Raw genomic sequence first — 288,358 nt, 5'->3', positions numbered from 1 at the left:
CAGCACCAGGACCGCAGCACCAGGAATGTAGCACCAGGAAGGCCGCACCAGGACGGCAGCACCAGGACGGCAGTCCGGGACCAGATCAGAAAACAGTCTACAAGGAACAGAAAAAAAATTAGTACAGAGTACAGACTGAAAAGACAGACAGACATTTTCAAAGCTTCTATACTTGCATCCAAAGTCTTGTGCTTGTATCGAGAGTATTAAGAGCAATGAAATTGCTGTGTCCTCATCCCCTTTTATACCCCTTTGTTTCTGGAGTGGCTGAAACCAGTTCCTGGACAAGTTCAGTCTGAAGTACGCATGCGTATTGTACGCATGCATACGCATGTCCTTGCGTACCAATGCGTTCCCATAGACATTAATGCACTGTTTTGATGCCCTCATCCGCAATCACCCGCATGCTTGGCGTTTTCGTTTATTCACTCATCCCCTGATGAAGGAGTAAGACTCTGAAATGCGCCTCGGGTGACGCACTGACCTGCCCACACATGGTACTGCTGCTCTGGAGGTAAACACCAATATGCAATGCCTTTAGGACACTGTTTCCAATGATGTTTGATATAGGCATTTGTGTATGATGTAAGGTCCGCCTAATTAAAGGTCAGGGCATGATGGAGGTATAATTGTTACACCTCTGTATGTTGAGAAGTATTGCCCAGATGCAGTGGTTAGGATATAGTATTATAACAATTATAATTTTTGTCAGTTACATTTGTTATTGCAATTTTGCATATTAATACATCATTCTGTGAGTACAATATATTGTTATTTATATACTGTGTGGTATATCCAGGTCATGGCGTTTGTTTTTTCACTTTGCACTTTTGCTTGAATTTGCACACGTTCCCCATGTTGTTCCTTTTCTGTGCTATATACACAATAAAGTCTTTTTAAATTGTATAATTGGATCATGTGGTCGTATTTTGTGGTTTCCACATCCCCCCTTTTTCCTTGTATTCTATTAGCAACTGATCCTCTTAAGGTCCATGATTACTAGCAAATATGAGGCAATTTATATCCATCTATGTAATCAATGATTGATAAAATGTGGCTAGGTACTATCCTTTTTGTGGTATATTGTAATCTTTCTGTGTTTTGCACAGGTGTTGTGAATTCCGTTCTTGGACTCCCTCCTGTGGTCATGAATGGTACTTCAGTGAGTTCTGTCTTTGGACTCCCTCTGGTGGCTTTGAGTGGTACTGCTGATCCCTGAGGTTGGCTTTCCCAGCTGCCCTCGTTTATCCCCAGGCTGGCTTCTCTATTTAACTCCACTCAGATCGTTACCTCATGCCTGCTGTCAATGTTTCAGTACTGGTTCAGATCTCTCTTGGATTTCTCTGATGACCTGACTGTTCCAGCAGAAGCTAAGTCACTGCTAGCTCATTTATTGTTCATTGTGTTCTGAATATATTTCTTAGTACATGCTAATTTCTGTCCAGCTTGCTTTCATGATATTTCCTTGCTAGCTGGAAGCTCTGGGGGCGCAGGGTAGCACCTCCACACCGTGAGTCGGTGTGGAGGGCTTTTTGCACACTCTGCGTGGTTTTTGTAGTTTTTGTGCTGACCGCATAGATCCCTTTACTATCCTCTGCCTATCTAGGGAAGACTGGCCTCCTTTGCTAATACCTGTTTTATTCCTGTGTTTGTGACTTTCCTCTTAACTCACCGTCAATATTTGTGGGGGCTGCCTTTTCCTTTGGGGAATTTCTCTGAGGCAAGGTAAGGCTTATTTTCTATCTTTAGGGGTAGTTAGCTCTTAGGCTGTGAAGAGGCGTCTAGGGAGAGTTAGGTACGCTCCACAGCTATTTCTAGTGTTTGTGTGATGGGATTAGGGTTTGCGGTCAGCAGAGCTCCCACTCCCCAGAGCTCGTCCCGATTTCCAGTTTAACCATCAGGTCATTCTGGGTGCTCCTAACCACCAGGCCATCATAACACACAGGTTTTCGAATTGGTACTATCGACTATAAAGCCAGGGAAAAGTCCTGGTTTGGACAAGCTGAACAGGTTTTGGACAGGATGGGACAAGTGGTTTGCGGGCTGTGGATCACAGGGGCGATGCTCTGTTTGACTCCATGAGAAGTATGTTAATGAAGCGTACAAGACTCTGGTGGAACAGGATGTTCCTAAAGAAATACATGATTAAAAACATGATCCCCAGACGGCTTCGAGTTCGGGTTGTGCCAACCTTTCCAGTGGATGATCAAGAATTTATACTAGGATGGGAGGAGGCGTGTGATGCATGTTCGAGTATTTTTATGAAACTATTGGTGGGTTTGAATACTAAATCCATTAGTGACCTGGATAGAGAGATTGATAAGACATTAATACTACGCTACGTGCTAGCTGTTCTGAAGAACAAGTAAAGGCATATGAGGTATTGTTGGAGAAGTCATTGGATACAATTGTCAAATAGATTAGTGATACTCAGACAACTAAATTTAATAGAGACATAAAAGACTATCAGACCAAAAATGTATATCAATGGAGAAAGCAGGTATCACATCCTCAACGGATGCAACGGAGTATGTCAAATACTTCAATTTCTTCACTCAGTGTACAATCTGATACTTCTGCATCATCCATGGTCACGCGGTCAGGTGTGAATTATAGACGGACGAAGAATTACAACTTCCACCCGTATAAAAGACAAAAGCATCGTACCCCTGATGAAACTGGCAGAGAGAATATGGTAATCAATCTGAGCAGCCATATTCTTTCGAGCGCTGACTGCTCACTCCTCCAGAAGGGTTTGTCTTTTTCGCCGGTGGCAGGTTTTGATAAATTTACTACGGTCAAAGATCTCCATATATTTGCCCGTTCATTACTATACAAACGTCTTTTCTATGAAGATAATCTTCATAAATTGTTTCCTACAGAAATAGAACAGTCAGCACTGAGGATCCTTGAGGAATTGTCTAGTGAACATCTGACACCAGAAGGAGGTAGGATACCCCAATCCATTCGTGTGCGCTCCAAGCGGTTCCCCCCTCTGTCTAATTGTGGTACAATTGACCTATTTGTTAATGTAGTGACCAAAAATTCCCCAATCTATACAATCTGACAGTCTTACGAGGGAGGAGCGGGTGCGATTGGGTTACCTGCAGAGTCTCCCTGATGTTGTAATCAAACAGGCGGACAAGGGAGGTAACATTGTGGTATGGCCTAAGCAACTATATGAAAAGGAAGCAATGTGCCAGCTATCCAATACCACCTGTTACAAGAAATTAACATATAATCCCTTGTCCGCCTTTTGTACGCAACTCAGGGAGATTCTGGTTAGGGCTACAGAAACCGATATAATTTCCAAAGAACTCTCTAATGCTTTGATTGTGACTGAACCCAGTATACCTACGCTTTACCTCCTCCCTGAGATACATAAAAATATACAGATTCCTCCAGGTCGCCCTATAATTTCTGGGTGGGGGAACTATTTGGAGTGCATAAATAGATGGATCGATTCCCTTCGGCAACCTCTTGTAGAGGAATCACCCTCATTCCTCAAGGATACTAATCAGTTGCTCTGTAAAATGGATGGCCTGTTTCTTGATGCAGACACCATTATGGGCACAATGGATGTCGAGTCATTGTATACAAATATTAAGCATCAGGATGGGTTACGTGCCACCGAATTTTTTCTATCTACATCAACTCTCTCTCCGGGTCACAACTTTTTTATTTTTAGGGGGTCTTCTACCTGCAGCTCCAGGGGACAGCCATGGGAGCGGCCTTCGCGCCCTCCTATGCTAATCTGTTCCTGGGGCTGTGGGAGAGGGACCTCCTATCTGCGGACCAGCAGTTGTCTATGGAGCGTGTCCTTCTTTGGACGCGCTATATAGACGACATTCTGTTGGTCTGGCAGGATGACAGTAAGTCACTTGAGGAGTTTGTTGCGAGTCTGAACAACAATGGACTTAATATTTCTTGATCGCAACGATTGATAAGGATAAGGTTGAGTTTTGGGACATTACATTGACCAGGAATGGAGAGGGTAATATTCAGACCACCATGTTTAGAAAACCTACCTCAACAAACATGCTACTCCATGCGTCCTCCTCCCACCCGGCCCATATGATAAGAGCAGTGCCTATTGGCCAGTTCTTACATCTTCGGCGTATTTGTTCGCCTGATACAGAATTTGAAATACAGGCCAGAGATCTCAAAAATCGTTTTAGGACACGGGGGTATAGTAATCGTATGATCAAAAGAGCATATCTCCGCACTAAACATTGCAATAAAAATTTCCTGTTATATGGGATTGGGAGGGAGGAACAGGGAGCAGATAAAGTCAGATTTGTCACTTACTTTAACTCCCGATCTGCACAGGTCCATTGTGCCTCAGAGAAATCTTGGCCAATCCTAAAACTGATCCCATAATTGCCAAACTCATATCAGATAGACCAATAATCACGTATCAGAGAGCAAAAAATCTACGTGATTATTTAGTGCGGAGCCACTATGTAGGAAACCCTCCTCAAAAATTTTTGAATAAGATGAGATCTAGAAAAAGAGGAGCATGTACAGCGTGTGACCATTGCGTGGCATGTACAAATATCACCAGAGATGATTCATTTGTGGATTTATCTGGGTCGAAACAATTTAGAATAATGAAAACGATTACATGCACATCGAAAAACATCATCTATTATGCATCCTGTCCCTTTTCATTAATATATGTGGGTTTAACCATGAGACAGTTGAAGGTTAGAGTCAGGGAACACGTTTTAGGCATCCAGGCAGCTGCCAAAGAGGATGATATATTGACCCTTAAAACACTACCCAGACACTTTAAGGTGCACCACAACTGTGATAGCAGTGGTCTAAGAGTCAGAGGGATCAACATGATAGATGTAGGAATTCGCGATGGTAAAATTTCACAACGGTTGGCACAACTATAAATACACTGGATATGGACCTTGAATACGGTCCACCCTCATGGACTTAATGAGAGCATTAGTTATGCGCCATTCCTGTGATCCGCACCTAGCTATGGAGGCGATGCATTGAAATGCAATTGTGCGATATTGCTTTTGTTCTTAACTTATTTCTATTCATTGTTTTAGATTGTCCTCTACACACATTTGGATTGTGGTGGTTATTCGAAATCCCCCTTCATCCCTCCATTTCCATGCTCCAATAAGAATTGGAAAAGAGGAGGAGCCATTATGAGAAGATTTATGTTAATTTATGTAGTGTTGGTAGCTAACAAGTTTTTCTATCTGTGATTGCTGTATATCTCTATGTGCCATACTTCCTATTTGGTGTATGGAATTAATTGTGATTCCATAGTGATAATACCTATACAGTGGTAATGCAGAATGAGAATATATATTATAAAGTATGTAACGCGTTATGGCACTTATATCATCTATGCAATTGGGTTTATCCCACGTCTGTATTTGAGTCATTTACTCTAGTATGTACTGTATATGCGGGTATAATAGCACATTTTTACGTATTGGTTTATTGTATTGTATTTCATCAATCATGATATGTATGGGTGTCTATTAATATGCGTTGATAGCATAGATATATAAGCAGGTTATATCATTCACGATATGCATGCGTGTTGGCTAATATATTTTTGAGTTTGTTATTGTGACCATGGATGCACCACTTCGTATCATGTAGGTCACTTCTTAGATGTAGTCATAAGTGGCTGGTCGATGCAGGTGAAGGGAGGTGGTGATGACGCAGCCATGTACGCTCGCGGGCCCTGCCTTGGTGGCTTTTGGTGTCTCTAGGTGGGGTCGGTGACTACCCCAGGTCACCTCCCCGCCACCTGACGCCGACGCGTCATGGCCGCACGAGCGTCACTTCTGGTATGCGTCATTGCCACATCCAGTGTAGCGGCTATTTTAACTTGGCATTTTCGTTTATTCACTCATCCATTGAGGAAGGAGTAAGACTCCGAAACGCGCGTCGAGTGACGCGCTGACCTGGACGCCCACACATGGTACTGCTGCTCTGGAGGTAAACACCAATATGCAATGCCTTTAGGACACTGTTTCCAATGATGTTTGATATAGGCATTTGTGTATGATGTAAGGTCCGCCTAACTAAAGGTCAGGGGCAGGGCATGATGGAGGTATAATTGTTACAACTCTGTATGTTGAGAAGTGTTGCCCAGATGAAGTGGTTAGGATATAGTATTATAACAATAATAATTTTGGTCAGTTACATTTGTTATTGCAATTTTGCATATTATTACATCATTCTGTGAGTACAATATATTGCTATTTATATATTGTATGGCATATCCAGGTCATGGCGTTTGTTTTTGCACTTTGCACTTTTGCTTGAATTTGCACACGTTCCCCATGTTGTCCCTTTTCTGTGCTATATACACAATAAAGTCTTTTTAAATTGTATAATTGGATCATGTGGTCGTATTTTGTGGTTTCCACATCCCCCTTTTTCCTTGTATTCTATTAGCGACTGATCCTCTTAAGGTCCATGATTACTAGCAAATATGAGTAGTGTTGAGCATTCCGATACCGCAAGTATCGGGTATCGGCCGATACTTGCGGTATCGGAATTCCGATACCGAGATCCGATACTTTTGTGGTATCGGGAATCGGAATCGGAAGTTCCCAGTGTATGGTTCCCAGGGTCTGAAGGAGAGGAAACTCTCCTTCAGGCCCTGGGATCCATATCCATGTAAAAAATAAAGAATTAAAATAAAAAATATGGATATACTCACCCTCTGACGCGCCCTGGTAGTAACCGGCAGCCTGCTTTGCTTAAAATGAGCGCGTTCAGCACCTTCCATGATGTCACGGCTTCTGATTGGTCGCGTGCCGCTCATGTGACCGCCACGCGACCAATCACAAGCCGTGACGTCATTCTCAGGTCCTAAATTCATAATTCTAGGAATTTAGGACCTGAGAATGACGTCACGGCTTGTGATTGGTCGCGTGGCGGTCACATGAGCGGCACGCGACCAATCAGAAGCCGTGACGTCATGGAAGGCCCTAAACGCGCTCATTTAAAGCAAAGAAGGCTGCCGGTTAACAGCGGTGAGGTGCAGGGGCCTACGGAGAGGTGAGTATATCAATATTTTTTATTTTAATTCTTTATTTTACACATTAATATGGATCCCAGGGCCTGAAGGAGAGTTTCCTCTCCTTCAGACCCTGGGAACCATCAGGATACCTTCCGATACTTGGTGTCCCATTGACTTGTATTGGTATCGGATATCGGTATCGGCGATATCCGATACTTTTCGGGTATCGGCCGATACTATCCGATACCGATACTTTCAAGTATCGGACGGTATCGCTCAACACTAAATATGAGGCAATTTATATACATCTATGTAATCAATGATTGATAAAATGTTGCTAGGTACTATCCTTTTTGTGGTATATAATCATCCGCATGTGCATGATTGCACAATATTTGACGCCTCAAAACATGCAATATGTTGCGTTCGCCGCACACCGTGAAATGACTCATGCGTACGCATCCACATGCATGTCCCTGCCTAACAATGTTGTTAAAGAAGCATCCATCTTACTCCTCCTCGCTCTGCAAACCGGCGGATTCTGACTTTACAACTACTGACCAAAGAATATGCATCTGGAGATTAAGGTCGCCCTAAATTTTATTATATCATACTTGTACAATAAGCTTCCAAGACGAAGAGCTGATCTGTTTGGTGAAGAGCTGGAGAGGCTTTTAAAAGGCAAATTTGAAGGGCACTGGTACCCTGAAAAACCACTGAAAGGCTCAGGATATCGCTGCGTTCACATTGGCGAAACCGTGGATCCAGTTGTCGAGCAAGCTGCACGCAGAAGTGGTCTCGATATAGAGGATGTGAGGGCAAATGTACCAGAAGAACTGAGTGTTTGGATCGATCCATTTGAAGTGTCTTATCAAATTGGGGAGAAGGGAACCGTAAAAGTATTGTACTTGGAAGATGTAGAGAGCAGCACAGAGCTGGACAAAGAGATCAAGAGTAGCTTCTACCCTGAGGCACAAGCATTCATCCCAATTACAAACCAAGAGACTTCGCTGTCAAACTCTCCATCTCCATCTTTTGGTCAGTCTCCAAGTCCAACTTTCATCCCTCGTGCCACTCAGCCAATTACCTTTACTACTGCCACATTTGCTGCCACCAAATTTGGCTCCACTAAGATGAAGAAAGGAGGTCAACGCATGGCACGCTCACCCACCAATAATCTTGCAAAGCACAAGGGTCTATCTCTTTCAATGCACTCGCTGAACTTCAGTCCAGCCCAGGGACCCCCATCCCAGCTCTCTCCAAATGCCAAGGAGTTTGTCTTCGGCGGCCCACCAGGGCTATTTTATGAGGGGGATAACCAGAATCTTCCAAGCCCTGGTCAGTTTGCAACACCCTTCAGCACTGGGAGCAGCCTGTTTAATGAGAAATCGCCTTTTGTGGATGGATTGAACTTCAGCCTCCCCTACCCGAGTCAGCCATTCCAGCCCGTTGTCCTGGCTAATTGAGGTTGTTGAAGAAAATTATTCTTAGAAGAACAGAAGATCAAGATCTAAAAGTTAAAGCCTTTTTTTTTTTTTTTTCTGAAATAAAAATGGTAATACAAGTAGATATTACTGGGATACAAAGTACTTGGGTTGCATTGCTACTGGACACTTATGAAGTTCTCACCTTTTTTACATAAATATGAATTTGTGTGAAACTATAATTATAGAGATTATATGAATAACTAGTTTTTTTTAAATTTCCTTCCTTACAATTGGCTGCAGTGGAATAAATCTCGGTTTTGACTTCTCCTCAATATGCCCAAAAAAGTATGAGAACATAACTGTTGGTCTGCATGGTCATATCAAAAGAACTGTGCCTGTGGCAGTACTGCCATGCTTGGAATATTGGGCCTTGTCTTCTATAGTTTCACCCTCTGTCAGGCTGGAACATCTCTTCTCGCATTTGTTGTTGTTTGGGTTATTTTTTTTTTTTTTTTTTTACAATGTTAAAGATATGTACACATGAGGCATGGGGATCTATGCGGATCATACGCTGCGCACAAATACGCTAATGTGAAACCAACCTTAGAGAAGTAATGTCGACTGGGCAACTGGTGTTGAGAGACTTTGACGGCCATCAACTTTCTTAAACCGTCTGTATCCACCAGGGGGAAAGGTAGCATTTCTGTGGCCAACAGATTGGAGATGGTGGAGTTCATGCTCTTAGCTTTGACATGTGTAGGAGAAAAGATTCTTTCACGTGACCACAACTGCGGGACTAAGGCCTGGGTACTGTGCTGAGAGAGCTTGGAGTATGGAGAACAGGACAAACTGCTGGATTGTGAGTGAAGTTCATGGGGAAATGTTATGGTGGTTTAAGAAAGATGTATTGTGCTAGGTGACACAAAAACAGCAGTCATGTCCACTTCCGTAACAGCTGATGGGGTCTCACTCACCCCGACTGTAGGGGGTAAACAAGTGGAGTTTCTGCGGTCAGAGATCTGTGTGAGAGCACTAAGCACGGTGACAGAGGAAGAAGAAGCAGCAGACATGGTTGATGTGATAGCTGTTTTTTGGTGAGGCCCACTAGTTCGCATTTTAGCGCAGTAAGATTCCAACACTAAGGCATGTTAATCGTGCATGTGCGGGTTCATGCACGTAATTGTCAAATTATTGCACTTTTTGCCTCCACTAAGTTTCCTTTTGCAAATATGGCAGATAACATGAGTTGGGTCATCCTGTGTGGTCTCAAACAAGGCCCAGGCTAGGCAACCCTTGCCGCCCCTGTGAACTTGCACACAACCAGTGCTTGCCACAGTCAGAGTTCGGACTGAGGAGGCAGTGCTTGTCATAGTTCCATCACTTTGTGTCTGTGTTGGTAGCCACAACATAGCCTCAATAGAGACGAGCGAATATGTTCAGAAAACGATCGTCAAACATAAATTCAGCATGAATATGGTACATTCGGATTCGTGATCGGTAACACGAGGATTTTTGCTAAAATTGGAAAAAGTTGGTAACATTCAATAAAAGATTAATTAAATAAAGCTAGCAATTCATGTGCTGCGTTCAGTAAAATATAGCATGACAGGTTAGAATAGATTTATACACATGGAATACATAGATATATAATTGTCAGTGACACATACATATATATACAGTATATATATGTAAGCCAAACATAGTCCAGGTTCATAGTGTGACCAATAGTTTGAGTCACATACCGTGAAAATCTACTTCCACATACAAATAGTGAAACCAAAAAAAGAGAACGATAGCGGAAGCTTATTTAGGTTATAAAATACATAACAAGTTTATTGAAATAGCAATACAAAAAATTAAAAACATACAAAACCGTGTTGAAGACGATAAAATACAAAGACACCAAAATGTGCCTGGCCCTCATGTAATTCTGGTATCCATGATATATATCAAATACTACCCAGGATATATAGACTCACAAAAACACCTCCTAAATGAGAGGTCTCACAGCACACCATAAATAGTCTATAGAACAATATGTATTTGAGTGGATATGGCAAGGTAACCGATCTCCAACTGCTATACCTCAGCTCTGTGAGCACCAGAAGACATAACCAAAAGGAGCATATCTCACCTGGGTATGGAGGGACCCCGGCACGCACCCCGACGCGCGTTTCGCCGCTGTCGCACCCTGCTTTCTCAAGGGGGAAGTGTGGTGTGGGAAGAATTCCAGGACCTTAAATCCCCATGGAAACTGGTCACATGGGCGTCAGGTGACCTGCCCCAATCACTGCTGTGTTTATGCGGCGCATGCGCCCGTCATCGTCCTGGTTAACCCGCCCCTGCCCGGACCAGTCAAGCAAAATGCACAAACGGGAGTAAAACAACCCGGTCCTGCATATCGCCAGACAGCGCCGGACAGAGAGGGGGGAAGCAGTGACGACCGACCTGCGCACGCGCACCACAGCTGAGAAAGGAAAGTCACACACTACATATATGCTGTATGCAAATAAGACCACATAGGTACAAATGGAAACAGACACTAATAACACCTAAAATACTATAAATCCATCAGTGTATATATATAATATAAGGTAAATTTAACCAAAACAGATAATACATTCTAAATAAGGTGCTGTGGTTTCTTGCTTCAGTATTTTTCTGTAGAAATGACGATTGAGGAAGATCATAATAACGCCCTTTTCTTCTTTAAGGAACCTGAATGTGATGTATAACAAGTAAAACCTATTAAAAACAAACAAACTCACACCAATTAAAAACAGGTGTCAAAGAAACGGATTGATTTAAGAGAGAGGTGTTCCAAATGGGAAAGGACATTACTACAAAAAGGGGCCAAAACTAAGGACATCATTTAAACCAGCTGGCTTCATTGTTCCCAAGACCACAATCCATTTTGTCTCACGCTGTGCCAATAATTTTTTAACGTTGCCACCTCTAATGCCCATATGTACCACGTCTATACCCCTCACCAGAAAATCTTTGGGGTTGCAATTATGGACCATCCTGAAATGTTTCGGGATGGTCTTAAGGGTCGAAACATCTTCCACTGTCTTTGCTGCGACAATATCCCTAACATGTTCTCTTACGCGTACTCGCAGCTCCCGGGATGTTAGGCCTATATAGATTAACTGACAGCTGCATGTAGCATAATAAATAACGTTCGTAGTGTTGCAGGAGATATACTCCCTAATCATGAATTCTTTGCCTTCCACTGAGTTAAATTTGGTGGTTCGAAGGATATTGCTACATGCTATGCAGTGACCACATTTAAAACAGCCCTGTTTTGGTTTTGAACAGCCAAAAGGATTAACTCTAGGTGCAACATAATGACTAGTTGTAAGTAAGTTGTTAAAAAAGTTACACAGTAAGGGGGACACCGATTTGGAAGACTGGAGCCCTTCTGAGAGAGACACCATTCGGGTATTGGAGGAATTATTGGAGGAACAAACCCCCGATGAGGTAGGTGGGTTCCCCAAGAATATCCTCCCCAGATCTACTAACTTCCCCCCCTTGTCACTCTGTCCAGCCGTGGAAGTCTTTACCAGACTGGTAACAGAAGATCTAAAGAAATTATCTACACATCGTCGTTATGATAATCTTACCTGTAAACAGAGGGATGCTATTCGTGATTTACACTCCTTGGATGATGTAGTGTTTAAAGCAGCTGACAAGGGGGGGAATATTGTAGTCTGGCCCATTGTCAAATATGAGCGGGAGGCTCTTCGCCAGCTGCGTGATACCAATGTGTACAACAAATTGAGTTATAATCCAATGGTGTCTTTCTCAATTCAGCTTCAGAAAATTTTGGTTCGGGCCTTTGACTCAGGAATCATCAGTAAGAAGATTTTAGATGGTTTAACGGTTCCCTTTCCCAAGACACCGACCTTGTACCTACTTCCGAAAGTACATAAGGACGCCGTCAATCCTCCAGGACGTCCAATTGTTTCAGGGATGGATGGATTGTGTGATCCTGCCTGTAAGTTCATCGATTTTTACCTTAAAACACTAGTTGAAACTTTGCCCTCTTTTGTAAAGGACACCACGGATGTCCTGGGTAGGATTGATGGCGTCTCTGTAGAAACAGGGACTCTATTAGTCACTGCAGACGTAGAGACGTTATACACCTGTATAGACCATGATGATGGTATGCGGGCGGTACGCTTCTTCCTTGGGACCTCGAACCTGGACGGCCCTCTATGTGAGTTCATCTTAGAGCTGCTGCATTTCGTCCTCAACCACAACTTTTTCACTTTTAAAGATCAATTTTACCAACAAAAACGTGGCGCGGCCATGGGCGCGGCCTGTGCCCCTGCGTACACCAACCTCTTCTTGGGTTACTGGGAGAGGTTGGTTTTTGGAGACGCAGGGGCTGCCGACCATGTGCTGTGTTGGATGTGTTATATTGACGACGTCCTATTCTTTTGGCGGGGGACGGTGCAGCAGCTGGATGACTTTATGGCAACACTGAACAATAACACCTTTAACATCAAACTAACATATAGGTATGATTATCATAAAATTGACTTCCTTGACATCGGTCTGGAAGTGGACTTATCATCCACGATTCAAACTGATGTATACCATAAGAAAACGTCAGTGAATGCCTTATTGCATGCTAAATCCGCACATAGTTCGGCCACTGTGAGGGCCGTCCCGGTTGGACAGTTTCTGAGGGAGAGGCGGATCTGCTCGACTGACCAAAAATTTAAAAGACAGGCTATGGATCTCAGGGACAGGTTTACACAAAGAGGCTACAGCCAGAGATGTATCAAAAACGGGTATAATAGGGCTAGGTCGGTGTCTCGGGATTCATTGTTGTACCATAAAAATAAGAAGACCAAACAGGAGGATAGGATCCGTTACATCTCGGTATACAATCATGAATGGGATAATATGCGAGACATATTAACAAAACACTGGTCGGTTCTGGGTGCGGAACCTTCACTTAGACGTTTTGTGACAGATAGACCACTCATGACTCCTCGTAGATCAAAAAATCTCAAGGATTTACTTATAACTAGTCATTATGTTGCACCTAGAGTTAATCCTTTTGGCTGTTCAAAACCAAAACAGGGCTGTTTTAAATGTGGTCACTGCATAGCATGTAGCAATATCCTTCGAACCACCAAATTTAACTCAGTGGAAGGCAAAGAATTCATGATTAGGGAGTATATTTCCTGCAACACTACGAACGTTATTTATTATGCTACATGCAGCTGTCAGTTAATCTATATAGGCCTAACATCCCGGGAGCTGCGAGTACGCGTAAGAGAACATGTTAGGGATATTGTCGCAGCAAAGACAGTAGAAGATGTTTCGACCCTTAAGACCATCCCGAAACATTTCAGGATGGTCCATAATTGCAACCCCAAAGATTGTATGGTGAGGGGTATAGACGTGGTACATATGGGCATTAGAGGTGGCAACGTTAAAAAATTATTGGCACAGCGTGAGACAAAATGGATTGTGGTCTTGGGAACAATGAAGCCAGCTGGTTTAAATGATGTCCTTAGTTTTGGCCCCTTTTTGTAGTAATGTCCTTTCCCATTTGGAACACCTCTCTCTTAAATCAATCCGTTTCTTTGACACCTGTTTTTAATTGGTGTGAGTTTGTTTGTTTTTAATAGGTTTTACTTGTTATACATCACATTCAGGTTCCTTAAAGAAGAAAAGGGCGTTATTATGATCTTCCTCAATCGTCATTTCTACAGAAAAATACTGAAGCAAGAAACCACAGCACCTTATTTAGAATGTATTATCTGTTTTGGTTAAATTTACCTTATATTATATACACTCACCGGCCACTTTATTAGGTACACCATGCTAGTAACGGGTTGGACCCCCTTTTGCCTTCAGAACTGCCTCAATTCTTCGTGGCATAGATTCAACAAGGTGCTGGAAGCATTCCTCAGAGATTTTGGTCCATATTGACATGATGGCATCACACAGTTGCCGCAGATTTGTCGGCTGCACATCCCAAAGATGCTCCATACAAGGCAGGATGGATCCATGCTTTCATGTTGTTTACGCCAAATTCTGACCCTACCATCCGAATGTCGCAGCAGAAATCGAGACTCATCAGACCAAGCAACGTTTTTCCAATCTTCTACTGTCCAATTTCGATGAGCTTGTACAAATTGTAGCCTCAGTTTCCTGTTCTTAGCTGAAAGGAGTGGTACCTGGTGTGGTCTTCTGCTGCTGTAGCCCATCTGCCTCAAAGTTCGACGCACTGTGCGTTCAGAGATGCTCTTAGGCCTACCTTGGTTGTAACGGGTGGCGATTTGAGTCACTGTTGCCTTTCTATCAGCTCGAACCAGTCTGCCCATTCTCCTCTGACCTCTGGCATCAACAAGGCATTTCCACCCACAGAACTGCCGCTCACTGGATTTTTTTTCTTTTTCGGACCATTCTCTGTAAACCCTAGAGATGGTTGTGCGTGAAAATCCCAGTAGATCAGCAGTTTCTGAAATACTCACACCAGCCCTTCTGGCACCAACAACCATGCCACGTTCAAAGGCACTCAAATCACCTTTCTTCCCCATACTGATGCTCGGTTTGAACTGCAGGAGATTGTCTTGACCATGTCTACATGCCTAAATGCACTGAGTTGCCGCCATGTGATTGGCTGATTAGAAATTAAGTGTTAACAAGAAGTTGGACAGGTGTACCTAATAAAGTGGCCCGGTGAGTGTATATACACTGATGGATTTATAGTATTTTAGGTGTTATTAGTGTCTGTTTCCATTTGTACCTATGTGGTCTTATTTGCATACAGCATATATGTAGTGTGTGACTTTCCTTTCTCAGCTGTGGTGCGCGTGCGCAGGTCGGTCGTCACTGCTTCCCCCCTCTCTGTCTGGCGCTGTCTGGCGATATGCAGGACCAGGTTGTTTTACTCCCGTTTGTGCATTTTGCTTGACTGGTCCGGGCAGGGGCGGGTTAACTAGGACGATGACGGGCGCATGCGCCGCATAAACACAGCGGTGATTGGGGCAGGTCACCTGACGCCCATGTGACCAGTTTCCATGGGGATTTAAGGTCCTGGAATTCTTCCCACACCACACTTCCCCCTTGAGAAAGCAGGGTGCGACAGCGGCGAAACGCACGTCGGGGTGCGTGCCGGGGTCCCTCCATACCCAGGTGAGATATGCTCCTTTTGGTTATGTCTTCTGGTGCTCACAGAGCTGAGGTATAGCAGTTGGAGATCGGTTACCTTTAGTGTTGAGCATTCCGATACCGCAAGTATCGGGTATCGGCCGATACTTGCGGTATCGGAATTCCGATACCGGGATTCCGATACTTGCCGCGTATCGGATACCGGAATCGGAAGTTCACAGATTCAAACTGCACAAATTCATCCAATGAGAATGATTCCAAGTGTGGGCACATCCTGTTCAGCATGGAGGGCATGAAACTACTGGCATGGCTGTGATTGGCTGCTGAAATGATGTCATGATGCAGTTTAAAAGTCGCTGGCGCCATTTAGTGACAGGACGCTGTTTGCTGACTGAGGGCCAGTTTAGAGATAGCGATTTGCTTCTTTGTGCTTTCCAAAGGCTAATTTAGCAACCGCTGTGTTCACCTACTATTCACCTTGCTTTTGCCTTGTAGCGCTGTTTTCACAGCGATCTGCAAGGTCTGTGTGTGTGTGTGTGTGTGTGTGTGTGAGTGCAGCCCACTCTCTAGTCTGAGTGCAGCCACATAGGCCATCCATAGCTGGTTGTATTCAGTTCAGGGAGGGTGGTTCATTGCCTCATACTGTTCTTTTTTTTTTTTTTTTTTTTTCCAAGTAGTGTAGTCTGCTGCTAATTATTTCAAAAAAATTCTATTAGTGTCTTTCCACCCGTCTCCAGCTAATTTGTGGAAAAACACTACATAGGATAACGTAGAGGAGGGTTTTTGGGCCTTGCAGCGCCGTTTACAGCTGTCTGCACGGTCTCCGTGTGACTGCAGCTTGCCCTGTAGTCTGTGAGCAGCCATAGCCTGGTTGTCTCCAGCTCAGGGTTCTTCACTGCGTCATACCGCAAAATCAATTTTCATTTTGTTTTAAGTAGTGCAGGCTGCTGCACATTTTTTCAAAAAATTCCTATTAGTGTCTTTCCACCCGTCTCCAGCTAATTTGTGGAAAAACACTACATAGGATAACGTAGAGGAGGGTTTTTGGGCCTTGCAGCGCCGTTTACGGCTGTCTGCACGGTCTCCGTGTGACTGCAGCTCGCCCTGTAGTCTGTGAGCAGCCATAGCCTGGTTGTCTCCAGCTCAGGGTTCTTCACTGCGTCATACCGCAAAATCAATTTTCATTTTGTTTTAAGTAGTGCAGGCTGCTGCACATTTTTTCAAAAAATTCCTATTAGTGTCTTTCCACCCGTCTCCAGCTAATTTGTGGAAAAACACTACATAGGATAACGTAGAGGAGGGTTTTTGCGCCTTGCAGCGCCGTTTACGGCTGTCTGCACGGTCTCCGTGTGAGTGCAGCTCTATCTGTTGTCAGTTCAGCCCCCCAAAAATAAATAAATAATAAAGTTCACCAAACACACCAGTGACACCACTTTACATTTGTGTAGGCCACAGTAGCTCATATTAAAGTCTAGTCCACACTTTAGAAAATTAGTGTTTCTTATACCTGTTAGGAGGAGTTGTTCAGGAATAAGCACACAAATCCGTTAGTACTTTTCTGCTTATCTTTATCAGTCAACCAAGATGAAGAAGGCAGTGAGTAAGGCACGTGGGCGTGGGCGTGGGCGCGGAGCAGGGAGGGGACGTGGGGACTCATCAGCACCCACTTTCACCAGGGAACAGTCATTCATGCGCAGCTTTGTCGCAGAGCGCCGTACACCGCTGCTGCGTGAAGAACAAATTGAAGCCGTTGTCGGATGGATGGCAGCTAATGCATCAACTTCAATTAGTGCCACATCCTCTCAGACACAGAGCACTGGAGAGCAGCCATCTGTCTCTTCACCACCTGCCAAATTGCCCAGGCAGACAGAGAGCCCAGGACAGGAGCCTGTTGTGAATCCGCTTTTTGGGCTCCCCTGGTGGTTGCTGGTGGTACTGGTGACTTGTGTGTGCTTTGCTGTCTCAGTTCACCTGCTCCCATCAGTGTTTGGGAGTTTCCTATTTAGCCTTGCTCTCCAGTCATTTCCTTGCCGGTCATCATTGTAACCAGAGCCTTCGGTTGCATGTTCCTGCTACTAGTCTGCTGATCAGCTAAGTGGACTTTGTCCTTTTGTTTTGTATCTTTTGTCCAGTTTGCAGTTTTTTGTTATTCTCTGTAGCTGGAAGCTCTTGCGGGCTGAAATTGCCACTCCTGTGTCATGAGTTGACACAGGAGTCTTAAAGTAATTTCAGGATGGTTTTTTGAAAGGGTTTTCAGTTGACCGTGAAGTCCTCTTTTGTATCCTTCTGCTATCTAGTAAGTGGACCTCTCTTTGCTAAATCTACTTTCATACTGTGTATGTCTTTTCCTCTTAACTCACCGTTATTACATGTGGGGGGCTGCTATCATCTTTTGGGGTATTTCCCTAGAGGTAAGCCAGGTCTGTTCCTTCCTCTACCAGGCGTAGTTAGTCCTCCGGCTGGCGCGTGGCATTTAGGAAGTCGTAGGTATGCTCCCTGGCTACTATTAGTTGTGTGGTAGATTTAGCTTACGGTCAGCTCGAGATTCCATCACCCAGAGCTCGTCCGTTATTTTTGTGTTCTGATGTTTCCCTGCCATTGGGAATCATGACAGGAGCCGTCTCTACTTCTGTTCTCTGAATCTCTTGGCTTGGAAACAGGGGGCCAGCCAAGCAGCATTGGAGAAATGGAAGAAGAGGCAGGGTGCAGTGATGCCCAACAGCTTTTTCTCTCTTCCTCTGAAGAGGCGGGTGGGCCAGTGGCTCCGTTCACCACATCGCAGGCCGCATCAGCTGATGATGACACTCAGGTGCCACTTACTGGTGCGTGCTCTGCTGCTGAGACTACCCAGGAGGAGCAGTTGGGGGCAGAGGGTAGTGTAGATGATGAGGTCCTTGACCCATCTTGGCGTGAGGGACAGGAAGGTGGTGGGAGCAGCTCTGAGGAAGAGATTCCCCGTACGGCCCAAAGAGGGAGAGGGAGGGGGAAGACTGCGGATCCTGCAGCCTCCGCTTTGGCACCCGTTAGGAGCATGTCTCTTCCAAAAGCCAAAAAGGGCGCTCCCAAGACTTGCAGTGCCTGGTCCTTTTTTGACACAGTTGCAGATGACATTTGCTATGTCAAATGCAAGGTGTGTCATCACATAGTCAAAAGAGGGAAAAATGTCAGCAACCTCAATACCTCCAACATGTGGAAACATGTGCGCACCAGGCACCCGGCGGAGTTAGAAAAACACACTGAAGAGCTAGGCCAACCAAGAGCGGCAGCTACCACCTCTTCAGCTCGTGTTGCCTCTTCCTCCAGCTCACACGCAGCTGGTTCGGCTTCCTCCCAGGATCGCCGTGGAAGAACCTCTGGCCCTGTTGTCCAGAGACCCGCTGTAATTCCACCCGCAGCACCACTTTCCCAGTCATCCACACACTCCCAGCCCAGTCTACAGCCATCGGTAGTACAGGCATGGGAGAAAAGGCGGCCTTTCTCGTCAAACCACCCACGAGCACAGGCTCTGACTGCAGGCATTGCCAAACTTCTGTCACTGGAAATGCTGTCATTCAGGCTGGTGGAGACTGACAGCTTCCGTGACTTGATGTCATTGGCAGTCCCACAGTACAATGTGCCCAGCCGCTTTTACTTCAGCAGGCAAGCCGTACCTGCCCTGCACAAGCATGTGGAGGGACACATAAAACACGCGCTACTGAACGCCGTCAGTAGCAAGGTCCACCTCACCACCGATGCGTGGACCAGTCAACATGGACAGGGGCGATACCTTTCCCTCACTGCCCATTGGGTTAATGTCGTTGAGCCAGGTACAGACCGTGCGAGTGGCGCAGGACGTGTCCTGCCCACTCCAAGGATTGCAGGAATCCATTCTGTACGCATTGACTCCTCCTCTTACACCAGTTCCTCAGAATCATCACTGCAGGAGCTGTCACAGTCCACCTCCACATGGACCCGTGATGAACGTACACCTGTTACGACCGACATGAGCACAGCCATGGCCAAACGTCAACAGGCCGTCTTGAAATTAATTTATTTGGGGAATCGAAGCCACACAGCGCAGGAGCTCTGGAATGCCATCAAGCAGGAGAGCGATGTGTGGTTTGTGCCAGCGAATCTCCAGCCAGGCATGGTAGTGTGTGATAATGGCCGAAATCTGGTGGCAGCTCTGGGCCTCGGCAACCTCACTCACATCCCATGTCTGGCACATGTGCTCAATTTGGTCGTGCAGAGTTTTTTGAGGGACTATCCGGATCTTGATGCACTGCTGCACAAGGTCCGCCTAGAGTGTGCTCACTTGCGGCGTTCCAGCACGGCAAAAGCGCGCATTGCGGCTCTGCAGCGCCGACACCGCCTGCCGGAACATCGCATCATATGTGACCTACCTACCAGGTGGAATTCCACGTTACATATGTTGGAGCGGTTGTGTGAGCAGCAGCAAGCTGTAATGGAGTACCAGCTGCTTCAGGCGCAAAGAAGTCGCACTCAGCGCCGTACAGACTTCACAACCACAGAGTGGGCCACTATGAATGACGTGACTATATGAATGACTATATTGTTCGGTCAGTTGATCTATTTTATTATATACTATTTTCTGACTTAAACGCCCTGCCCTTCTCCATGTTTTAATTACATCTCAACACAATTGGTTCTGAGCCTCCTATATAAGTAGGCTTTATCCTGTCATTAGCCATAAGTAAGTGTTCACATTAGGCATTCAGCTCAGATACCATAGGTAAGTGTTCACACCAGACAGTCAGTGTAGTTACCCATTCGATCTGAGATTACCTTGACGTTTTGGTGAATGGGCTCACAACGTTTGCAACTTTTGTGCTAAAAATCTCATGTGTTTGTTCATAAAGTTCATAAGCCAGTATGCTATTCACATTTCACATATTTCACATTTCCTTGTTTTTTAGCACATATAAGTTTGGCCATTGATCTATTTGTATGAATGACGTCTGCCAGGTTTTGCGTCCCTTTGATTATTCCACGCGGATGGCGAGTGCAGATGATGCACTAGTCAGCATGACTGTCCCCCTTATCTGCCTGCTTGAAAAATCACTGCAAGCGCTAAGGGATGATGTTGTGGAAGAGGTGGAGGATGAGGATTCAGCATTTCCATCATCTTCTGGACAGTCAGCGCCACGTGGTTCCTCACAAACGCGTAGGCAGGGGACAGTTTGTGAGGAGGATGAGGAGGAAGACATCCGTCCAGAGGAGGGAGTTACACAATTGTCCAGTACTCAGTGTGTACAGCGAGGGTGGGGTGATGACGAGCGGGCAGAGATCACGCCTCCAGCAGGGGACAGCGTTTCTTGGGCAGTTGGCAGTCTGCAGCACATGGTGGATTACATGCTGCAGTGCCTGAGAAACGACCGCCGCATCGCCCACATTCTCAACATGTCTGATTATTGGGTGTTCATCCTCCTCGATCCTCGCTACCGGGACAACGTAGAAAGCCTCATCACACCATTGAACCGGGAGCGAAAAATGCGGGAGTACCAAGACACACTGGTGAATTCCATCATCTTCTCCATTCCAACTGAGAGAAGTGCTGCTAGTGCATTCCAAAGCAGCTCAGTGCGTCCAGGCAGTGGTGGAGGCTCTGCACAAAGAGGGAGCAGAAGCAGTGCCTCTGCCCAAGGCAAGACCAGTATGGCCCAACTGTGGCACAGTTTTCTGTGCCCGCCACAAAAGTCTACACAATCACAGACGGCTCCAGTCAGCAGGAGGCAACGGTTCCGTCAGATGGTGACAGACTACATGTCTTGCCCTCTTGCTGTACTCCCAGACGGCTCTTCACCTTTCAAGTTTTGGGTCTCAAAGCTGGATACATGGCCAGAGCTAAGCCAGTATGCATTGGAGGTGCTGTCTTGCCCTGCGGCCAATGTATTATCGGAACGTGTCTTTAGTGCTGCAGGTGGTGTACTAACTGACCGTCGCATGCGACTATCCTCCGATAACGTTGACCGGCTTACTTTCCTGAAAATGAACAAGGCCTGGATCTCGCAGGAATTTGCCACTCCTCTTCCTGATTAAATAATTAGGTGACTGTCTACAGTATCCAGGTCTCCTGTTGTGTTCATCTTTCTACCACCTGAACTTAAATTCCTGGGCTCCAACACCGCCAGTTGAGGCTCAGAAGTGCCGTCTGCACAGTCAAAACATACGACCCAGTGTTATTGGGTTTCAGTAACGTCAGCTGATCCCCAGCTGTGTAGCCGGCAATGTGTCCTGCGACCGCCACGCTGACACAACAACTGAAATGTAAGGGAACCTGTCCCCCCCCCAAGGCGTTTGTTACTGAAAGAGCCACCTTGTGCAGCAGTAATGCTGCACAAGGAAAAGGTAGCTATTTTTGTTTAGCTCCTTGCACACGCAGAACTTAACACGTATAACATGTGTCCACTGATACCGTAAAACCGTCCCGGAGGTGGGACTTTCCTTCGTAATATGACGCAGCACAGCCGTCATTCCTACCCCCTTGGAGCCGTGCCCCGGCTCCTCAGCGTTGTTTGATTCCGTCCCGGAGCCTGCGCTGTTATGTTATCCCTTGGCCAGGAACACTTAGCGCTGCCCGTCTTCTGAAATCATTTGGTGTCAGGATGGCTGCGCCTGTGCGGCCGCGCTGGCCCGAGAGCCCGCCTCGCAGTGTCTTCTGATTTAATCCAACTGGGGGCCTGAGATCCATGGACATGCGCAGTGCATATCTGAACCTCCACCTCTCACTCATCTCCCTACGGCTTCTTCAAACTGTGCGGTATCAGCTGGTCCCTAATAGCATGCCACGGCCGTGACACCGCACAGTCTTAAGAAGCCATAGGGAGGGGAGTGAGAGGCGAGGATATGCACTGCGCATGGCCACGGATCCCAGGCCCGCGGTGGGATTACATTAGACGACACTGCGAGGCGGGATCTCGGCCAGCGCAGCCGCACAGGCGCAGCCAGCCTGACACCAAATGATGTCAGAAGACGGGCAGCGCAAAATGTGTGCATGGCCAAGGGCTAACCTAACAGCGCAGGCTCCGGGACTGATTCAAACAACGCTGAGGAGGCGGCGCACGGCGCCAAGGGGGTAAGAATGACGGCTGTGCTGCGTCACATCACAAAGGAAAGTTTCACCAACCGGACGGTATCACGGTTCAGCATGTGCAAGGACCATAATTAAAAGAGCTAAGTTTACCTTTTCCAGCATTAGTGCTGTACACGATGGCTCTTTCAGCTACAAACGCCTGGGGGGGGGTTAAAGTTTCCCTTTCAACTTGCTCCAGTGCAGGCTTCGGCCTACACTCTGCTCCCTCTCCTCCTCCTGCTGACCCTGGGCTCTAACACCGCCAGTTGGGGCCCAGATGTGCTAGCTGCACAGAGCCAAACACCAGCCAATGTGTCAGTGGGGTTCAGCACCGCCAGCTGTTCCCCTGCTGTGTAGCCAGCAACGTGTCCTGCAACAGCCACGCAGACACAAGAACTGAACTTGATGGAAACCTGTCCCCCCTCCCCCAGGCGTTTTTACGTTTTACAGCCACCTTGTACGACAGTAATGCTGCATGTGTGCAAGGTGGCTCAGAAACTTATTCTCCTTGCCCATGTTGAACTGAACACGTCTAAAATGAGTCCTCTGCGACCATTAAAACGTCCCTCAGGTGTGATTTTCCTTTGTATTGACACGCAACAAGCTCCTTGGTAGCGCTGCCTGTCTTCTGGCATCATTGTTTGGTTGCCTGCGCCTCTGCGGCCACCTTGCCCCACACAACGCCCCTCGGTGTCTTATTTATTTGGACTGCGAGGGTGTGATTGATGGGCATGAACGGTGCATTTCTTCGCCTGTCCCTCATCTCCTCGTACAGTTTGACTGTATAAAGGGCTAAATGTTATACGTGTTTCATTCAGCGTGTGCAAGGAGAAAAATTAAAAGAGCAACCTTTGCCTTGTGCAGCACTACTGCTGCATAAGCTGTGGCTCTTCTACTTTGTAACCCCTGAGGGGGGGTTAAAGGTTACCTTTGAAATTGGTTCAATTAGGCTTCGGCCTACACTCTGCTCCCCCTGCAGAGCCCGGGCTCCAACACCGCCAGTTGGGGCCCGGTACTGCTAGCTGCACAGAGAAAAACACCAGCCAATGTGTCAGTGGGGTTCAGCACCGCCAGCTGTTCCCCTGCTGTGCAGCCGGCAACGTGTCCTGCAACTGCCACGCAGACACAACAGACCCAAAGCTGCCGCCAGTGCAGGCTTCGGCCTACACTCTGCTCCCTCTCCTCCTCCTGCTGACCCTTTGCTCCAACACTGCTAGTTGGGGCTCTAGGAAGACAAGCTTGAATAGGTCCCCATCATGGTTCCAGCACCGTCAGCTGGTTCCGGGCAGAGCCTTTGGCTTAGGTGCCTCCCTCTGGGTATCCGAGTTCCACCAACGTCAGGTGGTCCTTGGTAGTGCTTTCAGGCATAGGTACCTCCTGCTTAGTAACCGGGTTCCAGTAACGTCAGCTGGTCCTCGGTAGTTCCATTGGCTCTTGGACCTTCGGCTACCCATCCGGATTCCAGTTCCATCAGCTGTTTCTCGGCATTTTCTCAGCCTTCTTGTACCTTCTGCTACATTTCCAAGTTCAAGAGACTAAACACGATGACCCGGAAGACCACCCCTAAGATGACGACGACACCAGAGACGACAACCACCGTGATGACGACGACCCTGGAGACGATGACCCTGAAGACCACCCCGATGACGACGACCCCGGAGACGACGACCCTGGAGACGACGACGACCTGGAAGACCGAGAAGCAGAAGAACAAGAGGCTGCAGAACAAAGAGCAGAAGAACATTAAGCATAACACTAAATATCAGAGCAAAAGATATTATCTAAATTATAAGCAGAAGAAGACTAAGCAGTGTATGGGGGTGAGTCCGTTCCTCCTCGTGGTGCCCCTGGATAAAGCCTGATGCTGCAGGCCAAACTGAACGCGGACAAATGTAACTGTTTTGTGACAGGCAGAACGGAAGGTGTAATCTTCAAACTTTTATAGATAACAACTACGGGAATGCCTGTCACAAATAAGAATATGATGAAGAAGTAGAATATGAAGAAGATAATAGTAAAATAAAAAGAATATGAACAATGTAACAAAAAAAATAATAGGTAGAAGATGAAGAAGAAGATGAATAAGGTGAAGAAGTTGATGTCAAAGAAGCTGATGATGAGGATAATGAAGAAGAAAGTGTGGGAGAAGTAAAAAAGAAGGTGAAGGGCGTGGAAGTAGTGAAACATCAATATCTGACAAAATAAAAAAAAAATTAACATAGAAAGATTTTGACTAACGCCGAACGTCATAAAAAACAAAACAAAATCCTGCTATTCTATTAGATTGGGCTAAACCTATGTGCCTTTAATGTCTCCGCCACGTCCCCCAATACATCCTACATTATTCTTAGTTGTTTTCCTTCATGTAGAATGAACCTACAAGTTTATAAAGGGTTTATTTTAATTCCGATATTTTCGTCCCATTGACTTGCATTGGGATCGGGTATCGGTATCGGATTAGATCCGATACTTTGACGGTATCGGCCGATACTTTCCGATACCGATACTTTCCGATATCGGAAGGTATCGCTCAACACTAGTTACCTTGCCATATCCACTCAAATACATATTGTTCTATAGACTATTTATGGTGTGCTGTGAGACCTCTCATTTAGGAGGTGTTTTTGTGAGTCTATATATCCTGGGTAGTATTTGATATATATCATGGATACCAGAATTACATGAGGGCCAGGCACATTTTGGTGTCTTTGTATTTTATCGTCTTCAACACGGTTTTGTATGTTTTTAATTTTTTGTATTGCTATTTCAATAAACTTGTTATGTATTTTATAACCTAAATAAGCTTCCGCTATCGTTCTCTTTTTTTGGTTTCAGTATATATATGTATATACTGTATATTACATACTGTAGATAGGTAGATAGAAGAAAAGCCGGCAATTCATGTGTCGCGTTCAGTAAAATCACAGCGTGACAGGTTAGAATAGAATAGATAGAATATATATACACATAGAATACATAGATATATACAACTCTGGCAAAAAAGACCACCGCAAAATGTTCAGTTTGTCTAACTTTTCTCTTTATAGGTATATTTTTTAGTAAAATGTACATTTTTTTTATTTTATAAACTTTTGACAACATGTCTCCGAAGTTCCAAGCAATACATTTTGTATTTTTTTTCTGAAAAAGAAAAATGGTCAAAATTAAAAAAAAAACCAGTGCTTTCAGACCTCAAATAATGCAAAGAAAACAAGTTCATAATCATTTAGAAACAACAATACTAATGTTTTAACTCAGGAAGAGTTCAGAAATTAATATTTTGTGGAATAACCATGATTTTTAATCACAGCTTTCATGGATCTTGGCATGCTTTCCACCAGTCGTTCACACTGCTTCTGGCGCAAAAATTTAAGCAGTTCTTATTTGTTTGATGGCTTGTGACTACTCATCATCCTCTTGATTACATTCCAGAGGTTTTCAATGAGGTTCAGGTCTGGAGATTGGGCTGCCCATGACAGGGTTTTGATGAGGAGGTCTCTTCGTTTTTGCCAGAAAGTATTCAGACCCCTTTACATTTTTCACTCTTTGTTTACAGCCATTTGGTAAATTCAAAAAAGTTCATTTTTTTTCTCATTAATGTACACTCTGCACCCCATTTTGACTGAAAAAAACAGAAATGTAGAAATGTTTGCAAATTTGTTAAAGGAGAAAAAATGAAATATCACGTGGTAAGTTTTCATATCCTTCGCTCAGACACTCATATTTAAGTCACATGCTGTCCATTTCCTTTTGATCCTCCTTGAGATGGTTCTACTCCTTCATTGGAGTCAAGCTGTGTTTAATTAAACTGATAGGACTTGATTTGGAACACACTTGTCTATATAAGACCTCACAGCTCACAGTGTATGTCAGACCAAATGAGAATCATGAGGTCAAAGGAACTGGCCAAGGAGCTCAAAGACAGAATTGTGGCAAGGCAAAGATCTGGCCAAGGTTACAAAAGAATTTCTGCAGTACTCAAGGTTCCTAAGAGCACAGTGACCTCCATAATCCTTAAATGGAAGAAGTTTGGGACCACCAGAAGTCTTCCTAGACCTGGCTGTCCAGCCAAACTGAGCAATCGTGGGAGAAGAGTCTTGGTCGAGAGAGGTAAAGAAGAACCCCAAGATCACTGTGCCTGATCTCCAGAGATGCAGTGGGATATGGGAGAAAGTTCCACAAAGTCAACTATCACTGCAGCCCTGCACCAGTCGGGCCTTTATGGCAGAGTGGTCCGACGGAAGCCTCTCCTCGGTGCAAGACATATAAAAGCATAGAGTTTGGTAAAAACACACATGAAGGACTCCCAGACTATGAGAAATAAGATTCTCTGATCTGATGAGATGAAGATAGACCTTTTTGGTGATAATACTAAGCTGTATGTGTGGAGAAAACCAGGCACAGCTCATCACCTGCCCAATACAATCCCAACAGTGAAACATAGTGGTGGCTGCTTCATGCTATGGGGGTGTTTTTAAGCTGCAGGGACAGGACAACTGGTTGCCATTGAAGGAAACATAAATGTGGCCAAATACAGAGATATCCTGAATGAAAACCTCTTCCAGAGTGCTCTAGACCTCAGACTTAAGTGGCTTCAGAACAACTGCAACCATTCTTGACTGGTCCAGCCAGAACCCTGACCTGACTGGTCCAGCCTCAGTGACAGGAGGTAAGCTTGATGATGTCACCAATGATCACTGAGGCTGCACTCGCAGGAGCTCATTCACCTGTGGTTCTTAGCCTGGACAGTTGTATCTTGGCACCATCCAGGTTGAAAACTATTAATTCCCCAGACATGGATTATTGTTGTTTTTTAATTTTAGTTTTATTACAGGAGAATGAGGGCTTTGGTGGAATTAGGCTTTAGGTGAGTATAACTGTGTTTGTTATTTTTAAATAAAATGGAAATCTGTGTTTAGTCTTATTTCTAATAAAGGACTTTATTCTGGCTGTGTCTTTATTTACCATGTAACTATAGGATTAGTAATGGATAGGTTCTTATAGACACCTCTCCATTACTAAGCCATGGGCTTGATGTCACCTGAAAATACAAAGGTGACATCAACTCCACAAATATGAACTCCACTTGCCACCGCTACAGGGCATGTGGGAAAAGCCAGGCAAAGCACTAGAATTGGCATATCTAATAGATGTGCCTTTTCTGGGTAGCTGCAGGCTGCAATTTTTAGGCTGGGGACCTATATCCAAGGCCCTTTACCAGCCTGAGAATACCAGCCCCCAGCTGTCTGCTTTAGCAAGGCTGGATGTCAAAAATGTGGGGACCCCATGCTTTATTTTTAATTATTTCTTTAAATAATTAAAAATACGGTATGGGGACCCCTCTATTCTTGAGAACCAACTGTTGTGAATTCCGTCTGGGCTCCCTCTGGTGGCCTTTAGCGATACTGCGGGTCTGGAGCTGGGCTCAGCTGCCTCATTTCCTGCTATGCTGGTTCCTATTTAACTCCACCTGCACCTTTGTTTGTTGCCTGCTGTCGTTGTATTCAGTACTGGTTCTGATCTCTCTGGACTTCATTGTGACCTGTCTCCATCCGGAGAAGCTAAGTCTTGCTAGTTCATGTTTGCTCATTTTTTTCTTGAAAATATGTTTCATTATATGATGAGTTCAGTCCAGCTTGCTTATATGTGATTTTTTGCTTGCTGGAAGTTCTGGGGTGCAGAGTGCGCCCCTCACATCGTGAGTCGGTGTGGGGGTTCTTGTATTTTCTGCATGGATAGTTTTTGATAGTTTTTGTACTGACCGCACAGATCCCTTGCTATCTTCAGTCTATTTAGCGTTAGCGGGCCTCATTTGCTTAAACCTGTTTTTCATTACTACGTTTGTATTTTCCCCTTAACTCACCGTTATTATTTGTGGAGGCTGTCTAAACTTTGGGGTCATTTCTCTGAGGCAAGTGAGGCTTGGCTTTCTCTCTAGGGGTAGTTAGTTCCTCAGTCTGTGACGAGGCATCTAGGTTTTTAGGTAATGCTCCACGGCTGCCTTTAGTGTGTTTTGGATAGGTTCAGTGTTGCGGTCAGTATAGTTTCCACATCCCCAGAGCTCGTCCTAATATTCTGGTTTACCTATCAGGTCAGTTTGGTGATCCTACCACCGGATCATAACACCAACCTTGCTGAAGCAGAAAGCTGAGAGTTGCAGCCCCCAGCTGTGAGCTTTGCTTGGCTGGTTAAAATATAGGGGAACCCATGCCAGTTTTTTTAAAATTATTTATTTACAGCGCAGGAGCGGCTAATGAATACTACCATCCGCCGATCCTGCTCTGGCTGTTATTAGTAGCAGCATGTGTCAGCTGATGGGAGCTGTAGTCCCATCAGCTGACAACCTTATACCTCCGATCCCAGCTGATGCTCACGCTGTTTTCTGACAGCATGGGAACCACGGCTCTCTGACTGGCCGGTGTTTCCCACACTGTCACACAGCATGGGAAACACCGGCTTTTGTGTTGTGCATGTTCACCTATATTCAGCGAATATTGCAAATTTGACGATCATGAGCTGAACCGACCATTGAAATATTCGCTCATCTCTACTTCTCAACTTCCTCCTCCTCCATCTCCTCTGCTGAGCTACTCAGCTGCATACCTCTGCATTCACACCAAGTGGGATCTACAACCCCATCGTCATCCTCTCTGTTCTCACACTACTCACCCTCAGAGTCACCCTCCTCCTCTTCCTGCCCTGACACCACAGTACTGTCAGTGTGCACCTCTGGTATCTGCGTTTCATCAGGATCACTTCCACCTCCAGTGCTTAATGTCTGGTGATGAGGATCTGCATTCTGCTCGGACCCTACTTGGTCACAAAAAAATGTGGGCATTCATGCAGATGCTCTCCTCATCTAGATTCTGAGAATCTTCAGAGCAGACCTCTGGTGTCCAGGGAATAGAATGTGTGAACAGCTCTGCAGAACAGCCCATTTGTGGTTCCCCATAGTCAGTTGAGTGTTTGGAAATTTGTGACACAGCGGGAAATAAGGGTGATTGAGGTGCTACCTTTGAGGATTGTACTGTGTGTGATGTTAAGGTAGAGAAAGAGGAGGAGAGACCACTTGATGCAGCGCTTGCCATCCACTAGAGTGCAAACTCTTTCTGAGCTTCATCTACAAGGCGTACCGCTGTGCGGCTGCCAAACAAAGGGAGTCGAGTAGCCCATCCAGTAACACATGTTGTCAGTGGTCTTTGGATTGGAAAACACGGTGTTTGTTCAGTTGATCTTACATAACAATAACACCAAACTCACGTAGACATTGAACACCAAGCCTATTTCCCCTTCCACCAGAACTTTGCTTTTTCCCACTTATTGTATATAGCTTTCCCCTCTTGTAGCCTGCTGTTTCACAGCCTTAGGCCCACAGCTGTCAGTTACCTGTCAGTAAATGAACAATTACTATTTATTTTCTGAGAAAGTGTGCCTGAACAACACAGATATAACAGTTTTTAAGTGGAAATATGACCTTCTGAATTGTCACTGAAACACAGTTTTATCACAAACGATTTGGATTAGCTAATTGGGCCACCTGGCTGCACCCTAATATTAGGCCTAATGATTTTTAAGTGGAAATCTGGCCTTCTAATTTGTCACTGAAATTTGGATTTGGATTTGTGGCGCCCCAGGGTCCTGGTCGTCACAGTAGCATTGCTTTCCTCACGGGGAGAGTGATGTTACGTTTGGAAGCCAAGAAAGATAACTCTCATCAGATAACCACCAAACACACAACATGTTCACACTCCAGGCCACAAGGGGAGCTTTTGATCCTATTTACTAGGTGACTCCCCTATATATATATTGTGGTTTGGAGGGAAAGAGAGAGCAGGTTGTCAGAGAGATAGAAGAGAGCAGACGGGCCTAGAGGGTCAGAACGTCTGAAGGGGCCATGTGGTCTGAAGTACCACAGCTCCTGGAAAGAGACACACAGAAAGCCGAGCATTGTTCAGTGAGAGTGAAGGATAGTGAAGCAAAAGGAGAAGGACATCGGGGAGACCAGCTACAGATCAGGCTGCCTCCCAGATAACCAGTAGCCGGGACACCGAGGTAGTAAGGAACTCTACGACTTACAGCAGAAACTGGCAGGACAGCTGAACTGCAAGTTACCTGTCCGCCTTAAAACCCAGGAGGCAAGGTGACACCTATACAGCCTGGGGCATACTAGAGTTCCTATAAACCGGCTCAAGTCACCAGTCAAATGGGTTATGTTCTATCCTACATGGGGGACAGGGAGAACAACTGTGAGGACCTTTTGTGAAGCCTTGGGCGGTAAGGGACTACAACACCACCGCGCTTTGAGGAAGGCTTTTAACTCCTACCTGGTAATGGGGGTCTCTGGATTCACTTTCAAACTGGCCAGACCCTGCCTGCCCTGTGATCTGGTGCCCTGGACTGTGGCTGCCTGAAGTCTTCAGTTAACCAGGTAAAGAGACTGCAAACCTGTGTCCTAGTTTCTTACTGCACCATTCACCATCTTTCATCTACACACCGGGAGCCCTGGGGACACACTTCACCTGTTGGAAGTTATACCATCTAGCTGCCTTAACATCACCCCAGAAGACCCCATAAAGCAGAGTCAGTCCCCACTGACCGAATACCACAGGTGGCGTCACGAACATATACTTTATTCCCTTTAAAGACTTTTCCATTCTACATGGGCGCCCAGGGCCACAGACCGGGTCGCAGCTACCGTGACATCCCCCTGTGAACACAGGACTCGGTACCGAGTACCCCATGGCCCTGGCGGGCGACTCAGATTAGCTAATTGGGCCTCATGGGAGCACCCCAATATAAGGCCTAACAATTTTTAAATGGAAATCTGGCTTTCTGATTTGTCACTGAAACACAGTTTTATCATAAATTATTTGAACTAGCAAATGGGGCCTCCTGAGACTGCCACACAGCTTTTGCATAATCTAGTTAGATGCCGGAAGATCTATTTCACACATGACAGGATCCTATCTAGCTAACTGACAAGTTCACTTGCAGCACTAGCAGGATCAGCTTCTTTGCACTTCAACACTGAGAAAATGGTGCCAACAAAACAAGATGTCTGCTTTTTATATGACCAGGGACATGTGACTTTGGCAGCCAATCACACAAGACTTTGTGTCATGACATTGTGGATAGTATCTGAGCTCTGATTGGCAGCCAGAATTAAGTTATTATAGAAAAAAAATGGAAAAAAAAATTACACACCGCAGCCACTCTGACCTAGACACACCCCTTTCCCTTATTAAACACATCTCACCGCTCATCATACAGCATCACTATCCTAGCTAAAGTAACAACAAAAGCATTAGTGGAAATGCGATGATTTACCGAACTGTGACCGAATTTTGCCGACTTTGAGTAAAAATGCTTGTGAAACCGAACATGAATCTGAATGTGCTACGTTCATGCTGAATTTGATATTCGATTGAGTTTTCCGAACAAGTTCGCTCATTTCTAGACATCAAAAGGGAAAGATCTGTGATGAACAACCTGCTGCATGACGTTTGATGATTATTTGTGTTCCATTGTAAATGGGTCACTGGCTGTCATAGAACTACATAATGATTCACTGATACTTTCTCTGATAATTTCCTGCAATAATATGATATAACTCACGGTAAATTAAAGGGCTTGATTACAATGCTACATTCAGCATGTGCATCTGTGGCTTTCTATTAGACCCCTGACCTCATCACATGTGCTCTCCTACCTCACTCATATTCTGCTCTGATCCATAGTTACTAATATGAAATTATATAATATCTTTGGTATTTGGCTACTGATAAGATCTGTCTAAGGGCCCCTTTCCACTTGCGAGGAAAACGGACGAGTGCAATCCGATAAAAAATCGGATTGCACTCGGACCAATGTTATTCAATAGGTGTCTTTTCATTTGCGATTTTTTTCTCAGCCGAAATCGGACTGAGAAAAATCTGGATCAGCTGAGAAAAAAAATCGCAGCATGCTGCGTATTGCGATTGACGAGACTCGCCAATGCAAGTCCATGGGTGCGAGAAAAAAATCGCACAGCACTCGCACCATGCGAGTTCTGTCCGATTTTTACGCACCGGTGTCCTTTGAAAAGCCGGTAATTCAGCGCGGTGTACAGTAAAATCACTCTGACAGGTTAGAATAGAGTAGATATATACACATAGAATAGGTATATATACATATATATATATGCAAGTGAGACACCTATATATGTATATTTATATTTAATGCAGCGCTAGATAGCATTAAAGCCGCTAATTCAATTGCCGGCTTTTGCCCTCTCCTTCCCAAACCCGACAGGATATGAGACATGGTTTACATACAGTAAACCATCTCATATCCCTTCTTTTATTACATATTCCTCTTCACTAATGTAAGAAGTGTCTGTGGGTCAAATTTGGGGGCTCTAGCTATTAAATTAAAGGGTTAAATCGCGGAAAAAATTGGTGTGGGCTCCCGTGCAATTTTCTCCTCCAGAGCGGTAAAGCCAGTGACTTAGGGCAGATATTAATAGCCTACAGAGGGTCCATGGTTATTGGCCCCCTCCTGGCTACAAACATCTGCCCCCAGCCACCCCAGAAAAGGCACATCTGGAAGATGCGCCTATTCTGGCACTTGGCCACTCTCTTCCCACTCTCGTGTAGCGGTGGGATATGGGGTAATGAAGGGTTAATGCCACCTTGCTATTGTAAGGTGACATTAAGCCAGATTAATAGTGGAGAGGCGTCAATTATGACACCTATCCATTATTAATCCAATTGTATGAAAGGGTTAAAAAAACACACACACATGATTAAAAAGTATTTTAATGAAATAAACACACCGGTTGTTTTAATATTTTATTGCTCTCTCAATCCAGCTGAATACCCTCGCTTGACAAAATAATAAACCCACAATATACATACCTTCTGATTAACTGTCACGTCCCACGAGGTAATCCATCTGAAGGGGTTAAAATATTTTACAGGCAGGAGCCCTGCTAATGCAGCTGTGCTCGTGTCTGTAAGCCCCGGGGAATGAAGGAAATGTAGGTCAATGACCTATAGTTACCTTCAGTCGCGGTGATGTGCCCCCTGCTGGTTGTTCTCATATGATCTCGAGCGTGGGAAAAAGTTACCAGGCTGCTGTTCATGAGGACATCCAGCAGGGGGCGCATCACCGTGACTGAAGTTAACTATAGGTCATTGACCTACATTTCCTTTGTTTGCCGGGGCTTACAAGCACAAGCACAGCTGCATTAGCAGGGCTCCTGCTTGTAAAATATTTTAACCCCTTCAGATGGATTACCTCGTGGGACGTGACAGGTCATCCGAAGGTATGTATATTGTTGGTTTATTATTTTTCCAAGCGAGGGTATTCACATGGATTGAGAGAGCAATAAAATATTAAAACAACCTGTGTGTTTATTTCATTAAAATACTATTTAATAATGTGTGTGTGTTTCTTTAACCCTTTCATACAATTGGATTAATAATGGATAGGTGTCATAATTGACGCCTCTCCATTATTAATCTGGCTTAATGTCACCTTACAATAGCAAGGTGACATTAACCCTTCATTACCCCATATCCCACCGCTACATGGGAGTGGGAAGAGAGTGGCCAAGTGCCAGAATTGGCGCATCTTCCAGATGTGCCTTTTCTGGGGTGGCTGGGGGCAGATGTTTTTAGCCACGGGGGGGCCAATAACCATGGACCCTCTCCTGGCTATTAATATCTGCCCTCAGTCACTGGCTTTACTACTCTGGCGGAGAAAATTGCGCGGGAGCCCACACCAATTTTTCCGCGATTTAACCCTTAAATTTAATAGCTACAGCGCCGAAATTTTGCACATACACACTACTAACATTAGTAGTGTGGAATATGCAAAAAAAAGGGGGATATGAGATGGTTTACTGTATGTAATCATGCCTCATAACCTGTTGGGTATGGGAAGGAGAAATGAAAAGCCGGCAATTGAATTAGCGGCTTTTATGCTATCTAGCGCTGCATTAAATATAAATATACATATATAGGTGTCTCACTGAGATATATATATGTATATATACCTATTCTATGTGTATATATCTACTCTATTCTAACCTGTCAGTGTGATATTACTGTACACAGCACTGATTTGCCGGCTTTTCAAAGGACACCGGTGCGTACAAATCGGACAGTAATACGGATGTCATACGGATGATGCGATTACAAAAAACGGATGATGCGATTAAAAATCGCATTGCACTCGCATGACACTCGCATGACAATCGCATACGTTACATCCGTTTTTTCGGTCCAGATTATGGACCGTTTTTTCTCTCGCAAGTGGAAAGGGACCCTAAACCTGACTATATTGGGTATCAGTCACCAGCATCAAATGCAGCCCCTCACTAAACAAGGCTTTGTCTAGCATCTCAGCTCTGTAATATAGTGATTTTGACATTAGCATGTCTACAGGCAGAACATGATGTCTTCTTTCCAGCTGTAACCCCTTAACCCCCGGTGCTTTTTACAGTTTTGCGTTTTCGTTATTCGCTCCCCTTCTTCCTAGAGCCATAACTTTTTTATTTTTCTGTAAATATGGCCATGTGAGGGCTTATTTTTTGCAGGACGAGTTGTACTTTTGAAAGACTACATTGGTTGTACCATGTCTTGTACTAGAAAACAGGAAAAAAATTCCAAGTGCGGTAAAATTGCAAAAAAAGTGAAATCCCACACTAGTTTTTTGTTTGGCTTTTTTGCTAGTTTCACTAAATGCTAAAACTGACCTACCATTATGATTATCCAGGTCATTACGAGTTCATAGACACCAAACATGTCTAGGTTATTTTTTATCTAAGTGGAAAAAAAAATTCCAAACTTTGCTAAAAAAAAAAAAAGTGCGCAATTTTTCAATACCCGTAGCATTTCCATTTTTGTGATCTCGGGTTTGGGTGAGGGCTTATTTTTTGAGTGCTGAGCTAATGTTTTTAATGATACCTTTTCAGTGCAGATACGTTCTTTTGATGGCCCATTATTGCATTTTAATGCAATGTTGCGGGGACCAAAAACAACATAATTCTGGCGTTTTTCATTTTTTTCTTGCTATGCCGTTTAGCGATCAGGTTAATTTTTTCTTTTTATAGATAGATTTTTTTTTTACTTTTGCCATGCTTCAATAGCCTCCATGGGAGGATAGAAGCTGGCATAGCCTGATCGGCTCTGAATTACAGCATTGCTATGAGCGCAAACCACAGGGTGGCGCTCACAGCAATCTGGAATCAACAACCATAGAGGTCTGCAGGAGACCTCTGGTTGTTATGCAGACACACCGCAGACCCCCGATCACGTGACGGGGGTCAGCAGTGCACGCATTTCCGGACGGATGGCCAGAAGCGCTTGTTAAATGCCGCTGTCAGAGTTTGACAGCGGCATTTACCTACTTAATAGGCACGGGCGGATCACGATTCCACCAACACCTATTGCAGGTACATGTCAGCTGTTCAAAACAGCTGACATGTCCCGGCTTTGAAAGAAAAGGGGTTAAAATATTCACAATACATCACATGTTATGAATGTGTTTGCACACTCACATGAAATAACAGAGGAAGGAGATAACTAATAATCCTTTAAAGTGAACCTGTCAGCAAGATTGTGCTCAGTAACCTACACACAGTGTCTGGTCGGCGGCCATTATACTGATTAAAATGATACCTGGGTTGATGAAATCTGTCTTGTGGTTGTTTAATCTGTATTTCTAGTGTTCAGTTAATGAAAATCTCGTGCTTCAGTTTGGTCTGCGGGAGTCATTAAGTGGTGCTCTGCTTGCATATGCATGCTTATGGGCTTATGACAGGTCACTGATACCTCAGTGACCTACCCCCTGTTTTACATAGTGCGCAGAATATGGTTTAAAAAAATAAAAACATTTCACGTTCATCAGGCAGGCGCCATCAGAGGCGCCTGCGCTGTAACATGATATGGTGGATAATATGCCTATTTTCATTTTATTAATAGCTTTGATGGAAAAAAAATTATCTTACGCCTCCTGAAGAAGAGACTTCGAAATGTGCGTAGGGGTGGCAGGTTGGGTCCCTACACTAGTATGTACCTGCTCTAGCTATTTCTGTTTGGCTCACATGGTTGGGATCATGATTATAGCTGCATTTTGGCACTTTAGCACCAGCACTTTACTACTGAGCACACTTAATGCTGCAGCCTAATCAGGATATGATTAGAGTTAGGTCACTACGAGTTTTTATCACATATATATAAACTATTATTGAGTTATTTCATCACTAAACTTTATCAGGGAACATATTGGTTTCAGAAGCTATTTGGAAACGCTTGATAACGCGTTTTTTATCCGCATCAGCTTACACATGATGGAAAAAAACACTACGTTTGCATGCGTTTTTGCATGCGTTTTTTATGCGCATGCGTATGATAGGAAAAAGATTTTCAAGGAGAATTTCCTCAACACAAGCAAAATGGGCGTGTGTCATGGGATTTCTGTATATAGACCCTTATACAGATGAAATCCTCAGATTTTGCTCCTGTATCCTGCGTCAAGATGGATCTTCGCATGGAGAGTTTCTATCAGAATCTTGATTTGAATGTCAACTTGTTTCTTTCCTTTGCATTTGCTTGTGAGCAAGAATGGAAAAGAGGAAGACGCGTTGGCGCTTTTGGCAGCACCCGATTGTTGAACTATGACAGAGCTGTGGAGCCTACCACTCCTTATACAGTGAGCTCCTTGAAAACCCAGAGAAATGTTTTGAGTACACGAGGATGTCTCAAGAGAGCTTCATGGATTTGCTGGTTCGTGTACAAGGAGCCATCAGCAGGCAAGACACCATCTGCTGGTGACACTAAGGTACTTAATATTTAAAACAAACAAGAAAAAGTTTATGAAGTGAACGGCACCAGAGGAGTACACTATCCAGACTTGGATACAAGTGAATCCAATTAAACAGCTTGCACGAAATCTCAGGGATCAAGGTGCTCAGCATCAAAAGCATGAAGTCTGGGATACAAAAAATAGAAAGAAATGCGGCACTCACCCTTTTTGCTTGTTAATTCATGCTGTTTTTATTGGACCGACATGAAGAAGTAGTTACATGTCCATGTAATAAATCAGGCATGCAGGAGGGTGCGGAGAGAGAAAGTGGACGATGGCCGTTTCGCACAGAATGTGCTTCAACGGGTCCAGGACACAAATTCACAAGCAAAAAAGGGTGAGTGCCGCATTTCTTTCTACTTAATATTTAAACATTAACGCCTGTCATAATTTTTATCGTTCTGCAATGTACTTAATATTTTTCCCTTGTTTGTTTTGCAAAAAAACTGTCCTAAATATTATTGTTCTAAATGCCATGTCCTTGTCCTTTTTCTTTTTTTTTTTCTTTTTTCTTTCTCTGTTTTGCAAAACCCCAGTCATAAATATTTTTGTTCTGAATTTTTTTTTTTCCAGATTGGAATTTCTACACTATCTGAGATTGTCGCAGACACCTGCCGGGCTTTGTGTGATGTTCTCCTTGAGGAATTTATCCCCTTACCCACCACGGAAATCTGTTAGGAAATTTTTTGAAGTTTGTAATTTCCCCAACTGTTTGGGAGCAGTGGATGGAAAACATATCTGGATTACCAAACTGTCTGGAATTGGATCCGAGTACTTTAATTATAAAAAATATTTTTCTATAGTGCTCATGGCCGTGGGCCAACGGTTGTATGGGAATCATTTTAATTTCTCCCTGCCATGACCTCTTCTCAACACTGAAGGGCCGCCAATGCCATTTGTTGTGGTTGGGGATGAGGCCTTTCAGATGTGTGGAAACCTCCTTAAACCATACTCCAGTCGGGACTTGAACCACACAAAAAGGATTTTGAATTACCGACTGACCAGGGCACGAAGAACTGTTGAGTGTGCCTTTGGTATTCTTGTCTCGAAATGGCGCAGTTTAGGGACAGCCAGTAATCTGCAAATTGAGACAGTCGATGAGGTGATCAAGGCGTGTGTGGTTTTGCACAACTATATATTGGCTAAAGAGTGACCCAACATTGAACTTGATGAACCTGTTAGTAACCCATTGCCAGATTACCATCATCACCTTCTGAGGACAACAGTTGAAGTTGCCCAAATGAGGAATACATTTGCAGCCTACTTTGTTTCTGAGAATGGACGTGAGTCATAGCAAGATGAAATGGTTTAGTAAAAGGAATTTTGTAATGTTATGTACCTGGAATGTTTAAATGTACCTTTCATGTTTGCTGAAAATAAAACACCTCTAGTGAAACACCTGTTCCAAGTGCCCTCTGCATGACAATATTTCTTTTACAGTTTAAATAAGGTGATCACCAGTTCAAAACTACAGTCTTTATAAAACCCACTCTCTATTTAATGCAGATTGCATGAGACAGGGAGTGGATTTTAACCAAATTGGGTTATGTTACCCATGCTTTACACTACACCTCTTATCTCTTGGATTAGCTCCATCGTCTCTTCAGTCACCATTTCTATAGTCCAATAGATTAATGCAGACTGAAGAGATGATGGAGCTAATCCACCTCATATCTTTACTCACCTGCCAGTGTGTGTGAAATAGTGTACCCAGCATCCTGAGTGCACTAGTGCTGACACCTGGGCAGGTGAGCATTGCTGACCCCTGACCCTTTGTGCTGTATTAATATTTTTTTTGGAGGCTTTTCAGTCCTCTTTGTGTTTTTGCCACCTCATAGCTCCATGACAGACCCTTGAAGCAAAGCTGTAATGTAAAGCAAATAAGGAAGAGGGGCAGCAGATTATGTGTCATGGAGCTATGAGGTGGCAAAAACACTGTGTGTAGACGGAGACGTGTGTGTTGATGGTGCATGGTGTGTGTTGCAGGCTACGAAAGAGACAAAGAACAAGCAGTGATAGGGGAAAAACAACACAAATGTATTTAACAACAACAAAAAAAAATATAAAATAAAAAGTTTTTTTCAAGACAATGATTGGGAAATGTTATGGACCTGAGGGGTGTGGAGCTGGGAAGACTGGCTATGTGTGGACAATGAAGGGGTTCCAGAGGAAGGGCTTACCAAACTTGTGGGGTCTGGGAGGTCAAGGATGGAAGTAGACACATTAGGAGTGGAAGCATGGGACAGGAGAGACACATTGGAAGGGAGAGGCAAACTGGACAACACAGACACATTGGGAGGTGAGGGTGGAGGTAGTATGACAGTTCTTGTTGCCCGTTTTTTCTTTTTTTTGGTTTGCCATGAGTGTGGTGGTGGCTTCTTCATCTCCTTGGTAGGGTGGGAGTTGTGGGATCCAGAACCTGCATGGTGGTGGATCGGAACAGCCATGCAGTTTGCGGAACCGCAATGGTGGTGGATCGGGAGGCCGTGCAGTTTGCTGAACCTCCATGGTGGTGGCGGTTGACAGACGTGCAGTTTGCTGAACCTCCATGGTGGTGGTGGTGGATGGCCATGCAGTTTGCTGACCTGCCATGGTGGTGGCAGTGGACGGACATGCAGGAGCAGGACTCGGCATGGTGGTGGAGTGGCTTTCAGCAGCACCCGGCATGGTGGTGGAGGTGTAGTGGTGTGCTGCAGGACTGGGCATTGTGGTGGCTGTATAGTGGTATGCAGCAGAACTCGGTATTGAGGTAAAGTGTGTAATTGGTGGCACAGGTGGAAATACCACCTGTGGCTGCTGTAAGTACCGAGTCTGCTGTATAGCCTGAACGTAACCAGCATTGCAGGCCTGCATCACGTTGAGCTGGAGTTCAGTGGTAAGGTGTTCTGGCATGCCCTGCTCTATCTTATTTAAAAAATGGTTTGCTGGTCTCTGGAGGTCGCCTTCCAGATGGTCAAGGCGTTGACAGCGCCTTCATGCCATTCTGGAAGACCGAGCTCAAGTAAATAAACTCGGGCATGAGTGACCTGTCTGAGGCCTTATGTCACTGGCAGGAAAACCCCCCAAAAAAGAGGCAGAGGACTGGGACAGGGGAACACCTGAAGGACCAGCTGCCTGTTGTTCAGCCTGTGACGCCGGCCTACTTGCTGTATCACTCGTGGATGGCTGGGACTGGTCCATGGCTGTTCGATGAGGGACCGCTCCAGAGGACGATCCAGGTTTGAGGGTGCTGCTCCAGGTTCTGTGAAAAAAAGAAAAAGTAAAACATTACTACGAAAAAAATAACAATTGTAAAAGCACAAACTCCTGTGGAATAGAGACATTCAGATTAAGGAATACAACACAATGGAATACAACACAAAAATACTTACGTTTTCTGTGCAAGGACAGGCCTCAGGAAAGTCAGCAACCGGTAGTACTTATATTGCTGCAGCACCACTGCGAACTTGGATCTCCTGTCTCAGATCCTTGTTGAAGCGATCCTTCATCGAACGCCAACGGGTTTTGACTTTGTTCACTGTGAAGAGAGAAAGAAATTTGTTAAACAATGCACTTGAGGCCAGGATCACACAACCATGTGTGATCCGAGAAACTCGCAGGAGTTTATCGCATCACACACGGTTGTGTGATCCTGGCCTTCAGGTTCACTGCTGCATCAGACCACATTTCAATACTTACGAACTTGCTTTCTGACTCATGGCATGGCGTTGTCCCAGTCATCCATCAGTGCTTCGGCCACCTTATTCCACAGCTGCCGAATCACCACAGGGTCCGAGTACTGCTGCTTCTGGGTGTCCCATAACGAAACTCACTCCTGCGCAAGTGTGATGAGGAGGTCATTGTCTATAGCTTCTTCCTCCAGTTGTGGAACCTAGAAATGAAAGAAAGACATTAATGTTGTAAAGGTAAAACACTTAAACAAAAAATAGTCAAGAATAGCCAAAAACAGTCAAAAATAACCAAAAACAGTCAATAATACTTACACGCCGTTTTGCCACCAGAACTTGGGCCTGAGTCTGCTGCTCATATTTTGCCACATGTGTAATAGTGACAGTGAATACTTACCAATCAGTAGCAAATGTATTCACTTCAGTCTCCTTTCCACTCTGAGAGGTCTGCTCTGCACTGGAGGACATGATGAGGAATGCTGCAAGAGAGACAGAAATGATTACAGACTGCAGGGAGAAAAACAGACAGGCAGACATATAGCTTGTATACTTGCATTTTGATAGTCAGTCTTCCAAAAATAATGCTGCAATGCTTGTAGAAACTTGAGGGTACTGGACTTCCACTGCCCATACCTTCTTTTATAAGGTTTGTTTGGTGGTGGCTTAAAACCAGTTCCTAGACATGTTTATTCATAAAAACTCATGCGTATGCAAACGCAATCATATGCATGTCCTTGCGTACCAATGCGTTCACATAGACTGTAATGTGGGTTTTTTACGCACTCCTTCACAAGCGTCTGCATGCGTATGGCGGCGGAAATTTTATGCCTCAAAAATTGCAACATGGTGCGCTAGCCGCACCCTGCTGCACACTGCTAAAAGACGCATGCAAAACAAGAGGGGATTATAGGGAGAAAAATGGGAAGCGCAGACTTCTGAGTGTAGTAGTTAGTTTCCAAAGGTGTGTACTCAGTGTGAATCCACTCACCTTTTTAGTGTCTTGATATACTGTGTATAGATCCAATCCATGGATCACTCCATTCCTCTTTCCACTCAGTTTGCTGCAAAGATCTGGGAACTGATGAGCGCACTGAACAGTGCTTTCATAGGCGATAACTCTTTGTGAATGTTTTTCCCAGCAATATGCGCTCCTGAAGGATGATGATGGAACTCGATATTCTGATTCAAAGATGATTTTTATTTCAAAGTAAAATACAATCGGTTTCGACTTCTTAGAGTCTTCCTCAGGTATAATGTCATGCATATAAACAGATCTATCTGAACACATTTTATAGCAGATATCCCTGCATGTCAATTTGGGTGGGGGCTGACTGATTTTTCTTTTTTCTTTTTTTTTTTCTTTTTTTTTTTTTTTTTTCTTCTCTTCCCACACAAAGAAGAAAAAAAAGTGTTAAAAAATTCCACACTGAAAAAAAAAAAAAATGTACCCACAAATTCTTCACTAAAATGATTTTTTCTTTTCTAAAAACACTATAAATATAATTATGCTATATATAAAATTTCTTTTAAAATGTTATTAAACATACTAAAATGTGATTTCGTACTAAAATGTTAAATCCTACAAACATATAGATAATAACAAAAAAACACAAAAAACAAAAAAAAAAAAAAACCTCCCTTTTTTATATTGGGACTATTTCAGGACAGGATTGTCATTCAGGACAGAGAGGACTATTTGGAGGAAGCATACAATATATTATCGGATGTAAAATACTATAAAAAATTAGATGTTGACCCTTCCAAAAGACATTTCGAAGATTATCATAGGTTGATAGACACGGCCTTTAATCAAAACATCCTAAATAGAAGGGAAAAACGGTTCCTGACTAACAAAAATCCAAATACAGCCCTATTCTATCATCTGCCCAAGGTGCATAAAAATCCTGTGAAACCTCCCGGACGACCGATCATTTCGGGGATAGGGTCACTAACTAGTCAGCTGTCTCATTACATTGATCTGTACTTGCAGGATCTAGTTAGAAAATTACCTTCTTTTCTCCTAGACTCCAGCCAATTAATAAAAGAATGTGAAAATTTTGTTTGGGAAGAAGATTACATGTTCATAACTTTAGACGTGCACGCTCTTTACTCCAACATTGATCATAGATTGGGAATAAATTCAGTTTCACATTATTTGAACGAGGTAATTGATATGCCAGAACATCAGAGACAATTTTTAATAATGGGTCTAAAATTCATATTGGAACACAACCTTTTTACTTTCCAGGGGCAATTGTATATTCAGCGGCTTGGCACCGCGATGGGGACTCGGGTAGCCCCAAGTTTCGCAAATCTTTTCATGGGGTGCTTCGAGTCCTCATCCCCCTTATGTCAGCTACCTTACTGTAACAATATATTATATTATCGATGCTTCATTGATGATTTAATTATATTCTGGAAAGGCACTGCAGTTGAAGCTCAAGAATTTATTGTTGCATTAAACAGGAATGACTGGGGTATCACTTTTTCCGCAGAGGTTAATAAAGAAAAAATAAATTTTCTTGATCTAGAAATATCTCATAAAAACAAAAAAATTAGCACTAGAACTTACTTCAAGAAAACTGACACCAATGGTTTCCTCGATTATCGGAGTGCACACCATCAAAAATGGAAGCAAAACATTCCTTATAGCCAGTTCCGTCGAATCAGGAGAAATAATGCAAATAAGAAAGATTATGTGGAACAATCGAAAATTTTGATCGATAGGTTTACGGATAAGAAATATCCAAAGCGATTAATTATGGCAGCATATAGAACCAATCTAGAAAGAACTCAGCAGGAGTGCTTATCCAGAGAGAATAATAAAAATAAGGAAGTGGAAGAGGGGATAACTAAGGAAGGAGGAGAAAAACCTGAGCAGACAACTAATAAAAACAAAAGTAATAAGGATAGAAAAAAAGATGGGTGGCAGTATAATTTTATCACTGCTTTTAATAGTAGTAATATAGAGATAAGAAACATTTTAAATAAATATTGGTACTTATTGAAAAAAGATACATTTTTGAAAAAACTTTTACCAGACAAACCCAATATTACTTTTCGTAGGGGCCAAACAGTGAAGGGTATAATTGCCCCTAGTAATCTCAGAATGACCAAAGATGAGGAACGTGAATGTATCAAGAGAAAAGAAAAAATTAGGATAAACAAAACGGATGCTTCCAAACCGGGTATTTATCAATGTGGTTCCCGAAAATGTTGTACCTGTAAAATTATCACCCATATGACTCATCACATCATGTCGTATAGTACGGGTGAAACCATAGCAATCACACAAAAACTAACATGTGATAGTGATTTTGTGATATATGTTATTACCTGTGCCTGTGGCCTGCAATATGTGGGTCGGACTATTCAGTCCTTACGATCCCGTATGAATGGCCACAGACACAATACTAAAAATGGCTTTTTAAAACAGAGCTTATCCCGGCATTTATGTTTGAAGCATAATAAATCATTCAATATTTCTGTAACCCCGTTGGAGCAAATACCTGTGAATAGTACTAATAGAGTACAAAAGTTAAACTGGAAAGAATCATATTGGATCTTCCGTCTGGGTACATTATACCCAGATGGATTAAATGATGTTATAGAAGGTATATGATGTACAAAGCAAATAAATTGACAGGTACAAAATTGCATATTAGTTTTTTCAGTTTTGATATGAATGAAAAGACGCATGCGTAAGCAAATGCGGGCGAACGCATGAACCTGCATCCACAATGTAAAAGATATGAAATCAAGACCCATGCTGATGTATGCGACAGAAACACTGTGGACACAACCGCAAATGTGAAACTGGCCCTAGAGCAACACAACAGGGCAACATTCAAAAATAAAAGTTACATATCCTGAAAGGGCTCTATTTCAGAATACTCTTAGTAGGGTAGGGAAAAAATGACCTGACAAATTCCCTTTAAAGGGACTCTGTCACCTGAATTTGGAGGGAACAATTTTCAGTCATATGGGCGTGGTTTTCGGGTGTTTGATTCACCCTTTCCTTACCCGCTGGCTGCATGCTGGCTGCAATATTGGATTGAAGTTCATTCTCTGTCCTCCGTAGTACATGCCTGCACAAGGCAATCTTGCCTTACGCAGGCATGTACTATGGAGGACAGAGAATGAACTTCAATCCAATATTGCAGCCAGCAGGTAAGGAAAGGGTGAATCAAACACCCGAAAACCACTCCCATATGACTGAAAATTGTTCCCTCCAAATTCAGGTGACAGAGTCCCTTTAATGTACAGAGTAGAAAGCAAATTGATATTTAAGTTGAACACCTTTATATTATAAATTACTTAAAATTCAAAGAAAACAATAAACATGACAATGATGAATTCACATAATTATTTTCCTATGATATACATCCATGTTTATATAAGGGTTAGGAGGACACTATAAAATAAAACCCGCCGCACTGCTTTAAAGGGGTTAACTTAGGTGCCTCTCACTTTTGCTTCGTAAGTAAGCAGTTATGATGGTGTTATGACGCCACACACTTGCTGAGTTGCATGCATGATCGGCAAATAAGGTGCACTTGTCAGGTTCTACAGAACTGGACACGCAGTTTCGCCATATAAACATTTCTCCCCTTTCGCCTCTTATAAATGGGAAATGGAGCAACAGAAAGTGGCTGGAAGGAGAAGGGATGATATGCTAACTGGTGGATCTAGGTGGAGGGACATGGCAGAGAAAGAACATGAGCAGAGAGACAAAGAAGAAAGGGTTGTAATAAAACGAAAGTGGACTGGGCAGGAGGAAAGCTAATAGCAGTTGCAACGTGTTCTCTGGGTAGAAGCAGATGGGAAGAAAAGTGCCTAGCCTCAATGGAAGTTTAGTTTGGGCAACATTAAAAATGGTGTTCACACACATCTTGGTGCAACAGGGTCAGTAGGTGACAAGAATATAGCAAATTGGGTTAATGCATCATGCATCTAAAAAATTTTACTATTTGGAGGGTTATGTGCTATTTTACAGTTTGCAGGGCTATGCGGGGACCATTTTACTATTTGCAGGGCTATGTGTGGAGCCATTTTTCTGTTTGGAGGACTGTGTGGGGGCCATTGTACTATTTGGAAGGCTATGTGTGGGGCCATTATACATTTGGCAGAGCTATGTGGGGAACCATAATACAGTTTGAAGGGCTATGTGGGGCCATTATACAGGTCGCAGGGTTTTGTGAGGGCCATTATACCATTTGGACGGCAGTGTGAGGGCGATTTCAACATTTGCAGCAATATGTGTCATAGCCCTCCAAACAGTATGATGGTCTATGACACATATCACTCCACATGGTAAAATGACCCCCATAAAGCCCTACAAACAGTAAAATGGTTCCACATAGCCCTCAAACTGTATTATGGTCTCCACATAGCCCTGCAAAATGTATTCTGGCCAAAATATAGCCCTGCAAACAGCATAATGGCTCACCACATAGCCTTCCAAATAGTATTATGGCCCCCACATGATCCTCCAAACAGTATAATGGTCTATGTGGGAGCACTTGAACAGTTTGGAAGGCTATATGGGAGCCATTATTTAGTTTTCAGGGCTACATGGGGGCAATTATACTATTTGCAGGGCTATGTGAGGGCCATTGGTGGGCTATGTGCACACCATTATACATCTTTTGCAGGGCTGGTATGAGGGCCATAGTATTGTGCGGAAGGCTATGTGGGAGCCATTATACTGTGTTCGGCCTATTATACAATGTTGATGAGTCTCGATTCCACCTATCGGTGTGTCTGGAAGCAATGAGTGACAGTTCAGACGTTTAATCTAGGACAGAGGCATATTGAGCTGTCAGTATAGCGATGGATAGCTCACTGTGTTAAGTGAAAGTTCAGCTATCCAATCAGGTCCTGGCGTACTCTGACTTCCTCCATGCGTGTCTTATTCGAGCAATTTTCTGGCTATTTAGCTGGCTCTCTGCCTCTGATTAGCGCAATTTGTAGTTTTATGCTTGGTGGTGTCTGTGTGCCTTGTATTCCTGGACTAAGTATCAGATTTATTGTTACTTTGCCTTTCACCATGCTTTTGGCTATCCGTTTGCCTAGCCCCTTTATCTTGATCTACTGCCTTCCTGGAATTCTATCCTCGGACCATGACCTGACTATGCTTTTGTCTTAACCCTTTGCTTATGACCAGCGCTCTCGGTTTCTGACCCCGGACCTCTTGACTACCCAGCCTCACAGCTTGTCCGTGAGTAGTGACTAGCATCACAGGAGGGCTGTGTTGGGGCCATCATACTGTGTGGAAGGTTGTGTAGTGAGCCATCATTGTGTGTAGAGGGGTGGAAGAGGTATTATACTGTATGGAGGGCTGTTATACTGTATGGAGGGCCTTTGTACTATATGGAGGACTATGTTGCGGCAGTTATACTGTGGGAGTATCATACTTTGTGGGGTGGGGGGTGATGTAGGGTCATCAAACTATGCATGTGGATTGTACTGTGTAGGAATTCACTGTGGGGGTATCATATTGTGTTTTGGAAGCACATACTGTATGTTGACATCATACTTTATGAAGGCCATGAAAGGGGGTATCATAATGTGTGGAAACACTAAGGGACTTCCATAGGAAGAAAATTACTTTGCAATGGCTACAAAGTTGTGAGATATGCTCAAGTGACCCCATCAAATATATATATATATTTTTTCCTGCGGGAGGCAATAAGTACTCCTGTTATAGGGCCTCATAATTTCTATGTACACCCTTAGACTGATGCCTGATAGAAATCAAATATAATAAATAGCTGCCTTGTTGAAACATTTATTTGTACAATGGAGGCACACAAAGGCAAAGGATCTCTGAGGTGGGCAGAGGCAGGACACACCATGGCAATTGCTTGCTGCAGAGGAAATAAGTAGCAGAGAAGAAGATTAAAGATAGCTGCACCCAAGCTACAGCTTCAGGTGCTCTATTTGGCTTCCCAAGTACACATTCCCTTTCACTGAATATAGCATAGCAGTTGCAGAAGCACCGGACACAGACATGTTACTCACCTAAAAGATTGCTGCTGATGATGGCTTCTGATTCAGATTACAAGTGACTGGTTCCATACACCATGGATGCTTGATGCCTCAGTCTCTTCCTCCTCTTTTTCCAAACACGTCACCCCCTGTGGGGCAGGAGGAGGCTAAAAGAAACAGGAGCAATGCAGCTAACAAGGGTGACAAAGAGGTCCCGACCCCAAATAGGGGCTTGTTCCTTTCACCAAAATGAAGTGGTATGATATCAATTGCAGTAGCCTCTGATAATACTGTCCTGATGGCAGTTCTGAGGACACACATTGTACCCGCCGATCATTCACGCCTCTAGCCAGGTATTGATGCAGAAGTGAGAGACAACCCCTTTAAATTGAAGCTTAATGCAAGCAAGTCTCTGGAGGTTTTCCCTTTTAAGCTAAAGTCATTATCAGACTTGCTTGTAATTTTGGCAAAATTGATATGTAAATATATAAATGCTTAAACTTGTCAGCATCAATTCCCCTTTACAGCTATCATAATTGAATATCATATCAGTCTTCTCTATCGCAGTGTATTAGGCTATTTGTGATACTCAAATCCTAGATTGATAACAAAGACTTTAATCATGTTTGAGTGATTTCCACTTAATTTACTTTGCCTGTGATTATCAGGGTCATGACATTCATCTCCTCTGAGGTTCATACATCACTCTAACTTCATTCTGCCCTGTGCAGAAATCTTGTACAGACCATGTCTGCGAGGTAAGAGAATTGAATGGTGATATTATATAAGGTGTCGAACATATAGCTGAATTTTGATACATAACCAATATAATAAATTGTTTTTGTATCATTTTGGAATTTTGTTGAAATAAAATCTCGTCTATAATACCTTTCCAGAAAATGTAGCTCAATATCAAAAAAGGGCTTAAACTAAGTAACAATTAAAGTAATAATTGTATATGCGGTAACTGTAGAAAAAGACATGACCCACACATAAGAGTTTTGCCGTGATGTCGTAGTGAGCTTATATACTGTATTCTAATCAAAATGTTAACTAAGAATCTTGTGTTCAGTTTTGAAAATTTTGCTTAGGTGCAATACATCAATGTATAATATTTGGATGTGCAGACCATGACTTTTTTCTACACTTATGATATACTAGATGGTAGCCCGATTCTAAAGCATCGGGTATTCTAGAATATGTATGTAGTTTATTTATGAAGATTTTAGAATAATACATTGAATACACAGGATTCGGCCAACTGCGACCAATTAGCGAAGCGTGGTTAAAATCCCGTGCCAATTCGCGGCCGGACTGCGCCTGTCGCTGATTGTTCGTGGCTGGCCACGTAGTATATAGCACAGCCACGTAGTATATAACAGCCCACGTAGTACATAGCACAGCCACGTAGTACATAGCACAGCCACGTAGTATATAGCATAGCCATGTAGTATATAGCACAGCCAACGGAGTATATAGCACAGCCACGTAGTATATAACACAGCCCATTGAGTATATAGCACAGCCCACATAGTGTATAACAGCCCACATAGCATATAACACAGCCACGTAGTATATAGCACAGCCCATGAAGTATATAACACAGCCACGTAGTATATAGCACAGCCCACATGGTATATAGCACAGCCACGTAGTATATTGCACAGCCCACGTGGTATGTTGCACAGCCCACATAGTATATAGCACAGCCCACGTAGTATATTGCACAGTCACACAGTATATTGCACAGCCCACGTAGTATATTGCACAGCCCACGTAGTATATTGCACAGCCACGTAGTATTTTGCACAGCCCACGTAGTATATTGCACAGCCCACGTAGTATATTGCACAGACCACGTAGTATATTGCACAGCCCACGTAGTACAGTTATATGAAAAAGTTTGGGCACCCCTATTAATCTTAAGCTTAATGTTTTATAAAAAAAAAAAATTTTTGCAACAGCTATTTCAGTTTCATATATCTAATAACTGTTGGACAAAGTAATGTTTCTGCCTTGAAATGAGGTTTATTGTACTAACAGAAAATATGCAATCTGCATTCAAACAAAATTTGACAGGTGCATAAGTATGGGCACCCTTATCATTTTCTTGTTTTAAATACTCCTACCTACTTTTTACTGACTTACTAAAGCAGTTTGTTTGGTTTTGTATCCTCATTGAGCTTTGAACTTCATAGCTAGGTGTATGCAATCATGAGAAAAGCTACTTAAAGTGGCCACTTGCAAGTTGTTCTCCTGTTTGAATCTCCTCTGAAGAGTGGCATCATGGGCTCCTCAAAACAACTGTCAAATGATCTGAAAACAAAGATTATTCAACATAGTTGTTCAGGGGAAGGATACAAAAAGCTGTCTAAGAGATTTAACCTGTCAATTTCCACTGTGAGGAACATAGTAAGGAAATGGAAGAACACAGGTACAGTTCTTGCTAAGGCCAGAAGTGGCAGGCCAAGAAAAACATCAGAAAGGCAGAGAAGAAGAATGGTGACACCAGTCAAGAACAATCCTCAGACCACCTCCAGAGAGCTGCAGCATCAACTTGCTGCAGATGGTGTCACTGTGCATCGGTCAACTATACAACGCACTGTGTTTTTTTGCCACCATGCTTAACGCCTTTTTGTATGACCAAACAACTCAATCTTGGTTTCTTCAGTACACAGGACCTTCTTCCAAAAAGAAATTGGCTTCTCCAAATGTGCTTTTGCATACCTCAGCCATCTCTGTTTGTGGCGTGCTTGCAGAAACAGCTTCTTTCGCATCACTCTCCCATACAGCTTCTCCTTGTGCAAAGTGCGTTGTATAGTTGACCGATGCACAGTGACACCATCTGCAGCAAGTTGATGCTGAATGATCGGCGTTTGCGGGAGCGCAAACCGGTGCACCATCTGGCGTTTTTTTCTGAACAGAAGCCTGAGTCTATGCAATGTGACAGGATTCTGACCAGAATTGAACGGCAAAATCATAGACGTCAGAATGGGTTGTGCTTTTACTGTGGTGACTCCACTCATGTTATCTCTGACTGTTCTAAGCGCACAAAAAGGTTTGCTAAGTCTGTCACCATTGGTACTGTACAGCCTAAATTCATTTTGTCTGTTACTTTGGTTTGCTCTCTGTCATCCTACCCTGTTATGGCTTTTGTGGATTCGGGCGCTGCCCTGAATTTGATGGATTTGTCATTTGCCAGGCGCTGTGGTTTTATCTTGGAGCCATTGCAATTCCCTATTCCGCTAAAGGGGATTGATGCTACGCCATTGGCCAAGAATAAGCCTCAGTACTGGACTCAAGTGACTCCTGCACATCAGGAGGTTATTCGCTTTCTGGTGTTACATAATTTGCATGATGTTGTCGTGTTGGGTCTGCCATGGCTGCAGGTTCATAATCCAGTCCTGGATTGGAAAGCAATGTCTGTGTCAAGTTGGGGTTGTCAAGGGGTACATGGCGATGTTCCTTTGGTGTCAATTGCTTCTTCTACTCCTTCTGAAGTCCCTGAATTTTTGTCGGATTACCAGGATGTATTTGATGAGCCCAAATCCAGTGCCCTACCTCCTCATAGGGATTGTGATTGTGCTATAAATTTGATTCCTGGTAGTAAGTTCCCTAAGGGTCGACTTTTTAATTTATCTGTACCAGAACATACCGCTATGCGGACTTATATAAAGGAGTCTTTGGAGAAAGGGCATATTCGTCCGTCCTCGTCACCTTTGGGTGCAGGGTTCTTTTTTGTGGCCAAGAAGGATAGTTCTCTGAGACCCTGTATAGATTATCGCCTTCCAAATAAAATCACGGTCAAATTTCAGTACCCTTTGCCTCTGCTGTCCGATCTGTTTGCTCGGATTAGGGGGGCTAGTTGGTTCACCAAGATAGATCTTCGAGGAGCTTATAATCTTGTGCGTATAAAGCAGGGCGATGAATGGAAAACAGCATTTAATACGCCCGAAGGTCATTTTGAGTACTTGGTGATGCCTTTTGGGCTTTCTAATGCCCCTTCCGTGTTTCAGTCCTTCATGCACGACATCTTCCGAGAGTATCTGGATAGATTTATGATTGTGTACCTGGATGATATTTTGGTCTTTTCTGATGATTGGGAGTCTCATGTGAAGCAGGTCAGGATGGTGTTTCAGGTCCTGCGTGCCAATGCCTTGTTTGTGAAGGGCTCTAAATGTCTCTTTGGAGTCCAGAAGGTTTCCTTTTTGGGCTTTATTTTTTCCCCTTCTACTATCGAGATGGATCCAGTTAAAGTCCAGGCCATCTATGACTGGACTCAACCTACATCGGTGAAGAGTCTTCAGAAGTTCTTGGACTTTGCTAATTTTTACCGTCGCTTCATCACTAATTTTTCTAGTGTGGTTAAACCTTTGACGGATTTGACTAGAAAGGGTGCTGATGTGACAAATTGGTCTTCTGCGGCCGTTGAGGCCTTTCAGGAGCTGAAACGTCGGTTTTCTTCGGCTCCTGTCTTGCGTCAGCCTGATGTCTCTCTTCCCTTTCAGGTCGAGGTTGATGCTTCTGAGATTGGAGCAGGGGCTGTCTTGTCACAGAGAAGCTCTGATGGCTCGGTGATGAGACCATGTGCTTTCTTTTCTAGAAAGTTTTTGCCTGCCGAGCGGAATTATGATGTTGGTAATCGGGAGTTGTTGGCAATGAAGTGGGCATTCGAGGAGTGGCGACATTGGCTTGAGGGAGCCAAGCATCGCGTGGTGGTCTTGACGGATCACAAGAATTTGATTTATCTCGAGTCTGCCAAGCGGTTAAATCCTAGACAAGCTCGTTGGTCGCTGTTTTTCTCCCGTTTTGATTTCGTGGTTTCGTACCTTCCGGGCTCAAAGAATGTGAAGGCTGATGCCCTTTCTAGGAGATTTGTGCCTGACTCTCCGGGAGTTTCTGAGCCGGCTGGTATCCTCAGAGAGGGGGTGATTTTGTCTGCCATCTCCCCTGATTTGTGGCGGGTGCTGCAGGAATTTCAGGCCGATAGACCTGACCGTTGTCCACCGGAGAGACTGTTTGTCCCGGATAGATGGACCAGTAGAGTTATTTCCGAGGTTCATTCTTCGGTGTTGGCGGGTCATCCTGGGATTTTTGGTACCAGGGATCTGGTGGCCAGGTCCTTTTGGTGGCCTTCCTTGTCGCGGGATGTGCGTTCCTTTGTGCAGTCCTGTGGGATTTGTGCTCGGGCCAAGCCTTGCTGTTCTCGTGCCAGTGGATTGCTTTTGCCTTTGCCTGTCCCGAAGAGGCCTTGGACGCATATTTCCATGGATTTCATTTCGGATCTTCCAGTCTCTCAGAGGATGTCTGTCATCTGGGTGGTTTGTGATTGTTTTTCTAAAATGGTCCATTTGGTGCCCTTGCCTAAGTTGCCCTCCTCCTCTGATTTGGTTCCGCTGTTTTTTCAGAATGTGGTTCGTTTGCATGGTATTCCGGAGAACATTGTGTCTGACAGAGGATCCCAGTTTGTGTCCAGATTTTGGCGGTCCTTTTGTGCTAAGATGGGCATTGATTTGTCTTTTTCTTCGGCCTTCCATCCTCAGACTAATGGCCAAACCGAACGAACTAATCAGACCTTGGAAGCTTATCTGAGATGTTTTGTTTCTGCTGATCAGGATGATTGGGTGACTTTTTTGCCATTGGCTGAGTTCGCCCTCAATAATCGGGTTAGTTCTGCTACTTTTGTTTCGCCTTTTTTTTGTAATTCTGGTTTTCATCCTCGTTTTTCCTCAGGTCAGGTTGAGCCTTCTGACTGTCCTGGGGTGGATTCTGTGGTGGATAGGTTGCAGCAGATTTGGAACCACGTAGTGGACAATTTGATGTTGTCACAGGAGAAGGCTCAGCGCTTTGCTAATCGCCGTCACTGTGTGGGTCCCCGACTTCGTGTGGGGGATTTGGTATGGTTGTCATCTCGTTACGTTCCTATGAAGGTTTCCTCTCCTAAGTTTAAACCTCGTTTCATCGGTCCTTATAAAATTTCAGAAATCCTCAATCCTGTATCATTCCGTTTGGACCTCCCAGCATCTTTTGCCATTCATAATGTGTTCCATAGGTCATTGTTGCGGAGGTATGTGGTGCCTGTGGTTCCTTCTGTTGATCCTCCTGCTCCGGTCTTGGTCGAGGGAGAATTGGAGTATGTGGTGGAGAAGATCTTGGATTCTCGTATTTCGAGACGGAAGCTTCAGTACTTGGTTAAATGGAAGGGCTATGGTCAGGAGGATAATTCCTGGGTTGTTGCCTCTAATGTCCATGCTGCCGATTTGGTTCGTGCCTTTCATTTGGATCGGCCTGGGGGCTCTGGTGAGGGTTCGGTGACCCCTCCTCAAGGGGGGGGTACTGTTGTGAATTCCGTTTTCGGGCTCCCTCCTGTGGTCATGAGTGGTACTTTGTGAGTTCTGTTCTTGGGCTCCCTCTGGTGGCTTTTAGTGTTACGGCTGGTCTGTAGCTGGACTCCAGCTGCCTCGTTTTCTGCTAGGCTTGCTGCCTATTTAACTCCACCTGGACCTTTACTTGTTGCCTGCTGTCGTTGTATTCAGTACTGGTTCAGATCTCTCTGGGACTTCCCTTGTGACCTGTCTCCTCGTGGAGAAGCTAAGTTCATCCTAGTCTTTTTTTGCTCATTGCTATTTGAAAATGTTTCTCAGTATATGATGAGTTCAGTCCAGCTTGCTTATATGCTATTTGATTGCTAGCTGGAAGCTCTGGGGTGCGGAGTTGCGCCCCTCACATCGTGAGTCGGTGTGGGGGTCTTTTGTATTCTCTGCATGGATAATTTTTGTAGCATTTTATACTGACCGCACAGATTCCTTGCTATCCTCTGACTTAAATAGTCAGTTATTAGCGGGCCTCATTTGCTTAAACCTATTTCATTTCTATGTTTGTGTTTTCCTCTTAACTCACCGTCATTATTTGTGGGGGCTGCTCTCACTTTTGGGAAAATTTCTCTGAGGCAAGTGAGGCTTTGTTTCTCTCTAGGGGTAGCTAGTTTCTCAGGCTGTGCAGAGGCGTCTAGGCCGAGTTAGGAACGCTCCACGGCTGCCTATAGTGTGTGTGTTGATAGGATCAGGATTGCGGTCAGTAAAGTTCCCACATCCCCAGAGCTTGTCCTATGTTTTGGTTTACCTATCAGGTCAGTTCATGTGTTCTTACCACCAGAACCATAACAGACATGTCCGCATGGTACAGTAGTACTTGGAGTGGGCGGCCATTATTTTTTGCGCTTCTCAGTTAGTTCACGCCCACAATGGCACGCCCTTCTTCAGCGCTCCTCGTGGCGCTGTAATGCCGGCGGTTTTGGCGGGAATTTTTGGCGGCAAATCACAGTCCATTAGTCACGCAGTATTTAAGCACAAAACAGTTAGGCACAGTTCTGGCACAGTCTCTAGGCGCACATGACCCGATTTTCAGGCTTTAGTAGATCCTGTTCGTGACGCCAAAGTTTGGAGCGCCCCCAAGGGCAGCGGGGTACTTGGTACCGAGTCCTTCAGTTCACAGGGGGATGTCACGGTGGCTTACCCGGTCCGTGGCCCTGGGACGTCCGTATTAAAGGGAAAGGTCTTTAAAGAAGAAGTGTTCGTGACGCCACCAGTGGTATTCGGTCAGGGTGACCGACACTGCTTTAACCTCTTTCTGACCTCGGAAGGGATAGTACGTCCGAGGTCAGATACCGCGCTTTGATGCAGGGCTCCAGCAGTAAGCCAGCAGCAAAGCCGGGACATGTCAGCTGTTTTGAACAGCTGACATGTGCCCGCAATAGCGGCGAGTGAAATTGCAATTCACCCGCCGCTATTAACTATTGAATGCCGCTGTCAAACGCTGACAGCGGCATTTAACCAGCGCTTCCGGCCGGGCGGCCGGAAATGAGCGCATCGCTGACCCCATCACATGATCGGGGGTTAGCGATGCGTCAGAATGGTAACCATAGAGGTCCTTGAGATCAGGCCTGATTCAGGCCTGCTGTGAGCGCCCCCCTGTGGTCATCGCTCATAGCACACCTGCATTTCTGCATTTTTTTAATGTGAAAAAAAATAAAAAAATTATAAAAGTTTAAATCACCCCCCTTTCGCCCCATTCAAAATAAATCAATTAAAAAAAATCAAACCTACACATATTTGGTATTGCCGCGTTCAGAATCGCCCGATCTATCAATTAAAAAAAAGGATTAACCTGATCGCTAAACGGCGTAGTGAGAAAAAAATTTGAAACGCCAGAATTACGTTTTTTTGGTCGCCACGACATTGCATTAAAATGCAATAACGGGTGATCAAAAGAACGTATCTGCACCAAAATGCTAGAATTAAAAATGCCAGCTCAGCATGCAAAAAATAAGCCCTAATCTGACCCCAGATCAGGAAAAATGGAGACGCTACGGGTCTCGGAAAATGTTGCAATTTTTTTTTTCTTAGCAAAGTTTGGATTTTTTTTTCACCACTTAGCTAAAAGAGAACCTAGACATGTTTGCTGTCTATGAACTCGTAATGACCTGGAGAATCATGATGACAGGTCAGTTTTAGCATTTAGTGAACCTAGTAAAAAAGCCAATCAAAAAACAAGTGTGGGATTGCACTTTTTTTGCAATTTCACCGCACTTGGAATTTTTCCCCGTTTTCTAGTACACAACAACTTCTTTCGCAAAAAATAAGCCCTTACATGGCCATATTGATGGAAAAATAAAAAAGTTATGGCTCTGGGAAGAAGGGGAGCAAAAAACGAACACGGATAATCCCAAGGTCATGAAGGGGTTAAGGGGTCCGCTGGGGTGATGTTATGGCAGCTAGATGGTATACCTTCCCACAGGTGAAGTATATCCCCAGCTCTTCCAAGTGTGTAGATGGTGGATGGTGAGAGGTGAAGAGAAGAACAAGGACACAAGGTTGCAGTCTCTTTACCTTTAAAGATGGCTTCAACATCCACAGTCCAGAGCACCTGACCACAGGGTAGGCAGAGTCCGGTCGGTTTGGAGGCAAGTCCAGAGTCCCCTTGTCCAGGTGGAAATCAGTAACCTTCCTCTAGCGCCGTGGTGTTGTAGTCTTTTACTGCTAAGCTTCTCATAAGGTCCTCACAGATGTTGTAGATGTTATGTCTCTCTCTCTCTGTCCCCCGGATAGGATAGGGCTGATCCCCTTCTGGTATCCACTCCTTTGCAATGACTTCTTTCACCCTTTCTGCAATATAGTTCTTCTTCTGTGTCTCTTTCTAGGAGCTGCAGCTCTCAGGGCATGCACAGCTCCTTGTCCTTCTTCCTCGATCTCCGACAGGATCCCACCCCTGTCAGGGACCAACTACCTGAGCAGAGCTCAGCCAGTGACTAGCTAACTTTTTCTACAGGCCACCAGTTTTACCAATGTGAGGAGTGACCTAATAAATAGGAGCAGAGCTCCCCCTGGTGGCCTGGAGTGTGAAATGTGTTGCATGTTTGTGATACCTGGATGCAGTTGTCCTTCTTTGCCTCCAAACATAATATCACTCTCCCCTAGAGGAAAATGACATTACTGCAACAACCAGGACCCTGGGGTGCTGCAAATTGTTCTAGGTTTTCAGTTGTGAATAGGGCAGTGAATAGAGAAGATTAGAAGGGTAACACGTCTGTCTTCGTAACTGGTGTGATCTGGACAGTTGGTGTGGCCAGCAGTTAGGCCTTTGGGAAGTACTATGGGACCTATGGTCTGACAAGGATTAGAAGCATAATCCTGTAATTTCTCCCAAGGAAGGTGAAAGTGGACAGTGAGCATCGGGGACCAACTAGGCCGACAATCCAGAAAACTGCGGGAATGGAAATCACTGTATCAGATGATGTGTGGTCAGGAAAGACCAGGGGCAGCTTAGAAGGTGAAACATCTGTGAGATGTGAAGATTGTTGGACGGTGTCTGTAATGCAACTGAAGGAGCTAAGTAAAGTTCTGTTGGAAATGAATCTGGACTCTGAGAGTAATTGCGTGTTGTTGAGACAAATCGGGACTTTACAGTCTGAGTAAAATGCTGACCCACAGGAGGGTGAAATACATTGCAAACACAGCACACCAGAGAAAGGACATTTTATTAATGAAGCAGGGCGCCAGGGTGTGTTGGAACAGCAGTAGCCCCTCGCCACGGCTACCACCCTGGCCCCCGTTACATTTCCATGTGCAAATGAGAATAAGGATGATCCCTCTACACTGTGACATCCCATCTGATAGTTGTAGACAGCTACTAAGTTTCCACATAGCAAGCTAAACATTCCCAGATCCTTTAACCATTCCTTGTTGAATATACTTTGCAGTCCGCTCACCATCCTGGTAGGTCTTCTCTGAATTTGCTCCAGTTTGTCAATGTCTTTTTTTAAAATGTGGTGCCCAGAACTGGACAAAATTTTCCAGATGAGGCCTGACCAAGGAGGAGTAGAGGGGGATAATTACTTCACGTGATCTAGACTCTATGCTTCTCTTAATACATCCTAGAACTGTGTTTGCCTTTTTTGCCACAGCATCACACCGTTGACTCATGTACAGTCTGTTATCTATTAGTATACCCATGTCTTTTTCACACGTGCTGTTGCTTAGTTCTATTCCTCCCATGCTATAGATGTAATTTTCATTTTTTTTTTGCCCTTGTGTAGAATCTTGCATTTCTCCCTGTTAACATACCATTCTATTAGTCGCCACAAATTGTTCAAACTTATCTAGATCTTTCTGAATCCTTTCTCTGTCTTCTCTAGTGACAGCTATTCCTCCTACTTTTACATCATCTGCAAATTTGATTAGTTTATCTCAGTTCCCTTATCTTGATGATTTCTAAAAATGTTGAATAATACTGGCTCCAGGATAGACCCTTGTGGTACTCCACTTGAAACATTCTTCCAATTGGATATGAAACAATTTATTACCACTCTTTGAGTATGATGACAGAGCCAGTTATGAATCCACCTAACTGTAGCCTTGAAATATACTAGATATTTGATAGCACTAATGGAGTTTGTCCCATGTCCCAACATACAACTAACACAGCAGTCATTGAATCAGGACCACTTTGAAATTTAGGTGGACATTTATAAACAGCCCTAAACCACTTTGCTGCTGATAAAAAGTTACATATTTGTGTGTAAGCATTTATTTTTGGAAAAAAAATTGCTCATTGTTGGAGTAGATTTTAGTCTGTGGTGCAAGGTTTGCCTGAGATGCACCAATTTACAAACATTACGTTTGTATTAAGGTCTAACGTAACGTAATGTTATTTGTAAAAACAATGGCAGTAATACAGAGGTAGTAATTCCTTTTGGAATACAGATAGAATTGTTATACTATATAATAATATTATGGAATGGAATAGGAAGTTCAATGAGTGTTTTCTCAAGCATGAGACCATGCATTAGAAACTTGTAGCCCTCAGCCCTATCACACTGGTGGGCGTTCCAGGCAATAAAACAGAAGGGGAATTCTTCACTAAGCACAGAGATCAGCTCCTCCTGACAGAGGAAGGATTACACTGCAATGACAACATCCAGTGCATCTTCAGCACTGAAGCCCACAAAGTCCACTAAGAGGTACAAAGGTGTCAGGAGAAACACCAATATCTACAGGGTCCCCCCGCAGAGGTAAGCTGATTTACAGCATATGTGGAACCTATTATTATAGGTGAAATGAACTTTCATGTTTTTTTTATAACATTATTATTTGATGTGTTATATACACCATGGAGATAGAAAATAAGAAAAATAATATATTTTCAGCAGTCAATTTCATTTCAATTCAACTGAATGTTACCAGCTAAAAATGAAGTATTACATTTGTTGAACTGATGGATTCAGCACCTTGGACAGCGGCTGAACTACATGGTTCATTTAATGGGTATTGTGATAAAATAGAAACTGCATTGATTTGTTTTCGACATCTATGACTGTTGGTTACACTATGTTGCACAAATCCTATGAGTAAATGATAACAGTATAATAGAATGTAGTAAGTGTATGTACAGATGTAGCAGAGCTGATTTTGTTACTTGACCATCTTGATGATGCTCAAAGTTATCTTTACTCAGTAAAGTTACCAATTGTCCTATGGAAGAGTATTGATAAGAGAGTTGAACATGAGGTGTGCCATATAGATTTGCTACATTAGCATATTAAAATCACCAATGACTAAAATTATTTACCTCTTGATATCGTGTGCTGTACATTCATGGTAGGGACCGGTCCCTAACTAGTTAGCTCATAGCACAGAGCAGTGTCACAACCATTAAGACAATAAAGTTAGACCACACAGTGAACACACTTAAAAGAAAACTCCAAAAATTATGGGTATGTATTTTTTTCTATTCCCCCTCCCTTCAAAAATGAATGAAGGTTATTTCGTATATATATACACTCACCGGCCACTTTATTAGGTACACCTGTCCAACTTCTTGTTAACACTTAATTTCTAATCAGCCAATCACATGGCGGCAACTCAGTGCATTTAGGCATGTAGACATGGTCAAGACAATCTCCTGCAGTTCAAACCGAGCATCAGTATGGGGAAGAAAGGTGATTTGAGTGCCTTTGAACGTGGCATGGTTGTTGGTGCCAGAAGGGCTGGTCTGAGTATTTCAGAAACTGCTGATCTACTGGGATTTTCACGCACAACCATCTCTAGGGTTTACAGAGAATGGTCCGAAAAAGAAAAAAAATCCAGTGAGCGGCAGTTCTGTGGGCGGAAATGCCTTGTTGATGCCAGAGGTCAGAGGAGAATGGGCAGACTGGTTCGAGCTGATAGAAAGGCAACAGTGACTCAAATCGCCACCCGTTACAACCAAGGTAGGCCTAAGAGCATCTCTGAACGCACAGTGCGTCGAACTTTGAGGCAGATGGGCTACAGCAGCAGAAGACCACACCGGGTACCACTCCTTTCAGCTAAGAACAGGAAACTGAGGCTACAATTTGTACAAGCTCATCGAAATTGGACAGTAGAAGATTGGAAAAACGTTGCTTGGTCTGATGAGTCTCGATTTTTGCTGCGACATTCAGATGGTAGGGTCAGAATTTGGCGTAAACAACATGAAAGCATGGATCCATCCTGCCTTGTATGGAGCATCTTTGGGATGTGCAGCCGACAAATCTGCGGCAACTGTGTGATGCCATCATGTCAATATGGACCAAAATCTCTGAGGAATGCTTCCAGCACCTTGTTGAATCTATGCCACGAAGAATTGAGGCAGTTCTGAAGGCAAAAGGGGGTCCAACCCGTTACTAGCATGGTGTACCTAATAAAGTGGCCGGTGAGTGTATATATATATATATATATATATATATATATATATATATATATATATATATATATATATGTGTGTGTGTGTGTGTGTGTGTGTGTGTGTGTGTGTGTGTGTGTGTGTGTGTGTGTACCCCTAAAGTGGTATCATTAAAAAAAAATCCATATATTGCTGCATAATTGACAAAATCAAAAGGCTTGACTATTGGAATACAGTAAGGAAAAAATGTTAAGACATATGTTGATACATTATTACATACTATAATTTTTAGACTATATTTAATGGTTTGTTTTGTCAGTATTTCAGATGAAGATGAAAACGATGAAGGAAAGGATGACAATAATGATCCAGAAACTATATTCCAAAACATACAAATCCAGAAGGAAATTGTTGCAAATATCCGATGCAGACCTTGGCCAATGAGACAGAAGCTGCGTTCACTAAAGTATGTTTATATTTGGTGACTGATGCTGATTTAGTTCTAGTTTTTTATAACTGACCCTAATTCTAATTCTAGTCATTCTCTTCTAGGTCTAGTAATTGACACCAGCTGTAGTCATTCTGTTCTAGGTTTAGTAATTGACACCAGTTGTAGTCATTCTGTTCTAGGTTTAGTAATTAGCACTAGTTCTAGTCATTCTCTTCTAGGTCTAGTAATTGACACCAGTTGTAGTCATTCTGTTCTAGGTTTAGTAATTAGCACTAGTTCTAGTTATTCTCTTCTAGGTCTAGTAATTGACACCAGCTGTAGTCATTCTGTTCTAGGTTTAGTAATTAGCACTAGTTCTAGTCATTCTCTTCTAGGTCTAGTAATTGACACCAGTTGTAGTCATTCTGTTCTAGGTTTAGTAATTAGCACTAGTTTTAGTCATTCTCTTCTAGTACTAGTAATTGACACCAGTTGTAGTCATTTAGTTGTTGCTTTAGTAACTGATTTTATTTCCAATCATTCAGTTTTTGGTCTAATTATTGACTCTTCTTATGATGATATAGTTCTAGTTTTAGTAGCTGTCTCTTGTAACAATCATTTATTTTGTAGTTCTATTAATTGTCTAGTTCTAGCCAATCAGTTCTAATTCTAGTAAAAATTTGTTCTGGTCATTTAGTTCAAGTTCAAGTAATTGACTATAGTTATAGTTATACGATGTCAGCCATTAATCAGTAGTTAAATACTGACTTTTAATTCTAGTTATTTAGTTTTATATCAAGTAATTGATTTTAACTTAGTACTAGAGCTCTAGTATTTGTCTACCTCTAGTCAGTTAGTCAAGTAAATAAAATTTAGTTTTAATTATTGAGTTCTTGGAATGAATTCTGGTTTTAGTAATTCAGTTCTAATTATAGTAATTGACTCCAGTTCTAGTCTTTAAGATATAATGATTGCTTTTAGCTCTCGCTCAGGGGCATGCAATCCATAGCGGCATCCCATGCAGCTATGGGGCCCTCATTCTGTTTAGGGGGATTGTCAGGGGACCTCACTTTATGTGAGGGGCAGTAAGAGCTCTCATTCTATGTAGTGACCCTCATATTATGTGAGGGCCCTTATACTGAGGGGACTGTGGGGGCATCATACTGACAGGTCATGATACTGTGTGGGGGCCATAATACTGTGTGGGTGAGGGAGAACCATGGGGATATCTTACTATGGGGGCACATTATGAGCATCATGCTATGGGGCAATTATACTATGTTAGTGGCATTGTGGGGATATCATACTTTTCTGGAGGCACTGTGGTGTCATCATACTGTACATGTGGGGTGAAACTGTTTGGGATTCACTGTGGAGGTACCATAGTCAGTATATGTGTGGATAGGGACATTTTGGAAGAATCAGACTCTATAATGGCCATAAAACAGATACCGCTGGTGAGAAGGGGCTTCAATGGAGACATATTTACTGTGTGTGTGTGCCACCATACATGCCCTTCTACTAGTTTCTAAAAGCTGGTGGCTATGATTCTGCAAAATATATAAACTGTATATTGTAGACAAGCAGTTGGCAGAATCCTTGATGGGAGGTATGTATCGTCTAAGTGGCAAGTCTCAGGAATATGAAACCTGCTAAGCAGGCTCCAGTTCTAATACATGGTTAGAGGGTTAATTGGACCAGTATGAGTCCAGGGTGGGCAGGACTGATGGTTCCCACCCTCCAATCCAGGATGTACAGCTGGTTTATCAGGGCAGCTGAGCTGTGCATAAGTAACTGGGAGTAGAGGTGAAAAGATATGTTCCTCCGTTTCTGTAAGAAGTTGTTGGAGCAGGATTAGAAACTGTGTGCCTGTGTGAATGCTGACAACTGCCAAAAAGCTAAATCTTCACAATTGGTGTTTGGAGTGTGGGCAGAAATCCTATAGAACACATGAGATTGCTGTGCAGAAATTGTACGTCCTGGGTGAAAGCAGCTGCAGCAGTTCCAAGCACAGCTGGAGAAAATGGAGGAGCTTGTCAAGCAGCTGGTCCAGGCTAATATTCAGCTAATATCCAGAAGCAATCACAAGAGCAGCAGACATAGCACAGTCCCATGTGAGAAAGACAGTAAGAGGGGCACTGCAGTAAATGACTCTGCATGATGATGTGGAGATTTTCCTGATGATTTTCAAGAGGTTAGCGGACCAAGAGAAACTACCTCCAGAACAGTGGGCAGAGTTTATTGCACTATGTCTGACTTGGGAACATCAGAAGACATACTTTGACCTTGCTCTTCAGTATGCCAAGGAGTACTGCAAACTCATGATCTTAGTCCATCTTGTCGAAATCCCTGCAGTCAGGGCACAATGTGTGCACCACTGGGACTATTGCAGGGACAAACCTCCCCAATCTCAGATGTTTGACCTCCTGCACCTGGCGCAAAAATGTCTGCAACCTGAGAATTCTTCACCAGCACATATGGTGGAGAGAGTGGTAATAGACTGGTTCATACACTTGCTCCCAATGCCGGTTCAATGCTTGATTTAACAGGGAGAGCTTCCAAACGCTGATGACCTGGTGAGCCTGGTGGAGAAATATCATATCGTCGAGGGTTCCTTGGGAAGTCAAGAGGCTTTAATGTCATCTTACTGTGGCTCCCAAAGAGAGACTCATGTCTAAAATAAGGGAGCCCAGATCACTTCTGGGGACACTCAGCAACTAAGGAGGGGTCAGAGCCAGGTTCAAGGGGTATGTCTTGAGACTTTGTCTGCTGGAGGTGTAATGCCACTGGCCAAAACTGACCCTCCGAACCCTCTGCTGCAGGCTTCTTACAAGGTCATGGATGACCTAGCTGAGAGGAAACAGACCGCTCCACTACCATCCTGTAGTCCACTTCAAAAATAAAAACCCATGGCAGGTTTTCTTAAATCTGCCATGGACAAATAGCTTGCCCAAGACCAACACTTAGTTTTATTTTGCATTGAAGTCACATCTATGCCTTTGACTGTAATGCACTCCCACAGCCTCAATATGTTTCTATACGTTCCTGGGGGACACATAGCGACCCCCACATATAACACTGGTCACTGCCTCACACTTGTCTGAGATATTCCTAGTGCTCTCCACATCCTTAGCTCTGCTATCAAGGTGCTTGACAACTAACTAGTATCCGATATTCCTGGTGCTGTCCGCACCCTCAAGTCTGCTTCTAAAGTACCTGATAGCTATTTCTGCTATTCTTAGTGCGGTCTGTAGTCTCAAATCTGTTGAATTAAAGTGACAGAATGCCCACACATCTCTGCAGTTCCTGTGCAGTCTGCACATTTGCTGCATCTAATTCTTCCAACTCAGCTTTTTCTCCTGACATCCCTGCATATCCAGCTCTATTGGTCCTCGCTGTTCCAAGTAAAGTCCGGGAACTTGAGCTCTGCTGCATCATCACCTTGGGTTCATGTTGCTCATAACACCTTCTTATATTGGTTTTTATAGATTTCTATTTGGTCTTCCATCTTAATGAGAAACTCAAAGGCCAGATGTCACTGTGGTTTTTGAAATTGCCAATATGGTGTATAGTGCCCCAGTAAACAATTTTGCAGGGAAACACCTGTTTCGTCCAGTAAACCAAGTGGTCATAACAATTGCCCATATAGTTTTGCCGCTTTGTGGGTTACACAGCTTTCTCCCACAAAAATCATAATTGTTTAATAACCATTTTGAAAACCCCAGCTCTACACGGCCGCTGACTAGTGTTGGGCATTCCGATACCGCAAGTATCGGGTATCGGCCGATACTTGCGGTATCGGAATTCCGATACCGAGATCCGATACTTGCCGCATATCGGATACCAGAATCAGAAGTTCCCAGGATTCAAACTGCACGAATTCAGCCAATGAGGAATGATTCCAAGTGTGGGCACATCCTGTTCAGCATGGTGGGCATGAAACTACTGGCAAGGCTGTGATTGGCTGCTGAAATGATGTCATGCTGCAGTTTAAAAGTCGCTGGCGCCATTTTGGGCTCACTCTGCTGTGAATTCAGTTAGTGACAGGATGCTGTGTTCTGACTGAGGGCCAGTTGAGATAGCGATTTGCTTCTTTGTGCTTTTCCCAGGCTAATTTAGCAACCGCTGTGTGTTCACCTTGCTTTTGCCTTGCAGCGCTGTTTTCATAGCGATCTGCAAGGTCTCTGTGTGTGTGTGTGTGTGTGTGTGTGTGTGTGTGAGTGCAGCCCACTCTGTAGTCTGTGTGCAGCCATAGCTGGTTGTATTCAGGTCAGGGTGTTTCACTGCCTCATACTGTTCTATCCATTCCATTGTCCTTTTTTGCAAGTAGTGCAGGCTGCTGCACATTTTTTTCAAATAATTCCTATTAGTGACTTTCCACCCGTATCCAGCTAAATTGTGGAAAAACACTACATAGGATAACGTAGAGGAGGTTTTTGGGGCCTTGCAGCGCCGTTTACGGATGTCTGCACGGTCTCCGTGTGAGTGCAGCTTGCCCTGTAGTCTGTGTGCAGCCACAGCCGGTTGTATCCAGCTCAGGGTGGTTCACTGACTCATACAGTTCTATCCATTCCATTGTCCTTTTTTGCAAGTAGTGCAGGCTGCTGCACATTTTTTTCAAATAATTCCTATTAGTGACTTTCCACCTGTATCCAGCTAAATTGTGGAAAAACACTACATAGGATAACCTAGAGTAGTTTTTTTGGGCCTTGCAGCACCGTTTACGGCTGTCTGCACGGTCTCCGTGTGAGTGCAGCTCGCCCTGTAGTCTGTGTGCAGCCACAGCCGGTTGTATCCAGCTCAGGGTGGTTCACTGACTCATACAGTTCTATCCATTCCATTGTCCTTTTTTGCAAGTAGTGCAGGCTGCTGCACATTTTTTTCAAATAATTCCTATTAGTGACTTTCCACCCGTATCCAGCTAAATTGTGGAAAAACACTACATAGGATAACGTAGAGGAGGTTTTTGGGGCCTTGCAGCACCGTTTACGGCTGTCTGCATGGTCTCCGTGTGAGAGCAGCTCGCCCTGAAGTCTGTGTGCAGCCACAGCCGGTTGTATCCAGCTCAGGGTGGTTCACTGACTCATACAGTTCTATCCATTCCATTGTCCTTTTTTGCAAGAAGTGCAGGCTGCTGCACATTTTGGGCGTGGGCGCGGAGCAGGGAGAGGACGTGGGGATTCTGTGACTGCTGCGGGCACCGGTGACTCATCATCACCCAGTTTCAGCAGGGAACAGTCCTTCATGCGCAGCTTTGTCGGAGAGCGCCGTACACTGCTGCTGCGTGAAGACCAAATTGAAGCCGTTGTCGGATGGATGGCAGCTAACACATCGACTTCAATTAGTGCCACATCCTCTCAGACACAGAGCACTGGAGAGCACCCATCTGTCTCTTCGCCACCTGCCAAATTGCCCAGGCAGACAGAGAGCCCAGGACAGGCGCCGTCTCTACTTCTGTTCTCTGAATCTCTTGGCTTGGAAACAGGGGGCCAGCCAAGCAACATTGGAGAAATGGAAGAAGAGGCAGTGTGTAGTGATGCCCAACAGCTTTTTCTCTCTGAGTCTGAAGAGGCGGGTGGGCCAGTGCCTCAGGTCACCACACCGCAGAACGCATCCGCTGATGACACTCAGGTGCCACTTTCTGGTGCATGCTCTGCTGCTGAGACTACCCAGGAGGAGCAGTTGGTGGCAGAGGGTAGTGTAGATGATGAGGTCCTTGACCCATCGTGGCGTGAGGGACAGGAAGGTGGTGGGAGCAGCTCTGAGGAAGAGATTCCCCGAATGGGCCAAAGAGGGAGAGGGAGGGGGAAGACTGCAGATCCTGTAGCCTCCACTTTGGCACCTGTTAGGAGCGTGTCTCTTCCAAAAGCCAAAAAGGGCGCTCCCAAGACTTGCAGTGCCTGGTCCTTTTTTGACACAGTTGCAGATGACATTTGCTATGTCAAATGCAAGGTGTGTCATCACAAAGTCAAAAGAGGGAGAAATGTCAGCAACCTCAATACCTCCAACATGTGGAAACATGTGCGGACCAGGCACGCGGCGGAGTTACAGAAACACACTGAAGAGCTAGGCCAACCAACAGCGGCAGCTACCACCTCTTCAGCTTGTGTTGCCTCTTCCTCCAGCTCACACACAGCTGGTTCGGCTTCCTCCCAGGATCGCCATGGAAGAACCTCTGGCACTGTTGTCCAGAGACCCACTGTAATTCCACCCGCAGCACCACGTTCCCAGTCATCCTCACACTCCCAGCCCAGTCTACAGCCATCGGTAGTACAGGCATGGGAGAAAAGGCGGCCTTTCTCGGCAAACCACGCACGAGCACAGGCTCTGACTGCAGGCATTGCCAAACTTCTGTCACTGGAAATGCTGTCATTCAGGCTGGTGGAGACTGACAGCTTCCGTGACTTGATGTCATTGGCAGTCCCACAGTACAATGTGCCCAATGTGTTTTATTTCAGCAGGCAAGCCGTCCCTGCCCTGCACAAGCATGTGGAGGGACACATGAAACACGCGCTACTGAACGCCGTCAGTAGCAAGGTCCACCTCACCACCGATGCGTGGACCAGTCAACATGGACTGGGGCGATACCTTTCCCTCACTGCCCATTGGGTTAATGTTGTTGAGACGGGTACAGATCGTGCGAGTGGCACAGGACGTGTCCTGCCCACTCCAAGGATTGCAGGAATCCAGTCTGTACGCATTGACTCCTCCTCTTACACAAGTTCCTCAGAATCATCGCTGCAGGAGCCGTCACAGTCCACCTCCACATGGACCCGTGAACGTTTACCTCTTACGACCGACATGAGCACAGCCGTGGCCAAACGTCAACAGGCCATCTTGAAATTAATTTCTTTGGGGAATCGAAGCCACACAGCGCAGGAGCTCTGGAATGCCATCAAGCAGGAGAGCGATGTGTGGTTTGTGGCAGCGAATCTCCAGCCAGGCATGGTAGTGTGTGATAATGGCCGAAATCTGGTGGCATCTCTGGGCCTCGGCAACCTCACTCACATCCCATGTCTGGCTCATGTGCTCAACTTGGTCGTGCAGAGTTTTTTGAGGGACTATCCGGATCTTGATGCACTGCTGCACAAGGTCCGCCTAGAGTGTGCTCACTTGCGGCGTTCCAGCACGGCAAAATCGCGCATTGCGGCTCTGCAGCGCCAATTCCGCCTTCCGGAACATCGCATCATATGTGACCTACCTACCAGGTGGAATTCCACGTTACATATGTTGGAGCGGTTGTGTGAGCAGCAGCAAGCAGTAATGGAGTACCAGCTCCATCAGGCGCAAAGAAGTCGCACTCCGCGCCGTTCAGACTTCACAACCACAGAGTGGGCCACTATGAAGGACGTCTGCCAGGTTTTGCGTCCCTTCGATTATTCCACGCGGATGGCGAGTGCAGATGATGCACTAGTCAGCATGACTGTCCCCCTTATCTGCCTGCTTGAAAAATCACTGCAAGCGCTAAGGGATGATGTTGTGGAAGAGGTGGAGGATGAGGATTCACCATTTCCATCATCTTCTGGACAGTCAGCGCCACGTGGTTCCTCACAAACGCATAGGCAGGGGACACTTTGTGAGGAGGATGAGGAGGAGTCAATGGAGGATGTTGTGAATTTGGATTCTGGGCTCCCCCGGTGGCTACTGGTGGAATTGAACTGGTGTCTTCATCTTCTCTGTTCACCTGTTCCCATCAAGATGTGGGAGTCGCTATATAACCTTGCTGCTCTGTTAGTTGCTTGCCGGTCAACAATGTTATCAGAAGCCTCTCTGTGCTTGTTCCTGCTCCTAGACAACTACTAGATAAGTTGGACTCTTGTCCATGTTTGTTTTTGCATTTTGTTCCAGTTCACAGCTGTAGTTTCGTTACTGTGTCTGGAAAGCTCTTGTGAACGGGAATTGCCACTCTGGTGTTATGAGTTAATGCCAGAGTTTTAAAGTAATTTCTGGATGGTGTTTTTTGATAGGGTTTTCAGCTGACCATGAAAGTGTCCTTTCTGTCTTCTGCTATGTAGTAAGTGGACCTCAAATTTGCTAAACCTATTTTCATACTACGTTTGTTATTTCATCTCAACTCACCGCCAATACATGTGGGGGGCCTCTGTCTCCTTTCGGGGTATTTCTCTAGAGGTGAGCTAGGACTAATATTTTCCTCTGCTAGCTTTATTTAGTCCTCCGGCTGGGCTGGGCATCTAGAATCAACGTAGGCATGCTACCCGGCCACTGCTAGTTGTGCGTTAGGTTTAGTTCATGGTCAGCTCAGTTCCCATCTTCCAAGAGCTAGTTCCTATATATGCTTATGCTATGTTCTCTTGCCATTGAGATCATGACAGTTTGACCGGCCCGCAAAGTGTTAATTGTTTGGGCTGAAGCAGGAGAAAAAGAAGTGTTGAAGGGAAATTTTTTTTTTTTTTTCCCCTCAGAGTTTTGCTGCCTAGCCCTTAATTGCTGTCTAGCTGCTTCTTACCTCCTCTTAACCCTTGAATGGCTCTGTGTCCACCTGTTTGTAATAGATCTTCAGAGTGTAACTGCAGGTTTGAATAATCTCGCCACGAAGGTACAAAATTTGCAAGATTTTGTTTGTCATGCACCTGTATCTGAGCCGAGAATTCCTTTGCCGGAATTTTTCTCGGGGAATAGATCCGGGTTTCAGAATTTTCGAAATAATTGCAAATTATTTTTGTCTCTGAAATCTCGCTCTGCCGGAGACCCTGCACAGCAGGTCAGGATTGTGATTTCCTTGCTCCGGGGCGACCCTCAAGACTGGGCTTTTTCATTGACACCAGGAGATCCTGCGTTGCTCAATGTGGATGCGTTTTTTCTGGCCTTGGGGTTGCTTTATGACGAACCTCATTTGGAGCTTCAGGCAGAAAAAACTTTGATGTCCCTATCTCAGGGGCAAGATGAAGCGGAAATTTACTGCCAAAGATTCCGTAAATGGTCTGTGCTTACTCAGTGGAATGAGTGCGCCCTGGTGGCGACTTTCAGAGAGGGTCTCTCTGATGCCATTAAGGATGTTATGGTGGGGTTCCCTGTGCCTGCGGGTCTGAATGAGTCCATGACAATGGCTATTCAGATCGATAGGCGTTTGCGGGAGCGCAAACCAGTGCACCATCTGGCGGTGTCCACTGAGAAGTCGCCAGAGAGTATGCAGTGTGATAGAATTCTGTCCCGAAGCGAGCGGCAGAATTTTAGACGGAAAAATGGGTTGTGTTTCTATTGTGGTGATTCTACTCATGTTATATCAGCATGCTCTAAGCGCACTAAAAAGCTTGGTAAATCTGTTTCCATTTGCACCTTACCGTCTAAATTTATTCTATCTGTGACCCTGATTTGTTCTTTGTCATCTATTACCACGGACGCCTATGTCGACTCTGGCGCCGCTTTGAGTCTTATGGATTGGTCCTTTGCCAAACGCTGTGGGTATGATTTAGAGCCTTTGGAGACTCCTATTCCTCTGAAGGGGATTGACTCCACCCCATTGGCTAATAATAAACCACAATACTGGACACAAGTAACTATGCGTATTAATCCGGATCACCAGGAGATTATTCGCTTTCTGGTGCTGTATAATCTACATGATGATTTGGTGCTAGGATTGCCTTGGCTGCAATCTCACAACCCAGTCCTCGACTGGAGAGCTATGTCTGTGTTGAGCTGGGGATGTAAGGGGGCTCATGGGGATGTACCTGTGGTTTCCATTTCATCATCCATTCCCTCTGAAATTCCTGAGTTCCTGTCTGACTATCGTGACGTCTTTGAAGAATCCAAGCTTGGTTCGTTACCTCCGCACCGAGAGTGCGATTGTGCCATAGATTTAATCCCGGGTAGTAAATACGCTAAGGGTCGTTTATTTAATCTGTCTGTGCCTGAACATGCTGCTATGCGAGAATATATAAAGGAGTCCTTGGAAAAGGGACATATTCGTCCATCGTCATCTCCCTTAGGAGCCGTTTTTTTCTTTGTGTCAAAAAAAGACGGCTCTTTGAGACCATGTATTGATTATCGGCTTTTGAATAAAATCACTGTTAAATATCAATACCCATTGCCGTTGCTGACTGATTTGTTTGCTCGCATAAAGGGGGCCAAGTGGTTCTCTAAGATTGACCTTCGTGGGGCGTATAATTTGGTGCGAATCAGGCAGGGGGATGAGTGGAAAACCGCATTTAATACGCCCGAGGGCCACTTTGAGTATTTGGTGATGCCTTTTGGTCTTTCTAATGCTCCGTCAGTTTTCCAGTCCTTTATGCATGATATTTTTCGCGATTATTTGGATAAATTTATGATTGTGTATCTGGATGATATTCTGATTTTTTCGGATGACTGGGACTCTCATGTCCAGCAAGTCAGGAGGGTTTTTCAGGTTTTGCGGTCTAATTCTTTGTGTGTGAAGGGTTCTAAGTGTGTTTTTGGGGTACAGAGGATTTCCTTTTTGGGATATATTTTTTCCCCCTCTTCCATTGAAATGGATCCTGTCAAGGTTCAAGCTATTTGTGATTGGACGCAGCCCTCTTCTCTTAAGAGTCTTCAGAAATTTTTGGGCTTTGCTAACTTTTATCGTCGATTTATTGCTGGTTTTTCGGATATTGCTAAGCCATTGACCGATTTGACTAAGAAGGGTGCTGATGTTGCTGATTGGTCCCCTGATGCTGTGGAGGCCTTTCGGGAGCTTAAGCGCCGTTTTTCCTCTGCCCCTGTGTTGCGTCAGCCTGATGTTGCTCTACCTTTTCAGGTTGAGGTCGACGCTTCAGAGATCGGAGCTGGGGCAGTGTTGTCGCAGAAAAGTTCTGACTGCTCCGTGATGAGGCCTTGTGCCTTCTTTTCCCGTAAATTTTCGCCCGCTGAGCGGAATTATGATGTTGGGAATCGGGAGCTTTTGGCCATGAAGTGGGCTTTTGAGGAGTGGCGCCATTGGCTTGAGGGGGCCAGACATCAGGTGGTGGTATTGACTGACCACAAAAATTTGATTTATCTTGAGACCGCCAGGCGCCTGAATCCTAGACAGGCGCGCTGGTCATTATTTTTCTCTCGGTTTAATTTTGTGGTGTCATACCTACCGGGTTCTAAGAATGTTAAGGCGGATGCCCTTTCTAGGAGTTTTGAGCCTGACTCGCCTGGTAACTCTGAGCCCACAGGTATCCTTAAGGATGGAGTGGTATTGTCAGCCGTTTCTCCAGACCTGCGGCGGGCCTTGCAGGAGTTTCAGGCGGAGAGACCTGATCGTTGCCCACCTGATAAACTGTTTGTTCCTGATGATTGGACCAGTAGAGTCATCTCTGAGGTTCATTCTTCTGCGTTGGCAGGTCATCCTGGCATTTTTGGTACCAGGGATTTGGTGGCAAGGTCCTTCTGGTGGCCTTCCCTGTCACGAGATGTGCGAGGCTTTGTGCAGTCTTGTGACGTTTGTGCTCGGGCCAAGCCTTGTTGTTCTCGGGCTAGTGGATTATTGTTGCCCTTGCCTATTCCTAAGAGGCCTTGGACGCACATCTCGATGGATTTTATTTCAGATCTGCCTGTTTCTCAGAAGATGTCTGTCATCTGGGTGGTGTGTGACCGTTTTTCTAAGATGGTCCATTTGGTTCCTCTGCCCAAGTTACCTTCTTCTTCCGAGTTGGTTCCTCTGTTTTTTCAAAATGTTGTTCGTTTGCATGGTATTCCTGAGAATATCGTTTCTGACAGAGGGACCCAATTCGTGTCTAGATTTTGGCGGGCATTCTGTGCTAGGATGGGCATAGATTTATCTTTTTCGTCCGCTTTCCATCCTCAGACGAATGGCCAGACCGAGCGGATTAATCAGACCCTGGAGACATATCTGAGGTGTTTTGTGTCTGCTGACCAGGATGATTGGGTTGCTTTTTTGCCATTGGCGGAGTTCGCTCTCAATAATCGGGCCAGCTCTGCCACTTTGGTGTCCCCGTTTTTCTGTAATTCGGGGTTTCATCCTCGATTTTCCTCTGGTCAGGTGGAATCTTCGGATTGTCCTGGAGTGGATGCTGTGGTGGAGAGATTGCATCAGATCTGGGGGCAGGTGGTGGACAATTTGAGGTTGTCCCAGGAGAAGACTCAGCTTTTTGCCAACCGCCACCGTCGTGTTGGTCCTCGGCTTTCTGTTGGGGATTTGGTGTGGTTGTCTTCTCGTTTTGTCCCTATGAGGGTCTCTTCTCCTAAGTTTAAGCCTCGGTTTATCGGCCCGTATAAGATATTGGAGATTCTTAACCCTGTTTCCTTCCGTTTGGACCTCCCTGCATCCTTTTCTATTCATAACGTTTTTCATCGGTCATTATTGCGCAGGTATGAGGTACCGGTTGTGCCTTCCGTTGAGCCTCCTGCTCCGGTGTTGGTTGAGGGTGAGTTGGAGTACGTTGTGGAGAAAATCTTGGACTCTCGTGTTTCCAGACGGAGACTCCAGTATCTGGTCAAGTGGAAGGGATACGGCCAGGAGGATAATTCTTGGGTGAATGCATCTGATGTTCATGCCTCCGATCTGGTTCGTGCCTTTCATAGGGCCCATCTTGATCGCCCTGGTGGTTCTGGTGAGGGTTCGGTGCCCCCTCCTTGAGGGGGGGGTACTGTTGTGAATTTGGATTCTGGGCTCCCCCGGTGGCTACTGGTGGAATTGAACTGGTGTCTTCATCTTCTCTGTTCACCTGTTCCCATCAAGATGTGGGAGTCGCTATATAACCTTGCTGCTCTGTTAGTTGCTTGCCGGTCAACAATGTTATCAGAAGCCTCTCTGTGCTTGTTCCTGCTCCTAGACAACTACTAGATAAGTTGGACTCTTGTCCATGTTTGTTTTTGCATTTTGTTCCAGTTCACAGCTGTAGTTTCGTTACTGTGTCTGGAAAGCTCTTGTGAACGGGAATTGCCACTCTGGTGTTATGAGTTAATGCCAGAGTTTTAAAGTAATTTCTGGATGGTGTTTTTTGATAGGGTTTTCAGCTGACCATGAAAGTGTCCTTTCTGTCTTCTGCTATGTAGTAAGTGGACCTCAAATTTGCTAAACCTATTTTCATACTACGTTTGTTATTTCATCTCAACTCACCGCCAATACATGTGGGGGGCCTCTGTCTCCTTTCGGGGTATTTCTCTAGAGGTGAGCTAGGACTAATATTTTCCTCTGCTAGCTTTATTTAGTCCTCCGGCTGGGCTGGGCATCTAGAATCAACGTAGGCATGCTACCCGGCCACTGCTAGTTGTGCGTTAGGTTTAGTTCATGGTCAGCTCAGTTCCCATCTTCCAAGAGCTAGTTCCTATATATGCTTATGCTATGTTCTCTTGCCATTGAGATCATGACAGGAGGAGGAAGACATCCATCCAGAGGAGGGAGTTACAGAATTGTCCAGTAATCAGTGTGTACAGCGAGGGTGGGGTGATGACGAGCGGGCAGAGATCACGCCTCAAGCAGGGGACAGCGTTTCTTGGCCAGTTGGCAGTCTGCAGCACATGGTTGATTACATGCTGCAGTGCCTGAGAAACGACCGCCGTATCGCCCACATTCTCAACATGTCTGATTATTGGGTGTTCACCCTCCTCGATCCTCGCTACCGGGACAACGTACAAAGCCTCATCACACCGTTGAACCGGGGGCGTAAAATGCGGGAGTACCAAGACACACTGGTGAATTCCATCATCTTCTCCAGTCCAACTGAGAGAAGTGCTGCTAGTGCTTTACAAAGCAGCTCAGTGCGTCCAGGCAGTGGAGGAGGCTCTGCACAAAGAGGGAGCAAGCAGAAGCAGTGCCTCTGCCCAAAGCAAGACCAGTATGGCCCAACTGTGGCACAGTTTTCTGTGCCCGCCACAAATGTCTACACCATCACAGACGGCTCCAGTCAGCAGGAGGCAACGGTTCCGTCAGATGGTGACAGACTACATGGCAGAGAAAAGAAAAAAAGATTGGACTACAAACAGGCCAGCACAACCACAAGGAATAGAAAAATACCAAATAGTTTATTAAACACCACAGCAAAGGACATCTAAAAACATTAAAAATACAACAAGTGTGTACAAAACACCCCTAATCACACATAATATGTCTGCAAGAAATATTTTAACATAATATAGTAAGATAAATAGGGCTGGCAGTATAAATCACCACGTGTTTGCAAAGAAGCATATATACACTCACCGGCCACTTTATTAGGTACACCTGTCCAACTTCTTGTTAACACTTAATTTCTAATCAGCCAATCACATGGCGGCAACTCAGTGCATTTAGGCATGTAGACATGGTCAAGACAATCTCCTGCAGTTCAAACCGAGCATCAGTATGGGGAAGAAAGGTGATTTTAGTACCTTTGAACGTGGCATGGTTGTTGGTGCCAGAAGGGCTGGTCTGAGTATTTCAGAAACTGCTGATCTACTGGGATTTTCACGCACAACCATCTCTAGGGTTTACAGAGAATGGTCCGAAAAAGAAAAAAAATCCAGTGAGCGGCAGTTCTGTGGGCGGAAATGCCTTGTTGATGCCAGAGGTCAGAGGAGAATGGGCAGACTGGTTCGAGCTGATAGAAAGGCAACAGTGACTCAAATCGCCACCCGTTACAACCAAGGTAGGCCTAAGAGCATCTCTGAACGCACAGTGCGTCGAACTTTGAGGCAGATGGGCTACAGCAGCAGAAGACCACACCGGGTACCACTCCTTTCAGCTAAGAACAGGAAACTGAGGCTACATTTTGTACAAGCTCATCGAAATTGGACAGTAGAAGATTGGAAAAACGTTGCTTGGTCTGATGAGTCTTGATTTCTGCTGCGACATTCGGATGGTAGGGTCAGAATTTGGCGTAAACAACATGAAAGCATGCATCCATCCTGCCTTGTTTGGAGCATCTTTGGGATGTGCAGCCGACAAATCTGCGGCAACTGTGTGATGCCATCATGTCAATATGGACCAAAATCTCTGAGGAATGCTTCCAGCACCTTGTTGAATCTATGCCACGAAGAATTGAGGCAGTTCTGAAGGCAAAAGGGGGTCCAACCCGTTACTAGCATGGTGTACCTAATAAAGTGGCCGGTGAGTGTATATTAATCCAATAGCAAAAAGAATAGAGGGCACTCACCAGTCTTCAGAGTTCAGTCTTTATTAGCAGCTTGTTACAATAAAATTCATGGTCGGGATTGCCGGAGCCGAAGCTCGTGTGAGCAGGGGAGAACGGGGACGACGGCTGTTTCGCGCTATGCTCGCGCTTCTACGGGTCCCGTAATGTCAATATGGACCAAAATCTCTGAGGAATGCTTCCAGCACCTTGTTGAATCTATGCCACGAAGAATTGAGGCAGTTCTGAAGGCAAAAGGGGGTCCAACCCGTTACTAGCATGGTGTACATAATAAAGTGGCCGGTGAGTGTATATATATGCTTTTTTGCAAACATGTGGTGATTTATACTGCCAGCCCTATTTATCTTACTATATTATGTTAAAATATTTCTTGCAGACATATTATGTGTGATTAGGGGTGTTTTGTACACACTTGTTGTATTTTTAATGTTTTTAGATGTCCTTTGCTGTGGTGTTTAATAAACTATTTGGTATTTTTCTATTCCTTGTGGTTGTGCTGGCCTGTTTGTAGTCCAATCTTTATTTCTTTTCTCTGCCATATACATTATTGGACTAGGCACTGCACCCCCCTCTGTTTATCCAATACAGCTTGAGTGCACCCTTTCTTATATTTGGTGACAGACTACATGTCTTGCCCTCTTGCTGTACTCCCAGACGGCTCTTCCCCTTTCAAGTTTTGGGTCTCTAAGCTGGATACATGGCCAGAGCTAAGCCAGTATGCATTGGAGGTGCTGTCTTGCCCTGCGGCTAGTGTATTATTGGAACGCGTCTTTAGTGCTGCAGGTGGTGTACTAACTGACCGTCGCATGCGACTGTCCTCCGATAACGTTGACCGGCTTACTTTCCTGAAAATGAACCAGGCCTGGATCTCGCAGGAATTTGCCACTCCTGTTCCTGATTAAATAATTGGGTGACTGTCTACAGTATCCAGGTCTCCTGTTGTGTTCATCTTTCTACCACCTGAACTGTAATTCCTGGGCTCCAACACCGCCAGTTGAGGCTCAGAAGTGCCATCTGCACAGTCAAAACATACGACCCAGTGTTATTGGGTGTCAGTAACGTCAGCTGATTCCCAGCTGTGTAGCCGGCAATGTGTCCTGCGACCGCCACGCTGACACAACAACTGAAATGTAAGGGAACCTGTCCCCCCCCCAGGCGTTTGTTACTGAAATAGCCACCTTGTGCAGCAGTTATGCTGCACAAGGAAATGGTAACTATTTTTGTTTAGCTCCTTGCACACGCAGAACTTAACACTTTTAAAGTGTGTCCACTGATACCGTAAAACCATCCCAGAGGTGGGACTTTCCTTTGTAAAGTGACGCAGCACACCCGTCATTCCTACCCCCTTGGCGCCGTGCGCCGCCTCCTCCGCGTTGTTTAATTATGTCCCGGAGCCAGCGCTGTTATGTTATCCCTTGGCCAGGCACACTTTGCGGTGCCCGTCTTCTGACATCATTTGATGTCAGGCTGGCTGCGCCTGTGCAGCCGCGCCGGACGAGTTCCCGCCTCGCAGTGTCTTCTGATTTAATCACGCTGCGGGCCTGGGATCCATGGGCATGCGCAGTGCATATCTTCACCTCCGCCTCTCACTCATCTCCCTCCACCTTCTTCATACTGTGCGCCATCAGCTGATCCCTAATAGCATGCCTCGGCCGTGACACCGCACAGTCTGAAGAAGCCGGAGGGAGGGGAGTGAGAGGCGAGGATATGCACTGCGCATGGCCACGGATCCCAGGCCCGCAGTGGGATTACATTAGACGACACTGTGAGGCGGGATCTCAGCCAGCGCGGCCGCACAGGCACAGCCAGCCTGATACAAAATGATGTCAGAAGACGGGCACCGCAAAGTGCGCCTGGCCAAGGGATAACATAACAGCACAGGCTCCGGGACGGAATCAAGCAACGCTGAGGAGGCGGCGCATGGCACCAAGGGGGTAGGAATGACGGCTGGGCTGCGTCACACTACAAAGGAAAGTCCCACCTCCGGGATGGTTTTACGGTATCAGTGGACACACTTTAAGTGTTTAGTTCTGTGTTTGCAAGGAGCATAATGAAAAGAGCCACCTTTTCCTTTGGCATCCTTTGTGATGCAAAAGCTGGCTCTTTCAGCTACAAACGCCTTTTGGGGTGGGGTTAAAGGTTACCTTTCGACTTGCTCCAATCAGGCTTCGGCCTAAACGGTGTTCCTCTGCACCTCCTGCTGTCCTTGGGTTCCAACATCGCTAGTTGCTGCCTAGAAGTGCTGTCCGCACAGTCAACAGTCGCTCCTCTGTTATTGGGGTTCAGTAACGTCAGCTGCTCCCCTGCTGTGTGTGCTGCAATACCTCCTATCTGCTCCTCCTGCTGTCCCTGGGCTCTAACACCGCCAGTTGGTGCCTGGAAGTGCTGGATTCACAGTTAACACTTGCTGCCGTGTTATTGGGGTTCAGTAACGTCAGCTGCTCCCCTGCTGTGTGTGCTGCAATACCTCCTATCTGCTCCTCCTGCTGTCCCTGGGCTCCAACACCGCTAGTTGGTGCCTGGAAGTGCTGTCTGCACAGTCAACAGTCGCTCCTCTGTTATTGGGGTTCAGTAACGTCAGCTGCTCCCCTGCTGTGTGTGCTGCAATACCTCCTATCTGCTCCTCCTGCTGTCCCTGGGCTCCAACACCGCTAGTTGGTGCCTGGAAGTGCTGTCCGCACAGTCAACAGTCGCTCCTCTGTTATTGGGGTTCTTGTTATGGTTCTCAATGGCAAGAGAACATAGCCCAGCAAACATACGAACTAGCTCTTGGAAGGATGGAAACTAAACTGACCATGAACTAAACCTGCCGCACAACTAACAGTAGCCGGGTAGCATAGCCTGCGTTTTATCCCTAGACGCCCAGCGCCGGCCGGAGGACTAACTAATCCTGGCAGAGGAAAATATAGTCCTGGCTCACCTCTAGAGAAATTTCCCCGAAAGGCAGACAGAGGCCCCCACAAATATTGGCGGTGATTTTAGATGAAATGACAAACGTAGTATGAAAATAGGTTTAGCAAAACGGAGGTCCGCTTACTAGATTGTCATGATTCTCAATGGCGAGAGAACATAGCCCAGCATATATGAGAACTAGCTCTTGGAAGATGGAAACTATACTGACCATGAACTAAACCTGCCGCACAACTAGAAGTGGCCGGGTAGCATGCCTACGTTTTTTTATCCCTAGATGCCCAGCGCCAGCCGGAGAACTACCTAATCCTAGCAGAGGAAAAGACAGTCCTGGCTCACCTCTAGAGAAATTTTCCCAAAAGGCAGACAGAGGCCCCCACATATATTGGCGGTGATTTTAGATGAAATGACAAACGTAGTATGAAAATAGGTTTAGCAAAAATCGAGGTCCGCTTACTAGATAGCAAGAAGACAGAAAGGGCACTTTCATGGTCAGCAGAAAACCCTATCAAAACACCATCCAGAAATTACTTTAAGACTCTAGCATTAACTCATAACACCAGAGTGGCAATTTCCGCTCACAAGAGCTTTCCAGACACAGTAACGAAACAGCAGCTGTGAACAGGAACAAAATGCAAAAACACAAGGACAAAAGTCCAACTTAGCTGGGAGTTGTCTAGTAGCAGGAACATGCACAGAAAGGCTTCTGATTACATTGTTGACCGGCCTGAAACTGACAGAGGAGCAAGGTTATATAGCGACTCCCACATCCTGATAGGAGCAGGTGAACAGAGGGGATGATGCACACAAGTACAATTCCACAAGTGGCCACCGGGGGAGCCCAAAATCCAATTTCACAACAGTACCCCCCCCTCAAGGAGGGGGCACCGAACCCTCACCAGAACCACCAGGGCGATCAGGATGAGCCCTATGAAAGGCACGGACAAGATCGGAGGCATGAACATCAGAGGCAGTGACCCAAGAATTATCCTCCTGACCGTATCCCTTCCATTTGACCAGATACTGGAGTTTCCGTCTGGAAACACGAGAGTCCAAGATCTTTTCCACAACGTACTCCAACTCACCCTCAACCAACACCGGAGCAGGAGGCTCAACGGAAGGCACAGCCGGTACCTCATACCTGCGCAACAATGACCGATGAAAAACATTATGAATCGAAAAGGATGCAGGGAGGTCCAAACGGAAGGACACAGGGTTAAGAATCTCCAATATCTTGTACGGGCCGATGAACCGAGGCTTAAACTTAGGAGAAGAAACCCTCATAGGGACAAAACGAGAAGACAACCACACCAAGTCCCCAACACAAAGCCGAGGACCAACACGACGACGGCGGTTGGCAAAAAGCTGAGTCTTCTCCTGGGACAACTTCAAATTGTCCACCACCTGCCCCCAAATCTGATGCAACCTCTCCACCACAGCATCCACTCCAGGACAATCCGAAGATTCCACTTGACCGGAGGAAAATCGAGGATGAAACCCCGAATTACAGAAAAACGGGGACACCAAGGTGGCAGAGCTGGCCCGATTATTGAGGGCGAACTCCGCCAAAGGCAAAAAAGCAACCCAATCATCCTGATCCGCAGACACAAAACACCTCAAATATGTCTCCAAGGTCTGATTAGTCCGCTCGGTCTGGCCATTAGTCTGAGGATGGAAAGCAGACGAAAAAGACAAATCTATGCCCATCCTAGCACAGAATGCCCGCCAAAATCTAGACACGAATTGGGTCCCTCTGTCAGAAACGATATTCTCAGGAATACCATGCAAACGAACAACATTTTGAAAAAACAGAGGAACCAACTCGGAAGAAGAAGGCAACTTAGGCAAGGGAACCAGATGGACCATCTTAGAGAAATGGTCACACACCACCCAGATGACAGACATCTTATGAGAAACAGGCAGATCCGAAATAAAATCCATCGAGATGTGCGTCCAAGGCCTCTTCGGGATAGGCAAGGGTAACAACAATCCACTAGCCCGAGAACAACAAGGCTTGGCCCGAGCACAAACGTCACAAGACTGCACAAAGCCTCGCACATCTCGTGACAGGGAAGGCCACCAGAAGGACCTTGCCACCAAATCCCTGGTACCAAAGATTCCAGGATGACCTGCCAACGCAGAAGAATGAACCTCAGAGATGACTCTACTGGTCCAATCATCAGGAACAAACAGTCTACCAGGTGGGCAACGATCAGGTCTATCCGCCTGAAACTCCTGCAAGGCCCGCCGCAGGTCTGGAGAAACGGCAGACAATATCACTCCATCTTTAAGGATACCTGTGGGCTCAGAATTACCAGGGGAGTCAGGCTCAAAACTCCTAGAAAGGGCATCCGCCTTAACATTCTTAGAACCCGGTAGGTAAGACACCACAAAATTAAACCGAGAGAAAAACAACGACCAGCGCGCCTGTCTAGGATTCAGGCGCCTGGCAGACTCAAGGTAAATTAAATTTTTGTGGTCAGTCAATACCACCACCTGATGTCTGGCCCCCTCAAGCCAGTGACGCCACTCCTCAAAAGCCCACTTCATGGCCAAAAGCTCCCGATTCCCAATATCATAATTCCGCTCGGCGGGCGAAAATTTACGGGAAAAAAAAGCACAAGGTCTCATCACGGAGCAGTCGGAACTTCTCTGCGACAACACCGCCCCAGCTCCGATTTCAGAAGCGTCGACCTCAACCTGAAAAGGAAGAGCAACATCAGGCTGACGCAACACTGGGGCGGAAGAAAAGCGGCGCTTGAGCTCCCGAAAGGCCTCCACAGCATCAGGGGACCAATCAGCAACATCAGCACCCTTCTTAGTCAAATCAGTCAATGGTTTTACAACATCAGAAAAACCAGCAATAAATCGACGATAAAAGTTAGCAAAGCCCAAAAATTTCTGAAGACTCTTAAGAGAAGAGGGTTGCGTCCAATCACCAATAGCCTGAACCTTGACAGGATCCATCTCGATGGAAGAGGGGGAAAAAATGTATCCCAAGAAGGAAATCTTTTGAACCCCAAAAACACACTTAGAACCCTTCACACACAAGGAATTAGACCGCAAAACCTGAAAAACCCTCCTGACCTGCTGGACATGAGAGTCCCAGTCATCCGAAAAAATCAGAATATCATCCAGATACACAATCATAAATTTGTCCAAATAATCGCGGAAAATGTCATGCATAAAGGACTGGAAGACTGAAGGGGCATTTGAAAGACCAAAAGGCATCACCAAATACTCAAAATGGCCCTCGGGCGTATTAAATGCGGTTTTCCACTCATCCCCCTGCTTGATTCGCACCAAATTATACGCCCCACGGAGATCAATCTTAGAGAACCACTTGGCCCCCTTTATACGAGCAAACAAATCAGTAAGCAGTGGTAACGGATATTGATATTTAACCGTGATTTTATTCAAAAGTTGATAATCAATACACGGCCTCAAAGAGCCGTCTTTCTTAGACACAAAGAAAAAACCGGCTCCTAAGGGAGATGACGAAGGACGAATATGTCCCTTTTCCAAGGACTCCTTTATATATTCTCGCATAGCCGCGTGTTCAGGCACAGACAGATTAAATAAACGACCCTTAGGGTATTTACTACCCGGGATCAAGTCTATGGCACAATCGCACTCCCGGTGCGGAGGTAGTGAACCAACCTTGGGTTCTTCAAAAACGTCACGAAAGTCAGACAAGAATTCAGGAATCTCAGAGGGAATAGATGATGAAATGGAAACCAAAGGTACGTCCCCATGAGTTCCTTTACATCCCCAGCTTAACACAGACATAGCTCTCCAGTCGAGGACTGGGTTATGAGATTGCAGCCATGGCAATCCCAGCACCAAAACATCATGTAGATTATACAGCACCAGAAAGCGAATAACCTCCTGGTGATCCGGATTAACACGCATAGTCACTTGTGTCCAGTATTGTGGTTTATTACTAGCCAATGGGGTGGAGTCAATCCCTTTCAGAGGTATCGGAGCCTCCAATGGCTCCAAATCATACCCACAGCGTTTGGCAAAGGACCAATCCATAAGACTCAAAGCAGCGCCAGAGTCGACATAGGCGTCCGCGGTAATAGATGACAAAGAACAAATCAGGGTCACAGATAGAATAAACTTAGACTGTAAAGTGCTAATTGAAACAGACTTGTCAGGCTTCTTAGTACGCTTAAAGCATGCTGATATAACATGAGTTGAATCACCACAATAGAAGCACAACCCATTTTTTCGTCTAAAATTCTGCCGCTCGCTTCTGGACAGAATTCTATCACATTGCATATTTTCTGGCGTTTTCTCAGTAGACACCGCCAAATGGTGCACAGGTTTGCGCTCCCGCAGACGCCTATCGATCTGAATAGCCATCGTCATGGACTCATTCAGACTCGCAGGCACAGGGAACCCCACCATAACATCCTTAATGGCATCAGAGAGACCTTCTCTGAAAATCGCCGCCAGGGCGCACTCATTCCACTGAGTAAGCACAGACCATTTGCGGAATTTTTGGCAGTATATTTCAGCTTCATCTTGCCCCTGAGACAAGGACATCAAGGCCTTTTCCGCCTGAAGCTCTAAATGAGGTTCCTCATAAAGCAACCCCAAGGCCAGAAAAAACGCATCCACATTGAGCAACGCAGGATCCCCTGGTGCCAATGCAAAAGCCCAGTCTTGAGGGTCGCCCCGGAGCAAGGAAATTACAATCCTGACCTGCTGTGCAGGGTCTCCGGCAGAGCGAGACTTCAGGGACAAAAACAATTTGCAATTATTTTTAAAATTTTGAAAGTGAGATCTATTCCCCGAGAAGAATTCAGGCAAAGGAATTCTAGGCTCAGACATAGGTGCATGAACAACAAAATCTTGCAAATTTTGTACCTTTGTGGCGAGATTATTCAAACCTGTAGCTACACTCTGAAGATCCATTTGAAACAGGTGAACACAGAGCCATTCAAGGATAAGAAGGAGAGAAAGAGAGGAAGGCTGCAGTATAGGCAGACTAGCAAGTGATTCAATTAAGAGCACACTCAGAACTAGAGGAAAAAAAAAAAAAAAAAAAAAAATTGTAGCAGACTTCTTTTTTCTCTCCTTTCTCAGCCAGTAATTTAACCCTTTTTTTTTGGCCGGTCAAACTGTCATGATTCTCAATGGCGAGAGAACATAGCCCAGCATATATGAGAACTAGCTCTTGGAAGATGGAAACTATACTGACCATGAACTAAACCTGCCGCACAACTAGAAGTGGCCGGGTAGCATGCCTACGTTTTTTTATCCCTAGATGCCCAGCGCCAGCCGGAGAACTACCTAATCCTAGCAGAGGAAAAGACAGTCCTGGCTCACCTCTAGAGAAATTTTCCCAAAAGGCAGACAGAGGCCCCCACATATATTGGCGGTGATTTTAGATGAAATGACAAACGTAGTATGAAAATAGGTTTAGCAAAAATCGAGGTCCGCTTACTAGATAGCAAGAAGACAGAAAGGGCACTTTCATGGTCAGCAGAAAACCCTATCAAAACACCATCCAGAAATTACTTTAAGACTCTAGCATTAACTCATAACACCAGAGTGGCAATTTCCGCTCACAAGAGCTTTCCAGACACAGTAACGAAACAGCAGCTGTGAACAGGAACAAAATGCAAAAACACAAGGACAAAAGTCCAACTTAGCTGGGAGTTGTCTAGTAGCAGGAACATGCACAGAAAGGCTTCTGATTACATTGTTGACCGGCCTGAAACTGACAGAGGAGCAAGGTTATATAGCGACTCCCACATCCTGATAGGAGCAGGTGAACAGAGGGGATGATGCACACAAGTACAATTCCACAAGTGGCCACCGGGGGAGCCCAGAATCCAATTTCACAACACTAGATAGCAGGAAGACAGAAAGGGCACTTTCATGGTCAGCTGAAAACCCTATCAAAATACCATCCTGAAATTACTTTAATACTCTAGTATTAACTCATAACATCAGAGTGGCAATTTCAGATCACAAGAGCTTTCCAGACACAGAAACGAAACTACAGCTGTGAACTGGAACAAAATGCAAAAACAAACAAGGACTAAGTCCAACTTAGCTGGGAGTTGTCTAGCAGCAGGAACATGCACAGAAAGGCTTCTGATTACAATGTTGACCGGCATGGAAGTGACAGAGGAGCAAGGCTAAATAGCGACTCCCACATCCTGATGGAAACAGGTGAACAGAGAGGATGATGCACACCAGTTCAATTCCACCAGTGGCCACCGGGGGAGCCCAAAATCCAATTTCACAACAGTACCCCCCCCTCAAGGAGGGGGCACCGAACCCTCACCAGAACCACCAGGGCGATCAGGATGAGCCCTATGAAAGGCACGGACCAAATCGGAGGCATGAACATCAGAGGCAGTCACCCAAGAATTATCCTCCTGACCGTATCCCTTCCATTTGACCAGATACTGGAGTTTCAACAACGTACTCCAACTCGCCCTCAACCAACACCGGAGCAGGAGGCTCAACGGAAGGCACAACCGGTACCTCATACCTGCGCAATAATGACCGATGAAAAACATTATGAATAGAAAAAGATGCAGGGAGGTCCAAACGGAAGGACACAGGGTTAAGAATCTCCAATATCTTGTACGGGCCGATGAACCGAGGCTTAAACTTGGGAGAAGAAACCCTCATAGGGACAAAACGAGAAGACAACCACACCAAGTCCCCAACACAAAGCCGAGGACCAACCCGACGCCGGCGGTTGGCAAAAAGCTGAGTCTTCTCCTGGGACAACTTCAAATTGTCCACTACCTGCCCCCAAATCTGATGCAACCTCTCCACCACAGCATCCACTCCAGGACAATCCGAAGATTCCACCTGACCAGAAGAAAATCGAGGATGAAACCCCGAATTACAGAAAAAGGGAGACACCAAGGTGGCAGAACTGGCCCGATTATTGAGGGCAAACTCCGCTAAAGGCAAAAAAGCAACCCAATCATCCTGATCTGCAGACACAAAACACCTCAAATATGTCTCCAAGGTCTGATTCGTCCGCTCGGTCTGGCCATTAGTCTGAGGATGGAAAGCAGACGAGAAAGACAAATCTATGCCCATCCTAGCACAGAATGCTCGCCAAAATCTAGACACGAATTGGGTACCTCTGTCAGAAACGATATTCTCCGGAATACCATGCAAACGGACCACATTTTGAAAAAACAGAGGAACCAACTCGGAAGAAGAAGGCAACTTAGGCAGGGGAACCAAATGGACCATCTTAGAGAAACGATCACACACCACCCAGATGACAGACATCTTCTGAGAAACAGGAAGATCCGAAATAAAATCCATCGAGATGTGCATCCAGGGCCTCTTCGGGATAGGCAAGGGCAACAACAATCCACTAGCCCGAGAACAACAAGGCTTGGCCCGAGCACAAACGTCACAAGACTGCACGAAGCCTCGCACATCTCGAGACAGGGAAGGCCACCAGAAGGACCTTGCCACCAAATCCCTGGTACCAAAGATTCCAGGATGACCTGCCAACGCAGAAGAATGAACCTCAGAAATGACTTTACTGGTCCAATCATCAGGAACAAACAGTCTACCAGGTGGGCAACGATCAGGTCTATCCGCCTGAAACTCCTGCAAGGTCCGCCGCAGGTCTGGAGAAACGGCAGACAATATCACTCCATCCTTAAGGATACCTGTAGGTTCAGAATTACCAGGGGAGTCAGGCTCAAAACTCCTAGAAAGGGCATCCGCCTTAACATTCTTAGAACCCGGCAGGTAGGACACCACAAAATTAAACCGAGAGAAAAACAACGACCAGCGCGCCTGTCTAGGATTCAGGCGTCTGGCGGACTCAAGATAAATTAGATTTTTGTGGTCAGTCAATACCACCACCTGATGTCTAGCCCCCTCAAGCCAATGACGCCACTCCTCAAAAGCCCACTTCATGGCCAAAAGCTCCCGATTCCCAACATCATAATTCCGCTCGGCGGGCGAAAATTTACGCGAGAAAAAAGCACAAGGTCTCATCACGGAGCAATCGGAACTTCTCTGCGACAAAACCGCCCCAGCTCCGATTTCAGAAGCGTCGACCTCAACCTGAAAAGGAAGAGCAACATCAGGCTGACGCAACACAGGGGCGGAAGAAAAGCGGCGCTTAAGCTCCCGAAAGGCCTCCACAGCAGCAGGGGACCAATCAGCAACATCAGCACCCTTCTTAGTCAAATCAGTCAATGGTTTAACAACATCAGAAAAACCAGCAATAAATCGACGATAAAAGTTAGCAAAGCCCAAAAATTTCTGAAGACTCTTAAGAGAAGAGGGTTGCGTCCAATCACAAATAGCCTGAACCTTGACAGGATCCATCTCGATGGAAGAGGGGGAAAAAATATATCCCAAAAAGGAAATCTTTTGAACCCCAAAAACGCACTTAGAACCCTTCACACACAAGGAATTAGACCGCAAAACCTGAAAAACCCTCCTGACCTGCTGGACATGAGAGTCCCAGTCATCCGAAAAAATCAAAATATCATCCAGATACACAATCATAAATTTATCCAAATAATCACGGAAAATGTCATGCATAAAGGACTGAAAGACTGAAGGGGCATTTGAAAGACCAAAAGGCATCACCAAATACTCAAAGTGGCCCTCGGGCGTATTAAATGCGGTTTTCCACTCATCCCCCTGCTTAATTCGCACCAAATTATACGCCCCACGAAGATCTATCTTAGAGAACCACTTGGCCCCCTTTATGCGAGCAAACAAATCAGTCAGCAGTGGCAACGGATATTGATATTTAACCGTGATTTTATTCAAAAGCCGATAATCAATGCACGGCCTCAAAGAGCCATCTTTCTTAGCCACAAAGAAAAAACCGGCTCCTAAGGGAGATGACGAAGGACGAATATGTCCCTTTTCCAAGGACTCCTTTATATATTCTCGCATAGCAGCATGTTCAGGCACAGACAGATTAAATAAACGACCCTTAGGGTATTTACTACCCGGAATCAAATCTATGGCACAATCGCACTCCCGGTGCGGAGGTAATGAACCAAGCTTAGGTTCTTCAAAAACGTCACGATATTCAGTCAAGAATTCAGGAATCTCAGAGGGAATAGATGATAAAATGGAAACCACAGGTACGTCCCCATGCGTCCCCTTACATCCCCAGCTTAACACAGACATAGCTTTCCAGTCAAGGACTGGGTTATGAGATTGCAGCCATGGCAATCCAAGCACCAACACATCATGTAGGTTATACAGCACAAGAAAGCGAATAATCTCCTGGTGATTCGGATTAATCCGCATAGTTACTTGTGTCCAGTATTGTGGTTTATTGCTAGCCAATGGGGTGGAGTCAATCCCCTTCAGGGGTATAGGGGTTTCAAGAGGCTCCAAATCATACCCACAGCGTTTGGCAAAGGACCAATCCATAAGACTCAAAGCGGCGCCAGAGTCGACATAGGCATCCGCGGTAATAGATGATAAAGAACAAATCAGGGTCACAGATAGAATAAACTTAGACTGTAAAGTGCCAATTGAAACAGACTTATCAAGCTTCTTAGTACGCTTAGAGCATGCTGATATAACATGAGTTGAATCACCGCAATAGAAGCACAACCCATTTTGTCGTCTAAAATTCTGCCGTTCACTTCTGGACAGAATTCTATCACATTGCATATTCTCTGGCGTCTTCTCAGTAGACACCACCAAATGGTGCACAGGTTTGCGCTCCCGCAGGCGCCTATCGATCTGGATAGCCATTGTCATGGACTCATTCAGACCCGCAGGCACAGGGAACCCCACCATAACATCCTTAATGGCATCAGAGAGACCCTCTCTGAAATTCGCCGCCAGGGCGCACTCATTCCACTGAGTAAGCACAGCCCATTTACGGAATTTCTGGCAGTATATTTCAGCTTCGTCTTGCCCCTGAGATAGGGACATCAAGGCCTTTTCTGCCTGAAGTTCTAACTGAGGTTCCTCATAAAGCAACCCCAAGGCCAGAAAAAACGCATCCACATTGAGCAACGCAGGATCCCCTGGAGCCAATGCAAAAGCCCAATCCTGAGGGTCGCCCCGGAGCAAAGAAATCACAATCCTGACCTGCTGAGCAGGATCTCCAGCAGAGCGAGATTTCAGGGACAAAAACAACTTGCAATTATTTTTGAAATTTTGAAAGCAAGATCTATTCCCCGAGAAAAATTCAGGCAAAGGAATTCTAGGTTCAGATATAGGAACATGAACAACAAAATCTTGTAAGTTTTGAACTTTCGTGGTGAGATTATTCAAACCTGCAGCTAAACTCTGAATATCCATTTTAAACAGGTGAACACAGAGCCATTCCAGGATTAGAAGGAGAGAGAGAGAGAAAGGCTGCAATATAGGCAGACTTGCAAGGATTCAATTACAAGCACACTCAGAACTGAAGGAAAAAAAAAAAAAAAAGATCTTCAGCAGACTTCTCTTTTCTCTCCTTTCTCAGTCAATTAATTTAACCCTTTTTGGCCGGTCAAACTGTTATGGTTCTCAATGGCAAGAGAACATAGCCCAGCAAACATACGAACTAGCTCTTGGAAGGATGGAAACTAAACTGACCATGAACTAAACCTGCCGCACAACTAACAGTAGCCGGGTAGCGTAGCCTGCGTTTTATCCCTAGACGCCCAGCGCCGGCCGGAGGACTAACTAATCCTGGCAGAGGAAAATATAGTCCTGGCTCACCTCTAGAGAAATTTCCCCGAAAGGCAGACAGAGGCCCCCACAAATATTGGCGGTGATTTTAGATGAAATGACAAACGTAGTATGAAAATAGGTTTAGCAAAACGGAGGTCCGCTTACTAGATAGCAGGAAGACAGAAAGGGCACTTTCATGGTCAGCTGAAAACCCTATCAAAATACCATCCTGAAATTACTTTAAGACTCTAGTATTAACTCATAACATCAGAGTGGCAATTTCAGATCACAAGAGCTTTCCAGACACAGAAACGAAACTACAGCTGTGAACTGGAACAAAATGCAAAAACAAACAAGGACTAAGTCCAACTTAGCTGGGAGTTGTCTAGCAGCAGGAACATGCACAGAAAGGCTTCTGATTACAATGTTGACCGGCATGGAAGTGACAGAGGAGCAAGGCTAAATAGCGACTCCCACATCCTGATGGAAACAGGTGAACAGAGAGGATGATGCACACCAGTTCAATTCCACCAGTGGCCACCGGGGGAGCCCAAAATCCAATTTCACAACAGGTTCTGTAATGTCAGCTGCTCCCCTGCTGTGTGTGCTGCAATACCTCCTATCTGCTCCTCCTGCTGACCCTGGGCTCTAACACCGCCAGTTGGCGCCCGGAAGTGCTAGCTGCACAGAGAAAAACACCAGCCAATGTGTCAGTGGGGTTAAGCAACACCAGCTGTTGCCCTGCTGTGTAGCCTGCATCGTGTCCTGCAAACGCCACGCAGACACAACAGACCTAAAACTGCCTCCAGTGCAGGCTTCGGCCTACACCCTGCTCCCTCTCCTCCTGCTGTCCCTGGGCTCTAACACTGCCAGTTGGTGCCTGGAAGTGCTGGATGCACAGTTAACACTTGCTGCCGTGTTATTGGGGTTCAGTAACGTCAGCTGCTCCCCTGCTGTGTGTGCTGCAATACCTCCTATCTGCTCCTCCTGCTGTCCCTGGGCTCCAACACCGCTAGTTGGTGCCTGGAAGTGCTGTCCGCACAGTCAACAGTCGCTCCTCTGTTATTGGGGTTCTGTAATGTCAGCTGCTCCCCTGCTGTGTGTGCTGCAATACCTCCTATCTGCTCCTCCTGCTGACCCTGGGCTCTAACACCGCCAGTTGGCGCCCGGAAGTGCTAGCTGCACAGAGAAAAACACCAGCCAATGTGTCAGTGGGGTTCAGCAACGCCAGCTGTTCCCCTGCTGTGTAGCCGGCAACGTGTCCTGCAAAAGCCATGCAGACACAAGAACTGAAATTAAAGGGAACCTGTCCCCCCCAGGTGTTGGCATGTATAACAGCCACCTTGTACAGCAGTAATGCTGCATTTGTACAAGATGGCTCATTAATTTACTCTCCTTGCACACGCCGAACGCAACACGTCTAAAATGTGTCTCCTGAGACCATTAAACCGTCCCTGAGGTGTGACTTTCCTTTGTAATGACACGCTGCACCCCCCTTGGTAGCGCTGCCCGTCTTCTGACATCATTGTTTGGCTGGCTGTGCCTCTGCGGCCGCCCTGCCCGACACAACGCCCCTTGGTGTCTTATTTATTTTGACTGCGAGGGTGTGATTGATGGGCATGAGCAGTGCATATCTTCGCCTGTTGTCACTCATCTCCTTCCGCCTTCTTCAGACTGTACGGCTTCATGGCCGTGGCATGCGATAAGGGATCAGCTGACGCCGCACAGTCTGAAGCAGGTGTAAGGACACGAGTGTGAGAGGCGAACATATGGACTGCGCAAGGTCATGAATACAAGCCGCGCAGTGTGAATAAATGAGAAGACACTGCACCGGCTGACATTAAATGAAGTCAGAAGACGGGCAGCGGTAACAGCACAAGGCCAAGGGATAACACGACAGCGCAGACTCCTGTACAGCAAATAACGACGCTCAGGAGGCCGCGCCCAGCACCAAGTTGGGGTTCTTGACAGCTGTGCTGCGTCTCATTAAGAAGGAAACTCCTGCCTACAAGACAGTTTTGACTGTATAAGGGGCTAAATGTTAAACCTGTTTCATCCAGCGTGTGCAAGATTCAAAACTTAAAGAGCAACCTTTCACTTGTGCAGCATTACAGCTGCATACGGTGTGGCTCTTCTTGTTTGTAACACCTGAGGGGGTGGTTAAAGGTTACCTTTAAAATTGGTTCAATTAGGCTTCGGCCTACACTCTGCTCCCTCTCCTCCTGCTGTCCCTGGGCTCTAACACCGCCAGTTGGAGCCCGGAAATGCTAGCTGCACAGAGCAAAACACCCGCCACTCTGTCAGTGGGGTTCAGCACCGCCAGCTGTTCCCCTGCTGTGTAGCTGGCAACATGTCCTGCAAAAGCCACGCGGACACAAAGCTGCTGCCAGTGCAGGCTTCGGCCTACACTCTCCTCACTCTCCACCTGCTGACCCTGGGCTCTAACACCGCCAGTTTGGGCCCGGAAGTGCTAGCCGGACAGAGCAAAACACCCGCCACTCTGTCAGTGGGGTTCAGCACCGCCAGCTGTTCCCCTGCTGTGTAGCTGGCAACATGTCCTGCAAAAGCCATGCGGACACAAAGCTGCCACCAGTGCAGGCTTCGGCCTACACTCTCCCCACTCTCCACCTGCTGACCCTGGGCTCTAACACTGCCAGTTGGCGCCCGGAAGTGCTAGCTGCACAGAGCAAAACACCAGCCAATGTGTCAGTGGGGTTCAGCACCGCCAGCTGTTCCCCTGCTGTGTAGCTGGCAACGTGTCCTGCAAAAGCCACGCAGACACAAGAACTGAAATTGAAGGGAACCTGTCCCCCCCCCCCTCCAGGCATTGGCATGTATAACAGCCACCTTGTACAGCAGTAATGCTGCATTTGTACAAGGTGGCTCATTAATTTACTCTCCTTGCACACGCCAAACGCAACACGTCTAAAATGTGTCTCCTGAGGCCATTAAACCGTCCCTGAGGTGTGACTTTCCTTTGTAATGACACGCTGCACCCCCCTTGGTAGCGCTGCCCGTCTTCTGACATCATTGTTTGGCTGGCTGCGCCTCTGAGGCCGCCCTGCCCGACACAACGCCCCTCGGTGTCTTATTTATTTTGACTGCGAGGGTGTGATTGACGGGCATGAGCAGTGCATATCTTCGCCTGTTGTCACTCATCTCCTTCCGCCTTCTTCACACTGTGCGGCCTCATGGCCGTGGCATGCCATAAGGGATCAGCTGGCGCCGCACAGTCTGAAGCAGGTGTAAGGACCCGAGTGAGAGGCGAACATATGTACTGCGCAAGGCCATGAATCCCAGTCCCGCAGTGTGAAACAATGTAAAGACACTGCTGGGCTGGGATTCATGGGCATCGCGAACCGCACCAGCCGACATCAAATGATGTCAGAAGACGGACAGCGCATGGCCAAGGGATAACGCAACAGCGCAGACTCCTGTACAGCAAAATGTGATGCTCAGGAGGCCGCGCCAAGCACCAAGGTGGTATTTTTGCCAGCTGTTCTGCGTCTCATTAAGAAGGGAACTCCCTCCTCCAAGACATTTTTGACTGTATAAGGGCCTAAATGTGGTAATTGTTTCATTCAGCGTGTGCAAGGAACAAAATTAAAAGAGCAACCTTTGACTTGGGCAGCATTACTGCTGCCCAAGGTGTGGCTCTTCTAGTTTGTAACACCTGAGGGGGGGTTAAAGGTTACCTTTAAAATTGGTTCAATTAGGCTTCGGCCTCACTCTGTTCCCTCTCCGCCTGCTGTCCCTGGGCTCTAACACTGCCAGTTGGTGCCCGGAAGTGCTGGCTGCACAGAGCAAAACACCCGCCACTCTGTCAGTGGGGTTCAGCACCGCCAGCTGTTCCCCTGCTGTGTAGCCGGCATCGTGTCCTGCAAAAGCCACGCGGACACAACAGACCTCCAAATGCCTCCAGTGCAGGCTTCGGCCTACACTCTGCTCCCCCTGCTGACCCTTTGCTCCAACACCACTAGTTGGGGCTCTAGGAAGACAAGCTTGAATAGTTCCCCATCCTGGTTCCAGTACCGTCAGCTGGTTCCAGGTAGAGCCTTTGGCTTAGGTGCCTCCTTCTGGGTTTCCAAGTTCCACCAACGTCAGGTGGTCCTTATTTGTGCTTTCAGGCACGGGTACCTCCTGCTTAGTAACCGGGTTCCAGTAACATCAGCTGGTCCTCGGTAGTTCCATTGGCTCTTGGACCTTCGGCTACCCATCCGGGTTCCAGTACCGTCAGCTGGTTCTCGGCAGTGTCTTTTGCTCTTGTACCTTCTGCTCCCCATCCTGGTTCCAGTACCGTCAGCTGGTTCTGGGCAGAGCCTTTGGCTTAGGTGCCTCCCTCTGGGTATCCGAGTTCCACCAACGTCAGGTGGTCCTTGGTAGTGCTTTCAGGCACGGGTACCTCCTGCTTAGTAACCGGGTTCCAGTAACGTCAGCTGGTCCTCGGTAGTTCCATTGGCTCTTGGACCTTCGGGTAGCCATCTGAGTTCCAGTTCCATCAGCTGTTTCTCGGCATTTTCTCAGCCTTCTTGTACCTTCTGCTACATTTCCAAGTTCAAGACCCTAAAGTCGATGACCCGGAAGACCACCCCTAAGATGACGACGACACCAGAGACGACAACCACTGAGATGATGACGACCCTGGAGACGATGACCCTGAAGACCACCCCGATGATGACGACCCCGGAGACGACGACCCTGGAGACGACGACGACATGGGAGACCGAGAAGCAGAAGAACAAGAGGCTGCAGAACAAAGAGCAGAAGAACATTAAGCATAACACTAAATATCAGAGCAAAAGATATTATCTAAATTATAAGCAGAAGACTAAGCAGTGTATGGGGGTGATTCCTTTTCTCCTCGTGGTGCCCCTGGATAAAGCCTGATGCTGCAGGCCAAACTGAACGCGGACAAATCTAGCTGTCTTGTGACAGGCAGAACGGAAGGTGTAATCTTCAAACTTTTATAGATAACAACTACGGGAATGCCTGTCACAAATAAGAATATGATGAAGAAGTTGAATATGAAGAAGAATAATAGTTAAATAAAAAGAATATGAACAATGTAACAAAAAAAAATTATAGGTAGAAGATGAAGAAGAAGATGAATAAGGTGAAGAAGAACTTGATGTCAAAGATGCTGATGATGATGAAGAAGGAAGTGTGGGAGAAGTAAAAAAGAGGGTGAAGGGCGTGGAAGTAGTGAAACATCAATATCTGACAAAATAAAAAAAAATCTTAACATAGTCAATATCTTTGTAACTCCGAACGTCTTAAAAAAAATTTAAAATTCCTGCTATTCTATTTGATTGGGCTAAACCTCTATGCCTTTAATGTCTCCGCCACCTCCCCCAATACATCCTACATTATTCTTAGTTGTTTTCCTTCATGTAGAATGAACCTACAAGGAAAGAAAGGGTTTATTTTAATTCCGATATTTTCGTCCCATTGACTTGCATTGGTATCGGGTATCGGTATCGGCGAGATCCGATATTTTGTCGGTATCGGCCGATACTTTCCGATACCGATACTTTCCGATATCGGAAGGTATCGCTCAACACTACCGCTGACGTTTATGGCCACTTTGCAGCCTGATCACAGCAGCAATATGAATGCCACATTTGGCCTTACCCTAAAAGTTACATTTTATAGGTGCACATTCCACACAAAATTGCTGGGAAATTGTGAGAATTTGAATTGGAGAAAAAATAGTGACTAACAGGATTCAGTGAAATGAATTCTAGTTAGTCAGTTCCAGTTCTAGTCATTGACTCTAATTTCCATATATGAGTAAAAACGACAGTGAAATATTTTGAATACAACCTGTTTTCAATCTAAGAAAGAGAAATATTACTTTCTGTCACTTATCAAGCTTCTTAGATCAAACTACAAATACTGTATTGAGTTAGAGGAAACTTTTAGAACAGCCAAAAAAAATTCTGTTTGAAGTACAAGTTAAAGGGAACCTGTCACATCGGATAGCACAGCTACAGTCATTGCTTCCAGCACTGTTAGTGATCACTGCAAGCATACCCATCATTGTGACTAAAGGCCCCGTCTCACATAGCGAGATCGCTAGCGAGATCGCTGCTGAGTCACTAGTTTTGTGACGCAACAGCGACCTCCATAGCGATCTCGCTATGTGTGACACGTACCAGCGATCAGGCCCCTGCTGCGAGATCGCTGGTCGTGTCAGAATGGCCTGGACCTTTTTTTGGTCGTTGAGGCCCCGCTGACATCGCTGAATCGGTGTGTGTGACACCGATCCAGCGATGTCTTCACTGGTAACCAGGGTAAACATCGGGTTACTAAGCGCAGGGCCGCGCTTAGTAACCCGATGTTTACCCTGGTTACCAGCGTAAATGTACAAAAAAACAAACAGTACATACTCGCCTTCTGATGTCCGTCAGGTCCCTTGCCGTCTGCTTCCTGCTCTCACTGACTGCCGGCCGTACAGTGAGAAGTGAGAGCACAGCAGTGACGTCACCGCTGCGCTCTGCTCTCGCTGTACGGCCGGATCTCAGTCAGAGCAGGAAGCAGACGGCAAGGGACCTGGACACCGAAAGGCGAGTATGTAGTGTTTGTTTTTTTTGGTAACCAGGGTAAACATCGGGTTACTAAGCGCGGCCCTGCGCTTAGTAACCCGATGTTTACCCTGGTTACCCGGGTGCTGCAGGGGGACTTCGGCATCGTTGAAGACAGTTTCAACGATGCCGAAGTCGTTCCCCTGATCGTTGGTCGCTGGGGAGAGCGGTCTGTGTGACAGCTCCCCAGCGACCACACAGCGACTTACCAACGATCACGGCCAGCTCGTATCGCTGGTCGTGATCGTTGGTAAATCGCTTAGTGAGACGGGGCCTTAACAGTTAGCTCTGCAATGAGTGCTGAGCCTTGCTTACAGCTGCCGCTCACAGTGCTGTGAGCAGTGACTGTTTCCGTGCCGCCATGCCTGTATCACTGAAAACCAGCAGCTCAAGGAGGAATAAAGATAATTCTCTTCCAGGAGCTGCGCTTTCAGTGTAGAGGCCAATTTCCTTCCTAGCATTATTAATCTGAAGATTAAGCCTAAGTCTGTGTGTTAATAGCATTATCTGACTTGACAGGTTCCCTTTCATAGGAACTAATAATGAATTGTGATTGTTGATTGTCTAACAGGCAGGCTAAAGAGATTGTGTTGAAGTATGAAGGACGCCTTACCAGGACACGGGGTTATCAAGCAGCTGGAGCAGAGGTAAGGCAATTATATATTTAAGTCACTTTCTGTGGACCGTCATATACAGTACAATGGAGGATTCACTGCCAACATCTGTGCAGATAGCTAGAGGTTACAGTCTTGTTTTCTGACAATTGTTCGTCATTTGTTTTAGAGGTATACATGATATACAGTTGTCCTTTTTTTCAGAGAATATGAATGATAACAAGAAAACTTTTTCTCCACTCATGGTTAGTGGTTGGGTGAAGCCATGTATTGTCAAACTACTGTGTTTTCTCTTTTTAAATCATAATGACAACCCAAAACATCCAAATGACCCGGATCAAAAGTTCACATACTCCATTTCTTAATACCATGTATTGCCCCCTTTCACATCAATGACAGCTTGAAGTCTTTTGTGGTAGTTGTGAATGAGGTTCTTTATTTTCTCATATGGTAAAGCTGCCTACTCTTCTTGACAAAACGCCTCCAGTTCCTGAAAATTAATGGGCTGTCTAGCATGAACTGCGTGCTTGAGATCTCCCCAGAGTGGCTCAATGGTATTGAGGTCAGGAGACTGAGATGGCCACTGCAGAAACTTCACTTTGTTCTGATGTAACCAATGACAGGTCGACTTTGTGGCATTTGCGCATTAATGGCTTTCTTCTGGCGACTCGACTATGCAGCCCATTTTTCTTCAAGTGCCTCCTTTTTTTGCATCTTGAAACAGCCACACCGCTAGTTTTCAGAGAGTCCTGTATTTCAGCTGATGTTATTTGTGGGTTTTTCTTTGCATCCCAAGTAATTTTCCTGGCAGTTGTGGACAACATATTTGTTGGTCTACCTGACCATGGTTTTGTTTTTACAGAACCCCTGATTTTCCATTTGTCAATCACAGTTTGAACGCTGCTGACTGACATTATCATTTCCTTGGATATCTTTTTGTGTCCCTTTCCTGTTTTATACAGTTCAACTACCTTTTCCGGTAGATCAATTGACAATTCTTTTGCTTTCCCAATGACTCACAATCTAGAAATGTCAGTGACTGGATGAAAGATGCAAGAGTCTGTCTGGATCACAGAAACTCACTCAGCTTTTATGCACACACACTGATTACGAGCAAACAGGTCACAGGTGAGGACGTGATTGTGAGCAAACAGGTCACAGGTGAGGACGTTATCTTTAGTAGCCATTCAAACACATTTGTGTCAACTTCTGTACATGTTATCAGGCCAAAATCATCAGGGTATGTGAACTTTTGATCAGAGTCGTTTGGGTTGTCATTATGATTAAAAAAGAGAAAACACAGTAGTTTGACAATAAATGGCTTCACCCAACCACTAGCCATGAGTGGAGAAAAAGCTTTGGTTTTGTTATAGAGTCACTGGCATAGAGAGATACCTGTCACTGCGCATACTGCGGTCAGTGATATAAAACCAGAGTGTTTTTGCCTCCAGTGTGTTAAATGCTGAGAGGGTAAATAGGAACCTATGTTATGGGCTGGTTTTAGTGGAACTTCATAGAGCGGGTGGGCTGAGGTCCACCGTATCTCCACATGCAGAGTCCAGAAAGGACCTGTGTGATGTCATGGTCATGTGACCAACACATAGGTGCTAAATACCTGGCCAAGAGAGTCAGTGTGGTATTGTGTATTGGGAGAGCAGGAACTCTCACATAGCTCGTGGAGGAGCTACATGACTGAGCAGGATAACTGCAGGTGAACCTTGAAGGGAATGTACTCAAAAGGACTGTATTGTTGTTTGTTTTACCATTATGTCAGCAAGGCTGTTTATTTTGCTGAACCCTGCTGTCATGATTCTCAATGGCGAGAGAACATAGCCCAGCATATATGAGAACTAGCTCTTGGAAGATGGAAACTATACTGACCATGAACTAAACCTGCCGCACAACTAGAAGTGGCTGGGTAGCATGCCTACGTTTTTTAACCCTAGATGCCCAGCGCCAGCCGGAGAACTACCTAATCCTAGCAGAGGAAAGACAGTCCTGGCTCACCTCTAGAGAAATTTTCCCAAAAGGCAGACAGAGGCCCCCACATATATTGGCGGTGATTTAAGATGAAATGACAAACGTAGTATGAAAATAGGTTTAGCAAAATCGAGGTCCGCTTTCTAGATAGCAGGAAGACAGAAAGGACACTTTCATGGTCAGCAGAAAACCCTATCAAAACACCATCCAGAAATTCCTTTAAGACTCTAGCATTAACTCATAACACCAGAGTGGCAATTTCCGATCACAAGAGCTTTCCAGACACAGTAACGAAACAGCAGCTGTGAACAGGAACAAAATGCAAAAACACACAAGGACAAAAGTCCAACTTAGCTGGGAGTTGTCTAGTAGCAGGAACAAGCACAGAAGGCTTCTGATTACATTGTTGACCGGCAAGAAACTGACAGAGGAGCAAGGTTATATAGCGACTCCCACATCCTGATAGGAGCAGGTGAACAGAGGGGATGATGCACACAAGTTCAATTCCACAAGTGGCCACCGGGGGAGCCCAGAATCCAATTTCACAACAGTACCCCCCCCTCAAGGAGGGGGCACCGAACCCTCACCAGAACCACCAGGGCGATCAGGATGAGCCCTATGAAAGGCACGGACAAGATCGGAGGCATGAACATCAGAGGCAGTGACCCAAGAATTATCCTCCTGACCGTATCCCTTCCATTTGACCAGATACTGGAGTCTCCGTCTGGAAATACGAGAGTCTAAGATCTTTTCCACAACGTACTCCAACTCACCCTCAACCAACACCGGAGCAGGAGGCTCAACGGAAGGCACAACCGGTACCTCATACCTGCGCAACAATGACCGATGAAAAACATTATGAATCGAAAAGGATGCAGGGAGGTCCAAACGGAAGGACACAGGGTTAAGAATCTCCAATATCTTGTACGGGCTGATGAACCGAGGCTTAAACTTAGGAGAAGAAACCCTCATAGGGACAAAACGAGAAGACAACCACACCAAGTCCCCAACACAAAGCCGAGGACCAACACGACGACGGCGGTTGGCAAAAAGCTGAGTCTTCTCCTGGGACAACTTCAAATTGTCCACCACCTGCCCCCAAATCTGATGCAACCTCTCCACCACAGCATCCACTCCAGGACAGTCCGAAGATTCCACTTGACCGGAGGAAAATCGAGGATGAAACCCCAAATTACAGAAAAACGGGGACACCAAGGTGGCAGAGCTGGCCCGATTATTGAGGGCGAACTCCACCAAAGGCAAAAAAGCAACCCAATCATCCTGATCCGCAGACACAAAACACCTCAAATATGTCTCCAAGGTCTGATTAGTCCGCTCGGTCTGGCCATTAGTCTGAGGATGGAAAGCAGACGAAAAAGACAAATCTATGCCCATCCTAGCACAGAATGCCCGCCAAAATCTAGACACGAATTGGGTCCCTCTGTCAGAAACGATATTCTCAGGAATACCATGCAAACGAACAACATTTTGAAAAAACAGAGGAACCAACTCGGAAGAAGAAGGCAACTTAGGCAAGGGAACCAGATGGACCATCTTAGAGAAACGGTCACACACCACCCAGATGACAGACATCTTCTGAGAAACAGGCAGATCCGAAATAAAATCCATCGAGATGTGCGTCCAAGGCCTCTTCGGGATAGGCAAGGGCAACAACAATCCACTAGCCCGAGAACAACAAGGCTTGGCCCGAGCACAAACGTCACAAGACTGCACAAAGCCTCGCACATCTCGTGACAGGGAAGGCCACCAGAAGGACCTTGCCACCAAATCCCTGGTACCAAAGATTCCAGGATGACCTGCCAACGCAGAAGAATGAACCTCAGAGATGACTCTACTGGTCCAATCATCAGGAACAAACAGTCTACCAGGTGGGCAACGATCAGGTCTATCCGCCTGAAACTCCTGCAAGGCCCGCCGCAGGTCTGGAGAAACGGCAGACAATATCACTCCCTCTTTAAGGATACCTGTGGGCTCAGAATTACCAGGGGAGTCAGGCTCAAAACTCCTAGAAAGGGCATCCGCCTTAACATTCTTAGAACCCGGTAGGTACGACACCACAAAATTAAACCGAGAGAAAAACAACGACCAGCGCGCCTGTCTAGGATTCAGGCGCCTGGCAGACTCAAGGTAAATTAAATTTTTGTGGTCAGTCAATACCACCACCTGATGTCTGGCCCCCTCAAGCCAGTGACGCCACTCCTCAAAAGCCCACTTCATGGCCAAAAGCTCCCGATTCCCAATATCATAATTCCGCTCGGCGGGCGAAAATTTACGGGAAAAAAAAGCACAAGGTCTCATCACGGAGCAGTCGGAACTTCTCTGCAACAACACCGCCCCAGCTCCGATTTCAGAAGCGTCGACCTCAACCTGAAAAGGAAGAGCAACATCAGGCTGACGCAACACTGGGGCGGAAGAAAAGCGGCGCTTGAGCTCCCGAAAGGCCTCCACAGCATCAGGGGACCAATCAGCAACATCAGCACCCTTCTTAGTCAAATCAGTCAATGGTTTTACAACATCAGAAAAACCAGCAATAAATCGACGATAAAAGTTAGCAAAGCCCAAAAATTTCTGAAGACTCTTAAGAGAAGAGGGTTGCGTCCAATCACCAATAGCCTGAACCTTGACAGGATCCATCTCGATGGAAGAGGGGGAAAAAATGTATCCCAAGAAAGAAATCTTTTGAACCCCAAAAACACACTTAGAACCCTTCACACACAAGGAATTAGACCGCAAAACCTGAAAAACCCTCCTGACCTGCTGGACATGAGAGTCCCAGTCATCCGAAAAAATCAGAATATCATCCAGATACACAATCATAAATTTATCCAAATAATCGCGGAAAATGTCATGCATAAAGGACTGGAAGACTGAAGGGGCATTTGAAAGACCAAAAGGCATCACCAAATACTCAAAATGGCCCTCGGGCGTATTAAATGCGTTTTCCACTCATCCCCCTGCTTGATTCGCACCAAATTATACGCCCCACGGAGATCAATCTTAGAGAACCACTTGGCCCCCTTTATACGAGCAAACAAATCAGTAAGCAGTGGTAACGGATATTGATATTTAACCGTGATTTTATTCAAAAGTCGATAATCAATACACGGCCTCAAAGAGCCGTCTTTCTTAGACACAAAGAAAAAACCGGCTCCTAAGGGAGATGACGAAGGACGAATATGTCCCTTTTCCAAGGACTCCTTTATATATTCTCGCATAGCAGCGTGTTCAGGCACAGACAGATTAAATAAACGACCCTTAGGGTATTTACTACCCGGAATCAAGTCTATGGCACAATCGCACTCCCGGTGCGGAGGTAGTGAACCAACCTTGGGTTCTTCAAAAACTTCACGAAAGTCAGACAAGAATTCAGGAATCTCAGAGGGAATAGATGATGAAATGGAAACCAAAGGTACATCCCCATGAGTTCCTTTACATCCCCAGCTTAACACAGACATAGCTCTCCAGTCGAGGACTGGGTTATGAGATTGCAGCCATGGCAATCCCAGCACCAAAACATCATGTAGATTATACAGCACCAGAAAGCGAATAACCTCCTGGTGATCCGGATTAACACGCATAGTCACTTGTGTCCAGTATTGTGGTTTATTACTAGCCAATGGGGTGGAGTCAATCCCTTTCAGAGGTATCGGAGCCTCCAGTGGCTCCAAATCATACCCACAGCGTTTGGCAAAGGACCAATCCATAAGACTCAAAGCAGCGCCAGAGTCGACATAGGCGTCCGCGGTAATAGATGACAAAGAACAAATCAGGGTCACAGATAGAATAAACTTAGACTGTAAAGTGCTAATTGAAACAGACTTGTCAGGCTTCTTAGTACGCTTAAAGCATGCTGATATAACATGAGTTGAATCACCACAATAGAAGCACAACCCATTTTTTCGTCTAAAATTCTGCCGCTCGCTTCTGGACAGAATTCTATCACATTGCATATTTTCTGGCGTTTTCTCAGTAGACACCGCCAAATGGTGCACAGGTTTGCGCTCCCGCAGACGCCTATCGATCTGAATAGCCATCGTCATGGACTCATTCAGACTCGCAGGCACAGGGAACCCCACCATAACATCCTTAATGGCATCAGAGAGACCTTCTCTGAAAATCGCCGCCAGGGCGCACTCATTCCACTGAGTAAGGACAGACCATTTGCGGAATTTTTGGCAGTATATTTCAGCTTCATCTTGCCCCTGAGACAAGGACATCAAGGCCTTTTCCGCCTGAAGCTCTAAATGAGGTTCCTCATAAAGCAACCCCAAGGCCAGAAAAAACGCATCCACATTGAGCAACGCAGGATCCCCTGGTGCCAATGCAAAAGCCCAGTCTTGAGGGTCGCCCCGGAGCAAGGAAATTACAATCCTGACCTGCTGTGCAGGGTCTCCGGCAGAGCGAGACTTCAGGGACAAAAACAATTTGCAATTATTTTTAAAATTTTGAAAGTGAGATCTATTCCCCGAGAAGAATTCAGGCAAAGGAATTCTAGGCTCAGACATAGGTGCACGAACAACAAAATCTTGCAAATTCTGTACCTTTGTGGCGAGATTATTCAAACCTGTAGCTACACTCTGAAGATCCATTTGAAACAGGTGAACACAGAGCCATTCAAGGATTAGAAGGAGAGAAAGAGAGGAAGGCTGCAGTATAGGCAGACTAGCAAGTGATTCAATTAAGAGCACACTCAGAACTAGAGGAAAAAAAAAAAAAAAAAATTGTAGCAGACTTCTTTTTTCTCTCCTTTCTCAGCCAGTAATTTAACCCTTTTTTTGGGCCGGTCAAACTGTCATGATTCTCAATGGCGAGAGAACATAGCCCAGCATATATGAGAACTAGCTCTTGGAAGATGGAAACTATACTGACCATGAACTAAACCTGCCGCACAACTAGAAGTGGCCGGGTAGCATGCCTACGTTTTTTAACCCTAGATGCCCAGCGCCAGCCGGAGAACTACCTAATCCTAGCAGAGGAAAAGACAGTCCTGGCTCACCTCTAGAGAAATTTTCCCAAAAGGCAGACAGAGGCCCCCACATATATTGGCGGTGATTTAAGATGAAATGACAAACGTAGTATGAAAATAGGTTTAGCAAAATCGAGGTCCGCTTTCTAGATAGCAGGAAGACAGAAAGGACACTTTCATGGTCAGCAGAAAACCCTATCAAAACACCATCCAGAAATTCCTTTAAGACTCTAGCATTAACTCATAACACCAGAGTGGCAATTTCCGATCACAAGAGCTTTCCAGACACAGTAACGAAACAGCAGCTGTGAACAGGAACAAAATGCAAAAACACACAAGGACAAAAGTCCAACTTAGCTGGGAGTTGTCTAGTAGCAGGAACAAGCACAGAAGGCTTCTGATTACATTGTTGACCGGCAAGAAACTGACAGAGGAGCAAGGTTATATAGCGACTCCCACATCCTGATAGGAGCAGGTGAACAGAGGGGATGATGCACACAAGTTCAATTCCACAAGTGGCCACCGGGGGAGCCCAGAATCCAATTTCACAACACCCTGCCAAGGTTTATGTCATCCCCAATAAACTAGCAGGTGTTTCTCTACCAGAACGGTTTCTGTGTCTACCTGAGGAAGCAGCTAAGTATGTCAACCCCTTACAGTGTTATCATTCATATACTCTGAAAAAAGGCCATGACACTGGTATTGGCGATGCTCTGGTGGGAACCCTCCTTTAACTAAACCTTCCAAGTTGAACACCCAAATACCTCACCCTGACCCGGGCCCCACAATAAAACAAAGGTACCGTAAAATTGCATAATTTTGGCCACAACAGCCTTTATTTATACAACATACAAATATTTAACGCCACTGGCTCGGGAGCACCAATACCCAGAGGGGTTCCATTGCCCACTTAAACCTTGGGGATCCGACAAACCCTTGCTGAAAATCCCCCAAAATCACCAGACCAAAACCATAATGTATAACCAATTGGGGAATCCATATACCCATGGACCCCCCAGACCAATTTAGCACTAACTTCAAGGACCCCCCCAAACCACCACAATGAAGGCCTTTGACCACCTCAAATGCCTGAGACCCCCCCACGACGGAATGCTATGGCCCTTTCAATCCCATCCTGTAAACCAAGCGCCCAAAGATCGCTGCCTACAGTGTTCAAATGTACTCCATCTGCCAACCAACCTCGTCACCTTTTTCCAACTCAAAATGATGAACCACAATGCTCCCATTCCTACACATGAAACTGGACGTGGCCCTGTTGATTTTATTCTGGCCTTATTAATTCTTTCTCCTGATCTAGGATTACGCCAACATTTTGCATGGAACAATTTCCGACCAAACAACGGTCATCCCTCTAAAAGACATCCATAACTGAAGCAAATCATGCTTATTGTCTTTCACTAGTTCCCGAAAAGGGCGAACCCCATGGTCATTACCCCCAACATGCAATACCAAAATATCAGGTGGCCTATCAAGCCTGGTGCTGCTAAGCCCCTACTGCAGAAACTTGCTCCAACCCATCCCCCTGAAACCAAGACACCTGATCACTGCCACGTTCCTGGAAAAACCGAGCTTCCTCCCTTCACACCGCACATCCGCACGCCGCGCTCCCAAGTGGACATACAAATGGCCCAAGATACAAATCAACATCTTACCATAATCCCTTCCCATCAATAAACAACCACAATATCACATCAATTATGAAAATCCACCCCAGCTCCCTGAGGCCTAATATAACTCTTATAACGCCTTGAATCCCATCTTCCAATTCACTGCACTACCTCAGAACCCAAACCACAAACTGCCAATTCCGTTGCTGCCCCAATCTGAAAAGAATGAGGTGCAAATCGGGAGCCATCCAGACCCAGCAATGCCTTAACCAAACCCCACCAACACGTTAAATGACACCTGATGCCTACAATCAACCTGACAACCACCTTGCCTAAACCCTTTCAATGCCTGTTTCATGAAAAACACTTTCGGCAAATCCCTCTGACCCTAAAGCTTGAAGCCAAAGGCCAAAGCAGCGCTAATCTGCAAGACCTTCACCGATGACCTACCTTCCGCAACCCTCTGACTCAACCACAGCAATAGAGCTCCCACCTGATCCGCAGCAGTGCCACAACCAGCACACGATGCCAACCAACCTTCCCATGAACACCATACCGACTGGTAAGCGGCCCACGTGATGGCAGCAAGTGACGATTTAATCAAAGATTCTGCAGCCTGGAGACCAAAGAGCTGCCAGGCACTCCAAACCATTGTCCTCTGCATCTGGGGCCAACGACCGAAAACGCTCCCACTGCGAACGAGATAGCGAGTCAGCAATAGAATTCTTTACACCTGGCGCATGAGAAGCTGTAACATACACATTTATAGACAGTAACCTACTGTATATGCCAAGCCAGCACCCAAAATCCACAGCGCAGTGAATTGAAAAGTATCAAAGGGTACAAGGATGTATAGGACAATGTTCAGTGCAGAATTATGAAAATCATACTGAAGAGAAAACACCAAGAGAACCGAAATTACTAAAAATATTAAACTTTATTATTATTCAACAAATTATGATCATACATATTGAAAATTATACAGGGAAAAGACAATGGTAAGCTGAAAAGATGAAACCATGGTGGTAAAACAGGCTAGCAAGTTGCAAAAATCCCCAGGCCAAATCAGGTCATAAAGTGCAAATGCATTGTGCAGTAATGTGTATCATTGTGCAATGACAATATAGATACCATAAGTGGTGAGACACTCATTGCGCACAAAATACATAGAGGCTGGCAGCCATCAAAAGAAAAAAAGTGCAAGACCTGAAGTCATTGATGTAAAATACATGAACAGCCAAAGGGGCTACCTGTAAAACCGTGGGGTGGGTGGCAACTTACTAGCCTGTTTTACCACCGTGGTTCTCTTGGTGCTTACATTTATAGACAGGCAGGTCAAAACAAGTAGCCGAAGTACACTAATCACCGAAAGCGAAGACGCAGTCAAACTATTAATCGCACACACTACCCCCATTTTATCGCAATTGAATCGTACCCTCCAGTCCTGAAAATCCCTCCTCCATAAATGCACGGCTACCAAAATGGGAATAATCTACAACAACACTATATTCTTGACCAGACCTGACAAAAAACAATCCTCTGGCCACCTGGAAGCACACCACTGACCTCTGAAGTATGCCCCAAAACCAACCACACCTGAGGCATCCGTAAACAAATCCAAATCAACATTTCCCACCACCTCCTCCATAAGCAATGAATGGCCTGTCATGCTCCAGTTCAGAGTTTGTTTTCTGCTATCATCTCTCTGGACTGGCTATGCGGGTTTAATCCCCTCGGCCTCATTTTGGAGCTGGTTGGGCTTTTTAAGTCCTCTGCAGTCTGCTGGCCAGCATAAGTGATAGTTTATGATTCCAGGCAAGAGCAGCTGACCTGTATACCCTGGTGATCCTTCTGCCTCTGACTTCCCGCATTTGTATTAGACCTGTTCCCTATCCCTGATTTAGTGTTTGTCTAGTTGTTTCCCTACAGTGTTTGACTCTGCCTGATCTCTGAACCCCGCCTCTTGTTTTCTGTCTCTGATACCATGTTCACCCGACCGGCTTTGACACTCTGGCTTGTACCCCGACTTCATCTTACGTCTCACGTTTTGGATACCCCGCTCCCGTTTGGCTCTGACTTCTGGCTTGTCTCTATGTGCTTTCCCGTTATTTCTGGTGCTTCTGCTCCTGACAGGTTCTGACTCAGCTCATCTGACCACTCTTTTGTTACCTGTTACACCTGTGTGGCTACCCAGTGTTGCTGGGCTGTGAGCTTGGGGCCTCTCTTCCCTCGCCAGCTCCCCCTGGTGAAGGCTGCGCTACACTGCACTGTAGCCGCATCACATGGCCATTATATTGCTCTAAAAACCTATCCCAAACCTCCAAATCTGCTCTGTGTTCCCTAGATAGCCGAACTAAATGATGCGGCGCTTGAACTTCCACATTGGCACTAGCCAATCAATGAGAAAAACTCTCCCCATTGTGATTATCAAAATTTAGCATTATTTAGCTTACCGAGAAGTGACTGAACTTCCCACAAGGACAACTTCTTAAGCCGCCATTGCCGAACCACCTCTTCCTACAAAGCTACAACCTTCTCCTCCGGCAATATGAACTCCCAATTAACCGAGTCAATCACGATGCCCAAAAAGGAAAGGCTTGTACAAGGCCCTTCCGTTTTTCCTGAAACTAGCGGTACCCCGAAATGCTCCACCACCTACTCATCTTCCCTCAAAATGGTTTCACAGCAGCCGGAATGACCAGGACTGATGCACAAAAAATCATCCAAATAATGTATCAGCAACAGACAATCACACACACAGACAGACACATCACACATAATCCATTCCAGAAAAGAACTGAATGCGTCAAAGAATGCACAAGATAGAGAGCAACCCATTGGTAAACATCTATCAACAAAAAACTCCCCTCCTCAATAACAACTCAACAACCTAACGCTCTCAGGATGAACAGGTAACAATCTAACAGTCGATTCAATGTCTGTTTTTGCCAAAAGTGCCCCCCTCCCACAACTCCGAACCCAATGTGCCGCTTCATCAAATGACGTATAAACCATGGAGCAAAGCTCCGGATCAATCCCATCATTCACCGACCTCCCATGAGGATAGGACAAATGATGAATAAGCCTAAATTTATTCGGCTCCTTCTTAGGATTAACTCCGAAGGGTGAAACAATCAAATCATCAAACGGAGGAACACTAAATGGTCCGGACATCCTGCCCAAAGCAACCTCCTTGCCCAACTTCTCCGCCGCCACCTTTGCATACTGCTCCGCTGACCAATGATTCTTAAGCACCAGGGGTATCGCAAAAGGCGGAACAGGAATTTGGAAACCATCCTTAAAACCTAACCTCAATAGCTCTGCCCTTATCCAGAAACCTACTTAGATAAAGGACCATTGCGGCCAGCTTCACTGGCATCTTCCTCTTGGGTATTATTATTTCCCGCTTTTGCCTTGTTTTTTCTAAAACATTTGGTGGTGCTTCGGGGGGAACCACTGCAGTGCGAGCAGAGATACTTGAACTTGCAGCTGGTTCCAACTTTACACTGGCTTTCAATAAATTGCCAGCATAATCCGGGCTTCTGTACTCCTGACTGCCCTCCAGCCCCTTGATTACTCCCCTGGGTCGGATACTGACCGGCAACCCCGGCCCCCCTTGAAAGAAATGGCCAAATCTAGTCAGCTCCATAACCCACAACCACAAACCTATATCCTTCTGATCCCACCAAATAGCCAGATGAATAGCTTTCCTCTGCCGAAACTGCTTGTCATAACGGAGCCAAGCTTGACCCCCATAAACCCTATGTTCCTCCCCAATGGAGTCCATGAAACAGAACAGAGGAGATCAATTCTCCGGTGCCTTTTCCCCTAACACTTGCCAAAATAGCAAATGCCTGGAGCCAATTGACAAATGTCTGAGGGATCAAGCGCCACCTCCGTTTCTCTTTTCCCTCTTCCTTACTATCATCCTTTTTACCCTTATCTAAGTTAAATGTCCCCAAAGGAAGCACGGAAAAAATCTCGGCATATTCATCCTTTTTTTTACATACTTCCTTCTTAAGATGAGCCCCAAGCAGACCCTCAAAACAAGCATAAACCTCCCCATGCGCCCTATCATCTAAATGAATCCTACACTCCTTCTCCTTTCCTGTCTGCACTGACACTGACACTGGATCAGAAATTTGGCTAGGCATGACAGAATCTGTACCCGAAAAACTATGCCCCAAAGACTGTGAGCCCACCCAGCAGCTAAATGCCCCGGAGTCGATCTACCGCCTTCCAAACGTGTCAGCAGATCCCTCACATTAGCCAGAATCTCTCTAACCCCAACCCCTACAGGATCTGACTGAACACCTACCCCCTGACCCGAAACTACTGACCCGACTACCTGACTACTCCCTATCACTGGAGACATTAACAGTGGAGGAAACGGACAAGACATAGAACAATACTCACTGGGCTGCGAGGGAGCTGTGATCCCCCGGCCGTAGATCCCACGTCCAGATGACTGATCACTCCGCCATTCCTGTCCGATGGACCCTCGAGTGCCTGAGGTCCAAACCCTGAAGATCCTGACAATACTGATGTCAAGGCCCCGACAGGCTGCACAACTCTGGATGGGACTGCTCCATAGAACCCGCTTGGACCAGCAGGCTGCACCTGAGAGGGTGACCCCCAGACACTAACCCACTGCCAGATCCACCCAATTGACACAAAGCCTGTGAGGCATCCAATAAAGAGCCTGTTGCTGCAGCATGACCTCCCAGGGTCAATAACATGGAGAGTAGCCCTGGCTGTATAGGGGTACCTCCCGCAGGCTGGACGTCTTGGAGAATCCTGTAGTCTGGTGCAGGAGGAGAAACAGGTCGCCTGACTGGGTTATCGCCATGATGACCTGCCGTGACATCACTGCCTAGAGTGTGCAGGCTCCGCCCCAACACAGGCTGAGGCAGAGGTCTGCTAACCGCCACTGGACCCAGCCTGGCCCTCGGATTCCTCCCAGACAGGGGCCTACTAGAACGCTGATGGACCAGCGCCCGACCTGGAGGGTCTCCGGAGGGGCTCCTTCGCCTGCTCTGGGTCCGGGGAGCTACGACGGGACAGAGCCGTTCTGGAGGTCTCACCTGACGGGGATGCCACTCCCGTGGGGATTCTGCCACCACCGACCCCGTTCCCCCCCTAATAATTGCAGCCTCCCACCTCTGCAGCCAGCCAGGTGGCTGCGACTCTGCTGCTGACCGGAGATCTTGCAGGATCTGCGCTACCGACGCCATGGTAAGCGCAGAGGGGTGACCAAGGGACTGCTTTTCGCCTTCCAGGAGCAGGAAACTGAGGTGCCCCACCCCTACCCGCCCCTATAAAAACCCTTCTTTGCACATCCCCACCCTACTTACCTTGTCCCACCCCCTCAAACCCATTGTCATGTCAGCCTCTGCCAACGCCGCAGGGGGGAGGGGGCAGCTTGCTCTGGCCTTTACTAGAAAACGAAAATTCTGCCACGGTATGTAAAGTTTTGAGCACAACTGTATAGAGAATACTCCATGATTAATGCTCCAAGAGTAACCTGTCTACACATGGATGAAAGAACTCTAAAACAGGAGGCCCTTTGGGATTGATGCAGTATTGACTTAATAGCAAAGTTATCATTGCCACTAGAGTTGAGCGACTTTAACTTTTTTAGGATCGAGTCGAGTTTCGTGAAACCCAACTTTCTCGAAAGTGGGGTCGGGTGAAATCGGCCGATTATTGCGTAAAGTCGGGGGCCGACTGAAACACGAAACCCAATGCAAGTCAATGGGGAATCAAAGTCGGCAGTGAGTGGAGGACAGAAAAACACCTACAGTGCCCATTTTAATGCCAAAACATCAATTCTTATTCCTGAAGCTTGTCAATCTTAATTTACTTTATAATAATAGTTAGGCATTGAAAACTGGGGTCATTTGGCTAAAGTTGTGGGGGGGTAGGGCTGGCTCAAGATTTTCTTGGGCCCAGGAAACGCGGAATATGTTGTGAAATTGGATTTTGGGCTCCCCCGGTGGCCACTGGTGGAATTGAACTGGTGTGCATCATCCCCTCTGTTCACCTGTTCCCATCAGGATGTGGGAGTCGCTATTTAGCCTTGCTCCTCTGTCACTTCCATGCCGGTCAACATTGTAATCAGAAGCCTTTCTGTGCATGTTCCTGCTGCTAGACAACTTCCAGCTAAGTTGGACTTTAGTCCTTGTTTGTTTTTGCATTTTGTTCCAGTTCACAGCTGTAGTTTCGTTTCTGTGTCTGGAAAGCTCTTGTGATCTGAAACTGCCACTCTGATGTTATGAGTTAATACTAGAGTCTTAAAGTAATTTCAGGATGGAGTTTTGATAGGGTTTTCAGCTGACCATGAAAGTGTCCTTTCTGTCTTCCTGCTATCTAGTAAGCGGACCTCAATTTTGCTAAACCTATTTTCATACTACGTTTGTCATTTCATCTAAAATCACCGCCAATATATGTGGGGGCCTCTGTCTGCCTTTCGGGGAAATTTCTCTAGAGGTGAGCCAGGACTATATTTTCCTCTGCCAGGATTAGTTAGTCCTCCGGCCGGCGCTGGGCGTCTAGGGATAAAACGCAGGCAACGCTACCCGGCTACTATAAGTTGTGCGGCAGGTTTAGTTCATGGTCAGTTTAGTTTCCATCCTTCCAAGAGCTAGTTCTTATGTTTGCTTGGCTATGTTCTCTTGCCATTGAGAACCATAACAGTTTGACCGGCCTCAAAAAAGGGTTAAATTAATTGACAGAGAAAGGAGAGAAAAGAGAAGTCTGCTGAAGATTTTTTTTTTTTTTTTTTTTTTTTTCCCTTCAGTTCTGAGTGTGCTTGTAATTGAAAGTCTTGCAAGTCTGCCTATATTGCAGCCTTCCTCTCTCTCTCTCCTTCTAACCCTGGAATGGCTCTGTGTTCACCTGTTTAAAATGGATTTTCAGAGTTTAGCTGCAGGTTTGAATAATCTCACCACGAAAGTTCAAAATTTACAAGATTTTGTTGTTCAGGTTCCTATATCTGAACCTAGAATTCCTTTGCCTGAATTTTTCTCGGGGAATAGATCTTGCTTTCAAAATTTCAAAAATAATTGCAAGTTGTTTTTGTCCCTGAAATCTCGCTCTGCTGGAGATCCTGCTCAGCAGGTCAGGATTGTGATTTCCTTGCTCCGGGGCGACCCTCAGGATTGGGCTTTTGCATTGGCTCCAGGGGATCCTGCGTTGCTCAATGTGGATGCGTTTTTTCTGGCCTTGGGGTTGCTTTATGAGGAACCCCAGTTAGAACTTCAGGCGGAAAAGGCCTTGATGTCCCTATCTCAGGGGCAAGACGAAGCTGAAATATACTGCCAGAAATTTCGTAAATGGGCTGTGCTTACTCAGTGGAATGAGTGCGCCCTGGCGGCGAATTTCAGAGAGGGTCTCTCTGACGCCATTAAGGATGTTATGGTGGGGTTCCCTGTGCCTGCGGGTCTGAATGAGTCCATGACAATGGCTATCCAGATCGATAGGCGTCTGCGGGAGCGCAAACCTGTGCACCATTTGGCGGTGTCTACTGAGAAGTCGCCAGAGAATATGCAATGTGATAGAATTCTGTCCAGAAGTGAACGGCAGAATTTTAGACGGAAAAATGGGTTGTGCTTCTATTGCGGTGATTCAACTCATGTTATATCAGCATGCTCTAAGCGTACTAAGAAGCTTGATAAGTCTGTTTCAATTGGCACTTTACAATCTAAGTTTATTCTATCTGTGACCCTGATTTGTTCTTTATCATCTATTACCGCGGATGCCTATGTCGACTCTGGCGCCGCTTTGAGTCTTATGGATTGGTCCTTTGCCAAACGCTGTGGGTATGATTTGGAGCCTCTTGAAACTCCTATACCCCTGAAGGGGATTGACTCCACCCCATTGGCTAGCAATAAACCACAATACTGGACACAAGTAACTATGCGGATTAATCCGGATCATCAGGAGATTATTCGCTTTCTTGTGCTGTATAACCTACATGATGTGTTGGTGCTTGGATTGCCATGGCTGCAATCTCATAACCCAGTCCTTGACTGGAAAGCTATGTCTGTGTTAAGCTGGGGATGTAGGGGGACGCATGGGGACGTACCTGTGGTTTCCATTTCATCATCTATTCCCTCTGAGATTCCTGAATTCTTGACTGAATATCGTGACGTTTTTGAAGAACCTAAGCTTGGTTCATTACCTCCGCACCGGGAGTGCGATTGTGCCATAGATTTGATTCCGGGTAGTAAATACCCTAAGGGTCGTTTATTTAATTTGTCTGTGCCTGAACATGCTGCTATGCGAGAATATATAAAGGAGTCCTTGGAAAAGGGACATATTCGTCCTTCGTCATCTCCCTTAGGAGCCGGTTTTTTCTTTGTGGCTAAGAAAGATGGCTCTTTGAGGCCGTGTATTGATTATCGGCTTTTGAATAAAATCACGGTTAAATATCAATATCCGTTGCCACTGCTGACTGATTTGTTTGCTCGCATAAAGGGGGCCAAGTGGTTCTCTAAGATAGATCTCCGTGGGGCGTATAATTTGGTGCGAATTAAGCAGGGGGATGAGTGGAAAACCGCATTTAATACGCCCGAGGGCCACTTTGAGTATTTGGTGATGCCTTTTGGTCTTTCTAATGCACCTTCGGTCTTTCAGTCCTTCATGCATGACATTTTCCGTGATTATTTGGATAAATTTATGATTGTGTATCTGGATGATATTTTGATTTTTTCGGATGACTGGGACTCTCATGTCCAGCAGGTCAGGAGGGTTTTTCAGGTTTTGCGGTCTAATTCCTTGTGTGTGAAGGGTTCTAAGTGCGTTTTTGGGGTTCAAAAGATTTCCTTTTTGGGATATATTTTTTCCCCCTCTTCCATCGAGATGGATCCTGTCAAGGTTCAGGCTATTTGTGATTGGACGCAACCCTCTTCTCTTAAGAGTCTTCAGAAATTTTTGGGCTTTGCTAACTTTTATCGTCGATTTATTGCTGGTTTTTCTGATGTTGTTAAACCATTGACTGATTTGACTAAGAAGGGTGCTGATGTTGCTGATTGGTCCCCTGCTGCTGTGGAGGCCTTTCGGGAGCTTAAGCGCCGCTTTTCTTCCGCCCCTGTGTTGCGTCAGCCTGATGTTGCTCTTCCTTTTCAGGTTGAGGTCGACGCTTCTGAAATCGGAGCTGGGGCGGTTTTGTCGCAGAGAAGTTCCGATTGCTCCGTGATGAGACCTTGTGCTTTTTTCTCGCGTAAATTTTCGCCCGCCGAGCGGAATTATGATGTTGGGAATCGGGAGCTTTTGGCCATGAAGTGGGCTTTTGAGGAGTGGCGTCATTGGCTTGAGGGGGCTAGACATCAGGTGGTGGTATTGACTGACCACAAAAATATAATTTATCTTGAGTCCGCCAGACGCCTGAATCCTAGACAGGCGCGCTGGTCGTTGTTTTTCTCTCGGTTTAATTTTGTGGTGTCCTACCTGCCGGGTTCTAAGAATGTTAAGGCGGATGCCCTTTCTAGGAGTTTTGAGCCTGACTCCCCTGGTAATTCTGAACCTACAGGTATCCTTAAGGATGGAGTGATATTGTCTGCCGTTTCTCCAGACCTGCGGCGGGCCTTGCAGGAGTTTCAGGCGGATAGACCTGATCGTTGCCCACCTGGTAGACTGTTTGTTCCTGATGATTGGACCAGTAAAGTCATTTCTGAGGTTCATTCTTCTGCGTTGGCAGGTCATCCTGGAATCTTTGGTACTAGGGATTTGGTGGCAAGGTCCTTCTGGTGGCCTTCCCTGTCTCGAGATGTGCGAGGCTTTGTGCAGTCTTGTGACGTTTGTGCTCGGGCCAAGCCTTGTTGTTCTCGGGCTAGTGGATTGTTGTTGCCCTTGCCTATCCCGAAGAGGCCCTGGACGCATATCTCGATGGATTTTATTTCGGATCTTCCTGTTTCTCAGAAGATGTCTGTCATTTGGGTGGTGTGTGATCGTTTCTCTAAGATGGTCCATTTGGTTCCCCTGCCTAAGTTACCTTCTTCTTCCGAGTTGGTTCCTCTGTTTTTTCAAAATGTGGTCCGTTTGCATGGTATTCCGGAGAATATCGTTTCTGACAGAGGTACCCAATTCGTGTCTAGATTTTGGCGAGCATTCTGTGCTAGGATGGGCATAGATTTGTCTTTCTCGTCTGCTTTCCATCCTCAGACTAATGGCCAGACCGAGCGGACGAATCAGACCTTGGAGACATATTTGAGGTGTTTTGTGTCTGCAGATCAGGATGATTGGGTTGCTTTTTTGCCTTTAGCGGAGTTTGCCCTCAATAATCGGACCAGCTCTGCCACCTTGGTGTCTCCCTTTTTCTGTAATTCGGGGTTTCATCCTCGATTTTCTTCTGGTCAGGTGGAATCTTCGGATTGTCCTGGAGTGGATGCCGTGGTGCAGAGGTTGCATCAGATTTGGGGGCAGGTAGTGGACAATTTGAAGTTGTCCCAGGAGAAGACTCAGCTTTTTGCCAACCGCCGGCGTCGGGTTGGTCCTCGGCTTTGTGTTGGGGACTTGGTGTGGTTGTCTTCTCGTTTTGTCCCTATGAGGGTTTCTTCTCCCAAGTTTAAGCCTCGGTTCATCGGCCCGTACAAGATATTGGAGATTCTTAACCCTGTGTCCTTCCGTTTGGACCTCCCTGCATCTTTTTCTATTCATAATGTTTTTCATCGGTCATTATTGCGCAGGTATGAGGTACCGGTTGTGCCTTCCGTTGAGTCTCCTGCTCCGGTGTTGGTTGAGGGCGAGTTAGAGTACGTTGTGGAAAAAATCTTGGACTCCCGTGTTTCCAGACGGAAACTCCAGTATCTGGTCAAATGGAAGGGATACGGTCAGGAGTAGGGTTGAGCGACCTTAGCTTTTTTAGGATCGATGTGGGTTTTGTGAAACCCGACCTTCTCGGATGTCGGATCGTATGGAATCGGCAGATTCTACTGTAAAGTCGGGGTCCGGACCCGGAACACGAAACCCAATGTATGTCAATGAAATTATTTTTTTTATTCTCTCTCTCTCTCTCTCTCTCTCTCTCTCTCTCTCTCTCTCTCTCTCTCTCTCTCTCTCTCTCTCTCTCTCCCCTCCGTGCAAGGCATATGTTATTTTTTGACTCCGGAAATTACTACGTCCGAAGACGTAACATAGCACTATGATGCCGCAGGAGCCGGAACCTATGTCATCACGCTGCCCACAATTAATTGGCTCAAAAAAATGGCGGGGAAGGCGTCATTCGAAACGCGACTTTGGCGCCAAGTTCGCGTTCCACGTGGCCGACCCACACTGGGATCGGATCGGGTTTCATTTCAACTCATGGCACATGGGGAGAACCTCAGTCCACTAGAGCTACCAGCTAGCATAGAGACATAATAAGCAAGCTGGACAAAAAAACCAACAACTGAAAATCAGCACTTAGCTTATCCTGAAAGATCTGGGAGCAGGTAGGCAGGAACCAAACAGAGCACATCTGAATACATTGATAGCCGGCAAGGGAATGACAGAAAGGCCAGGTAAAATAGGAAACACCCAGCCTCTGATGGACAGGTGGAAACCAAAGGCCGCAACCCACCAAAGTCACCCAGTACCAGCAGTAACCACCAGAGGGAGCCCACAAACAGAATCCACAACAGTACCCCCCCCTTGAGGAGGGGTCACCGAACCCTCACGAGAACCCCCAGGGCGATCAGGGTGAGCTCTATGGAAGGCGCGGACCAAATCAGTCGCATGAACATCGGAGGCGACCACCCAGGAATTATCCTCCTGACCATAACCCTTCCACTTAACCAAATACTGGAGTTTGCGTCTGGAAACACGAGAATCCAAGATCTTCTCAACAACATACTCCAATTCTCCCTCCACCAGCACCGGAGCAGGAGGCTCAACCGAAGGAACAACGGGCACCTCATACCTCCGCAACAACGACCGATGGAACACATTATGAATAGCAAACGATGCTGGGAGATCCAAACGAAAAGATACAGGGTTAAGAATCTCCGAGATCCTATAAGGACCGATGAACCGAGGCTTGAACTTAGGAGAAGAGACCTTCATAGGGACAAAACGAGAAGACAACCACACCAAATCCCCAACAAGAAGTCGGGGACCCACGCGGCGACGGCGATTAGCAAACTGCTGAGTCTTCTCCTGAGATAACTTCAAATTGTCCACCACCTGGTTCCAAATCTGATGCAGCCTGTCCACCACCACGTCCACTCCAGGACAATCCGAAGACTCCACCTGACCAGAGGAAAAACGAGGATGAAACCCCGAATTACAAAAAAAAGGAGAGACCAACGTGGCAGAACTAGCCCGATTATTAAGAGCAAATTCGGCCAGTGGCAAAAAAGCAACCCAGTCATCTTGATCAGCAGAAACAAAACACCTCAAATAAGTTTCCAAGGTCTGATTAGTTCGCTCCGTCTGGCCATTCGTCTGAGGATGGAATGCAGACGAGAAAGACAAATCAATGCCCATCTTGGCACAAAACGTCCGCCAAAATCTAGACACAAACTGGGATCCCCTGTCAGAAACGATATTCTCCGGAATCCCATGCAAACGAACCACGTTCTGAAAAAATAAAGGGACCAACTCAGAGGAGGAAGGCAACTTAGGCAAGGGCACCAAATGAACCATCTTAGAAAAGCGGTCACACACAACCCAGATAACGGACATTTTCTGTGAAACCGGGAGATCAGAAATAAAATCCATGGAAATGTGCGTCCAAGGCCTCTTCGGGATGGGCAAGGATAACAACAACCCACTGGCCCGAGAACAGCAAGGCTTAGCTCGAGCACACACTTCACAAGACTGCACAAAGGTACGCACATCCCTAGACAAGGAAGGCCACCAAAAAGACCTGGCCACCAAGTCTCTAGTACCAAATATTCCAGGATGACCAGCCAACACAGAAGAATGGACCTCGGAGATGACTCTACTGGTCCAATCATCCGGAACAAACAGTCTTTCTGGTGGACTGGACAACGATCCGGTTTATCCACCTGAAACTCCTGCAATGCACGTTGCAAGTCTGGGGATACGGCGGACAATATTACCCCATCCCTAAGGATACCAGTAGGCCCAGAGTCTCCAGGAGAGTCAGGCACAAAACTCCTGGAAAGAGCATCTGCCTTCACATTCTTTGAACCTGGCAGGTATGAAACCACGAAATTGAAACGAGAAAAAAACAACGACCAACGAGCCTGTCTAGGATTCAAACGCCTGGCAGACTCAAGGTAAATGAGATTCTTGTGATCAGTCAAGACCACCACACGATGTTTAGCACCCTCAAGCCAATGACGCCACTCCTCAAATGCCCACTTCATGGCCAAAAGCTCCCGATTACCCACATCATAATTGCGCTCGGCGGGCGAGAATTTTCTAGAGAAGAATGCACATGGCTTCATCACCGAACCATTAGAACTTCTCTGTGACAAAACCGCCCCCGCTCCAATCTCGGAAGCATCAACCTCAACCTGAAAAGGAAGTGAAACATCTGGTTGACACAACACAGGAGCAGAAGAAAACCGGCGCTTAAGTTCCTGAAAGGCCTCCACGGCCGCAGGAGACCAATCAGCAACATCAGCACCCTTTTTAGTCAAATCAGTCAAAGGTTTAACAATACTGGAAAAATTAGCAATGAACCGACGATAAAAATTAGCAAACCCCAAGAACTTCTGAAGGCTCTTAACAGATGTAGGTTGTGTCCAGTCACAAATCGCCTGAACCTTGACGGGATCCATCTCAATAGTAGAAGGAGAAAAAATGTACCCCAAAAAAGAAATCTTCTGGACTCCGAAGAGACACTTTGAGCCCTTCACAAACAGAGAATTGGCCCGCAGAACCTGAAACACCTTCCTGACCTGTAGAACATGAGACTCCCAGTCATCAGAAAACACCAAAATATCATCCAAATACACAATCATAAACTTATCCAGATATTCACGGAAAATATTGTGCATAAAGGACTGAAAGACTGACGGAGCATTGGAGAGTCCAAAAGGCATTACCAAATACTCAAAATGGCCCTCAGGCGTATTAAATGCGGTTTTCCACTCATCACCCTGTTTTATCCGCACCAGATTATACGCACCGCGAAGATCTATCTTAGTGAACCACCTAGCCCCCTTAATGCGAGCAAACAAATCAGTCAATAATGGCAATGGATACTGATACTTGACTGTAATCTTATTCAGAAGGCGATAATCTATACAAGGCCTCAGGGAACCATCTTTTTTTGCCACGAAAAAAAAACCTGCTCCCAAAGGGGACGAAGATGGACGAATATGTCCCTTTTCCAAGGACTCCTTAATATAATTCCGCATAGCAGTATGCTCTGGCAGTGACAGATTAAATAAACGACCCTTAGGGAACTTACTGCCAGGAATCAATTCTATAGCACAGTCACAATCTCTATGCGGAGGGAGCGAATTGAGCTTAGGCTCCTCAAAAACATCCCTATAGTCAGACAAAAACGCAGGGATCTCAGAAGGAGTAGATGAAGCGATTGAAATCGGAGGTGCATAATCATGAACCCCCTGACATCCCCAGCTTAACACAGACATTGTTTTCCAGTCCAGGACAGGATTATGAGTTTGTAACCATGGCAGACCAAGCACTAGTACATCATGTAAATTATACAGTACAAGGAAGCGAATCACCTCCTGATGAACGGGAGTCATGCGCATGGTCACTTGTGTCCAATACTGCGGTTTATTCATAGCCAATGGTGTAGAGTCAATTCCCTTCAGAGGAATAGGAACTTCCAGAGGTTCCAGACTAAAACTGCAGCGTTTAGCAAATGACCAATCCATAAGACTCAGGGCAGCGCCCGAATCCACATAGGCATCGACGGAAATGGAAGACAGTGAAAAAATCAGAGTCACAGACAAAATGAACTTAGGCTGCAGAGTACCAATGGCAAAAGATTTATCAACCCTTTTTGTGCGTTTAGAGCATGCTGATATAACATGAGCTGAATCACCACAATAAAAACACAATCCATTTTTCCGCCTATAATTTTGCCGTTCACTTCTGGACTGAATTCTATCACATTGCATAGTCTCAGGTGCCTGTTCAAAAGACACCGCCAACTGGTGCACGGGTTTGCGCTCCTGTAAACGCCGATCAATCTGAATGGCCATAGCCATCGACTCATTCAGACCTGTAGGCGTAGGGAACCCCACCATAATATCCTTAATGGCCTCGGAAAGACCATTTCTGAAGTTTGCAGCCAGGGCGCACTCATTCCACTGAGTAAGCACCGACCATTTCCGAAATTTTTGACAATATATTTCCGCTTCATCATACCCCTGAGAGAGGGCTAATAAAGCCTTTTCAGCCTGAATCTCCAGGTTGGGTTCCTCATAGAGCAATCCCAATGCCAGAAAAAACGCATCCACATTGAGCAATGCAGGATCCCCTGGTGCCAATGCAAATGCCCAATTCTGAGGGTCGCCTCGCAGGAAAGATATTACAATCTTGACCTGTTGAGCAGGGTCTCCAGAGGAGCGAGATTTTAAAGAAAGAAACAATTTACAATTGTTCCTGAAATTCAGGAAGGTAGATCTATCTCCAGAAAAGAACTCTGGAATAGGAATTCTAGGTTCAGACATGGGAGTGTGAACAACAAAATCCTGTATGTTTTGAACTTTTGCCGCGAGATTACTCAGGCTGGAAGCCAAACTCTGGACATCCATGTTAAACAGCTAATATCAGAGCCATTCAAGGGTTAAGAGGAGGTAAGAAGCAGCTAGACAGCAATTAAGGGCTAGGCAGCAAAACTCTGAAGGAAAAAAAAAAAAAAAAAATTTCCCTTAAACACTTCTCTTTCTCCTGCTTCAGCCCAAACAATTAACACTTTGTGGGCCGGCTATACTGTCATGAATCCCAATGGCTAGGGATAGCAAGGGACAAGCAAAGTAATACAAAATATCGGACGAGCTCTAGGGTGATGGAACCTGGGCTGACCGCTGCCCTACGCCTGACAAACGCAACTAGAGATAGCCAGGGAGCGTGCCTACGTTGGTTCTAGACGCCACGCACCAGCCTAAGAGCTAACTAGTACTGCAGAGAAAATAAAGACCTCACTTGCCTCCAGAGGAATGAACCCCAAAAGGTATAGTTGCCCCCCACATGTATTGACGGTGAAATGAGAGGAAGGCACACACATAGAGATGATATATATAGGTTCAGCAAATTGAGGCCCGCTGTAAACTAGAAAGCAGAACGATACAAAAGGGGTCTGAGCGGTCAGCAAAAAACCCTAATCAAAAAACCATCCTGAGATTACAAGAACCCATGTGCCAACTCATGGCACATGGGGAGAACCTCAGTCCACTAGAGCTACCAGCTAGCATAGAGACATAATAAGCAAGCTGGACAAAAAAACCAACAACTGAAAATCAGCACTTAGCTTATCCTGAAAGATCTGGAAGCAGGTAGGCAGGAACCAAACAGAGCACATCTGAATACATTGATAGCCGGCAAGGGAATGACAGAAAGGCCAGGTAAAATAGGAAACACCCAGCCTCTGATGGACAGGTGGAAACCAAAGGCCGCAACCCACCAAAGTCACCCAGTACCAGCAGTAACCACCAGAGGGAGCCCACAAACAGAATCCACAACACATAACCCTTCCACTTAACCAAATACTGGAGTTTGCGTCTGGAAACACGAGAATCCAAGATCTTCTCAACAACATACTCCAATTCTCCCTCCACCAGCACCGGAGCAGGAGGCTCAACCGAAGGAACAACGGGCACCTCATACCTCCGCAACAACGACCGATGGAACACATTATGAATAGCAAACGATGCTGGGAGATCCAAACGAAAAGATACAGGGTTAAGAATCTCCGAGATCCTATAAGGACCGATGAACCGAGGCTTGAACTTAGGAGAAGAGACCTTCATAGGGACAAAACGAGAAGACAACCACACCAAATCCCCAACAAGAAGTCGGGGACCCACGCGGCGACGGCGATTAGCAAACTGCTGAGTCTTCTCCTGAGATAACTTCAAATTGTCCACCACCTGGTTCCAAATCTGATGCAGCCTGTCCACCACCACGTCCACTCCAGGACAATCCGAAGACTCCACCTGACCAGAGGAAAAACGAGGATGAAACCCCGAATTACAAAAAAAAGGAGAGACCAACGTGGCAGAACTAGCCCGATTATTAAGAGCAAATTCGGCCAGTGGCAAAAAAGCAACCCAGTCATCTTGATCAGCAGAAACAAAACACCTCAAATAAGTTTCCAAGGTCTGATTAGTTCGCTCCGTTTGGCCATTCGTCTGAGGATGGAATGCAGACGAGAAAGACAAATCAATGCCCATCTTGGCACAAAACGTCCGCCAAAACCTAGACACAAACTGGGATCCCCTGTCAGAAACGATATTCTCCGGAATCCCATGCAAACGAACCACGTTCTGAAAAAATAAAGGGACCAACTCAGAGGAGGAAGGCAACTTAGGCAAGGGCACCAAATGAACCATCTTAGAAAAGCGGTCACACACAACCCAGATAACGGACATTTTCTGTGAAACCGGGAGATCAGAAATAAAATCCATGGAAATGTGCGTCCAAGGCCTCTTCGGGATGGGCAAGGATAACAACAACCCACTGGCCCGAGAACAGCAAGGCTTAGCTCGAGCACACACTTCACAAGACTGCACAAAGGTACGCACATCCCTAGACAAGGAAGGCCACCAAAAAGACCTGGCCACCAAGTCTCTAGTACCAAATATTCCAGGATGACCAGCCAACACAGAAGAATGGACCTCGGAGATGACTCTACTGGTCCAATCATCCGGAACAAACAGTCTTTCTGGTAGACAACGATCCGGTTTATCCACCTGAAACTCCTGCAATGCACGTCGCAAGTCTGGGGATACGGCGGACAATATTACCCCATCCCTAAGGATACCAGTAGGCCCAGAGTCTCCAGGAGAGTCAGGCACAAAACTCCTGGAAAGAGCATCTGCCTTCACATTCTTTGAACCTGGCAGGTATGAAACCACGAAATTGAAACGAGAAAAAAACAACGACCAACGAGCCTGTCTAGGATTCAAACGCCTGGCAGACTCAAGGTAAATGAGATTCTTGTGATCAGTCAAGACCACCACACGATGTTTAGCACCCTCAAGCCAATGACGCCACTCCTCAAATGCCCACTTCATGGCCAAAAGCTTCCGATTACCCACATCATAATTGCGCTCGGCGGGCGAGAATTTTCTAGAGAAGAATGCACATGGCTTCATCACCGAACCATTAGAACTTCTCTGTGACAAAACCGCCCCCGCTCCAATCTCGGAAGCATCAACCTCAACCTGAAAAGGAAGTGAAACATCTGGTTGACACAACACAGGAGCAGAAGAAAACCGGCGCTTAAGTTCCTGAAAGGCCTCCACGGCCGCAGGAGACCAATCAGCAACATCAGCACCCTTTTTAGTCAAATCAGTCAAAGGTTTAACAATACTGGAAAAATTAGCAATGAACCGACGATAAAAATTAGCAAACCCCAAGAACTTCTGAAGGCTCTTAACAGATGTAGGTTGTGTCCAGTCACAAATCGCCTGAACCTTGACGGGATCCATCTCAATAGTAGAAGGAGAAAAAATGTACCCCAAAAAAGAAATCTTCTGGACTCCGAAGAGACACTTTGAGCCCTTCACAAACAGAGAATTGGCCCGCAGAACCTGAAACACCTTCCTGACCTGTAGAACATGAGACTCCCAGTCATCAGAAAACACCAAAATATCATCCAAATACACAATCATAAACTTATCCAGATATTCACGGAAAATATTGTGCATAAAGGACTGAAAGACTGACGGAGCATTGGAGAGTCCAAAAGGCATTACCAAATACTCAAAATGGCCCTCAGGCGTATTAAATGCGGTTTTCCACTCATCACCCTGTTTTATCCGCACCAGACTATACGCACCGCGAAGATCTATCTTAGTGAACCACCTAGCCCCCTTAATGCGAGCAAACAAATCAGTCAATAATGGCAATGGATACTGATACTTGACTGTAATCTTATTCAGAAGGCGATAATCTATACAAGGCCTCAGGGAACCATCTTTTTTTGCCACGAAAAAAAAACCTGCTCCCAGAGGGGACGAAGATGGACGAATATGTCCCTTTTCCAAGGACTCCTTAATATAATTCCGCATAGCAGTATGCTCTGGCAGTGACAGATTAAATAAACGACCCTTAGGGAACTTACTGCCAGGAATCAATTCTATAGCACAGTCACAATCTCTATGCGGAGGGAGCGAATTGAGCTTAGGCTCCTCAAAAACATCCCTATAGTCAGACAAAAACGCAGGGATCTCAGAAGGAGTAGATGAAGCGATTGAAATCGGAGGTGCATAATCATGAACCCCCTGACATCCCCAGCTTAACACAGACATTGTTTTCCAGTCCAGGACAGGATTATGAGTTTGTAACCATGGCAGACCAAGCACTAGTACATCATGTAAATTATACAGTACAAGGAAGCGAATCACCTCCTGATGAACGGGAGTCATGCGCATGGTCACTTGTGTCCAATACTGCGGTTTATTCATAGCCAATGGTGTAGAGTCAATTCCCTTCAGAGGAATAGGAACTTCCAAAGGTTCCAGACTAAAACCGCAGCGTTTAGCAAATGACCAATCCATAAGACTCAGGGCAGCGCCCGAATCCACATAGGCATCGACGGAAATGGAAGACAGTGAAAAAATCAGAGTCACAGACAAAATGAACTTAGGCTGCAGAGTACCAATGGCAAAAGATTTATCAACCCTTTTTGTGCGTTTAGAGCATGCTGATATAACATGAGCTGAATCACCACAATAAAAACACAATCCATTTTTCCGCCTATAATTTTGCCGTTCACTTCTGGACTGAATTCTATCACATTGCATAGTCTCAGGTGCCTGTTCAAAAGACACCGCCAACTGGTGCACGGGTTTGCGCTCCCGTAAACGCCGATCAATCTGAATGGCCATAGCCATCGACTCATTCAGACCTGTAGGCGTAGGGAACCCCACCATAATATCCTTAATGGCCTCGGAAAGACCATTTCTGAAGTTTGCAGCCAGGGCGCACTCATTCCACTGAGTAAGCACCGACCATTTCCGAAATTTTTGACAATATATTTCCGCTTCATCATACCCCTGAGAGAGGGCTAATAAAGCCTTTTCAGCCTGAATCTCCAGGTTGGGTTCCTCATAGAGCAATCCCAATGCCAGAAAAAAACGCATCCACATTGAGCAATGCAGGATCCCCTGGTGCCAATGCAAATGCCCAATTCTGAGGGTCGCCTCGCAGGAAAAATATTACAATCTTGACCTGTTGAGCAGGGTCTCCAGAGGAGCGAGATTTTAAAGAAAGAAACAATTTACAATTGTTCCTGAAATTCAGGAAGGTAGATCTATCTCCAGAAAAGAACTCTGGAATAGGAATTCTAGGTTCAGACATGGGAGTGTGAACAACAAAATCCTGTATGTTTTGAACTTTTGCCGCGAGATTACTCAGGCTGGAAGCCAAACTCTGGACATCCATGTTAAACAGCTAATATCAGAGCCATTCAAGGGTTAAGAGGAGGTAAGAAGCAGCTAGACAGCAATTAAGGGCTAGGCAGCAAAACTCTGAAGGAAAAAAAAAAAAAAAAAAATTTCCCTTAAACACTTCTCTTTCTCCTGCTTCAGCCCAAACAATTAACACTTTGTGGGCCGGCTATACTGTCATGAATCCCAATGGCTAGGGATTAGTGTTGAGCATTCCGATACTGCAAGTATCGGGTATCGGCCGATACTTGCTGTATCGGAATTTCCGATACCGAGATCCGATACTTTTGTGGTATCGGGTATCGGGTATCGCAACAACATTAATGTAATAATGTGTAAAAAAGAGAATTAAAATAAAAAATATCGCTATACTCACCTGTCCGACGCAGCCGGGACCTCAGCGAGGGAACCGGCAGCGTTGTTTGTTTAAATTTCGCGCTTTTACTTGGTTACGTGAAGTCCCGGCTTGTGATTGGTCAGGGCGGCCATGTTGCCGGGACGCGGACCAATCACAGCAAGCCGTGACGAAATTACGTCACGGCTTGCTGTGATTGGTCCGCGTCCCGGCAACATGGCCGCCATTAACCAATCACAAGCCGTGACGTCACGGGAGGCTGGACATGCGCGTATTTTGAAAAGCGCGCGTGTCCAGCCTCCAGTGACGTCCCGGCAACATGGCCGCCATTAACCAATCACAAGCCGGGACGTCACGGGAGGCTGGACATGCGCGTATTTTGAAAAGCGCGCGTGTCCAGCCTCCAGTGACGTCCCGGCAACATGGCCGCCATTAACCAATCACAAGCCGGGACGTCACGGGAGGCTGGACATGCGCGTATTTTGAAAAGCGCGCGTGTCCAGCCTCCAGTGACGTCCCGGCAACATGGCCGCCATTAACCAATCACAAGCCGGGACGTCACGGGAGGCTGGACATGCGCGTATTTTGAAAAGCGCGCGTGTCCAGCCTCCAGTGACGTCCCGGCAACATGGCCGCCATTAACCAATCACAAGCCGGGACGTCACTGGAGGCTGGACACGCGCGCTTTTCAAAATACGCGCATGTCCAGCCTCCCGTGACGTCACGGCTTGTGATTGGTTAATGGCGGCCATGTTGCCGGGACGCGGACCAATCACAGCAAGCCGTGACGTAATTTCGTCACGGCTTGCTGTGATTGGTCCGCGTCCCGGCAACATGGCCGCCCTGACCAATCACAAGCCGGGACTTCACGTAACCAAGTAAAAGCGCGAATTTTAAACAAACAACGCTGCCGGTTCCCTCGCTGAGGTCCCGGCTGCGTCGGACAGGTGAGTATAGCGATATTTTTTATTTTAATTCTTTCTTTTACACATTAATATGGTTCCCAGGGCCTGAAGGAGAGTTTCCTCTCCTTCAGACCCTGGGAACCATCAGGAATACCGTCCGATACTTGAGTCCCATTGACTTGTATTGGTATCGGGTATCGGTATCGGATTGGATCCGATACTTTGCCGGTATCGGCCGATACTTTCCGATACCGATACTTTCAAGTATCGGACGGTATCGCTCAACACTACTAGGGATAGCAAGGGACAAGCAAAGTAATACAAAATATCGGACGAGCTCTAGGGTGATGGAACCTGGGCTGACCGCTGCCCTACGCCTGACAAACGCAACTAGAGATAGCCAGGGAGCGTGCCTACGTTGGTTCTAGATGCCACGCACCAGCCTAAGAGCTAACTAGTACTGCAGAGAAAATAAAGACCTCACTTGCCTCCAGAGGAATGAACCCCAAAAGGTATAGTTGCCCCCCACATGTATTGACGGTGAAATGAGAGGAAGGCACACACATAGAGATGATATATATAGGTTCAGCAAATTGAGGCCCGCTGTAAACTAGAAAGCAAAATGATACAAAAGGGGTCTGAGCGGTCAGCAAAAAACCCTAATCAAAAAACCATCCTGAGATTACAAGAACCCATGTGCCAACTCATGGCACATGGGGAGAACCTCAGTCCACTAGAGCTACCAGCTAGCATAGAGACATAATAAGCAAGCTGGACAAAAAAACCAACAACTGAAAATCAGCACTTAGCTTATCCTGAAAGATCTGGGAGCAGGTAGGCAGGAACCAAACAGAGCACATCTGAATACATTGATAGCCGGCAAGGGAATGACAGAAAGGCCAGGTAAAATAGGAAACACCCAGCCTCTGATGGACAGGTGGAAACCAAAGGCCGCAACCCACCAAAGTCACCCAGTACCAGCAGTAACCACCAGAGGGAGCCCACAAACAGAATCCACAACATACTAGGCCCAAATAAGTAAGTAGGCTAAATGCAGTTCAAAATTGGTAACAGGAGTACACAGGCGGCATAGCTTTGTTTAGTGGAGGACAACTGTAAGGACTGGCGCAGACAGACACACGTAGTAGGCCTAAAATAAAAAAGTAGGCTAAATGCAGTTCAAAATTGGTAACAGGAGTACACAGGCGGCATAGCTATGTTCAGTGGAGGACAACTGTAAGGACTGGCTGACACAGTTACTAGGCCCAAATAAGTAAGTAGGCTAAATGCGGTTCAAAATTGGTAACAGGAGTACACAGGCGGCATAGCTTTGTTCAGTGGAGGACAACTGTAAGGATTGGTGCAGACAAACACAGGTAGTAGGCCTAAAATAAAAAAGTAGGCTAAATGCAGTTTAAAATTGGTAACAGGAATAACCAGGCGGCATTGCTTTGTTCAGCGGAGGGCAATTGTAAGGAGTGGCTGACACAGTGAGTAGGCCCAAATAAGTAAGTGGGCTAAATGCAGTTCAAAATTGGTAACAGGAATAACCAGGCGGCATTGCTTGGTTCAGCGGAGGACAATTGTAAGGAGTGGCTGACAGTGAGTAGGCCCAAATAAGTAAGAGGGCTAAATGCAGTTCAAAATTGGTAACAGGAATAACCAGGCGGCATTGCTTGGTTCAGCGGAGGACAATTATAAGAAGTGGCTGACACAGTGAGTAGGCCCAAATAAGTAAGTGGGCTAAATGCAGTTAAAAATTGGTAACAGGAATAACCAGGCGGCATTGCTTGGTTCAGTGGAGGACAACTGTAAGGACTGGCTGACACAGTTACTAGGCCCAAATAAGTAAGTAGGCTAAATGCAGTTCAAAATTTGTAACAGGAGTACACAGGCAGCATAGCTTTGTTCAGTGGAGGACAACTGTAAGGACTGGCTGACACAGTTAGTAGGCCAAAATAAGTAAGTAGGCTAAATGTCTGCCAAAAAAATGTTCATAAATAAACAGGTGGCATAGCTAGGTACAGGGGTGGGCTCCTCTGCTGAATAGCAGACAGTGGTAGTTGGCGCAAAGTATTAACTGGTCTAAATGGAGGCCAGGGCCCCTGTATATTTTTACTATCATCTATCATTTCAACAAATTTGTATTGGCAGTGCCATTGAAGGATTTAACTGCACAGACTACACAGTGGTGGAGCAGGGAGAGGTAAGTTTTGCAAGTGGTAGAGCACTGTTCGAGCTGGGGGGGAACACTCTCTCGTGGGCGGCGGTACTGGCACAGGGCCCCTCATATTATGACGGTGTGTCTGATGTTGGTTGTGCACCACCACCATCAGAGACACTTCATTGTACTATGAGGGACCCTGTGCCAGTGCCGTCGCCCAAGAGTGGGCACACCCACCTGTCCAGGCAAACGGCACTCGCACGGGTGCTTACGCCAAGTGGTGACCGCGGCCCTGTGGGGGGAGTCAGCCCATTTAGGGAGGTATAAAAATGGCCTATGGTGGACATTCAGCAGCTGCAAATGGAGGAATTGGAGAAGTCAGTAAGAGGAGGCCAAAAGCAAGACATTTTTCAGGCAAGCTACGTGTCAGCAGGGGAAGGTGGGGCAAAATAATTTGAAATCCGTGATTCGTTCATTTTAATGAAGGTTATATCATCAACATTTCGGGTAGCCAGATGTGTCCTTTTTTCGGTCAGTATTGAACCAGCAGCACTGAAGACTCTTTCTGATAGCACACTAGCAGCTGGGCAAGCGAGCTCCTGTAATGCATATTCTGCCAATTCAGGCCAGGTGTCTATTTTAGATGCCCAATAATCAAAGGGGAATGACCTGTGAGGGAGAACATCAATAAGGGAGGAAAAATAGTTTGTAACGATACTGGACAAATGCTGTCTCCTGTCACTTTGAATCGATGCAGCAGTACCTGTTGTGTCTGCGGTCATTGCGAAATCACTCCACAACCTGGTCATAAAACCTCTCTGTCCAACGCCACTTCGTATTTGTGCACCTTTAACACCTCTGCCATTGTAGATTGTAAGCTATATTGTAGATTGTAAGCTCTCACGAGCAGGGTTGTCTTATTTTATCTTATTTTGCTTTATTACTGTATTGTTAAGATTGTTACCTATGACTGTTGTGTTTGAAACTGTTAAACTGTAATGCGCTGCGGAATATGTTGGCGCTATATAAATAAAGATTATTATTATTATTATTTATTATGTTGCCCCCTACAGCTCGTGTGAGAACCATCACCGCCGCTGTGTGCTGGGAATGCCTGAACCAAACAGTCTACAAGAGTTGCTTGTTTGGTAGCCAATATTTGCTTAAGGTTCTCATGTGGCATGATATTTTGTAATTTTCCTTTATATCGTGGATCCAGGAGGCAGGCCAACCAGTAATCGTCATCGGTCATCATTTTGATAATGCGGAGGTCCCTTTTTAGGATACGCAAGGCATACTTAGCCATGTGGGCCAATGTTTCAGGTGTCAATTCACTGCTTGTGCTGGGTTGAGGAGCACTTTCTTGCAAATCAACATCACTTGTGTCCCGCAAAAACCCTGTACCTGACCTTGCAACGCCACCAGTTTCTATTGCCCCGAGAAGCATCCTCCTCCCATAAATATTCATCCCCATCATCCTCCTCCTCCTCCTCTTCGTCCGGCACCTCGTCCAGGAGAGTTCCCTGAGCAGACAATGGCTGGCTGTCATCAAGGATTCCCTCCTCCTCGGCTGCAGACGCCTGCTCCTTAATGTGCATCAAACTTTGCATCAGCAGACGCATTAGTGGGATGCTCATGGTTATGATGGTGTCGTCTGCACTTACCAGCCATGTGCATTCCTCAAAACACTAAAGGACTTGACAGAGGTCTTGTAGCTTCGACCACTGCACACCAGACAACTCCATGTCTGCCATCCAACTGCCTGCCCGTGTATGTGTATCCTCCCACAAATAAATTACAGCACGCCCCTGTTCGCACAGCCTCTGAAGCCTGTGCAGTGTGGAGTTCCACCTTGTTGCAACGTCGATTATTAGGCGGTGCTGGGGAAGATTCAGCGATCGCTGATGGTTCATCATATGGCTGGAGTGTACGGGCGACCGGCGGATGTGTGTGCAAAGTCTTCGCACCTTCAGGAGCAGGGCAGGTAACCCCGGATAATTTTTCAGGAAGCACTGCACCACCAGGTTCAAGGTGTGAGCCAGGAAAGGCATGTGTTTCAGTTCTGAAAGGGCTATGGCAGCCATAAAATTCATTCCGTTATCACTGACTACCTTGCCTGCCTCAAGATGTACACTGCCCAGCCATGACTGAGTTTCTTGCTGCAAGTACTCGGCCAGTACTTCCGCGGTGTGTCTGTTGTCGCCCAAACACTTCATTTCCAACACAGCCTGCTGACGCTTACCACTAGCTGTTCCATAATGGGACACCTCGTGTGCAACACTGGTAGCTGCAGATGGAGTGGTTGTGCGACTGCGCACTGTGGACGAGCTTTTGCTTTTGGAGGGGGAGGAGGAGGAGGAGGGGTGGCAAACACCTACAGCCAACTGTTTCCTAGACTGTGGGCTAGGCAGAACTGTCCCACTATGGCTGTCCCCTGTGGACCCTGCATCCACCACATTAACCCAGTGCACCATGATGGACACGTAACGTCCCTGGCCATGCCTACTGGTCCATGCATCTGTTGTGAGGTGCACCTTTCTACTGACTGATTGTCTCAGTGCATGGACAATGCGGTCTTTGACATGCTGGTGGAGGGCTGGGATGGCTTTTCTCGCAAAGAAGTGTCGACTGGGTAGGTCATAGCGTGGTACTGCGTAGGTCATCAAGGCTTTGAAAGCTTCGCTTTCAACCAACCGGTAGGGCATCATCTCTAACGAGATTAGTCTAGCAATGTGGGCTTTCAAACCCTGTGTACGCAGATGAGAGGATGAGTACTTCCTTTTCCTAACGAGAGTCTCTTGTAGGGTGAGCTGGACTGGAGAGCTGCATATGGTGGAACTAGCGGGGGTGGTGGTGGACATGGCAGATTGAGAGAGGGTTGGTGATGGTATTCTTGATGTTGGCCTACCTACAGTGTTTCCTACCAAGAACCTTGTGATTCCCTGACTGCTTTGGCCTTGCGACGATACCTCCACATTTGCTGCTGGTGGTGTCCTAACCGGTGGGCTTACAGTGAGGGAAGTAATGTAGCATTGCTGACTACCTTCATTCTGAGTGGGTGCACCAACGGTACGGGACGTTTGGTAGTTAGTCCAGGCTTGCAAGTGCATGCTGGTTAAATGTCTGTTGTGAATTTGGTTTCTGGGCTCCCCCGGTGGTTTCTGGTGGTACTGCACTTGTGTGCTTCATCTCCTCTGTTCACCTGTTTCCATCAGGATGTGGGAGTTTTCTATTTAACCTTGCTCCTCAGTCATTTCTATGCCGGCCAACAATGTTACCAGAAGCCTTTCTGTTGCATGTTCCTGCTCCTAGACTACTATCAGCTAAGTTGGACTTGTAGTCCTAAGTTTGTTTTGCATTTTTGTTCCAGTTCTCTGTGATTGATTATTTCTGAGGCTGGAAGCTCTTGTGAGCTGAAATTGCCACTCTGGTGTCATGAGTTGATATTAGAGTCTTAAAGTAATTTCAGGATGGTGTTTTGAAAGGGTTTTCAGCTGACTGTGAAGTTCCCTTTTCTGTCTTCCTACTATCTAGTAAGCGGACCTCAATTTGCTAAACCTATCTTCATACTTCGTATGTCAATTTCCTCTGAAATCACCGACAATATATGTGGGGGCTACTGTCTGCCTTTTGGGGAAAATTTCTCTAGAGGTAAGCCAGGTCTGTATTTTCCTCTGCTAGGGTCAGTCAGTTCTCCGGCTGGCGCTGGGCGTCTAGGGATAAAACGTAGGCACACTACCCGGCCACTGTTAGTTGTGCGGTAGGTTTAGCTCACAGTCAGCTCGAGTTCCCATCTTCCAAGAGCTAGTCCTTTTTGTATGCTTTACTATGTTCTCTTGCCATTGAGAACCATGACAGTTTGGCCGGCCATGGGTTAAAATAATTGGCAGAAGAAAGGAGAGAAAAGAACTCTGCAGAGAATTTTTTTTTTTTTTTTTCCTGAGTTTGCTCATTAGTTTATTCACTTGCATCTCTGCTTACTGCAGCCTTCGTCTCTCTCTCCTTCTAATCCTTGAATGGTTCTGATTTCACCTGATTAATATGGATCCTCAGAGTTTAGCTACTGGTTTGGATAATCTCGCTGTGAAGGTTCAAAGGTTACAGGATTTTGTTATTCATGCTCCTATATCTGAACCTAGAATTCCTTTACCTGAATTTTTCTCCGGGGATAGATCTCGCTTCCAGAATTTCAAACATAATTGTAAACTATTTTTGTCTCTGAGATCTCGCTCCGCTGGAGATCCTGCACAGCAGGTCAGGATTGTAATTTCCTTGCTCCGGGGCGATCCTCAGGACTGGGCATTTGCTTTGGCACCAGGGGATCCTGCGTTGCTCAATGTGGATGCGTTTTTCCTGGCTTTGGGGTTGCTTTATGAGGAACCTCATTTAGAGATTCAGGCTGAAAAAGCCTTAATGGCCCTGTCTCAAGGGCAAGATGAGGCTGAAATATACTGCCAAAAATTTCGTAAGTGGTCTGTGCTTACTCAGTGGAATGAGTGCGCCCTGGCGGCGAATTTCAGAGAGGGTCTCTCTGATGCCATTAAGGATGTTATGGTGGGGTTCCCTGTGCCTACAGGTCTGAATGAGTCCATGACAATGGCTATTCAGATTGATCGGTGTTTGCGGGAGCGCAAACCTGTGCACCATTTGGCGGTGTCTACTGAGAAGGCGCCAGAGATTATGCAATGTGATAGAATTCTGTCCAGAAGCGAACGACAGAATTTTAGGCGAAAAAATGGGTTATGCTTCTATTGTGGTGATTCAACTCATGTTATATCAGCATGCTCTAAACGTACTAAGAAGGTTGATAAGTCTGTTTCAATTGGCACTTTACAGTCTAAGTTTATTCTATCTGTGACCCTGATTTGCTCTTTATCATCTATTACCGCGGACGCCTATGTCGACTCTGGCGCCGCTTTGAGTCTTATGGATTTGTCCTTTGCCAAACGCTGTGGGTTTGATTTAGAGCCTCTGGAAGTTTCTATACCTCTGAAGGGTATTGACTCCACGCCATTGGCTAGTAATAAACCACAATACTGGACACAAGTAAATATGCGTATTAATCCGGATCATCAGGAGATTATTCGCTTCCTTGTGTTGTATAATCTACATGATGTGTTGGTGCTTGGATTGCCATGGCTGCAATCTCATAACCCAGTCCTCGACTGGAAAGCAATGTCTGTGTTGAGCTGGGGATGTCAGGGGACTCATGGGGACGTACCTTTGGTTTCCATTTCGTCATCTATTCCCTCTGAGATTCCGGAATTTTTATCTGATTATCGTGACGTTTTTGAGGAGCCTAAAATTGGTTCACTACCTCCGCACAGAGAGTGCGATTGTACTATAGATCTGATTCCGGGCAGTAAGTTTCCAAAGGGTCGTTTATTTAATCTATCTGTGCCTGAGCATGCTGCTATGCGGGAATATATTAAGGAGTCCTTGGAAAAGGGACATATTCGTCCTTCGTCATCTCCCTTAGGAGCCGGTTTTTTCTTTGTATCTAAAAAAGATGGCTCTTTGAGGCCGTGTATTGATTATCGGCTTTTGAATAAAATCACGGTTAAATATCAGTATCCTTTGCCACTGCTTACTGATTTGTTTGCTCGAATAAAGGGGGCCAAGTGGTTCTCTAAGATTGATCTTCGTGGGGCGTATAATTTAGTGCGAATTAAGCAGGGGGATGAGTGGAAAACCGCATTTAATACGCCTGAGGGCCATTTTGAGTATTTAGTAATGCCTTTTGGTCTTTCAAATGCCCCTTCAGTCTTTCAGTCCTTTATGCATGACATTTTCCGTGAACATTTGGATAAATTTTTGATTGTGTATCTGGATGATATTTTGATTTTTTCGGATGACTGGGACTCTCATGTCCAACAGGTCAGGAGGGTTTTTCAGGTTTTGCGCTCTAACTCCTTGTGTGTAAAGGGTTCTAAGTGCGTTTTTGGGGTTCAAAAGATTTCGTTTTTGGGGTACATTTTTTCCCCCTCTTCCATTGAGATGGACCCTGTCAAGGTTCAGGCTATTTGTGATTGGACGCAACCTTCTTCTCTTAAGAGCCTTCAGAAGTATTTGGGCTTTGCTAATTTTTATCGTCGATTTATAACTGGTTTTTCTGATGTCGCTAAACCGTTGACTGATTTGACTAAGAAGGGTGCTGATGTTGCTGAGTGGTCCCCTGCTGCTGTGGAGGCCTTTCGGGAGCTTAAGCGCCGCTTTTCTTCCGCCCCTGTATTGCATCAGCCTGATGTTACTCTTCCTTTTCAGGTTGAGGTCGACGCTTCAGAAATCGGAGCTGGGGCGGTTTTGTCGCAGAAAAGTTCCGACTGCTCCGTGATGAGACCTTGTGCGTTCTTTTCTCGTAAGTTTTCGCCCGCTGAGCGAAATTATGATATCGGTAATCGGGAGCTCTTGGCTATGAAGTGGGCTTTTGAGGAGTGGCGTCATTGGCTTGAGGGGGCTAGACATCAGGTGGTGGTATTGACCGACCACAAGAATTTAATTTATCTTGAGTCCGCCAGGCGCCTGAATCCTAGACAGGCGCGCTGGTCGTTATTTTTCTCTCGATTTAATTTTGTGGTTTCTTACCTACCGGGTTCTAAAAATGTGAAGGCGGATGCCCTTTCTAGGAGTTTTGAGCCTGATTCCCCTGGTAATTCTGAACCTACAGGTATCCTTAAGGATGGAGTGATATTATCTGCTGTTTCCCCAGATTTGCGACGGGTCTTGCAGGAGTTTCAGGCGGATAGACCTGATCGTTGCCCGCCTGGTAGATTGTTTGTTCCTGATGATTGGACCAGTAGAGTCATCTCGGAGGTCCATTCTTCTGCGTTAGCAGGTCATCCTGGAATCTTTGGTACCAGGGATTTGGTGGCTAGGTCCTTCTGGTGGCCTTCCCTGTCGCGAGATGAGCGAGGTTTTGTGCAGTCTTGTGATGTTTGTGCTCGGGCCAAGCCTTGTTGTTCTCGGGCTAGTGGATTGTTGTTATCCTTGCCTATTCCGAAGAGGCCTTGGACTCACATCTCCATGGATTTTATTTCTGATCTCCCTGTTTCTCAGAAGATGTCTGTCATCTGGGTGGTGTGTGACCGTTTCTCTAAGATGGTCCATTTGGTTCCCTTGCCTAAATTGCCTTCCTCATCCGAGCTGGTTCCTCTGTTTTTTCAAAATGTGGTGCGCTTGCATGGTATTCCGGAGAATATCGTTTCTGACAAGGGAACCCAATTCGTGTCTAGATTTTGGCGAGCGTTCTGTGCTAGGATGGGCATTGATTTGTCTTTTTCGTCTGCTTTCCACCCTCAGACTAATGGCCAGACCGAGCGAACTAATCAGACCTTGGAGACTTATTTGAGGTGTTTTGTGTCTGCGGATCAGGATGATTGGGTTGCCTTTTTGCCCTTGGCGGAGTTTGCCCTCAATAATCGGGCTAGTTCTGCCACCTTGGTTTCTCCTTTCTTCTGTAATTCGGGGTTTCATCCTCGTTTCTCTTCCGGTCAGGTGGAGTCTTCGGATTGTCCTGGAGTGGATGCTGTGGTGGAGAGGTTGCATCAGATTTGGGGGCATGTGGTGGACAATTTGAAGTTGTCCCAGGAGAAGACTCAGCATTTTTCCAACCGCCGTCGTCGTGTTGGTCCTCGTCTTTGTGTTGGGGACTTGGTGTGGTTATCTTCTCGTTTTGTCCCTATGAAGGTTTCTTCTCCTAAGTTTAAGCCTCGGTTCATCGGCCCGTACAAGATATTGGAGATTCTTAACCCTGTGTCCTTTCGTTTGGACCTCCCTGCATCTTTTTCTATTCATAATGTCTTCCATCGGTCATTGTTGCGCAGGTATGAGGTACCGGTTGTGCCTTCCGTTGAGCCTCCTGCTCCGGTGTTGGTTGAGGGTGAGTTGGAGTACGTTGTCGAGAAGATCTTGGACTCCCGTGTTTCCAGACGGAGACTTCAGTATCTGGTCAAGTGGAAGGGCTACGGTCAGGAGGATAACTCTTGGGTGACAGCCTCTGATGTTCATGCCTCCGATTTGGTCCGTGCCTTTCATAGGGCTCATCCTGATCGCCCTGGTGGTTCTGGTGAGGGTTCGGTGCCCCCTCCTTGAAGGGGGGGTACTGTTGTGAATTTGGTTTCTGGGCTCCCCCGGTGGTTTCTGGTGGTACTGCACTTGTGTGCTTCATCTCCTCTGTTCACCTGTTTCCATCAGGATGTGAGAGTTTTCTATTTAACCTTGCTCCTCAGTCATTTCTATGCCGGCCAACAATGTTACCAGAAGCCTTTCTGTTGCATGTTCCTGCTCCTTGACTACTATCAGCTAAGTTGGACTTGTAGTCCTTAGTTTGTTTTGCATTTTTGTTCCAGTTCTCTGTGATTGATTATTTCTGAGGCTGGAAGCTCTTGTGAGCTGAAATTGCCACTCTGGTGTCATGAGTTGATATTAGAGTCTTAAAGTAATTTCAGGATGGTGTTTTGAAAGGGTTTTCAGCTGACTGTGAAGTTCCCTTTTCTGTCTTCCTACTATCTAGTAAGCGGACCTCAATTTGCTAAACCTATCTTCATACTTCGTATGTCAATTTCCTCTGAAATCACCGACAATATATGTGGGGGCTACTGTCTGCCTTTTGGGGAAAATTTCTCTAGAGGTAAGCCAGGTCTGTATTTTCCTCTGCTAGGGTCAGTCAGTTCTCCGGCTGGCGCTGGGCATCTAGGGATAAAACGTAGGCACGCTACCCGGCCACTGTTAGTTGTGCGGTAGGTTTAGCTCACAGTCAGCTCGAGTTCCCATCTTCCAAGAGCTAGTCCTTTTTGTATGCTTTACTATGTTCTCTTGCCATTGAGAACCATGACAAATGTCTATGCATACACGTTGTATTTAAATTTTGGAGATTCTTCCCTCTGCTAAAGGTCTTTGAGCATTCCTTACAGATAACTTTTGACTGATCATTCGGATCTTGGTTAAAAAATTGCCACACTGCACTCTTCCTACTATGGATAACATTTTCAGGCATTGCACGCTGTGCTACTTTCACAGTCCTAAAACTGTTTTTGTTTTTGACAAACGTGTTTGGCCTGATACGGGCCTGCCAGATGACAGCTGTTGCGATGTAGATGGCTGCTGCGGATCATCCTCCTCCGCTTCTGAGCTACTGGCAGGGGCACCCTCTTCCCCAATGGCTGCCAATCTGGGTCAAAAACTGGGTCATCTATCACCTCCTCTTCAATGTCATGTGCACCTTCCTCTGTGTCACCGTTTAAGGAGCTATAGCGTTCGGGATGGGGCACCATAGTCTCATCAGGGTCAGATTCTGGCTCAGTACACTGCGAGGGCAATGTAGTGATCTGAGTCAATGGAACAGCATAATAATCTAGCTGTGGCTGTGCATCTGTGCACTCCATGTCCGATTCATCTTGTAATGGGCTGTTAACAATTTCCCTTTCTAACCCAGGCACGGTATGTGTAAAGAGAACCATGGAGTAAACTGTAGTGTCGCCTGCCACATCCTTCAGTTTTGGTTTGGGTGAAGGAAACAAGGAAGCGACTTGTTCTTGACCGGGAGCATCCACTGATGACTCGCTGCTTTTATATTTCGAACTTTCTGAAGAGGAGGCGAAAGAGCTAGAGGCTGAGTCAGCAAGGAAAGCCAAAACTTTTTCCTGCTTCTCCGGCTTTAAAAGCGGTTTTCCTACTCCCAGATAAGGGAGCCTTCGAGGCCTTGTGTAGCCAGACGATGATGCTGGCTTAACACCTTGAGACTTAGGTGCTATTTTGCTTTACCCTCTACCTCCAGATGCTGCACCACCACCACCATCATTACCAGCTGGCAACGACCGCCCATGGCCTCTTCCACCAGACATCCTAATTTTTGGGAAAATGTAACCAAAATAACAACCGTTATATGGTACTGTAAAACAAGTTAGAAGGTGTATATAAACTTGTTGAGAATTTAAATCTCCCTTTTATTGGGGGGAGACTGCACCAAAACTCAGGCCCAGTGTATTACACTACATAATGTAAGTGGCAGAATGTGGCTGGAAGATATACGACAAACTAACTGAACTGACGTAGATCCACTTAGTGGCAATTTAAATCTCCCTTTTTTTGAGGGGAGACTGCACCAAAACTCAGGCCCAGTGTATTACACTACACAATGTACGTGGCAGAAAGTGGCTGGCTGCTATACCACAAACTAACAGAACTGACGTAGATCCACTTAGTGGCAATTTAAATCTCCCTTTTTTGGGGGGGTGACTGCACCAAACCTCAGGCCCAGTGTATTACACTGCACAATGTAAGTGGCAGAACGTGGCTGGAAGATATACGACAAACTAACAGAACTGAAGTAGATCCACTTAGTGGCAATTTAAATCTCCCTTTTTTTGGATGGAGACTGCACCAAAACTCAGGCCCTGTGCATAAAACACCACAATGTACGTGGCAGAAAGTGGCTGGCTGATATACCACAAACTAACAGGACTCTAGTATATCCACTTTGTGAGAATTTGAATCTCACTTTTTTGGAGGGGAGACTGAACCCAAACTCAGGCCCAGTGTATTTTACAACGCAATGTGAGTGGCAGCAAGTGGCTGGCTGATACATGAGAAACTAAGAGGACTGAGGTATATCCACTTTGTGAGAATTTGAATCTCACTTTTTTTGGGGGGAGACTGAACCCAAACTCAGGCCCAGTGTATTTTACAACACAATGTAAGTGGCAGAAAGTGGCTGGCTGATATACAACAAACTCACAGAACTGACTTATATCCACTTTGTGACAATTTGAATCTCCCTTTTTTGGGGGGGAGACAGCACCACAACTCAGGCCCAGTGTGTAACACAACACAATGTAAGTGGCAGAAAGTGGCTGGAAGATATCTGAAAAAATCCAAGGACTGTAGTACAATTTCAATCTCCCTACAATGATCTCAGGACAAGTATGGCAGCAATAAAAAGGACTGCTGCACACAAAAGTGTGGACAAATAAACAAGATGACTGCAGAAAGGAGCAACAGGATTTTTGCTTTTAAAAAAGCAGTTGGTTTGCACAGCAGCGGTGCAAACAGCAATGCAGCTATCAGGGAGCCTTATAATAAGGCAGCCTAGTAAGCTACAGAGCTGAGGCACAAAAATATAGCCTCCACTGTTCCTGCAAAACAAAGGTGGTGTTGGGCAGTGGAAATTGCTACAGCACAAGCAGTTTGGGGGTTAATCTTCCCTCCCTAACTATATCCCTTCTTCTGACGAAGCTGCAGCAATATCTCCCTATGCTAAGATTGGCAGAAGTAAGATGGCGGTCGGCGTGCACGACCCTTTATAGCCCCTGTGACGCCGCAGAAAGCAAGCCAATCACTGTAATGCCCTTCTCTAAGATGGTGGGGACCGAGACCTATGTCATCACGCTGCCCACACTCTGCGTCCTCCTTCATTGGCTGAGAAATGACGCTGAACGAGTCATACGAAACGCGACTTTGGCGCAAAGATCGCTGACCGCATGGCCGATCCCACACTAGGATCGGGTCGGGTTTCATGACTTTGCCGAAAGTCGGCGATTTTTGAATTTGTCCGATCCGTTTCGCTCAACCCTAATTGCCACTGCACCTGAGTGAAATGGCAGAATATAGTTAAGTGAGATAATTACATGATTCTAATAGATGACTAAGAACTTTTTTATTAATCAATTACCTATGCAGCTGTCACAGCTCTTAATTATAGGCACATGAGTCTGTTTCCTTGCAGCATGCTAATTTTTGTTAATGAAAAGTTTCATTTGGAAGGACCCATTTCCTGCTGCATCTGTTGCGATTCACAGAAATACAACTGAAAAATGGTATATATTAAATGATGTTCAGCTGATCCATTTGTAATTTTGCTTAGTATATAAATTGTACTAAAGATACAGAAATACATTCAAGATTTATTTTTTCCAAGAAGCCAATAATTATATGTAACTATGTAATTATTTTGATCAATTACTCTCTTAATCTTTTTATTTACCTATATCAGAGTTGAACATTTTTTAAAAGATCATTCCCAAAATCTCAATGTGGTCTTTTAATAATTTACCATATATGAAAAAACATGAAAAAATCAGGGCTTACCAAGTTCATAATCATGTTCCCTGCTGAGGACAGCTACGCGCAAGAAATGTGTCAGGTTTTTCTATTAAATATAAGTAATGATATAACATGCTGTGTTTTTAATCAGGATGGAATACAATTTGGATCTTTTTAATCAAAGAATTTGGATGTGCAGTTTTGTCTACTTTTATCCACTTACAATAATATGATGTACAGATGTACAGAGGCTTGCAAAAGTATTCACCCCTTTGGCTTTTTATATATTTTCTTACATTACAGCCTGTGCTTAAATATTTTCGTAATCTGATTTGTGTGGCATGCATCAGCACTAAATAATCTAAGTTAGTGAAGTGAGAAAAATATAAGCATAAATTAAATGTATGAAATAACTAAAAAATGGCTTGTACATATGTATTCAGCCCTTTTACGATGAAGTTCCTAAAAATTCCTGGTGTAAGCAATAACGTTCATAAGTCACATGCTTAGTAAAAGGAAGTCCCGTGTGTGCAATCTAAGTGTCACATGGTCTGTCAGTATATACACATCCCAGTGGCAAGATGTGGAAAGCTCACAGAGACTTATCCAAAGCAACTTGCAGCTGTAATTGCTGCAAAAGGAGGCTCTACAAAGTACTGACTTAAAAGGGGGGGTGAATAGTTATGCACACTGAAGTTTTCAGTTATTTTGTCCTATTTGTTATTTGCTGCACAATAAAAAGAAAAGCAAATGTTCACAGTTGTAGGCATGTTCTTTACATAAACTGATGGAAACCCTAAAAAAAACTATGAAATTCCTGGTTATGAGGTAGCAAACCCACAAATCTGCCAAGATGGTTGAGTACTTTTGCAAGTCATGGAAATTATAAATTTCTGCAAATGTAACTATTTTTTAAATCTGTCACGTTTTGTATGTAGTACTCCACTAATAATGTCCAACCAGGATCTAAATATCCTGTAGTTAGCATTGAAACCGTCCTGGGGTGGTTCTACTGCTTCAAGTCGATCATCGGCAGTGCAGTCTTTCTCACTTGGCTTCCTGCCAACATATTTAAGCTACTCCTGGGAAGGATGGTGTCATGAAAAGGGCAAAATCTCCTGTATTACAGCATTGAGCTCATAAAAGGAAGCTGCAGTGTGCCTATGAGTGGGTAATCAAGCTAAAAGAAAGATTGGAATGTCTGTATAGAAGGCCTGAAAGGAGAGATACAGGATGCAGTCGTTTATAAAGGTGACTGAAAGAAGCGATATACTACAGGATGTAGCTATATATAGAGTAGCTGAGTAGAAGACGAATACACTGGACTATGTATATAGGGGCTGAGAGATGTGATACTCCAAATGCTGCATTGTTGATGCATATAACAGAAGATTATCCTCTGCCATATGCAACAACAGAGCTGCAGTTGCAAACACAGCTCTGCACTGCCTAGTAATGACAAGCTTCACTGGGGAGAGGTACGGAAGAGTTGGACTCTGCTAAAAACCAGCTTGAAATAATGTACAGGGTACAGTACAGGAGCAGACAGTGCACAGAAGGTGAATTATATACATAGATTAGCTTGACGATAAGTTAAAGAGATAGCACTAGTCAGGAGCATACAGAAGAGGGAGGGTCCTGCAGCACTAAGTTGAAGCAAAGTGCTGCTGGGAAATTTAGTTTTGGCAGATAAGAAAAAAGTCCACCCATTCAATTATGTGAAGCTGTGTTCTATATGCCTTTAATTTTGTACAAAGACACCTCATATTAGAAGGATATTTTTTCCAGTAAGCTGCCACACCAAGGCGAGGACTTGTACATTAATCATAAGAGAATTAGTCCACATTTACACGGTACACACAAGGTTTACAACGCCTTCTATCAGATTTTGAGTGATTTTTGACTAGCGTTCAATGCAGATCATGTGAAATATTCAATTGTGCAACACCTTTACATTTTATAGAGCAAAGCAGAACAAATATGGAATACTTTTGCTATTTCACAGTTAAAAATAAAATGTCATGATGTTTTGTAAGTTTAGTTTAATCTAAGCTTGAACATCATATAATTAAAAATATCAGGACACCTTCACAATACACCTACAGGGGTTTTTATTATATCCCATTCTAAATCCATAGTTTTTAATATAGAGCCGGTCCTCACTTTGCAGCTAACAGCTTATACTCATCTGGGGAAACTTTCTACAAGAGATTTGGAGCGTGTCTGTAGGAATTTTTGGCCATTCATTCAGAGGAGCATTTTTGAGGTCACTGTTTTAGTTCATCCCAAAGGAGGAGTTCATGACTGTGCAGCCAGTCAAGTTCTTCCTCACCAAAACAACCTAAATGTGCTTTCATACGCCAGTGCACAGTCATACTGAAATAAAAAAGAGCATTCAGAAGCTGTTCTCATCAAATTGGAGCTTTCTGTCATCCGATCTCCATCTCAGTGAACCATATTGTACCCCTAGGACAATGATTAATGCTTAAAGGGTTGTCCCGCAAATAAATTTTATTTTAGTCAATACAATAGATCTTGGAATAATAATAATTTCCCCCATTGGATGTGTTTAAAAAAAAATGTTCCTGTGCGGAGATAATCTTATACATGTGGCCCTACTGTGTACTGTGTAATGGCTGGGTCTGACCGTGCAGGAACATGGTCTGACCATAAAACAGTGAAGTAAAACAATCCTTGCCTGTTTTTAAACATGTTTTACCTCACCGAAAGCAGCAGCTGTGACAAAATTCTGTCCTGTCTGTATACTCTTTTTTGTATCCTCCCCTGCCCGTAGAAGATCTGATTATAATGAACATTATTTGTGGGAAACCCATTAAAGAAAGCTGTTAGTGGACATTTGAAATTAAAAGGTATAATGGATTCAACTGATGTACCAGGTCTGCAAGAGCCACACATTGGGTGGTCTGTATCATACAGGATGGGTACTCCATAGAAAGACACTCTTTATAACCATGTAATCCATTCATACTCTGACCAAGAGGTGAGGATTCTCAACACGACTCTTTATATTAATTAAGAATTACTAAAAAATGTTTAATAGGTTTTACAAAGTGGAGAGTCAGTAAGAAGAACGTTTTCATAGGAACATCTACTCAAACTAAGTTAAATTTGAATTATTAAGCACCATCCTGGTGTTCCAAAATCCCTATGACAACACTTCCTGCCTTGTGTTGTTATGGAGTCACTAGGGTGGTCACTAATGGAAAAGTTGACCTTAATGTCTTGTGCGCTCTGCCTGATAACTGTTTACATATCTAGGAGTTAAGAAGGTATCGTAACCCTAAGGCTATGTGCACACGCTGCAGATTTTGCTGCGGATCTGCCGCGGATTGGCCGCTGCGGATCCGCAGCAGTTTTCCCTGAGTTTACAGTACCATGTAAACCTATGGAAAACAAAATCCGCAGTGCACATGCTGCAGAAAAAAACGCGCGGATTCCGCAGCGGTTTACACCTGCTCCATAATAGGAATCCGCAGGTGTAAAATCGCAGGTGGAATCCGCAAAAAAATCGAGGTAAATCCGCAGGAAATCCGCAGTGCAGTTTACCTGCGGATTTACTAAAATCAGTCCGGAAAAATTGGCAGAGTAATCCGCAGCGTGTGCACGTACCCTACTTATATTTTATAGTTATGATTATTTTTTTAGTTTGTTAGGAAACCCATCATGAACATCAGAAGAGTGAAGCCTGCAGGGAGCGTGCGTGCTCCAAATATACGGTTATTACAAGGATTTTAACCCCTTCAGCCCCAGGGAATTTTCCTTTTTTTATTTTTGTTTTTTCCTTCCCTTCTTCCAAGGGCCATAACTTTTTTAGTTTTCTGTCCACATAGCCGTATGATGGCTTGTTTTTTGCAGGATGAGTTGTACTGTTGAATGACACCATTCATTCTACAAAACAGGAAAAAATTTCCAAGTGAGTTGAAACTGAAAACAAAATGCAGTTTCACGAGGGTTTTTTAAAACAATTTTTTTACCATGATCACTATATGGTAAAACTTACCTGGGAATATAATTCTCCTGGTCAGTACAGGTATGCAGATACCAAACATGAAGAATTGTTTTTTTATTTAAGAGGTGGAAAAAAAATTCTGAAATTTATAAAAAAAAATGTTGTTTTGTCACCCCTAGCAGTTCCATTTTTCAGGATCCGGAGCTGCTTGAGGGCTTATTTTTTGTGCTCTGAGATGACATTTTTACTAATACCATTTCTGAGCAGATACAATGTTTTGATCACCTCTTATTACATTTTATTGCAATGTTACGGCAGCGAAAACCGTAATTCTGGAGTTTTAATTTTTTTATCATTAGGCTGTTTAATTTACTTTATATTTTGATAGATAAAACTTTTACGAATGCAGTGATGCCAAATATGTGTATTTTTAATTTGTTTTAATTTTAATGCTATTATCACTGTAGCTTCTGCTGTAGAAGCTGGGGGCCACAAAGAGAGTGGGGTACTGGGCATCCCTGCATGCGACAATGGCATTGCCGTGTAAAGTTAATAAAAACCATAAATAATGATTGACTCCTGGTGAGAGAATGTAAATATTATTTCTGTGCCTCTCATCAATCGGTTTATGGCAGTGATTTCATTATCTCTGTGCAGCATAGGTCTGGGTATTTACGGTGTAATAATAGTCATCTTTTACATGAAGATCATGTAGGGTGCCTAACACTTGACATTATGAAGCATGCGCCTTGCATTATACAGATTCTAACCTCTGTACACTCCACGGCTTTTGCATTATCAGTGATAGCAGAATATGCCCAGCTTTATCAGCGCTGGTCCAGGCACTTTACTCTGACATCAATGTGTAATTTATATCTCATCAATTTACCCAACTGACTTCTCCTTAGTACAAATAAACGACGGAGCTCAAATTAAAGAAGCCAGTCCAGCAGACTCTAAAGCCGTTAGTGGCCTCCGTTAATTCTTTCTTTAATTAAAATACTTCAGTCACGCAATAAAATGTGAAATAGCTCTGTAAAAATTAATTAACTTTCCCATATTGATTTATGGAGCAGTTATTCTTTGAAATTCCCAAGTCTGCTGTGTGAGGAGAGAATGCTGTAATTTGTGTGTTTGCTAAATGCTTCTGGAAAATGCATTTTGACAGTTAATATGCATATGAGCAAAGGCCTAATGACATAAAGATGAATAATCAGCCTAAATACAATGTAAATGCTGGAGAGCCATAATTCTGCTGTCAAATAATACAGCCATTTCTATGTGCAATATATACCATTTGCAGATTAACCGGCCCTCCACAAAGAACTTTTAGGGCTCGCTTACACGAGCGTATATATCTGCTGTTTTATCAGATAGCACTTAGACCAATGTTAGTCTATGGGGCAGTGCTGATCACCATATACTTTCTCATGCTGAGTCGGCATGAGAAGAAAATCGCAGCAGGAGAATCGAATTGCACTCAACCATACAGGTCTATGTCTGTATGGAAAACATCGGACTCAGATGACAAATCCGATTTCTACACGCTCACACAATGGAGAAGATGGAGAAATTTAGTTTTCCATCTTTTCCTCACCTGGCTGATCGGAGTTTGATTTGAGTGACATTTATATAATCAGTCTCTTGCATGAGAAAATCTATGCTCATCTGACCGTAGCCTTAATTTGTTCTGTTATGGGCAGGTATCTGCAACGTGTCTCATGACCCACTTCTCTGCTTTCTACCTGCCACTCCCAAAATTTTTTGCCTGGGCTCTAAATTCCACAACACCTTACTCCACTTCACCTTCATTTATTTCCTTCATCCTCCGTTATCTGTAATTATAGTCTTCATTAAGTTTCCAATCAATCTCTTCCTCCACTGAAAGCTGTAAATAAAGTCACTAGTCAGTCACCTTCCCCATTTGGCAGTCATATGCATAGGCAACAACAAAGAAGGAAGGCACTTACCGGTCTAAGACTCATCAGTGATCATCACTTTATTCCATCTTCAAATAATATTCATTGTCGGGGGAGTGAACATAGTACTGACCCGTGGAAGCGCAAGCACAGCGCAAAACGGCCGTCGTCTATTCCTGCTCACACAAGCTCCTATGTTCACTCCCCTGACCATGAATATTATTTTAAGATGGAATAAAGTGATGAGTCTTAGACCGGTGAGTGCCTTCCTTCTTTGTTGTTGCATATGGATCAGACTTACATGTTATTTTCGGAAGAGCACCTGGAATCACATTGTACGGCTGGTCATAATTTGATACTGAATGACACCTAAGTCTTGTTCTCAGAAGACCCTCTTGAATTTGTACTTTCTTTTTTGTTTTTAGTCATATACATAGTCCTCAGCAAGTTTCCCTACAAACAGACAATAATTATATCATGAAGTTTGGAGTGGTGAAATGTATTACTTGCTTGTAGTGATGAGCGAGTATACTCGTTACTCGGGTTTCCCCGAGAATGCTCGGGTAGTCTAAGTACTTTGGCGTGCTCTGAGATTTAGTTTTCATCACCGCAGCTGCATGATTTGAGTACATGTGGGGGTTGCCTGTTTGTTAGGGAACCCCCACATGTAATCAAGCTGGCTAGCAGCCGTAAATCATGCAGCTGCAGCGACGAAGACTAAATCTCCGAGCACGCCCAAATACTCTGAGACCACCCGAGCATGCTCGGGGAAACCCGAGTAACGTGTATACTCGCTCATCACTATTTGCTTGCTCACAAACCAGATCCCAAAAGCTCAGATTTGCTGCATAGTATATTGCTGTGCTGCTACACTTATTGTGAACCTTTCTAACAAACAATGCACAATTCGGTAGATAAATATGCACAATGATATGCACAAAATATGTGCTATCATATGACTGTCCAATTAGATAAAAACTCCTATATTTTAAGAATGGACCCTATATTGAGCATTCATATTAACCTATGTTTAAATATACAGCTGAAGTTATCAGTGGAGAATCCATGAAATATTGCATATTATTCCCTAATAATGGGTGACATATTCATGTGAAATATCACAATACACATAAGCTTAAAAGGCTATTCCCGTGGGATAGGAGATAACTTACTGATCACTAGAGGACTAACTAATTATACTTCCAGTTATCACGAATACATCTTGAATGGGACTGCCAGAGAAAGCCATGGACTGTTCTCCCAGCAGTTGGACCTCTAGCAATCAGTAATCATATGGATGAGGGATAACTTACAATCTTGCCACTAACCCATTAAATACTAAGAATACTACTAAATACTGTTCTTTCATGCCTATATCAAAAAGGCTTTGTTATTACAATAAGAGGTTAATCACAACAATTATGGCTAATTAAGTATTGATCAGCTGGAGTTAGGCCTTTTGGCCATAATGCAGACAATTCATCAAGCTTCTTGAAAGAACAAGTAGACCATTTTTCTTACTGTGTACTTGTATTAAAAAGTCATGTATACAATTGGCTATAGGCACAAAGGTTAATTTTTGTTTTGTTAGAAAACCCAAGGTCTATACTGTGTAATTGAAATGAGTGTTTCCTACCGTTTTGGTGCATTAATGACCAGCTAATAGTCCAGTATGATGACAATGATGTAAAATAATTTCTTATCAATTACTCAAGATTTCTCTGTGGTTTCAAAAGATTCATTTAGATGAGACAATTGATACAAAAACATACACTTTTGTAAAAGCACGTCTTAGTCAATCTCTATAATACAATTTATAGACCCTTTTATATTACCTGGTTGAATATCCCATGTAATTTTTTACATCAATTAGTCAATTTGCTGGGTTTCCGCTTTTTCTCTTCTTAAAACAGTACTGCCATTTTTTTGCTATAACTTCACCCCCCCCACCTGATTATCAAAGTCTTCTACTTATTTTACATACAGCATGCTTAAAGACCCCGTCACACTTAGCGATGCTGCAGCGATACAGACAACGATGCTGATCGCTGCAGCGTCGCTGTTTAGTCGTTGTGTGGTCGCTGGAGAGCTGTCACACAGGCGGCTCTCCAGCGACCAACGATGCCGAGGTCCCCGGGTAACCAGGGTAAACATCGGGTTGCTAAGTGCAGGGCCGCGCTTAGTAACCCGATGTTTACCCTGGTTACCAGTGAAGACATCGCTGAATCCATGTCACACACACCGATTCAGCGATGTCAGCGGGACCTCAACGATCAAAAAAAGGTCCAGGCCATTCCGACACGACCAGCGATCTCACAGCAGGGGCCGGGTCGCTGGTACGTGTCAAACATAGCGAGATCGCTACTGAGGTCGCTGTTGCGTCACAAAACTTGTGACTCAGCAGCGATCTCGCTAGCGATCTCGCTAAGTGTGACGGGGCCTTAAGTCTCCCATACACATTAGATTGCTATTGTAGATTGTTCTACCAGCAGCTATCTCATCCGACTTTCTCATACACGGGAGCACCTGCTCTGCTGAGTAAACCTGTGTTTTCTATGAGAGAGCTATTGCTAGACTTCTATGGCAGTAGCTTATCTCTAGAGAACAAAAGGAATAGCAGGCCAAAATTTGACATATCCGTTCCTTATCTTCACTGACAATTATTTGCTGGGTGCCCATATACTTTAGATTGTCAGCTCAACCTTTAGATATTGACAAGTTTGCCCAACATTTCCCTAATGTGTATGGGGGTCATTACTTCCATGTAATTCAACCTCCACTTTACTCTATTTGGCTTCTATTTTGATTCCTAACACTCATCCTGCATTTATCCCTCTAAGCTCTGCTATAAATTTCATGAGATATTAGCAAAACGTTACATGACCAGCTACTGACAGTACTATCTTTGTTTGCTGGGGGGAACACTGATTATTCTTTCTTTTATATTCTCCTGAATAAGCAAATGTACTATAAGTAAAAAGTCAGGTGGAACAGTGATTTCCTATATTCTAATTGTGTGAGAGTATCTGTGCAGTCGTAATTAATTTCTGTGATAGAAAATTCTCACCTGCATTTGTTGAGAATTTTAATTTTAGAATTTCAGTCCAAGCAATTTTATTATTATTATTTATTATTATAGCACCATAATAAAAAACAAGTACAATAATTTTGAACAATACGAGTCACTGACTGGTACAAGAGAGAGGACCATGCCCATGAGGGCTCACAGTCTACAAGGTACGATACAGTAGGTGAGGGTAGAGCTGGTCATACAGCAGTATGGTGGAACGAAGATTACAGCAGGTTGTACGCTTGTTGGAAGAGGTAGGTCGGTTCCAGAGTTCCGGAATAAGGGGGATTGATGGGACAAATCTTGTATGCGATTGTGGGAAGAGAAAATGAGATAAAAGTAGAGAAGGAGATCTTGTGTAGGTAAACACTAGGAGACTAGGTCACAGATGTATGGAGGAGACAGGATGTGGATGACTTTGCAAGTCATGCTTAGGATTTTGAACTGGAGTCTCTGGGCAATGGGAAGCCAATGAAGGGATTGTGATATACACGAGAGGCTGGTGGAATAGAGGGGGAAGAGTTGGATTAGTCCTGCAGCAGAGTTTAGAATAGATTAGAGGGGAGTGAGAATGTTAGAGGGGAGGCATCGAAGCAGATGGTTGCAGTAGTTGAGGCAGGAGGTGATGATGGCATGTACTAGTGTTTTTGCAGATTCTTGAATATGGAATGTATGGATACAGGAAATAGTTTTAGTTGAAGTTGGCAGGAAGTGCAAAGAGCTAGAATATATGGTTTGAAGGAGAGATCAGAGTCAAGGATTACTCTGAGGCTGCGAGCTTGTGGGACTAGGGAGAATGAGGAGCCATTGACTTTCATAGATAGGTCTGTTGGGGGTGTTGAGTGAGATGGGGGAATGATGATGAACTCTCTTTTATCCATGTTAAGTTTTAGAAATCTAGCACAGACAAAAGATGAAATAGTAGTCAGACATTGTGGGATTCTGGTTAGTAAGGATGTGATATTGAGTCCAGAGAGGTATATTTGTGAGTCATCAGCGTAGAGATGATATTAAATACTGTGGGACTCTATGAGCTGTCCCAGGCTGAAGGTGTAGATGCAAAAGAGCAGGGATCCTAGAACTGAACTTTGGGAGACACCGATAGATAAGAGGCGAGATGAGATGTTGTGTGAGTAGGAGATGCTGAATGTCTGGTCTGTTAGGTGTGAAGAGATCCAAGATAGTGCCAAGTCTGTCATGCCAAGAGATCAGATAATCTGTAGTAAAATGGAATGGTTTACTATGTCGAAGGCAGAGAACAGGCACAGGAGGAGGAAGACAGAGTAGTGTCACTGAGATTTGGCAGTTAGTAGGCCCTTTGATAAGGGCAGTTTCAGTGGAATGATGCGGTCGAAAGAAAGTGGTCAAAAAGGGAGTAGAAGGAGAGATGGGAGGACAGCTCAAGATGGACGTGTTGTTCCAGTAGTTTTGAGGCATGGGGAGAAGTGATATTTGCCAGTAACTAGACACAGAGGATGGGTCAAGAAAGGGCTCTTTGAGCATGAGTGTGATCGAGACATGTTTGAAGCAAGAGAAGAAGACACCAATTGTGATTGGCTGAAGAGATGGGCTAGGGTTGGGATGAAGACTGTGGTGAGGTTTAGATTAAGGTGGGATAGGATCAGGTCAAGTCCACAGGGGGTGACGTGATCTGGAGAGTAGAGAGGAAAATTGATCTTCCATAATGGCGGAGTAGTTGGTTTTGGAGGAGGGTTGAGTAGTTATGAGAAGGGGCTTTGGGGACTGTGGGTAAAAACTTTGTCTAATGTTATCAATCTTCTCCTTGAAGAATGAGGCAAAGTATTCAGCCGAGGTGAGAGGAGAGGGATATAGTGCTGGGGGACGGAGGAAAGAATTGAAAATGTTGAATAGCTGCTTAAGGTTGTGAGACAGAAAGGATATGAGAGATGAGAAGTATGTTTGTTTTGCTGCAGTGAGTGTGGACTTGAAAGTAGTGAGGTACTGTTTTAATGTGATGAAGTGCTCATTAGAGTAGGATCTTTTCCATCTCCGCTCAGCAACTCAAGAAGCCTGCCTCAGTGCTTTAGTCAGGTTAGTGAGCCAGGGTTGCCTGTTAATTGATAATCAAAGTTGAGCCAGATGCAGGATATATCACGATGCAGGATATATCACAAGCAGAGTAAACAGGCCAGTTGTGAAGAAAAGTCGTGAAGGGGGTGGTGGAGTGGTCGGTTTATGAACATACCAAGTAAATACAAGTAGAAGAGGTAAGAATGATCACAGGTTGGGAAAAGCTGTGTGACATACCTGTAGGATGACAGATTAATAGACATGTTGGTTAGAGTGGTTGTAAATGACCAGGTGCAGCCTGTATACATCATTAAATTCTGGTCTAATTCATTACAGTACACTTAAGTGCTGCACTTAGGTGATGCACTGGGCAGACTGACCATCATTTAACTTTTGGTAAGTGAGATAGTGACCTACTTCAAGGAAAATGAAGGTGTATATGTCCCAAGGGGCCACAATGAGATAACAAGACCTAACTAACAATGAAAAATAGATCTAATTATGCCAAAATGTCTAAATTTCAAGATCTATATGGCATTCATAAAAATGTTCTTGAGACTTAAGTTTAGCCATCTCAAAATGTCGAGGCTTTCTCCTGCCCTGCTGACACGCCTGCATCTTGTTATCACAATGTCTCAAGGTATGATCTTTTAGCTACTATTAATATAGCCTTACCATCACCTCACCTAGGACTCATTGATGTTTATGATAACCTGTGATCATGACACTTAGAGGATGCACTTTGCCGGGCTGCTATATAACCATTTAGTTATCTGATACGGCCCTTCTGACACCCTGACTGCAGCACTGATCACTTTACTTTATTACATGCTGCAGGCGTAGTTCTCAGGACAGTTGTGTTTCTCATTAGTGTGGTCGTCTCTTTTCATCTATCCACACTGTGTTTAGCTGTCATTTTCTGTACCACCTCTCACCTTGTTTATATGAATTTATATATGTACTAGCTGTACTACCCGGCTTCGCCCGGGGTAATAACTGCTGTTAGCAAAATAGAATGTGTTAACAAAAATTTATTCTGCACAAAAAAACCACAAAACAAATAGATAGAAATGTAATTATTAAAAGGCAAAAACTAAGCTAATAGAAGCATTTTACAACATATATTTCAACACCAGAGATATTCCACACAGATTTAACTAAATTGGCCAAGTAATGTGAAGTAATCTTCTACTACTTATTCGAGAGCCTTTTGATAAACGACATTCTTAGTTTTTCCTTCAGGTGCAAAGACAAACAGATTTTTGGCTGTTCCAACTCTTGAACAGGCCACATAAAGTTGACCATGAGAAAAGCATGGAGATTGTAAATCTAAGCTAGCTGAAGAGCCCGGCGTTGCCTGGGCATAGTAAATATCTGTGGTTAGTTATAGCACCTCACTTCTCTTATTTTCCCATCACGCCTCTCATTTTCCCCATCACATCTTTCATTTTCCCCCTCACATCTCTCATTTTCTCCCTCACACCTCTCATTTTCCCCCTCACTCCTCTTATTTTCCCCCTCACTCCTCTCATTCCCCCCTAACACTTGTCATTTCGACCTCACATCTGTCATTTTCCGATCACTCCACTATTTTCCCTCACTCCTCTCATTTTGCACTCACACCTTTTCATTTTCACCTCACACCTCTCATTTTCACCTCAGTATATACATGTTTGTCATCTCCCTTATTTATAGTATACACCTGTATGTCATCTCCTGTATATAGTATATACCTGTATGTCATCTCCTCCTATACATAGCATATACCTGTATGTCATCTCCTCCTGTATATACTATATACCTGTAGGTAATCTGCTCCTGTATATAGTATATACCTGTGTGTCATCTCCTTCTGTATATAGTATATACCTGTATGTCATCTCCTGCTGTATGTAGTATGTACCTGTATGTCATCTCCTCCTCTATATAGTATATACCTGTGTGTCATCTCTCCTGTATATAGTATATATCTGTGTGTCATCTCCTCCTGCATATAGTATATACCTGTGTGTCATCTCCCCTGTAAATAGTATATACCTGTGTGTCATCTCCTCCTGTATATAGTATATATCTGTATGTCATCTCCTCCTGTATTAGACCTCGTTCACACGTTATTTGGTCAGTATTTTTACCTCAGTATTTGTAAGCTAAATTGGCAGCCTGATAAATCCCCAGCCAACAGTAAGCCCACCCCCTGGCAGTATATATTAGCTCACACATACACATAATAGACTGGTCATGTGACTGACAGCTGCCGGATTCCTATATGGTACATTTGTTGCTCTTGTAGTTTGTCAGCTTATTAATCAGATTTTTATTTTTGAAGGATAATACCAGACTTGTGTGTGTTTTAGGGCGAGTTTTGTGTGTCAAGTTGTGTGTGTTGAGTTGCGTGTGGCGACATGCATGTAGCGACTTTTGTGAGATGAGTTTTGTGTGGCGACATGCGTGTAGCAACTTTTTGTGTGTCGAGTTGCATGTGACAGGTTAGTGTAGCAAGTTGTGTGCAGCAAGTTTTGCGCATGGCGAGTTTTGCGCGTGGCGAGTTTTATGTGTGGTGCCTTTTGAGTATGTGCAAGTTTTGTGTGAGGCAACTTTTGCATGTGTTGCAACTTTTGTGCATGTGGCAATTTTTCCGCGTGTGCAAGTTTTGCGTGTGGCGAGTTTTCCATGAGGTGAGTTTTGCACGTGTGGCGAGTTTCGCATGTGGAGAGTTTTGCGCGTGGCGAGTTTTGAGCGGCGACTTTTGTGTTTCAACTTTTATGTGGCGAGGTTGGTGTATGTGTGGTGAAATGTGCGCTGAGGGTGGTATATGTGTTCGAGCACGTGGTAGAGTGTGGCGCATTTTGTGTGTGTGTTCATATCCCCGTGGTGGTGTGGTGATTATCCCATGTCGGGGCCCCACCTTAGCAACTGTACAGTATATACTTTTTGGCGCCATCGCTCTCATTCTTTAAGTCCCCCTTGTTCACATCTGGCAGCTGTTAATTTGCCTCCAACACTTTTCCTTTCATTTTTTCCCCATTATGTAGATAGGGGCAAAATTGTTTCGTGAATTGGAAAGCGCGGGGTTAAAATTTCACCTCACAACATAGCCTATGACGCTCTCGGGGTCCAGACGTGTGACTGTGCAAAATTTTGTGCCTGTAGCTGCGACGCCTCCAACACTTTTCCTTTCACTTTTTCCCCATTATGTAGATAGGGGCAAAATTGTTTGGTGAATTGGAAAGCGCGGGGTTAAAATTTCACCTCACAACATAGCCTATGACGCTCTCGGGGTCCAGACGTGTGACTGTGCAAAATTTTGTGGCTGTAGCTGCGACGGTTCAGATGCCAATCCCGGACATACATACATACACACATACACACATACACACATTCAGCTTTATATATTAGATATATTATCAGAAATAAAATATTTTGTACTTATTCAATAAACCCCTATCTTGTATGGATTGTTTATATGGTAATACTATGAGCTAATTATTACTTTAGCTGCACGCTATATATCTATCTATCCATTTTTCTTTCTTTGATGGTGTTCAAAATGTAGTTGCTCTGTACAGATTCAAGCCATGACCACTTGGGGGTAGAAAAACCAGTTCACATGTTTGAATGCATAGTCTTCGGCTACATATAGCAGTTGCACCATGGTACCCTACCCTCATAGTAGGCCATCTGCGGCTATAATTGGATAATTAACAAGGCTCGAGAATAAACCTGACAGCATAAACATCTTATATATTAATTGTCCCTGTTTCTTCACCAACAAAACTAAAGTGTCTATAAATTATAAGTATTAACTTAATCTGTAGAAATTCAGTTGTTAACACAGAATGCTTTCAAACAATGTAATAACCATGATTCAAGTAATTAAATATTCATTATTTTTTGCTACAGCTTTGGAAAAAATTTAGTCGCCTGTCTTATAACTTTGTCGTCCTCTTTATTCCCTGGGAAATGAGAATAAAGAAGATTGAGAGTAAGTATGTTAAATAGTGACTTTTCTTTTTCTTTTAATAGTTCATTAAAAAATTAACAATAAGCAACATCCTAATAAATACCAAGCACTTACCATAATCTGTTCCATAAGTAAGGAGTCCTTACTAAGGACTGTTCCCTAGAATTCCTTGCAGTAAATAAGTTACTACAACATAGCCGCAAGAGCATATAAGTATACTAAGCCTTATGATACTACCTGCAGGCTCAAGCATACGGTATGTGAGCAAAATTATATCTACGTGAAAATATAATCCAGTAGATGCATAACACTTTATTTTACTGTTTCAGGTCACTTTGGATCGGGTGTTGCCTCATATTTTATCTTTTTACGATGGTTATTTGGCATCAACATTGTCCTTACAATTATGACTGGAGCCTTTGTAGTATTACCAGAGGTATGGCTACATGGATAAAAACTGGTGATGATGACAGATAATATTTGCTTGATGTTTTACTATTATGGAAAATAAAAAAGAACATACCATATTTTGCTCCAGATTATAAGACGCACAGCAAATTTTGAGGAGAAAAATAGGAAAAAAAAAACTTTTTTTTTATAATCCAAGCTTCTTATTGCTTACCGGGGGTGGTCACTGCGGTGAAGCGGGGTCCCAGGGTCACTGCTGGAGGAGGCAAGAGTGGAGCGTTGCTGCAGGCCCCAGGCTGGGATGAGGGGGTGTTCGGATATGCGGCGCACCGCTGCAGGTGTTCGGTGCTGCGGGTGTTCGGATGTGCAGAACTCCACTACGGGCGTTCGTTGCTGCGGGCGTTCGGTGGAGTGGGGGCTTTGCCGACTTTTTGTGAAAGGCCAGAGCCCCCACAGTTCCGTGGTTTCCTATGTGGTGGACACCAGGAAAATGGCTCCCGGGGGCGGCGCATGCGCAGATGGAGATCTCGGCACCAAGGTCTCCGGAGATGAGATCTCAGCGGTAAGGTATATCCGCATTATAAGATGCATTCCCATTTCCCCCCTAAATTTTTTTTGGGAAAAGCGTCTTGTAATCTGAAAAATACGGTACATGTCAGTAATGTTTACTGGAAAGATGAGCTAATTTCTACCTTAGGCCCCCTTCACAAGTCCGCATAAAGCTGGTATCGGAAAAACCAATACCAGTGTCATCAGTGTTTTATGGTATGGCAAAAGAAAGATACATTACAAAGCTTCTCCTATACTGTTCAATGTTAAACACACTAAGCACGTGACTTATGAAGTTAATTGCTTGCACCAGAAATTTTAAGGGGCTTCATAGCAAAAGGGGTGAATACATATGCACATGCACATTTTTATCTATGTTATCCCATAAAATTAATGTTTGCCTATATGTTTCTCACTTCACCAACTTAGAATATTTAGTGCTGATGAATCACACACAAATCAGATTACAAAAATGTTAAAACATAGGTTGTAATGTAACAAAATAGGTAAAAAGACAAGGGGGTGAATACTTTCACAAGCCACTATATGTGGCATCCGTAAAAAAAATGGATGCCACGTGTACTGCAAACACGGACATGTGAAAAGGGTCTTACAGAAAGTCTAATACATTCTAAAAATAGTGAAACTATGAAATTTTCATCTGTTAACACTAGTGCATATGGAAAATATTGGAACTTTGCTTGTTTAAAAATATAGTATAGTAAATGGTTAAGAAGTAATGTAGGAAAAAAATATATATATATATACCTTATATACTCGAGTATAAGCCGACCCGAGTATAAGCCGACCCCCCTAATTTTGCCACAAAAAACTGGGAAAACTTATTGACTCGAGTACAAGCCTAGGGTGGGAAATGCAGCAGCTACCGGTAAATGTCAAAAATAAAATTAGATACCAATAAAAGTAAAATTAATTGAGACATCAGTAGGTTAAGTGTTTTTGAATATCCATATTGAATCAGGAGCCCCATATAATGCTCCATACAGTTCGTGATGGGCCCCATAAGATGCTCCATATTAAAATATACCCCATATAATGCAGCACAAAGGTTAATAATGGCCCCTCAAGATGCTCCATAGAAACATTTGCCCCATACAATGCTGCATAAAGGTTGATGGCCCCATAAGATGCTCCACACATTATGGCCCCATAAGATGCTCCACACATTATGGACCCATAAGATGCTCCATACATTATGGCCCCATAAGATGCTCCATACATTATGGCTCCATAAGATGCTCATAACATTATTCCCCATAAGATGCTCCACACATTATGGCCCCATGAGATGCTCCATACATTGTGGCCCCATGAGATGCTCCATACATTATGGCCCCATGAGATGCTCAATTCATTGTGGCCCCATAAGATGCTCCACACATTGTGGCCCCATAAGATGCTCCACATATTATGGCCCCATGAGATGCTCCATACATTATGGCCCCATGAGATGCTCCATACATTATGGCTCCATGAGATGTTCCACACATTATGGCCCCATACAACGCTCCATACATTGTGGCCCCATAAGATGCTCCACACATTTGCCCCATTTGCTGTTGCTGCGATTAAAATAAAAAAAATCACATACTCACCTCTCTTCGCTCAGGCCCCCGGCACTTGCGATAGTCACCTTCCTCATTCCATCACTGCGCGCTGCTCTGTCTTCCATCCTCTGCACTGACTGTTCAGGCAGAGGGCGGCGCACACACTAATCGCGTCATCGAGCCCTCTGACCTGAACAGTCACAGCCAGAGGATGGAAGACAGAGCAGCGCGCAGCGATGGAATGAGGAAGGTGACTATTGCGCAATGCTCACCTCCCCTTATATACTCACCTGCTCCCGGCGCGGTCCCTGGCAGCGTCTCGCTGTCAGATGGTCTCCGGGAGCCGGTGGCATCTTCCTGTGTTCAGCGGTCATGTACCGCTCATTACAGTAATGAATATGCGTGCATATTCATTACTGTAATGAGCGGTACCACGTGACCCCTGAACACAGGAAGAGCTGCCCGGAGACCATCGGACATGCAGGGACCGCGCCAGGAGCAGGTGAGTATGTTACAGCCGCCGCTCCCCCTCACCCGCCGACCCCACGCCGACACTGACTCGAGTATAAGCCGAGAGGGTCACTTTCAGCCCAAAACAGTGGGCTGAAAATCTCGGCTTATACTCGAGTATATACGGTATATAGGGCATATATTAGGCCTTTGTATATGGTGTCGTATGTGAGTATACCTTTTTAAGTCACTTTGCTTTTTTGTCTTGTGGTATTCTTTGCTGGGTTTTTTTTCACATTATTCAAAATGGCATATGTGGCTCATAGATTTCGTGCAAAGTTAAAAATTCATCATACATTTTGTATTTAACTTTTCATGTGATTTTGTAGTGCAAAAGTTTCTCCTTTCGAAAAGTGGAGTAGAGCAATGTTCAAAAGTTACCTGGTGTACATAAAAAAACACTCCAGGGGAGGACTGAAGTACATTTGCCATCATTGTTTAACTTTTATTTTCATCAGAGTCATCATGATCATGACCACAACAGAGCCATAGGCAAGGAGCATAGTACAAGGTGTAGCTATGGCTTCACACAGGAGAGCTGCCTCATGTCACTGTATGGAGATAACACTTGCTTCTTGCTTCTAATATCTCTATAATGTGACACAAAATAGACGCGAATGCCCTGATTCATCATTTACAGGGTTTTTTAACTCACTGTTTTGGTGTTTGCTGATTTTTGTGAATTTTTAAAATGATGCAAAAGATGTGATTTTTTTATTTACGTGCAGAAAATCACTCTAGAAGTAGACTGAAGTAGAGTTTCGTCAAACCTTGCGACTCTGCGTTACAATTGACAAATCAAGCAAAAGCATTTAGAATTGCTAAACTCAGTCCACAAGTTGGAAAAAATAACCAACTGGTAAGCACATATGAAATAGACTTTAAAAAAGCACAGATGGAATAATGAATTGGGTGCAAATAAAAAAGGTACAAAACTAGACAAAAAAGGCACAAAACTAGACAAAAAAGGACCAAAGACAATGATGAATCGGGGCCAAAACCTCTGTGCACCTCGTTATTGGTATAAGCAGGCCCCATGGACCACAGTAGGTGCTATGTTATAGGTCTGTGGAATCAGAGCTTGAGCAGTAACATGGTTGTGTGGCATGTGGCCATTTGATCGTTGTGCTATATGTCCTTTCATAGATATTGAAAAAAAGAGACTTACTTTATGCCTCAATGTCGACACTGCTGGTTAGACATATCAGTTAACTGATGATATACAGCCATGTTCCTGATACAAACCTCTAGCAGATTTATGACACCCTCTCTTGACCACTGTTTGTAACCTCTATAAAAGACAAGGGATATTTATCATCAGAACGAGGCAAATAGCCTTACACTAAGACAGGTGTTAGGCTCCATCTATTTAGTCCTTCTCTCATTTTGTCTGAATTGTGTCCTTGTGATTGTGCAGTTTGTCACTGTGGATATAAATGTTTTATTTCGAGTTAGGCAAGAAGGTTATGAGTGTCTGTTTTATTGTGGAGTAGAAAGTAGTGGAAGACCAAAAAGGATTAGAACAACTTAAAACTGAAATGTTGCAATAGGAAGAATCTAGGATTACAAGTACATCAAGTGCATATGATCCATAATTTTGCATCAAATTCTAATATAACATCACTATACATAATGTGAATGTGGTCGCATTGCTCCACCTACACTACCGCAATCATAACAAGTCAGTCGCTAATAATAATCAGACCCAGTTGGATTTTTTTCCGACTTGCTTTTCGCAGTAGTGTAGGTGCAGCGATGTGACCCCATTCACTTCTGTTAATGCTGTGATGTAGCAGCAGCACTAATGGCGGTCACCAACTATGATTGTTCTTCACATATTTCTTTCTCATTTACAGATCTTAGCAGGAGCTCCATTTGGAAGCACTATCAACAAGAAAATCCCTGATAAGGAATTTTCCTCCGCACAGGACCTGAACACCATCTGGTCACTTGGGGCAAGGCTCTGATCTATATGTTTAAAAGCCATTTATCACTGCTTAAGATTTACATGTATGCTGTGTACAGTACATTGTAGCCAGTTCATTAGTTAACTCTGCCTTTTCATTGTATATTAGCTCCATTAGTTAATTGATCCTAAGCAAGAATTGTACATGCACAAATAATTCTCTAGATGTCACATTATTCAATTAATTTTTGGAATAAAAAAAAGAAAACACCAAATAATATCCCTTACAGGGCCATGAAGGTACTATCATGTCAAAAATACCAAAAAGAACACCTTCACACTAGACCAAGAATTAATAAAAATATATAAACTTTATTGGAACACACATAAAACAATACATAAAAACTGGGCAGTAACCACAAGTGCAGCAGCAAAGGTGGGACCCACACAGGAACAGCCTCTTATATAAAAGTGTATACAGCAGTAACATGAGAGTAATATATAGCTTAATACTAGATGTGCACAACTAGAAAGCAATAAAATAGTGGAACATATACAAGGTCAAAACACATAATCAAGTTAATCATAACATGTGAGTATATATACGAGCATCCACATAGGACTAATAGTAAAAGGTATAGAGAGAGGGAAAAGCGGGCACCACTCCAATACAAAAGTTAGGGATCAACCATTGCATATAAATAGTTACTGAACACAAAAAGAAAAGGATATGCAAACCAATGGGATCCACCTTAAATAGTCAATTTTATTGTACAAAAATAGTAATCCACAAACAGAACCAGGCAAAACATACATTTAAAAACATTTAAAACACTAGTATGGCTAAATAGGCCATAAGTAATTTTACCCGAGGGAAATGAAGGAAGCTAATACTTCACAGCATATATGAGACAGGAGAAATAACCAGAGAGAAAATTTTTTTTTTTTTTTTTGCTAGGTATGTGGGTACACCAATCTTAGTCAAATTTACATATAGGAAGCCTATTGTTTACTGCCAATTGACCCCCTGAGTACTATGACAGGTAACATATACTCCAGCCTAATATCAGGAAGAAATACGTCATGGATCCTATTTTGTTCAACACAGCATGCGTGCGCACAGTTGGTAAGCAAATGAAAGCAGACCCCTATAGAAAGGTAATCAGGGAAATAGATATGCTGCAGTACTACAATATCCTAGTTATTTGGATAAATGTATGCATACGGACGCCTTGTGGAAATACAAAAAATGAGGATCCACTGTCCTAAGGCTTGGAAAAATGCCAGGCCATGCATGAAGTAAATAAATGTGATTCCATAGCAGTTATGAAGATAAGTTACCCAGTCCTGTCCCTCGGGAAAAACAAAGGAAGCTCTGAACCCCACGCGTATCGACGCTACTAAAGCGTCTTCATCAGGGGATCCTGATGTGGGCACAAGCTTTAGCCGCAGCAGTTGGCTTCTGCCTCCTGTGACCCGCTGCTCTGCCGCTGCTGCTCCCCCTCTGTCTTCTGAGTACCTCACTTGAGTATAAGCTGAGGGTGGCTTTTTAAGCACAAAAAAAAATCAGCTTAGACTCGAGAATATATGGTAAATAGCTGCAATCAATCACTTCCCATAACCATTAACAAGCTTCTGACACCTCTCAAGTGGAATTTTGTAACACTCTTATTTTGCATACTGCTCCAGGTTTCTAATATTTGAAGGGTGCCTTCTCCCAACTTTTTTCCCAGCAATTTTAAAATCTCTCCACAGGTGTTCAATTTGATTTAGATCCGGACTCATTGATGGCCACTTCAGAACTCTCTAGTAGTGATGAGCGAGTATGCTCGTTACTCAAGTCTCTCCGAGCATGCTCGAGTGGTCTCCGAGTATTTCGGCGTGCTCGGAGATTTAGTTTATGTTGATGCAACTGCATGATTTGCAGCTGCTAGACAGCTTGAATACATGTGGGGATTGCCTAACCAACAGCCAATCCCCACATGTATTCAAGCTGTCTAGCAGTCACAAATCATGCATCTGCGTCGACATAAACTAAATCTCCAAGCACGCCAAAACACTCGGCGGCCACCCAAGCATGCTCAGAGAAACTCGTAACGAGCATATTCGCTCATCACTACTCTCTAGCACTTTATTTCCATCCATTTCTGGGAGCTTCCTGAAGTATGTTCGAGGTCATTATTTATCTATTATCATTGATTGCAACACTAATTCCATATATCTACCACTGTTTTTTGGGTTCCTATTGGGACATTTTTATCCCCTATAGTTTTACTACATCGTTACTGATTGCTGATATATAGCAATGGTCCCATAGTCCAATAAGGTCTGATTTGATGACTAAGGCTGTTTATATATTACAATTTATGTACTGGCATTTTTTGGGTGCCATCTGAACATGCTGGCCTTGTTACTATGATCCGTATTGCCATCTATGATCTAGGGTCAGTTATTCCGGGATCTATCAGCAATTTATTGGTGTTTCCTGGATTATGATAGGGTATTCTAGGGACTCCAGGGACAGCCACCGAGGAGAGGGGGTGCCACTGTTGTAATTCATAGGGTGCCAATCTCCACTAGTAGGCAGGTACTGAGACTAGGTTCTTCATAGGGATTTGATAGCATTCTTTCCTATTGATCTTGTGTGTTTTCTGTCTTTTTGGGACAATTTTTCTTTTTAATAAGTACCTAAAAAGATATTATTTTTGCACGTTTTTTATTACATTATTTTTTACACGTTAGCCGTTTTACTGAGGCCTCCTGTTTAAATCCAATTTTGTTATAATGTGCCTTGGAGCCACAGATGACAAAGGGCTGTCATCCCCCTTACTTCTCCCCATGGCAAGCTGTATTACTATTCACCCCAGACGTGACCCCACCAACATTTTTCCTCTGGCCCAAGTCACACTTCCTTCAATCTCATGCTCCTCCTCAGTGACATTGTATAGTAGTTCAGGTTCAGCACTTAGATTTATGGAGCCCCTACTACAGCTGGCCAGAAAAAGAGGTCCAGGTAGCCAGGAGGGAGGACAGCTGCAAAGAAAACCAGACTATGCAGAGCTGCATCAGGCAAGGAGTAACGGCCGGGGTGCAGTCAGAGAGAGCGGTGAGTGGTGTCAGTGACTGACACTGCTCTCCTGTGTGCCTGTTCCCCAGCTGTCACTGTGCTGAATTCCTGCTGCCAGAGGAATATGCTGGGTGGCTGCAGGCATTCAGCCATTCAGCTATCTAATTTTTTTTTCTCTCCAAAGTGCATCCCCTTCTGGAAGGCAGGAGGTAGAGCCCTAGGCAGGTGCCTACTATGCATACCCATCGCCTTGACTCAGCACAGACATATAATGTGAAGATTGAGTCAACTTCTCCCCTTTTTATCTGGTTTCAGGTGTAATTTTCATATTGCCCACAACTGTTACTTGCCACAGGTGCCTTTGAATGAGCATCACATGCTTGAAACAAAGTTGTTTACCCACAATTTTGGAAAGGTGCCAACAATTTTATGCTACCCATTTTTGGGATTCTGTGTGAATTCATGTCCAACTTACCTTGCATACAGGCATGTAGTGCCATAGTGGAAACCAATGCAGCTGATATGAGAACTTCAGTGTGCGAAGGATCTACTCTAGATTGGTCTTTTGTCCATTTTAGTTAGTGTAGCGAAATCCTTGATAGGGGAATGCAATGTACAGGACACACTGACTTTGTGTGTGGATTAATAAGGTTTGAAAAAAACAACCAACCAATCTAACAACCAACATCTAAAAAAACACCCAAATTTTTGTTTACCTTAGTATCAGAAATAAAACATGGAGAACATAGATGCACTGCAACCGTCATATATCTAAAACTAACTGTTATAAATTATTCCAAAATTGTAGACACAGTAGATAGATCTAATTAAAGAACCACATAGTGTACATTTATATGGCAAACATATGCCATATGTCACAATTTATAGAATAACAGTACTTTGACTTCAAACAAATATAGGAACATCGTGCCACTTACGGTTTTTCACAGCTGACATTTTTCTGCAGGATAAGTAATAGATGTATGATCACTGTGAGCCGGACTCTTCCTACTGCGATCACAAGACTGGAGGTCTCAAGTTACTCAGTCCTCCTCAACAGACAAGCATAGCGATGAAGAATTAGGATGAAGTGGCGAGCATACATGCTACATTTAAAGGGAATCTGTCAAAGAGATCAACTCTTCCAAACTACAAGTATAGACATGCAGGTCTTTCAAAGTTAATGCCATCCACACCTCAATATCTTCAATCTGTTATTGCTTCCGGAAAAATCAGCAGTTCAATTTGTATGCAAATGAAATGTTAAGTGCTGTGGGCGTGACTTCCTGAACCTCTGCCTCCCAAGGTTGTTTTCCTGCCCTTAATGTGCATATGAGCTTAAATGCTGATTTTGGAATGCAACAACAGATAGATATTGTAAAGGTTTAGATAAATAGATTTAGCTTACAAAGGCCTTCATGTCCATAAATGTGGTTTTGGCAGTGGGGAGTTATCTTAATAACAAGATTCCCATAAGGATGATGAATACACCCAGTTATAGCACTAAACAGTTAATTTGTCAGAAACCACTTTAAAGCATTTGATTTCAATATGTAAATACATGTCTCTATTTAACCTTTGCCCATTTTATAGGGTTATCTCCAATACTCTGTGCTATTTTATGGCTACTATGGACGGGAAAGAAAAATAGGACGAGCTGGGTATCGTCTGCCATTGGCATATTTCCTTGTTGGACTGGCAGTCTTTGCATACAGTTTCATCACACTATTAAGAAAGTAATTTGCTATAATACAGTATATTATGCCAGTATGATATTATGTATGTCGTGATTCTTCGGTCCCTAGAAAAGGATTTAACAGAGCAGGAGAACAGCAGAACTGAGGAGGAGGAACAATTGATGGTGTCATGGAATGCATGGGCTGGGTCAGCCAGAGGAAAACCTTTCTTACTGAAGGGCTGTCCCACACGTCCAGATAATTCCGGTACCGGAATAAATCGGTACCGGAGTTATCCGTGTCCGTGTGCCTGGGAACTCACGGAGGCCATACGAGCGGCACACGTGTGCCGCCCGTATGGCGAGTGGGTACCACACGGAGCGTGTGGTACCCACTCTGCATGGTGCTGAAGCTGCGATTCATATCTTCCCTGCAGCAGCGTTTGCTGTAGAGAAAATATGAAGAATAGTGTTAAAAATAAAGATTTAGGTGTCCGCCGCCCCCCCCACCCCCTGTGTGCCCCCCCACCCCCTGTGCGCCCCCCCGCTGGTCAGAAAATACTTACCCGCTCCCTCGCTGCTTCCTGGTCTGGCCGCGGCTTCTCCTGCATGTGGTCACGTGGGGCCGATCATTTACAGTCATGAATATGTGGCTCCACCTCCATAGGGGCGGAGCCGACTATTCATGATTGTAAATGATCGGCCCCACGTGACCGCATACAGTAGGAGGCGCGGCCAGACCAGGAAGGAGCGAGGGAGCGGGTAAGTATTTTCTGACCAGTGGGGGGGGCGCACAGGGGGTGGGGGGGCGGCGGACACCTAAATCTTTATTTTTAACACTATTCTTCATATTTTCTCTACAGCAAACGCTGCTGCAGGGAACATATGAATACCGGCTTCAGCACCATGTGGGGGGGACAGTGCTTACTGTAGCGCTGTCTCCTGCACGCACACGGACCCCAGACGGAGAATGTCCGTGTGAGGTCCGTGTTTTACGCGGACCCATTGACTCTATTGGGTCCGTGTAAAACGTGCGCTCCCACGAACACTGACATGTCTCCGTGTTTGGCACACGGAGACACGGTCCGCAAAAAATCAATGACATCTGAACAGATGCATTGATTTTTATGGGTCTACGTGTGTCAGTGTCTCCGGTACGTGAGGAAACTGTCACCTCACGTACCGGAGCCACTGACGTGTGAAACCGGCCGAATAGATAGCTATTTGTTCTGGTTTATACAAGGTGGGGCTGTAAGATAAAGAAAAAAACAAACATTTCAATAGGTACTTTTATGCATCTTAAAAAATAAGTTCAGTAATGAAACCGCTAATAAAATCCATTCTGTAGTCATATGTAGTAAACTCTATAAATACTGTGGCAGGTTATGTCTATACACAAAACCATAAAAAAAAATCTATGGCACCAGGAATGTAAAATATACCAATTTTATTGACAAAAAAAATATATATACATATATCAATTATAACACCTAGGTACCTCTGTATTACATACAGATCCTGTTTTGAACAAAATTTTACCAGAGAAACCTATGATAGTGGCTAAAAGAACAAAAAAATCTACGTGACATCTTGGTGCACAGTTTGTATAATCCGGGGGGAGGTGTGTCTTCCAATAGTTCCACCAACTCGGGCTTCTATCCTTGTGGTTTATGCAAAGCGTGCCTTAACCGTACCAAAGCCAAGACCTTCTCCAATTTTGATAATACCAAAACATTTACTATCAGGAAACGTATTACATGTGCCTCTCGTGGCGTAATTTATCACGCCACTTGCCCCTGCAACAAGGTCTACATTGGGCTCACTACACGCGAACTAAAGATCCGGCTACATTGCAGGGATATAACTAATGCCAAAACAGTTCAGGAAGAATCAACCCTAAAAACTTAAACAATATCGATTTAATATCAATGGGAGTCAGAGGGGGTAATATGGGCAAGCTACTTGCACAAATTGAGAGTCGGTGGATCTATCGGCTGGGTACGATTGCACCACAAGGTCTCAACGAGAGCTTTGGTTTTGGGGCATTCTTATAAAGATTGATATGTAGTCTCCTTCATATATGAAGTTTTTATGGGGGGGTCTTTTGTTTTATCTGTGTATTGATTGTTCTTTTTATTTTTTTAGAATTATAATCTACATGTGGTCCTATTTGCCCTTTGTTGTCATCATGTTGATTCAGCTATATCCCTGATGATCATTGCGAAGGAGTGTGTTCATTAAAGAAGAAGATTTATGATAATTTTATATGAAATATAAAGATCTATTGAACGCTATACGTATTTTTGGGAATTGGCGGGATGTATATATATAATCCTTGTATGCTCTCTGCTTGGGATATTTTATTCTACTTTTGGCCTGTGGTGTTTATGTGTCTATATATGTATATATGATGATTATATTGTCATTATTACTGTACTAGCTGTTTCCAGCCAGCTAACGCTCGGTATGCTCATTGCTAAGTGGTTGAATTACATAGAAAGGAAGTGCTGCATGTGGTAATGTGTGGGGACGGAGCCTCTTGTGGTAATGTGGGGGACGGAGCCTCATGTAGTAATGTGTGGGGACGAAGCCTCGTGTGGTAATGTGTGAGGACGGAGCCTCGTGTGGTAATGTGTGGGGACGGAGACTCATGTGGTAATGTGTGAGGACGAAGCCTCGTGTGGTAATGTGGAGGGACGGAGCCTCGTGTGTTAATGTGTGAGGACGGAGCCTCGTATGGTAATGTGTGGGGACGGAGCCTCTTGTGGTAATGTGGGGGACGGAGCCTCGTGTGGTAATGTGTGGGGACGGAGCCTTGTGTGGTAACGTGTGAGGACGGAGCCTCGTGTGGTAATGTGTGGGGACGAAACCTCGTGTGGTAATGTGGAGGGACGGAGCCTCGTGTGTTAATGTGTGAGGACGGAGCCTCATATGGTAATGTGTGGGGATGGAGCCTCTTGTGGTAATGTGGGGGACGGAGCCTCGTGTGGTAATGTGTGGGGACGGAGCCTCGTGTGGTAATGTGTGAGGACGGAGCCTTGTGCGGTAATGTGTGGGGACGAAGCCTCGTGTGGTAATGTGGAGGGACGGAGCCTCGTGTGGTAATGTGGTGAGGGGCGGGATTATGTGTGGTGATGTGGTGGATGAAGAAGAAATTGGTGTGCACTAAGGTTGAAATAAAGCGAGGTGCAGGTGTAGAGGACTGGGGTGTCCTAACACACTACGACTAAATATAGTACACCGCACACTCTAAGTATGTCACTTGTGAAAACTTGAAATTTATTGAGGTGCTATAGACATATCATTCAACAATGCGAAGTGCGACCAGAAGTCAAACTGACAACGTTTCGACTCCTCCCGAGTCTTTATCAAAATGGTCGCTGGAAAGAATAGAACCAGTGTAAGTAACTATACATCAAATATATACATATTTTACATACAAAATAATAGCACACGACAACCCGAGAGAGAAAAAAAAGACAAAAACAATATATACAAATATACATATAGGACATAGCATAACACAGGTGTTCGATCCTGTCTCAGGTAAGAAATATCCCCATCCTAAAGGTGAAGATGTCAATCCGCGTGGTTTGGAAGTGATTTCATATAGTTCAGAGGACGGAGAGTTCGAGAAGAGACAGAAGTGACGTTTACCTTAGCAAGGTGAATAGTAGTATAGCAAAATAGTATCCTCGTGGTATAAAGAGTATCTATAAAGGATAAAATATGTTAGTAAGGACCGTACATGAGAGGCAAAACTGTTCTAGAGTATAAGGAGGATTTTACCTTACAAAATGATATTAATAATAGGCAGGTGGCCTTTCCTTATGGTACCGCAAGTCTAGTCTGTTGGGGATACATGGAATAGGAATGTGTAGTGGAACCAGACACATGGAAGGGCATATTAAGGCGATGGTATCCTGAAAGTCGTTTTACCTTACAGAGTTGGTGAGAGTACCAAGTAGTACGTTTGTAACTCAAAAAATGCAGTATTTCTGTCGTGCCATGAAGCAAGTCCTGTACAGGATGCACAGAGTTAGGGTGTATATAAATGACCATAACTTGTAGCAAGTGTGATAGACAATACTATATAATATTACCTGGTAGGCTCTATGAGTAGTGGGAGACTTAGCCTCGTGTGGTGTATGGACCGCAGGTAGGTCCAACGTATCGTTGGTATTGCCTGTTATATATGTACCAGGTTAGAATGTATACGAATAATGGAGAGGTGTTAGACAAAGAACGGTTATATGGGATATTACCTAGGACTGCTGGTGGTATAGGGCTGTTTGAGGAATTCCTCTGGTTATACCAGTAGGTGGGTGACAGCAGCTATAAGGAAATGGAAACAAGGGACCTTTGCAGGCACAGAGGTATAGGTCAGGTGGTATCTGGTAAAACGTGTATAAAGCAATAGTGCATAGAGAAGGGTGTTAGGAGATAATACCTTCATAAATGAGGCTCCACACTGGCTGTATGCGGCAATTGCATAGACGGCAAAGGAACCGTGGGTTGGAGACCTCTAGGGGGAAATGCATTATGTGAGCCAGTAATATGTATAATGTCCGGGTCATGTGTGACATGGAACCGAGGGTTGTCGCTGCATTGGTGGGTCAGGGCATTACCTTGAGGTGCTGGGTTGTAAGCGGCGCTCCTGCGCCTTGCTGTGACGGCAGGTGCCGTGTAGCGTCATGTCCCTGTATTTAAGAGCGGCGGGACCCGCGGTACCGGAAGTGCGTCATCCGGCACCGGAAGTCCCGCCGCCTGGTCCCCGCAGTCAAGTGCGCACGCGCGGGCGTTGTTAGGGGGATCTAGCAATGTGTATTTAGCCGCTGCGTCTGCGCCTGCGCTGCTGGACAGCTAGCAGAATAGAGTATGGGTGAAGTGCCCAAACAGACTACAAGTGCGGTCCTGGTTCACTAATGTAACTAAGAGGGACTGTTCCCTCCAGATATATAGTAACTTGGTTTAGATTTGAACATTTAGATAAATGCAAGGGGAATAAACTAAAGGCAGGTCCAAAGCTAATATAGAAAGGAAAAATAATACAAAAATATGGAAAAATAGAAATAAAAAATAAAAAATAAGAAATAAAGGTTTAAATAATAAAATGGAAACGAAAAAACCGGTGTCCTTTCAGACACCGGTTTTGATGAGTACAAGGCGACCCCCAAACATCAGGGATCAGATTGTAAGGGCCGACATAGGAAGTGCACGCACGGAACTTACCCAACAACTTCTCAGCACACGTCGCCATGGCACATTCCCGTGTCTCTATTGTGCCGCCTGCTCCAACGTAATCAAAACAGATAATATTACGCACCCAAGGACTGGTAAGTCCTTCCCTATACGGGGTTTTTTCACCTGCGAATCAAACTTCGTAGTGTATTTAATCAAATGCCCGTGTGGCCTTATGTACGTCGGTGAGACAGTTCAACATGTGAGGGATCGCGTGGCTAGCCACAAATCCACTATAAGGTGTGGTAAAACATGGCTCCCCCTACCTGCACACTTTGCTGGGGTGGGGGGCGGGATTATGTGTGGTGATGGGGTGGGGGGCGGGATTATGTGTGGTAATGGGGTGGGGGGGGCGGGATTATGTGTGGTAATGTGGTGGGGGGCGGGATTATGTGTGGTAATGTGGTGGGGGGCTAGATTATGTGTGGTAATGTGGTGGGGGCGCGATTATGTGTGGTAATGTGGTGGGGGCAGGATTATGTGTGTTGAGGGGGCGGGATTATGTGTGGTGATGTGGTGGGATTATCTGTGGTAATATGGTGGGGGGCAGGATTATGTGTAGTAATGTGGTGGGGGGGCGGGATTATGTGTGGTGATGTGGTGGGGACAGGATTATGTGTGGTGATGTGGTGAGGGGGTGATATTATGTGTGATGTGGGGGGCAGGATTATGTGTGGTGGGGGGGTGGGATTATGTGTGATGGGGTAGGGGACGGGATTATGTGTGGTAATGGGGTGGGGGGCGAAATTATGTGTGGTAATGGGGTGGGGGGCGAGATTGTGTGTGGTAATGTGGTGGGGGGCGGGATTATGTGTGGTAATGTGGTGGGGGGGCGGGATTGTGTATGGTAATGTGGGGGGCGGGATTGTGTGTGGTAATGTGGTGGGGGGCGGGATTATGTGTTGTAATGTGGTGGGGGGCGGGATATGTGTGGTAACATGGTGGGGGGCAGGATTATGTGTGGTAATGTGGTGGGGGCGGAATTGTGTGTGGTGATGGGGTGGGAGGTGGAATTATCTGTGGTAATGTGGTGGGGGGAGGGATTATGTGTGGTAATGTGGTGGGGGTGGGATTATGTGTGGTAACATGGTGAGGGGCGGGATTATCTGTGGTATTGTGGTGGGGGGCGGGATTATGTGTGGTAATGTGGTGGGGGGCGGGATTATGTGTGGTAATGTGGTGGGGGCGGGATTATGTGTGGTAACATGGTGGGGGGCGGGGTTATCTGTGGTAATGTGGTGGGGGCAGGGTTATCTGTGGTAATGTGGTGGGGGCGGGATTATGTGTGGTAATGTGGTGGGGGGGCGGGATTATGTGTGGTGATGTGGTGAGGGGGCGGGATTATGTGTGGTAATGTGGTGGGGCAGAATTATCTGTGGTAATGTGGTGGGGGTGGGATTATGTGTGGTAATGTGGTGGGGGGGCGGAATTATCTGTGGTAATGTGGTGGGGGGGCGGGATTATGTGTGGTAATGTGGTGGGGGCGGGACTATGTGTGGTGATGTGGGGGTGGGATTATATTTGGTAATGTGGTGGGGGGGCGGGATTATATGTGGTAATGTGGTGGGGGGCAGGATTATGTGTGGTAATGTGGTGGGGGCGGGATTATGTGTGGTAATGTGGTGGGGAGTGGGATTATGTGTGGTAATGGGGTGGGGGGGCAGAATTATGTGTGGCAATGTGGTGGGGGCGGGATTGTGTGTGGTAATGTGGTGGGGGGCGGTATTATGTGTGGTAATGTGGTGGGGGGAATATGTGTGATAATGTGGTGGGGGAGGGATTATGTGTGGTAATGGGGTGGGGGGCGGGATTATGTGTGGTAATGGGATGGGGGCGGGATTATGTGTGGTAATGTGGTGGGGGGCGGGATTGTGTGTGGTAATGTGGTGGGGGTGGGATTGTGTGTGGTAATGGGGTGGGGGCGGGATTATGTGTGGTAATGGGATGGGGGGGCGGGATTATGTGTGGTAATGTAATGGGGGGCGGGATTGTGTGTGGCGATGTGGTGGGGGTGGGATTGTGTGTGGTGATGTGGGGGTGGGATTGTGTGTGGTGATGTGGTGGGGGCAGAGCTACTGTGCAGGGTGCGGGATTAGCGAGTAATCACGATGCCTCTTATATATATATAGATATTTGTTAGGTTATTTTGAGCAGCTTTGTATTTAATTTTGTATTGATAGTATACAGTATATTTATTTATATAATTATATTTTGTTAAGGTTATATTGAGAATATTGTATTGTTATTAGCAGTTTTGCTTGCACCTTTATATGTATCAAGTTTATGTGAATACTGTGATTATATTACTGGGCAGACTATGATTATTGTTTTGCTCATTAGGCTTAATATGAATTGTTACGTTCCTGTGATTTTGTACAGCTCTACACTTTAGCACTTTATATTATATTGGTAAGCTTGTTAGGCACATTAGCACTTTATATTGTCGTTTTAGGCACTATTATAGTCACGTTTGCACTTTGTAGCATTTGTTTACGTGGCTATTCAGCAATGTTTAGTATTTCAGGGTTGTGCGCATGAGCTGCCTGGATCTCTCCGGACTTCCCTACTCTGGTCTTATACGGTAGTGTCTGACTTCCGCTTGGCGATCAGCTGAGCGGAACACGGGCATTCCATTGACCAAAGGTGGGTGGTCCTGATTGGAGTAAGACCCGGTGCCGGATGCATGCTTTACGCTACGGGCATATATTTAGTGTTATCAATGATGCTGAACTCTGATTGGCTCTCGGGCATTTAAAAAAACCACCTACCTCCCTAGTGATACACGCCCCCAGAAGAAGAACTGGCGAAAAGTGCGTCGGGGTGGGACATTCACTAGGAATTGGGCACGCCATCTATATATATAATTGTCTAAGGGTTTTTCCGTCTGTCTGTCTGTCTTTCTGTCTGTCTGTCTGTCTGTCCTGGAAATCCCGCGTCTCTGATTGGTCGAGGCCGCCAGGCCTCGACCAATCAGCGACGGGCACAGCATGGCGACGATGATGTCATAATGGAAATCCCACATCTCTGATTGGTCGAGGCCGCCAGGCCTCGACCAATCAGCGACGGGCACAGTATCGATGTAGATGTCATAATGGTTGCCATGGCGACGATGATGTCATAAAGGTTGCCTCGACCAATCAGCGACGGGCACAGTCTGCCGCGAATTCTGGAATCATCATTGTCCATATACTACGGGGACATGCATATTCTAGAATACCCGATGCGTTAGAATCGGGCCACAGTCTAGTAGGTAATATACTTACACATGCATGTATAACCACAGCTCCGGTATGGCTTAGGTTTCTGCGTATAGTTAGGATTAGTGTCCCTTTCAGTTCTCTTGCCATTAAGGCTGTAATGTCAGTGGCTTTGTTTGATATTGTATTTGAGGTTCACATAGACCATTGATTACTCTGCATTAACCCTAGCCATTATGTGTGCGGTGTAGCATTTTATGTTTACTGTGTCCAACTCCTGGTGGCCTCTAGTTTGTTTTTGAGGTACCTAGGTGTTATAATTGATATATGTATATATATTTTTTGTCAATAAAATTGGTATATTTTACATTCCTGGTGCCATAGATTTTTTTTATGGTTTTGTGTATTGATATAGTTCTACGGAATGTGACCAAGCTGTGTTTAGCTTAGGTTAATAGGATTAACATGTATACATGTGGCAGGTTATAGTTTCTTTCTAACTAGATGCAGGAAAATAATCTTTTATTAATTTCTCAGAATGGCAAAGAATTCACGGATGAGTTTGGCAAGTGCGTCCGATGAAAACTACACCTTCTGCTGGAGAATCTTCTGTGCATGGGATTATCTCATTGGGAATCCAGAAGCTTCTGAAAGCAAAACAGCTGCAATAGTCAATAGTATTAGAGTGAGTGCTTCATCACATACTTCAATCATTTCATGACTATCAGATCTAGAGTTAGCATAAATCATACATAGAGTACAGGAGGGCAATGGATATGTCTTAGCTCTAATATTTTTTGTAGCTAAAGATGACCTGTCACCAGGTAAAAATTGGCCAGTTTTTGCTATTATTTTATTCCTGCTGCCCACCTAGTACTCAGTTTTATTCTTTTTATAAAGCTGTCATATGGTTCCACAGTTTTTGGTGTTTTTATTCAGTGCACTCCAATGTACTATTTTTCATGGTCTTTACAAAGCAGGCAAGGCTCACGGTAATTATGCAGAGCAGCCCAAAGACATGCCCCCAGTGAATCCTGTGAGCACCACCCTCTTAGTAAAGACCATAAAATTTAGAACATTAGATGGGAATAAAATTAGGGCAAAAACTGGCCACTTTTGACCTGATGACAGGTCCTTTATAAGAACAAAAGGGACAGAGATGCATATGCTTGACCTCTGCTCCATTCATGAGGATCTTCAGAGACGTGTTCTCAAAAACCCTGGTGGTCAAACTGTTGGGGTTCCTAGTGATCAATACCTTATACTTTATCCTATCAATAGGGAAATACATTATTAACTTGGTGCAAACTTTTTCAATATTTTTATTAACTGTCCCTACATACAGTGGGGCAAAAAAGTATTTAGTCAGTCAGCAATAGTGCAAGTTCCACCACTTAAAAAGATGAGAGGCGTCTGTAATTTACATCATAGGTAGACCTCAACTATGGGAGACAAACTGAGAAAAAAAAATCCAGAAAATCACATTGTCTGTTTTTTTAACATTTTATTTGCATATTATGGTGGAAAATAAGTATTTGGTCAGAAACAAAATTTCATCTCAATACTTTGTAATATATCCTTTGTTGGCAATGACAGAGGTCAAACGTTTTCTGTAAGTCTTCACAAGGTTGCCACACACTGTTGTTGGTATGTTGGCCCATTCCTCCATGCAGATCTCCTCTAGAGCAGTGATGTTTTTGGCTTTTCGCTTGGCAACATGGACTTTCAACTCCCTCCAAAGGTTTTCTATAGGGTTGAGATCTGGAGACTGGCTAGGCCACTCCAGGACCTTGAAATGCTTCTTACGAAGCCACTCCTTCGTTGCCCTGGCGGTGTGCTTTGGATCATTGTCATGTTGAAAGACCCAGCCACGTTTCATCTTCAATGCCCTTGCTGATGGAAGGAGGTTTGCACTCAAAATCTCACGATACATGGCCCCATTCATTCTTTCATGTACCCGGATCAGTCGTCCTGGCCCCTTTGCAGAGAAACAGCCCCAAAGCATGATGTTTCCACCACCATGCTTTACAGTAGGTATGGTGTTTGATGGATGCAACTCAGTATTCTTTTTCCTCCAAACATGACAAGTTGTGTTTCTACCAAACAGTTCCAGTTTGGCTTCATCAGACCATAGGACATTCTCCCAAAACTCCTCTGGATCATCCAAATGCTCTCTAGCAAACTTCAGACGGGCCCGGACCTGTACTGGCTTAAGCAGTGGGACACGTCTGGCACTGCAGGATCTGAGTCCATGGTGGCGTAGTGTGTTACTTATGGTAGGCCTTGTTACATTGGTCCCAGCTCTCTGCAGTTCATTCACTAGGTCCCCCCGTGTGGTTCTGGGATTTTTGCTCACCATTCTTGTGATCATTCTGACCCCACGGGGTAGGATTTTGCGTGGAGCCCCAGATCGAGGGAGATTATCAGTGGTCTTGAATGTCTTCCATTTTCTAATTATTGCTCCCACTGTTGATTTCTTCACTCCAAGCTGGTTGGCTATTGCAGATTCAGTCTTCCCAGCCTGGTGCAGGGCTACAATTTTGTTTCTGGTGTCCTTTGACAGCTCTTTGGTCTTCACCATAGTGGAGTTTGGAGTCAGACTGTTTGAAGGTGTGCACAGGTGTCTTTTTATACTGATAACAAGTTTAAACAGGTGCCATTACTACAGGTAATGAGTGGAGGAAAGAGGAGACTCTTAAAGAAGAAGTTACAGGTCTGTGAGAGCCAGAAATCTTGATTGTTTGTTTCTGACCAAATACTTATTTTCCACCATAATATGCAAATAAAATGTTAAAAAAACAGACAATGTGATTTTCTGGATTTTTTTTTCTCAGTTTGTCTCCCATAGTTGAGGTCTACCTATGATGTAAATTACAGACGCCTCTCATCTTTTTAAGTGGTGGAACTTGCACTATTGCTGACTGACTAAATACTTTTTTGCCCCACTGTATTGCTACATTGCTTCCATTACTTGGCAATATCCTCTATATTGCCCTGTAAATGAATTGATAACAATCTTCTTATTATCGCTAAATAAATAAATAGGGCATGTTAAGTTAGGCTATGGGTTGAACTAGAAGGACTTAGAGTCTTCCTTCAACCTTAATAACTATGTTACTATGTTACTATGTTACTATGATTTAATGCTGCCTAACGGTGCCCATGCCCAGGGCCGTATTTAGGGTTTCTGCTGCCCTAGGCACTTTTAGTGCTGCCTCCCCCTTTGGTGAGTATGACACTATCGGCAGTGACTTTAGCAAGAATCGCTGATGTGAAAGTCGCCTTTTGCAGCAGATCCGTCAGTTTTTCTGCATGTGCCGCGTAACGGATCACTTACAGCAACACTGCGTTCGGCCTCATACATTCCCGATGGGATTTGCGGCACTTGCCATGATCTGGCAAATGCGGTACCATACCTTCCAACTTTTGAAGAAGGGAAGGAGGTATAAAGTGTGCGGCGTGCGTAGCGGCAAATTTTAGGCCACGACTCTGACCACACCCATTTCACAACTAGTCACACCCATATCCACGTCCCAACCACAGCCATTTAGCACTGCTGATCACACTGTTTTATATACAATAATTATAAACGAAACAATATGGCCACAGTGCTCCATACTGTATAATGGCCACACATGATGCTCCATACTGTATAATGACCACACATGATGCTCCATACTGTATAATGGCCACACATGATGCTCAATACTGTATAAAGGCCACACGTGATGCTCCATACTGTATAACGGCCACACATGATGCTCCATACTGTATAATGACCACACATGATGCTCCATACTGTATAACGGCCACACATGATGCTCCATACTGTATAATGGCCACACATGATGCTCCATACTGTATAATGACCACACATGATGCTCCATACTGTATAATGGCCACACATGATGCTCAATACTGTATAATGGCCACACGTGATGCTCCATATTGTATAATGGCCATTGGCCACACATGATGCTCCATACTGTATAATGACCACACATAGTTACATAGTTATTAAGGTTGAAGGAAGACTGTAAGTCCATCTAGTTCAACCCATAGCCTAACCTAACATGCCCTAACATGTTGATCCAGGGGAAGGCAAAAAAACCCCATGTGGCAAAGAGTAACTCCACCATGGGGAAAAAAATTCCTTCCCGACTCCACATACGGCAATCAGACTAGTTCCCTGGATCAACGCCTTATCAAGGAATCTAGTGTATATACCCTGTAACATTATACTTTTCCAGAAAGGTATCCAGTCCCCTCTTAAATTTAATTAATGAATCACTCATTACAACATCATACGGCAGAGAGTTCCATAGTCTCACTGCTCTTACAGTAAAGAATCCGCACATGATGCTCCATACTGTATAACGGCCACACATGATGCTCAATACTGTATAATGGCCACACATGATGCTCCATACTGTATAACGGCCACACAAGATGCTCAATACTGTATAATGGCCACACATGATTCTCAATACTGTATAACGGCCACACATGATGCTCCATACTGTATAATGGCCACACACAGTTCTCCATACTGTATAATGACCCCCCCTCCTGTATGCATGGCTCATATTCCCCCCTGTATGCATGGCTCATATTCCCCCCCGTAGGCATGGCTCATATCCCCCCCTGCATGCATGGCTCATACTCCCCCCTGTATGCATGGCTCATACCCCCCTGTATGCATGGCTCATACCCCCCTGTATGCATGGCTCATACCCCCCCTGTATGCATGGCTCATACTCCCCCCCATATGCATGGCTCATATTCACCCCCCTGTATGCATGGCTCATATTCCACCTCCCCCCCGTATGCATGGCTCATATTCCACCTCCCCCCCGTATGCATGGCTCATCTCTCCACCCCCCTGTGTGCATGGCTTATCTCTCCACCCCCCTGCATGCATGGCTCATAATTCCCCCCCTGTATGTATGGCTGATGGCTCATATTCCCCCGTATGCATGGCTCATAATTCCCCCCCCTGTATGTATGGCTGATGGCCCATATTCCCCTGTATGCATGGCTCACAATTCCCCCCCCTGTATGCATGGCTGATGGCTCATAATCCCCCCCCTGTATGCATGGCTGATGGCTCATATTCCCCTGTATGCATGGCTCATAATTCCCCCCCCATATGCATGGCTGATGGCTCATATTCCTCTGTATGCATGGCTCACAATTCTCCCCCCGTATGCATGGCTGATGGCTCATAATTCCCCCCCTGTATGCATGGCTGATGGCTCATATTCCCCTGTATGCATGGGTCATAATTCCCCCCCCTGTATGCATGGCTGATGGCTCATAATTCCCCCCCTGTATGCATGGCTGATGGCTCATATTCCCCTGTATGCATGGCTCATAATTCCCTCTCCCATATGCATGGCTGATGGCTCATACTCCCCGGTATGCATAGCTCATCTCTTCACCCCCTCCCCCGCTCCTTCTCCCATCTTGCATGGCTCGGGCGGCTTACCTTCCTCCTTCATCCCCCCGCCCCCCGTCCCTCATGCTCACCTGTCAGCTGTCCCACACACCGCGCGGCTGCACCGACATCTTCCCTCTGGCTCTGTCCCGCTGCAGCGCCTTCTTCCTGAGTGAGCGGTCATGTGGTACCGCTGATTAAGGTCATGAATATGCGCATATTCATGACCTTAATCAGCGGTACCACATGACCGCTCACTCAGGACGCACTACAGACGCTGAGACCAGGCATCGCTGGAGCAGGGTGAGTATCGTCTTCAAGGAGGGTGGGTGGGACTCGGAGGCGGGCGGGGCCGGAGGTGGGGGGGCAGGGCGGTCGGTCGCGTTTGTGACCCGGGACTAAAAAAAAAAAAAAAACCTTGCTCAGGTGCCGCCCCCCCGCAATGTCACCGCCCTAGGCACATGCCCTCGAGTGCCTAGTGGCAAATACGGCCCCGCCCATGCCCCTTGGATAGTTGTCAACCAAACTCATTTGCTAGATCATTTCACAGACACTTGTTTCTTCTGCGTCTCTATACACATGAACACTTGTGTGTTCTCTATGGAGAGAGAAGAGTAATTGTATAGAAAACACTTTTAACAATGTCTTCTCACCATTTCTGATGTAAATGTTCCATCCTTCTCTCCTCTGAAATTATAATCATATTTATCATATGAGTGAGTTCAAGGCTCTCTCAGTAAAGAGTCTGTCTCACAAACAAAGTATAGTACATTTTAACTGATAGATCTTGGAATAATAATAATTTCCACAATTGCATGTGTTAAATAAATGTTCCTGTGCTGAGATAAACCTTATAAATGTGCCCCTGCTGTGTACTGTGTAATGGCTGTGTCTGACCGTACAGGGACATGGTCTGATCATACTACAGCTCCTGGGCATGAGAGGAAGCATGGGATCACAGCTGATTCTTTCGCTGAGGCAAAACATGTTTAAGGCTAAGTGCACACGTTGCGAAATTGCCACGGAAATTTTAACGGCAATTCCGCAACTCCTGCCGCAGGTATATCGCATATGGAATTGGCATGCGTATTCCCGCTAAACACTAGCATTTTGTAAGCGTAATTAGCTTGCAGAATGCTAGTGTTTTCCAACCGATCTGTAGCATCGCTTGGAAAACTGATTGACAGGTTGGTCACACTTGTCAAACATAGTGCTTGACAAGTGTGACCAACTTTTTACTATTGATGCTGCCTATGCAGCATCAATAGTAAAAAGATCTAATGTTAAAAATAATAATAACAGCGGCTGGGATGCTGTGTGCGAAGGACCTGGGATGACGTTACGGTCACGTGACTGCGACGTCATCCCAGGTCCTTCACACACAGCATCCCTGGGAACGGAAGCCGCCGTGTGCACCGCTGACAGGCGGGAGGACTCCGGGGGCCATCGGAAGGTGAGTATATCACTATTTATTTTTTTTAATTCTTTTTTTTAACAATTATATGGTTCCCAGGGCCTGGAGGAGAGTCTCCTCGCCTCCACCCTGGGTACCATTCGCACATGGTGGGCATAGCCCCATGCGGGAACTAAGCGGATCAGTGCATTCCTATGTGTGCGGAATCCCCGCGATTCCGCAAATTAATGAACATGCTGTGTTTTTTTCCGGAATGCGTTTCCGCTCAGGAAAAAATGCAGCATGTGCATACAAAATGCGGATTGCATTCTTTTAATAGGATGCTTAATGTGAGCATTTTTTTAGCAGTTTTATCGCGTCTTTATAGCGAAAAAACACAAAAAATCTGGAACGTGTGCACACAGCCTAAGAACAAGCAGCAAATGCTTTATCTTACAGAAAGAATCAGCTGTGATCCCATGCTGTCCTGTCTGTGTACAGCATTTCGAAACTGAATGATTAGTCCAGAAGGAGAAAAAAGTAGTTTTCCCTAATAAGATATGTCACAAAGTTTCTTATTTTCATGTGTAGTATTGATTTATGAAAAAAATAAGACGACAGTTACATTTTGAGGCCCTCTTAAGCATTTGTTACCCAATAAATTCTGCAGTTCTTAATAAGATTTTCATGGTGCCCTAACCACAGGCAGTATGCAGGCACTAGTCATATGCATTAGGGAGAGACAAATCAATCAAAACAAACTGGGTGGAGAAAGATCTATGCCAGCCGCCCAGCAGACTGGACTTCTAGTCTCCTCTCTATTTTTCAAGCTATGATTTATCTGAAATGTTTCAAAGTAAGCTGCCTGCCTGTATTTTATACTGCCTGTTGTTCGGGCGGTATGAGACAGCTGACAGATTCCCTGTAAGGAGAGACAATCTTTACCATGGTAAAGACTCATATAGATGACATTACACTAATGTTATTATTATTATATTGACCAGTTGTATTTTGGAGGCAGGTTATTCATTTGCTTTTTTTCTTACTTTTCTTAAAGGAAGCGATATTAGAAGAGCAGGAAAAGCGAAAAAGCAAGAATTTGTAAGTACAACACTAAACCTCTTTTTTAGGTTTCACATTGTGTTAAATACTGTTTTGTTATATAGTTAAATAGCACGATGGAAAAATATGGGCCCATGTTATTCTTGTTACATTGCTCCGTGTGCACTAATAATGATAGCGTTTACTACTAAAGTCTAATCATGTACAATTGAGAATATACTGTAGCTCTGGAATACAGTACAGGCCATAATAACTCAGGACAAAAAGGAATAAAATATTATATGTACTCTAAAAAATGGCATTCAGAGATGAACATACTGTACCTTTAGTTAATTTATTGGAATAAGCTGTTTGCATGAGAAAATGCTATATTTCATTTCAGCAATACACAAGGTAATCAGATACAGTATGTGATCAGATGGTTGTAATAATCCATATAACAATAAACATATAAAGCTGTGTAGGTTCGTAGTTTTGTATTTTCATATGTTGGATATTTATAGTGGGATTTTTTATTAAAGGCACTAAGACTTAGCTATTGATGACATCCATAAAATAGGTTCATCAATATAGGATCGGTGGTCTCTGAAATAAAATGTTTACGGAGCTGGGATACCAAAGCTCCTTTCACTGATTAGTGACCATTCTCAGGTGCTATAATATTCGAAAACTACCACTATGCAGTATAAAGAGATTTGGTGTCCCGGCTCTCTATACTATATACTTCCAGCCGCCATAGGAACTCATTGGTGGGAGTGATGGCTGTCGGACCTCCAGGAATCTGATGACTTATCCTAAGGATAGGTCATCAAAATCTCAATCCTGTACAACCTCTTTAAGATAAAGGTAATTTGTAGTGTCATTTTGCATCTCTACCTATATGTAGCACAAGAAAATATAAAACCATCTTCACTAATAACCACATGTTCTGCTTCCAGGGCTGTTACAATAAGTCTAAGAATTCTTGCCAACATCTTAGTTCTACTCTCGCTTGCCGGCAGTATATACATTATCTACTTTGTGGTCGACAGATCACAAAAATTGGAACGTACAAAAATAGAGCTATCACTTTGGGAGAAAAATGAGGTAAATTAGTTTAATTCTCTTCCTTTCTTGGTGGTAATAATTTGGTTTTGTGACCAGGGTCTACATGTTTCGCATTGCCTAAATAGTGTGGCTAAGCTCTTTACATTACGGACAGTACACCCAATCAGTAGTTTGGCTTCATGAAGTCAGTTTATGATCTACTACTTGCCTTTTTAATTTTATGATAGTAAGTATCAATACTTTATGCACTCATTTCTCCAAGATGTTGGTTCCATCTTTTTTTTATTCAAATAAACCCTTGCTATTAATTTTATTATTTTTGTTTGCCTAATATTGCTAGGTTTATTGGTTAACAAATATATCCCATGGGTCATAAATATTATGTTTTGTAGGTGAAAGTAGGCAAAGACTGATAAAGTCTTTAATATTGCTTTTGGTGTTGTCATGTTAAATTTCGTATGTATGTTCCTGAGTCATCTAGAAAAACGATTGACTGTTTTCTGCACATCCAAGAAAATCGGTCTGATTATGCTAATCACACTCTTATCAAAGTTTGATCAGAGTAGGATCTGATTTTCTCGCAGGTGGAGAGAAAAAAAAGTTTCTCCACCTCCTCTATAAAGTCAATCACTCACTGAAAATGTGATGTGATGTCACTTGAGTGCGGTCTGATGTTTTCCACAGACCCATAGACATGAATGGGAGAGTGCAATCTAATTATTGGAGGTAAATTGTGCATGCAGTGATTTATTCCTCAGACTGACTCGGTAAAAAAATCGGACACATGCCCAGCCTTATAGAATAATATTGGGAAAAGTGCTCCCCATCAAAACAACAGATGGCATTCGTCCGAGCTATATGGTCATCTGCACGAGCCCTAAGAATTAATTTGGCTTCTACCTCGTGATCAACTCTGAGAGAAGTTGTGATCAGCCATACATTTACTTTGCAAATGAATGGTTGACCATCTAATACATAAGCAGATAGGTTTCACAAGTTCACGCTCTTAAATGAGGGGTCCAAGAATGTGATTTTGATATAATAAGGCATAGAGGCAGGGGTGGTCCTGACAGGACAACATATTTAATGGAGAATCGATAACACTTGAATGTAAATATGTTGTGCCTGATATATATGTGGATGCTGTATACTTCTTCACAGGTGAGCGTTGTGGTTTCACTTATAACCATGATTGCTCCTTCAGCATTTGAGCTGGTAGCTGCCTTGGAAATGTATCATCCGAGAACAACATTACGATTCCAGCTGGCGAGGTGAGAATGAAGGGCATAATTAAGATAATATTGACTTCATGGAGATATGTTATCCAGATATTCACTTTATCTGTTCTGTCTTCAGGGTTCTGGTTTTGTATCTAGGAAACTTGTACAGTTTAATCATTGCCCTACTGGACAAAGTAAACAGCATGAGTGAAGTAAGTTAAAAGTGAAGCTTTAACACAAAATAATTCTCAATAAATTCATTGAACTAACATTACATCTCCCTGGAAGTAGTAGAGATAGTAAAAGAAACAAACTTCACATCTCCCTCCTAGTAGTGGACAACCCTGCCCAGTACTAGTAGTAACCAACAGAGAAAACAAAGATCCTCCCAAAACAAAATATGTAAAAATGAATTAATCTTTATTTAGTTACCAATGTAAGTTTAAAAAACACATTAAATGACATAAAGCAAAGGAGATGGCAACACATGCTATGCAGAATACGAAAGACACTGTGCAAAGAAATAAATCATTAGTATCAGAAATATAAAGTTGGAAACATGGGTAAACACTTAATGCAAACAATACCTAATATAGCAGCAATGAACTACTGAGAGGTGACAAATATCCTACTAAACATCTCCATCAAAATATATAAAGTGCTGAGTAATATTACAAAAGTGTCAAGTGCTTGAGATGTGGAAATAATGCAGAGTGATGCTGGAAGATGTCCCGAACTTGTGCTGCGGATCAAGAGGGACGGATGTCAGAAATAAAGCTATAATAGCATTCATCCGAAACCTATGTCTGCAAACAGGCCAGGGAGTGCCTATAAAACTGACATTTTTGTCAAGGTTTAGCCAAGACTATATTTACCCAGAGATGGATTTGCAACAGTGGACCCCTTTACGCGAGTTTTGGCTGTTCTTCCTCAGAAGGGGTGCTTCTGTCTTCAGGGTTCTGGTTTTGTATCTATGAAACTTGTACAGTTTAATCATTGTCCTACTGAACAAAGTAAAGAGCATGAGTGAAGGACGTTGAAAGTGAAGCTTTTACACAAATGAATTATCAATAAATCCATGAAACTAACTTCACATCTCCCTGAAAAATAGTAGAGATAGTAATAAAACTAACCTCACATCTCACTCCTAGTAGTGGACAATCCTTTCCAATACTAGGACAACCCATTCTTGATCTAAATGTTTGGCACCAATAAAACAAAGAAGCTTATACAACCCCTGGCAAAAATTATAGAATCACCGGCCTTGGAGGATGTTCATTCAGTTGTTTAATTTTGTAGAAAAAAAAGCAGATCACAGACATGGCACAAAACTAAAGTCATTTCAAATGGCAACTATCTGGCTTTAAGAAACACTAAAAGAAATCAAGAACAAAAAATCTGGTAGTCAGTAATGGTTACTTTTTTTAACCAAGCACAGGGGAAAAATTATGGAATCACTCAATTCTGAGGAAAAAATTATGGAATCATGAAAAACAAACAAACAAAAAAACACTCCAAAACATCACTAGTATTTTGGTGCACCACCTCTGGCTTTTATTACAGCTTGCAGTCTCTGAGGCATGGACTTAATGAGTGTCAAACAGTGTCAAACAGTACTCTTCATCAATCTGGCTCCAACTTTCTCTGATTGATGTTGCCAGATCAGCTTTGCAGGTTGGAGCCTTGTCATGGACCATTTTCTTCAACTTCCACAGAAGATTTTCAGTTGGATTGAGATCCAGACTATTTGCAGGCCATGACATTGACCTTATGTGTCTTTTTTCAAGGAATGTTTTCACAGTTTTTGCTCTATGGCAGGATTCATTATCACCTTGAAAAATTATTTCATCATCCCCAAACATCCTTTCAATTGATGGGATGAGAAAAGTGTCCAAAATATCAACATAAACTTGTGCATTTATTGAAGATGTATTGACAGCCATCTCCCCAGTGCCTTTACCTGACATGCAGTCCTGTCATGATTCTCAATGGCGAGAGAACATAGCCCAGCATATATGAGAACTAGCTCTTGGAAGATGGAAACTATACTGACCATGAACTAAACCTGCCGCACAACTAGAAGTGGCCGGGTAGCATGCCTACGTTTTTTTATCCCTAGATGCCCAGCGCCAGCCGGAGAACTACCTAATCCTAGCAGAGGAAAAGACAGTCCTGGCTCACCTCTAGAGAAATTTTCCCAAAAGGCAGACAGAGGCCCCCACATATATTGGCGGTGATTTAAGATGAAATGACAAACGTAGTATGAAAATAGGTTTAGCAAAATCGAGGTCCGCTTACTAGATAGCATGAAGACAGAAAGGGCACTTTCATGGTCAGCAGAAAACCCTATCAAAACACCATCCAGAAACTACTTTAAGACTCCAGCATCAACCCACAACACCAGAGTGGCAATTTCCGCTCACAAGAGCTTTCCAGACACAGTAACGAAACAGCAGCTGTGAACAGGAACAAAATGCAAAAACACACAAGGACAAAAGTCCAACTTAGCTGGGAGTTGTCTAGTAGCAGGAACATGCACAGAAAGGCTACTGATTACATTGTTGACCGGCATGAAACTGACAGAGGAGCAAGGTTATATAGCGACTCCCACATCCTGATAGGAGCAGGTGAACAGAGGGGATGATGCACACAAGTTAAATTCCACAAGTGGCCACCGGGGGAGCCCAGAATCCAATTTCACAACAGTACCCCCCCCTCAAGGAGGGGGCACCGAACCCTCACCAGAACCACCAGGGCGATCAGGATGAGCCCTATGAAAGGCACGGACAAGATCGGAGGCATGAACATCAGAGGCAGTGACCCAAGAATTATCCTCCTGACCGTATCCCTTCCATTTGACCAGATACTGGAGTTTCCGTCTGGAAACACGAGAGTCCAAGATCTTTTCCACAACGTACTCCAACTCACCCTCAACCAACACCGGAGCAGGAGGCTCAACGGAAGGCACAGCTGGTACCTCATACCTGCGCAACAATGACCGATGAAAAACATTATGAATCGAAAAGGATGCAGGGAGGTCCAAACGGAAGGACACAGGGTTAAGAATCTCCAATATCTTGTACGGGCCGATGAACCGAGGCTTAAACTTAGGAGAAGAAACCCTCATAGGGACAAAACGAGAAGACAACCACACCAAGTCCCCAACACAAAGCCGAGGACCAACACGACGACGGCGGTTGGCAAAAAGCTGAGTCTTCTCCTGGGACAACTTCAAATTGTCCACCACCTGCCCCCAAATCTGATGCAACCTCTCCACCACAGCATCCACTCCAGGACAATCCGAAGATTCCACTTGACCGGAGGAAAATCGAGGATGAAACCCCGAATTACAGAAAAACGGGGACACCAAGGTGGCAGAGCTGGCCCGATTATTGAGGGCGAACTCCGCCAAAGGCAAAAAAGCAACCCAATCATCCTGATCCGCAGACACAAAACACCTCAAATATGTCTCCAAGGTCTGATTAGTCCGCTCGGTCTGGCCATTAGTCTGAGGATGGAAAGCAGACGAAAAAGACAAATCTATGCCCATCCTAGCACAGAATGCCCGCCAAAATCTAGACACGAATTGGGTCCCTCTGTCAGAAACGATATTCTCCGGAATACCATGCAAACGAACAACATTTTGAAAAAACAGAGGAACCAACTCGGAAGAAGAAGGCAACTTAGGCAAGGGAACCAGATGGACCATCTTAGAGAAACGGTCACACACCACCCAGATGACAGACATCTTCTGAGAAACAGGCAGATCCGAAATAAAATCCATCGAGATGTGCGTCCAAGGCCTCTTCGGGATAGGCAAGGGTAACAACAATCCACTAGCCCGAGAACAACAAGGCTTGGCCCGAGCACAAACGTCACAAGACTGCACAAAGCCTCGCACATCTCGTGACAGGGAAGGCCACCAGAAGGACCTTGCCACCAAATCCCTGGTACCAAAGATTCCAGGATGACCTGCCAACGCAGAAGAATGAACCTCAGAGATGACTCTACTGGTCCAATCATCAGGAACAAACAGTCTACCAGGTGGGCAACGATCAGGTCTATCCGCCTGAAACTCCTGCAAGGCCCGCCGCAGGTCTGGAGAAACGGCAGACAATATCACTAAATCTTTAAGGATACCTGTGGGCTCAGAATTACCAGGGGAGTCAGGCTCAAAACTCCTAGAAAGGGCATCCGCCTTAACATTCTTAGAACCCGGTAGGTAAGACACCACAAAATTAAACCGAGAGAAAAACAACGACCAGCGCGCTTGTCTAGGATTCAGGCGCCTGGCAGACTCAAGGTAAATTAAATTTTTGTGGTCAGTCAATACCACCACCTGATGTCTGGCCCCCTCAAGCCAGTGACGCCACTCCTCAAAAGCCCACTTCATGGCCAAAAGCTCCCGATTCCCAATATCATAATTCCGCTCGGCGGGCGAAAATTTACGGGAAAAAAAAGCACAAGGTCTCATCACGGAGCAGTCGGAACTTCTCTGCGACAACACCGCCCCAGCTCCGATTTCAGAAGCGTCGACCTCAACCTGAAAAGGAAGAGCAACATCAGGCTGACGCAACACTGGGGCGGAAGAAAAGCGGCGCTTGAGCTCCCGAAAGGCCTCCACAGCATCAGGGGACCAATCAGCAACATCAGCACCCTTCTTAGTCAAATCAGTCAATGGTTTTACAACATCAGAAAAACCAGCAATAAATCGACGATAAAAGTTAGCAAAGCCCAAAAATTTCTGAAGACTCTTAAGAGAAGAGGGTTGCGTCCAATCACCAATAGCCTGAACCTTGACAGGATCCATCTCGATGGAAGAGGGGGAAAAAATGTATCCCAAGAAGGAAATCTTCTGAACCCCAAAAACACACTTAGAACCCTTCACACACAAGGAATTAGACCGCAAAACCTGAAAAACCCTCCTGACCTGCTGGACATGAGAGTCCCAGTCATCCGAAAAAATCAGAATATCATCCAGATACACAATCATAAATTTATCCAAATAATCGCGGAAAATGTCATGCATAAAGGACTGGAAGACTGAAGGGGCATTTGAAAGACCAAAAGGCATCACCAAATACTCAAAATGGCCCTCGGGCGTATTAAATGCGGTTTTCCACTCATCCCCCTGCTTGATTCGCACCAAATTATACGCCCCACGGAGATCAATCTTAGAGAACCACTTGGCCCCCTTTATACGAGCAAACAAATCAGTAAGCAGTGGTAACGGATATTGATATTTAACCGTGATTTTATTCAAAAGTCGATAATCAATACACGGCCTCAAAGAGCCGTCTTTCTTAGACACAAAGAAAAAACCGGCTCCTAAGGGAGATGACGAAGGACGAATATGTCCCTTTTCCAAGGACTCCTTTATATATTCTCGCATAGCAGCGTGTTCAGGCACAGACAGATTAAATAAACGACCCTTAGGGTATTTACTACCCGGGATCAAGTCTATGGCACAATCGCACTCCCGGTGCGGAGGTAGTGAACCAACCTTGGGTTCTTCAAAAACGTCACGAAAGTCAGACAAGAATTCAGGAATCTCAGAGGGAATAGATGATGAAATGGAAACCAAAAGTACGTCCCCATGAGTTCCTTTACATCCCCAGCTTAACACAGACATAGCTCTCCAGTCGAGGACTGGGTTATGAGATTGCAGCCATGGCAATCCCAGCACCAAAACATCATGTAGATTATACAGCACCAGAAAGCGAATAACCTCCTGGTGATCCGGATTAACACGCATAGTCACTTGTGTCCAGTATTGTGGTTTATTACTAGCCAATGGGGTGGAGTCAATCCCTTTCAGAGGTATCGGAGCCTCCAATGGCTCCAAATCATACCCACAGCGTTTGGCAAAGGACCAATCCATAAGGTGTTCCGGCGGTATGGGGAAGCATCGAGCAGGGAGGGGGCTCCCTGCGTGCTTCCCTGAGACCCCCGGAGCAACGCGATGTGATCGCATTGCTCCAAGGGTCTCTTACCTCCTCCTCCCTTCAGCAGTCCCATATCCAAAATGGCTGAGGGGGGCCTTCCGGGTCCTGCAGGGAGGTGGCTTACCAGCGCAGGCTCAGAGCAAGCGCTGGTAAGCCTGCAGGAGTGCACGTCAGATCGCTGATGTGACACAGTGCACAGCAAAGTGTCAGATCAGCGATCTTACACTATAACATGATGCCCCCCCTGGGGCAATGTTATAGTGTAAAAAAAATAATATTCACATGTGTAAAAAAAAAATTTAAAAAATTCCTAAAAAAGAAAATATATATATTGTTCCTATAAATACATTTCTTTATCCAAATAAAAAAAAACAATAAAAGTACACATATTTAGTATCGCAGCATCCGTAACGACCCGACCTATAAAATTGCCCCACTAGTTAACCCCTTCAGTGAACACCGTAAAAAAAAAAAAAAAAAAAAGGCAAATAACAAAGCTTTATTATCATTCTGCCAAACAAAAAGTAGAATAACACGCAATGAAAAAGACAGATATAAATAACCATGGTACCGCTGAAAACGTCATCTTGTCCTGCAAAAAACGAGCTGCCACACAGCATCATCAGCGGAAAAAATAAAAAAGTTATAGTCCTCAGGATAAAGCGATGCAAAAATAATTATTTTTCTATAAAATAGTTTTTATCGTATAAAAGCGCCAAAACATAAAAAAATGATAGAAAGGAGGTATCGCTGTAATTGTACTGACCCAAAGAAAAAAACTGCTTTATCCATTTTACCAAACACGGAACGGTATAAATGCCTCCCCCAAAAGAAATTCATGAATAGCTGGTTTTTGGTCATTCTACCTCACAAAAATCGGAATAAAAAGTGATCAAAAAATGTCACGTGCCCGAAAATGTTACCAATAAAAACATCAACTCGTCCCGCAAAAAGCAAGACCTCACATGACTCTGTGGACCAAAATATGGAATAATTATAGCTTTCAAAATATGGTAACGCAAAAAATATTTTTTGCAATAAAAAGCGTCTTTCAGTGTGTGACGGCTGCCAATCATAAAAATCCGCTAAAAAACCCGCTATAAAAGTAAATCAAACCCCCCTTCATCACCTCCTTAGTTAGGGAAAAATTAAAAAATTAAAAAAATGTATTTATTTCCATTTTCCCATTAGGGTTAGGGTTAGGGCTAGGGTTAAAGTTAGGGTTAGGGCTCGGGTTAGGGTTAGGGCTAGGGTTAGGGCTAGGGTTAGGGTTGGGGTTAGAGTTAAGGCTACAGATAAGGTTGGGGCTAGAGTTAGGGTTGGGGCTAAAGTTAGGGTTAAGGTGTGGATTACTTTTACGGTTGGGAATAGGGTTGGGATTAGGGTTAGGGATGTGTCAGGGTTAGGGGTGTGGTTAGGGCTACCGTTGGGATTAGGGTTAGGGATGTGTTTGGATTAGGGTTTCAGTAATAATTGGGGGGTTTCCACTTTTTAGGCACATCAGGGGCTCTCCAAACGTGACATGGCGTCCGATCTCAATTCCAGCCAATTCTGTGTTGAAAAAGTAAAACAGTGCTCCTTCCCTTCCGAGCTCTCCCGTGCACCCAAACAGGGGTTTACCCCAACATATGGGGTATCAGCGTACTCAGGTCACATTGGACAACAACTTTTTGGGTCCAATTTCTCCTGTTACCCTTGGGAAAATACAAAACTGGGGGCTAAAAAATAATTTTTGTGGAAAAAAAAATTTTCATGGCTCTGCGTTATAAACTGTAGTGAAACACTTGGGGGTTCAAAGTTCTCACAACACATCTAGATAAGTTCCCTGGGGGGTCTAGTTTCCAATATGGGGTCACTTGTGGGGGTTTCTACTGTTTAGGTACATTAGGGACTCTGCAAACGCAATGTGACGCCTGCAGACCATTCCATCTAAGTCTGCATTCCAAATGATGCTCCTTCCCTTCCGAGCTCTGCCATGCGCTCAAACGGTGGTCCCTCCCCACATATGGGGTATCCGCGTACTCAGGACAAATTGTACAACATCTTTTAGTGTCCAATTTCTTCTCTTACCCTTGGGAAAATAAAAAATTGGGGGCAAAAAGATCATTTTTGTGAAAAAAAAGGATTTTTTATTTTTACGGCTCTGCATTATAAACTTCTGTGAAGCACTTGGTGGGTCAAAGTGCTCACCACACATCTAGTTAAGTTCCTTAGGGGGTCTACTTTCCAAAATGGTGTCACTTGTGGGGGATTTCAATGTTTAGGCACATCAATGGCTCTCCAAATGCAACATGGCGTCCCATCTCAATTCCTGTCAATTTTGCATTGAAAAGTCAAACGGCGCTCCTTCCTTTCCGAACTCTCCCATGCGCCCAAACAGTGGGTTACCCCCACATATGGGGTATCAGCGTACTCAGGACAAATTGTACAACAACTTTTGTGGTCCAATTTCTTCTCTTACCCTTGGGAAAATAAAAAATTGGGGAAGAAAAATCATTTTTGTGAAAAAATATGATTTTTTATGTTTACGGCTCTGCATTATAAACTTCTGTGAATCACTTAATGGGTCAAAGTGGTCACCACACATCAATAGGTATGTTCCTTAGGGAGTCTACTTTCCAAAATGTTGTCACTTGTGGGGGGTTTCAATGTTTAGACACATCAGGGGCTCTCCAAACGTAACATGGCGTCCCATCTCAATTTCAGTCAATTTTGCATTGAAAAGTCAAATGGCGCTCCTTCGCTTCCGAGCTCCGCCATGCACCCAAACAGTGGTTTACCCCCACATATGGGGTATCGGCGTACTCAGGACAAATTGTACAACAATTTTTGGGGTCCATATTCTCCTGTTACCCTTGGTAAAATAAAACAAATTGGAGCTGAAATAATTTTTTTGTGAAAAAAAGTTAAATGTTAATTTTTATTTAAACATTCCAAAAATTCCCGTGAAACACCTGAAGGGTTAATAAACTTCTTGAATGTGGTTTTGAGCACCTTCAGGGGTGTAGTTTTTAGAATGGTGTCACACTTGGTTATTTTCTATCATACAGACCACTCAAAATGACTTCAAATGAGATGTGGTCCCTAAAAAAAAGGTGTTGTAAAAATGAGAAATTGCTGGTCAACTTTTAACCCTTATAACTCCCCAACAAAAAAAATGTTGGTTCCAAAATTGTGCTGATGTAAAGTAGACATGTGGGAAATGTTACTTATTAAGTATATTGTGTGACATATCTCTGTGATTTAATTGCATAAAAATTCAAATTTGGAAAATTGCGAAATTTTCAAAATTTTTGCCAAATTTCCATTTTTTTTCACAAATAAACGCAGGTAATATCAAAGAAATTTTACCACTATCATGAAGTACAATATGTGACGAGAAAACAGTGTCAGAATCACCGGGATCCATTGAAGCATTTCAGAGTTATAACCTCATAAAGGGACAGTGGTCAGAATTGTAAAAATTGGCCTGGTCATTAACGTGCAAACCACCCTTGGGGGTAAAGGGGTTAAAGCCAGAAAGTTGCCATTTAAAATGACTTTAGTTTTGTGCCATGTCTGTGATCTGCTTTTGTTCTACAAAATTAAACAACTGAATGAACATCCTCCAAGGCCGGTGGTACTATATTTTTTTCCAGGAGTTGTACTTACCTTCCGTGCCAGCACTCCCGTTCCTATAACAAAACTGAATACAGGGATCACCATAAAATGGAAATTATTTTATTGAAACATACACCACAGAAGTATAAAAATATTTAAAAAGTAAAACATGCCATGAAGAAACACAATTAGCCTGAAATAAGGCTGAGACACCCATGTCTATCGAAACCAACCATCAAAATAGACTTATCAGATCAAATAACAATATAATATAAATAGAATTTGCATGTGTTGTCAACAATCTGTGCCCAAAAAATGAAACTAGGTAAAGTCAGCAAATACATTTTAATACAAAGTTAGTATCAGTAAAGGCTAACAATATATATTCCCATCAATATGTACTGACAAAGATTAAAAACCAGCAGTTTCACAAATCTGCCTAAATATGGAACAAACCAAACTTGAACAATCCCTCATACACCACTCCTGGCCCCGATAAAATAAAAAAGCTTATGCTTAGGGCCAGTGCTGTTCCATCGGCTTCGGAACTCGTGTTCAAGGGGCTGTCATGTGGTTGTTATAACATACCTGGCACCCAATCAGGGCTGGCATCACTGGCCTCACCTTTGGACAAATCAAACATCAGAAGGAAGGACTGGCACAGACAGTGACACCAGCACTGATTGGGCACCAGGCTCATGTGTCATAACAACCACATGAGAGCCCCAGGAACGAGAGTATCGACACCTCTGTAATAGTACTGACACAGGAGATGAGTATAAGCTTTTTTATTTTATTGGATCCAAGCGTTTTCATGTATTTTTTCACGTTTTGTTTCAGAATACCAATAATGACACATTCAGAGACGCTGCCCCTCTCTATGCTACTGCAGTAGTCACTGTGTTTTCTACCACAACTCCTGCTATTGGAATGGACACAAACTCTACACTTCTTCTAGAATTTGAGCAGAACATGACAAAACCGTTGGCACTTATTGACAACCAGACAACACTGTCTATTATACCAACCATCCGACCACATAAGAATGAATGTTGGGAAACCTATGTAGGACAGGTGAGTTAATAACAGTGGTACATGGTAAATGACTTATGTACAATAGGCAAAATGTAGTTAAAGGCTACAACAAAGGCAGGATGTTATGTGAGAAAGATACCTGCACAGTTTGTGGATACCCATGAAATACATGTATTGTGTTCAATCCGGATCCTGGGCAATCCACTCCACTGATCACGGATTAAGCTTGCAAGGTATCAATCAACTTTGTTTGATGTGAAGAAAAAGGGTTTTCCAAATCAGCAAAGTCAATTAAAAGCAAACCTTTTTTTTTATTTTGACTTCATTAAAATAGTGGCATGGGCATATCAAATACTGACGAGTCTCAAATCTAGCTGACTCTAGCTGACTATAATCGAAGATATATATATATATATATATATATATATATATATATATATATATATATACACTGCTCAAAAAAACTAAAGGGAACACTTAAACAACAGAATATAACTCCAAGTAAGTCCAACTTCTGTGAAATCAAACTGTCCACATAGGAAGTTGGATCGCCCCCAGTAGGGTAGTGGGGTACTCGGAGCCAGGCCCTTCGGTTCTCAAGGAGGATGTCACGGTGGCTGACCCGGTCCGTGGCCCTAGGGACGTCCGTTTTAAAAGGGGAAGTGTTCGTGAAGCCACCTGTGATATTCGGTCAGGGTGACCGACGCTGCTTAGGGGTCCGCTGGGGTGATGTTATGGCAGCTTGATGGTATACCTTCCCACAGGTGAAGTGTATACCCAGGGCTTCCCAGAGTGTAGATGGTGTGAGGCGCAGTGAATAATGAGGACACAAGGTTGCAGTCTCTTTACCTTAACTGAAGGCTTCAGTGTCCTCAGTCCAGGGCACCGGATCACAGGGTAGGCAGGGTCCGGCCGGTCTGAAGGCAAATCCAGAGTCCCCTTGTCCAGGTGGAATTCAATAGTCTTCCTATGCGCACAGTAACACAGTAGGTCCTCACTTGCATAAGCTCTAATAAGGTCCTCACTGTTATTACTCCTCTCTCTGTTCCCCGTGGTCGGATAGAACAAAACCCGTATGACTGATGGCCTGAGGCTTGTTTATAGGGACCCTAGAGATGCCCCGACCCCCACAAGTTGCCACCGTGTCTTCTTAGGTATTAAGGTCGGGCAGCCAACTTGTAATTGACTGTCCTGCCGGTCTCTGGACCAAGGCTTGGAGATGGTTGCTCCCTCGGTGTTCCGGCCACCGGCTTCGCGCCTCAGAAGGAGGCAGCCTATTACAGGGCAGAACTCCTTCAGGTGTTATCTCCTTGTGCTGTGACTTCGTTTCTCACTCACTGCAAAACAGTTCTCTTCTATATCTCTTTCTTTGGATGCTGCCGCACGTGGGGCAGGCGCAGCTCCGTGGACCCTCGTCCTCCTCAGAGCATAGTCTGGATCTGTCTGGAACTCCCTCCAGCCAGCTTGGTCTGGAGACCTTTCTCTCTCAGTCTCCAGCCAGGAACTCTACTCCCTAACTTTCCCTCCAACTACCAGTTTTACCTAACTGTGAGTCGTGGCCTAGTAGATAGAACCTTTGCTCCCCCTGGTGGCTGGAGTGTGAAGTGTGTTGTGTGTGGTTGTGATACCTGAACACAAGATCTGCTTTATTGCCTTCAGACGTAATATCGCTCCCCTGGTGGAAGAACAACATTACTGCAACGACCAGGACTCTGGGGCACTGCAGAAGCAACACTGTTTGACAATCAATTTCACATGCTGTTGTGCAAATGGAAAAGACAACAAATGGAAATTATTGGCAATTGTCAAGACACACTCAATAAAGGAATGGTTCTGCAGGTGGGGACCACATACAACATCTCAGCACCAATGCTTTCTGGCTGATGTTTTGGTCACTTTTGAATGTTGTTTGTGCTTTCACACTCGTGGTAGCATGAGACAGACTCTACAACCCATACAAATGGCTCAGGTAGTGCAGCTCATCCAGGATGGCACATCAATGCGAGCTGTGGCAAGAAGGTTTGCTTTGTCTGTCAGTGTAGTCTCCAGAGGCTGGAGATGCTACCAGGAGACAAGATAGTACTACAGGAGACAAGGAGGGGGCTGTAGAAGGGCAACAACCCAGCAACAGGACCGCTACCTCAGCCTTTTTGCAAGGAGGAGCACTGCTAGAGCATGTGTCTGAACAAACGGTTAGAAACCGACTCCATGAGGATCGTCTGAGTGGCCGACGTCCACAGATGGGGGTTGTGCTCACAGTCCAACATCATGCAGGACGCTTGGCATTTGCAACAGACAGAACATCAGGATTGGCAAATTCGCCACTGGTGCCCTGTGCTCTTCACAGATGAATGCAGGTTCACACTGAGCACATGTGACAGAGTCTGTAGACACCGTGGAGAGCGATCTGCTGCCTGCAACATACTTCAGCATGACCGGTTTGGCAGTGGGTCAGTAATGGTGTGAGCTGGCATTGCCAGACCTCATGTGGCTGGAGTGTGTCAGCAGTTCATGCAAGATGACGCCATTAAAGCTATGGACCCATTCCCCAGACCTGAATCCGATTGAACGCTTCTGGGACATCATGTCTCGCACCATCCAACAATGTCACATTGCACCACAGACTGTCCAGGAGTTGGCGGATGCTTTAGTCCAAGTCTGGGAGGAGATCCCTCAGGAGACAATCCGCTGCCTCATCAGGAGCATGCCCAGGCATTGTAGGGAGGTCATACAGGCACGTGGAGGCCACACACACTACTGAGCATCATTTCCTTGTCTTGAGGCATTTCCACTGAAGTTGGATCAGCCTCTAACTTCATTTTCCACTTTGATTTTGAGCATCATTCCAACTCCAGACCTCCGTGGGATTTTAGTTGTGATTCAGTTGATCAATTTTAGCTTTTATTGTTCTAAACATATTACACTATGTAAGATTTACAACTGGAATATTTCATTCAGTGATATCTAGGATGTGGGATTTTAGTGTTCCCTTTATTTTTTGGAGCAGTGTATATATATTTATATATATATATATATATATATATATATATATATATATATATATATATATATATATATATATATATATATATACAGTGAAGAGCAAAAGGGTAACAATGTTTTGAACTTTTGACTTTCAGGCTCCATATCTCACTATCCACTCCTACTTTAATTGTGAGACTACCATGATGTTATAAACAACCATCTTCTTGCAACTATTTAGCATACAATTAGTTATGCAGATTCTTGCCATGTCACTGCATTGCTAGTGTTTTGCTCCTGATGGTGTAAAAATATTTTTCTTCCTGAATACTACAAATTACAACCTGTTCTCACATTCCATAATACCTTATTGTATTATTAGGTTGATTTAAAAATGAAAGGTCACTGGCTTGAATCGAGGAGCAGCCATGAAGACGATTTGCCAAGAAAAGAGAAACAGCATCATCCAGCTCATCTGTAGTGGTCTCTTGCCAAGAAAATAGCCAAACTGCATCATGTGAGTGCCATGACAGTTGGAAGAATACGAAATAAAGTTCGTTCATCCATTTAGAAGCCAAAAGGTGGACATCCAGGCAAAGTATCGGCTCATCCCAAGGTCTATTAGTTCTAGTTAGAGATGAGTGAATTCGCTCAGGTTCCCTCTTATTCGGCAAGCTATAGCACTTGCCGAATAAGCTGCAGAGGGAACCCAGCTTCCTGCATCCCGCTGGCTGATCAGCTGATCGGCACCGCAGCTGCATGTGTCGCGGCTGTGTCACAGTCACGACACATGCATGGAGGGCCTAACAAACAGGCTCTCCACTGAGACTGTGACACAGCCGCGACACATGCAGCTGCGGTGCCGATCAGCTGATCAGCTGGCGCGATCCAGGAAGCTGGGTTCCCTCTGCAGCTTATTTGGCAAGCGCTATAGCTTGCCGAATAAGAGGGAACCCAAGCAAATTCGCTCATCTCTAATTCTTGCGTGACAAACATGGCAGTGGATGTGGCTCATATACTTTGCAATAGTGAGATTACAGATGTCAAGCCAAGCATCATGTGACGCACATTATAAAAATCTGTAATGGTGACCTAAAAAAGGTGAAGAAGCCTCAATTTCAATATTGTCATAAGAAGCGTCAGTTCCAGTTTGCAAGCAAGTACGAAAAGTGGACATTTAAAGATTTTAAATGGGTGATTTGGAGCAATGACACAAAATTCAATAGACTAGGCTCTGATAGGTGCAAACGAGTCTGAAAGAAACAAGGGAAAAAGGGGCTAATGGATTAAGAAATTGAAGGAAATGTCAAATTTGGTGGAGGAAGCCTTTTGTTATGGGGTTGTTTCGCAGCCAAAGGCATTGGATACTTGACCAGGATTGATGGTGATCTTAATGCTGAGCTATATGTGAGTATCCCGCAAGAGGAGTTACTTTGTACACTCATGTACTATGGGTGTGAAAACGACAGCATAGTGTTCCAACAGTACAACAACACAAAGCATACGTCGAGATTGGCAAAGAAATAGTTCAATGACAATGAAATAGAAGTGCTCGAATGGCTACCACAGTCTCCAGACCTCAACTCAATCAAATACTTGTGGGTAGAATTGAAGAAAAAACGTATACATACCCAAGTGAGTCAACCAGTATGCACCATCTTTGGGAACTTGTAAAAGAGACTTGAGATCAAATTTTGGTCGACACATGTTTGAATCTGAGCATGCCCTGAAGGATTTAGGCAGTGTTGAAAGCCAACGGTAGATTTACAAAATGCTAACGAAATAATACAAATTAAAATTTAGATCTGTAGGAGCAAAGCATTAACAATGCAGTGACATGACAAGAATTTGCACAACTAATCATATGCTAAATAGTTGCAAGTCAAATTTAAATACGAGATATCTAAGGTGATTGTCTATAAAATGATGGCAGACTCAAGTTCTAAGCAAAAATGGATAATGAAACATCGAGCCTGAAAGTCAAAAGTTCTAAACATTGTTACCCTTTTGCTCTTCACTGTATATTGTGGTATGGCGAGTGGCCATGTGGTTAATGGGCGGTATGTATCACATGGGTGGGTGGACCTCTGATGGAAGCCTGGGATTATTTTGCTCAGCAGATCTACTGCTGAATGTTACATTGGGAAAGCTTCAAGGTGACTTGGAGAGATGGGTGGGTCCAGTCACCTACATACCCCACCCAAGATGGAGTCTGTGTGTTTTGTGCACGGGCAGAGCTGCTAGGGTGAGCCAGAGGGAGGACGCCTCTGAGGATAAGAGGTATCTGGGAACCTGTGCGGTCATCATGGACAGTTAACGAACACTAATTCGTCTTAGGCACACCAAGGCTCAGTGAGGACCGTGGGTACTGTAGAGCCGAACGATTGCAGGACGGTGCACGGGTGCTGCATGTTATCAAGTACCTGAGACTCGGTTTATGGTGTGTACTAATAAGCCAAATGTACTGTTTAACCCTAAGTGTCCCAGAGTATGCCTCAATGACCAGCCAATTGAGTACTCCCCATCCACAGAGAGTGGAGAAATATTACTATATATATATATATATATATATATATATATATATATATATATATATATATATATATATATACACTGCTCCAAAAAATAAAGGGAACACTAAAATCCCACTTCCTAGATATCACTGAATGAATTATTCCAGTTGTAAATCTTTATTCATTACATAGTGGAATGTGTTGAGAACAATAAAACCTAAAAATGATCAATGTAAATCACAACTAATATCCCACGGAGGTCTGGAGTTGGAATGATGCTCTAAATCGAAGTGGAAAATCAAGTTACAGGCTGATCCAACTTCAGTGGAAATGCCTCAAGACAAGGAAATGATGCTCAGTAGTGTGTGTGGCCTCCACGTGCCTGTATGACCTCCCTACAATGCCTGGGCATGCTCCTGATGAGGCGGTGGATGATCTCCTGAGGGATCTCCTCCAAGACCTGGACTAAAGCATCCGCCAACTCCTGGACAGTCTGTGGTGCAACGTGACGTTGGTGGATGGTGCGAGACATGATGTCTCAGATGTGTTCAATCGGATTCAGGTCTGGGGAACGGGTGGGCCAGTCCATAGCTTCAATGCCTTCATCTTGCAAGAACTGCTGACACACTTCAGCCACATGAGGTCTGGCATTGTCCTGCATTAGGAGGAACCAGGGCCAACTGCACCAGCATATGGTCTCACAAGGGGTCTGAGGATCTCAGCTCGGTACCTAATGGCAGTCAGGCTACCTCTGGTGAGCACATGAAGGGCTGTGCGGCCCTCCATAGAAATGGCAGCTCACACCATTACTGGCCAACTGCCAAACAGGTCGTGCTGAAGGATGTTGTAGGCAGTAGATCGCTCTCCATGGCGTCTCCAGGCTCTGTCATGTCTGTCACACGTGCTCAGTGTGAACCTGCTTTCATCGCCAGTGGCGAATTTGCCAATCCTGGTGCTCTGTGGTAAATGCCAAGCCTTCTGCATGGTGTTGAGCTGTGAGCACAACCCCCATCTGTGGACGTCAGGCACTCAGACCATCCTCATGGAGTCAGTTTCTAAACATTTGTGCAGACACATGCACATTTGTGGCCTGCTGGAGGTCATTTTGCAGGGCTCTGGCAGTGCTCCTCCTGTTCCTCCTTGCACAAAGGCTAAGGTAGCGGTCCTGCTGCTGGGTTGTTGCCCTCCTACGGCCCCTCCATGTCTCCTGATATACTGGCCTGTCTCCTGGTAGCGCCTCCAGCCTCTGGACACTACACTGACAGACACAGCAAACCTTCTTGCCACAGCTCGCATTGATGTGCCATCCTGGATGAGCTGCACTACCTGAGCCGCTTGTATGGGTTATTGAGTCCGTCCCATGCTACCACGAGTGTGAAAGCACAAACAACATTCAAAAGTGACCAAAACATCAGCCAGAAAGCATTGGAACTGAGATGTTGTCTGTGGTCCCCACCTGCAGAACCATTCCTTTATTGAGTGTGTCTTGATAATTGCCAATAATTTCCATCTGTTGTCTATTCCATTTGACCAACAGCATGTGAAATTGATTGTCCAACAGTGTTGCTTCCCAAGTGGACAGTTTGATTTCACAGAAGTTTGATTTACTTGGAGTTATATTGTGTTGTTTAAATGTTCCCTTTATTTTTCTTGAGCAGTGCATATATACTGTATATAAAAGAGATCAAGCAGCTTTGCTGTAGAATGGGCATAATAAATTTTGACACGTTTCAAGCAGCTTTCTTTGAAGTAATCAAAAAGAGTTTTCCAATCCAGAAGAGCCAATTAAAAGCAAAGCAAACTTTTTATTGTGACTTCATTAAAATAGTAGAACGGGCAGAATAAATAGTGTTGTGTTTCAAGCCTGGCTTGATGTTATATGTTTCATATGTCTTAATCATAGATAGATAAAAAAAATTATGATGAAAAGTGCACTTTTGTTATCTCTATCAAAAATTTCTAAGTTGGAAAAATGGCTTTATTTAACAACATGTGAAACTATAGCGAAATTGTTTAATCATTGACATTAATGACTGGAATCTTCCCATTCCAGGAGATGCTGAAGCTTTCCATTATTGATATGATTTTCACAGTGGCCAGTATCCTCCTTATTGACTTTTTCCGTGGCCTGTTTGTACGGTATTTGAGTGACTGCTGTTGCTGGGACCTTGAAAGCAAATTTGTGAGTAGAAGATAAAATTCTTGTAAAGTTATACCATAATCCTCAGCTCAAGAAAAGAAAACATTTTGAATATGGGTACAAAATATTTCTAAAGTAGTTAGAAACACCTAGTGGAGACATGAGAGTTTCTAGAAAAGGATACATATACATTTTTTTTTTTACTTTTAGCATCTGATGGATTTTAGAATTACTAGATGTCAAGGTGTCACATTTTATATTACTTGGATGGTGGTTGCAGGAGGTTATTGATAAATTGTGTATTTTGTGGATTTACACAACACAGATTTGCATAGTTTGTGGATTTACACAACACAGATTTGCATAGTTGACATCAAATATACGATAAGAATATAACTCATTCATTACATCACGGGTGTGTCAGTATCTTTCACAGACAATAAGATTTTATTCATCCTGACATGTCTTTTCTATAATTGTTTAATACGTGCAAGGATGATGCTCTGTGGAGGGATCATCTCTCCATGTCTGTCCTCGCTGTTGAGTATGGATAGTTATTAGCTAAATTATGTTTGGATGTTTAACAAGGGAATGAGATGTAATTTGATTTGCCTGTTTTGTGGTTTGGATTTAACCCTGTCTACAGACTTTGACCTACATTATGTAATGATTCTTTGGAATTTATATGAATGTTTCATATGTTTTCAGCCAGAATATGGAGAATTCAAAATTGCTGAGAATGTTCTACATCTGGTCTACAACCAAGGAATGATATGGTATGTACTCAGAAATATATTCAAGTTGTATGTGTTTATAGGCTTTGATCTATTGATTTGGGGCATGTTACATTGCTTGGGAGCTGAAAAGGAGTAACTGCCAGCACATTTTTGGATCCAATCTTTTAAGCTGCTTTTTGAGCCACCTCAACAAGCAGCAAAATGCAAAAAAGTGACTACCACATCATCTAATCCAGCTAAATAGCCCTGAATATTTACACAATACCTAACATCTCCAGTACAGTTATATGAAAAAGTTTGGGCACCCCTATTAATCTTAAGCTTAATGTTTTATAAAAATTGTTTTTTTTTGCAACAGCGATTTCAGTTTCATATATCTAATAACTGTTGGACACAGTAATTTTTCTGCCTTGAAATGAGGTTTATTGTACTAACAGAAAATGTGCAATCTGCATTCAAACTAAATTTGACAGGTGCATAAGTATGGGCACCCTTATCATTTTCTTGTTTTCAATATTCCTACCTACTTTTTACTGACTTACTAAAGCACTTTTTTTGGTTTTGTAACCTCATTGAGCTTTGAACTTCATAGCCAGGTGTATGCAATCATGAGAAAAGCTACTTAAAGTGGCCACTTGCAAGTTGTTCTCCTGTTTGAATCTACTCTGAAGAGTGGCATCATGGGCTCCTCAAAACAACTGTCAAATGATCTGAAAACAAAGATTATTCACCATAGTTGTTCAGGGGAAGGATACAAAAAGCTGTCTCAGAGATTTAACCTGTCAATTTCCACTGTGAGGAACATAGTAAGGAAATGGAAGAACACAGGTACAGTTCTTGTTAAGGCCAGAAGTGGCAGGCAAAGAAAAACATCAGAAAGGCAGAGAAGAAGAATGGTGATATCAGTCAAGGACAATCCTCAGACCACCTCCAGAGAGCTGCAGCATCAACTTGCTGCAGATGGTGTCACTGTGCATCGGTCAACTATACAACGCACTTTGCACAAGGAGAAGCTGTATGGGAGAGTGATGCGAAAGAAGCCGTTTCTGCAAGCACGCCACAAACAGAGTCGGCTGAGGTATGCAGAAGCACATTTGGAGAAGCCAATTTCTTTTTGGAAGAAGGTCCTGTGGACTGATGAAACCAAGATTGAGTTGTTTGGTCATACAAAAAGGCGTTATGCATGGCGGCAAAAAAACACAGCATTCCAAGAAAAACACTTGTAAAATTTGGTGTAGGTTCCATCATGCTTTGGGGCTGTGTGGCCAATGCCGGCACCGGGAATCTTGTTAAAGTTGAGGGACGCATGGATTCCTCTCAGTATCAGCAGATTCTTGACAATAATGTTCATGAATCAGTGACAAAGTTGAAGTTACGCAGGGGATGGATCTTTCAGCAAGACAATGATCCAAACCACCGCTCCAAATCTACTCAGGCATTCATGCAGAGGAACAATTACACTGTTCTGGAATGGCCATCCCAGTCCCCAGACCTGAATATCATTGAACATCTGTGGGATCATTTGAAGAGGGCTGTCCATGCTCGGCGACCATCAAACTTAACTGAACTGGAATTGTTTTGTAAAGAGGAATGGTCAAACATACCTTCATCCAGGATCCAGGAACTCATTAAAAGCTACAGGAAGCGACTAGAGGCTGTTATTTTTGCAAAAGGAGGATCTAATAAATATTAATGTCACTTTTCTGGTGAGGTGCCCATACTTATGCACCTGTCAAATTTTGTTTGAATGCAAAATGCACATTTTCTGTTAGTACAATAAACCTCATTTCAATGCAGAAACATTACTGTGTCCAACAGTTATTAGATATATGAAACTGAAATAGCTGTTGCAAAAAAAACCAATTTTTACAAAACATTAAGCTTAAGATTAATAGGGGTGCCCAAACTTTTTCATATAACTGTATATCCAAGTGCCGCCATGTACCTTCCATGTACAGTGCAGCAAGATGACCCTTCATACATAATGTTAGTTATAACACTATTTAAAATGCCTGTTTCCGTGTTTATTATCAGTGTTATCCATAAATTATTATTTGCTTATGAGTGTGCACTTAATGGTAGCACAGAACAGCAGATGCAGCATGAAATGGACTGTTTTTTGCAAACCTGCAACAGTTTTGGTCTTGAGATCAACATTAGAAAAACTGAAGTCATGTATCAACCTGTTCCAGGGAAAGTATACAAGGAGCCACGTATCACGGTGAAGGAGCAAAACCTCAAAGCAGTCGATAACTTCACCTACTTAGGCAGCACACTTTCCCGTGAAGTAACCATAGACGCTGAGGTTAGTAACAGAATTGCCAAAGCCAGTGCCGCCTTCGGGAGACTGCATAAGAACGTCTGGGAATGAAGGGGACTCAGCCTTACCACCAAGCTGAAGGTCTACTGCACAGTGGTCCTCACCACACTTCTCTATGCTAGCGAGACCTAGACAGTCTACAGCCGGCATGCTAAACAGCTTAATCATTTTCACATGAGTTGCCTCCACAGACTCCTCCACATCATGTGACAAGACAGTGTCCCAGACACGGCAATTCTGGAACAAACTGGGCTCTGCAGCGTTTACACTCTCCTGCTGAAAGTCCAAGCCAGGTGGGCTGGACATGTGGTCAGAATGCCTGACAGCCGACTACCGAAACAACTGCTGTATGGAGAACTGTGCCAAGGAAAGCAAGCAGTTGGGGGCAGAAGAAGCGCTATAAAGACTGCCTTAAGGTGTCTCTCAAAAACCTGGAAGTCAACACCAATTAATGGATCATCCAGGTTGGCGGGGCAGGATCACCTCAGGAGCATGTGCAGCTGAAGATAGGAAAATCTTTGACGCAAAAAGAAAGTGTGCTGTCCGCAAGGCACAAGTAGAATCTGGTGTACTGACTACATCTGCTTCATTATGTCAAGTATGTGGGCGAACCTTCAGGGCCCGGATTGGACTCATCAGCCACCTCTTGACCCATAACTACTAATTCTCTTCTAACCCTGAAGTCATGGTCATCTTCGACTATGAAGGACGAACATCATCATTTAAAATGCCTAAAATACCATTCATATGCATTCATAATCCCCACTTTTCAAAGTGTCTTCCATGTACCCCTCCAAGTGCCTACTTCAGCTTACGATACATATACAGTATAAAATGTATGACAAATGCCTAAGGCAGTACTTACTGTTTTTGCTGCCCTGGGCATTAAGTCTACTCTATATACGCCCCCATTTAAGGCCCAAGACACTTGCCAATTGTCATTATGATTTACTTGTGTTATACTGTCTTGACATGCAGATAATCAGGCACTCTAAACAGTTTGCCAGTAAGCAATAGTTTTAATGTATTTTTAATCCTTTAGTGACTGGGAAATTTAAATTTTTGAAGTTTTGTTTTGTAAGTGAGAAATCAAAAAAGAAGTAAAATTACATCAAAAACACATGTAAAAAGTATCAAAAACACTTGTAAAAATGCATTAAAAACATGCACATTTTATGCAGTGTTTTTCCTACCAACACTCGTTTTTGTGCAGCAAAACGTGTTGCAAATACTCAACAGGTGCACAAACTATATAGGTAACTCTGAATTATGGTGATTATTATTATTATGCTATGCTCATATAGCGCTATCATATTCCATAGCACTGACAGGCATTATTATCACGGTCCCCATTGGGGTTACAATCTAAATTCCCTATCAGTACGTCTTTGGAGTGTGGCAGGAAACCGGAGAACCCTGAGGAAACCTACACAAACACGGGGAGAACATACAAACTAATTCCAGATGTTTTCCTTGGTGCTAACCACTGACCCACCATGCTGCCACATTACATTCACAGATCTCACTGCTGAGAGTTGATGACTTGCTGGGTGACCCAATTGGTATAGCAATTTAGTTCTCAATTGAAGAATACCCTGACAGGGGGCCTCTGATGAAAACAACACTGCACAGGACTCAAAGCAGCTGCATGTATACACAAATACATGAATAATATGGATTTAGAGAAAAGACTACTGGGAAGCATGGGAAAAGTAATATGTTTGTGTGTCTATTTGTAATAGTAGAAGTTTTCTAATGGCAAACGTACTTATGATCCTTATCATTTTCCAGGATGGGAGCTTTTTTTTCTCCTTGTCTTCCTGCTTTCAATGTTTTCAAATTGATAGGACTGATGTATTTAAGAAGCTGGGCAGTGCTGACATGCAATGTTCCACACCAGCAGGTTTTCCGAGCTTCAAGGTCAGTAGTAAGTAGCTCATAAGAAGCCAAAGCACAATACAGTATCTCAGCTCTCAACTACATTATAATGATAAATGAAGTTCATTTCCTGGCAAGGTTATACAGTACTACAGATGAATTGCTCCAATTTCCTCCTGTTGAAGATAAGGTCACGCTAGAAGGCCATGTTGTTTTGTGAGGACTTTACATCAAGTAAACTAAATTTGTATATGGTCATTGTATGGACTGCAATGCCAAGACTGATTATGGTTCTTTTGACCCAGTCTAGCAGCTTATTTGGGCTATATGTTTGGGTCAGGAGACTCAAGATCAGTCCAGGCATTGTGGTCTATGCAGAATGTGAAATATGGATATATGAATTCAGTGTTAAAGGGGTTGTGCACAAAGTACATTTTAATTAACAAATCTTGGAATAATAAGTTCCACAACTAGATGTGTTAAAAAATGTTCTAGTGCTGAGATAATCTTAAAATTGTGCCCCTGCTGTGTGCTGTGTAATGTATTCAACCATGTAGAGATGCTCCAGTTCAAGGTTGGCACATACCATAGCTCCTGGCCAGAGGGGAACATCAGTCACTTATGATAAGTGATTATACAGATGAAATAGCAGGGGCTTGCTGCTGCTTTCTGAGGTAGCACAGGAGTAAGTGTTTCTGCCATGTCTCCAGCCCCCTGAACTCATTATGAATTAAGTTAATGACATGTAAGCGCAGTGTTTTATGATGAGCTCAAAGGGCTGGAGACGTGACAGAAACACTTGCTCCTGTGTTACCTCAGAAAGCAGCAACTGCAAGCTCCTGCTGTTTTGTCTGTATACTCACTTATCATAATTAACTTATGCTCCCCTCCTGGACAGTAGCTGTGATCTGGAGCAGCATGGCAGGGTCTGACAAAGCAAATACCATTATATATGAGGGGAACATTTATAATGTTATCTCAGCACAGGAATGTTTTTAACATATCCAACTGTGGAGCTTATTATTATTCCAAGATCTATTTATTAAAATATAGTTTATTCATGGAACAACCCTTTTAAGAATATAATGATAGTTAGCAAATCTGATGTAATTACTATGGTTCTTCTCAGGTATAAATAATTAAATGATATATTTTATCCATGATCCTAACAGAATTGAAAAGTTTATGTAATTGCCCATGTAGTAATTCTTTTTTGCTATTTTTATAAAACTTATTTAACAAAAAGCATTAACCTTAAAATTAGGCTATGTGCACACGTTGCCGATTTTCCCGCGGATCTGCAGCGTTTTTAACAGTAGCATGTTAACCTATGGAAAACCAAGTCCGATGTGCACATGCTGCGGAAAAAAACATGCAGGAACACAGCGTTGTTTTTTCCGCAGCATATCAATTCTTTGTGCGGATCTGCAGTGTTTCTGCACCCATATAGTTGCATTGAGTCAGGCACATCTGCAGCAAAAGCGCAGATGTAAAAAAGATCTGCGGTTTAGCTGCGGGGGGAAATGCTGCAGATCGGGAGGAGGGAGTGTGTGGGCGGAGTGTGGGCGGTGACTGTGTGCATGTGTGTGCGGGCAGGGTCTGCGGGCTGTCCGTGGGTCTTCCGGGGCATCTGCGGCCTGTCTGGGGAGTCTGTGGGCTGTCCCGTGGTGTGCCACGCTGTCCGTGTATGTGTGGGGCTGTCTGGGTGTGTGCGGCGCTGTCCGGGTGTGTGTATGTGTGTGTGTGTGATTGTGTGTGTGTGCAGGCATCGTCCGATGGGACAAGTCCCATTGGGCTGTGCCTGCTACAGTGACAGTGATTGTGTCAATCACTGTCACTGTAGCAGACACAGCCCAATGATGGGACAGTAGTAGTCCCATCATCCGGCTAATGTGTTGAATGTAAAAAAGAACCATAACACATACATACAACATACAGTGCATACAACATGCAACATACAGTATATGCAACATACAGTACATACTGTACATACAACAGGACATGCAAAATATAACATACATACAACATACAACATTACATACAACATACAGTACATACAACATATGACATACAGTACATACAACATATGACATACAACAGTACATACAACATACAACAGTACATACAACATATGACATACAGTACATACAACAGTACATACAACATACAACATATCACATACAGTACATACAACATATGACATACAACAGTACATACAACATACAACAGTGCATCCAACATATGACATACAGTACATACAACATATAACAGTACATACAACATGCAACATATGACATACAGTACATACAACATATGACATACAACAGTACATAAAACATACAACAGTACATACAACATACACCATATGACATACAGTACATACAACATACAACAGTTCATACAACATATGACATACAGTACATACAACATACAACAGTACATACAACATATGACATACAGTACAGTACATACAACGTATGACATACAACAGTACATACAACATACAACAGTATATACAACATACAACATACAACATACAGTACATACAACATATGACATACAACAGTACATACAATATACAACATATGACATACAGTTCATACAACATACAACATATGACATAGTGTACATACAACAGTACATACAACATACAAAATATGGCATACAGTACATACAACATACTACATACAACACTACATACAACATAACAGTACATACAGCATATGACATACAGTACATACAACATACAACAGTACATACAACATACAACATGTGACATGCAGTACATACAACATACAACAGTACATACAACATACGACATACAGTACATGCAACATATGACATACAGTACATGCAACATACAACAGAACATACAACATGTGACATACAGAACATACAACAGTACATACAACATATGACATACAGTACATACAACATACTACATACAACAGTACATACAACACATACATATAGATATACAGTACATATAAACAACACATACAGTAAATAAAAAATAGAGTACATACTTACCATCACCTTGATCCCTGAATCCATTGCTCACCTGTAAAAAATATTAAAATAATAAACAAACAATATACTCCCTGTGTCCGCAGATATCCAATTAATACGAGTGTCCCACGAGGATCTCCCGTGGAGAGCAGCCACATCAGCTGATGCAACCGCTCTCCAGGGGCCCCTGGATACAATGACGGAAGGTATCCTTCCACACTGTATCCCTCTTCCGCTGTGAGAAATAGTTCCTACTCTCACTTGTGGCACTGCTGTGTGGGAAAATTTCCATGCAGCTTTGCCATAAAGTGAGACCAATGAACTCAGGTAACCTCTTCAGTGATGCACTGCAGGAGCCATTGTCTCCTGTCAGTGTGTCACTGTATAGCGAACTAGGAGAGACAAGAGTGGACCCTCTGGACCGTGGGGAGCCCTACCCCTGGGCGAGCGACCTAGGAGATAACGACCCCTATACAGGGACCGCAAGGAGCAAGCCCAGAGGTCACTTACCCACGGTGAGATACCAGTAGGGACGGCTCCAGGAAGAGAGATAAACGAAGGCAGGATACCGGGGAAGAATGCGGGAAGCAGCTAGAGAGCCTGGAGGGCCGGGAGGCAGGAACGGAGCGGAGCTGAGGGAAGGAAAACAAAACAAAGACCATAGGTAACCTACAGGAAAAGAAGATCAGGGACTGCAGGTAACAACAAGGAGGAAACGGAGTGAACCAGAGAGAACCGGAAGGTAGCACGGTAAGGCACAGAGTGCAGGCACTTGAGCAGGGAATACGAAGGGCCAAACGTAATAGCAAACGTGCTAAAACAATCAGGCACCAGGAAGCAGGAAGAACTACCTTTTATAGGAGGAGCAGGAACGGGATTGGATGGAAAGAACATGTGACTTCAGGAGGAGGCGGCAGAGACGCTGGGTCTGCGTCCTAGAGGGAAGTTAGAGCGCCTGCGCAGAGAAAGAACACCTGCAGAGGAGCGTGCAGACCGGGACGTAGCAGCGGTGGAGTGAGGACGCAGGAGCGCAGCGCTGGAGCGGTGAGAACGGCGACGCTGGAGCGTAGCGGTGGATGTAACAGTACCCCCTTTCTTATACCCCCCTTTACGAAGAGTAGCAAAAAACTTATTAAGAATACGAGGAGCATCAATGTTCTCCAAGGGCTCCCAGGACCTCTCCTCCGGACCAAAACCCTTCCAGTCCACCAGAAAAAACTCTTTTCCCCGAACCTTTTTAACAGCCAAAATGTCCTTAACCTCAAAAATGTTGTCCGTGCTGGCTGGTTGAGAAGAGGAACAAGAGGGAGAATGGAAACGGTTAAAGATGGCTGGTTTGAGAAGAGAGACATGAAACGTATTGGGTATACGGAGCGAAGCAGGCAATTTCAGCTTGTAGGCGACTTCGTTGACTCGACGTAGAATCTCAAAAGGACCGATGAACCGTGGACCAAGCTTGTAGGAAGGAATCTTGAGTCTGATGAATTTTGAAGAAAGCCAAACTTTGTCACCAGGAGAGAAAGGAGGAGAATCCAAACGCCTCTTGTCTGCTTGTCTCTTCATTCTAGAAGAAGCTAGATTTAAGGTCCCTTTGACCTCGCTCCAGATGGAAGAAAAGTTGAGAGCCGTAGAGTCAGCAGCTGGAACACCAGAGGCAGGAGAAACCGGTAGGGGAACACTCGGATGCCGTCCAAAAACAACAAAAAATGGAGACTTTGCGGAGGACTCGCTGGAATGGTTGTTATAGGCAAACTCCGCCCAAGGAAGTAGTTCGACCCAGTCATTATGGTGAGCATTAGAAAAATGCCGAAGATAAGCAGCCAAGGTTTGGTTGGTACGTTCTGCTTGACCGTTAGTTTGAGGGTGGTACGAGGAAGAGAAGTCTAGATTCACCTTTAAAAGCTTGCACAAAGCTCTCCAAAAGCGGGAAGTAAATTGAACCCCTCTGTCTGACACGATGTGCTGAGGAAGACCATGGAATTTGAAGATGTTAAGAATAAAAATGTTAGCCAACTCAGGAGCTGAAGGTAAACCGGATAATGGAATGAAGTGAGCCATCTTAGAGAATCTGTCCACAACGACGAGGATGACCGTGCAGGCGGAAGAGCAAGGTAGATCGGTGATGAAGTCCATTGCGATGTGTTGCCAAGGTGCGGACGGAACAGGAAGAGGAAGGAGATTTCCATGCGGTAGTCGCCTGGGTACCTTGTTTCTGGCACAAGAAGGACAAGAGGCTACGAAGTCCTTTACGTCTTGACGTAAAGTAGGCCACCAATAGTAACGTGAAATGAGAAGAAAAGTCTTTCTAATACCGGCATGACCAGCCAATTTGGAAGAATGGCCCCAAGATAAGACCCTCTTAGTGTCTTCATCCAAGACAAGAGTTTTACCCGGTGGAGGTTGGAACATCCGTAAAGGGGCTACGGTGACCATCTTGGTAGGGTCAATGATGTAAGCAGGCTCCTCCACGGTATCAGACGATTGGAAGGACCTGGACAGGGCGTCAGCTCTTATGTTTTTGTTGCCGGGCCGAAAACGAAGTTCGAACTCAAAGCGAGCAAAGAACAAGGACCATCTAGCTTGACGTGGATTCAATCTTTGTGCAGTCTGTAGGTAAGTAAGATTCTTGTGATCGGAGAAGATTACAAACGGGTGCACCGACCCCTCCAGTAGATATCTCCACTCGCCTAGAGCCAATTTGATGGCCAGCAATTCTCGATGTCCAATTGTGTAATTTCGTTCAGAGGGTGAAAAGGCTTTTGAGAAGAAGCCGCACGGTGCCGTTAGACCCTCAGGAGTCTTTTGTGAGAGCACAGCTCCAGCTCCGGTAGAGGAGGCGTCAACTTCCAGAATAAAAGGCTTGTTCACCTCCGGGTGATGCAAGACTGGGGCAGAAGAAAAAGATCTCTTGAGAAGAACAAAGGACTTCTCGGCCTCAGGAGACCAATCCTTGGAGCAGGAACCTTTGCGAGTGAGAGAAGAGAGAGGACGAATCATGGAGGAGAAATGTGGGATGAATTGCCTGTAGTAATTGGCGAATCCGATGAAGCGTTGAATGGCTTTCACTCCGCAGGGCCGTGGCCAGTTAATAATGGCATTCACCTTCTCAGGGTCCATCTTAAGGCCGGAGTCGGAGACAATGTACCCAAGGAAGGGTAGTGAGGTTTGCTCAAACAAGCACTTCTCTATCTTGGCATACAAGTGGTTTTCTCTTAGGCGTTGCAAGACCTCGCGAACACTCCTGCGATGTGACGGAAGATCAGAAGAAAAAATAAGGATATCATCCAAATAAACCAAAACACAAGAGTACAGAAGATCCCGGAACACATCGTTGACGAACTCTTGGAAAACCGCAGGAGCGTTGCAGAGACCGAAAGGCATTACTAAATACTCGTAGTGTCCATCCCGGGTGTTAAAAGCTGTTTTCCACTCATCGCCAGAGCGGATCCGGACCAAATTGTAAGCGCCTCGTAAATCCAACTTAGTAAAAATACGAGCACCACGGAGGCGATCGAAGAGCTCTGGTATAAGGGGCAGAGGATACCGATTCTTAATCGTGATGCTGTTCAAACCCCGATAGTCTATACAAGGTCTTAAGGAACCGTCCTTCTTCTTCACAAAGAAGAACCCTGCTCCAGCAGGGGAGGAGGATTTCCGGATGAATCCTTTAGCTAGGTTCTCTTGTATGTACTCAGACATAGATTTGGTCTCAGCTGCAGAAAGCGGGTAAATCCTTCCCCTAGGTGGAGAACGGCCGGGAAGAAGCTCCACAGGACAATCGTAAGAACGATGGGGAGGAAGATTCTCAGCCTCTCGCTTGTTGAAGACGTCAGCGTAAGACCAGTAAGGAGAAGGTAATCCGTCAGGAACTTCAGCAGGCTGGGTACGAGAAACCGGACATACAGACCGAAGGCAGCGATCATGGCACGAAGGGCCCCACCGAAGTACGTCTCCAGTGCGCCAATTCAGTGTGGGCTCATGTAGTCGAAGCCAAGGGAGACCCAGCAGGAAGGCGTAGGAAAGGTTAGGCAGAACATAAAAAGCGATCTTCTCGCGATGAAGGGCCCCAATTTGTATCTCCACCTCTTCAGTGACGAGGGAAATTGCATCTTGTAAAGGTCTTCCATCCACAGAGGCGATTAGACGGGGAGTGTCCAAAGAGATTACTGGTACGCGAAGCCTCCGAACCGCCTCAAGACTGATAAAATTGCCTGCCGCTCCAGAATCCACATACGCCACCTCGGAAGATTGATGCTGGTTAGAGAAAAAAAGAATGGAAAGAGTCAAAGGTTGAGAGGAAACGCGGGCACCTAGGGAGGCCTCTCTTACCTGTCCTAGGCGGAAGAGTTTTCCGGTCTGTCAGGGCAACTGCGGAGTAAATGGGTTGCACTACCACAATAGAAGCAGAGGCCCTGGGTGCGCCTCTCTTTGCGGCGTTGTTCAGCCATTTTAACTCGATCCACTTGCATAGGTTCAGAGTTTGGAACAGTAGAGGGAACAGAAACGGGAGCACGAGAAATACTAGACTGACGGAAGGTAGCGGAGACAGGCATAGATCTCCTTTCTCGAGCAGACTCCCGCGAACGCTCCTGGAAGCGGAGGTCGATCCGAGTGGCGAGAGAGATAAGGTCCTCCAGAGTAGTTGGAGTGTCACGACCGGCGAGCTCGTCTTTAATACGGCTGGACAGGCCTCGCCAGAAAGCACCCACTAGAGCCTCATTGTTCCACCCTAACTCCGAGGCCAAAGTACGAAAGCGGATGGCATATTGTCCAACGGAAGAGGAACCCTGACGCAGATTAAAGAGAGACTCGGTCGTAGAGGCTAAACGTCCGGGCTCATCGAAAACTTTCCGAAAGGTCTCAAGAAAGTCCTCCAGGTGGCTGACAACGGGATCGTCACGCTCCCATAAGGGGTTCACCCAAGCTAATGCCTCTCCCTCAAGATGAGACACTATGAACGCCACTCTCGCCCGATCTGATGGATACTGAAGTGGGAGAAGCTCAAAGTGGAGGCGGCATTGATTCAAAAACCCCCTACAAAGTTTTGGATCGCCAGAGTACCTGGGAGGTTTACCCAAACGAGGGGGAGGGTGAACCGTAGACGGAGGACTGGAGTCAAGGGAAGAGGCTTGTGCGACCACAGCTGGGGCAGACTGGAGATTAAACAAACGGTCATCAATAGAGGCCATATAACTCAGCATGCGGGATTGGGTATCACGTTGCTGGGCAAGTTCTTGTTGGAGACTAACTAACTGGGCGGCATTAACTGGGTCTGAAGTCTGTATCGAGGTAAGGCGGGACTCCATAGACTTCATAAAAGCCATTATGCACCGTTGGTTTTCACGCAAATGGGCTAGCTCTTTCTGGGCCGAGAAAGGGGTACCCGCGGGGTCCATGGCCTGATTGTACTATAGCGAACTAGGAGAGACAAGAGTGGACCCTCTGGACCGTGGGGAGCCCTACCCCTGGGCGAGCGACCTAGGAGATAACGACCCCTATACAGGGACCGCAAGGAGCAAGCCCAGAGGTCACTTACCCACGGTGAGATACCAGTAGGGACGGCTCCAGGAAGAGAGATAAACGAAGGCAGGATACCGGGGAAGAATGCGGGAAGCAGCTAGAGAGCCTGGAGGGCCGGGAGGCAGGAACGGAGCGGAGCTGAGGGAAGGAAAACAAAACAAAGACCATAGGTAACCTACAGGAAAAGAAGAACAGGGACTGCAGGTAACAACAAGGAGGAAACGGAGTGAACCAGAGAGAACCGGAAGGTAGCACGGTAAGGCACAGAGTGCAGGCACTTGAGCAGGGAATACGAAGGGCCAAACGTAATAGCAAACGTGCTAAAACAATCAGGCACCAGGAAGCAGGAAGAACTACCTTTTATAGGAGGAGCAGGAACGGGATTGGATGGAAAGAACATGTGACTTCAGGAGGAGGCGGCAGAGACGCTGGGTCTGCGTCCTAGAGGGAAGTTAGAGCGCCTGCGCAGAGAAAGAACACCTGCAGAGGAGCGTGCAGACCGGGACGTAGCAGCGGTGGAGTGAGGACGCAGGAGCGCAGCGCTGGAGCAGTGAGAACGGCGACGCTGGAGCGTAGCGGTGGATGTAACACACTGGAGGCCTATAGAGCAGTGACATCACCCGATGTCACGGTTCTATAGAGAAGATCATCGTGAGACGCTCGTTATTAATTGGACTACGGCAGAAAGTGAGTATACAGTTGGTTTATTATTTTTAATTTTTTGTAGGCGATCGAGTATGGTAAGTATGGTGAAATTAAGAATATTAAAATACTTTTTTTTGGCTGTGTCTTTATTTTTTTTAACCACTATAGGATTACTAATGGGTAGGTGTCTTATTGACAACTCTTCATTATTAACCGGGCTTAATGTCACCTTACAATAGCAAGGTGACATTAACCCCTTATTACCCCATATCCCACCGCTACAGGGGAGTGGGAAGAGAAGGGCTAAGTGCTGGAATTGGCACTTCTTACACATGCGCCATTTCTGGGGCAGCTGGGGGCTGGTATTTGTAGCCGCGGGGAAAATATCCATGGCCCCTCTCTAGGCTATAAAATATAGGGGGACCTAACATCATTATTTTGGGTATCCCCATATTTTAATAGCCAGTAAAGGCTACGCAGACAGCTGCGGGCTGATATTCATAGCCTGGGAAGGGGCCATGGGTATTACCCCCTTCCCATGCTACAAATATTGGCCCCTGGCTGACGGTTTTCCCCCTCTGGCGCAGAAAATTGTGCGGGAGCCCACGCCATTTTTTTTTCCATTTTTTTTTTAAATTAAACATGTTCATTAATGTAGATCTATCTACCGTATTTTTCGGACTATAAGACGCACCGGACTATAAGGCGCACCCAGGTTTTAGAGGTGGAAAATAGGGAAAAAAAATTTTAAGCAAAAAAATGTGGTAAAATATTGAATAACATACTATAATATGTGGTGTTATTATATATAATAGTATGTTATTATGTTTGAAGCTGCAGGACCAGTGCGGTGTCTGTGAAGTACTATATGAAGATGCTGGAGGGTGAGTATAAGAATGGGGGCACAGGGCTTATATTGAAAGCACCACTCCAGCACTGCAAAATAACACTGGAGTGCTGCTTTAAAATCCCATGGGAGAACTATAACTCCCAGCATGTCCTGCAGATCATATGACATGCTGGGAGTTATAGTTCACTAAAGGAGTGGCAGAGTGCTTTATTGTGTTTTGGAAAGACTAACCTCTTAATTGTGGCAGCCAGCCAGCCTGTGGTGAGGTGAAAGCATCCCATGACTGCACACACAGAGCCCTCCCTCTTATTGCCTTTCCACAGCACAGGTAATGGAAGCCAGCAGATTCTAGTGTTGGAGTCTGAAGGACCTGTGATGGTGTCAAGAAGAGGGAGGGCTCTGTGCTGCCATGTGATGCTCCAGCCCGCCCACTTCTGACATCATCACAGGTCCTCCTGCACACTGCACAGCACTCAGCTCCAGCCCTGGAAGGTACCAGCGATCTCCTCTCCCCCAGACCCTGCTGCTGCCTCCTCCTCCCCCAGACACATGGATCTCCCCAGCTGCTGCAGGTATCAGCACTGAGGAATCCATGTGTGTCGCTGCTTAAGTGCAGTATTCATTTGCTGCTCCCGGCTCACGGCTCAGCTGATAGGTGGGCGGGGAGTAGCTAATGAATATTCACTGCACTTAATCATCGGGACCACTTGGTTTCCCCAGCAGCTGATTCCCGGCAATGGGGACATTTTTCTGCCGCCTGAAGTGGGATATCATTGCGATCCCACTCGCTGCTGCCCCCCTCCCCACATGCTACATCCCTACCATAAGACGCACCCACACTTTCCTCCCAAATTTGGAGGAAAAAAAGTGCGTCTTATGGTCAGAAAAATATCTATCTATCTCATTCCTTCTATCTATCTGTAGATAGATAGAAGGAATGTGATAGATAGATAGATAGATAGATAGAAGAAATGAGATAGATATATCTATTCATATATCTATAGATACAGTATATCTATGGATAGATGTAGATACTGTAGATATATGGATAGTTAGATAGATATATGGATAGATACATAGATATATCTATCCATATATCTATCTACATCTATCCATAGATCAAAACTGGAGGAAAACAGGAGTGTTTAGAGAAAATACATATAAATTTTATTAGAAAAATTATTAAAAATGACACACTTAAAAAACACCAAATGAAAACACCAGAAAATAGCATCAGTACCGGTATCCATTGTTAGCAACAAATAACACAATGTAAATTTGTTAGCATGTAATAATGCCTACATAAAGGATCCATGACCCCCATCCCCTTGAGAAAGCAAGCAAGATAGCAGCAAAACGTGCGTCGGAGGTTGTGCCCAATCCAGGGGTCGCAGTACTGGGTAAGATCCTGACATGGTTGGTGTTCTAGTGGGGCTTTTGCATGCCATTTGGTCTTTCACTTATATTGCTCCTAAGGACACTCCTCACACTTACCCTCTCCTTGGACTATTTTTTTTTTTCTTTTTTGGCTAGACCCTTTCTGCTTCAGCCGCACGGACGGCATTTGTGATTAATGGGATAGAGAGGCGGGTCTTGCATTTTGGTCCTTTCTGGGGGTTTTGGGGGTCATGGATCCTTTATGTAGGCATTATTACATGCTAACAAATTTACATTGTGTTATTTGTTGCTAACAATGGATACCGGTACTGATGCTATTTTCTGGTGTTTTCATTTGGTGTTTTTTAAGTGTGTAATTTTTAATAATTTTTCGAATAAAATGTATATGTATTTTCTCTAAACACTCCTGTTGACCTCCTGTTTTGATACATGCCTCATTGGGAGTGGTAGTTATAGGGGTCTAGATATTTTCTTTGGCCACCTTCACTATGAGTCTGGGTTTATATGCAATCTATCCATAGATATATCTATAGATAGATATATGAATAGATATATCTATCTATCTCATTCCTTCTATCTATCTATCTATCTATCTATCTATCTATCCCATTCCTTCTATCTATCTATCTGTCTATCGATAGAAGGAATGAGATAGATGATAGATAGAAGGAATGAGATAGATAAAAAGATAGATAGATACATAGAAGGAATGAGCTAGATAGATAATATCTATCGATCTATGTATAGATCAATCTATCTATAGATCTATCTGTCATCTATCTATCTCATTCCTTCTATCTATCTATCTATCTATCTATCTATCCTATTCCTTCCCTCTATCTATCTATCGATAGATAGAAGGAATGAGATAGATAGATCGATAGATAGATGATAGATATAATAGATAGATAGAAGGAATGAGAGATAGATAGATAGATAAATGATAGATAGAATAGACAGATAGAAGGAATGAGATAGATAGATGATAGATAGAATAGATAGACGGAATGAGCTAGATAGATAGATGACAGATAGATAGATATATAGATAGATAATATATATCGATCTATGTATAGATCTATCTATCTATAGATCTATCTGTCATCTATCTATCTAGCTCATTCCTCCTATCTTTCTATCTATCTATTTTATCATCTATGTATCTGTCTCTCATTCCTTCTATCTATCTATCTATCTATCTATCTATCTATCTATCTATCTATCTATCTATCTATCTCATTCCTTCTCTCTATTTTCTATCTATATATCTATCTATTATCTATCATCTGTCTATCTATCTATCTACTGTATCTATCTATCTATCTATCTATCTATGTATCTATCTATCTGTCTGTCTGTCTATCTGTGTGTAATGGAGTGTGGGTTGGACAAATGTAAAAGAGGAGGTTGGACAAAAAATGACATCAGAAATCATTTTTTTTGTTCAAGTAATGCATATTTAGCTTTCAAAAACGCATCAAAAATGCGCAAAAACGCATTAAAAATGCGCAAAAAACACATAAAAAATGCACCTGCGTTCTCTGCCAAGAGATGCAGACTCAGCGCAGAAAAATCCGCAGGCAAATCTGCAACATGTGCACATACCCTTATGGTAAAACACAATGAAAAATAAATAAACTCATATCTTGAGCATTACAATGAACTATAATTAACTCTATATAAAATAATGTTACGGATGTATTAGTTATTAGAGGTCATATTAAGGTCATAGAATGCTACTTCATCTGTTATAATTACACTTAGTGGTACCTTAATAGCATAATTAAATAAAACCTCGTATAAGATGAGATAGGTATTACTCACAGACAAATATGTTCTATCTTTCCTTACAGGTCTAACAACTTCTACCTGGCTATGCTTCTCTTCATGCTTTTTCTATGCATGCTGCCAACTGTGTTTGCTATCGTAAGGTATAAACCATCCGTTAACTGTGGACCCTTTAGGTAGGTCGTCTGCAAAAGTATGTCCACCCATTAAAAATATACTAAGCGCTAAGAAACTTTCTTCTCCCATCCTTGTTACCTGTTGCATATTTGTCATGCTGAATGGTTTCTCATTTAAAGATCATTGCACATTTATAGTTTAAGGACAGTTTTAGATTAACATATTGAGCATGCATTTATGCACCCCTATGATAAATGCTAATAATAATCTGACTATGCGTCTAAGGCCCTGACGGCTTCAGTCCTGAGACTCATGGTTGGGCCAGGACTCTCAATAATAGAGGAGCACGACATTCATGTCTAAAACTGGCCTTAGAGATGACTGATATGTTTGATCAATGAACTATAATTTGTATAATTTCTATAGTTGGTGGCACTGTGTTCTTATAGAAATCCAGTCATGACCGCTGCACTCTCATGTTGGGTTTAAATACAAAATGAAGTGACTGTAATTATGTTGGCTAAGACAGAGGGTAGGGTTTGGGACTTTATACTTCATTGGATTTGCCTTGTATTAAAATAACTTCATCCCACATATAGCAGTTTTTTATAATGCTGACAATGTATCACAAAATACATGTGTCACATCTCTACTAGACATCGCCGTATTCATTCTGCAGGTGGCATTGGTGATAGAAACGAAGTTGGGGACAGAAGCTCTGGATGGCGCAGGCTCTATCCAGCTACTAAGGATAGGGTGGCTAGGACCTGCAGTACTTTCCTGTCTGACAGTATGGGTGCGATCTGTACAGCTGGAGTTATCAGCTACTTGATTCAGCCCACTGGAAAGAACCACGCCCTACTAAAGCTTCCAGCTTACTGCTGGAAGCTGCCCGATAAACAGGTGCTTCTCACAAAATTAGAATATCATCAAAAAGTTAATTCCAGTTCTTCAATACAAAAAGTGAAACTCATATAGTATATAGAGTCATTACAAACAGAGTGATCTATTTCATTTTTTTATTTCTGTTAATGTTGATGATTATGGCTTTATGGTTTGCACCCAATGAAAACCCAAAAGGCATTATCTCAGTAAATTAGAATACTTTATAACACCAGCTTAAAAAATTATTTTAAAATCTGAAATGTTGGCCCATTGAAATGTATGTTCATTAAATGCACTCAATGCTTGGTCAGGGCTCCTTTTGCATCAATTACTGCATCAATGCGGCGTGGCATGGAGGCGATCAGCCTGAGGTGTTATGGAAGACCAGGTTGCTTTGATAGCTGCCTTCAGCTCGTCTGCATTGTCTGGTTTGGTGTTTCTCACCTTCCTCTTGACAATACCGTGGGGTTAAGGTCAGGCGAGTTTGCTGGCCAATCAAGAACATTTATACTGTTGTTTTTAAACCAGGTATTGGTACTTTTGGCAGTGTGGTCAGGTGCCGAGTCCTGCTGGAGAATTAAATTTCCATCTCCAAAAAACTTGTCAGCAGAGGGAAGCATGAAATGCTCTAAAATTTCCTGGTAGACAGCTGTGCTGACATTGGTCTTGATAAAACACAGTGGACCTACACAAGCAGATGACATTTCTCCCCAAACCATCACTGATTGTGGAAACTTCACACTAGACCTCAAGCAGCTTGGGTGGTGTGTCTCTCCACTCTTCCTCCAGACTCTGGGACCATGATTTCTAAACGAAATGCAAAATTTACCTTCATCTGAAAACAACACCTTGGACCACTGAGCAACAGTCCAATTCTTTTTCTCCTTGGCCCAGGTATGACTCTTCTGGCGTTGTCTATTGGTCATGAGTGGCTTGACACAAGGAATGTGACACTTGTAGCCCATGTCCTGGATATGTTTGTGTGTGGTGGCTCTTGAATCAATGACTGCAGCAGCAGTCCAATCCTTGTGAATCACATTAGCCCCTGACGAAGCCACTCTTTGGTGGCGATACACGTTGGGCTTCAGTGCCCCCGGACTTCTGACCTACACCCCCACTGGTCATGCTTTTTAGGCATACATCTTCCATCTTTGAGGGTAAGCATGCTTTCCAGCCCTATCTAAGGCTCTAGGCAATCTCTATGGCATTGCAATGCCTCTAAAATTCTATCTTTTAGTGCCACATACAGACATGTGAGCAGACTTTTAGCCATACTTGCCTTCATTCCATATTTTGCACGTGACACTTGATATACTCTGCAGCCGATCATTCATACTTAGCATTTATTCTTATTGCGAGTTCTGGCACAGGATTCTGCATTTCTTTGATGGTTGGGAAGTGTAGTACCTTCTTATCTTCTTCCATGCATGAGCCAGCTCTGCTATATGATTGTTGAGGTTATATTGTTTATGCAGTGTATTGGTGTGTACTTGGGTTCCTCTCCGGCGGTTTGACCCTATTATGGGGATGTACAGTATTTCTGTTTTTAAATGTTTTTAAATTTTGTGTGTTTGTGGCTTTCAATAAACTTCATATATTTTTTTGTACATTTTGGTGGTCCCTGTTCATAGCATGTCCTCCTTTTCTTGTTTCTTGCATGTGTGGTGGCTCTTGAAGCAATGACTCCAGCAACAGTCCACTCCTTGTGAATCTCCCCCAAATTTTTGAATAGCCTTTATTAACAATCCTTTCAAGGCTGCGGTTATCCCGGTGGCTTGTGCAACTTTATCTACCATACTTTTTTCTTCCACTCAACTTTCCATTAATATGCTTGGATACAGCACTCTGTGAACAGCCAGCTTCTTTAGTAATGACCTTTTGTGGCTTACTTTCCTTGTGGAGTGTGTCAATGACTGCCTTCTTGACATTGTCAAGTCAGCAGTCTTCCCCATGATTGTGAAGCCTAATGAAACAGACTAAGGGACCTTTTTAAGCGCTTAGGAAGGGTTTGCAGGTGTTTTTTGTTAATTATTCTAATTTACTGAGATAATGACTTTGGGGTTTTCATTGGCTGTAAGCCATATTCAGCAACATTAGCAGAATTAAACACTTGAAATAGATCAATCTGTTTTTAATGATGCTATATAATATATGAGTTTTACTTTTTGTAATGAAAAACTGAAATAAATTAACTTTTTGATGATATTCTAGTTTTGTGAGAAGCACCTGTAGCTTTGTGCTCCTCTGGTTGCGTTATGTGTCTGCTCCTGTTCAGTGTATGTGTTCCTTGTTTTGACCTTAGCTTGTTTATTGACGTTTATCCTGCCTCACAATTTTGTACCTTGGCTGCCCTCTTGGTTTTGAAGATGCAACCTCACCATTATCTTGCCCAGGTTCACTCCTCTGGACAGTAGCCTTTCTGTGGAAGCAATCCAGTGTACCCTGTTTTAAGACCAGATCCCTGTACAGGGGTTAAAGGGTGAAGGCCAGGGGTTCCTCTAGTATTGGCTAGCGTGTAACAAAAGTGTACTTTGTGTATTTGATGTTTGCAGAGTGCTGTTGCATTTACGTTTAGTCCAGCATTACCCTCAAAAACAGATTTCTTGTGCATGAAACATATTTATGAAAAATGTAGTTACATGTTTTTATTATTTTTTACCGTTAGTACAATTATGTTGTAATAAATCTTTAGGTCTGTAATATATATTTAATGTGTATCATTTTTTAAATTATACGCTTGAGAGTATAATAATATTTTTTTAAGCAAAAATGCCCCATTGCTTTATATTTTTTGTTATTTTGCATATAAAATGTTCTGCAACAATTATCTCAACAGTGGACAAGAGAAAATTTATGACATCATTTCAGAAACTATTCAAACAGATTTTCCAGCCTGGTTCAACAAGGTCATGAGCTATGTCAGTAGCCCTGTAGTAGTACTTCCAGCTCTGCTTCTCCTCTTGTAAGTAATCTTTGGATCATGGTCCAAATGGTGATGCACATTAATCAATGCAGTCCTTAAACCAATATTGGCCAACTATTTATTTTGGTAATAACTAAAGAGACCAAATATCATTGCATGGGTGAGAAAATAGCTTTAAGAACTAGTGGTGGATGGATAATGGCTGCATGTACAGCAGTCTTCATTTTCTAACATTTGCTCACCTTTCTTTCTAGCACTAAAGGGAATCTGTCAGCTGGATCAACCCTCTTAAGCCGTCTACATGGGCTGACAGGTTATAGAAAGATTATTAAAATGAGACCTAGAAATCTGTGATCAAAACTCTTATTGTAGAGAAATACACATTTTCTTCACATGTAAATGAAGTGTTACCATCTATGTGCCGGACATAGATTTCCCTGAGAATGAGACGTGTGAGACATATAATGACTGACAGTCTGCTCGCCTGATCTACAATTACTCAGCTGTGCAAATAAATAAAGCAAAGTAAGCAAAGCTACCAAGACACTCTGGGGCGATTCCATTATTTCCACTTCTCCAGTTTTCTGTAAAAAAACAAAAACAAAGACAAAAATGTAAATTATTGCACATGCTATATAGTATAGTTTAGTATAGTACCAATGTGTACCATGACCGCTGGGTTTCCCCAGCCCCACCCAGAAATCTGTCTATCCAATCCACGATAGGTCGAACCCAAGCACCCAGCAGACAACACACTGCGGCATTCACGGTTGGCGGCAGATGACCCTGTCTGTCTGCCTAATTATAGAGTCCCCTACTACCAACATTTGTCTTGCCTTTGCTGCAATCCTATTTCCCTTCTTTCTGCAGTAGTCTTTTCCTGGTTGCTTGGAGCAACATTCTGCTGTAGTGATCCCAGTCCTGGGCTAGCATTTCTAATATCAGCTAAACCTGCATATTTACTAGGTTGTTCCAGATCAGAACTGGGCTCCCTGGCACTTTTCCCTCTACCCCTTCTTGTAACATTTACTCTACTGCGTACTTCTCTGTCCTGATCTTCCTCACCTACACCCTCCTCCATATCACTGGCCCCAGCCAGCGCAAGTTCAGTGAGTCCTAAACTCCTCTCCAGGTTTGCAAGCTGCACATTTAGGTCCATTACCTGGGCTTCCAAACATATATCTTGTTGACATCGAGTGCAGATATATTAACCGTCAAATGGTTGTTCAAGGCATGCATACATCTCACAAGATACACACCTGGTATCATTGTCCATGGAGCACATATTAAATGGGGATAAACAATACAGATAAAAGCAGAAAAGACAATGGAAAGCTAGTAAGTTAAACTCCAAACTATGCCCTTGTGTTACACTATATTACGTTTAACTATGTACTTATCTGCCACCTCTGCTCCACTCTGCAGCCACGCTTAGAGTCCTTGGAATTTGTAGTCCTCTACCCAGCAAGGGCCAAACCAAAATGTTTTTGATTTTTTTCTATTACATCTTCTGCTATGATTGGTTTTTAAAAAATCTTTTATTATTATTATCTCTACTTATGTTTACATAGTCCATTGGAGCTAATTTTAGTTTCATTTTCCTCAGCCCTAAAATGAACACTGAATGTAGTAGGTCTTTCCATAAAATTAATATGTTGTCAGGACAGGCACCTTTTAAATAAATGCCCTTTTCATAATGACAGATGACCCTGTCCAGAACATTAACCCCTCTCTGACCTTAGACGTACTATCCCGTCGAGGTGACCTGGGCCTATCTGACCCTCTACGGGATAGTACGTCATAGCGATCGGCCGCGCTCACTATCGCAGCTGACTATGTGCCAGGAGCGGACCGCCCCCGGCACATTAACCCCCGCAACACTGCGATCAAACATCGCAGTGTTCCGGCGGTATAGGGAAGCATCGCGCAGGGAGGGGTCTTCCCTGAGACCCCCGGAGCAACGCGTTGCTCCGAGCGTCTCTTACCTCCTCCTCCCTGCAGCAGCCCCGGATCCAAAATGGCCGCGGCATCTGGGTCCTGCAGGGAGGGAGGTGGCTTCACAGCGACTGCTCAGAGCAGGCGCCGGGAAGCCTGGAGGAGCTGTGCACGTCAGATCACCGATCTGACATAGTGCACAGCAAAGTGTCAGATCGGCGATCTTCCACTATAACATGATGCCCCCTCCTAGGGCAATGTTATAGTGTAAAAAAAAAATATTCACAAGTGTAAAAAAAAATAAAAAAATTCCCCCAAAAAATGCAAAAAAAAAATATATTGTTCCTATAAATACATTTCTTTATCTAAATAAAAAAAAGCAATAAAAGTACACATATTTAGTATCGCCGCGTCCGTAGCGACCCGACCTATAAAACTGTCCCACTAGTTAACCCCTTCAGTGAGCACTGTAAAAAAAAAAAAACCGAGGCAAAAAAAACCTCTTTATTATCATACCGCCAAACAAAAAGTGGAATAGCACGCGATCAAAAAGACGGATATAAATAAGCATGGTACCGCTGAAAACGTCATCTTGTCCCACAAAAAACGAGCTGCCATAAAGCATCATCAAAGAAAAAATATAAAAGTTATAGTCCTCAGAATAAAGAGATGCAAAAATAATTATTTTTTCTATAAAATAGTTTTTATCGTATAAAAGCACCAAAACATAAAAAAAATTATATAAATGAGGTATCGCTGTAATCGTACTGACCCGACGAATAAAACTGCTTTATCCATTTTACCAAACGCAGAACGTTATAGACGCCTCCCCCAAAAGAAATTCATGAATAGCTGGTTTTTGGTCATTCTGCCTCACAAAAATCGGAATAAAAAGAGATCAAAAAATGTCACGTGCCCGAAAATGTTACCAATAAAAACATCAACTCGTCCCGCAAAAAACAAGACCTGACATGACTCTGTGGACCAAAATATGGAAAAATTATAGCTCTCAAAATGTGGTAATAAAAAAAAAATACTTTTTGCAATAAAAAGCGTCTTTCGGTGTGTGACGGCTTCCAATCATAAAAATCTGCTAAAAAACCCGCTATAAAAGTAAATCAAACCCCCCTTCACCACCCCCTTAGTTAGCGAAAAATAAAAAAATAAAAAAAATGTATTTATTTCCATTTTCCGGTTAGGGTTAGGGCTAGGGTTAGGGTTAGGGCTAGGGTTAGGGCTAGGTTTAGGGTTTTGGTTAGGGTTAGGGCTAGGGTTAGGGCAAGGTTTAGGGCTAGGGTTAGGGCTAGGGTTAAGGGCTAAGGTTAAGGCTACAGTTAGGGTTGGGGCTAAAGTTAGGGTTAGGGTTGGGGCTAAAGTTAGGGTTAGGGTTTGGATTACATTTACGGTTGGGAATAGGGTTGGGATTAGGGTTAGGGGTGTGGTTAGGGTTACCGTTGGGATTAGGGTTAGGGATGTGTTTGGATTAGGGTTTCAGTTATAATTGGGGGGTTTCCACAGTTTAGACACATCAGGGGCTCTCCAAACGCGACATGGCGTCCGATCTCAATTCCAGCCAATTCTGCGTTGAAAAAGTAAAACAGTGCTCCTTCCCTTCCGAGCTCTCCCGTGCGCGCAAAAAGGGGTTTACCCCAAGATATGGGGTATCAGTGTACTCAGGACACATTGGACAACAACTTTTGGGGTCCAATTTCTCCTGTTACCCTTGGGAAAATACAAAACTGGGGGCTAAAAAATATTTGTTGTGGAAAAAAAAGATTTTTTATTTTCACGGCTCTGATTTATAAACTGTAGTGAAACACTTGGGGGTTCAAAGTTCTCACAACACATCTAGATAAGTTCCTTGGGGGGTCGGGATTCCAATATGGGGTCACTTGGGGGGTTTCTACTGTTTAGGTACATTAGGGGCTCTGCAAATGCAATGTGACGCTTGCAGACCAATCCATCTAAGTCTGCATTCCAAATGACGCTCCTTCCCTTCCGAGCTCTGCCATGCGCTCAAACGGTGGTTCTCCCCCCACATATGGGGTATCAGCGTACTCAGGACAAATTGGACAACAACTTTTGGGGTCTAATTTCAACTGTTACCCTTGGAAAAATACAAAACTGGGGGCTAAAAAATAATTTTTGTGGGAAAAAAAGGATTTTTTATTTTCACGGCTCTGCGTTATGAACTGTAGTGAAACACGTAGGGGTTCAAAGCTCTCACAACACATCTAGATGAGTTCCTTAGGGGGTCTACTTTCCAAAATGGTGTCACTTGTGGGGGGTTTCAATGTTTAGGCACATCAGTGGCTCTCCAAACGCAACATGGCGTCCCATCACAATTCCTGTCAATTTTGCTTTGGAAAGTCAAACGGCGCTCCTTCCCTTTCGAGCTCTCCCATGCGCTCAAACAGTGGTTTACCCCCACATATGGGGTATCAGCGAACTCAGGACAAATTGTACAACAATGTTTGGGGTCTGATTTCTTCTATTACCCTTGGGAAAATAAAAAATTGGGGGCAAAAAGATCATTTTTGTGAAAAAATATGATTTTTTTTTTATGGCTCTGCATTATAAACTTCTATGAAACACTTAATGGGTCAAAGTGCTCACCACACATCTAGATAAGTTCCTTGGGGGGTCTACTTTCCAAAATGGTGTCACTGGTGGGGGGTTTCAATGTTTAGGCACATCAGGGGCTCTCCAAACGCAACATGGCATCCCAACTCAATTCCAGTCAATTTTGCATTGAAAAGTCAAATGGAGCTCCTTCGCTTCCGAGCTCTGACATGCACCCAAACAGTGGTTTACCCCCATATGTGGGGTATCGGCGTACTCAGGACAAATTGTACAACAACTTTTGTCATCCATTTTCTCCTGTTACCCTTGATAAAATTAAACAAATTGGAGCTGAAATACATTTTTTGTGAAAAAAAGTTAAATGTTCATTTTTATTTAAACATTCCAAAAATTCCTGTGAAACACCTGAAGGGTTAATAAACTTCTTGAATGTGGTTTTGAGCACCTTGAGGGGTGCAGTTTTTAGAATGGTGTCACACTTGGTTATTTTCTATCATATAGACCCCTCAAAATGACTTCAAATGAGATGTGGTCCCTAAAAAAATGGTGTTGTAAAAATGAGAAATTGCTGGTCAATTTTAACCCTTATAACTCCCTAACAAAAAAAGATTTTGGTTACAAAATTGTGCTGATGTAAAGTAGACATGTGGGAAATGTTACTTATTAAGTATTTTGTGTGACATATCTCTGTGATTTAATTGCATAACAATTCAAAGTTGGAAAATTGCGAAATTTTCGCCAAATTTCCATTTTTTTCACAAATAAACGCAGGTAATATCAAATAAATTTTATCACTATCATGAAGTACAATATGTCCCGAGAAAACAGTGTCAGAATCACCGAGATCCGTTGAAGCGTTCCAGAGTTATAACCTCATAAAGGGACAGTGGTCAGAATTGTAAAAATTGGCCCGGTCATTAACGTGCAAACCACCCTTGGGGGTAAAGGGGTTAAGGGTTTGTGAATATGATCATTTTTCTAAAACGAGTGCTGTCCATGGTTTTCGCAGATAGCATAGATATTGTATGAAGCTTTGTATATGTCCGATTTTTTTCCTTGGACCAAGTGTTCCAAGGAAAGAAAATCTTTCTTAGAGCGCACGATAAATGTGCACCGAGCCTTACTGCGATCTTTGGGAGGTAGAATGAAAAAATGAGCAGAATGTGAAGAATTGGTTTTATTTATTTTTTACACCATTCCTTGTGCAGTGTAAGTGATGAGGTCACTTTATTTTTAGGGTCGGTGCGATTACAGTGATGCCAGATTTATACTGGGTTTTTATGTTTGGCTGCTGTCACACACTAAGGCTATGTGCACATGTCAGGATTATTTGCAGAAATTTCCTGAACAAAACCGGACTTTTTCCGCAGGAAATCCGCATGCGTTTTTTGTGCAGATGTTTCGCTTTTTTTCTAGAGAACTTCCCAATGCATTAAATAGCGGTAAATCCACGAAAAATCCGCAAAATTAATGAACTTGCTGCGTTTTTTTCCACGATGCGTTGTATTCGTGGAAAAAAACCGCAACATATGCACAAAAATTGCAGATTGCATTCTATTTAATAGGATGCTTAATGGATGTGTTTTTTTTCACAGTTTTATAGCGTTTTTATTGCGAAAAAACGCGAGAGAAATTCATAGTTACATAGTTATTAAGGTTGAAGGAAGACTTTAAGTCCATCTAGTTCAACCCATAGCCTAACCTAACATGCCCTAACATGTTGATCCAGAGAATTGCTTTTGATTTTTTTATAATACCGTTCCACGTGTGGTAAAATTGGTAAGGCAGCTTTATTTTTCGGGTCAGTGCGATTACAGCGATACCCAATTGATATCATTTTTTATGTTTTGTCGCTTACACAATAAAAACTATTTTATAGAAAAAATAATTATTTTTGCATCACTTTATTCTGAAAGCTATAACTTTTTTATTTTTCTGCTGATGGAGCTGTATGGTGGCTTGTTTTTTTGCGGGACAAGATGACGTTTTTAGCTGTACCATTTTTATTTACATTCGTCTTTTTTTATAGTTTTTTTATGGTGTTCACTGAAGGGGTAAACTAGTGGGACAGTTTTAAAGAGCAGGTCGTTACGCACGCAGCGATACCAAATATGTGTACTTTTATTGTTTTGGTTTTTTTTACATAAATAAATGTATTCATTGGAAAAATATTTGTTTGTTGTTTCTTTATTTGAGGATTTAAAAAAAAATATTTTTGCACTTAATATTTTTTTTTACTTTTTTACATTGTCCCAGTGTGGGACATTACTGTATATCATCAGATCGCTGATCTGATGTTGTACAATGCATCTGCACTGCAGAACAACACATCAGCGTCTGACAGGCAGGTCCTGCTCTGAGCACCTTCCCTGAAGGACCCCATGGCCATCTTGCAGCCAGGGTTCTCTATGGAGAACATCAGGACAACTACATCGCATCACATTGTCCTGATGGAAGTGTGCAGGGAATGGAAATGGGAATTTTCCTCTATATCGCTGTCACTACTGTCAGTGGCATCAGAAGGGTTAAATGCCCGCAATTGGTGCTAGCACCGATCGTGGGCATACAGAGCTGACACCCGCACCTGATCGCCTTGGCACTCAGCATGAGGTCGCGTAATCGGTGCGCCGTACCTGTACTGCTGTTTGCGGGAATGCAGCTTCCGCAGAGCAGTACATATACGGCGCATGTCGGGAAGGGGTTAATCTTTTACAGGACCATTTACAGTTTTCTATGATACAATATTGCAATGTAGCCTTAAAAATCGAATGTTATGGCATCAATTTTTTTTTCACACCCATAGACTTAAATTGGTGAGTCTCAACCGATACTCGTGCATGATGTGATTTTTTTTTCACACAGTGATTCGGTCAGTGAAATAAATTGCTCATTTACACAGCCTCCTTGAATACCATTGGTCCAAATGCAATCGTTTTTTTTTTTAACAGGCAGCACTCGGATCGAAACAAGGTTCATTTGCACGAGCCCTTAGAGTTAAAGTATGAATTCAGCCTTATTGATATTAGCTTACATATTGCAGTGGTGTTTTCTCTTTGGCCTGGTACAATCTACTATTGTCATTTCACCCTCTCATACATGATTTCTTACCCTTTTAAGTGCATTCATTATGAATAATTGTATTTTGTGTTTGCTTTTTTCATAGCATGTTAATTTATTACCTTCAGAGCATTGCAAGGTCATTAAAATTCACCAATAATCAGCTAAGAGCACAGATCCAAACTGTAAGTAGATTCCAGAGAGTAGTCATAATCACATGTACTGTACTGTACCTCTATCTCACACATATTGTTTTCACAGGAAAGGACTGAAGACAAGAAAAAAGTATTTCAAATGGCTGTAGGTGGGTTTAAAATAATATCGCTATTGCTAATTGCCAATGTAGATTGTTTTTTCTCCAGAAATTGTGCCACATCTGCACTGACATGATGTCATTGACAGCAAAATGTTCACATCACTTGCTTATTACATGAAACAATAATGATTTTAATCACTATCTATCGGTTTACATTTTAAAAAGATTTTCTGGATTCAGAAAACCACTTTCACCAGCTGCAGTTTGTTTTAAAAAAAAACCAAAACTTCCAATGCTGAGTCTCCACTGCTGCTCCCAGTGTCTGTTACTGTCTATAGTGTCATCACATTGACAGCGCTGTAGCCACTAGCTGAGCATAGCGGGTCTGAGCGACTTGTGCCGTCAACTCGGGCAGAGCCTCTGAGCTCAGTTGTTGCCTGCAGTGCTGCGACATGAAGTCACACCTAAAGACAGTAACAGACATTGAGAGCATCGACAGAGACTTAGCGCAGAATCTGAGGAGTAAGGCCCCCTTCACATGTCTGTTTTTTAAGGACCGCAAATACGCACAAAGGCACACCATTTGTCCATGTGAAAAACCCGCAGACATGTCAGTTTTTTCACAGATATCCAAGAAGTATTGTTTCTCCTTGCGGAGATTGACATGCTAAGCATGCCGGGATGAGGAGACTTAAAGCCGCAATGCTCCTTTGGGAAATATGCTGATTATGCAAATTGTCTCTTCAGCAAGGAAGAGAACTAGAACTCTAGTGTCACCTATTGGAAGTAGCAATCCTACAAGTCAATGTCGACCCTTTAATGAGCCTTGTCACATGACTTAGGATAATAGTTTTTAACAGAAGCACGGAAAAAAATGCGCGTTGCAAATTATCACACTGATGACACACGGATGACATCCATGTGTCATCAGCATGACACGTACCAGTGCCTGGGAAGAAGCGGTAGAGTTCACGCTGTTCCCAGGTATCGGCTGCTGAAGGCAGCTCTCATCATCGTCGCCTGCTTTCCCTGTGATCAGCATGACCAGGCGAGAATGATGGGAGTTGTATTCAGCACCCGCTGTATACATCATGTGTAAAATAATGAATTAAATAAAAAAAAGGCGTGGGATCTTGCATAGTTTGCATAATTTGCATAACCAGCAGAGGGAAAGCCCATGGCTGTGGCCTGATATTAATAATCTTGGAAAAGTGATAATATCCCAAAAGGTTCCCAGGCTATTGATAACAGCTCTCAGGTGTTTGCTTAACCTTTACTAGTGAATTTACGGGAGACCCCAGAAGAAAAATTATGCATGGTCCCTCTATAAATTCAAACCAGCAATGGCTAAACAGACAGCTGTGAGTTGATATTAACAGCCTCATAAGGGGCATGAGATATTGCCCCCCTGCCAGGCTACTAATACCTGCCCTCAACCGCCCCAAAAATAGTGCACCCATAAGATGCACCAACAGTGGAGCTTAGACTCGCTCTTCCCACTTGCCCTGCGGCAGTTGCAACTGGGGTAATAGGGTTGGGGTTGATGTCAGCTTTGTATTGGCAGCTGACATCAAGCCAAGGGGTTAATAATGGAGAGGCGTTTATAAGACACCTCCATTACTAACCCTATAGTAAGTTTGGAAATAAACACACAGCAAGAATATAATCCTTTGTTTGAAATAAAACACCCTCTTTTACTCTTTTACACATTTATTTAAAAATAAAAAACAAAGTTACAGGTCCTTCTCAAAAAATTAGCATATAGTGTTAAATTTCATTATTTACCATAATGTAATGATTACAATTAAACTTTCATATATTATAGATTCATTATCCACCAACTGAAATTTGTCAGGTCTTTTATTGTTTTAATACTGATGATTTTGGCATACAACTCCTGATAACCCAAAAAACCTGTCTCAATAAATTAGCATATTTCACCTGTCCAATCAAATAAAAGTGTTTTTTAATAACAAACAAAAAAACAATCAAATAATAATGTTCAGTTATGCACTCAATACTTGGTCGGGAATCCTTTGGCAGAAATGACTGCTTCAATGCGGCGTGGCATGGAGGCAATCAGCCTGTGACACTGCTGAGATGTTATGGAGGCCCAGGATGCTTCAATAGCGGCCTTAAGCTCATCCAGAGTGTTGGGTCTTGCGTCTCTCAACTTTCTCTTCACAATATCCCACAGATTCTCTATGGGGTTCAGGTCAGGAGAGTTGGCAGGCCAATTGAGCACAGTAATACCATGGTCAGTAAACCATTTACCAGTGGTTTTGGCACTGTGAGCAGGTGCCAGGTCGTGCTGAAAAATGAAATCTTCATCTCCATAAAGCATTTCAGCCGATGGAAGCATGAAGTGCTCCAAAATCTCCTGATAGCTAGCTGCATTGACCCTGCCCTTGATGAAACACAGTGGACCAACACCAGCAGCTGACATGGCACCCCACACCATCACTGACTGTGGGTACTTGACACTGGACTTCAGGCATTTTGGCATTTCCTTCTCCCCAGTCTTCCTCCAGACTCTGGCACCTTGATTTCCGAATGACATGCAAAATTTGCTTTCATCAGAAAAAAGTACTTGGGACCACTTAGCAACAGTCCAGTGCTGCTTCTCTGTAGCCCAGGTCAGGCGCTTCTGCCGCTGTTTATGGTTCAAAAGTGGCTTGACCTGGGGAATGCGGCACCTGTAGCCCATTTCCTGCACACGCCTGTGCACGGTGGCTCTGGATGTTTCCACACCAGACTCAGTCCACTGCTTCCTCAGGTTCCCCAAGGTCTGGAATCGGTCCTTCTCCACAATCTTCCTCAGGGTCCGGTCACCTCTTCTCGTTGTACAGCGTTTTCTGCCACATTGTTTCCTTCCAACAGACTTACCATTGAGGTGCCTTGATACAGCAGGTTTTTTGGGTTATCAGGAGTTGTATGCCAAAATCATCAGTATTAAAACAATAAAAGACCTGACAAATTTCAGTTGGTGGATAATGAATCTATAATATATGAAAGTTTAATTGTAATCATTACATTATGGTAAATAATGAAATTTAACACTATATGCTAATTTTTTGAGAAGGACCTGTATATTCACCTTTACACCTAAAATCCATTAACCCCATGTCTCCTGTAAAAAAAATAAATAAACAACCATATCCCTCATGTGTATGACGTGAAGATAATCCATTTGTCCCTTGACGAGTCTAGCTCTGCTACATCTAATTACCAATTTGAACACTGGCATGATGCAAGCCTGCCATCCAGCAGAGCGCAACATCAGTATCTCGTGGTGACATGAATAAGGTGAGTGGAGTTCATAGCCGATGAACTCCATTCACCTCACTGATGTCACCGCTAGCATGAGAAAGTTCCTTAGCAGCCACTCTTAGCAGCAACAACTGCAATCAAGCATTTGCATTAACTGGCAATGAGTCTTTTTCAACTCTCTGGAGGAATTTTGGCCCATTTATCTTTGCAGAATTGTTGTAATTCAGCCACATAGGAGGGTTTTCGGGCATGAACCGCCTTTTTAAGGTCATGTCACAGCATCTCAATCGGATTAAGTCAGAACTCTGACTAGTGTAGTCTTAATTTCATTTTTCTTAAGTCATTCAGAGGTGGACTTGCTAGTGTGTTTTGGATTATTGTCCTGCTGTATAACCCAACTGCACTTAAACTTAAGGTCACGAACAGATGGCCCTCCATTCTCCTTTAGAGTATTTTGGTACACAGCAGAACTCATGGTTCTATTTACCACAGCAAGTCTTCCAGGTCCAGAAGCAGCAAAAAAGCCCCAGACCATCAGACTACCACCACCATATTTTACTGTTGGTACGAAGTTCCTTTTCTAAAAGGTTTTGTTACTTCTATGCCAGATGTAATGGGACATACACCTTCCAAAAAGTTAAACTTTTGTCTCGTCAGTCCACAGAGTATTCTTCCAAAAGTCTTGGGGATCATCAAGATGTTTTCTGGCAAAACTGGGGCGAGCCCTTATGTTCTTACTGCTTAGCAGTGGTTTTCGTCTTGAAACTCTGCCATGCAGGCCATTTTTGCCCAGTCTCTTTCTTATGGTAGAGCCATGAACACTGACCTTAACTGAGGCAAGTGAGGCCTCCAGTTATTTGTATATTTTTGTAGGGTCTTTTGTGATCTCTTGGATGAGTCGTCGCTGTGCTCTTGGGGTAGTTTTGGTCGGCTGACCACTTCTGGAAAGGTTCACCACACTGTTCCATGTTTTTGCTATTTGTGGATACTGGCTCTCACTGTGGTTTGCTGGAGACTCAAAGCTTTAGAATGGCTTTATAACCTTTTCCAGACTGATAGATCTCAATTACTTTGTTTCTCACTTGTTCCAGAATTTCTTTGGATCGATTGCGACATGATGTCTAGCTTTAGAGGATCTTTTGGTGTACTACACTTTGTCAGGCAGGTCCTATTTAAGTGATTTCTTGATTGAGAAAAGTGTGGCAATAATCAGGCCTGGGTGTGGCTAGGGAATTTGAACTCTGCTTCCCAAAGATGTTACTTTATGTTTTAAGAGGAGGACCAATCACTTTTTCCACACAGGGCCCTGTAGCTTTTGATTTCTTTTTCCCTTAACCCCTTAGTGACAGAGCCAATTTGGTACTTAATTACCAAGCCAATTTTTACAATTCTGACCACTGTCAATTTATGAGGTTATAGCTCTGGGATGCTTCAACGTATCCCACTGATTATGAGACTGTTTGCATGATATATTGTACTTCATGTTAGTAGTGAAATTTCTTTAATATAACTTGCGTTTATTTATGAAAAAAATGGAAATTTGGTAAAAAAAATTTAAAATTTTGAAATTTTAATTTTTGTACCCTTAAATCAGAGAGTGGTGTCACGCAAAATAGTTAATAAAAAATTATTTACATTTCCCACATGTCTACTTTACATCAGCACAATTTTGGAAGCATAATTTTTTTTTTTAGGATGTTATAAGGGTTAAAAGTTGACCAGCGATTTCTCATTTTTCCAACAAAATTTCCAAAACCATTTTTTTAGGGACCGCCTCACATTTGAAGTGAGTTTTGGGGGGTCAATATAACATAACAATAACAATATAACATATTGACACCATTCAAAAAACTGCACCCCTCAAGTTGCGCAAAATCACATTCAAGAAGTTTATCAACCCTTCAGGTGTTTCACGAGAACTAACGCAATGTAGAAGGAAATTATGAATATTTTACTTTTTTCACAAAAATTTGACTTTGGAACCATTTTTTTATTTTCACAAGGCTATCAGGAGAAAATGAACCACACAATTTGTTGTGCAATTTCTCCTGAGTACGCCGATACCCCGTATGTGGGGGAAAGTCAGTTTGGGCGCATGGCAGGGCTCAGAAAGGAGGGAGATCTGTTTGATTTTTTGAACGCAAAATTGGCTGGAATCAATGGTGAGCGCCATGTCGCGTTTGGAGACCCCCTGATTTACCTAAACAGTAGAACCTTCCCAATTCTAACTCCAACAACCATAACCCAACACACCCCTAATCCCAACCCTAACCATAGCCCTAACCCCAACACACCCCTAACCCTAATCCCAGCCCTAACCGTAAATCCAACCATAACTGCAACCATAACCCTAACCACAACCCTAACACCAACACAACCCTAGCCCCAACCCTAACCCTAGCCCAACCCTAACTGTAACCCTAGCCCAACCCTATCCCTAGCCCAACCCTATCCCTAGCCCAACCCTAGCTCTAGCTCCAACCCCAACCCTAGCGCCAACCCTAACCCTAGCTCAACCCTAACCATAATGGAAAAATGGAAATAAATACATTTTTTTATTTTATTATTTTTACCTAACTAAGGGATGATAAAGAGGGGTTTTAATTACTATTTGTTTTTATTTGGATCACTGCACTGTGATAGGGTCTATCACAGTGATCAAAATTAACCAATAGGAAAAATTTCCTATTGTTGCTGGGTGCCGGCCGGCAGATTTCAGCTGGCACACTGCGCATGCACCCACCATTTTCTTCCCGGAAGAAGACGCTGACGGCCGGGGAACAGGACCACGGGATGCAGGAGGGTTCAGGGACACCGGAGGTACTGGGGGAGCTCAGGGACCCCATTTCTCTCTACTCTGATGTGCTAGATCATATACAGTATATATGATATAAAATCCTATTGTGCCTAACTATTACTGCTTATCTTCCTACCAAGCCTACTTGGAGAAGAATTTTAGGCTTTATTTTAACCTATATAGCTGTTTATGGGATCTCCTTCCTCCAGTATCCATTTTTTCCCACCACTTGCCTACTTGATCAGTTCCCACTGCACACTCCGGTCCGAGTGCCGGCGGCAGTGGCAGGTATTGATGCGAGAGACTCGTGCAAGTTTCTCGCATCACACTCGCAAGTGTGACCCTGGCCTTAAAATGGTTTTCCACTACTCCAATATAAATGACATATCCTCCAGATAAATCAGTATAAAACTGTAGTGACAGCACCAACAGGAGTGGATGTAAACATTGTGACAGAGCAGATCATCATGCCTTCACAACACTGTTTATTGGTTTCTCTCGGGTAATGCATATCAGCTTTATTTAAATACACGCATAATTCTAATAAGTTTTGAGCAATTTAATAAAGTTTCTTAAAAAGAACCTGTCAGCAGGATTGTGCACAGTAACCTACAGACAGTGTCAGGTCAGCGCCGTTATACTGATTAAAATTATACATTGATGAAATCCGTCTTGTGGTTGTTTTTTAATCTTTAGTATTCAGTTTTAAGTTAATGATATACGCATGCCCTAGAGCGGCCTGGAGGGGTGGTCTTTATGTGGTACTCTGATTAGGTATTCATAATGCAGACTGCTGACAGGTCACTGATCCCTCAGTCACCTGCCCCTAGATTGAATACTGAATACCTGTACATAGTGAAAAAAAAATGTAGAAAAAAACCCTTCTGCAGGCAGGTGCCAGCCGTGGCACCTGCGCTGCAACATAATCTCATGTTTAATGTGTAGTTACTACATGTGGTTGAGCTTTTTCTGAGGTGTATAACAACAAAAAAATATTAAATGGCGCCCCCTGCACCTGTGCAGTAGCAGCCATCAGTGTACAGAGCTGTGATCCGATAGCTGCTGTTGCGCAGGCGCCGGTGGTGCCATCTTGCTTGAGAAGAAAAAAAAATCCTCCTCCAAGATGGCACCACCCACGCCTGCGCAGTAGCAGCTCTCGGCGATCGCAACATTGTGGGGACATCACAACACAGAACCAGACCTCAAGAAGAGGAAAATACACTCCTTATCTATGAACTGTTCGAATGAACAATGAATAGTGGACTCCTCCAATGAAGAATGAACTGTTCCAATATTTATGGCCACAACTATTTATTCCTCTCCCATAATGATAGTTCTGCTTCACATTACTTGTCAGATTCTGTGTTATTCTATGCCTTATGAAGAGACCAAGTAGTCTCGAAAACTTGCAATTTGTTACCATCTTCTCAGTTAGTCATTAACCCCTTCATGACCTTGGGATTTTTCGTTTTTCCGTGTTCGTTTTTCACTCCCCTTCTTCCCAGAGCCATAACTTTTTTATTTTTCCGTCAATTTGGCCATGTGAGGGCTTATTTTTTGCGGGACGAGTTGTACTTTTGAACGACATCATTGGTTCTAGCATGTCGTGTACTAGAAATTGGGAAAAAAATTCCAAGTGCGGTGAAATTGCAAAAAAAGTGCAATCTCACACTTGTTTTTTGTTTGGCTTTTTTGATAGGTTCCCTAAATGCTAAAACTGACCTGCCATTATTATTCTCCAGGTCACTACGAGTTCATAGACACCTAACATGACTAGGTTATTTTTTACCTAAGTGGTAAAAAAAAATTCCAAACTTTGCTAAAAAAAAAATAAATAAAAAATAAAATTGCGCCATTTTCCAATACTCGTAGCGTCTCTATTTTTCATGGTCTGGGGTCGCTTGAGGGCTTATTTTTTGCATGCCGAGCTGATGTTTTTAATGATAACAATATGGTGCAGATACGTTCTTTTGATCGCCCGTTATTGCATTTTAATGCAATGTCACGGCGACCAAAGAAACGTAATTCTGGCGTCTCAAATTTTTTTCTCGCTACGCTGTTTAGCGATCAGGTTAATTTTTTTTTTATTGATAGATTGGGCAATTCTGAACGCGGCAATATCAAATATGTGTAGGTTTGATTTTTTTTATTGATTTATTTTGATTGGGGCGAAAGGGGGGTGATTTAAACTTTTATATTTTATTTATTTTTTTCACATTTTTTTAACTTTTTTTTTTTTACTTTTGCCATGCTTCAATAGCCTCCATGGGAGGCTAGAAGCAGGCACAGCACGATCGCCTCTGCTACATAGCAGCGATCTGCTGTTCACTGCTATGCAGCAGAAAATCAGGTGTGCTGCGAGCGCCGACCACAGGGTGGCGCTCACAGCTGCCGGGGATCAGTAACCATAGAGGTCTCAAGGACCTCTATGGTTACTATTCTGAAGCATCGCCGACCTCCGATTATGTGACGGGGGTCGGCGATGCTGTCATTTCCGGCCGCCCGGCCGGATGCGGTAGTTAAATGCCGCTGTCTGCGTTTGACAGCGGCATTTAACTAGTTAATAGGCGCGGGCAGATCGCGATTCTGCCCGCGCCTATTGCGGGCACATGTCAGCTGTTCCTAACAGCTGACATGTCCCGGCTTTGATGCGGGCTCACCACCGGAGCCTGCATCAAAGAGGGGCTTCTGACCTCGGACGTACTATCCCATCCGAGGTCAGAAAGGGGTTAAAAGGTATCAACCACTGAGGATTCTCAAATCTAAATATTTTTCTATCTACTGGCTAACACAGTACAAAGATATATATTTTTCCTGTATCAAAAACGGGGAAAACAGGCACAGATACACATAGCTGGGATTGCTGCTACTTTACTTACATAAAGATAGCACTAGTTGAGCTACAATACAGGCCACCAAAACACCTCCAAGAAGCAACAAAGCATTTGCAATCATATCTGCTATGGTACATTAATAATGAAAAGAAATGAGCAAATGGATTTGCAGGACTCTGATCCGAAGGCCAAGTCTGTTCTCTGTGGCCAGTGGACAGGAGCGCTGCGATCTGCTTCCAACTTGCTGACATCTGTGACTTCTCTTTTGATTAGTCAGTTTGTAGTGACGTCACACACAACGTCACACAAGGCTAGCTAATCAAGAGGAGCCATGGATGATGGCACGTAGGAAGGGGTTCACTTGGGCCTATATTCAGTGGCCACTGAGTACTGTCCTGGTCACTAAACCAGGGTCCTGCAAATCGATTTGCTCATCTTTAGAACTAAATACCGCATATACTCGAGTATAAGCCGACCCGAGTATAAGCCAAGACCCCTAATTTTGCCACAATAAACTGGGAAAACTTAATGACTCGAGTATAAGCCTAGGGTGGAAAATGCAGCAGCTACCGGTAAATTTCAAAAATAAAAATAGGTACCAATAAAAGTAAAATTAATTGAGATATCAGTAGGTTAAGTGTTTTTGAATATCCATATTGAATCAGGAACCCCATATAATGCTCCATACAGTTCATGATGGGCCCCATAATATGCTCCGTACAAAATACGTCCCATATAATGCTCCATAAAGTTTATGATGGGCCCCATAAGTTGCTCCACATTAAAATATGCCCCATATAATGCTGCACAAATGTTGATTATGGCCCCATAAGATGCTCCATACAGACATTTGCCCCATATAATGCTCCACAAATGCTGATTATGGCCCCATAAGATGCTCCATTCAGATATTTGCCCCATATAATGCTGCACATGGCCCCATAAGATGCTCCATACAGATATTTGCCCCATATAATGCTGCACATGACCCCATACACATATTTGCCCCACATAATGCTGCACATGGCCCCATAAGATGTTCCATACAGATATTTGCCCCATATAATGCTGCACATGGCCCCATACAGATATTTGCCCCATATAATGCTGCACATGGCCCTATAAGATGCTCCATACAGACATTTGCCCCATATGCTGTTGTTGCGATTAAAAAAAAAAAAAATGGCATACCTCTCAGGCCCCCAGCACTTGCTATATTCACCTGCTCCCCGTTCCACCGTCGGCGCCGCTGTGTCTTCCGCGTCCTCTGCACTGACTGTACAGGCAGAGGGCGGAGCGCACACCAATCGCATCATCGCGCCCTCTGACCTGAGCGTCACTGCAGAGGATGGGGAAGATGCAGCGGCGGGTGGCGGTGGAATGGGGAGCAGTTGAATACCGCGCACTGCATTATACTCACCTGCTCCTGGCGCGGTGTCCCTGGTTCTCCGGCGCCGGCAGCTTCTTCCTGTATTGAGCAGTCACATGGTACCACTCATTACAGTTATGAATATGCGGCTCCACCCCTATGTGAGTGGTGTCGGGTCCATATTCACTACTGTAATGAGCGGTACCATTTGACCAGGAAGAAGCTGCCGGCGCCGGAGAACCAGGGACACCGCGCTAGGAGCAGGTGAGTATTATTACACAGTTGCCGCTCCCCCTCCCCTGCCGACCCCTGAGTAGGACTCGAGTATAAGCCGAGAGGGGTCATTTCAGCCTAAAAAAATGGGCTGAAATTCTCGGCTTATACTCAAGTATATACAGTAAATTAAATGACTGCTTCAGATCCTTCTCGTCATTGGAAATGGTGCCAAGGTGGCACCACTAACTTATAAGTTAATTGCATGATTTGATAAAATTATCCTTTTTGCCTGTCGAGTTACATAATTTGTCATAAATAAATTAAACCATTTCCCACTTTCATCAAAGAAACCTCAGTCCAATTGCATTTTGAATCTCACATTCAAGTAGGTTTTTTTGTATTGTCCTTACTATGTAATTGCTATGTTTTGTGTTCCCAGCCCGGTTTCAGAAGAAAGATGGAGTAGATAAAAAGCGAGAACAAGACAGTGACATAGTGAGCCAAGAATCATCTGTACACTCTTCAACTCCAAGGAAGAATGGAAGTGTGGTGAACTTTGAATCTCCCGGGAGCAAACACAGTCGAATACAGACTATAAGTCAATCTGCCCCCCGTATGGTAGTCCCCCAAATCCCCAATGTAAACCTGAGCCCTTCTGTGTCCAGAGTAAAACAGCAGCAAGCAGAGAACACCTCAAGCAGGTATGTATATACTATAGATTAATGTGATAATCTGTAAATGTGTTGTGTAGAAGAGTTTATTAACCTAGTGCATATCATTGGATATCATTAAAGTCTAAATGTATTAATTTTCCCATCCTCACTAAAAGATTTATTGCTACATTTGACTCTTGTTACAAAGATGGTTCAGCTCACCATAGATCATACATCAGCCAAAACAATTAACCACTGACAAGTGAAACAAATAGCATTGTTTATCTCTTTACAGTGGGCAAATGTAAGTATCTGAGTGACTTTGACGACAGCAAAAATGCGATGTCTATGTGACTAGATCAGAGCATATCCAATAAATAAGTTCAATGAGGACATGGATGTCTTTATTGATAAACATAATATTACAGATTATAGGTACTAAATTTTGGAGATGGGATGTTGATCAGAGAAACTAGACAGATGTTGTGCATTTAGTTGGGAAGGAATGTTCCCCCTAACATGCGGCAATTAGTATCTGACTCATAAGGTTATTTCCTTCCTTTGGATCAACATGTTGGGTTATACGTTTAACTCAATGGACTCGTGTCTTCTTTTAACCTTAAAACTATGAAAAAAAATCAGGTCTTATTTTATGTTCCTGGCATGCACAGGTAATATCTTCCAAAAGCAGTCTAAGGTGTGAGTTTACATCATATGAACGGAGCCAGTAATAAACCACCAACTGACTTGAATGTAGCCGATCAGTGTTCAGTTAATGGCTTGTTCGGACAGGCCAATCACAGTTTCATGTGCATTCAACAGTCATTTTTTGTGAATAGAACATTGTGTTATCGACAGCACATCATCTGTTTACACAGGACAATATGTTGCCTATAGCAATCTTAAAAATCATTGCACCTGTCAGATAAGCGTTTTGCTCATTCGTTGGATGTTTAATGGCTTGTTTAGATGGGTTGATAAGGCACTTGGGTTCCTATGAATGCTCATTTCCTTACTATCGGCTGTTCTAAATGGACCGTAAGATAGAATGACTGACAAAAAGGTGACAGGGTAATGGACACTTAGACTCTGTGATGTAGGTGGGTATTGAAGGTTAGTCCATCTGATTCCACAGAAGAGAAACACTGCAGAAACATTGCTGAAAATGTTAATGCTGTATATAAAACAAAGGTGTGAGAGCACTCAGCTGGCTGCGTATGGGGCTGCTTATCCTTGTGTTACACAACATTAGTCAGGTAGTTTAAATGCTTTGGTTGATTGTTGTAAAACGCTAACTATGCTCATAAATAATTTCTGTTTTATTCATAGACCACCAAGTGTAAAATTAGGAAGTTCGAATGATTCTTGCAGAACTAAAAGCTACAATCCAGTAGTCCCCAAGAAGAAAAGTGAAGATGCCTTATCAGAGCCTTTGTTCAGAAAAGGAATTAAACATGTATCATCTGAGAATCATGGATCTAGTGCCCCAAGTGTGGTCTCTCTTCGACCTCACACAAGGTATTTTCTTGTTAATGAGCACGAGTCTCGGAAAAAACTCCTTCGTTCAACATCTAGACTTCCAAGACATTTCCGAATGGATGAGTCTGGTGACATAGTGGAGCTATATCCAAGAAATGTCAGGAAATATGTTGTTCAGACTCCAAGAAGATCATACTCACCACACCTTAGTGAGGAAGAAGAGGATGAACTTCAGAGAGATCTAATCCGCAGATCCAACCGGCCCCGTTCATTGTCAGATCTCCGTCATCCTCCTCGCTTTTATATTGGAGACCGTACTGACAGTCAGATTTTATCAGGCAGAGAATTAGCACGAATGCAGTATAAATCCTGGGAAGGAGGATTTCAGTTTGACTCGGATAAACCACCACATCATCGCAAGAAAATTACTATGAGGAACTATGATGTTGATGAACACTTTGTGGAACGCCACCGTAAAGTAAAATCAAAGCACAAACGTGAACATTGCCTTACAGAGTCTGACTCGGTATCTAATGCATCTAGCAGTGACCAGCAAAACAGCAGCACTGACCAATATATCCAAGTCATCCATAATAAGGACAAATACATCAAAACAAGTGGAAAGATAACTAAAAAGAAGTCCAAAGCTAGTGCAGACTTAAACCCGTCTGCATTTAATGAACTAATTTGTTCAAATGTTTAGAATACTATTCATGCCACCTACATGTGTTATCATACTCAGTAAATATCAATCTATCCACACATGAAATTACCCAAAACACTATATGCAAAACTAACCTTAAAGTTCCTTAAGCCCTTGGGCTTATTGTCTTTTTATTGATGTAGACTATAATTTTTAACAGATGCTCTATGCAATACAAGCTCTGTTATAGACAATGGGTCTGATTCATCAAGACTAGCATAGCACATGCTTGCACTGTGCCAGTTTTGCTGGAATAGAAGGCACCAAATTCATTAAGAGATGCACATCATTTAATGAATTTGGCTCTTCTTCTGCACCAGACATGATACTCCAGTTTGGCATAAAAGCTTTGATGAATCTGTTGGAAAAGGGAATTTGGGAACATTGGTCTACTTTTGATTTGGGTGAAAGTTATAAGGACAACATACAATATATCAAATACAATATTGTCTCCCAACACTTTTGCATCCCAGAATTAGAGCTAGCAGACCTATTAGCCACAAAGTAGTTTTTAATTTTGTATGCTCCTTCAGTGTAGCTATGTGTAAAACATCTAGAATTTTAAACCATAATATTTTTGTAAAACATAGAGGAAACTTGATTTACCTATATCAGACAATTTAAATTAATTTTACTATGTGCTCTTACCAGTTTTTAGTAATTTTGTTTTTATAATTTGCCTCCTAAATGAAAATTAAGCAAGTTTCTTAAAAGTCTTCATTAAAAATCTCCTTTCATTTTGCAGGTTGAGATTATGTGTAAGTCTTTCACCTACAAAGCTGCTCTGCAAAATATGACACAAATCCGCCACTGCTCCTGCCACTGAAAGCTCTTGATCTCTTCCTCCCTTCCGTCAGTGTTAAATTAGCTATACACAGCTCGGACCAGGATTGGCTGATCATCTATGTGGGCCCTACCTACATACTACATACAGTACATACTACATACAGTTCATACTACATACAGTTAAATAACCCAAATTTAGTCCAATAGTAGAACACAGGCACTTCATAATCAATTAATTACCCAATTACGGACTAACACATAACCAGAAGCCGCAAAGAAGAGATCCAATTTAAATATAAAATCCACAATTTTATTAATAAATATTTTAAAAAACAAGTAATTGTCACATATAACAAAAACAAACAAGAGTGCCCTAAATAGGAGGGACACCTGGTCCAAATCAAAGCCACACAGTGATGAAAAATATGGGACTATTATTAAAGCAATTATATCTCAATATCCCAAATACACAGATAAATATAACGCAGCATAATAATACATAGGCACAAATTATATATCAGGCAAGAATATATCATGCTATGTCCCGTCTAGTGACAATATATGGACAATAGCATTGCTGATCTATATAAAGAGAGCCATATTTCTCCCAAATGCGTGCATATTGCTAACAAAAAAAAGAAAGCCGCATACTGTATATTACCCGATAGGTGTAGTGCACTGCAGGCCCGGTGACAGGATTGGCATCCCTCCTCACCCCGACGCATGTTTCGCATCCGCTTCTTCCCGGAACTACATACAGTGCATACAACAAACAGTACATATAGTACATACAGTGCATACAACAGAGTATACACTCACGAATCACTTTCATCCCGAAGCAATCGATCTCCTGTAAAAAAATATTAAAATAATAAACCAACAATATACTCAGGGGCTCAGGGATACAATGAAGAAAGGTATTCTTCCGCAATGTATTCCTCCGCCGCTGTGAGTATAGTTGATACTCTCACTTGCGGCACTGCTGTGTGGGAAATTTCCCACTCAGCATTGCCATAAAGTGAGAGCAATGAACTCAGGTAACCTCTTCAGTGATGCACTGCAGGAACCATTGTCTCCTGTCAGTGTTTCACTGAAGGTCTATGGAGCTGTTACATTTCCTGATGTGACAGCTCTATAGGGGAGATCGTCGTGGGACACTCGCTATTAATTGTACTGCGTCGGACAGGGAGTATATGAATGGTTTATTATTTTTTATTTTTTGCAGGCGATCGAGGGCGTCACAGGAATTAGGCGTTGTTGTAAGTATGGTGAAATTAAGAGTATTGAAATACTTTTTTCTGGCTGTCTTTTTTTAACTCTTTCACTGCAATAGGATTAATAATGGATAGGCATCTTATTAACGCCTCTCCATTATTAACCGGGCTTAATGTGACCTTACAATACAAAGGTGACATTAACCCCTTATTACCCCATATCCCACTGATACATGGAAGTGAGAAGAGAGGGGCTAAAGTGCCAGAATTGGCGCATCTTGGAGATGCACCATTTCTGGGGTGGCTGCAGGCTGGTATTTGTAGCCGGGGGGGGACAAAAATCCATGGCCCCTCTCTAAGCTATAAATATCAGCCCGCACCTGTCTGCATAGCATTTCTGGCTATAAAATATGGGTATTACCCCCTTCCCAGGCTACAAATAATGGCCCCCGGCCGTCGGCTTTCCCTCTTTAAAGGCACGGATGATTGACCTCGTGGAGACCAAAACATCCAACACCGCGGAGACACCATCACGTGTTTCTCAATGCAGTGATCCGGAACACTGCCCCCAAATATGCAAATGCATATAGAGGAGCTGCGGAGACACCATCATGTGTTTCTCAATGCAGGCAGTGAATAGCCAGGCCTTTCCCCGGGAAGGAACAACCAAGGGAAGGGCAGCATCCAATAAAGGAAACATCCAATAAATGAAAACCACCTATGCCAAGCATGGTATCCATCCACAGACAGCTGTTTCGGGGTTTTTGCCCCTCATCAGTGTGGAGTAGGAAACTGGCTATCAGGAGCAGTGCCTAGTAGAAAGACTATAAAGGCACGGATGATTGACCATGTGGAGACCAAAACATCCAACACTGCGGAGACACCATCACGTGTTTCTCAACGCAGTGATCCAGAACACTGCCCCCAAATATGCAAATGCATGTAGAGGAGCTGCGGAGACACCATCATGTGTTTCTCAACGCAGGCAGTAAATAGCCAGGCCTTTCCCCGGGCTCCTAATAGCCAGTTTCCTACTCCACACTGATGAGGGGCAAAAACCCCGAAACAGCTGTCTGTGGATGGATACCATGCTTGGCATAGGTGGTTTTCCTTTATTGGATGTTTCCTTTATTGGATGCTGCCCTTCCCTTGGTTGTTCCTTCCCGGGGAAAGGCCTGGCTATTCACTGCCTGCGTTGAGAAACACATGATGGTGTCTCTGCAGCTCCTCTACAGGAGGAGATATATCTATCTATACATATATAGACATATATCTACAGATATATCTATCTATCTATAGTTATATATCTATCCTTATATCTATCTAACTATCCATATATCTACATCTATCCATAGATATATCTATCTTATTCCTTCTATCTATCTATCTATCTATCTATCTATCTTATTCCTTCTATTTATCTATGATAGATAGAAGGAATGGGATAGACTGTAGGAATGAGATACATAGATAGATCTATAGGTAGATAGAAGGAATGAGATAGATAGATAGATAGATAGATAGATAGATAGATAGATAGATAGATAGATAATAGATAGATAGAAGGAATGAGATAGATAATAGATAAAAGATAGACCTATACATAGATCGATAGATATTATCTATCTATCTATCTATCTATCTATCTATCTATCTATCTGTGTGTAATGGAGTGCGGGTTGGACAAATGTAAAAAAGGAGGTTGGACAAGAAATTACATAACAAATCTTTTTTTTTTTGTTCAATGATAGATCTTTATTTAGCTTTCAAAAATGCATACAGAAACGCATCAAAAAAAGCATTAATTCCGCACAAAATACACGTCAAAAACGCACCTGCATTTTCTGCCAAGAGATGCAGATTCAGTGCGGAAAAATCTGCAGGCAAATCCGCAAAGTGTGCACATAGCCTCAAATTCCCTGCCAAAGCCACGCAGCAACGCTTATTGGCTGAGCCGCCCCTGGCTGCGCGGCTTTGGAGGGGATTCACGCTTATTGGCTCAGCCGGTGAGGCAGGGGATTTGAATCCCGTGCCGCTCATTGGCTGAGCACCAGGGGCGCTCAGCCAATGAGAGGTGCAGCTTGGCTATGGCAGGGGATTTGAGGCTATGTGCACACGTTGCGGATTTGCCAAATCCCCCGCCAAAGCCGTGCTGCACCGCTCATTGGCTGAGCCACCCGCCGGCTGAGCCAATGAGCAGCGTGGGATTGAATCCCCCGCCAAAGCCGTGCAGCCAAGGGTGGCTCAGTCAATGAGCGGCGCAGGATTCAAATCCCCCGCCCCGCCGGCTGAGCCAATGAGTGGTGCAGCGCGGGATTTGAATCCCCCACCAAAGCCACGCGGCCAAGGGCGGCTCAGCCAATGAGCGGCGCGGGATTCAAATCCCCCGCCGGCTGAGCCAATGAGCAGTGCATGCGGGATTTGAATCCTCCACCAAAGCCACGCGGCACCGCTCATTGGCTGAGCCGCCCGCCGGCTGAGCCAATGAGCGGTGCCGTGCGGGATTTGAATCCTGCACTGCTCATTGGCTCAACCGCTGGCAGCTCAATCCAGCACTCCCGAAGCAGTAGCATCGGGCCTATTTCTAGTAATACATAAGGGGGGAAAGTGTGGTTGTCATAATTACATAAGAAAGGTAGTCATTTTATAAGGACAAGATAATGTGGAGGCCATATATCATAAGAGAGACAATATGGGGGTCAGTTTTTGTGCTAGAAAAGGTTATATTTAAGCACGGTTACAAATAATTTCAACCTCAGAAAAAACATTTTGTTGGTGCATCAGGTGATTGACAGCCTGCTAGATTTTTGTAAATGCACTTTAACCCCTTCCCGACATGAACCATACTAGTACTGCTCTGCGGGAACTGCTTTCCCGCAAACAGCAGTACTAAAAGAAAATACACACTGAACAAAGCAATCATATATACTGCAATATAGAAGGTAAATGTGGCATCACAGGTAAGTATATAACTTGCTTATAGGGATAAATGGCAGACCATTCAGATGTGAAACATGTCAATAAGGAGGAAAAACCAAGCAGAAAGGTCAGAGAAAATAGTAGAACAATGGTTGAGAAATATAAAATGCAATTGTTATTTTTATTGAGACAAAAGATAAAAAATTGGCAAAAAGTGGCACTAACAACACACAGAAAGTGCCTGAAAACACAGATGTGACCACATATACTATTAGTGTTTACATGGCACAAGCAAGTGAAGCGATAGATCAGTTAGTAAAGTATCAAGTATATAAATTAATAATAAATAGGTGTGTGGTGCCCCAGGGTCCTGGTCATCACAGTGGTATTGCTTTCCTCTAGGAGAGAGTGATGCTACGTTTGGAGCCAAGGAAGGATAACTGCATCCAGGCACCACAAACATGCAACACATTCACACTCTAGGCCACCAGGGGGAGCTTTTGATCCTATTTACTAGGTGACTCCCCATATATATATATATAACTGGTAATCTGTAGGGAGAGTTAGTTAGTTCCAGACATCCGTCTGAGGAGGACAGAGGATCAACGGAGCTGTGCATGCCCCCAGAGCTGCAGCTCCCAGAAAGAGACATTTTGAAAGCAGCATTGATTGCAGTGAGCGTGAAGGAAACCAAAGCACAGGAGAGGATACCAGAAGGGGACCAGCCCCGAGCAGGCTGCCTCCTTCTGAGGCGCAGATAACCGGTAGCTGGGACACCGAGGTAGTAAGGACCTCTACGCCTTACTTCAGAGACCGGCAGGACAACTAATTGCACGCTACCTGTCCGCACCCACACCCAGGAGGCACGGTGGCACCCCTCAGAGGCTGGGGCATGCTAGAGTCCCTATAAACCGCCTCAAGCCACCAGCCATATGGGTTTTGTCCTATCCGACTACGGGGGACAGAGAGTGAGACACAACATCTGTGAGGATCTTATTTGAAGCTTATGCAGTAAGGGACTACACCACTACAGCGCAAGGGAAGGCTATTGATTTCCACCTGGACAAGGGGACTCTGGACTTGCCTCCGAACCGGCCGGACTCTGCCTGCCCTGTGATCTGGTGCCCTGGACTGTGGATGCTGAAACCAACAGTAAACAAGGTAAAGAGACTGCAATCCTGTGTCCTCATTCTTCTCTGCACCTCTCACCCTTCCACTATCTACACACCGGGAAGCCCTGGGGATATACTTCACCTGTGGGAAGGTATACCATCTAGATGCCATAACATCACCCCAGCGGACCCCTTAAAGCAGCGTCGGTCACCCTGACCGAATACCACAGGTGGCGTCACGAACATAAACTTTATCCCTTTAAAGACCTTTCCCCCCTTTTACATGAGCGCCCAAGGGTCACGGACTGGGTCGCCACCGTGACATCCCCCTGTGAACAGCAGGACCCGGCACCGAGTACCCCCTTGCCCTGACGGGGCGCTCCAGGTGTATCAGACATCCACAAATAGGTTTATCAAAGGAATAAGGTACAAATGAGGTTATGATATTAGCCAAAGAGCTGCATTGGGACAAAAATGGGATATGGCACAGAAAAAAATTATATATCAAAGTATGTGGAACTGATGCATATACAACTATAAATCCACAATGGGTGTAAAGGGTTGTATACAATCATACCAGAATGCACAGTGCCAATGTGTGGAAAAGCCAAGTAATACAAAGTGAAGACACACTGTCCCAAAAGTATGTAGAAAGTAGGGCAGGAGAATAAAGAGTGATAGGCGCAAATGTAAACAAATAATAATGAGTAACTGGGCGGAGTGGTTTACCTGTGTGGTCACGTGGGTGCATGCAGGAACGTACCCCGACACACGTTTTGGATCAAATCCTTCGTCGGGGTGGTGTCCATAGAATACCAGATATAAAAAGGGGGCTGCGGCAGGCGCTCGCGACATCCGGGTCCTCCACCCTTCGGGTCTCCTTTCATTGGCCTCCTGCTCGCTGTTGTCCCATCAGCTGACACCAGTGACCGGAGGTAAATTTTATACCTACAATCACAGCTGAGCGCTCCCGCTGTCTTTTGACAGTGTGGGATCCGCGGCTCTCTGACCAGTGGGGATTATTTCACCGCTGATCAGAAGCAGTGTTTGCTGAGCTGTCATGCACATGACAGCTCGACAAACACCCGGTGTGCATGCAGCCGAACCCGAACAGTAATATGGACTTCCATGACACTGTGTTTGGTGTCCATGCCTGAACAGTAGGTGTTTGGTACGGACACTGAACTTTGCTGTTTGAGTTCGCCCATTTTTAATCTTTAACAAAAAAAATTGAAGGAAACCACCGATTTCCAAAACGCGTATGATAAGTTTGGTCCTTATGGTGCCTTGTACCTGCCTCAGTCACGTGAACTACACGTGACCACTGACGTCACGCAGGTCCTGCAATCCCCAGTCATCATCCTACCACAGGACTCGACCGCAGCACCTGAACATCCCTGCCTGCCCGGTAGAGCTGCACGGAGCGCCTGTCACCGGCCAGGACAGCACTCCGCTCCTCTCCTTGTCTCATCTACTCTACAGCAATACCTACAAACGGCATCTCCTCACAGCTTCCGCACTGGTATGCAGCCTCAAATCTGGCGAAAGATAATTATTACATATATACATATTGTATGGCTCTCATGGAATTACATTTTAAAATATGTGGCGTTCATGGCTCTCTCAGCCAATAAGGTTCCCGACCCCTGCCAAAGGACCTGTGATTCGGAAGTGTCCGTCTTTTTAGGATTGCATAAAAGTGCCGTCTGCAGAATTTTTGCTTTCTTGGCCTTTTTTCAGAGAATATGAATGATAACAACAAAACTTTTTCTCCACTCATGGTTAGTGGGTGGATGAAGCCATTTATTGTCAAATTACTGTGTTTTCTATTTTTAAATAATGACAACCCAAAACATCCAAATGACCCTGATCAACCACTAACCATGAGTGGAGAAAAAGTTTTTGTGTTATCATCATTCATATTCTCTGAAAAAAGGCCAAGAAAGAAAAGTTCTGCTGGGGTATGTAAACTTTTGAGCACAACTGTATGTTCCTGGAACTTGGCTCGATGAGCTGGTGCTGCTGCTAGAAAAGTAGAGGAGATGAGGAAAAGAAAAAAAAAATGGAAGGGAAGGATGTGGGATAGGTGAGGGGGTGGAGGAATAAAAATGGGGATTGGAGGGGTGAGAAAACATCATAAGGGTGGGAGTACAGTAAGAAGTGAAAGGAGCTGGTGAGATTTGAAGATGTAGGTTGGTCTCAGTCAAAAGCATATGGCTGTTGTTTCTTCTAAAGCCTTAAAAAGCAATGCAATGCATAATGCAAAGCCAAATAAGCCATGGAGTATTCAATACCTTTTTCTTTTAGATTTTTTTTCATGGCAGTAATGCTAGCTCATTGTTTCTGCAGTTGCACAGAAATGTCTGAGAAGATGGAGATAGGATTGTTGTTGTCGGTCAGTGTGCTCAATAGTCTAGCAGCATGTAGGGCTGCATCTCAATCTTTATAGTTAACAATCTGGCTAGAAAGAAAATGGGATGATGGTTTTCCAGGTAAAGTGTGTCCTTTTAAATTAGAAAAGTGGCCAAAAAAGATAGTCTCTGAAGGACTTTAACCATTGCTTTGTAAATGCTTCTGGATGTTCACTTTCTGAACATTAGGGGAGACAAGTAAAATGCAGTTTATTGCATCTTAAGTTGGTTTTTCAAGTCATCTTTTTGACTTTTTTGAGGTACCTATTTGCAATCAGATGTAGTTGATCATCCACAGGAGACACAGACTCTGAGTTCACCAATCCTGGTCTCTAAGCATGTATAGATGAGGCTCACATCCATCTAGACCTACACAATTTTCCAGGTAAGGGATTTTTTTGCAAGCATCTAAAGCAGCGATCAATTGTGTGAGACCTATCGGAGGGTAGGTTCAGCTTCTAGATCACCATCACTGCCTATAGCAGGCAAGGGATGTTCTGATTGTTTAGAAGTAGAGAGTTTGGAGGAGTGCAGAGTACCAGTACTTTCCCATAGTTCCTCGCATGCATATTCCCTGAGCTTTTCCAGTGTTGACTGGCTCTTGGAGTGACTTGTAGCAGAGATAAGTGGAATTCAATCAGTAGGACATTATAGGAGAAGCATTGAGATGTTAAGAGGCCCATCTGAGAGGAGGGAGAGCAGGGTAATGAACGCTGTGGCTACCAGATTAGACTACATAGATGAGAAGGGACTGGATAGCAAATAATCACAATCCTAGCCAGTGATATAAGGCAGCAATCTACCCCTGAGCGTTAAGGTCCTATGGGAATGAGGGGTATGAGTCCGTATATTGTTTCAGCAGGTAGTGAGCTGTGCCCACCAGTTATGAGTGAAGGGCGAGCAGCTGGAAAACGTGCAGATACTGTGAATACAGGACAGACTCCCAGGGGTCGGCATTTACTTTCATTAATACATATTTTATAGACTTAAATTTACCACAAAAGTGTCATGAAATAAGTCTCTGGAATCGGAAAAATCATTTCATATCCCATATCTTAAGTTGAATGTAGCTGGTCAGATATGACCTCGGTCAGATGTGACATCATTTGAAGTGTGATATCTTTTAAGTGTAGCATCAGAAATATACCAGAAATAGTCCAGAAATCGGCCAGATGATAAGACTAATTACTGTCTTCTAATTCTACTTGCCTTTCTTTTCTTCCCCTGCTCTTTAACCATGCTCATATTTGCCCCCACCGTTCTTCCTCCATTAATCCTCACTCTGCTTCGCTAACCCCAAACCCCTGCACCCTCAAACCACATAACTATCTCTCCGTCTCTCTCACCCCCCTGCCTCGCTTCATCTGCAGACATGCTCTTTAACCTCAGACATCTCCTACCAAAATATAACATAAGCCGATCACTGTCCTTCACCCACCTGCTTTCCCTTTCTCTGCTCATTCTCACTGCTGGCGACATATCCCCCAATCCTGCCCCCTGCCCCATACATCCCACTAATCCTCACCAGAAACTACCGCAATCCCTCACTTAAAATCTGTGCCACTGACCCCCACCCCAATGCTTCCTCTCTCTGGGGCACTTTGGAATGCCTGCTCTGTCTGCAACAAGCTCCATGTGATCCACGATCTGTTTACTTCCCACAACCATTCCTTCCTGGCCCTCACTGAGACCTGGCTGATGCCCGATGACACGGCCTCCCCTGCTGCACTGAGTTATGGTGGACTCCAATTTACCCACACTCCTGGCTCTGGAAACAGACATGGCAGAGGAGTGGGTTTCCTTCTTTCTAAAAACTGTTCCTTCAACCCTATCCAACCCCCACCCTCCCTTATCATTCCTTCTTTCGAGGTTCACTCTGTCCGTATCTACTCTCCCTCTAATCTCCAAATGGTTGTCATATACTGACCACTGGGCTCAGCCACTGCCTTCATTGACCAATTCTCCACCTGGGTTCTTCATGTTCTCTCTGCTGACATCCCCGCCATCATAATAGGTGACTTTAATATCCCTACTGACACCTGCCAGCAGCCTCCAAGCCCCTGGACCTTACTTCATCCTTAGGACCTACTCAGTGGTCCTCCACAGCCACCCAGACAGACGGACATACACTAGACCTCATCTTCACCTGCCTCTGTTCCATATTTAATCTCACAACCTCTTCCTTCCCTCTATCTGAACACCATCTACTCACCTTCTCATCCTTGTCCTCCTCACCCACACCCCATGTCCAGTCACTAGCACATCCTTGCAGAAACCTCGCACACCTAGACATTCACGGACTCTCAGACTCTCTTCTACCCCTGTCCTCCAAATCTTCACTCCATGACACAGACAGCACCACTGCTTTCTATAACTTCACCCTCACATCAGCCATAAACTCAGCGCCCCTCTCATGCATGGCAAAGTGCGACAAATCAATAGGTAACCATGGCATAACAATCTCACTAAAAAACTTCGACAAGCATCCAGGGTCGCGGAGCGGCGTTGGAAGAAAACACGCCAGCCAGATGACTTCACTGCTTTCAAACAAGCTACACTTGCCTTCAAATTAGCCTTCACCTCTGCTAAACAGACATATTTCACAAACCTTGTATCTTCATTATCCTACAACCCAAAACAACTGTTCAGCACATTTAACTCTCTCCTCCGCCCATCTGTAATAATTATAGGGGATAATTCAGGAGATTCTTTGCGTGGAACAAGACAACAGGACACAGTTTTATAAGTGGTAAAGTTTATATTATCACACGGTGATTCAAGCAGGTGCAGAGAGAAACTCAAGTCCATAACACTTGGTGCAAATAATAAATGCAGCTTAGCAGTCAATAGGAAACTTCAGAGGTAGATGCAAACAAACAAAGTCTATGAAGCACAGTTATACTTGAGGAAACTTGACACGAATAGATCCTTGACTTAGTCCAGACACAGATAGCTATGCTATTAGGCAGTTCAAATCATATCTTAGCTCAACCAGGGAGGCCTGGTTAATAGTCTCAGGTTTTGCAGAGCAGAAACAGCATACATGTCCAGCAAATGCAGATGGAATTAACATGAGCAGCAGATGAAGGAGGATTACTGAACACTGGTGTATGTAGCAGGAACTCAGAGCAGAGTGGCAGGATCTCCAACACAGGTTCACAGGAGCAGGTGCAGGTGCAAGGCCAGGTAATCAGGAGCTGGATGCGAAGCAGAATAATCTAGCACAGACTGAAGGCTGGGGTGGAGTTTTATAGCAGGAAGACAAGTGCACATGAGACCAAAGACGCCATGTTGGAAAAGGGCAGTAATGCACAAAAGGTAAAAAATGTTCAGAGTCCTGACACCACCGCTGCAACCTCCAACTCCCCTCATCTCTTCCGAGGACTTTGCCACTTACTTCAAAAACAAGATTGACCAAACAAGGCAAACCTTTACTGTTCCACCACCCCAACCACTCCATATACCAGACCTCTGCCCTTCCCTAATAACCTCCCTCTCCAACATCACTGAAGGAGAGCTTACTCATCTCCATTCCAAATCACACCTCACCATCTGTGCACTTGACCCCATCCCTTCCCACCTGCTCCCTAACCTCACTAACATGCTCATTCCAGCCCTAACACATCTCTTCAAGCTATCGCTATGTTCTGGTACCTTCCCCTCTGCCTTCAAACACGCCACCATCACACCAATCCTCAAAAAAACTAACCTGGACCCAACTGCTAAGCCCAGCTATCGCCCCATATCACTGCTCCCGTTTGCTTAAAAACTGATTGAGCAGCATGTCCATTCTCAACTTTCCTCCCACCTCTCATCTAACTCTCTCCTTTACAACCTCCAATCTGGCTTCCGCCCCCACCACTCCACCGAAACTGCCCCGACCAAAATTACTAATGACTTACAGCGAAAACTAACAGACAATTCTCCATCCTCCTCCTTCTCGACCTGTCCTCTGCCTTCAACACAGTTGACCACTGTCTACTGCTACAGATTCTTTCTTCCCTTGGCATTAAAGACCTTGCCCTGTCCTGGATTGCCTCATACCTTTCTGACCGCACATTTAGCGTTTCCCACTCCCACACTACCTCCTCATCCCGCCCTCTCTCTGTTGGAGTCCTTCAAGGCTCTGTCCTAGGGCCCTTACTTTTTTCCATCTATACCCTTGGCCTAGGACAACTCATAAAGTCTCATGGCTTCCAGTACCACCTGTATGCGGATGACACTCAGATCTACCTCTCTGGCCCAGATGTCACCTCTCTGCTGTCCAGAATACCAGAGTGTCAATGTAGTCAAAACCAAACTCACCATCTTTCCCCCATATCGCGTATCCTCCCTACCTGATCTGTCTATTATGTAAATGGCATCACGCTCTCTGCACCTGAAATCCGCTGAAATTGGGGTAACTCTCGACTCTGCCCGTCCATCAAACCGCACGTCCAATCCAAACTCTTGCCACCTCCAACTCAAAAATATTGCCAGAATCCGTCCCTACCTCTGCTCACAATCTACTAAAACTCTTGTGCATGCCCTCATAATCTCCTGCCTCGATTTCTGCAATACCCTCCTCTGTGGCCTCCCTGCTAACTCTCTTGCACCACTCCAGTCTGTCCTCAACTCTGCTGCCCTGGTAATCAACCTTTCTCCTCGCTACTCCCATGTTTCTCCCCTCTGCAAATCCCTCCACTGGCTCCCAATTCCCCAACAAATCCAGTTCAAACTACTAACACTGATCTACAAAGCCATCCACAGCATGTCCCTTCCCTATATCTGTGAACTAATCTCCCAATATCTTCCCTCACGTAATCTTCGATCCTCCCAAGACCTCCTACCTTCTCTCCTCCACACTTATTCATTCCTCACACAACCGCCTCCAAGATTTCTCCCGAATATCCCCCATCCTCTGAAATTCCACGCCTTAACACGTCCGATTATCCACCACCCTTGGATCCTTCAGATGATACCTGAAAACCCATCTCTTCAGGAAAGCCTACAGCCTGCAATAACCATTCTGCCAACTCACCACCACCCGAGCTGCCGCCTCACCAGCACCAGAGCGGCCCATCACCACCACCCGAGCTGCCGCCTCGCCACCACCAAGAGCTTGTGCCTCACCACCACCAGAGCTGCCGCCTCACCACAATCAGAGCTGCCACCTCACTACCACCAGAGCTGCTGCCTCACCACCACCAGAGCTGCCACACCCCAACCTTCTGTCTCTTCCCCATTGTCCCGTAGAATGTAAGTCCGCAAGGACAGGGTCCTCTCCCCTCTGTACCAGTCTGTCATTGTAAATTTGTTTACTGTAAATGATATCTATAACTCTGTACATAACCCCTTCATCATGTACAGCACCATGGAATTAATGGTGCTATATAAATAAATAATAATATCTTAATCGTTTTATGTATTAACCTTTATTATATTTCTACATGGATATTTTGTGTTCTATTTGTGTTAAAACTCTTCGTAAATAGAAGTTTGAAATGCTGCTTCCTTTTTTTTCTTTTAGAGTCCCAGTACAGGTCTCATTGTGTCTCCTTATGTTCAATTAGCCACTTCGGCTTTTGCACGTTATGGTCTCTTGCCATCCACTGTGGACTTATATTTGGTTTAGTAGTTATAGTCTATGTATGGGAGCATTGATTAACTTATATTTGTATAACGTCAAATATGCTTTGTAGGTCTGCTGACCTTGTATAAATGAATACACTTTATATAATTTGATACACAATTTTCTTATTTCTATGCTCCTTTTCATATATACTCTTTGACTCTGAAAAAACAGTTATAGACTTGTGCACCAACCTTGCTGGACCTGCACTATGGTGTTGCCGCCTTTCGAAAATTAAATTTTAAATGGTATTTTTTGCCTTTTTATATTATGTATTCTATGTAATAAATTTGAACATATAATATTCAATACTGCTCGATTATCCATGTTATTTGGTTATTTATTACCACATAGGTGACATGTCAGATTTTTCAATGAAGCTTGGATTTCTTTTCTAATTTTCATCCGTGTAATGTCCTTGTGTGATTCGTTTTCATACATCTATATTAATAAACGTTCATGATCACATACAGATTTCTAGGTTCATAATTGAAATCTATCTGTAAAAAGTGAATGACACTCGGATGTTCCATGTGTTGTCCCATTTTTTTAACTCACCCGTAGACTAGCACGGGCGTCTCACTGAGGCTTTGAAGAAAGTAGTGCATGTTGTGGTTCCTCTCACAGTTGGGCAAGAAGGAAGCATTGGTCATGTGAACAGCGATATTGGGTAACATGAGTCACACTGAGCTGTACAAGTTATATGCTCGCACTTTGGCCACGGTCACACGGTCAGTATTTGGGGAGTTTTTTACCTCAGGATTTGTAAGCCAAAATCAGGAGAGGAACAATCAGTGGAAAAGTATAAAGAAAACATATGCTCCACTTCTGTATTTATCACCCACTCCTGGTTTTGGCTTACAGATACTGAGGTAAAATACTGACTGAATACTGAACTACAGGCATCACTCATATGGACACACACACTTCTACTATGTGTCCTCCTGAGCTCTGGTACAGCACCATGCTTTTTCTGCACACAACAGGGTCACATCCACACCGGATTCCTCCCACTGACAAACATTATAAGAAGCAACTAGCTGCCTCCTCCCACCCATGTGACTGATCACGTGGCCATGACATCATGTAAGGTCCTCTCTCTTCCTGCACATGCAGCAGTGCAGACCTGCGGAGGTTATTTATTATTTGCAGTCTCTTAAGGACAAGGTAATGTTCCCATTATCTTCCAGTTGTCATAGCACTACAGGTCACAGCATGTCCTAATATACTGAAAATCATTTGTGCAGCATGTGCATAGATAGATGTCCACAAGCCACATTCACATGTGCTGCTCTGTCACAGACATCACACTGACCCATGTTGTTCTATAGGGCTGTGATATTTCAGTCACACTGCGTGTCAGAAAGAAATCACAGCAAGCTCTCCTTTCGCCCGAGCCTGGGATGTGACTCGCACATTCAAGTCTAAGGGTATGTGCACACGCTGCGGTTTTCACTGCGGATTTTCACGCGGTTTCTTCTGCGGATTCCTCTGCGGGTTTTCAACAGCACTTTCCTATTGGTGCAGGTTGAAAACCGCTGCGGAATCCGCAGAAAGAAGTGACACGCTACTTCTTTTTTTCCGCGCGGAATTTTCCACAGCATGTGCACTGCGGATTTTGTTTGCCATAGGTTTACATTGTACTGTACACCGCATGGAAAACAGCTGCGGATCCGCAGCAAAAACCGCAACGTGTGCACATACCCTAAGGCTATGTGCTCATGCTGCAGATTTTGCTGCGGATTGGCCACTGCAGATTCGCAGCAGTTTTCTATGCGTTTACAGTACCATGTAAACCTATGGCAAACAAAATCCGCAGTGCACATGCTGTGGAAAAAAACGTGTGGAAACGTAGCGTTGTTTATACCGCAGCATGTCAATTCTTTGTGCGGATTCCGCAGCGGTTTACACCTGCTCCATAATAGGAATCCGCAGGTGTAAATCTGCAGGTGAAATCTGCACAAAAACCGCGGTAATTCCGCAGGAAATCTGCAGTGCGAATTTACCAAAATCAGTCCGGAAAAATCTGCAGAGTAATCCGCAGCGTGTACACGTGGCCTATGGATGCCAGAATATGACCGGATCGCACACAGACCCTTTTTCTGGCATCCGATTTGTACTGATGTGTTTCTATTATAAACCTAGGACACTGATCATGGACATGTTTAGTGTGGATGTATGAAAACGGATCACGCATGGATGTAAGAAGTGAACAGGCTGATGAAAATTAGAAAAAAAAGTCTTGAATTTTCTGGATGAAACCCGTTCGCTTATCTGCAGGGACCCTTACACTAACATGTCACTTGCCAGGCCGGGGCCACACGAGCTATGATTATCATGCTACAGAATCGGGCCCATTATACTGATGACACTCGGCTCAGACTGTCCCAGTGTCATCTGAGTGTGATCCGGGACTCTCACTTGCAAGAATCGTATCACAGGTGTGACGGAGAATGTAATATCTCCATCTTCTCCAGCATCTGAGTCCGCAGATGTTGGACTGCACTAACACTGGTTAGATCCCCTATTCAAAGGATAGGGAATACCTTGTTGATTCCTAGAGGTCCAACTGATGGGACCCCCAGCATTCTTGAGATCAGGGCTCTGGAACCCAGATATATACAGCCCCGTCTTGAATGCACATGCCTACTTTTGCTCCACACATTATGCAACTGCTGAGTACAGAGCTCAGCTATTTCCATCAGTCCCATAGACAATAAATGGAGTGAAGGTTGAGTATGTGCATCTTTGCTATATTCGGTATGGGGCTGTAGAACCTCAGTCTCTGGATCCCAAAGCTTAGACATCGTGCAATCAGCAAATTATTGCCTATTTTATTTCTATATCACCAACTTGTTCGCAGCACTGTTGTGAATTCTGCTCTTGGGTTCCCTCCGGTGGTTGTTGGTGGTAATACAGTTGTCCCTGGGTTGCAATCCTGGGCAGGTGTCCCTGCTGATTGCAGCTCTGACTGGGGTATTTAGGTGTGCAGGATTCATTAGCCCTTGCCAGTTGTCCATTGTTCTTGGAGGTTTTGCATCTCTGTCTGGTTCCTCCTGCCCTGCTGCCAAATCAGCAAAGATAAGTGTCTGGTTTTTGTTTCTGCAGCACACATGCTGTGTGCTTTACAATTCAGTGCTATTCATTGTTTTTTCTTGTCCAGCTTAGACTGTGTTTGGATTTTTCAGTCAAGTTGGATTCTCAGGAGATGCAGATATACATTCCATGTCTTTAGTTAGATGGTGGAATTTTTGTATTATCTGCTGTGGATATTTTTAGGGTTTTAATACTGACCGCTTAGTATTCTGTCCTATCCTTTCCTATTTAGCTAGCGTGGCCTCTTTTGCTAAATCCTGATTTCTGCCTGCATGTGTCTTTCCTCTAATACTCTGTCAATATTTGTGGGGGCTGCCTATCCTTTGGGGTTCTGCTCTGAGGCAAGATAGAATTCCCATTTCCATCTATAGGGGTATTTAGTCCCCCGGCTGTGTCGAGGTGTCTAGGATGTGTTAGGTACACCCCACGGCTACTTCTAGTTGCGGTGTCAGTTTAGGCTTTGCGGTCAGTATAGGTTCCACCTACTCCTGAGAAAGTCTCATGCGGCTCCAAGGTCACCGGATCATAACACAGCACTTTCCCTTCCCTTTAAATGGGTTTTAAATTCCCAGAATTGAAAGTTATTGCCTATCTATCTGACAACAGAATAGCTTACTGATCGCTGGGGGTCCAGCTTCTGGGAACCCAAGACAGATGGAGTTCATGGCCTCACTGAAACTAACATGCTCGACTTCACTCCATTGATTGTCTATGGGACTGCAACAGAAAGACGAATACAGCGCTATTTCCGGCAGACCCATAGACAAAGAATACAGCGCAGGTAGAGAAGGCGCATCTCTGTTACATTCAAGAGGCAGTGCTATCATTTACACTTCTATAGATCAGACCCCCAGCCATCAATAACTTGTCCTCTGGACATACAGTTGTGCTCAAAAGTTTACATACCCCGGCAGAATTTTTGCTTTCTTGTCCTTTTTCCAGAGAATATGAATGATAACACCAAAACTTTTTCTCCACTCATGGTTAGTGGTTGGGTGAAGCCATTTATTGTCAAACTACTAAATGACCCTGATCAAAAGTTCACATACCCTGGTGATTTTGGCCTGATAATATGCAAAGAAGTTGACACAAATGGGTTTGGATGGCTACTAAAGGTAACCTCTTCACCTGTGACCTGTTTGCTTGTAATCAGTGTGTGTGCATAAAAGCTGAGTGAGTTTCTGGGATCCAGACAGACTCTTGCATCTTTCATCCGGCCACTGACGTTTCTGGACAGTGAGTCATGGGGAAAGCAAAAAAATTGTCAATGGATCTACGGGAAAAGGTTGTTAAACTGTATAAAATAGGAAAGGGATACAAAAAGATATCCAAGGAATTGATAATGCCAATCCGCAGCAATCAAACTGTAATTAGCAAATGGAAAATCAGGGGCTCTGTAACCACGGTCAGATAGACCAATAAGAATGTCATCGACAACTGCCAGGAATATTGTTCAGGACAGGATGCGAAGAAAAACCCACAAATAACATCAGCTGAAATACAGGAAAACTAGCAGGGTGGCTGTTTCAAGATACACAATAAGGAGGCACTTGAAATGGGCTGCATGGGCGAGTCGCCAGAAGAAAGCCATTACTGCGCAAATGCCACAAAGTATCTCGTCAACAATAGCAAAACAGCACAGAGACAAGCCTCAAAACGTCTGGAACAAGGTAATTTGGATGATGAGACCAAAATTTAACTTTTTATGCACAACAATAAATGTTACATTTGGAGAGAGGTCAACACCAAAGGAACACCATTCCTACTGTAAAGCACGGAGGTGGATCGCTGATACTTTGGGGATGTGTAAGTTACAAAGGCACAGCAAACTTGGTCAACATTGAAGGAAAGATGAATGCAGCACGTTATCAGCAAATACTGGTGGCAAATTTTCACTCATCAGCCCTGAAGCTGCGCATGGGACGTACTTGTACATTCCAACATGACAACGATCCAAAACACAAGGCCAAGTCAACCTGTCATTGCCTTCAGCAGAACAAAGTGAAGGTTCTGGAGTGGCCATCTCACTCTCCAGACCTCATTGTGCATCTTGAAACAGCCGCACCTCTAGTTTTCAGAGAGTTCAGTATTTCAGCTGATGTTATTTGTGGGATTTTATTCGCATCCCAAACAATTTTCCTGGCAGTTGTGGACGACATTTTTGTTCGTCCGCCTGACCGTGGTTTTGTATTCTGCTTCAGATGGATCTGGATAAGTTGGAAACTTGGGCCAAAAGGTGGCAGATGTAGTTTAATAATGATAAATGTAAGGTTATACACATGGGAAGATGGAATTAATATCAACATTACACACTGAACAGGAAACCACTGGGTAAATCTGACATGGAGAAGGACTTGGGGATCCTAGTTAATGATAAACTTACATGCGGCTGCCAAGGCAAACAGGATCATGGGGTGCATTAAAAGAGGTCTGGATACACATGATGAGAGCATTATACTGCCTCTGTACAAATCTCTAGTTAGACCACACATGTAGTACTGTGTACAGTTTTGGGCACCGATGCTCAGGAAGGATATAATGGAACTAGAACTAGAGCGAGTACAAAGGAGGGCAACAAAATTAATAAAAGGGGGTGGGGGAACTACAATACTCAGAGAGATTAGCAAAATTACGATTATTTAGTCTAGAAAAAAGATGACTGAGGGGCGATCTAGTAACCATGTATAAGTATATAAGGGGACAATACAAATATCTCTCCGAAAATCTGTTTATACCAAGGAAGGTGACGGTCACAAGGGGGCATTCTCTGCATCTGGAGGAGAGAAGGTTTTTCCACCAACATATGATTCTTTACTGTTAGGGCAGTGAGAATCTGGAATTCCTTGCCTGAGGAGGTGGTGATGGCGAACTCAGTCGAGGGGTTCAAGAGAGGCCTGGATGTCTTCCTGGAGCGTAACAATATTGTATCTTACAGTTATTAGATTCTTTAGAAGGACGTAGATCTGGGGATTTATTCTGACGGAATATAGGCTGAACTGGATGGACAAATGTCTTTTTACGGCCTAACAGTTCATGCTAGACAGATCAGGAATTTACAGGAACTGGAGGCTTTTTGCAAAGAAGAGTGGGCAGCTTTCCCATCTGAGAAAATAAAGATCCTCATCCACATCTACCACAAAAGACTTCAAGCTGTCATTGATGTTAGAGGGGGCAATACACGGTATTAACCCCTTAAGCCCCGAGGGTGGTTTGCACGTTAATGACTGGGCCAATTTTTACAATTCTGACCACTGTCCCTTTATGAGGCTATAACTCTGGAACGCTTTGACGGATCTTGGCGATTCTGACATTGTTTTCTCGTGACATATTGTACTTCATGTTAGTGGTAAAATTTATTCGATATAACTTGCGTTTATTTGTGAAAAAAATGGAAATTTGGCGAAAATTTTGAAAATTTCGCAATTTTCCAACTTTGAATTTTTATGCCCTTAAATCACAGACATATGTCACGCAAAATACTTAATAAGTAACATTTCCCACATGTCTACTTTACATCAGCACAATTTTGGAACCAACACTTTTTTTTGTGACGGAGTTATAAGGGTTAAAAGTTGACCAGCAATTTCTCATTTTTACAACACCATTTTTTTTTTAGGGACCACATCTCATTTGAAGTCATTTTGAGGGGTCTATATGATAGAAAATACCCAAGTGTGACACCATTCTAAAAACTGCACCCCTCAAGGTGCTCAAAACCACATTCAAGAAGTTTATTAACCCTTCAGGTGTTTCACAGGAATTTTTGGAATGTTTAAATAAAAATGAACATTTAACTTTTTTTCACACAAAATTTATTTCAGCTCCAATTTGTTTTATTTTACCAAGGGTAACAGGAGAAAATGGACCCCCAAAGTTGTTGTACAATTTGTTTTGAGTACGCTGATACCCCATATGTGGGGGTAAACCACTGTTTGGGCGCATGGCAGAGCTCAGAAGGAAAGGAGCGCCATTTGACTTTTCAATGCAAAATTGACTGGAATTGAGATGGGACGCCATGTTGCGTTTGGAGAGCCCCTGATGTGCCTAAACATTGAAACCCCCTACAAGTGACACCATTTTGGAAAGTAGACCCCCTAAGGAACTTATCTAGATGTGTGGTGAGCACTTTGACCCACCAAGTGCTTCACAGAAGTTTATAATGCAGAGTCGTAAAAATAAAAAATCATATTTTTTCACAAAAATTATCTTTTCGCCCCCAATTTTTTATTTTCCCAAGGGTAAGAGAAGAAATTGGACCCCAAAAAATGTTGTGCAATTTGTCCTGAGTACGCTGATACCCCATATGTGGGTGTAAACTATTGTTTGGGCGCATAGCAGAGCTTGGAAGGGAAGGAGCGCCATTTGACTTTTCAATGCAAAATTGACTGGAATTGAGATGAGACGCCATGTTGCGTTTGGAGAGCCCCTGATGTGCCTAAACACTGAAACCCCCTACAAGTGACACCATTTTGGAAAGTAGACCCCCTAAGGAACTTATCTAGATGTGTTTTGAGAGCTTTGAACCCCCAAGTGTTTCACTACAGATTATAACGCAGAGCCGTGAAAATATATATTTTTTTTTTCACAAAAATGATTTTTTAGCCCCCAGCTTTGTATTTTTACAAGGGTAACAGAATAAATTGGACCGCAAAATTTGTTGTCCAATTTGTCCTGAGTACGCTGATACCCCATATGTGGGGGGGAACCACTGTTTGGGCGCATGACAGAGCTCAGAAGGGAAGGAGCGCCATTTGGAATGCAGACTTAAATGGATTGGTCAGCAGCCGTCACGTTGCATTTGCAGAGCCCCTGATGTACCCAAACAGTACAAACCCCCACAAGTGACTCCATATTGGAAACTAGACCTCCAAAGGAACTTATCTAGATGTGTTGTGAGAACTTTGAACCCCCAAGTGTTTCACAAAAGTTTATAGCGCAAAGCCGTGAAAATAAAAATTCTTTTTTTTTCACAAAAATGATTTTTTAGCCCCCAGTTTTGTATTTTCACAAGGGTAACCGGATAAATTAGACCCCAAAAGTTGTTGTCCAATTTGTCCTGAGTACGCTGATACCCCATATGTGGGGGGGAACCACTGTTTGGGCGCATGACAGAGCTCGGAAGGGAAGGAGCGCCATTTAGAATGCAGACTTAAATGGATTGGTCTGCAGGCGTCACGTTGCATTTGCAGAGCCCCTGATGTACCCAAACAGTACAAACCCCCCAAAAGTGACCCCATATTGGAAACTAGACCTCCCAAGGAACTTATCTAGATGTGTTGTGAGAACTTTGAACCCCCAAGTGTTTCACTACAGTTTATAACGCAGAGCCGTGAAAATAAAACATCTTTTTTTTTCTCACAAAAACGATTTTTAGCCCCCAAATTTTTAATTTTCCCAAGGATAACAAGAGAACTTGGACCCCAGAAGTTGTTGTTCAATTTGTCCAGAGTACGCTGATAACCCATATGTTGGGGTAAACCCCTTTTTGGGCGCACGGGAGAGCTCGGAAGGGAAGGAGCACTGTTTTACTTTTTCAACGCAGAATTGGCTGGAATTGAGATTGGACGCCATGTCGCGTTTGGAGAGCCCCTGATGTGCCTGGACAGTGGAAACTCCCCAATTCTACCTGAAACCCTAACCCAAACACACCCCTAACCCTAATCCCAATGGTAACCCTAACCACACCCCTAGCCCTGACACACCCATAATTCTAATCCCAACCCTAATCCAAACCGTAAATGTAATTCAAACCCTAACCCTAACTTTAGCCCCAACCCTAACCCTAACTTTAGCCCCAACCCTAACCCTAACTTTACCTCCAGCCCTAACCCTAACTTTAGCCCCAACCCGAACCCTAGCCCTAACCCTAACTCTAGCCCTAACCCGAACCCTAGCCCTAATGGGAAAATGGAAATAAATACATTTTTTTAATTTTATTATTTTTCCCTAACTAAGGGGGTGATGAAGGAGGGTTTGATTTACTTTTATAGCGTTTTTTATATCGGATTTTTATGATTTGCAGCTGTCACACACTAAAAGACGCTTTTTATAGCAAAAAAGTTTTTGCGTCTCCACATTTTGAGACCTATAATTTTTCCACATTTTGCTCCACAGAGTCATGTGAGGTCTTGTTTTTTGCGGGACGAGTTGACGTTTTTATTGGTAACATTTTCGGACACGTGACCATTTTTGATCACTTTTTATTCCGATTTTTGTGAGGCAGAATGACCAAAAACCTGCTATTCATGAATTTCTTTTGGGAGAGGCGTTTATACCGTTCCGAGTTTGGTAAAATTGATAAAGCAGTTTTATTCGACGGGTCAGTACGATTACAGCGATATCTCATTTATATCATTTTTTTATGTTTTGGCGCTTTTATACGATAAAAACTATTTTATAGAAAAAATAATTATTTTGGTATCACTTTATTCTCAGGACTATAACTTTTTATTTTTTTGCTGATGATGCTGTATGGCAGCTTGTTTTTTGCGGGACAAGATGAAGTTTTCAGCGGTACCATGATTAATTATATCAGTCTTTTTGATCGCGTGTTATTCCACTTTTTGTTCGGCGGTATGGTAATAAAGCGTTGTTTTTTGCCTCGTTTTTTTTTTTTTTCTTACGGTGTTTACTGAAGGGGTTAACTAGTGGGGCAGTTTTATAGGTTGGGTCGTTACGGACGCGGCGATACTAAATATGTGTACTTTTATTGTTTTGTTTTTTTTATTTAGATAAAGAAATGTATTTATGGGAATAATATATATTTTTTTTATTATAATTTATTTAGGAATTTTTTTTTTTTTTTTTTTACACATGTGGAAATTTTTTTTTTTTACTTTGTCCCAGGGGGGGACATCACAGATCGATGATCTGATAGTGTGCACAGCACTCTGTCAGATCACCGATCTCGCTTACATCGGTGCAGGCTTACCAGCGTCTGCTCTGAGCAGGCGCTCGGTAAGCCACCTTTCTCCCTGCAGGACCCGGATGCCGCGGCCATCTTGGATCCGGGACCTGCAGGGAGGAAGGAGGTAGGAGACCCTCGGAGCAACGCGATCACATCGCGTTGCTCCGGGGGTCTCAGGGAAGCCCGCAGGGAGCCCCCTCCCTGCACGATGCTTCCCTATACCGCCGGTACACTGCGATCATGTTTGATCGCGGTGTGCCGGGGGTTAATGTGCCGGGGGCGGTCCGTGACCGCTCCTGGCGCATAGTGCCGGATGTCAGCTGCGATAGGCAGCTGACACCCGGCCGCGATCGTCCGCGCTCCCCCCGTGAACGCGGCCGATCGCGTATGACGTACTATCCCGTCACCCGGAATTAAGTCCCAGGTCACCTTGACGGGATAGTACGTCATACGGGATTAAGGGGTTAAGAAATGGGGTATGTGTACTTTTGATCAGGGTCATTTGGATGCTTTGGGTTGTCATTATTATTTAAAAAGAGAAAACACATTAGTTTGACAATACATGGCTTCACCCAGCCACTAACCATGAGTGGAGAAAAAGTTTTGGTGTTTTCATTCATATTCTCTGGAAAAAGGCCAAGAAAGCAAAAATTCTGCCTGGGTATGTAAACTTTTGAGCATAACTGCTATCCCTTAGGCTGTGTGCACACGTTCCAGATTTTTTGCGTTTTTTTTTTGCTATAAAACCGTGAAAAAAACATCCATTAAGCATCCTATTAATAGAATGCAATCCGCAATTTTTGTGCACATGTTGCTTTTTTTCCGCGAAAAAAATGCATAGCGGTGAAAAACGCAGCATGTTCATTAATTTTGTGGATTTTTTGTGTTTTTGCCACTATATATTGCTTTGGGGAAGCTCTGGATAAAAACACGAATAATTCGCAAAAAAAAAACCGCGCAAAAAACGCATGCGGATTTCCTGCGGAAAAAGTCCGGTTTGGGTCAGGAAATTTCTGCAAGGATTCCTGACGTTTGCGCATAGCCTTATAAGGACATGGGCACACAGAGCAGATTTGTTACCATAATGTCTGACAAATTCTTTCCATCTATCTGGATGTGATATTTTTGCATTAATTTCAGGAAGCCCCGTTCTGATGAAGCTATGTTCACATTTACCAGGCAAGATAGCACAGCATGTTGAACTGTTTCATTTGGTAAAATAGCCGACACAAATATCATCAGTGGGGCATATCAGAATCTTCTGGTGTCCATCATGTGATAGATGGTGTCTGCTTGCCCTAAATACCTATGGCCAGGCATTAGCTTCATGAGATCACCACTATAATATAATATATATATATATATATATATACCTTATATGTTAGCCTATGTCTTAAGGAGGTTCTCTATTATATATAATATATATATATTATTATATATTTTATTGTGCTGTGTGAATACTATGCCCAGATCTTTATTCTTGACCAGTGTTCCCCAACTTTGGTCCTCAAAGCCACCAACATATCATGTTTTCAGGATTTCCTTAGTATTGCATTGGTGATGAATTATTGCCTGTGCAGGTGACGGAATTATCGCCTGGGCAATACTAAGGAAATCCTGAAAACATGACCTGTTAGTGGTTCTTGAGGACTGGAGTTGGGGAACACTGTTCTAGACCATGAAACACTCGCGAGCCAGGGGTCCATGAATAACGCTATTTAGCTATTATACTTTTTATTCTTAACAAATTTTATAAAAAGTTTAACTGAGACATTGTAATTCTCACATTTAATCAGGAAGAAAATGAGGAGTATAATACTGCTGAGTCGGCACTCAAGGAATATTTGCTTAAACCACTTTCTACGATTTTCGAGCCTGACAGTCACTATTCCATACCAGGTACTGATATGGCCTTTTAGAGGTATATTACTATCATAAATGATGGCATATCGCTAGGATGTCATAACATTCTGATCACTGCGACTTTGACTCATTCAATCAAGTGAAAGGCCCTCACACTTATATTAGTGGTCAGAATGTTATGTTGTATAAAATTACATTACAAATTGATGATCAGCTGCAAAAGGTTGTCACTCCTAAGATTGTGAAAAATAGTGATTTTTTTTTTTTTATGTACAAGACTCCAGAGTAAAAATAGGACATCGGCTGCTAACCAATTGAAAATTTCAGTAGTCAAATCTACATTAATAAATTAATAAAAATAAATTAATTTAATTGAAGAGCGTTTCAAATATTTTTTAAAAATGAGAGAAAGCAGGGGATGCATTAAAATTACAGCATGCTTATATTCACTCTATAAATTTCTCATCGCTTCAGTGGGCCTGCCGGATTTTGTTAGGGCTCATGAAGACGGCCGTGGATCTGGGAGCAATCACAGAGTGCAATGCATGGACTGGTCTCGGCTCTCCCGACTCATATATGGAGGTTTAGGTACATCAAATAGAGGGTGTATGGAGCTTTTTTGTTCTTAAAGAAACATTGTGTACCAAGTGAAAGGTCTTGCCTCCATGTGCAAATTCTAGGTCACATTGACAACTATTTTGCTCCCCACGTGGAGTGCACTTATGGGTAATACTATGCTGATAGTGCTGGCAAGAACCACATACACATGGATCTGTTTTGCTATGTGGCATTATGAAATGTTATTGCCCTTTTATTGTAAACTTGGGATTAACCAAGCACACATAGGGCATTTTTTTTTTTTACATAGAATCGCATTGGAAGTATGTTGCAGCTGATCCCTATATATTTGCATCCTGTGAATTCTTCACCAGCAGCGCAGCACACCTCTATTCCCTTTTTTGAAGTATTATCCTTTTATTTCTTCTTTTAGACAGATCAAAAAACTCCAATTGAAAGGACATTAGAGGAAGAAGATGAAGAGGGTACTAATAGTTTTTCAAAGAATTATGCCATTCCAAAAAAGAAGCATGTTATACAAATGATTTACTGTGGCTCCAGGTATTCAGGCATGCAGGTAAGACTGACTAAACCAAGAAATCTTTTATTTATTATCTACTTTTTTTTTCATTATTCAAGACAGACCGAAATGGGACCAGTCTACTACTCAAAATGTGCCTTAATTAGCACATTTTTTGGTTAGTCGTTCCCTTCCTTTGACGTATAGGTACGTCATGGCGATCGTGTGCGGAACGGTACCTGTGACCGCTCGATCACCGCTGGTAGCTCTGCTTACCTAATAGCCAACCCCCAGCTTTCACAGCTAGGAGCGGTACGCACACAGCCTCCGGTTGTTTAGCCCTCTAAATACCATGATCGATATCGATCGCGTCTTTTGGGGGAGGGCCCGATTGTTGTCATGGCAACCCGAGGTCATCATGATAGCTTCCAGGTCAGCCAGCAACAGGAGCATTGAAATGTACTATATGAGTGATCAGAGGAAAAAAATTAAAGTCCCCTTGATGCAGTAAAAGCAAAGTAAGTTAAAAAGTGTAAAAATGTAAAAAAAAATGCATATCACAAAATAAATGAAAAAAGAAATATTAAACCAATAGATAGATATATTTATATAAAAGCAAAAATAAATAAAACAAGTACACATATTTGGAACGACCCAACCTATAAGTCACATTAGTTAATCCCTTCAGTGACCACCGAAAAAAGCAATAAATAAAAAAGTGGCAAAAAATATTCTTTTTCATCATACCATATAACAAATAGTGGACTTAAACACGATCAGTAAGTCAAATGGAAATAAAAATAATATCCCTGAAAATGTCATCTTGCCCCTCAAAAAAAAGCTGCCGTAGAGCTCCATCAGTGAAAAGATAAAAAAGCTATAGCTGTCCAAATAAAGCATTGCAAAAATTATTCTTTATTTCATATAAAAGTTTTTATTGTGTAAATGCGCCAAAACATACAAAAAAAAGATTATCTAAATCTGTTCTCTGTAATTGTACTAAGCCAAAATAAAGCTGCCTTGTCACTATTACCACATGGTGAACGACTTAATAAAAAATAAACCCTGAATTTCTGGTTTTTGTTCATTTTGCCTCCCAAAAATCGGAATAGAAAGCGATCACAAATTTTTACGTGCCTGATAATTGTACCAATAAAATCGTCAACTTGTCCCGCAAAAAACAAGCCCTCACATGATTCTGTCAGAAGAAATATATAAAGACTATTGCTCTGAAAATATGTCAATGCAAAATCTTGGTGGTTTTTTTTGTAAAAAAGAAAGCATTTTTTTGTGTGTGACAGCAGCCAAACAAAAACTCAATATAAATCTGTTATTGCAGTAATTGCACCGACCGGAAGAATAAATCCATCTAATCACTTATACCACACGAGGAACAGCGTAAAAAATAAATAAACCAATTCTTCACCTGCTTTTGATTTGTTCATTCTGCATTCCAAAGATCGCAGTAAGGCTCGTCTCACATTTATCCTGTGCTCTACGCTGAGCGTTTACACCGGGGTTTCCTTGTATAATTCTCTGAAACAGGTGATTCAGACGGAACCCCTGATGGAAGATTCACAACAATGAGGCAGATGGAGTCACTTTGGCCTCTGATTCAGCAGTGTCCATTGTTATAATAATAATCTTTATTTTTATATAGCGCTAACATATTCCGCAGTGCTTTACAGTTTACACACATTATCATCACTGTCCCTGATGGGGCTCACAATCTAAATTCCCTATCACTATGTCTTTGGAATGTGGGAGGAAACCGGAGTACCTGGAGGAAACCCCGCAAGGACGGGGAAAACATACATTGTTTTAAGCATGCAAAAAAGCGCAGTCGACCACAGTTTTGTGCACTTCTGAAAAGAATGACACCACTGAACAGAGGCCAGACGCAGTTCAGAGTAACTCTGCTGCCTCATTATAGTGAATGGATCCCACTGGGGCTTCTTCTGAATCACGTCATTTGGAGAATTAGATGGAAACCCCAAAGTAAGTGCTCATCATAGCGCACAGGATAACCATGATCCAAATGTAAAATGTTTTCAACAAGAGCTTTAACTCGATCCACATAAAAAGGAAGTCCCCACTCAGGTTCATCATCTATCAATGGAAATATATAGTTGGCTGTCATGTTACTGGTAGTGCAAAGGCTTTGGAAAATCAAAATGGCTCATCACAAAAGAAATCATTCTGCGCTTTCAAATTTAAATGCCCCTCTCCCTTTGAACCCCAGAGTGCTTAAACCACATTTAGGGTATGTGCACATGTTGAGTATTTGCTTGCAGAAAATTCTGCAAGGTTTCTGTATCTCTTGCCAGCAAAAACTTGCTTTTTTGTGCTGTGTATAGCGATGAGCTTCCTTGAGAGAGGTCACACGAGTTCATCAGCTGATGAGCTCCGGTGATATCACTTACAGCACCACTGCTGGATGAGAAAGTTCTCACGCAGCGGAGGTCCCGCAATTGAGATCACTTGAGCTCATCAGCTGATGAACTCGTGTGACCTCTCTCAAGGAAGCTCAGCGCTATACACTGCGGAAGCGATGATGCTCCTGTCAGTGTGTAGCTGGCAGCTGAAAAGTTGCACACCCGACTTGGAACTTTTCTCAGTGCCAGAGAACACTGGACTTTAAGTGACCGTGACTCTCCGGCGCCTGTGCTCGAGAAAATTGAAGTCACTGCCGTGAGAAGGACGAAATCGTGCACAGGAGAGATGGCAGGCAGAATGCGCAGGATTTCTGGCTGTGCACCTGACATCAAAGGCAAGCAGGGAAGAAGGAGGATTAGAAGTCCAGTGTAATCAGAGAGGAGGCTGTCTTATTTTCCAGGCAGCATACCTACCATAGCCTGCAAGATTAAAATGAAAACGATTTTTACTGTACAAGGCATCATCAAGGAGGCATACAGGTATGACTAGTTTGAGCTTCACACAACCTGCATGCCCATATTGTTAGCTAAAAATGCTCAAATGGGCTGACAGATTCCTTTTAATTCTGGTGAAGCCCTTGAAGGGTTAATAAACTTCTTGAATGTGGTTTTGAGCCCTTTGAGGGGTGCAGTTTTTAGAATGGTGTCACTTTTGGGTATTTTCTGTCATATAGACCCCTCAAAGTCACTTCAAATGTGATGTGGTTTGTAAATTTTGTTAGAAAAATTAGACATTTATGCTAAACTTTTAACCCTTCTAACTTCCCAAATTCCTTCAATAAGTTGTTTAAAAAATGATGCTAATGTAAAGTAGACATATAGGAAATGTTATTTATTAACCCCTTTACGACCAGAGGTATTTTCGTTCTTGCGTTTTGTTTTTTGCTCCCCTTCTTCCCAGAGCCATAACTTGTTTATTTTTCTGTCAATATAGCCATGTGAGGGCTTGTTTTTTGTGGAACAAGTTGCACTTTTGAACAACACTATTGGTTTTAACATATCATGTACTGGAAAACGGGGAAACAATTCCAAGTGCCATGAAATTGCAAAAAAGTGCAGTTCCACAATTGTTTTTTTATTTTTATTTTTTACCATGTTCATTAAATGCTAAAATTGACCTGCCGATATGATTCTCATTACGAGTTCATAGACACCAAACATGTCTATGTTCTTTTTTATTTAAGTGGTGAAAAAAAATCCAAAATTTAAAAAAAAAAAAAAAATTGCCTCATTTTCTGAGACCAGTAGCGTCTCCATTTTTCATTATCTCGGGTTGGGTGTGGGCTTATTTTTTACACGTCGAGCTGCCGTTTTTATTGATACAATTTTGGTGTAGATGCGATCTTTTGATCGTCCGTTATTGCAATTTATTGGAATGTAGCGGCGACCAAAAATTCTGACGTTTTGAATTTTTTTCTCATTACGCCATTTAGCGATCGGGTTAATTTTTTGTTATAGCTTGATAAATCGTGTGATTCTGAACAAGGCGATATAACATATTTGATTTTTTTTTAATTTTATTTTGAACGTGGGGTGATTTGAAGTTTTATATATACTGTGTGTGTGTGTGTGTATATGTGTGTGTGTATATATATATATATATATATATATATATATATATATATATATATATATATATATATATATATATTATTTTACTTTTTGCATGCTTCATTCAATAGTCTGCATGGGAGACCAGCGGCTGCATTACTTTGATCTCCTCTGCTACACACAGGTGATGATCAGATCACCTGTTTGTAGCAGAAATGCTCACTTGCTATGAGCGACGACTACTGGGTGGCGCTCAGAGCAATCCAGCAGTGACAACCATAGAGGTCTGCTGGAGACCTCTGGTTGTCATGCCGACCCATCGGTGATCCACGATCATGTGACTGGGTCACTGATAGGCGGGATTTACATCATGCTTCCGGAAGCTAGAGTTAAATGCCGCTGTCAGAAGTTGATGGTTGCATTTAACTAGTTAACAGCCGCGGGCGGATCACAATTCCACCTGCGGCTGTTGCGGGCACATGTCAGCTGTATATATCAGCTGACATGTGCATTGAAAGGTGCTGGCTCAGCGCCAGAGCCCGCACCAAACAGGGGAAGTCTGACATTGGCGTACTATTACGCCCAATGTCGGAAAGGGGTTAACTGTTTTGTGTGGTATAATTATCTGGTTTAAAGGCATACAAATTCAAAGATTAAAAATTGCTACATTTTAAAATTTTTGTCAGATTTTCAATGTTTTCATAAATAAACACAAATCACATCGACCTAAATTTACCACTAATATGAAGTGCAACAATATATCTCCAAAAACAATCTTATAATCATTGGGATCCGTTGAAGCGTTCCAGAGTTATTACCTCATAAAGTGACAGTGGTCAGAATTGTAAAATGTGACCTGGTCATGAAGGTGAAAACAGGCTTGGAAGGGTGATGGTGTTAAGAGGGCTTAAAGGTGGTGTTCTTAGCTTATATGGGGAAATCCTGGTAACAGGTTCAAGTCTGTATTTATAAATCTGCTTCATTGTATAGTTTTATTGTTGTCATGGACACAAAATACAGAAGTATGAAGGCTATATGTTTTGATTTTTTTTTTGCAGATAAATAAAACATCTCCTTTACCAACTATTGAAGGAGAAATTATCTCTGCACTTGTGAAAGCAGAATGTATCCCTGAGATCTGTGCTACTAACTTAAAGCTTGTCCGATTTCAGCGTTGTGCTCGCACAGACAAGGTGGGTCAATATGTTTTCAGTATAGCTTTACTCCGGTATGCATGTAACATTGTTGCTATGATTATCTAGATATCATATATTTTGTATTTATATTAACATGCTTTGTATTTGTTTGTGGAATGGTATCATGTTTAATACTTCTCCCAGTTGCCCTCTTAAGCTAGTTGCCATGTACAATGTGCAGTCCCTAAAGTCTGACTCTGTATGCTGTTTGCATCCATTAATTTGATCCATTGTCTTACGATCATGGTACTTACCGTATTTTTCGGACTATAGGACGCACCGAACTATAAGGCGCACCCAGGTTTTAGAGGTGGAAAATAGGGAAAAAAAATATTTGAAGCAAAAAAATATGGTAAAATATTTAATAAATAACATACTATTATATGTGGTGTTATTATATATAATAGTATGTTATTATGTTGGAAGCTGCGGGATCAGTGTGGTGTCTGTGAAGTACGATATGAAGACGCTGGAGGGTGAGTATAAGAATAAGGGCACAGGGTTTACATTGAAAGCACCACTCCAGCACTGCAAAATAACACTGGAGTGCTGCTTTAAAATCCCATGGGAGAACTATAACTCCCAGCATGTCCTGCAGATCCTATGACATGCTGGGAGTTATAGTTCACTAAAGGAGTGGCAGAGTGCTTTATTGTGTTTTGTAAAGACTAACCTCTTAATTGTGGCAGCCAGCCACACTGGTGAGGTAAAAGCATCCCATGGCCGCACACACACAGAGTCCTCCCTCTTGTTGCCTTTCCACAGCACAGGTAATGAGGAAGCCTGCAGATTCTAGTGGAGAGTCTGAAGGACCTGTGATTATGTCAGGAAGAGGGAGGGCTCTGTGCTGCCATGTGATGCTCCAGCCCGCCCACTTCTGACATCATCACAGGTCCTGTTTGTGCACAACACTCGGCATCCAGGCATGGCAGGCAGGTATGCAGCGATCTCCCGGCCCCTGCTGCTGGTGCTGCCTCCTCCTCCCCAGGACACACAAATATCCCCAGCTGCTGAAGGAATCAGCGCTGAGGAAACCATGTGTGTCCTTGCTTAAGTGCAGCATTCATGTGCTGCTCCCAGCTCACCGCTCAGCTGATCGGTGGGCGGGGAGCCGCTAATGAATATTCACTGCACTTAATCATCGGGACCACATGGTTTCCCAGCAGCTGATTCCGGGCAGCAGGGACATCCTGAAGTGGGATAACAGTGTGATCCCACTCACTGCTGCCCCCCTCCCCACATGCTACATCCGGACCATAAGACGCACCCACACTTTCCTGCCAAATTTGGAGGAAAAAAAGTGCGTCTTATGGTCTGAAAAATACGGTACGTCTCGTCACTGCACTCCCTTTTCACTTGCTAATACAACGTGACTAAAGTTACATTTGAACTGAAGGATAATCATGAACCAGCATTCTTAAAAACGCTCATTTCATGATCATCTTACCATGTAAAGGCTGCCGATCACCTGAGGAACAAGCAAAACACACGTTCATCAGGTGAAATGATCTTTTGAACAGCACAAAAGATCATTGTTCTCTGCGGGGTAAATTGTCCTGTGTAAACCGGACTCGCACTGCCAGGAAACATAGATGACTATGCACACTGAGCAACCTATTACAGGTCATTCAGTGTGTATAGTTTTCTTAAAAAACTTGGACAGCACACTGGTGTCATTCTAGTTACATCCTCGCACTGTCCATTTTGTGCCATGTTCACATGTTCAGTATTCGGTCAGTATTTTACCTCAGTATCTGTAAGCCAAAACCAGGAGTGGGTGATAAATACAGAAGTGGTGACGTGTTTCTATTATACTTTTCCTCTGATTGTTCCCTCCTGGTTTTGGCTTACAGATACTGAGGTAAAATACTGAGCTTGTGTACATGGCCTTACACTGACTCTTTTGTAAGAGAAGCTTGTTACACGTGCATCATTTTTTTTACCCTAGGTGTCAGAAGAGCAGAATGACCCCATTTTGTAAATTACATCCTTCTTAGAGTTTATTTCTAGGTATAGTGATGATTGTGACTCCATGGGTGTTTTCCAGAAACATGCAGCAGTGGATATTTCTGAGTGAAAATTGCAAATCTGCCATTGTTGTGCCCAGTATATTGTAGTGCCCATACACTGTGCCCGCGTAAATTAAGCGGGTACAGAAATGCCAATTATGTGGACTAATGTTATGTGAGCGTACTCTAATATGGTGTTATCTGAGCATGCTTGAGTGCTAATAGAGTATTTTTGGAGTGCTATAGTACTATTTTCGAGTCTCCATGACTGCATGTCTCGCGTCTCACGTGGGGATTGCCTATTCGGTACTCCCTGCTTTTGTTGCGGCTGTCTAACAGCCGCGAGACATGCATTCATGGTGACTCAAAAATAGTATTATAGCACTCGTGCCTGCTCGGAAAACACCTCTCGCCTAAGGTGCTCATCACTAATGTTGACATTAAATGTGTTTTAGTCACACTGGGGCTCAGAAGGGAGGGGGGGCATTTTGATCTGGGAGCCAAGAATTTGCTGGATTTCTTTTGGGGTGCGAGGAGTCATAGTGCTATTCCAGAGCCTTTGTGCATAACATGGAAGCCCCTATATTTCTGTTGATAGAAGACAGACCTGAGTGCGGACTTGCTATTTTTGTGGATTGAGTTGAGGCTTTTATTGAGAGCATTTTACATAACGTTTGCGATTACATTTATCCGGTGCTCTATGCTTAGCACTTCTATCGGGGTTCCCATCTAAATTTCAGGGATCCAAGAAATAACGTTTCTCCTTGTGAAGAGTGACATGTGAAGCATGCCAACATGAGGAGACTTTTAAGCCCCAGTGTTCCTCTGGGAAATATGCAAATTGTCTCTTCAGAGAGGAAGAGGATGAGAACCATCCTAGAAGTCAATGTGGACCCTTTAACGAGCCTTGTCACATGACTTAGGATAAAAGCCAAAACAAGAATCTCAATTTGCAGACACTGTGTTTCAGGGTATTGCTGCTTAATTCTTCCAGTCAGTACGATTACAGCGATATCACATTTATATCAATTTTGTATGTTTTGCTGCTTTTACACAATAAAAACTATTTTCTAGAAAAAAATAATTACTTTTAGATCGCTGTATTCTGAGAACTGTAACTTTTGTATTTCTCTGCTCACAGAGCTGTATGGGGGCTTGATGACAATTTCAGCAATTCCAGATCTATTCAAATTCAACTTTTTTTAATCATGTTTCATTCCACTTTTTTGGTGGTATGATGAAAAACGATAGTTTTTTGCCACTTTTTTTTTTTACTGTGTTCACTGAAGGTGACAATTTTAGGGTATGTGCAGACAATAAGTAAACGCTGCGGGTTGGACGCTGCGCACTTGTGCAGCATCCAATTGTTACTGCATAGTGGATGGGATTTCAAGAAACATCATGCCCACTATGCGTCCACAGATGCCAGCGGCTCACCCGAGGAGACGGACATAGGGCGCGTCTTTCCAGACCGCAGCACATCAATTTCTCTTGCAGAGACTCGAGTCTCCGCAAGAGGAATTTCACCAATAGAATGTATTGGACGTGGTGAATCCGTACGGTTCAGTGATCACATTCAGATTCACCTGTGTTTGATAGATGACAGTCCACGATTGCTTTTCTTTAGCCCATTGTAACCTTGTTTTTTTCTGTTTAGGTGGTAATGATGGCTTTCGTTTAGCTTTTCTGTATGTAAATCCCATTTCCTTTAGGCGGTTTCTTACAGTTCGGTCACAGACGTTGACTCCAGTTTCCACCCATTCGGTCCTCATTTGTTTTGCTGTGTATTTCCTGTTTTGGAGACATATTGCTTTAAGTTTTCGGTCTTGACGCTTTGATGTCTTCCTTGGTCTACCAGTACGTTTGCCTTTAACAACCTTCCCATGTTTGTATTTGGTCCAGATTTTAGACACAGCTGACTTTGAACAACCAACATCTTTTGCAACATTGCCTGATGATTTACCCTCTTTTAAGAGTTTGATAATCCTCTCCTTTGTTTCAATTGACTTCTCTAGTGTTGGAGCCATGATTCATGTCAGTCCACTTGGTGCAACAGCTCTCCAAGGTGTGATCACTCCTTTTTAGATGAAGACTAACGAGCAGATCTATTTTGATGGGGGTGTTATTTTTTGGTATGAAAATTTACAGGGTGATTCCATAATGTTTTCCTCAGAATTGAGTGATTCCATAATTTTTCCCCTATGCTTGGTTAAAAAAGTAACCATTACTGACTACCAGATTTTTTGTTCTTGATTTCTTTTAGTGTTTCTTAAAGCCAGAAAGTTGCCATTTGAAATGACTTTAGTTTTGTGCCATGTCTGTGATCTGCTTTTTATCTACAAAATTAAACAACTGAACTAACATCCTCCAAGGCCGGTGATTCCATAATTTTTGCCAGGGTTGTACTCATAACACTGTGCCTTCTGGAAAGCACCCAGAACAGAGTGCTTTCTGAAAAGTACAGGGTGGGCCATTTATATGTATACACCTAGGAGGGCCATTTATAAAGTTGCATCCAAAATGGCTGCCATGGTCACCACCCATCTTGAAAATGTCCCCCCTCCCATATACTAATGTGCCACAAACAGGAAGTTGATATCACCAACCATTCCCATTTTATTTAGGTGTATCCATATGCATGGCCCACCCAGGTGTATCCATATAAATGGCCCACTCTGTACCTACATCACAGTGCTTTTTGAAGATTACCTATGACACCGTGCCTTCCAGAGAAGCATGCAAAACACAAACTTTTACCTTTCAATAAAAAGTTGTTTGTATCATTTAAAGTTCTGTTATTGTGTTTTCCCTTTAAGAAAAAAGATGTTAATGTATGAGTTGCGATAAATAAGTGGGTTTTGGGTTGCAGTTTGAACACTGGGTCTCTAAAAGGTTCACCATCACAGATCTAGTGTCTCATATACTTTTCTATAGGTCAGGAAAATGACCTATGCTAAAATATATGTCTGAATAAAAAAGCCACAAAACAGAGTGAACAAACACATAAAATTAATTGTGTTTATTTACAATCTTTGAAAAAAAAAACCGTCTGTGTGAAGGAAGCCTGCCTTATTGATTGTGTTATTAATGTCATTGTTTGCAACAACAAACCTCATAATCTGGTCAATTACTGGAATTAAACATTGAATATTGATGTCACTTGCAATAAAAATTGCTTGACAATGAGTATTGATATTGTTTATAGGAAAACCTGATGTGTAGCAGAGGGTGAGTAATAAAAAATCATCAATAGGTATTAGGTCTTTTGTATTTAAGTGTATGCAAACAAGCTGTGAGATTTCATTATAATTGGGGAATAAATAATGAATGTATGCATTATCTTTTTTAGGGTGTTTCTGCCTTGGCTCAAGTTGTCTCTGTAAGACTCTTTGAGAACAATGTAAATACTATGGAAATCATCAATTCTTATCTTCCACCAGAAATTCGTGTTATAGGTAGTAAACCAAATCCAAATTCATAAAGTATCTTATTGCAATTAGTTAATGTACAGTATAACATATTATGTTTGTTTGGGGTTTATTGTATCTAGGTGTAAAGAGAACAACCAAGGGCTTCAATTCTAAGATTATGTGTGATGCACGGACCTATTCATACACGCTGCCCACATTTGCCCTATCACGGGATGCCAGCTCTGTTCCTGACTCCAGCTTCCGTTTGTCTCGAGAAGACTTCCATTATGTCAACAGACTTCTTTCTTTCTATAAAGGAACACACAGTTTCCACAACTTCACAAGAGACAAACTGCCGGATGACCCCAGTGCACGTAGACACATGTACCAAATCTCCTGCTCAGAGCCCTTTGTCCGCCATGGTGTGGAATTTGCAAGAATTGTAATCACAGGACAAAGCTTCATGCTACACCAGATCCGTAAAATGGTTGGTCTTATCATAGCAGTGGTGAAAGGTGTCGTTACACCTGAATTTCTTCCTCTGTCGATGACACTAAAAAAGACCAACCTTCCCCTGGCACCAGCTTTAGGGTTGGTTCTGGAGTGTACACATTTTGAGTCTCATAATCGGCGTTGCTATAGCAGTCAGTCCTCCCGTACGGTAACCTGGGAAGAATTTTTGCCCACCACTGAAGCCTTCAGGGAGGAGAAGATCATGCCAGTCATCATTGATGGAGAACTTAGAGATCTTTCTTTTTCAAACTGGTTGCAGCAGTTTAGTGGATACACATTCTTGGTCATCTGAAATAAGGCATTAGAAGATTTCCTATTTGGTAAAAAAAAACAACTTAGATTTGTAATACTTTTTTACTTTGTAAAGTAACAAATTATGTACTTTTGTGTTTTACTAAACTTTAACTGTGTGCAAAAATGAACTCTTATTGTACTTTAGATTCTTTCACACTTTCTGAACTCAGTTGACTTTGAACTACTAGGGCCGTGATATCCATTAGTAAAACCTTCTTTCATTAGCCTGCTGGAACCTGTAAGGATCAGCTGTTATTAACAGAAGCAGAACATGGTCAGAGTCAGAGATGTTCATGACAATTAAATATCAATGCGAGATTTTCTTATGGCCCCATTACTGCTCTATTTGGTATGGAGATGTAATAGATTTGCAGTAGAATTCCTAGAGATTTTTTTGTGTCAAACTCCACACATATCCAACAGCCAAACTGTTTAACAGGAGTCTGTCAGTAGGATCAATCCTCCTAAGCTGTATGGGCATGCAGGTCATACAAAGTTGAATAAAGTGATATCTTGATATCTGCGATCCAGTGTCTTATTCCAGAGAAATCCATGTTTTTCTGATATGTAAGTGAGATGTTAAGATCTCTGGACCACACAGATATCCTCAAGAGTCTGCCTCCAGAGCTTATTGTAAAGTTACTAGTGTGATGTGTAATGGCCGCTCTCTGCTCTCCTGATCTCACTGCAGAGCTGTGTGTGATTTATACCTGACACATCTGCAGGTTCTGCTCAGCTTCAGCTTCCATCTAACAGGCAGACAGGGCTGCAATATTATTACAATACAGAAGAGCTGCAGCAAATGTGCTTGTAAATAGAAGTACTGTTCTGTGTTAGTTACATGTCTCACACTGGTATCTCCTTCTTTTCATGAAAAATAATCTCTGGAGGCAGATTCTCATGCAGATCAGTGTCAGCCCCATAGATCTTAACAGCTCATTTACATGTAAGAAAAACATTGATTTCTCTGGAAAAAAGGCTGTGTTCACATGTTGCTTTTTTGCTGCTGTTTTCAGGTGCTAACCGAGTGACTTTGGCGTGCTCCAAAAATATATTTGAGAATCCGCACCTGCATGTCTCGCGGTTGTTTGACAGCCGCAACACATGCAGGGATTGCTGCATTTTTAGGCCATGTTCACACGTTGCGTTTTTCTGCGTTTTTTTTTTGCAAGCAAAACCCGCTCACTTGGCAGAAAAGAAGTTGCTTACAAAAAGCAGTATTTGCTGCGATTATTTGGTTGCGTTTTTGTCTGTTGTGCATGCTGATACACTTAGTGCCCCCCAAAAAGCATGATGCAACTTCCTTAGGTTTTTGTACCAAAAACGCAGCAAAACATGATATTTTGCATTTTTTGCTGAGTTTTTGCACTTAAGCATTGCTTTTTATTTGTGAAAAAACACTGCAAAAAAGCTGAAAGAAGTGAAATGCTGCAGTTTTCCAATTTAATCAGGAAAAAAGCATTGTGTGTGCATGAGGTTTCTGAAATCTCTTTGCTTTTGCTAGTACTGTAAAACGCAGCTTTAAATTTGCATAAAAAGCAGCAAAACTACACTGTGGGAAGATAGCCTTAGCTGGCAAAAAACAGGCACAGCAGGATGTGAAGCACAATTATTTTTATTTTCTCAAGTTTTAAAATTTTCAAAAGTTTGTCTTAGTCTCCTCACATGAGAATAACAGTTAGGATTAGTACAATTCAATTAAACTAGTAGATATAGAGTGCTCTCAGTGGGAGAACCAAAATAGGAATCTTGTGGGTGTGATACCTTTTAACCCCTTAATCCCATATGACGTACTATCCCGTCAAGGTGACCTGGGACTTAATTCCCAGTGACGGGATAGTACGTCATAGCGATCGGCCGCGTTCACGGGGGGAGCGCGGCCGATCGCGGCCGGGTGTCAGCTGCCTATCGCAGCTGACATCCGGCACTATGTGCCAGGAGCGGTCACGGACCGCCCCCGGCACATTAACCTACGGCACACCGCGATCAAACATGATCGCGGTGTACCGGCGGTACAGGGAAGCATCACGCAGGGAGGGGGCTCCCTGCGGGCTTCACTGAGACTATCGGTACAAGGGAATGTACTCACCTTGTACCGAGCGTCTCCTCCCTGCAGGCCCCGGATCCAAAATGGCCGCGGGGCTGCATCCGGGTCCTGCAGGGAGTACTTCCGGGTGCCATGCAGGCGCTGGTAAGCCTGCAGCGCTGTGATTGAGATCGCCGATCTGATAGAGTGCTATGCAAACTATCAGATCGGCGATCTGTGATGTCCCCCCCCGGGACAAAGTAAAAAAGTTAAAAAAAAAATTTCCACGTGTGTAAAAAAAAAAAAAATAAAAAAAAAAAATTCCTAAATAAAGAAGAAAAAAAAAAAATATTATTCCCATAAATACATTTCTTTATCTAAAAAAAACAAAAAAAAACAATAAACGTACACATATTTAGTATCGCCGCGTCCGTAACGACCCAACCTATAAAACTGTCCCACTAGTTAACCCCTTCAGTGAACACCGTAAGAAAAAAAAAAAAAAACGAGCCAAAAAACAACGCTTTATTATCATACCGCCAAACAAAAAGTGAAATAACACGCGATCAAAAAGACGGATATAAATAACCATGGTACCGCTGAAAACGTCACCTTGTCCCGCAAAAAACGAGCCGCCATATAGCATCATAACCAAAAAAATAAAAAAGTTATAGTCCTCAGAATAAAGCGATGCCAAAATAATTATTTTTTCTATAAAATAGCTTTTATCGTATAAAAGCGCCAAAACATAAAAAAATGATATGAATGAGATATCGCTGCAATCGTACTGACCCGACGAATAAAACTGCTTTATCAATTTTACCAAACGTGGAACGGTATAAACGCCTCCCCCCAAAAGAAATTCATGAATAGCTGGTTTTTGGTCATTCTGCCTCACAAAAATCGGAATAAAAAGTGATCAAAAACTGTCACATGTCCGAAAATGTTACCAATAAAAAGTCAACTCGTCCCACAAAAAACAAGACCTCACATGACTCTGTGGACCAAAATACGGAAAAATTATAGGTCTCAAAATTTGGAGACGCAAAAACTTTTTTGCT

The 288,358-nt window shown here is 43.9% G+C and overlaps 3 protein-coding genes across 3 annotated transcripts; all 3 read left to right on the top strand.

The window, feature by feature from the left end:
* The first annotated feature begins 7,513 nt into the window (after nt 1–7,513).
* LOC143773529 (protein Tob2-like) lies at nt 7,514–8,580 on the top strand. Its single transcript, XM_077260944.1, has one exon. It carries the CDS (start codon nt 7,579–7,581, stop codon nt 8,473–8,475), a length of 897 nt encoding a protein of 298 aa, XP_077117059.1. The 5' UTR covers nt 7,514–7,578; the 3' UTR covers nt 8,476–8,580.
* A 51,007-nt stretch (nt 8,581–59,587) lies between these two features.
* On the top strand, nt 59,588–247,467 carry TMC3 (transmembrane channel like 3). The gene is made up of 22 exons (XM_077262725.1): nt 59,588–59,722; nt 61,670–61,816; nt 97,552–97,627; nt 157,089–157,170; nt 157,479–157,585; nt 162,041–162,139; nt 166,751–166,893; nt 175,808–175,955; nt 183,158–183,201; nt 184,101–184,248; nt 185,371–185,480; nt 185,566–185,641; nt 195,704–196,048; nt 203,558–203,686; nt 204,353–204,420; nt 208,493–208,621; nt 221,855–221,965; nt 225,628–225,753; nt 233,396–233,474; nt 233,551–233,593; nt 244,471–244,732; nt 246,014–247,467. Exons 1-22 carry the CDS (start codon nt 59,619–59,621, stop codon nt 246,864–246,866), a joined length of 3,429 nt encoding a protein of 1,142 aa, XP_077118840.1. The 5' UTR covers nt 59,588–59,618; the 3' UTR covers nt 246,867–247,467.
* A 14,497-nt stretch (nt 247,468–261,964) lies between these two features.
* On the top strand, nt 261,965–285,788 carry LOC143775459 (pseudouridylate synthase 1 homolog). Its single transcript, XM_077263617.1, has 6 exons — nt 261,965–262,086; nt 272,719–272,821; nt 273,777–273,920; nt 278,908–279,042; nt 284,404–284,509; nt 284,605–285,788. Exons 2-6 carry the CDS (start codon nt 272,726–272,728, stop codon nt 285,267–285,269), a joined length of 1,146 nt encoding a protein of 381 aa, XP_077119732.1. The 5' UTR covers nt 261,965–262,086; nt 272,719–272,725; the 3' UTR covers nt 285,270–285,788.
* Nucleotides 285,789–288,358: the final 2,570 nt, after the last annotated feature.

This window comes from Ranitomeya variabilis, chromosome 5, assembly GCF_051348905.1.
Source record: "Ranitomeya variabilis isolate aRanVar5 chromosome 5, aRanVar5.hap1, whole genome shotgun sequence".
NCBI lineage: Eukaryota > Metazoa > Chordata > Amphibia > Anura > Dendrobatidae > Ranitomeya > Ranitomeya variabilis.
This window is presented reverse-complemented; position numbering and strand designations above follow the sequence as displayed.

What these genes read in the sequence shown, in the direction of transcription:
- LOC143775459 (XM_077263617.1), top strand. Translation starts at nt 272,726, where the DNA reads ATGAGGAGTATAATACTGCTGAGTCGGCACTCAAGGAATATTTGCTTA. An exon ending in GTTGTGCTCGCACAGACAAG is followed by an intron (nt 279,043 to 284,403) that starts GTGGGTCAATAT and finishes TATCTTTTTTAG; the next exon opens with GGTGTTTCTGCCTTGGCTCA. An exon ending in ACCAGAAATTCGTGTTATAG is followed by an intron (nt 284,510 to 284,604) that starts GTAGTAAACCAA and finishes TATTGTATCTAG; the next exon opens with GTGTAAAGAGAACAACCAAG.
- TMC3 (XM_077262725.1), top strand. Translation starts at nt 59,619, where the DNA reads ATGACAACATCCAGTGCATCTTCAGCACTGAAGCCCACAAAGTCCACT. An exon ending in ACACCATCTGGTCACTTGGG is followed by an intron (nt 162,140 to 166,750) that starts GCAAGGCTCTGA and finishes CCCATTTTATAG; the next exon opens with GGTTATCTCCAATACTCTGT. An exon ending in TTCATCACACTATTAAGAAA is followed by an intron (nt 166,894 to 175,807) that starts GTAATTTGCTAT and finishes TTAATTTCTCAG; the next exon opens with AATGGCAAAGAATTCACGGA.
- LOC143773529 (XM_077260944.1), top strand. Translation starts at nt 7,579, where the DNA reads ATGCATCTGGAGATTAAGGTCGCCCTAAATTTTATTATATCATACTTG.